This window comes from Hirsutella rhossiliensis (genome assembly GCF_020360975.1).
Source record: "Hirsutella rhossiliensis strain HR02 chromosome Unknown scaffold00002, whole genome shotgun sequence".
Lineage (NCBI taxonomy): Eukaryota > Fungi > Ascomycota > Sordariomycetes > Hypocreales > Ophiocordycipitaceae > Hirsutella > Hirsutella rhossiliensis.
Genome location: NW_025408668.1, coordinates 2,249,203 through 2,502,583, shown reverse-complemented (window position 1 = coordinate 2,502,583; position 253,381 = coordinate 2,249,203). Strand labels below are relative to the sequence as shown.

General features: G+C 55.3%; 62 protein-coding genes and 2 non-coding genes across 64 annotated transcripts; 34 read left to right on the top strand and 30 right to left on the bottom strand.

The window, feature by feature from the left end:
• Nucleotides 1–13,574: 13,574 nt before the first annotated feature.
• On the bottom strand, nt 13,575–14,376 carry HRG_01858 (polyprotein; the record flags this gene model as incomplete). The annotated part of the gene is made up of 3 exons (XM_044860329.1): nt 13,575–13,795; nt 13,822–14,022; nt 14,058–14,376. The coding sequence occupies 3 exons, from the start codon at nt 14,374–14,376 to the stop codon at nt 13,575–13,577; spliced, it is 741 nt and encodes a 246-aa protein (XP_044723962.1).
• Nucleotides 14,377–14,750: 374 nt separating this feature from the next.
• Nucleotides 14,751–18,261, bottom strand: HRG_01857 (restless-like transposase; the record flags this gene model as incomplete). Its single annotated transcript, XM_044860328.1, has 12 exons — nt 14,751–14,954; nt 15,053–15,056; nt 15,132–15,294; nt 15,370–15,397; nt 15,460–15,570; nt 15,628–15,733; nt 15,798–15,844; nt 15,934–16,355; nt 16,766–16,963; nt 17,034–17,183; nt 17,249–17,293; nt 17,832–18,261. The coding sequence occupies 12 exons, from the start codon at nt 18,259–18,261 to the stop codon at nt 14,751–14,753; spliced, it is 1,908 nt and encodes a 635-aa protein (XP_044723961.1).
• A 7,022-nt stretch (nt 18,262–25,283) lies between these two features.
• On the bottom strand, nt 25,284–26,828 carry HRG_01856 (uncharacterized protein; the record flags this gene model as incomplete). The annotated part of the gene is made up of 1 exon (XM_044860327.1): nt 25,284–26,828. The coding sequence occupies one exon, from the start codon at nt 26,826–26,828 to the stop codon at nt 25,284–25,286; it is 1,545 nt and encodes a 514-aa protein (XP_044723960.1).
• Nucleotides 26,829–30,040: 3,212 nt separating this feature from the next.
• HRG_01855 (uncharacterized protein) lies at nt 30,041–30,292 on the top strand (the record flags this gene model as incomplete). Its single annotated transcript, XM_044860326.1, has 1 exon — nt 30,041–30,292. The coding sequence occupies one exon, from the start codon at nt 30,041–30,043 to the stop codon at nt 30,290–30,292; it is 252 nt and encodes an 83-aa protein (XP_044723959.1).
• Nucleotides 30,293–30,975: 683 nt separating this feature from the next.
• Nucleotides 30,976–31,268, top strand: HRG_01854 (uncharacterized protein; the record flags this gene model as incomplete). Its single annotated transcript, XM_044860325.1, has 2 exons — nt 30,976–31,139; nt 31,196–31,268. 2 exons carry the CDS (start codon nt 30,976–30,978, stop codon nt 31,266–31,268), a joined length of 237 nt encoding a protein of 78 aa, XP_044723958.1.
• Nucleotides 31,269–33,040: 1,772 nt separating this feature from the next.
• On the bottom strand, nt 33,041–33,591 carry HRG_01853 (uncharacterized protein; the record flags this gene model as incomplete). The annotated part of the gene is made up of 2 exons (XM_044860324.1): nt 33,041–33,149; nt 33,260–33,591. The coding sequence occupies 2 exons, from the start codon at nt 33,589–33,591 to the stop codon at nt 33,041–33,043; spliced, it is 441 nt and encodes a 146-aa protein (XP_044723957.1).
• Nucleotides 33,592–38,616: 5,025 nt separating this feature from the next.
• On the bottom strand, nt 38,617–39,731 carry HRG_01852 (polysaccharide deacetylase domain-containing protein; the record flags this gene model as incomplete). Its single annotated transcript, XM_044860323.1, has 4 exons — nt 38,617–38,862; nt 39,001–39,101; nt 39,169–39,539; nt 39,607–39,731. 4 exons carry the CDS (start codon nt 39,729–39,731, stop codon nt 38,617–38,619), a joined length of 843 nt encoding a protein of 280 aa, XP_044723956.1.
• Nucleotides 39,732–42,197: 2,466 nt separating this feature from the next.
• Nucleotides 42,198–42,485, bottom strand: HRG_01851 (uncharacterized protein; the record flags this gene model as incomplete). Its single annotated transcript, XM_044860322.1, has 1 exon — nt 42,198–42,485. The coding sequence occupies one exon, from the start codon at nt 42,483–42,485 to the stop codon at nt 42,198–42,200; it is 288 nt and encodes a 95-aa protein (XP_044723955.1).
• Nucleotides 42,486–46,685: 4,200 nt separating this feature from the next.
• HRG_12063 lies at nt 46,686–46,767 on the top strand. Its single transcript has one exon. It is a non-coding gene; the product is annotated as a tRNA-Gly (tRNA).
• Nucleotides 46,768–47,095: 328 nt separating this feature from the next.
• HRG_01850 (putative myocyte-specific enhancer factor 2d) lies at nt 47,096–48,738 on the bottom strand (the record flags this gene model as incomplete). Its single annotated transcript, XM_044860321.1, has 5 exons — nt 47,096–47,835; nt 47,893–48,113; nt 48,161–48,215; nt 48,263–48,658; nt 48,708–48,738. The coding sequence occupies 5 exons, from the start codon at nt 48,736–48,738 to the stop codon at nt 47,096–47,098; spliced, it is 1,443 nt and encodes a 480-aa protein (XP_044723954.1).
• Nucleotides 48,739–50,276: 1,538 nt separating this feature from the next.
• Nucleotides 50,277–53,658, bottom strand: HRG_01849 (e1-E2 ATPase domain-containing protein; the record flags this gene model as incomplete). Its single annotated transcript, XM_044860320.1, has 4 exons — nt 50,277–50,323; nt 50,376–52,476; nt 52,542–52,772; nt 53,224–53,658. The coding sequence occupies 4 exons, from the start codon at nt 53,656–53,658 to the stop codon at nt 50,277–50,279; spliced, it is 2,814 nt and encodes a 937-aa protein (XP_044723953.1).
• Nucleotides 53,659–64,361: 10,703 nt separating this feature from the next.
• On the bottom strand, nt 64,362–66,893 carry HRG_01848 (RNA polymerase II-binding domain-containing protein; the record flags this gene model as incomplete). Its single annotated transcript, XM_044860319.1, has 6 exons — nt 64,362–64,835; nt 64,890–65,058; nt 65,113–66,070; nt 66,149–66,248; nt 66,468–66,713; nt 66,774–66,893. 6 exons carry the CDS (start codon nt 66,891–66,893, stop codon nt 64,362–64,364), a joined length of 2,067 nt encoding a protein of 688 aa, XP_044723952.1.
• Nucleotides 66,894–68,939: 2,046 nt separating this feature from the next.
• On the top strand, nt 68,940–70,588 carry HRG_01847 (citrate synthase, peroxisomal; the record flags this gene model as incomplete). Its single annotated transcript, XM_044860318.1, has 5 exons — nt 68,940–69,059; nt 69,119–69,183; nt 69,234–69,427; nt 69,489–70,232; nt 70,290–70,588. 5 exons carry the CDS (start codon nt 68,940–68,942, stop codon nt 70,586–70,588), a joined length of 1,422 nt encoding a protein of 473 aa, XP_044723951.1.
• Nucleotides 70,589–71,614: 1,026 nt separating this feature from the next.
• Nucleotides 71,615–72,679, top strand: HRG_01846 (mitochondrial carrier protein; the record flags this gene model as incomplete). Its single annotated transcript, XM_044860317.1, has 3 exons — nt 71,615–71,837; nt 71,898–72,570; nt 72,625–72,679. 3 exons carry the CDS (start codon nt 71,615–71,617, stop codon nt 72,677–72,679), a joined length of 951 nt encoding a protein of 316 aa, XP_044723950.1.
• Nucleotides 72,680–73,289: 610 nt separating this feature from the next.
• On the top strand, nt 73,290–76,664 carry HRG_01845 (e1-E2 ATPase domain-containing protein; the record flags this gene model as incomplete). Its single annotated transcript, XM_044860316.1, has 2 exons — nt 73,290–74,025; nt 74,119–76,664. 2 exons carry the CDS (start codon nt 73,290–73,292, stop codon nt 76,662–76,664), a joined length of 3,282 nt encoding a protein of 1,093 aa, XP_044723949.1.
• Nucleotides 76,665–76,919: 255 nt separating this feature from the next.
• HRG_01844 (WD repeat-containing protein) lies at nt 76,920–80,131 on the bottom strand (the record flags this gene model as incomplete). The annotated part of the gene is made up of 3 exons (XM_044860315.1): nt 76,920–79,574; nt 79,637–79,771; nt 79,823–80,131. 3 exons carry the CDS (start codon nt 80,129–80,131, stop codon nt 76,920–76,922), a joined length of 3,099 nt encoding a protein of 1,032 aa, XP_044723948.1.
• Nucleotides 80,132–81,890: 1,759 nt separating this feature from the next.
• On the bottom strand, nt 81,891–84,142 carry HRG_01843 (AMP-binding enzyme domain-containing protein; the record flags this gene model as incomplete). Its single annotated transcript, XM_044860314.1, has 3 exons — nt 81,891–81,996; nt 82,060–83,647; nt 83,710–84,142. 3 exons carry the CDS (start codon nt 84,140–84,142, stop codon nt 81,891–81,893), a joined length of 2,127 nt encoding a protein of 708 aa, XP_044723947.1.
• A 2,253-nt stretch (nt 84,143–86,395) lies between these two features.
• HRG_01842 (membrane-associating domain-containing protein) lies at nt 86,396–86,982 on the top strand (the record flags this gene model as incomplete). The annotated part of the gene is made up of 2 exons (XM_044860313.1): nt 86,396–86,474; nt 86,576–86,982. The coding sequence occupies 2 exons, from the start codon at nt 86,396–86,398 to the stop codon at nt 86,980–86,982; spliced, it is 486 nt and encodes a 161-aa protein (XP_044723946.1).
• Nucleotides 86,983–88,389: 1,407 nt separating this feature from the next.
• On the top strand, nt 88,390–90,066 carry HRG_01841 (cys/Met metabolism PLP-dependent enzyme domain-containing protein; the record flags this gene model as incomplete). Its single annotated transcript, XM_044860312.1, has 6 exons — nt 88,390–88,439; nt 88,498–88,552; nt 88,634–88,717; nt 88,773–89,731; nt 89,782–89,845; nt 89,908–90,066. 6 exons carry the CDS (start codon nt 88,390–88,392, stop codon nt 90,064–90,066), a joined length of 1,371 nt encoding a protein of 456 aa, XP_044723945.1.
• A 342-nt stretch (nt 90,067–90,408) lies between these two features.
• On the top strand, nt 90,409–91,321 carry HRG_01840 (putative UPF0480 protein; the record flags this gene model as incomplete). The annotated part of the gene is made up of 3 exons (XM_044860311.1): nt 90,409–90,883; nt 90,962–91,054; nt 91,113–91,321. 3 exons carry the CDS (start codon nt 90,409–90,411, stop codon nt 91,319–91,321), a joined length of 777 nt encoding a protein of 258 aa, XP_044723944.1.
• A 394-nt stretch (nt 91,322–91,715) lies between these two features.
• Nucleotides 91,716–92,772, bottom strand: HRG_01839 (WW domain-containing protein; the record flags this gene model as incomplete). The annotated part of the gene is made up of 4 exons (XM_044860310.1): nt 91,716–91,786; nt 91,847–92,270; nt 92,328–92,610; nt 92,675–92,772. The coding sequence occupies 4 exons, from the start codon at nt 92,770–92,772 to the stop codon at nt 91,716–91,718; spliced, it is 876 nt and encodes a 291-aa protein (XP_044723943.1).
• Nucleotides 92,773–93,612: 840 nt separating this feature from the next.
• On the bottom strand, nt 93,613–95,954 carry HRG_01838 (plasma-membrane choline transporter domain-containing protein; the record flags this gene model as incomplete). Its single annotated transcript, XM_044860309.1, has 2 exons — nt 93,613–95,891; nt 95,942–95,954. The coding sequence occupies 2 exons, from the start codon at nt 95,952–95,954 to the stop codon at nt 93,613–93,615; spliced, it is 2,292 nt and encodes a 763-aa protein (XP_044723942.1).
• A 2,202-nt stretch (nt 95,955–98,156) lies between these two features.
• HRG_01837 (Apolipoprotein/apolipophorin) lies at nt 98,157–99,404 on the top strand (the record flags this gene model as incomplete). The annotated part of the gene is made up of 1 exon (XM_044860308.1): nt 98,157–99,404. The coding sequence occupies one exon, from the start codon at nt 98,157–98,159 to the stop codon at nt 99,402–99,404; it is 1,248 nt and encodes a 415-aa protein (XP_044723941.1).
• A 2,129-nt stretch (nt 99,405–101,533) lies between these two features.
• Nucleotides 101,534–102,265, top strand: HRG_01836 (uncharacterized protein; the record flags this gene model as incomplete). Its single annotated transcript, XM_044860307.1, has 3 exons — nt 101,534–101,921; nt 101,965–102,036; nt 102,090–102,265. The coding sequence occupies 3 exons, from the start codon at nt 101,534–101,536 to the stop codon at nt 102,263–102,265; spliced, it is 636 nt and encodes a 211-aa protein (XP_044723940.1).
• Nucleotides 102,266–108,434: 6,169 nt separating this feature from the next.
• On the bottom strand, nt 108,435–110,476 carry HRG_01835 (integrase core domain-containing protein; the record flags this gene model as incomplete). Its single annotated transcript, XM_044860306.1, has 4 exons — nt 108,435–109,208; nt 109,287–109,501; nt 109,759–110,236; nt 110,297–110,476. 4 exons carry the CDS (start codon nt 110,474–110,476, stop codon nt 108,435–108,437), a joined length of 1,647 nt encoding a protein of 548 aa, XP_044723939.1.
• A 1,508-nt stretch (nt 110,477–111,984) lies between these two features.
• On the top strand, nt 111,985–112,621 carry HRG_01834 (ricin-type beta-trefoil lectin domain-like domain-containing protein; the record flags this gene model as incomplete). Its single annotated transcript, XM_044860305.1, has 4 exons — nt 111,985–112,097; nt 112,153–112,283; nt 112,331–112,427; nt 112,486–112,621. 4 exons carry the CDS (start codon nt 111,985–111,987, stop codon nt 112,619–112,621), a joined length of 477 nt encoding a protein of 158 aa, XP_044723938.1.
• A 5,267-nt stretch (nt 112,622–117,888) lies between these two features.
• HRG_01833 (amidase domain-containing protein) lies at nt 117,889–119,538 on the bottom strand (the record flags this gene model as incomplete). Its single annotated transcript, XM_044860304.1, has 1 exon — nt 117,889–119,538. One exon carries the CDS (start codon nt 119,536–119,538, stop codon nt 117,889–117,891), a length of 1,650 nt encoding a protein of 549 aa, XP_044723937.1.
• A 1,832-nt stretch (nt 119,539–121,370) lies between these two features.
• Nucleotides 121,371–122,111, top strand: HRG_01832 (ras family domain-containing protein; the record flags this gene model as incomplete). The annotated part of the gene is made up of 1 exon (XM_044860303.1): nt 121,371–122,111. The coding sequence occupies one exon, from the start codon at nt 121,371–121,373 to the stop codon at nt 122,109–122,111; it is 741 nt and encodes a 246-aa protein (XP_044723936.1).
• Nucleotides 122,112–122,511: 400 nt separating this feature from the next.
• Nucleotides 122,512–124,973, bottom strand: HRG_01831 (dolichyl-phosphate-mannose-protein mannosyltransferase domain-containing protein; the record flags this gene model as incomplete). Its single annotated transcript, XM_044860302.1, has 5 exons — nt 122,512–123,155; nt 123,215–123,977; nt 124,046–124,598; nt 124,659–124,789; nt 124,839–124,973. The coding sequence occupies 5 exons, from the start codon at nt 124,971–124,973 to the stop codon at nt 122,512–122,514; spliced, it is 2,226 nt and encodes a 741-aa protein (XP_044723935.1).
• Nucleotides 124,974–125,731: 758 nt separating this feature from the next.
• HRG_01830 (zinc-ribbon domain-containing protein) lies at nt 125,732–127,665 on the top strand (the record flags this gene model as incomplete). Its single annotated transcript, XM_044860301.1, has 2 exons — nt 125,732–126,769; nt 126,823–127,665. The coding sequence occupies 2 exons, from the start codon at nt 125,732–125,734 to the stop codon at nt 127,663–127,665; spliced, it is 1,881 nt and encodes a 626-aa protein (XP_044723934.1).
• Nucleotides 127,666–128,043: 378 nt separating this feature from the next.
• HRG_01829 (mitotic-spindle organizing gamma-tubulin ring associated domain-containing protein) lies at nt 128,044–128,390 on the bottom strand (the record flags this gene model as incomplete). The annotated part of the gene is made up of 3 exons (XM_044860300.1): nt 128,044–128,112; nt 128,174–128,251; nt 128,319–128,390. 3 exons carry the CDS (start codon nt 128,388–128,390, stop codon nt 128,044–128,046), a joined length of 219 nt encoding a protein of 72 aa, XP_044723933.1.
• Nucleotides 128,391–128,739: 349 nt separating this feature from the next.
• Nucleotides 128,740–129,580, bottom strand: HRG_01828 (chromosome segregation protein spc25 domain-containing protein; the record flags this gene model as incomplete). Its single annotated transcript, XM_044860299.1, has 2 exons — nt 128,740–129,287; nt 129,352–129,580. 2 exons carry the CDS (start codon nt 129,578–129,580, stop codon nt 128,740–128,742), a joined length of 777 nt encoding a protein of 258 aa, XP_044723932.1.
• A 404-nt stretch (nt 129,581–129,984) lies between these two features.
• Nucleotides 129,985–133,101, top strand: HRG_01827 (RNA polymerase i-specific transcription-initiation factor domain-containing protein; the record flags this gene model as incomplete). The annotated part of the gene is made up of 5 exons (XM_044860298.1): nt 129,985–130,108; nt 130,165–130,989; nt 131,656–132,133; nt 132,186–132,268; nt 132,386–133,101. 5 exons carry the CDS (start codon nt 129,985–129,987, stop codon nt 133,099–133,101), a joined length of 2,226 nt encoding a protein of 741 aa, XP_044723931.1.
• Nucleotides 133,102–133,432: 331 nt separating this feature from the next.
• HRG_01826 (PITH domain-containing protein) lies at nt 133,433–134,235 on the top strand (the record flags this gene model as incomplete). The annotated part of the gene is made up of 2 exons (XM_044860297.1): nt 133,433–133,677; nt 133,809–134,235. 2 exons carry the CDS (start codon nt 133,433–133,435, stop codon nt 134,233–134,235), a joined length of 672 nt encoding a protein of 223 aa, XP_044723930.1.
• A 402-nt stretch (nt 134,236–134,637) lies between these two features.
• HRG_01825 (ribosomal protein l3 domain-containing protein) lies at nt 134,638–135,750 on the top strand (the record flags this gene model as incomplete). The annotated part of the gene is made up of 1 exon (XM_044860296.1): nt 134,638–135,750. One exon carries the CDS (start codon nt 134,638–134,640, stop codon nt 135,748–135,750), a length of 1,113 nt encoding a protein of 370 aa, XP_044723929.1.
• Nucleotides 135,751–136,020: 270 nt separating this feature from the next.
• HRG_01824 (cytochrome oxidase complex assembly protein 1 domain-containing protein) lies at nt 136,021–136,652 on the bottom strand (the record flags this gene model as incomplete). The annotated part of the gene is made up of 2 exons (XM_044860295.1): nt 136,021–136,529; nt 136,622–136,652. 2 exons carry the CDS (start codon nt 136,650–136,652, stop codon nt 136,021–136,023), a joined length of 540 nt encoding a protein of 179 aa, XP_044723928.1.
• A 683-nt stretch (nt 136,653–137,335) lies between these two features.
• HRG_01823 (uncharacterized protein) lies at nt 137,336–138,032 on the top strand (the record flags this gene model as incomplete). Its single annotated transcript, XM_044860294.1, has 2 exons — nt 137,336–137,435; nt 137,503–138,032. The coding sequence occupies 2 exons, from the start codon at nt 137,336–137,338 to the stop codon at nt 138,030–138,032; spliced, it is 630 nt and encodes a 209-aa protein (XP_044723927.1).
• Nucleotides 138,033–138,175: 143 nt separating this feature from the next.
• Nucleotides 138,176–142,378, bottom strand: HRG_01822 (ankyrin repeats (3 copies) domain-containing protein; the record flags this gene model as incomplete). Its single annotated transcript, XM_044860293.1, has 8 exons — nt 138,176–138,358; nt 138,413–140,196; nt 140,244–141,039; nt 141,100–141,150; nt 141,214–141,336; nt 141,517–141,601; nt 142,089–142,204; nt 142,373–142,378. 8 exons carry the CDS (start codon nt 142,376–142,378, stop codon nt 138,176–138,178), a joined length of 3,144 nt encoding a protein of 1,047 aa, XP_044723926.1.
• A 723-nt stretch (nt 142,379–143,101) lies between these two features.
• Nucleotides 143,102–144,515, bottom strand: HRG_01821 (CUE domain-containing protein; the record flags this gene model as incomplete). Its single annotated transcript, XM_044860292.1, has 4 exons — nt 143,102–143,493; nt 143,547–144,044; nt 144,108–144,417; nt 144,495–144,515. The coding sequence occupies 4 exons, from the start codon at nt 144,513–144,515 to the stop codon at nt 143,102–143,104; spliced, it is 1,221 nt and encodes a 406-aa protein (XP_044723925.1).
• Nucleotides 144,516–145,013: 498 nt separating this feature from the next.
• Nucleotides 145,014–147,086, top strand: HRG_01820 (helicase associated (HA2) domain-containing protein; the record flags this gene model as incomplete). The annotated part of the gene is made up of 2 exons (XM_044860291.1): nt 145,014–145,235; nt 145,293–147,086. The coding sequence occupies 2 exons, from the start codon at nt 145,014–145,016 to the stop codon at nt 147,084–147,086; spliced, it is 2,016 nt and encodes a 671-aa protein (XP_044723924.1).
• Nucleotides 147,087–150,546: 3,460 nt separating this feature from the next.
• On the top strand, nt 150,547–152,909 carry HRG_01819 (uncharacterized protein; the record flags this gene model as incomplete). Its single annotated transcript, XM_044860290.1, has 4 exons — nt 150,547–150,767; nt 150,820–151,481; nt 151,542–152,607; nt 152,666–152,909. 4 exons carry the CDS (start codon nt 150,547–150,549, stop codon nt 152,907–152,909), a joined length of 2,193 nt encoding a protein of 730 aa, XP_044723923.1.
• Nucleotides 152,910–156,049: 3,140 nt separating this feature from the next.
• On the top strand, nt 156,050–157,534 carry HRG_01818 (transmembrane alpha-helix domain-containing protein; the record flags this gene model as incomplete). The annotated part of the gene is made up of 1 exon (XM_044860289.1): nt 156,050–157,534. One exon carries the CDS (start codon nt 156,050–156,052, stop codon nt 157,532–157,534), a length of 1,485 nt encoding a protein of 494 aa, XP_044723922.1.
• A 918-nt stretch (nt 157,535–158,452) lies between these two features.
• HRG_01817 (carboxylesterase family domain-containing protein) lies at nt 158,453–160,524 on the bottom strand (the record flags this gene model as incomplete). The annotated part of the gene is made up of 2 exons (XM_044860288.1): nt 158,453–159,565; nt 159,835–160,524. The coding sequence occupies 2 exons, from the start codon at nt 160,522–160,524 to the stop codon at nt 158,453–158,455; spliced, it is 1,803 nt and encodes a 600-aa protein (XP_044723921.1).
• Nucleotides 160,525–161,177: 653 nt separating this feature from the next.
• Nucleotides 161,178–163,376, bottom strand: HRG_01816 (carboxylesterase family protein; the record flags this gene model as incomplete). The annotated part of the gene is made up of 3 exons (XM_044860287.1): nt 161,178–162,730; nt 162,776–162,859; nt 162,914–163,376. 3 exons carry the CDS (start codon nt 163,374–163,376, stop codon nt 161,178–161,180), a joined length of 2,100 nt encoding a protein of 699 aa, XP_044723920.1.
• Nucleotides 163,377–164,326: 950 nt separating this feature from the next.
• HRG_01815 (DASH complex subunit dad2 domain-containing protein) lies at nt 164,327–164,873 on the bottom strand (the record flags this gene model as incomplete). The annotated part of the gene is made up of 3 exons (XM_044860286.1): nt 164,327–164,493; nt 164,549–164,608; nt 164,660–164,873. The coding sequence occupies 3 exons, from the start codon at nt 164,871–164,873 to the stop codon at nt 164,327–164,329; spliced, it is 441 nt and encodes a 146-aa protein (XP_044723919.1).
• Nucleotides 164,874–165,243: 370 nt separating this feature from the next.
• Nucleotides 165,244–167,368, top strand: HRG_01814 (shugoshin; the record flags this gene model as incomplete). The annotated part of the gene is made up of 5 exons (XM_044860285.1): nt 165,244–165,292; nt 165,360–165,789; nt 165,844–165,946; nt 166,043–166,477; nt 166,547–167,368. 5 exons carry the CDS (start codon nt 165,244–165,246, stop codon nt 167,366–167,368), a joined length of 1,839 nt encoding a protein of 612 aa, XP_044723918.1.
• A 417-nt stretch (nt 167,369–167,785) lies between these two features.
• HRG_01813 (calcineurin-like phosphoesterase superfamily domain-containing protein) lies at nt 167,786–168,503 on the bottom strand (the record flags this gene model as incomplete). Its single annotated transcript, XM_044860284.1, has 3 exons — nt 167,786–167,911; nt 167,965–168,375; nt 168,435–168,503. The coding sequence occupies 3 exons, from the start codon at nt 168,501–168,503 to the stop codon at nt 167,786–167,788; spliced, it is 606 nt and encodes a 201-aa protein (XP_044723917.1).
• Nucleotides 168,504–168,924: 421 nt separating this feature from the next.
• On the top strand, nt 168,925–172,803 carry HRG_01812 (uncharacterized protein; the record flags this gene model as incomplete). The annotated part of the gene is made up of 3 exons (XM_044860283.1): nt 168,925–169,002; nt 169,051–172,631; nt 172,695–172,803. The coding sequence occupies 3 exons, from the start codon at nt 168,925–168,927 to the stop codon at nt 172,801–172,803; spliced, it is 3,768 nt and encodes a 1,255-aa protein (XP_044723916.1).
• A 1,538-nt stretch (nt 172,804–174,341) lies between these two features.
• On the bottom strand, nt 174,342–176,137 carry HRG_01811 (uncharacterized protein; the record flags this gene model as incomplete). The annotated part of the gene is made up of 6 exons (XM_044860282.1): nt 174,342–174,476; nt 174,532–174,597; nt 174,643–175,380; nt 175,441–175,707; nt 175,762–175,881; nt 175,934–176,137. The coding sequence occupies 6 exons, from the start codon at nt 176,135–176,137 to the stop codon at nt 174,342–174,344; spliced, it is 1,530 nt and encodes a 509-aa protein (XP_044723915.1).
• A 3,400-nt stretch (nt 176,138–179,537) lies between these two features.
• HRG_01810 (bZIP transcription factor domain-containing protein) lies at nt 179,538–181,305 on the top strand (the record flags this gene model as incomplete). Its single annotated transcript, XM_044860281.1, has 2 exons — nt 179,538–180,420; nt 180,473–181,305. 2 exons carry the CDS (start codon nt 179,538–179,540, stop codon nt 181,303–181,305), a joined length of 1,716 nt encoding a protein of 571 aa, XP_044723914.1.
• A 1,612-nt stretch (nt 181,306–182,917) lies between these two features.
• On the bottom strand, nt 182,918–184,697 carry HRG_01809 (histidine phosphatase superfamily (branch 2) domain-containing protein; the record flags this gene model as incomplete). The annotated part of the gene is made up of 2 exons (XM_044860280.1): nt 182,918–184,118; nt 184,189–184,697. The coding sequence occupies 2 exons, from the start codon at nt 184,695–184,697 to the stop codon at nt 182,918–182,920; spliced, it is 1,710 nt and encodes a 569-aa protein (XP_044723913.1).
• Nucleotides 184,698–185,557: 860 nt separating this feature from the next.
• Nucleotides 185,558–185,629, bottom strand: HRG_12054. Its single transcript has one exon. It is a non-coding gene; the product is annotated as a tRNA-Gln (tRNA).
• A 1,685-nt stretch (nt 185,630–187,314) lies between these two features.
• Nucleotides 187,315–191,717, top strand: HRG_01808 (jmjC domain, hydroxylase domain-containing protein; the record flags this gene model as incomplete). The annotated part of the gene is made up of 8 exons (XM_044860279.1): nt 187,315–187,506; nt 187,558–187,698; nt 187,758–187,922; nt 187,983–188,279; nt 188,325–189,835; nt 189,884–190,774; nt 190,836–191,447; nt 191,543–191,717. The coding sequence occupies 8 exons, from the start codon at nt 187,315–187,317 to the stop codon at nt 191,715–191,717; spliced, it is 3,984 nt and encodes a 1,327-aa protein (XP_044723912.1).
• Nucleotides 191,718–192,406: 689 nt separating this feature from the next.
• Nucleotides 192,407–193,602, top strand: HRG_01807 (kinase; the record flags this gene model as incomplete). Its single annotated transcript, XM_044860278.1, has 2 exons — nt 192,407–192,772; nt 192,838–193,602. 2 exons carry the CDS (start codon nt 192,407–192,409, stop codon nt 193,600–193,602), a joined length of 1,131 nt encoding a protein of 376 aa, XP_044723911.1.
• Nucleotides 193,603–197,023: 3,421 nt separating this feature from the next.
• HRG_01806 (uncharacterized protein) lies at nt 197,024–197,600 on the top strand (the record flags this gene model as incomplete). The annotated part of the gene is made up of 2 exons (XM_044860277.1): nt 197,024–197,355; nt 197,411–197,600. The coding sequence occupies 2 exons, from the start codon at nt 197,024–197,026 to the stop codon at nt 197,598–197,600; spliced, it is 522 nt and encodes a 173-aa protein (XP_044723910.1).
• Nucleotides 197,601–198,023: 423 nt separating this feature from the next.
• HRG_01805 (tc5 transposase DNA-binding domain-containing protein) lies at nt 198,024–198,972 on the top strand (the record flags this gene model as incomplete). Its single annotated transcript, XM_044860276.1, has 4 exons — nt 198,024–198,566; nt 198,612–198,796; nt 198,878–198,906; nt 198,965–198,972. The coding sequence occupies 4 exons, from the start codon at nt 198,024–198,026 to the stop codon at nt 198,970–198,972; spliced, it is 765 nt and encodes a 254-aa protein (XP_044723909.1).
• A 4,493-nt stretch (nt 198,973–203,465) lies between these two features.
• Nucleotides 203,466–205,017, top strand: HRG_01804 (aminotransferase class I and II domain-containing protein; the record flags this gene model as incomplete). The annotated part of the gene is made up of 6 exons (XM_044860275.1): nt 203,466–203,527; nt 203,579–203,838; nt 203,895–203,967; nt 204,023–204,192; nt 204,249–204,464; nt 204,524–205,017. The coding sequence occupies 6 exons, from the start codon at nt 203,466–203,468 to the stop codon at nt 205,015–205,017; spliced, it is 1,275 nt and encodes a 424-aa protein (XP_044723908.1).
• A 1,119-nt stretch (nt 205,018–206,136) lies between these two features.
• On the top strand, nt 206,137–210,381 carry HRG_01803 (molybdopterin-binding domain of aldehyde dehydrogenase; the record flags this gene model as incomplete). The annotated part of the gene is made up of 3 exons (XM_044860274.1): nt 206,137–206,321; nt 206,399–208,597; nt 208,659–210,381. The coding sequence occupies 3 exons, from the start codon at nt 206,137–206,139 to the stop codon at nt 210,379–210,381; spliced, it is 4,107 nt and encodes a 1,368-aa protein (XP_044723907.1).
• A 1,712-nt stretch (nt 210,382–212,093) lies between these two features.
• On the top strand, nt 212,094–214,836 carry HRG_01802 (fungal zn(2)-Cys(6) binuclear cluster domain-containing protein; the record flags this gene model as incomplete). The annotated part of the gene is made up of 9 exons (XM_044860273.1): nt 212,094–212,170; nt 212,240–212,280; nt 212,567–212,589; nt 212,802–212,819; nt 213,050–213,407; nt 213,629–213,845; nt 213,927–214,392; nt 214,477–214,673; nt 214,785–214,836. 9 exons carry the CDS (start codon nt 212,094–212,096, stop codon nt 214,834–214,836), a joined length of 1,449 nt encoding a protein of 482 aa, XP_044723906.1.
• Nucleotides 214,837–215,248: 412 nt separating this feature from the next.
• Nucleotides 215,249–218,616, top strand: HRG_01801 (meiosis protein SPO22/ZIP4 like domain-containing protein; the record flags this gene model as incomplete). Its single annotated transcript, XM_044860272.1, has 7 exons — nt 215,249–215,309; nt 215,371–215,900; nt 215,954–216,697; nt 216,746–217,313; nt 217,368–217,931; nt 218,013–218,188; nt 218,386–218,616. The coding sequence occupies 7 exons, from the start codon at nt 215,249–215,251 to the stop codon at nt 218,614–218,616; spliced, it is 2,874 nt and encodes a 957-aa protein (XP_044723905.1).
• A 612-nt stretch (nt 218,617–219,228) lies between these two features.
• On the bottom strand, nt 219,229–221,688 carry HRG_01800 (fungal specific transcription factor domain-containing protein; the record flags this gene model as incomplete). Its single annotated transcript, XM_044860271.1, has 3 exons — nt 219,229–221,334; nt 221,399–221,534; nt 221,618–221,688. 3 exons carry the CDS (start codon nt 221,686–221,688, stop codon nt 219,229–219,231), a joined length of 2,313 nt encoding a protein of 770 aa, XP_044723904.1.
• Nucleotides 221,689–232,501: 10,813 nt separating this feature from the next.
• HRG_01799 (phosphopantetheine attachment site domain-containing protein) lies at nt 232,502–232,926 on the top strand (the record flags this gene model as incomplete). The annotated part of the gene is made up of 2 exons (XM_044860270.1): nt 232,502–232,727; nt 232,790–232,926. The coding sequence occupies 2 exons, from the start codon at nt 232,502–232,504 to the stop codon at nt 232,924–232,926; spliced, it is 363 nt and encodes a 120-aa protein (XP_044723903.1).
• Nucleotides 232,927–233,008: 82 nt separating this feature from the next.
• HRG_01798 (Heat-labile enterotoxin, A chain) lies at nt 233,009–235,654 on the bottom strand (the record flags this gene model as incomplete). The annotated part of the gene is made up of 1 exon (XM_044860269.1): nt 233,009–235,654. The coding sequence occupies one exon, from the start codon at nt 235,652–235,654 to the stop codon at nt 233,009–233,011; it is 2,646 nt and encodes an 881-aa protein (XP_044723902.1).
• Nucleotides 235,655–238,249: 2,595 nt separating this feature from the next.
• Nucleotides 238,250–238,633, top strand: HRG_01797 (uncharacterized protein; the record flags this gene model as incomplete). Its single annotated transcript, XM_044860268.1, has 2 exons — nt 238,250–238,283; nt 238,347–238,633. 2 exons carry the CDS (start codon nt 238,250–238,252, stop codon nt 238,631–238,633), a joined length of 321 nt encoding a protein of 106 aa, XP_044723901.1.
• Between the last annotated feature and the right edge of the window lie 14,748 nt (nt 238,634–253,381).

Genomic DNA, 253,381 nt, shown 5'->3' with positions numbered 1-253,381 from the left:
GTCGTCGGCGGCCAGCTGGAACTTGTCCAGGGCGTCAAGGAAAGCTTGTTCATCGCCGTCCTGACTGCCCATGCGAGCATCTCAGATCTCCAGCGCCGGCATTGAGAACATGATTAATTGAGTTTAGAGACTTGGGAGCGATGTGCAGGAATAGCACCATTTGCCTGTCGGAGAATTGTTGGATGTCTCAATTAAGCTGATGAGCAAAGGCGCATTGAGTGGACGATGTTACTCAAACGCTACTAACATCTTTGCTATAGTTCGCCATTTAATCCCAAGAAGGTTACGTTCATAGAGTCGATGAAGTAGAAGGTGTGGGAAGCGTTGCTACCATCCTGGCTTGCTCTTTACTGGGTATCCGACACGAGGCTCCCTAAAGAAGCCCGCCGGAGGATAGCATGGTCCAAATGTCCGCAGCGAGGCGGAAGAGACTCGAGCCGGGGCCGGATGGGAATGTGTGCAGAGTTTTCTCCGACTTTCCTCGATGTTGGCTAGAAGACACGATGACCACGATCGAAATATTATAAATTAGAAAGCGTTGTTGGGCCCACGAAACCGGGGGCGCATTTAACAGTGAGGGGCAATAGGCCGCGGAAGTAACTATAGGCCAATGAAACTCCTATCCCTGCGACGCGACCTGGATGTAAGACTGACCAACTATTACTCTTTCTGCTCTTGCAGTCCTCAGGCGCTTCGTTTATCTTCTTCCATCTTAGAAACTGAAGACTAGAAAGAATTCTGTTTCTTAAGTCAATACCCTCAAAAGGAATGCATGTAGTCCCAAGGTGGCCTAAAAGATGGCGTTAAAAACCCACCTCTCCACCCCTACTTGTCTAGTTCTTTTGCGCAACACCACTATATATGTTACATTTTTACCAGTTCCTATGGCGGGCTCAGGGTTTCTACCAGCTCCATTGTGTGGATTAGGAAGGTAGATCTCATGAAAACAATGCGAATAGCATGGATACGTAGCAGGGTGGAGAGAAAATACGATCTTGGCACCCGCGCTCCAGCCGATCGCAGGCGGCGGAGGGGGTCGCGATAGAGTCACTCCCGGTGTGCTTGGGAGGACCCATATACCTATGTCACGGAAGTGGTTCTGAGCACATTATCCCACATTCTCTTCCCCCTCTTCAAATGGATCGAATCGAGGAAGACACAGGAGATTTCTCTTTACCGCGCAGGCCAAACCGTCCGAGGTGGGGATGGTGCTCCCGGCCTGATTAGCTGAAGAGGATGCTGGCACATAAGACAGAGCCATTGGGGACTTCCGGAGCGTCTTAAGGCCCTGGGAACGATAACATGCTCAGCTTTCACCGTCGCTAAACTCCGCCTCGGACCTGCCTAGCGCCCTATCCTTTGATCCGCGGCGGCTCCAACAGGAGACAGCGGCCGTCGAACTTCGCATCGGCCAGGGGCATCGTGCCGCCGACCTAGGGAAATATCGCCTTCGAGCTGTCGACTCTCCCTCACGCTTTGTACGCGCTGCTCTCGCCCACTCAATTCTGACTCGCCGGGGCTCCATGATCATCGACTTCGATGTGTAGTGCTTCAATGAGTGACTTGCACTCTGGCTACTTATAGATAGCGTTGTCGACTTCATAGACCATCAACAAATAACGTGTCACTGGTTAGCATTTCGGCAACTGCCCCCTGGCTAATGCGGTGGAGGCCGATTGCGCTGAATTAAAAGCACACTCGGCATCGGCTTGCGGCTCCTCGCCCCTGCGCAGCTCGGAGGTAGCATCGCGGCATATTCCGAACAACCCCGGCTATCTATGCCGTGGTGGGTTACTACTCACCCAGCGGTCAATGCATAGTGCTAAGAAAAGTGAACCCCGCTATCAAAGCTGCGGCAAGTTCACACGCGTAGCTTTCTGCTGTCAACGTATCCTCAAAGCTGTGGGGGAGGCCAGCAGCGATAGCAATGAGGCAAACGCTGCCTAAGAGACTCGCGCCGATCAATATCAGAAGGTACCAGATAGGCCACCCATCAACTAGTAGGAACCCTAGGGTTCTTAGGATTCGTGGGAGCACTATAGCTGGTGCGTCTCGGGAAAGCTGGAATATCTGATGGTATCGCAGTGAAGAGTTTGCCCTTGCGGAGAAAAAACCAGCAAGCTAGTAAAGTACCATTACACCAAGCAAAGTAAGGGCATCCCCAATGGAGATGTTATTATCGCGTATTACAAGGCTTTCATTGTCTTGACAGAAACATATTCCCCGAAGCCGCCTCAAAAGAGGCTTCACATGGTCTAATTCCGGCGGAATTTCCTCGAATGGAGGGAGCCAAATCCACATTTTCCGCTTCTATTATATGCACCAAGCGTGACATTCGCATTGTCGTTATAGTTGCCAGTATACCAAAAGCGCACCACGCATAAGTACCGGTCAGAATGCCTGCCGACGTGGTCACCAATCGAATCAAAGACGGAATCGGCCTAAGCAACTGGCGGCTACGAGCTGCACAAACGAAGTGACCTTTCTCTCCAACCAACAAGACATGTCTCTCTCCACGACAGCACCTTCCCGTATTAGGTGCCTCTCCAAAAATTTGACTGTGCGCCGCCTAACTTAGATAGGGGTGATAGACGAAGGTGAAGATTTTGAAGATTTTGAATGAAGGATGAATCAAATGAATTGAATTTTTTGGATCTTGATTCAAAATCTTCAAGCTCCAATTTTCGCGATTCAAGTTGGGTTTGGGCCAATTCAGGCCATTCATGAATGGTTTGAAGGGATCCCCTAAACGAAGTGAATTTGGTGTGTACCTGAGCGATTGCAAAGATGCCTCAAAACGCCAATAAGTAGTATATAGTTTTAAGTTATAGCCTTCTAAGAAGTCGATAATCCCGAATACTACAAAAATTAACTTACATAAATACTGATCCGCCTGTCCTAGGCAAATCGACTGAAAATAAGCACTTTCAAAGCTCTGCCGAATCCTCAAAATACGTCGGTACAACGCGTTCGAATCCGCCACTGTACACGGCTACACTCTTAGAGCCCCAATCCTCCGAAGCCTCCATTGTATCTAGACAGGGGGTTGATATCGCAGACTTATCGGCTTGGGATGCAGGAGGTTTGGGGGTAGGGGTTCGTGGGAGCCTCGGTGGGAGGAAGAGGTTGAGGAGGATTCTCGCCTGAACACAGATTAGCATATACCTACATATATAATGAGGGTATATCCATACATACCATCTTCCAGCTTGCCCGGAATGTGGTCTGGTCTCCAAATAATACTATTGGCAAAGGGCAGGATGTCATACTCCATGGCCGCCTTGATCAACGCCTGATCGATCTTATCTTCCTGAGTATAAGCACTCCGTAAAAGTGTTAGTACTGCACCGTATCTGCCTTCAAGGCGTGACGGCGGATACCGAATTCGTCTCTACAACCGCTGAAGAGGCGTTCCACGTCAACTTCAGAGCCAGAGACAGAGAGAAGATCACGCGCCGCCGCAGCCAAAAGTGGCCACTGACCTTGTGTTCTTTCCACCACTTCAGTAGGAAGTCTGGAGACTTTGCAATAGACTCGTCGAACTCTATTCGAGGAGCTGCAAGCCACCGTTCAAGCTCCGAAATAGGGATCGCCGCGCCCGTCTCCGCCTCCTCGCCTTCTTCATTTGGATGGCTCTCCATTGCGCAATGGAGACTCCTTGAGGACGCTCAGCTGGTCTGGATTGGCTCATAGTTGAGTTTGTGGCATTCAATGCTGCTAGCTCCGGCCACTCCGTTTTGAAATACTTCTTGACTTTAGCCATAATCTCAGAGTATTGATCCGGTATCATCATTTCCAATTGGTGAGTTTTATAACGCGGATCCAGGATGTGAGCTGCGAATAGCATCATTTGATCGTCAAGCTTCTTCATATAAGTAACGTGTTTTGCTTTGCCCTTCGAGAAGGCGTCTCGAATGGACATATCAAGGTCTGTAAAGTCGCCAACTCCTTCGACTACATCATCAAGGAGAGCTTCCAAATCCCAATAGATATCGAGACTTTGTGAGATCGGCGGCATAACTTCGGAGACTTTCAGAGTGTGGTCTTTAAACGGCTTCAGAACCTTCCGCAGTTGATAGAGAGCGACAATCTCTTCTGATAAGGGCAGGAGGCACTTGACTTGCGGGTGAGTATCAACGAACTCAGTATACTCTGCCTCAAGCTCGAGGAATTGGTCAATCATGTCGTAGGCCGAATTCCAGCGAGTGTCGACATCGTAGGTTGGCTTCCGGTAGTGCGTGCGCGGCATGCTTTTGAAGTCTTGCTCCCTAGACCCGGATCTCAACATCCAGAGATTGAGGAGGCGGATTTTGGCAATCCCACTTCGACTAGAGTCTCCCGGAATGGTGTAGTTGTTGCTTTTATTCTCTTCGTCCCACTTGTCAAGCATCTTCTTGGCTTCCTTCGCTGTGCCTGCTTTGAGATCTTGCAAGACGCCCTCACAAATGAGCGAGGTAATATGAGCTAGACAGCGGATCCAACTCTTCCTGCCGTGAAAGCGCATGCGGGCCTCCTATTGGGCTCACCTTGTCGTCGAATTTGGTCTTGAGAGAATCGTACAAAGACTGACAGAGCGTGCCGTTATTGCCGGCGTTGTCTCCCGTAATGGCGAGAAGCTTAGGCTTGAGCCTGAGCTCCTCAAGCGTCCTCTCAACTATCTCAGCTAATTGTTTGCCAGTGTGAGATCTTTTGAGCTCAATAAACTCAATAACTTCTTCTCTCTCCTCAAACTCCGGTGTAATCCAGTGCGCAATAATGGCGAAAATGGGCACCTGATTCGGTGCTGTCCAGATATCAAGGGTGAACGAGATGGTGGCACAATTGTACTCAAGCTCAATCTTCAGCTTCTCCTGCGTTCGACAAAGTCTGTATATATATGATTGCGTAACGTTATACGACTCCTGTACACACATGTTGTGTTGTGAGCCAAGAACATCTCTTGAAAAGCAGGAGTCTCGACAACAGAGAAGGGTTGTCGGTGTTTTACAAACCACCGGCGGATAGACTCCTTTGCCGTGAGTCTTGCTCTCTGCCTAGGTCGACCGCTCCATGCGTCTGCCTCTGTATAATCTCCTCCACCAATGGCGCGGCCGTATCCATTAATTCGAGCGTGGTGAGATTCCTTCGTAATACCGTGGATTTTTAAATGGTCTCCCATGCCAGAGGTAACCCCTCGGCGGTTCGATTCGAGGACCTGGAATCTCTTCCGAAGAGGATTGGGATTTTGAAGGCACTCTATACAAGTCCACCGGAACTCTTGGAAGATCTTCGGCCCATCCTTATCCTCTGAGTAAAAGCTTCTGTCTATAGCTTCCTCTGCATATACCAATAGACGTGGCTGTTCTTGTCTCTCTTCTTGCGAACATGCTTTTGTTTGTTGTCGGCCCACTTCTTGATAAGTCCGGCTTTCTCTGCGAGCGTCATATGACTACTGTTCAATGGCGGCTCTGGTGTATCCGCGTCGGGCATGTCATCATCTGACTCACAGTCAGGATGACCCGGGGGCGCGCAGACAATTGTATCTTCGCCAGTTGGAAGAGGAGAGGAAGGAGCCGGAGTTGCGCTAGAACCGCGCGCGCGCGGGATTCCGAGGTTGAATTGAGGACGTTCGATGCGGGCATAATTCTGCGTTGGCAATTTACGCCGGGTCCTTGAGCAAAGAAATTCGCTGCGGCAGATGTTTTTGTTTCAGCAGGGCCATACTACGTATCATGTTATAATTAGCTATCCACTCGTAAGGTAATTAAATAAGGAGGGTAGATTTGAGAGTAATGAAGTTTTACCTGATCTTGGCTGAAAGGCTCGAGAATGGACGCGACACAGGTAGTCGGAACGACACCAAATAAACCACAATAAAGTGTCAAGGAGTCGGGGTTGAACGGGTAGGATAGGTCGTCGGTCAGGGCGTTGATTCGGGGGCTGATCCGAAGCCGCTGTCGGAATATCGAAGCAGGAATTAGGCGAGGTCGTGGTAAAATAATGTCGTGGCAGTTGTCGCGAAGACCGTTGCGCCACGCAGGCAAAAGGTGGATGGGCTGACGACCCTGTCTTTCCGACAGCAGTAGAATTAACAGGTGGTCAACTGAGCGGAAATAACGCGTCTGAACGCGGCTAGTTGGCACAATATATCCTTATCATGCAGATTTTTCGGTACTTTCTGATCGGGCTAGTTTGTGTGGACAAACAAGTAGCAGTCATATTGGGCTCGAGGAGTAGATAAGTCCCTAACAGCCTCCAAATCGCGAGCTGACTCGATTCGTGTCACTTCCAATTGTTCGCGCAGTATTGAGATGTTGAGGGATCTGAACGCGTTTTTCGAATCAGCTTGCTGGGGGCTGTACAGCGGTATAATTATTATATTATATATCCAGAATATGGGTTGCCGAGCTTAATATGTGCTTGAAATGTAGTATTCCAACCAAAAAATGGGCTATCCATTGATTGCCTTCAAGATGATGTGGCATTTCTTGAGCAAATGTTAACGACATGTAACTATCGAGGGTTATATCATCCGAACGAGAAAATCCAGAACATTCGAGCGGCACTACATTTAAATCATGTGCATTATAAAATGGCACTGTTCATGAGCTTCATGGTGTTTTTTAATACTCCGTATAGGGTGGCAAGATTGCTGAAACGGTGGCGTATCAGGCACTGTTAGGTCGTTATACCACAATATATGGACGCCCTAACTGCCGTCCTTCGCCTCGATTTCAGCGACGCCCCGCCAGACGCGGGCGGCGCGGGACTAGGATTTTGCCAGTGGAGTGTGGACGGTGGAATCCAACTGAAACACGCACAACAGACTTTTAAATACGCAGAGCGTCATCACAAGCGCGGCCGAACTCGAAGTTACCGTGTCCGCGCGGGCAAACCCCTTAATGATGGGGTCAAAGCAGCTTGTTTATTGATGTGTATGTGAGCCTGCCGAGGAAGAACAGGAAGAGGCCCTTGGTGGGTGGCTTCGGTATTGACCCTTTCCTCCTGTATGTCCCTTGGCCGCGAAGCGGGTGATAATTTTTTTTCGCCTTACGTTTCGACCATATCGCCATTCATTCACAATTTTTATGAATGAATTGAATGAAGACTCCTGATTTTTGATTCGTCGAATTTGAAGACCTTACCCGATTCGGCTTCATTCAATTCAAGGGTCCCGAGGCCGATTCGACTTCAAAATCTTCAAATATCAGCCCTAAACTTAGAGCTGGTGTTGGTGGAGGCACCTGATCTGTCTCCATGAGCAATCCTCATTGAAGGAACATTTAGTATTGCAAATCACCTCTTGGGCACGGGTGATCAGCTGTAGACGGCTTCGTCGACTCGGGTTCTTTGTTTTTTTCACAACGGATAGTCTCGTGAGCCTATGCGCCCTCTTCTAATAGGCGCCGATATTTCGTGAGACGGCCCGATATTTATAAGGGATTTCCCGGTGATCTGCCGGATCGGACGATTCGCCGGATTTTGGTTCCCTTGCATTCCGGTGAAGATTTGAGTGAAACTCCACGAAAATAATATGAAACAATCTCACATTAAAGCAGAAGCAAGAAAGATGCCTAGCAATTCCATTCAATCTACTTCGCAGTCATCAAGCCACCGTGGCCGCTTCCTGTGGCGTCCCGATCGCGCAAGTCCCCGCATTGCGACTACCATCTCCTGGTCGCGCTCGACAGCCAATGATGGCTTTTGGGACGTGAGGAAGTGGTCAATGCCGGCTTTGGATCTTTACGCAACTTAATGTTTGGCGATTTTGAGTGTTCCGGAGCTGTCGTCGGTTCTGGTGGAGCCGAAATGGCGACGACAATCTCGTCTCGAACGCCCGGACTCTTCTCGCGAGTCTGTGGAGCAACAGAGGGTCCGGATCCCATTTCCGACATTTTTTTCTGGTTCTTTCGCTTGAGCTCTTTCCGTATCTGCCTGTTTTTCTCCCGCTCTTGTTGTCTGGCTTCCTTTGCCTGACGTCTTTGCTCAGTTTTTGCCTCCCGCTGCCTTCTCTTCTCCAGAGCGAGAACTTTGAGGTTTGCCGCCTTTTGCTGTCGCTCAAACCTTTGTCGTTCTTTCTCCAAGGCCTCTTCTTGCTTCTGAGTCTCCATGGCTGCTTTCTTCAAGCGCGCTTGGGCCACTTTGCAGGGCTAAATACCTGCGCCGAGTTAGGATCTACACGATCGAAAAGGTAATCCTTCAGAGCTTTACCGCGCATTCTGCGCTGCTTTTCGTGAAAGATAGTCTCCCGAAGTCCCTGATTCTCATATCGAAGCAATTCGTTCTGAGATTGGAGACTTTCGAGAGTACTTTGAGCTTCCGACTGTCTCGGCTAGCGTTTTTGAGGATCCATCGACTACCTTGTCGACAAGTCGGCGCAAATCCCGAGCAGTGGGCTGCTGCAGGGCGAGCGAGTCAACGGAGCTGTCGCCAGACTCAGACTCATCTTCTGTTTTCTCCGCGATCTGCGACAAAACGACTTCAGGGTCAAATGGGAGGAGTCCGGTCCGTTTCCAACCACTTGCGATGTTCTCCGCCGAGAAAGATGACCCGAATGCGTTCCAAAATAACGACCAGAACTCGCGTTTCGATAGCCCGATGAGTCCCTGTGTCTTTGCAGTCCACTGGATGAGCTGGTTGGTGTATGCGGTCGAAAGAGGGCCAAAAAGGGACACATCAAGGGGCTGCAGCCTGTGCGTGGAATGCGGCGGAAACACGGCAACGATTATCCGATGCTGGTCACACCACTCCAGGAAGTCCATATTGACATGACTAGAGTGTCCGTCGGTAATCAGGAGGCGGTAATCCCGGCCGTTTCGCGCCTTTTCTTTCGTGAACCGGTCGAAAACACCAATGAGCCATTCCTTTCCAAGTTCATGGTTCGTCCAACCCGTTTCTGAGGTTGTGAAAACGCCGCTTGGTGCTCCGGATCAAACTCCGTGAGCCAGGAGTCCTGAACTTGCCCTGGCTTGCCTTGGTAGATGAGAAACGGGGGTAGCGCTGTCAGGTCTTGACAGACACATGCCAGGAACGTGATCCATGATCTGTTGCCATCCTGCGCAGCACCGATCAATTTTCCTTGCTTCTTGGCACGAACAGAGAATACTCTCTTGGTACGATTGATGACGCCGAGGAGAAAGCCCTTTTCGTCCACATTATACGTGTTGCAAGGCAGGATGTCGTATTTCTCGATTTTCTCGCCAATCTTGTACGATCAGCAATGAAGGGATGGACTTGGGCACCTACTTACAAGCTCATAGTAGGCTCTGTATCTAGAAGCATTGTCTGCTCTCTTTCTTGCGATATCAAAACCGTCGAACCAAGTGCAACCGAGCTCATCGCTGTTACGTCGGACGAAGCTATACGGCCAGTCCTTTCCGACCTCAATTTTGGCGATATCCTGGGCAAAACTTTTGATCATCGGCAGCGTAGGCGGAATCCCACGTGATGAAAGCTTGCGAATATACGCAACAAGATCCCTTTCTTGCTGTTTTGAGAGACGTGACTTATACAAACTGTCGGCATCCCGTCTTGACCTCTGTTTGCCTTGGTGTCGCCGTCGCAGGGTAGTCTCGTCGCAATTGAACTGACGCGCAGTCTTGGCATAGTTAACAGTGTCACACAGCTTCAGAAACTCAAGCGCTTCATCAATCGGGGCCATGGTGGTGGAGAAATTCAGGATTGAAGTGGAGACGTGAACTGGCGGTGAATCCGGCGAATCGCCCGATCCGGCAGATCACCGGGAAATCCCTTATTAGCTTATCTAAGCGGCCATGTAAAAAGTCGGCTTCTAGAGCTCCTTAACCGGTAATAACTATTATGGTAGACCTACTTTCTTATCGTAGCCCCATTTTGCCGGCCGACCATAAAACTCTACGAAAGTGTCCCATAAACTATTCTTTTCTTTAGGTGGCTCTATATTTCCCTCTCCTGATTTGTCTTTGGCACCTGGTTGGTTGGCCTGGGGAGTCTGGTTATTGGTCTTGCCAGGTTGGCCGGCCTGCGTGTCCTGTTTGTTGATCTTGTCTTGTAGGTCGCTGGCCTGGGGATTCTGGTTGTTGGTCTTTTCTGGTTGGCTGGCTTGCCTGTCTTGGTTGTTGATCTTTTCTGGTTGGCTGGCTTGCCTGTCTTGGTTGTTGATCTTGTCCGGTAGGTCGCCGGCCCCGTCTCCTTCTTCGCCGTCCTTGGTCCCAGCGTTAAACATGCCTGCAGCCGTGTTTAGCCCCCCAACCAATCCCCCAAGTATACCTCCAGCTGCTCCTGCAGCCGGTCCTATAATCGGTGGTACAGCTGGTCCTGCAACCGGTCCTCCAGCCCCTGATCCTCCCTTGCCGTCAGCCGGTCTTTCCCTCTCTTTTACAAACTTTCCCTCAGGCTCTTCCGGACATAACTCTTCAGCTACGTCCAGCACTGTTTCAGCTATATCATTCACCCTTTCACCTACCAGGTCGATAAATTTTATCCCTTCCAACTCTGCCATCTTCCCCCCGGTCTCTCCTGCAAGTGGTATCCCAGCCACTCTAGTATTATTTTGAGCTAACTGATTTAATAATTCAGCTATTGATTCAAGAACTTTCAACCCGTTTAACTCTGGATGTTCCTTGGCCGCTTCTGCAAGTTCCATCCCAGCCTGTATGATGGAATTCGATGGTATCTTGTTGTCAAAGACATAATTTGATGTCATCTCGTCATCAAAGACATCATTTGATGCTACATGAGTTTTAGTAAAAGTTATTACTTTATAGCTAATTTCATAACAACGCCTTCCAATATTGGTATAAGCTACCTCTTTAAACGTACCTTCACTATTCGCTTGATTAGAGATAGGTTCAGGCTCATGGGCATTAAAGCAGGCGTGTGCGTTATAAGCTGGAAATCGATTGTCTTCAACAGGAAAGGAAAACAAAAAGAAGTCGCAGTATTTGGCGGTACCACAGAGCGCCTCCGTTTCATGGGGTGTATCCGCTAATGCATGTGGTAGTGGACATGAAACTGGGGGGGAAGGTGCTGGTATCCACGGGAGCTTGCGAGTTGGCGGAAGACCTATTGCAAAAGCAAGCGCGGTCAACGAAGAAAAGATGATAAAAAGCTTCATAGTTAGGAACATAGCGGACGATCTTCATCAAATTGATGTGCTAGATCTAAAGGTTGTAGAGAAAGAGTTGTAGTTTCAAAAGACTAGATTAGATAAAGCAGTAGAAGAACTTAATGTAGCCGGGCGAGAAGATGACTTTATACCTATGGGCTTGAGGCTAGGTAGGTCACCTGGAATGGCCTCTAAGATAGCAGCAGGGTCCCACTCTATCCCAGTTTATCCAGTTTTACCTCAGGTGTGCATAGTAACAGTTATGAGCCAGACAAAGGTTCAGGGAACACTCAGAATGCTATCCTGTTGAATGTAGCAGACCATAGTGGTCTAAGGCGAAGAGTGCAACAAAGGCAGCAAGTACGAGCCTGTAACCTACAGAGCAGAATTTTCTTTCTACGGAGACCTATTTCCTGGCTATAGGGAAGTCCGTATGACTTTTACCTACAGTGCCAGACTTCCCTGCGAGGCTGAAGGTAGGTCATGGCAGTGGGGAGCCCTATTAGTAAGTGGGCCTACCCTGGGGTGCCCCTGTTGAGGCCCCATTACGGTCGTTCTAGGCCACAGGTCCAATATATTCTGTGGGTTGGTTAGTATGGAACATAACGCTAGATGACCCATGCTGCCCTTATACTTTATACCCTTAGACTTAATACGGTATTTGGGGTAAAGCTTGGGGCAAGAGGAGCGCTATATCAAGACAAGCTGAAATATAGTCGTAACCTTACTTATAAGGACGAAGCTAGGCAGGTCACCTAGTATAACCTCTAGTCTTATACTACGGGGTAATTAATTATAATTTCTATATTAATTTTAAAAGCATGCTAATAAAAATCGCCATGCAAGAAAGTTCGTAGAGAAGCTATAGGAGGTTATTGCTATTGGGAAGGGAAAATTATCAGTTGAGCAAACCACATTATATTATTAGTACTGTGTACGGACTTCTCTGTAGCATAATATAAATAGAGCCCTGATTTCTCGTTTTGCGGCTTCTACTTTATGTTAAAGTCGCTAAATCCTCCTTATAAGTTAACGTATTATCAGCTGACTTGCTTTCGCCAATATGAAGATTATGACAACCCTCCTCACCGTTATATTGGGACTGGCTACCGCTACGCCTGTCGAAAGTCCAGCAATCTTTGCTCGAGGCGTTAAAGACGCGTTCCGGATTGTGACTGAAAACAGCCGGGAGAAAATGAAGTTGGGTGGAACGTTTAAGACTAAGACATTTTCGGATCCCAGCAACCTTCTGTGTCGTCATGTGCAGTGGAAAAGGCGCCAAACCCGCCAGCATGATCCGGATGGTTCTCAACTTAAAGGGCCGAGAAAGAAACCTAACACTCGTCCACCTTGGACGAATCATGGGTAACAATGACCTCGATGCACCTCTGCTAATAGCCCGGATGGCTACAACATCATAACCGTCAACGATGGCAAACGGATTCCCAAAGGCCGGCCTAGGGACACAATAAAGTCTTTATGCCGGCCTTGTCGTTTACATGCATGGGGGGATAATCTTGCGGAACGGAATATGTTTATACTTTTAGTAGCCTATTTAAGTGTAACGGGGTATGTAGAAGCTGGTGCGCAGGTGCAATCTGTTATAGTGACAACAAGCTATAAAGACTATAGGATGTACTGCCCCCTACGTGGCGAATAATCGTATATGCGTGCGGCCTGTCCCTGCCTGCACGTAACGATGAGGGTTTAGGCCTGTTGACTTAAACTAATAAAGTTATTGTCGGGAGGTCTGTACTGCAGTAACGCAATGGGTTGTATTCAAGATGTCTTGCTAGGAAGGGAGGAAAGGGAATGAGGGGGCACACTACGTGCCCTTTATACACGGATCCCCGAGGTCCATACACGTGACGCTAAGGGTCACGTGTGCGTGTGCGCACCTCCCTTACAATCCTACTATAGCTATATGCTACATTCCCACACTGGCAAATCTTCTTTATCGCTGCAATCGCAGCAGTAGCAGCAGGTGCGGGAGCGTAGCAGCAACCGCAAGGGTGCGAAAAGAGTGACGGTTCGAGCGGCAGCTAGCGGGGAGGGCGTTCGACTGATCCTTCTATCCTAATCGTAAGGCTATTCGTATCGACGAGGCGTTCGAGGGCGCGGTTAGGCGATGCCTTTGTCATAGCATCTGCTGGGTTGTCTGCGCCGTTAATCCAGCGGATTTCGTGATCTCACGCCTTTCGTAGGATTGACGTAGGCCATGATATCTATCATCAATCGCTTCTCCTTCGTTGTGCCTAGCTTAACGAGGCACTCGTAGAGGAAAAAGAGTCGGTGCAAACGATTAGGGATAGGGGAAGATTGAGGCGGTCTGTGATCTTCCGTATCGTCGTTGCTAGTGATATCCCAATATCGAATCCGTTGACCATGCCGTAGATCTCTGATGCTAGCACGCTTCGGGTGACCCTCTTACACTTCGTTGAGCTCCAATGGAGGACATTGCCCTTGATCCCGAATTGGTCTTTGGTACGTGCGGTCTCGGTCTCATTGACTAGGCAATGACGAAGCCTAGCTGTGACGATAGGTCCTTATTGTTCGCAAAGGAACCGTCGGTAAAGACGATAAGCTTGGCATTGGCGAGGTCAATAGGGATATACGTTAGGCCTCGCTGCTGGTGGTCTTTCTGCCATTGAAGCCGCTTGTTGAGGGTCGTGCAATCCTCTTCCGTAGGGGTTTGGACCTGGGCAGCAATAGAGATGTCGAATGAGGCCTCTGGTTGACAGATTGAAGCCACATACGCGCCACGGGCACGCTGTTCCACGTACTGTTGGGCTCGATCGTATGCCTTGATGTCGATGGGTTCGATCTTGGCTGCTTGACCCTTTGTTGAAGCAGTAGAGCGTTGTGGAAAGTGGTGTCTTGGAGGGTTATCTTTGCACCGTTGAAGTCAATGCTAGTACCCGGGTCATCGTTGTCTTCGGCTTTGCCCGAAATTGTGCCTTTACGAGTTCCGCTTCCTCTAGCGCGGAAAAACGTTGTGTGCCAAGCATAAGGGTATCGTCAGTCTGCATTCCCACAATCCCAAAGTTATCAGGTCCCTTATTCGTAATTAGGAAGCATAGGTCGTAGGTTGATGTGGACATGTCGAGGTTATCGACATGATGCCCGTGATAGGTTCGAAACCAATGGACTCCGGCCTCCGCAATTCCGTATAGGGGCTTAATAACGCGAATGATTGTTCCTTCCGGGTATCTTCCTTCTAATTCGGCGGGAAGATGCGTGAGAATGGTGCGGAATAGTTCGGTCTGCGCCTGGGGATACGCTTGTGTGATGTCACGAAGAGAGAGGGTCATGCCGTGAGAAAGGAGGTCTGGGGAGATAGCAGAAATAAGCCGTTGACTGACGCGTTGAATTGTCGGGGATTGCGTCAATAGGGTGGTTTTCTCTTGGTCGTTGTGCCCTTGGACCACGAGCCTTGACTTTCGTATGGTTTGGTTTCTTTGCCTTTAACCTCGCGGACCATGCGGGAGCGGAAGATATGATGGTTCCCGTGCTTTGCTTCATTGTAGCGTTCGAAGCTAAACACCTCGTACCAATAGATCATCGATCTCCGTGCTATCGGATTCCTCAAGGGGTGCCTGGCGTTGTGATAATGCCTTCGTCCCGTAGCTTGATGGCTAGTTGGTAGGCATCTTCTTCCTTCTTGACTAGGAACTTCGTCTTTGGCTTATTCTTCGAACCAGGGGCGCCTCGCTTGCGCGGCGCCGGGGATTAGGAGCAGGAACAGGGGCAGGGGCAGGGGCAGAAACAGGAACAGAATCGCTCGCAGGATCAGAAACAGGAATGTCAGAATCATCCGCAGCAGCAGCAGCGGGGCAGGGATCGTCGTCTCGTCGCGGAAATAAGGCTGCACAAGGGTGGAACGGAAGGTCTGGGGTCCGTTGATAGTATCAATTGTGACATTGGAGCCATCAATTGCACTAATCTTAAAGGGCCTTGCCAGCCGAGCTTTTCTCTCCACACTCGGACCTCGCTTTGCAGTGGGAGCGATAGTATAACGCCTGTTGATGATGGTCCGTTCTTTGTGTGTAAGGCGCCCTGCACTTGCCGCTCTGCTGAGAGCTGACGAAGCATTTTCATCGCCTTCTGGGCTGCGGCAGCCCTTTTCAGGGTCGTAGCAGAAGGGGGCGAATCTAACGCCATTCGAGGGTAGGCGCCAAAGACTAGGAGCGTAGGGACAATGCCATTTGGCCCTGCTGTGTCGTTGATGGCTTTGATAGCCATTTGAAGGATCGATTCGGGGGATGTGAAGGTCCCGATTTCTGCGTGGAGGATCTCAAACGCACGGCGGAGAGGGGCATGATATCTTTCAACCTTTCCAACGGACCAATGTGCTTCCACAGGACTTGCTTGCAGGTTATCCCCATAAGCTTTGCCTCGTTACGGAACTCTAGGGAGGCAAAATTGGTCCCTGCGTCGTGCTTGATAGTATCAGGGGGTCCGAGATATGTGTCTATCCAGAGGGCTCGGAGGGCTTCCCACGTATCCTTTGCTGACATCGATAGGAGGAACCTGGCTGCTTGGAACGCTGTTGCTGTATCTACCACGTGCAAGACGGGGCGTTGAGGGGTTCCAAGGTAGAGCACATCAGCGACGATTTCGTAGTTGAATTCCTGGTCATCCTTTAGGTGAATTTGAAGCGTCTTGGAGCTTGAGAGTGCATTTGACAGTGATGACAGAATCTCGAGATGTTCTCTAGGATATCTATCGTCACATCGTTGTGGCCAGCTTGCCGTAGGAGGTTGTGAAGTCTTGGGACCGCTGGGTGCCCGAATCGACGATGAAGAGTGCGGATCTCGCTCTCCGTGAGGAATGCGATAGCGGCCTCGTTGGTCTTAGGTAGGAGGAACCAAGGATGTCCCCATTTGCGGATAACCGAGGGTTGTTCGTCCGACAATAGTGTCTGTAAGGTTGTTGAAATAGATGCCTAGGCGATCCATATCAGCGAGAGAGAGGAGGAAGGGAGTAGGGGTCTTGAGGATATGGAATGTGATCCTTCCGAGAGGTGTTTTAAGGGCGATAGAGCCGAGGGATAGAATGGCTTCGCCGTTGCCGAATTTGATAGAAGCTTGGCCTGCTGTAGTCTTATCGAGCGTTATAGCAGGGTCTGCTCGTTGTAGAGCGATGCATTGGTCGTAGCCAGCTGTGGAAACCTTCGCGGCGCCTGTGTCAATTATGATGCCCTGGAATCGGAGTCTTGAGTAGCGCTCCTCTATCATGAATTGGGAAGCAGGTGTAGCGTTGTTTTGAGAGGTGCTATACACGTCTTCCCCTGTGATCAGATGGTTGAAGGCTTGCTGGCAGAGCATTTGGCTTGTGTGCCACTGTTCTGGGTTGTTGCAGTGATCGGAATGGTCCGGTATGGTATGGTATGACCTCTATACCATACCATACCACCTGCTGATATCCTTACCGGTATGGCTTACCGGTAATACCAGTAATACCGCCAAGACCGCTCAGAATGAGGCGGGTTGCAAAAATAGGGAAATGTATTGGCTACTAGCTGTCAACTTGATCGCTTATTCGCTTTCATTCTCGCTATCCCCGCTATCTTCGCTATCCTCAGCCCGAGGCTTCCCATACCAGGCACGTAGACACTCACAAGCCTCTATGATATCTGCCTTAAGCCTACCTCGACGATCAACTATACCAAGCTTTGCGCTACTAAACAGCCGTTCGCACTCATCTGACATTGGGGAAACCGCAAATAGATCCAGAGCGAAGCGGGCGAGGTCTCTTTGCGAGTCATAACGGATAGCCAATAGGCGATGGCCTCATCGCAACCTGCCTCCTCGTCATGCAGCCGGTCGGTCGAAATATACTGCTCATACAGATCGGTGGCAGCAGCCGGGCCGTCTATGCGAATGCGCTTATGTTCCTCTGCCGATCGAATGCTGGGTCTGGATCCTTGTCCTTCCTGACTGGAGGTGGTAGCGCCTCAACAGGGTACTTTCCTTATACTCTGTCTCCCAGAGCTGCTTCACCGCCAGCTGTGCGCTTTCATACCACTTCTGTCTTCCTTCGTCGCCCTGAAGAACCCATTCTTGCCTGAACCATGCCCACTTTCGATACGGATTGAGTACTTGAGCTGCGTAATACGCTGGCGGAAGATCAGTATCTTCAGGAAATCGATGTTGCCAATTCCGTTGTCGGTTGCTGTAATACTCCTCGCACTTTGACCACGCAGCATCTGCACAACCTTGGAGATACCTCCACGTGAAGTTGTCGTCGTCGTCTTCCTCGTGAATGTCATGGTAGTGATCCTTCGTCTCGTTGATCTCGCGGAGAAGACAGTCCAAAGTCGAAAACCAGTCAGCGAGGGATGTCTTGTTTCCTTCAGCAAGCATAGTTGCCGCGAAGAAGTCTTTTAGTGCGAGCTCGATCTTTCAAGCTCGAACCAGTGCTGTCCATCTAGTTTGAAGTTCGAAATCCCTTGAGACCCTCTCCTGGTACATGACGAGCTGAGAAGATTTCCAAACGTTCTCGAACATTTAACGCTCGTGTGATCGAATGAAACCACGAATTCCAGCGTGTGGAGTTGTTCTGATAAGCTCGAGCCCATCGAATTCGGAGAGATGGCCGCCGATAATAATTGCTGCAAACTCCTCCCGCCTTTGAGGAGTAAGCCGGATGTACCGCACAAGGTTATGGAGCCGGCCTAAACATCCAAACTTCTTCCACAGCTCCTCTACCTTCACGTAATCTCCGCGCTGGTGGTGCTTTTCAAGCTTCGCCAAATGCTTCTCACAATTTCGACCCATGAGAAACGCCTGGCAGCAGAGGTTGACAATGTGACCCAAGCAGCGCAGTCGGCGATGGCGACGCTGTTGCGGCTTCATCCATGGGCAGAGCTCCTTGAGTATAAACTCAACAGCGGTATCATTGGATGAAGCATTGTCCAGCATGAAGTATCCAATCTGATCTCCGCCAATGTCATATTCCGTCAATAATTCGAGAACGGTCGACCCAAGATTCTCGCCACTGTGCTCGCCATGAACGCGTCGCATGCCCAGGACGGTACTTCGTCGCTTGCCGGTGGCGTCAATCCACATGGCGACGACACCCAGGATTGCGTACGGGTTTGGCGAGGTCCAGAGGTCGAAGGAGATGGAGATTCTACTCCGCGACCGCTGGAGGTCCTCTTTCAGCTGTTGCTTCTTCGACAGGAACGCATCCATAACCCAACCTCGAATTGTTTTCGCAGCCTTTGGGAGGTGATTAAGTAGAGCAGGGTTCAGAAAGAAGAGTAGCTCGGAAGTACTGGTTCTCCAACTGGAAGAAAGCAATATGGCAGTACACAACCCAACGAATCAAAAGCTCTTTGAACCTCTCAACGGTATCTTTCCAGAAAAAATTGCTACTAGCAGCTGCGCTTTTCTGTTGCTCCAATACAGACGCCCGTGTCGCACCGCGTTTCTCACGCCGCTTTGTGGATCAATCTGGTGCCTCTGTTCGAGATGATTTCACCCCACGTGCCATTGATCACAAATAACTCTTGCTTATACTTTCCGATCGCACATTCGTGACAGTAGTATACCTCTTTCTTGTCACTGTCTCGGATGTAATGAAGACCGTACTTCCACACATGCGACGAGCCGAGACGAGCTGCCTTCTTCGTCGTCTTCGCGCGACGCAGGTACGTGACATGGTCTTGTACGAATTCGTCCGGAGGCTCAGGATAACGGACAGAATTAGACGATGGCGTCGTAGCGGAAAAGTGTGGCGCGGGACACGATGCAGGAGATCTGGAGCGGATTGATGCTGAACTTGTCGTAAACGAAGATGGCGAGGTTGGCGCTGGAGATTCCATGATCATGACATACACCAATTAAGGTATGGTGGCTTTCGATCATTCGATCTTGGTCCATCGTCCAACTAGCCTAACGTAAAAATTTTCGGGCTCCAACATCACGGAAGTAATTCGATTGAAAGGATCATTTAAGCTTTTCCTGTCCCTCCGACGACGCGATTGACAAGTCTGGCCAGTGATACGTTAGGTCATGCTCCGTCCTACATGGAAGAACTCATAAAACTGGGTGCAATGAGAAGTACTTTCTAATACGCACTAACACTCGCCTTACCTTCGGGCCTTCCTGGGATAGCTACCCGGCAGCAAAGACGAAAAGCATCCGTTCGGTGCCGGATCGACCTGACCAAGGTAGCCAGGTCGATATTGTGAGGATGATGGTATTCATGATTGAATGGAGTAGATAAACTGGCAGAAAACTGGTCAATAAGCCCTACAGATGACACTGGAATCATCGCCGCTCGGATTCTGCCTGGTCATTCTCCGCAGTGAGCCTCTTACCTGAGCTTATTTTTAGCGTTACTGGTATGATTCGGTATACCGGTAATACCATGGTATCAAGTTTTTGTCAAACCATACCAGGTCTTGGCGGTATTTACCATACCAATACCAACTCATACCGGACCATTCCGATCACTGGGTTGTTGTCATTATCTTCATTGTCGTCCTCGTCCCAGGGGTCGTTAGCATCATCGTGGGCATCCATCTCGTGACCTTCAAAGTCAAGAACGTAGGCTGTAAGGTCCTGGGAGGGTAATCCTATGAAGTGACAGTGGGCGACGTATTGGTCTCGGGATCTTTGACGTTCCTCGGCAGTGTGCTTTGTAGACCAACATCCTTCCTTATTGCAGACGAAGCACTTCTTATTCCACGGGTGGTTGTGGCCGTAACGGCCTTGTGGGCGGTTAAAGCGTTGACTATTGAAGATTCCCGTGGAGCGTTGTAGCTGCCTCGTTGAGCGTTGCTCTATACCTTCTATACCCCTTCTGACCAAATCTTCCGCGATTGTTGTTGTATCTTCGATCGAGATAGTAGTGGTCATTGGGATCCATATGATCAGATGGTTCCTCGAGGTCTTGATGGTATTGAGGGCCTCCTTGAAGATAACGAGGCGCTATTCCGCGTGCAAGATGGGTCTCAACGGAAGAGCGAAGATCTGCAAAAGGGCTCGATTCCTTCGGCGGGCTTGAATAAAGCGTATTCAAGTTCAGGAACACCGCGGCATGCATTAATAAGCGTTGTACGCAGTGGAACGTTTCCTGCATACGCGTTGCCAAGAGCTCGTTGGCATAACTGTAGCTTATCAAGGAGTAGCTGAAGAACCTCGTGTAGGGATTTCGTAGCATTATCGGCACGGAGCTTGTTAAAGGAAATAGTCGTCCATTCAGTATAGTAGTGAACGTGGTTAACTTCCGTATCGAAATGTTGCTTGATGCTATCGTATGCCTTGCGGAACGTTGAGGTCCAGTTAACGTGGTCAATGTAGTACGTTTGGGCTCGGCCAGTAAGGATTCGAGGGAAAAGAGCGTGGAATTGGTCCGGCTTGACCTGAATGTTATAACAGATACTCATAAAGATGCGTAGCTTATCATCGAGAAGGTCATAGGGTTCCCCCGTATAGTTCTTCTCTTTGTCCCAGATCTTGGTGAATTTCTGTTGTGTGTCGGCATCGACGATGTCGTTCGGGATGTCGGCCGGGGGAAGCGTTGTGTACGCTTCGAGGGATGTGGGAGAAGAGGGTTCTGCTAGAACGATGCTCTGTTGCTGGAACTGATAGCTTGTAGGATGTATTGTTCGTTGGGGAAGCGTAGCAGTCGTTGTGGGCGGTTCCGCAATTGTCGTAGCGGGAGGAGCAGGGAGCGTCGGAATAGGGGCTAACGGCGTGGATGGCTCCGCCGTGTTGGAGGGGGAGGGTTCTGCGTTAGTCGTCTCTCTTTTCTTGTATAGGCCTCCGTTCCTTTATCGAATTGGGTTACCATGAATTCGTTGTCGGGCCAGGCTGGTGGGTTATCGATCGTCTGTAGGAAGACGAGCTGTGGGATGATGTGGTCACCCTTTTCTCCTGTATAGATACCACGTCTCTTTAAAAGGTAACGTAGCTCCTTCGAAATTCCTTTGGCATCTTTCTCCACGTTGCCTCGGTCCACTGTTGGAAGTGATCCTGGAAGAATTCAAGGATATTAGTGCCATGAAGGTGTACGTTCTCCTCGCATTCTGACATAAATCGTGCGGTATATGTCATAACAGCTATTCTATCTTCCTCTTGTGGCGTGATCTCATCCTCCCATCGGGTCGGATCGATATCCTGATATTGGGTCTTTGGGATCGTGAGATTTTGGACCAATTCCTTACTTGGTCGAGGAAGGCGTCGTTCCTCGTAGAGGCGGGGTTCGGGGTTGGGGTCGTGCTTGTCATTGTGAGGGTTGTCACGTAGTTGTCGAATCGTGAGGGCTGTCACGTAGTTGTCGAATCGGCGTTGTGGACGCACTTACACTTAATGTAACCGTTAAGTGAAGTTGGAAGGATCTATCAATGGCCTACCGGGAGCTAGTTGGTTGCCGGGTCCGGGTAATCGTAGAGTCCTTGATCTTAGCATAGAAACCTCCTCTAGGTCCAACCAGGGCAATATCGCTAGGAATATGGTAGTTGGGCTTTCGAAGGTTGCGTTCTATCTCTTCTTCCTTGCCAATCTGTGATCGACCAAATCGATCACTGATCAGTGTCGGGAGGTCTGTACTGCAGTAACGCAATGGGTTGTATTCAAGATGTCTTGCTAGGAAGGGAGGAAAGGGAATGAGGGGGCACACTACGTGCCCTTTATACACGGATCCCCGAGGTCCATACACGTGACGCTAAGGGTCACGTGTGCGTGTGTGCGCACCTCCCTTACAATCCTACTATAGCTATATGCTACATTCCCACAGTTATGGACTTTTATGCTGCTATTATAAACACTTTAATAGGCTTTATGCTTAATTGCTATACTGCCCTTATTTAATAGTTAAAGTTAAGAGTATATAAGTAAGCCTACTAACCTTAATAGCAAATATATATAAAGTTATTTTAAAATCGGGCGATTTTATTACCTTCCTATATAATAGCATATATTTATAGAACTACGCAATTAGGTAATAAAGGAGGCTTAAAAGTATTAATTAAAGAGGGTATTAACTATATAGAAAGAGCGTATATACTATATCTCGGGTTATTATTATGCACTCTTTTCCCCTTTTTTCTACCACTAAGTGCCCTAGCAGATTGCAATATATTTGAGCTGAAGGTCAGGCCATTCAACCCCTGAGGGTGGCCCTAATACGGGGAGTACCCTGGTGGAATCTCCAGTAAGGTCGTTCTAGGCCACGGTTCAATAGTATCTAACCATATTATATCCAGCAGAGTCTGCGCCCATATCTCAGATGCAAAAAATATAAATGTAAATTATTCCCAGCCGCTTGCCTCTGGTCATGAGATATCCAGCACCTAGGATTAACAACTCATTTTGGCAACAATGAAGAGCCTCATCCTTGCCGGCCTTTTTATTGCGTCTTGCGTTTTTAACGCTCGCGCCGATGCTACTTCTGACTCAGTTTTACCTCCCTGCTCCAATTTCAAGTGTGCATGCGAGAAGATCGATTGTTTTCCTGAGTTTTATAAAAAATTTGAGGAAGGCTTACAATCATTTTGCACAACTTGGCTCGAAACTAAACCCGCAAAGAGAGTCAAGGATTTCGACATTGGCTCCCGTCTCACCCCCGGCTTCATCTTCACTCCGGGGTGCCGCGGTGCACACAGTACATTAGCTCATGCGATGGACTTTGTTTGCCACTGCATTGACGTTTTCAATCCTACTGCGACCCCGGCGCCTACTCCAGCCTCATCTCGCCAAGGCCAGACAGACGTCCAGGTGGAGGTACAGAAAGAAATTATCCCCGCGTTTAGGCAGCTTGCCTATATTATCCTTGATCCCGCCTTGCAGCCTAATTCATCCGACCCCGTTTTGCGAATATTCAAACGTATACGACATCTATGGAAGACGGCCAGTTTCGCCAAAAAAGGTCTCGAGTGCCTCGATAGAATGACGGGAGATGGGTTGAGTGACGCCAAAGACGACTTAAATAAGATCGCCATCATCGCTTATAGTCAGCTCGACAGGTTTAGATTACCATCGTTTACTTCACATTTCAATCATCGTAAAATATATGGGGAGACATTTACAGATATCTTAACCGGAATTAGTTACCTTATAATTCAAAATCCGACAATAGATACCGCGTTATCTAAGGAAACAACGAAAATATGCAACTTCGAGGGAGGGAGGATTTCAGACGTGTTGGCTGATATAGTAAAAGAGCTGGAAGAGAAAAAAGCTTCAAAGGATAATCGGGCTACCCAGAAGTTAATGAGTGAGGTTCTAAATAAGTTTGAGGAGGAAATGTTTGGGCCGACGGAGAAGTCACTTTTAGACGCCCTATTCGGATTATTGGATTTGAACTATAAATTGGCACTACCTCATGTCGGATAGCGACGAGTGAAAGAGTACTAGATGGTCTCGCAATCAAACGATCCCTGTCCCTGATCTTTACGGACGGGGGAAGGGAGCAAATAACTTTACTTATACATTACAATCGGTAAATTCGAGGGCTTTAACTTCATTACGGCGCTGAATGTATCCGACACAGTTGTCTAGTCTACGAGAATAGAACAACGCGCCGTGACTGCATTCATGGCCCAGGGCCAGATCCGGTGAATACAAGGCCTTGGGTAAAACCATACACTGACTACAGCATCCACCGACTAGGCCGAGATTCCATTCCTGGAATATGAATTGCAGAAGCAAAGAGTATAACAGCAAGGGCGACAATAAAAGAAAGGTTAGGCCACAGGTTGGAAGCATCGCATTGGACTTCTGTGAAGTATCTAAAGGTCAGGGAATTTGGCCTGGGAAATCACTCTGCTATATCTTTTGGCCGTTACTGAATAGTAGGCTGGCCTGGCTAATAAGTAGACGTAAAGTTGGGGTAGTATGGCTGGTCAAGGCGCAGCGCCGATGCCGCATAATTAGGTACGCGTATTCCCCACGCCTATATAGCAGACTCTTTAACGTATATATCGTATATATCGTAAAGTAAAGCTATTCGCGCTTACGGGCGCCGAGGCAGGTATAGGCTGCTTTGTCTATATATTTAGGCTTAAGGCTTAAAGATGCGTTATTTCGTCAATTAAGCCCTGCCCGCCCGGCTGCCTGCCTGCCTGCCTGCTTACGTCCTTAAAGGCGTTCGTCGGCATATAAATCTCGCTATGCCTCTTCCTTGTCTTGGACGGCCTTTTCCACCTTATCCCACTATATATCTTCCTCTAGCGACGGCTGCTATAAGGGCATCGCGACGATGATTTCATCTTGTATGTGCTATGCCCTTGTGGGCTCGTCGGCCTTGTCAGGCTCGGGGGCCCTAGCAAGCTCATCGTCAGAGACTAGCGTGCGGCGTATAGCTCGTTGATACGCTCGTGGCATGCATGTGTCCAGCTCGTATGCATCGCTCCGTTGTTGAAGGTATCGCAACCCCTCTCCTGTCACTGCAGCGCAGTCCTCTTGACAGTTGACGGGGCCGGGGGCGCTGCTACTGATACCTCGCTGAGTTCGATGCTTTCCACGATCTCGTGCGCCGAAGGCTCTCGTCCTGTGCTGTGTGCTCGCGGGGAACGCGCGCACTTAATTATGCGGTATCGACGGTGCGCCTTAACCAACCACACTATTCCACTTTTTTGTGTCAAGGACTCAATACCTTCAAACGTCATAGACAGTTTAGATTTTAGACACTGCCCTAGACTCTAGTGCACCGGATTCATCAGGAGAGGTCGCAGACGATGCATTGTTTGCGGTCGACCACATTGGCCATGAAGGCATCGGTTGGAATCGTGTTTCGGGCCGCTCCATTAGCATGCGTCGAAAAAGGCCGCGAACGAGCTGGGTACTGGAGCTTGTGTCACACAACGAGGCGCACGAGGAGCATGGATGACTGAGCGGCGATGGGGCAGAAGATCTCCTGTGGATCGGGCAACGAAAGGCTCTTTGATTCTCCATCTAAGTAATAGTTTGAAGCTGGCTTATGCTTGTGACGTTAGGTTAAGTGACGGTATTGCCACTCAGGCAGCTTGGATGACGATATCACCTGGAGGGTTCGAATCTATCACTAACATGACATTACGAACTACCTGCCTTCTGTTAGGCAGCAGTGAATGAGCGCCCTGATCTTGACAAATGGGCTACTCTTGACACCGCACCTCAGCCTGAGCAACAGGCGCGCAGGAGGACGTCACGATTTTCGAACGCATATAAACTAGGTGGCAAGTTCTCTTGCTACTATCTTGCAGAGGAACCATGGTTTTCTGACACTATATGGCCATGGTATGACGGGCTATCCCAATCGAAATCATGCAAGCCTCGAGAAATGCGCGCTCAAAGGCCGGCCCTATCGCCTGGAACACCCACTCCTTGTCCGAGGACAAGTCCCTCGAGAGGATGGAGCTCCGTCTGCCCAGCTGTGGGCCGTCTAGTGTGCCCTTGGGGACAGGCGGACCTAATGACGTAGGGGGACGAGGTGCCGATTCCAGGAGTATTTCGAGGGCCATATCCGAGTCGATCTCGGCAATGACCTGCGCAACCTCGGGAATCGTGACGGAGATGCTCTCTGCAGCGCTCAAGAGGGCTAAACCTCCAGCAGCCGTCCCGCCGGCGGCCGCGCTTCCGGCGGCCACGCCTCCGGCACCTCCGATCGCGGCACTCGTCGCGAAAGCCGCGGCAGTGAGGGTACTGATTCCTGCAGCGGCACCGATGAAAGCATCTCGTGCCCAGGCTCCGTTGTTCGAGCTACTCTTCAGCCTCTCGGCACTGTCAACGGCCTTCTGTCTTGCTGCCTGGCGCTCCTCTTCCTCTTTCTGTTTGATCTTCCTGGCCTCCTCCTCTTTCTGCTTTCTCTCACTGGCCCCCTTCTCTCCCTGCTCTTGCTCTCCCGCAGTCTCTTTCCCTTCGGGCGTTGGCTCGGCTCCAGAGACTTCGAGTAACGCTTTTTCCATATCGCTGACGGTAGCCTTGGCCTCGTCGACGGCACCTTGAAAGATGGTATACTCGTCCTTAGCGATGGCCGCCTCGTCTGTTATAGCAGTGTCCAATGACGCGACTGGTTTTCGGTTCATGGAAGTAAAAGCTTCTTCCAGTTTGGCCCAGACAGCTCGAGGGTTCTCTACCAAGACTTTTATGTGCTCTGGATCCTCTCCACCATCCAAGTGATCTAGAATCGCGTACACTTTATCATAGGCTGTTTTGAGACCCGCCGCTTCGGCCTCGGCTGTCTGGAGCAGTTTCTTGCTCTCCTGTATGGCCTGCTGGCCTTCGGCAATGGCGGAAGCCTTTTCGGCGGCGACTTTTACCTTTGCTGTAGTTTCGGTCACTATTCTCTTTTGTGACTCGATGGCCTTGGTCAGTTTCAGCTTGCGGAATTCAGCGTCGATCTTGCGCGTGTCGGCGTATTGCTTATACGCCGAGTCAAACTCTTCATAGTCAACCCACGTGCTCCGTCGGTGGAGATGACCAACTCCCTCGGCGCATATCTTTGCCGTAGCGAGCCTCTCTCCTATCGCTTCCGCCGCTCCAGGCGAATCCGACTTGAGATATTGGCCAGCCTCGATGGCCGCCTTAGTTGCCTTGTCCACTAAAAACTTGACCCTTTCTTGGAGCGTCTCCTTTGTGTACTCCTTGGTGCCTTTTATTTCCTCCCAGTTGAAAGCAATGCCGAATGGTACGAGTTGACCCGGTTCCCCGGCGAGTATGGCCAGTTTGCTCTCGGTTTCGATAGGAACCCCATTTTCGTCCTGGGTAATCATGTCGTTTGGTATCAGCATTTGCTCAATGCCATTCTCGGCCGCCTCTACTTTCCCCATTCTCAGAGTGCGAGCCAGATCCACTCCTTGATCCGTAATATAGGACTCCAGCTGCTGCATGGTAACCTGGACTTGTCTCTCCTGCAAGAGATCCCCTTTGTCCACTGCCTTAACCCAGTATTCTTTCGGTACCCACACCTTGGAGACCGCTTTAAAGGCGTCTTTACTTGCAGTGATTTCGACAGTACTAGATTCCTTGTGAGAAACATCGCGACAGGAGCAGGAGAGGGGTGTCGACAAACGTATCCGTCCCGTCGTCACGTTCAAAAACATATGGAGTGTTTGAAACATAGACTCCTTTTCCGAGGTGCGCCGCCGCCGAGTTACGGCTGCGAATAAGAGTACCCGTTTTCTCAATAAGAGCTTTTTCTTCCTGCTTGTCGTTAGCTGGTAGCTTGATGAGGTAATGCTATGGTCAAAGGAGGCATGCCTTTCCAATTGATCTATATCCGATAGTCATGCGGCTGGCATCTTCCGCCGGAGGGTTGGCAGCGACCGAGAGCCCGGCCTCATAGCTTATAAGGCTAATAAGCAAAGCGGCAGTTGGGAAAATCATGCTAGAGGCATTGAAGGATAATGAAAGTGAGAGAGCGATAGAATGAAATAAGCGAGAGGGCTATCAGAGGAAGCAAATGATAGAGCTGTCTGATAAAACTAGAGTAAATAGCGGGACATACTCCTCTCATAGAGGGCCAGTAATGGCGGCTGTATTTGTAGCACAAAGTACGTGTGCCGTCTACAGCTGTGAGGTATTTTGAAAACTTGGCAGGGGTTGGGACGAGTCGGTGAGAAGGTCAGCCAAGTCACAATATTAATGCAATTACCTCCCTTTCTCCTAGCTGCAGGACGCATAAATGGCAAGACTTATGATCCGTCTTTCATAAGAATAATGGAGACTTATATGGAACTACTTCGTAGGTAGGTGGAGTTACCGTAGAAACTCCAGAGATTGAGACGCGCCAAGCGATCGACAACGCCGTGGGGAGGGCCCAATAAGATCAGACTTTAAGGGACAAATTGTGCTAAAATCCACTTATGGATGGGGCCCCCCACCGATTAGTGCGTCTGAATCCATTGAGTTTCTTGCAACCTCCGTGGGGCTTGAGGTGTAACGAGTCAGGCAGGGGGTATAAAAGCCGAACCCCGACCAGTTTCAGTCGGACTTTAAAGCCGTCCTTGTAGCCTGTATAGGGAATTTCCTCCGGGCGTATGACAAGGCCACCACCCTGCTGATTCGATCTTCTACTTTGAAGCACGTTTGTCTCCACAACCTTGAACCAACGGCCTATGGAGACCCCTTCCAGAGAAAGTAATCATTCCTTGGCTTCTGAGCCTGAATAGCCGCAAGATCTAGTCCGACGTGCACGCCTTGGCCGCCGCTAGAGTGCCACCCTGTCCTAGCCTCACGCTGCGGGGAAATAGTGCTTGCTGGTAAGCTCGTCGACCAGGTTCTTCCCTGCAGAGACGCGGTTCCTCGAGGCCTGGTTCTGCATGTCGTCTCGCAGGACGGCATATCCTCCAGCATCGATCGGCTACGTGGTTGAGCCGACTGAATTCCCATGTGGGCTGACTGCACCTCGTAGCCTTACGCAAGATCAGCTTTCTAACCGTGGTGAAAGCGGGGCTGCGGTCGGCTTGTCTCCTGGGTTTCAAGCCATATGGTTTAATGCACAGCATAATCCATCATCTCCGTACCCTTGGATGTGTTATATGTACTGTAGTCTGTACATCACGCACTAGGTAATTCGGTCATCGGACCTCGCTGGCATATGCTCCGCCTCGTATGACCCAGACAGCATGATGCGTACTGGCACAGCCAAGATAATTCATGCAGGCATTGTCAAAGCTAGATAAAAAAGGCATGATGAGATTGAACTAAATCCTTCAAGATAGCCACTTCGTTAGTTACTTCGGACGTATCTGCAACAAAGAGTGGGAGAAGCCTAAACATCCTTTGGTAGCAATGTTCTCACAATCGTCTTTCGTTTTCGGAGTATCACAACTGGTCACTCAGTTGGAAATCATGGCTGCCGTGTCGGTCGTCCTTCCGCTCGCGGCTTCGGCCAGCGCCGTGGATGTCAGCCTTCTACAGGTATGGCGAGAGAGGCAGCTCCCCTTGCACAACTCGCAGCGCAAAGATGCTAAAATACACACAGTCCAGGCAAGCGTGGCAAGGTCCCCAGTGGTACAGGCCCGGCGTTAAGTGTTTCGAACGCGTCGAGTCCTGCCTGGGATCCATTGCGTGGTGCACTATACCCGAGTACTACAAGGACATCGACAAGTACGATAGTCAGAAGGCTTGCTTTGACGACCGGATCAAAAAGACGGAGTGGCAATACATCAATACCGATTGCCTGGCGCACAAAGAAACCTGTGACGGAACCGATGTTCTCTGTTCTAGGGTGGAGGATTCCACATTTCGCGGCTTATGCTACGCAGCCCGGGTGAATGGGAAATGGCTCCAGAAATATTCTCCGGGCTGCCTTGCTGCCGGAAGAAACGACGATGAGCGCTGTTCGGGAACTCTAGAGTTTTGCAAGGCCGACATAAGAGTCAAGTCGTACGGCTCGCCTGAAGCCTGCCTGGCTCACCGAGAAGAGGCCCCCAAAGACAGCAAGAGGGAAAATTTTCTTATTAAAGACTTTCTCAAGTGCTTCGGAGATCCAACCGAGGAGTGCGAAGGCACGGAGAATTTCTGCGCCCGGCTGACAGATTCTGCAAAAGTACAAGCGTGCGTCGAATCGCGCGAGAGGCCTCCCTTCTATGACGACAACTCTCCGGAGTGCAACACCTTGAAGCAGAAAGGGGGGCTTTCTGAAGCCTGTGTCGGTACAAAGGCTTGGTGCGCAAGCGAGGAGATATTCAAGATTTATGGATCAAAGGAACGATGTGAGGGTTTCCGCAAACGCTCCTCCGATGGGCCAAGCAAATGGGTGCCCCCCAACCAGACATGCCGCGACGACTCAGACCAAAGTGAGCAATGCAAGGGGACCGAATATATATGCCAGCGGCAATCTGCCGATCACGATTCTTGCTATAGCGCAAGGGAAGTCGCGCCTTTCCAGCTGCCCAAGCTAGATGGTTGTCCCGAGGCAGAACGACAGGCCGAGTCTTGCGTAGGTACCGATGGCTGGTGCCACGAGAGGTACAATCAGACGAACTACTCGACCGAAGGGGAATGCTTCTCTAGGCGAGGCTTCCAGCACGACGAGATGGTCGCCAAGGTTGTCGAGAAAATGAGAACCATCATCACGGAAGTCATTCTCAAAAAGGGGAAGAACGTGACCGAAAATGCAGTCTACTACGACCTTGTCGGCCAGCGCGGGGACGAGAATTCTGCCAAGGAGTCGGTCAAGAAGTATGTCGACGGATACTTGGACAAGCTTCAACAGGAGGCGCTGCCGGAGGCGACCAAGACATTCATGGCCAAAATACAGAAAGCGGCGGGTATTGGACGCAGATAGAAGGTGTCACCCCGTCTTTCCACGGGTAGAAACAACCCGACAATATACGAAACCTTTCTGCAACTATTAGACGAACATCGTCTCGAGGTCTAAACGAATGCAGTAGCACTATTAGGCGGTTTTCCAATCACGGCAGTTGAAGATGTTGCCAGTCGTTTGTCTATGGCGAGTCCCTGCTGAAACCGTGGCTAGGCTGGGTCGCTGGGAACTATGTACGAGGACGCAACAAGCCTGTCCGCCTGGTATCTTTTACCATCCTCGACGCATCTGTGACACTCTACTTTTGCTATTAATTCTTCTTCCTCTGTTCGGCCGGTGTAGTCGCGCCTTTTGCCCGATTGGCCGGGTTTTTCAAACCTAAGTTTCGTCCCCATCCATCGGATGTAATTTACCTTTGAGATCAATCGTTAAATCCTTCCCTAAGATGTAACAAAACGGATCAATCCCCTTCTTTCAGTAATTAGGAAGCCCCGTGATTGTCAGATACTGCGAGCACAACTGCCGTGAGGCTCAAGGATACACAGCGCGACTGAATGATAACTTCTTCTCGCTCACTTATAAGTAGACAAATATGTAAGAAACTAAGATCTTTCTTGTCATATTTGTGACCACTGTCGACCTTCAAATTGCCACCGCGTGCTCGTATGCAACGCCTGTACCTGGGGTTAAGCGCGCTCATCACGATGCTCACCAGCATGCTGGAACTTGCCCTTGCGCTCGTCGTTTCCACCGCCTCGGCGGCACCGTTACTGTGCCAGTCTACGACCAAGAGCCCGGCAAAGCCCAGTCGCTTACCCCCGTCGCTGCTCACTCGCCGAGATGGCAGTGATGACGTCGAAGCATTCAGGTTGGCGACGGAACGCCCCCCCGAAACTTGTGGTTTCATCTAGATACTCGCAGCAGCAACACCCGGGTCAAGCCCGTCGATGCCGACCTCTGGGATAGCCAGAAGCTTCAGGACACCCTTGCACAATAATGTGGTATGCAATATATATATTCATACCACATATGCCGTGCGCCGTCGAAGCGCGTTGTATGTCGTAGTATTCCGATACGCTAAAGCCCGCCTCGTACTCCGTGTCTAGTTTCCTCCGAATCAAGCTCCACCTCCAATCGGTCTATGAGCGCGGCTTCGAGATTACTTACGTTGATAACGCGAGAGTTCGGGCGAACTCTTTTTACGATGGTACTACTATAAGCGGGAAGCCTATCAAGAGCCGGCCGTTTGGCCTTGCTTGCTCTTAAATCGCACAGGAGCAGCGGCGTCCTAGGTCCGGCTTACGCACCGACGTGGCCGCCAACCACTCCTACATACGATGATCGCCAATATGGTCTAGAAAGGCTGGATAAACGCCAGACTTTAGTTTACCTCGTGCGTGCGGTCTTCACTAAATCCCGCTCTTATGTTATCACACTTTTCCCCCTTGGGCCATACTGAGGTGCTCTACTATGGGATGATATCGGCGTCAAGTCGAGCATTATTCTTTCCGGCGGCGTGGACTCCGAAAAGTATCTTAGCAAGCTCGCCATCCTCGTCTTGATTCCCGACCGCTATCCAGGTCTGACAGGATCACCTCCAATACCATGATTCTTTGGCAATATTTCCTGCGCTCTCCCTATGTTGTTTTCGATACATTTAATTATCAGCTTGCTCTCGCCCAGTCCATACTCGATAGCAACGATAAGTCGAATCTCGTCGAGATCCCCAAAAAGGGATTACCCGATCTTGACAGCGCGGCACATAAAGTGTGATTGCCCCCAGTATCTTCTTGTCCTCATAGTGAAGCTCTATTGGTCGCCAGGCCGGCATCGATCCACTAGCCAGCTGCAGCGAACTGGATCATATTGAAGACCTCAAAATCATGTACTGACTTGGGTCATTAGAGCTAGGTTGCTCCAACTGAGAAGGGCCCATTTGAAACCATTGACCCGGGTAAGGGGGGCCCCATTCATACTCCAATTAGATTCTATCCTCTATTTATGGCAATTCGAGGGACTGCTATACCCTCTATTTGACCACGTGAAAGAAATAATCACCTTTCCTTCGATAGACTCTTGTCACACCTCTAACGTTGGGCTTATAGTACCCCCAATCGTTTCGTAATCAGGCGTGTTAGAGAGGGAGGCAGCCCCTTGGAAAAAACGGTCCTGGCGTTTCGATTCACTTGCGGCCATAGTTGGAGACTTGCAGTATTTCTGTATCGGGCAAGACAACTTGGTGAAATAGGGGCAACTCAAAGCCAGAAGTTGTAAGCCGTGGTATTTGGTAAACTATTGCATAAACAATGTAGCCTCTTAGGGTTTTTGGCACGCATTCAATGTTTTTTCTGGTTTGCGAGCTCGACATGACAGACGGTGGGAAATCCACATCCCTTAACCAAGGCCACCGTGGTGAGCCTCAAGTTACAACGGGCTTCGTGGCGGAATGGGCTCCGATGCTGATGATGTCAGTTCGTTGGGTAAAGATTAGGCAAGGTTGAGTCAAAAAAGGTCGCATTCCTATCGACCATTGTTTGCCTACGTCAAGCCAATTCATTTCCACGCACGACAACCACGGGTGCCATCAAGATGACCGCCTCACACAATGTCAAATTATCACTAAACACATCCCGATTAAGTCCGACACCTCTGAGCTGCCTCGGCTGAGTTACTGGCAATGGTGCTGGGACAGTTAGAGATTCGCAATGCCTCAGTGCAGCAAGCTACTGGTTTCAGTGACTGAATCGCATGCTGACCCGGCTCATACTCTCAAATGTCTCGCTCTTGGTTGGCGTGTACCGTGACGAATTTCGGTGGAGTAATCTGGATGCCTTTGTTCTGGTCATTCTTGAGCTGCGTGCATTGGCTTGCCTTCGTCCTTGGAAGATTTTCGCATTTAGCCGGGACAACTGCTTTTCCTAGATACCTGACACTACATCATGCGGTTCAGCAGCAGCAAGAAATTTTGAGCTTCGAGGAAGAACTTACGCCCCGATGTAGTTGCGGTAAATCTGCAGATGCATTGTGTCATTGCTTATAAGCATGGCATTGAAGTAGTAGAGAGTATCGTCACCACAGGTGACAATGTCGTAGGACACGTATTCTTGGCAAATTTCGAATAAGCTGCAATTGACAGAGCCGGACTTGGTGTCGAGTCTAAATTGGATGCTGGACATTTGCTCGTCATTTTCACTCTCTTTGTTGATCCAATAGGACATGTCGTGGATTTTGACTTTGGTTTCCAGCTCGCATTTTGGCTCTGCCGCTGCCACTGTAGAGGCGAGGCCGGCGAGAAAGATGCTGACTGCGGCAAAACGCATTGCGGAGGTGCTATTGGACAGGGGCTTTCCAAAAGAGGCACAAAGGGTACAGATGGGGTAGACAATTGCGAGTATAGTGATTGCTGGTCTTCCCGAAGTCGCAAGCTAGGCCAAAGGGATCTTATACTTTTTCCCAAATGACAAAGTTTTGTTCTCCCTTGCGTTATCATGATTGGGCCCCGTTTCCACGGCCTTGTTGACCTGCTGAGAACGAACGGCCATTGCCCACTTTCGCCAGCGGATGATAGCAGGGTAACCAGACCATTGTCTAACCCACTCTCGAATACGAAGAAGGTTTGATTGGTGTCCAGTTTCCGCTGAACAACGACCGTCTCCGCAGAATATAGTGCGACATTATCTTTAAGAGTTCAGTGAACTGGACATATCTGGGTCTAGTAGTAGACCAAGTAGTAGACGAGATAGATACCGTGCTTGCAGGACAGGAGCTTCCCCCCCCATCCCCCTTTCAGAACGTGGAACCGCTTTAAGGATATAACAGCGTGAAACGTGGTGCTTTACCCTCCTCTATCTCTGCAATAGTTATAGTACTGGTGCGAGATGTAGAGAGGTAAGCCTTTATCCATCCTACGGAAAGTCCATGGGACTCGGCTCTACAGCCGTTGGGTTCTATATACCTCTCTCTGTCTACCTGTAAGGGTGGGGCAAACGTGCTGACATATGACCGAGCATGCAACACTCGAGCTATTAATGGTGTGGTAATTACGGATCATTGCTTTGTTCTATAGAGACTTATAAAATTTAAGTAGTCTTAGTGGTCTGGGGCCCCATAAATTAGCTTACCTTAAAGCTTATAGTATCTATAAATTAGCTTAGTCCGGCCGTAATAAAGGCCGGCATTTAATGCCTATCTATAACGTTAACAAGCCTATATGTTGCGGGATAAAGGCTAGACCCACCAAGGCCTAGGGATATCTGGCTCTCCCCTGCACACCAGCCAGAGACGTCACACCCGTCTATATATAAGTTAGACCTAACGACTAAATAGCCAAAAGAGACAAGCTTTTATCTCCCACTACTCAGACAGTATATTCTGCAACTGTCCAGAGTCACGGGAGAACCTCGTCAGACATAGCGAGCATCACTACGCATTCATCCTAGCCACGGTAGTTCTGACTGCCACCCAGCATCCCTAACACTATAAGAGCTATTTCTATAATTGCGATAGCTTCAAATTTAGCTTTAAAATGTGTATGCGTTTGTGGGCGGGCACGTATAGCTATAATAGCTAGGTCGGGACTCAGTTAATCTGTATGTAGTGTAATTTTTTAGCCCCTCCGTCTTGGACCACTATTTAATTTTATAAGTTTCTACGGCATGGGTGGGTGAAACGTTAGAAGCATTTCGTACTATATAGACAGCTCCCTCCGGGCCTTTAGCAGCTGGGCCGGCTTGGACAACTGCCTTGTTGGCTTGGCTTCGTTTTTACAATATTATCAACGAACTCTTTGCGATGACGAATATAAACGGAATCTACACATACAATTTACTGGCATTAAAGCTTCTGGAGTGTGGTAGCACAGAATAAAATGAATCTACGGATAAGCGTGACTGATACGGTGGCATGGGGCCCCGGGCGACCCCCTCGTATATGATTTCTTCTGGGTGCAACCTTCGTAATAGAGCTCAACTACGTATAATAACGAGTCATGACAGATCACCTGTCTCCGAGATCAACTGCTATTTTTTTTTCCTTGGCGGGGAGGGGAGTGGCACCTTTACTGATCCATGCTAATGACCAGACGTATAAAAGTGGAGGATCATATAGCTGTACGAGTACGAAGGGTTATGCAGCCGTGTCTAAACTACTAAATGAATATTATGCAACTTCCGTGCCATGCACGAGAATTTGCTTTGACGGAGAAGGCCTTGTTAAGGACGTTCCTTTTTCGGCTTGAAAGTACTTTAGGTGTCTGTATGTCAATATCTCTCGGCCTACAGCCTGCAGAACAACTGTCTTAGAAAAAAAGATTTACTCTTTCTTATTGTACTGCTTTTATTCCATTCATCATGCCCCTCCTTCCTGCTATCGTCGTCGCTGCCTTTCTGCCAGAAGCGCTTAGCATCTGCTACGTTGATAGCCGGAGCAGGCCGAATGGCTCTATTTAACGAACTTTCTAGTACAGTCGACGAATGGGATAGGATTCTGTTTCTGTCAGGACAAGAAAGGGCCTATAATACGCGTTAGTAACACCTCTATTGGGGGTGCCCTCATTTTGCATGGTGTAGCGGTATTTTACCAGCTTGACAGTTTCATAGATTGCAGGAAACGCTGTAGGGGAACTGTTTTGAGCCTGAGCGATTATCGTGCTTTGTTGGATTGAAAAAATAGATATACCAGGGAAAGGGGAGAAGAGCCTAGATATAGATTTCCAGGTGCCGTGTCTGCGACAATACCTTTCAGTGGCCAATGACGTGATCTGGGTCGTTATGCTTCGAATTCTATCGTGGCAGACTGTCGAAACTCATCAGCGAGTCATCTATCGCTGTAGTCTAGCCCCTACGATTGTGTTTGCAGCGGCGTCGGAACGCAATACGCCCGCGTGCCGGGGCTTCGAAGCGGTAACGGCATTGCCTTAGTCGTCTCTTGCCCCTCCAATATTTTCTTCACATTTGCAGTTTATGGAGCCGTCTGAGCGTGTTTGGCGCTCATGCCATGAGCGCGTGCCTATCGTTACCGAGCCAAACGTTGTTGCTTTCCTAGAATGGGGACTGCCTGGTGTTGCTTTCCTAGAATACGGACTGCCTGGTCTCACTGAGTCATGTCGATAAGGGAACATCGTAAAGATAGCGAATCCCGTGTGTTAATCTTAGACACTCCTCTACCAAGTATCCTAACAGACCAAGAAGAACCATGGGCGCAATTTCTCGCGAAGAGAGATGCGAGAAGTGCATATAAAATACACGAAGGTAAAAGGGGAAGTAAGGGGTCGGATAGCTAGGGCAAAGTTATTTAATTCTCTCGGGGGCAATAATTGCGGTAGGGGAGCAATTATTATATTACCTTAATTGTCCTTCTTTCCTCTACCAAACGCCCCTATTTATATCCCTGTGGTATCTTAATTAATAAAGAATATCTTGCTTAAAGAAGCCTCTAATATCCTTTTAACTCCCGAGCTTTTTGCCGGTTTTCCCCCTCCTTTTCAGCCGTTGCCGGCCCCTCCGTCTTATCTCTCGCTACCTCTATAGGAAGCTATCGCCACTTCTGCTTCCCCACCCTCCTTTCTGCACCTCCTTTTAGCTCCTTCTTCCTTCTTCTTTACCGGTGTTTTTAGCTTCCTAGATCCCTCTTGCCTAGGGATATCTCCGAGAACTGCGAAATCAGGCCACGCTTCGCGACACAATTAGCATGGGCTGATGCAATTGTCCGTCATGGTTCAGGTTCCTATGATCTCCAAGGAGTTGGTCAAGGGGGAAAATCTCAAGATGGTCGTGCTTCATGCAAACATTGAGGCTATACACGAGTCCTCTTCTATTATTGCTAGCTATATACCACAGAGAAGTGCTGCGTCGATGACCGAGGCCATCTCCGTGATGATGCGAGAAGGGGTGCTGTTTAGGAGGGCAACGAAGCTGAAACCTGCTTCTTTGAAGCGATTCGCTGCGAAGAATACAGGGCAGGATAAATAGATTAGGCAGTGGCCCCGTTATCTTTACAACGTATCTTCAATCATGATTAGTGCGCGCGACTCGGCGATACAAATATTTGTCCAGACTTTCTCATGCAAACACTGGCCGGACTCGAAGTCTCTATAGCCCAGAAAACCCTGAGGGTGTATTGTCTCACATCTAGCTCCCGCTCTAAAGCTCGCCTCCCCAATCTGCGAAGCAGTCAAGGGGCTTCTCACATCTTCCTTTTTCCTCGTGCAGAAAACATTTGTTTTTCTCTCCGAAACCCAGCGGCGTGTTCTCGAATATCTTCAAACAAGGTTATACAATTAAGGATATTTCTTACTACTGCAAAGCGAGTCGTGACTTTCCAGGGTTTGGTCGTAATCGCTTAATGGGGATAAAAGATTAATCAAATGAATGCAGGCACCATGGTCAACGTCTCTCACTAACACTCGTAGCAGCCTTCCCCTCTACATATGGACGTGAAAAAGAAGAATCATAAGGTCCCTAATTGATCGCCATGAGATTTTTCTATGTAAATAGCTGGAGGTTCGAACACTGTTCGCTCAGTCCCAAGGTCAACTCGCTCGAATGTGTGTCTACAGATATGTTAGCTAGGTAGCAGTGCAGTTTCATTGGCATATTTCAACTCTACTGTCCTTTTAAATATGTCTCGAGATCCGTACCAGAGCGCTATGCGACGTACATACGTTGCGGTTTTCAGTTTCCAGAGCACCACTACTGCCCGCTTTTTCTTATAGTAAATCAAAGTTCTTTATAATGTACAGCATAATAGCATGTGTACTGGAGAAAGTTTGGAGCTTAGTTGATAATATCACGTTAGATGCGACTGAAAGGCAATGAGTAATCTCATAACGTTCCTGACCTGTACGGAGTAGTGATTCAAGAAAAGGAAGTATGGGCAAGGGGGCTAGGGGTATTCAAGTTTAGATCACGTTTCAGATCCAGGTCAGTGTCATGCACCCGCGGTTCGCACCAACGGCCCGCAAGCTACGGTAGACTAAAGTGAACTCGAACCGTGGGCCACTGTCAAAGCATGACACGTGCCGAAACATTGTTTTATTATGGGGACTGCGGCCATCACAAGTCCTGCTTGCTGGAGAGAGTTCGTGGGCAGAGGCTGACTTAGGTGTTAATAGTTAACAGCAAGAAGAAAGGCTCCTATTCCTGCCCTCGGCTAATACCTGTCCAAGATTTATTACCTGGGCATATAGCGCCCTCCCGTCTTTTCCGCAAACCTTAGCCGCCTAGAAATATGTACCTAGCAAGGCTCTGCCTGCTATGCCCATCCAGATACATAGCTCTTGCAAACCCAGCAAGCCTAATTTTGTTTCCCATTCCTCTTTTCATTTTGACCCAGTACCCGACTTGGGTCTATGCCATCGGTTTGCTCATGGATTCGGCCATGGACTCTTCCATGCCCTTGGACTCTTCCATGCCCATGGATTGCCCTTTGGGCTTCCCCTCAGTCTTCCCCTTCAGTGCTTCACCGACTTGTTCCCTAAACTTTTCCATTTGCCCTATCTTTGCCTCAAGTCTCCCCTTGGACTTTTCCTGTTGATTCTGGATCTTTTCTTGCATGTTTTCTTTCAACTTTTCCATTTTTGAATTTTGGCCGTCCTTGGGTTTGTCCTTAGAAGAGTCGCCTTTGGGCATGCCCCCTCCTGCGTCCGTGCCTTTCTTCTTGCCGCATCCGCAGGTCTTTCTACCGGATTTTTTGCCGCCTTTCTTTTTTGGATTATTTTTGGGTCCATTTACCGGTGCCGGTTCGCCTGCCTTGCCGGTGCCGTTGCCGCCACCGCTGCCGGTTCGATACCAATTAGCAGGCGCGTCGCCCAGGCACTCTCCGACTGTCATTGCTTTGTCGACCGTTAGCACTCAAGCCCTAGAGTCATACAGGAGACAGTAAAACAGGACGCCGCGTACATTGCTTGCCCTTCCCCGGCCCATTAAGAAAATTAATGACATTGGGTATCAGCTGGTTGACCGTCGTGTTGTGCACGTCATGCATCAGGGAGATTGTGCCTCCATTGCCAAACTCCCGTTTGAAGTTTTCGAACGCCTCGTCGTTGGTCTCGGGCGTCGTCTTTTCAAAGTCCTTGGTGTCGATATCAGCGTTGATAACGTGATATTGCATCTGTCCCAAGACCTGCAAGGCCTCGTCGTCGGTGCTAAAGAAGGGCGGTCGCATGTATGTCGGCTTCATGCCAATGAGTGTGGCCAGCTCGTTGTCGAGCTTTGTCATCTCTGTTCTCACTTCATCCGCAGAGATTTTTGAGAGATCCGGATGAGAAAAGCTGAGAGCCTGTCAGTGTCTCTTGTCTTTCCTAGTATTGGGTATCCAGATTGTCGATTTAGACGTACGTGTGCGACCCGATCTGATGTCCCCCGTCAAGCATTTGTTTAAGTTCATCTCCCCTCGACGTGATCGAGTCAAAGTTTTGTCCGTTGACAAAGAATGTGGCCTTGAGCTTATTTTCATTGAGCATCTGGAGAAGCGACTTGGTGAAATTGAAGGGTCCATCGTCGAATGAGAGAGCGAAGGCGTTGGGCACCGTGCATTTGGTGATGGCCTGGCCAAATGGAACGCTCGAGCCGGAGCCAGTGCCTCCGCCCGCGCCTGGGGACCCTCCCGAGGGTGTTGCCGGCCCCGACGCAGACGGAGCGGTCGCCACAGATGACACAGACGGAACGGCCGCCGCAGACGGCGCAGCCGGTGGTGCAGGCGCAGGCGCAGCCTGACTGCTGGACTCCTGAGCCAGTACTCCGCCAGTGAGCAGAGAGCTCAATAGTATTAAAGATAGCATTTTGATCTGATGTCGCTCACAGCACCTACGTTCACACGGGCCCCGAGACGGGAGAATGGGGAGACGAAAACTTATTTATCAGTCGCATCACTTGCTAGCCGTCAATCGTCCCTCTCCATAGGCGCATGAACAAGGGGGTTGAATCTTTCGGGACGAACACGAAACTGCTGGGCCGCATTGTAGAACAGCTTCGGTAAGGTGTGTTCCCGAGCAAGAAAAGAGGGGATAGAGCCTAAGTAGGGATGGCAGACTTGATCAGGTTCGTTCCGCATGGGCCCTCCCGTCTTTGAATTGGACGAGCTGACTGAGGCCGCGGTGTTGCCGAGTAGTTTGCCGCCAAGGCTGGCAGAGAGTCAGGCGCCCGAGGATATGGAGAGACAAAGGCCTGGACAGTCAGTTTCGGCTTCTTACAACGGTATTACAAGTGTACGTTGTTGCAACCATTTGTGAGTGCATAGCCCTGGGCGGTTGCGGACAAAGCGTGTGTTGGAGGCCATTGACGACCATGCGCGATGAATGTACGTCATTGCCTGCCGTCGCCGCTGCTTGACGACATGATCAGTTACATTTGATCTGTCTGAAGGGGACGACGAGCTAGTCGCAAGATGGGCGATCAAACACGTCGGATGAGGCGGACTTGGGCGCGGACAGGTGATCTAAAGAGGCGCGGGCGGTGTTTGATCGTCGACCCGCTTTATCAGCTGAGGATCCATAAGCTTATGAGACAACACAGCCTCCAGGTCAGAGTTGCTTGAGTCATGGCGGGTTGCAGGCTGATGACAGCATTGCGTCAGGGCCGGAGGGGGCATCACGGTTTGCAGAAAGCTGGTTGCAGAGAACATGCATGGACATGCATCAAAGTTATATTCGTTTGAGAAGCATTTGTTGGAAGAACCTCCAAAACCCGAGTGCAGGATATATGCTGGCACATGGAAAGTGACGCAGCGGAGCACGAATCGATGTTTGAGCCACTAACAAGTTAGTTGGAGACTTTTCAGGAGCCCCTGCTAGGATAAGCAAGTACGAGAACACAGAGGGGGATGAAACTGCTGTAACGACTTCTCCGGGAACATTTGTTAAACGTCCAATGAGAAGCCGGGATTCCACCATGCTCGGGAACCTGTCGAGCTGTCCTACCCAGTTACATAGTTTCTCGTACATCTTGTTCCTGGTTTCTGTAGTGTCCGTGCGAAGCACGGGGCCATAGATGTGGATGAATTCCCCCATTCGGCGGCATTTTGCCGCCAGGGAAGATGCGGCCGTCAAATATCCTATTGGTTTGTTATAGGCTCCGCCGCCAAGCCTTGAGTCCTGAAACTCGGTGCTCAAGTCATCGGCTCTGTGTGTCTTATGTGCGCCTCCCTCCCTCTCTTCTTTCTGTTCTTTTCCCCTCCTGCAGCATGCATCCCTTACCGGTGGCTCGTGACGGGCTGATCTGGAAATTGTACGCCCTGGCTAGGCAGCTCTCGTAGTAGCTAACTGAAGCTGCCACGCCGGGTCATCTCGTTGCGACGATCGGTGTATCATGACTCTTGCCCACGCTTGATGCGCCAACGGCGTCACCACTTATGCAATCCCCAGCTCTCAGGACAAGTCCGGCACGGATCCGAAATTCGGATTTGCCGCCCAGACTAAAATCTCCCGCCGCACCTGGTGGGAACTTACCCCGGCGTTGGGTACCGCGGAGACCCGCTGCCGGCTTGCCTCTCGATGCGGTACCGGGCCGGCCTCGACAGCCTCTGCCCTGGCGTGACTACGGCTGCCTTCTACCTCCGTGTGAGGGGGCTGTGATATTGAATGCCAAGTCGACCGGTTTGCATGAGGCGATTAACCGACTCTTCTACGCTGAGAACTATATATTAATCTGTCAGGATAAGGAAGGGCCTATAATACGCGTTAGTAACACCTCTATTGGGGGCCCCCTCATTTTGCATGGTGTAGCGGTATTTTACCAGCTTGACAGAATCAATATATTGAAGAAGAAACTGCTTTCTGATCAATGGAAAGGGCTAGCCTTCATCCCTAGTCATCCAGGCGAGTGCTATATGTCCCAAGACAACATCTTCAAGTATGTACAGAAGCCGACGCGGTTGTTCTCTGCGCCTGGGGTCGGTCCCGCCGGCCACCGATCTTATGATACACTTCCGTCTAAGCTGCCCCGGCGGCAGCGGCCTGGCCGGCTTTGCCGCCGCCGGTGGCTTCGAAGAGGCTCGCATGGACCTGACGGTGGGCCTCGCGGGCGGGGTTGTTCTGGCCGGCGGGGATCGCCTGCTCAGCGCTCGCCGGGTTCTGGACGTACTGGACGTGGTCCATGAGAATCGTGCCGAGGCCGCCGCCGGCACCAGCACCAAAGAGTGGCTGTGCCGTCGCGTTGGGTGCGGCCAGAACCATCAAGGCTCCGGCAAAGGACAAGATAGAGGCGACGGTGGTTTGCATTTTGATTGATTCGAGGAGGAATCAAGGTCGAAAAAGAAAACCAAAAGGGTTGAGCGACTGACGTTGGCTTGTGATGCAAAAAAGGTATTTGGAAATTGCTGTTGATTACTGCTTATCGTTTAGAAGTGAAGTGAATGGGTAAAGAATACTCTTGATATTGAGGTGGCATGGGAGTCTATATACTGATTGATTTGAGCGTGAGAAGAGTCTCGTCTCGTTTTGAGGGCGAGCGGAATCCATGGTTGGCGAGGGAGCTGACGCCGCTCGAGGAGTTGCGATGCTTACGACAACCACTCCGACCACTGCGCGGTTACTGCCACGGGTTTCACTTCATGGGTGTTGTTTCACGCGGCGCGAGGAAGCTGCAGTATCTCGGAACCGGGGATAATGGCTGTGGATGAGTGCACGAAGCCATTCATCCCAATGTATACTACATGGGTATTTCATTTCAATCACGTCCTGTTCGTAAGCCTGCGTTATACTTGGCATAAGCCATCAAGACAAAGCTCTACGTCGGAGCCGAACGGCTGCAGCGAAGCCATTTGATGCGCTTAGACGTCACTCCATCTACAGAAACACGCCGAAATCTGCTCACGATGCAGGCAAGCGGGTTACAATCCCTACGGACTCCATCAAACTTCCAAGGACTGTTGTAGACCCTTCATTATACTTCTAGTTTGAAAAAAGAACCGTTGGTTGCCGACGTAGGGGCTGCCGTTGGAGGCCAATGGCAATGTCAAGTGCCAAGCTGACGAGGACAAGTGATGAGTGGACATGGGCTCTAGCACGAACCGGTTCTACAGCCTTGTTTGCAAACACCTCTTGTTCGTTATCGGCTTTCGGGATCTAGGATCAACCCTCCACATTCGCGAGAAATGGCGTCGGCTTCCCCAGAGACACGCTAACCTATAAGCCCGAGTCGCAAGCATAAACAGGAAGAGATGCCCCGAACCTCCCTTGTGTGGTGCCCCAACCTCTTTACGGAGTGTCTTTCGGGACCCTTGCTCCCATCACCCCCTACCACTGTCATGCATGTTGTACCGCGCCCAAGATTGTACTAGCAGGGGAGCATTAAGCAGGTTTTCTCGAGACTATACTCCAAGAATGTAACCACCCTTTGTGTGTAAAGCTACGCGTACCTTCATGGAAGTCCTTTTCCCAAGCAAGGGCTGCCTCATCTTTACGCAAGGAACTAGTTAGGTCACCGACCTGAGTCCTGCCTTCTCGAAGCCTGGATAAACCTTGTCACTGTATGGGACAGCCTCGGGTCAAGCAGAAATTCGCGGCCTAGGCTGGAGGCTACTTGAATTGCTGTTACTCCTCGATGCATCGACTCAACCCCGTGACTGCAACCGCGCCTCCCAATGCTGTGCTGTAAATATTTCCCAACAAGAACCCACGGGCAACCGTCCTTGTTTGAGTTGCCAGCGTAGAACCCAGCGATCGAGAGCCCCCGTCAAGTCGCTGCAGCCAAGAATGGTTCCCAATTAGCACGACGCCACCGGCTAGGTATGGTTCTAGGCGTACATTGAGTTGTATCCGTTTGGGAGCTTTCTCGTCCGAGTCGTTTGTCCTAGTTGAGCATGTCATTAGCAAATTACCTGCAGCAAAGCCGCCATCGACCATGGAACTTGGGAGCCGACGCACTGTCCGACGCTCCCAAGACCTAGCGGTTGGAAATCTGTGTTAGTACGCTGCCAGAAGTCGTGCTTCTTTCTCACTTATGGGGCACGCACATGGGTTTCCTAACGGCAACGCCAGATGCTTCCAACGACCTGGTGTTTGGATGTACGTGTTAGCACGCTGCCAGCCCTCGGATGCCTTCTTGCTCAAGAGGCTCGTACTTGGTAGCAGTCGTCCTGTAGTGTTCCGCACATGTCAGCACGTGGCAAGCATTCGAGCTCGGTCATAGGTGGACACCTACGCTGCAGCATTGAGAGCTGCTGGTGCAGTGGTTGTTTTTCATCATGCACCTCCTCTTCTCCAGGCCTTCCATCGGTTCGGATGCAATCTTCGCCTCTAAATCTGTCTTCGGAGGCTGTTCCAATGGGGTTGCCGCTACCAGTCCAGCAAGGAATGCCGAGACAACAATGGCGAGCTTCATTTTTGCAGATTGACGAACTGAATCCTTTCAACGAAGTCGAGGATCTTGTTAAACTTGCTTTGATGACTGAGAGAAAGATGGTTGTGATGGATGAGGGATGATGTTGCAGAGGATTCGAATGTCTTTAAATAATCCAAAGACTAGTCCTGGGGAGGCGCCGGAGGACTGTCGGTGCCCAGCGCCGAGCTCTCAGTTCTACCTTGCCTTCTTCATTCCTCTGATGATTTGGTCTACCTGTGAAGCTAATATGAGCCAATGCTTCGAGGTTTCGCGGGTGATCCTCGTCTCTCGTGATTGCTCGGGCTCTGGACCAGTCACGAATTGGCCAGGGCCATCCGATCCACATAGTACATTTAGGCTGTTTAACACTTTATGTAAGGGTTTTTGATGCAGTGACGGCGGCGCCATCGGAAAAGCAAGACGGTTTCAAGGTTATTTGCAGCGAGTACCAGACTGAGTGACGATGTCGTTGAGTTCATTTTAATGGATAAAACTCCGCTCTCTCGGGGTCTGTCGTGGTTACCCAACAATCAAATACTCACTGACCAAAATCAGCCTCTAACAGTCGACTTATATTCCTATACATGAACCACTTTGTTTGTCCTAATGATAATGGGTACCGCCTAGGATATATATTCACACTTGGACATGACTTCGAGAGGTGCAATTCCGGCATGGTTTACGAGTGGCTTGTTCAAGGAGAGAGCTCTCGTCTGAAATAGCTTGTCGACAACCAGCAAGCACTTTGAGTACGGACATGCAGTAGCAGAAAGTCCTCGGAAACACATTAACCAGATGACCTGTTCTTTCATAGACCATGGCCAGGCATAGTCATCTACAAGGGGTTAAAGTTGATGCCAGCTCCACCAGCCCAAGTCCCGTCTATAGCAGACCCCCATCCCACAAATGCGCCGGATACATTTTCCTATCCGGCAAATACCCAAAATCATCTCCTTGCGCTCTTGGGTCCAATGATAGCTCAGCTTCCCCGCATGTCCTTAAAACTCTGGCAACAATCCAGCTGCAACTAAGTTTGCGAGAGCACGTGGTTTATCACACGTCGGCCCAATTTGAAAGTCATAGCCTTGCCAGTGCGCGCACAGGAGCAGTCAGTCAATTCCCCGGAGAAATGGCGAAGGCAGAAAAGTATGTTTAGCTTCAATGGTTGCCATCAATGGTTCACGGCGCTGGGCGTGTCCTTCCCTTTGCTCCCTTCAACGTTGACTCGTCAGGGGGATGCCCAGGTTCGAAGATTGGCGAGACTGGACTACTCGTACCAAGCCCCAAAGACACGAAAACCGTCCCCGGGATTGCGCGTCGCGTCCAGCTCATCTTACTTCACGCATGCTTACCCCAAGGTCCGGGTGAGCTTCATCATGTTCAAAGTATAGTAAACTTTATGCGCAGAGTACACGCACTCGCCACTCTTCTCCCTCGCTTGGCACTCCAGACCCATTTCCAGCTCTTTTCCAGAGAAAATGTTATTTCCGATGCATGATGTCAACTCATGCCATTTTTGCCTTTATTCTCCCCTTTTGGTAATCCGAAACTTCTTCATTCATGTCTTGAAAGTTCCCACTCGGTGCCGCCCTTACTTTTTCTCCCATCTGTGTAACCAGTCCCCATTGTTGCAGTAGTCCTTGGAAAGCATGCATGGTACTTGGTGCTATGCGCTTTCACATTGGAATGCGTGAAGAACTCAACTTCAAAACGGGGAGACTCAGCATATGAGCATCAAGTTACATAGGGACCACGGACATGTTAAACTTGACAATACGTGCCTTGATCGCATGTATTACACCTCCCTTGGCGCTTAGGCTACCTTCGCACTAGAAATGCCGCTTGACTAGGCAAACGTGGAACGCTCTAATAGACGCGATGTTGGTGCAGATATAACTGATTGTTTGGCAGTTACACGTGGAGCTGGAATTAGAATAGGATCTTACTCTACGTGCCAAGCGCGATGCATTCGAGCAGCAGTAGGAGATATTTCTATTTTATGGAGACGCAAAGACGAAACGCGATTGTCGCACGATTGGTTAATTGTCAGCCGTCATTATAATATTTTGCTTGTTCGCCATCACGCAAGGTCAAAGGCGTGATTGGTTTAGTGGTAAAATTCTCCGTTGCCATCCGTGCAACGTCGGGGAGCCCTGGGTTCGATTCCCAGATCACGCAGCGGAATATTCTTTTGCCGCCCTCGCGCAAGTCTCAGGAGATTCTTTGCGTGGCATTCTTTTTGTTTCTCCTGGATACGCATTACGTATGGAAGGCGTGTAGAGTGTCAGCTTGCTGTCCAAGTTGAGAGACTCCAAGCCCATGATGTTTCACAGCCAGGTCTATATCGACATTTCGGCACTCGCATCGTCAGACGCAGCCCGTTTTTGTGGCTTGATTTCAATTCACGTCCTGTCACAGAGGCATGACGCCCCAAGGCTCAAAGACGTGACTGTCCAGCTCATGGACGAGCAACCATTGATTCGAGGCGACCGTGGAGGGTCGCTCATCAAGCCTCGTCATACAGGTCGGGCGCTCCAAAAGAGTACTTTTTGAGCGACGGTCCCTCTCCCACGAACAGGCTGGGCACCTTTTCCCTGGGCATCTGCTGAAACATCAAGGCCTTGACCGGCGTCTCGGTGCGGATACCGTCTAGAGCCCTGCTGCGCAGAAGCCTGCCCGAGGTCAAGGAGAAGAGCTTGACGGTGCCGTCGTCGTGTGCGGCGGCCACGACGCCGAGGTCGGGGCTCACGTCCCACCCGGCTTGAAAGTATGCTTCGTTGCGGTAGGAAGGAAAGGAGAGCAGGGGCCTGACGCCGTTGGGCTGCTGGGCGAAGAAGCGCATGTCGTAGAGGGCCATGGTGTTCTCCAAGCCGGCGACGATGATCTGGTGGGGATTCAGGCTGCGAACGTGGGCAATGGAGCTGGCGTGCCGGACATAGGTCCACTCCGACTCGGACGTCCGCAAGTCTGTGATCCAGAGCCGAGGCTTACGCCCGCCAGCGAGGAGGACGTTGTGGTTGGAATGCTGAAAGTCTTGGTCGAATATCTCTTGCGGGAGATGCTGGCCCTTGGGAGCGCTCTGAGGGGCGATCCAGGCCATGGTTTCGTTGGATCGGACGCGGAGGATGCCGGCGTTGGTGCCAATGACGCAGAGGAGGTCTGAATTTGGAGGGGCCGGTGTGCTCTGGTGAACAAGCCACTCGTCCCGCAGACGATGGCGGATGGAAAGGCGTTGATAGTGATTTGCTGTGCGCCGGCAGTGTCAGCGAGCATCCATGCAGCCATTGTATGAGTGCGACATACTCTCGCCGAGGAGCCAATGAGGCCGAGCATCGTCGGCCGGCGACAAGGGGGGTGAGAAAAAGTACAGGCCACAGCTGTGGTCGGGCTCGCGCGACGTCAGAAGGATCTTGTGAGAGGGTTTGTGGTACTTGATGGACGACATCTGCGGACAGCGGATCATCTCGGTGCGGAAGGACGGGCCTCGTTCCAAAGTGCCCGGCCTCTCGCGGTCAAAGGCAATGCTGGCCGGCAGTCAGAAGAAGGCAATGTCGTCAGCCGGGGGACGAACCTGTGGTTGTCATCCAAGGGGATGTAGCTGCCCACCAGAGTCTCCTCGTCGAGGGCTGGCTTCAAGTCAGCGGCGTATGGGCCAAGGGTCAGACAAGCTCACTCGCATACGCCACGCCCAGGCCGGTCTTGTCGTCGTCGCCGCCGACGTAGAAGCAGGGCATGTTGGCAAAGCTGGGCCTCGCAAAGCTCGGGACGAAGGGGACGCAGCCCTTGCTGACAACGGCGCCGGCCCAGGCCGCAGCGGCCAGGTCCCCGTCGTCGATCCTGGCCCAGTCAGGCTCGGAATTAGTCTGGCGAGAGAGCAGGCCGTCGGCGACGACATCTCGGCGCAGAGCGTGTCGCTTGATGTGGCGGCGGATGAGGTGGGCGCGGCGGCGGACGCCCTGGCGAGCGGCGTCGTCGGCCTTGCGCTTCTTGACGGCGTCGGCGGACCAGGCGGCCGAGGCGGGCGCCGTGTGTGCCTTTTCGATCTTGAAGTACTTGTTCCTGGCCTCGTCTGCGCAGGATGGTGAGCGAAAAGCCAGCATGGATGAAGCCGGGCTCACCGTAGTAGTAGCCCGGGATATCGGCGGGCATCGTGTCGACACGCCCCGTAGCTGTTGGTCTCTCTTCGGGAGCTGAATCGGTGCGATGGCGTCAATCAACACATTCGGTGAACAAGAAGTTGAGATGAAGCTTGGAGGTTTGGCCAGAGAGGGGCCGCCTGAAGTTTTAGGGGTGCAGTGTATATCTACCAGTGCCTATTTATATGCCGAAGTACATGCGGGGAACCTCACAAGGCACTCGCCTCGGGCCCGACAGTTAAAATATATAATTCGACATGCAAAGTTTGTTCTGAGACGCCTCCGTAGTGATATCGACTAACGTAGTGATATCGACTACCCAGGAGAATTCTCACAAAAATGGCACCTCTGCTGCTTATTTATGGCGACTTGAGCATGGACAAGAGCAACTCTTGGACCAGCATGGAAGCCTCCAAGCAAGCGAGGGGATATCGACCTTATTCTCAGTAAGTTGCTGCTATTATACCTGTCTTTTGTCTTGCCAGGTTGCCGCTACCTAGACGGAGCCGCTCAATGACAATACATATATGTGGCATGATTGCCCTGCTTTGTGGCAGTTCTGCTCATGAACCACAGTCTCGACTACGGTGAATAGCTCCTCATGCCTTCGCGTAGCAGGATGTAAGGATGGAGAACATGTCCCAGATGCATCGTCCACAGCAAGTGTTGAACATCGAGTCTTCTCACGAGCCTCAGCGTCGACATTCCCCGCGTGCATCAAGACACTAACGGCACGGCAGCCTACATGGCCGGCTCGATAGCTTCTCTTCCCAGAATGTAGTCGGCGGCGACGGGCGTTGCAATAATGGCTGGACTGACAACGGTTGCAAAGAGGCCTTGGGTTAAGTCGATTCACAGAGGCAACATCGATGGAGAAAAACTCCCTCATCGGCCCTCATGTAGGTTCAGAAAACCCCAAAAGGCCAGCAACGACTGACATCTGTCGCTGCAAGCCAAGACAAGCCATCGTTGATATTGACCCGCATCTGGCGTCTTTCGATGCAATCCTGTGCAGGGCATGGCTGCGTCTGCCGCTAACAACTGCCATTCAAGCCATCTTCGACGTCAATTGCGTGGCCAGCTGACCCACGGCTTCATGCATGTGACATCTGACGGCGCGGCTCTGCGTATTGAGATGAAGAGGCCCTCGGGATTCATTCCCGGGAGGAGTTGGCTACCATGTCCACCTTGCCGGGGATGAGAATGTTTCGCAATACAATGACCTTGGAGGTGCGGCCTTGTTCGATGGCGGCCGATGTACGGGGCGTCTGTGTTGGCGATGTCGGAGGGGGGAAACATGACTCCAAGACGGACCCAGGTGGTGATTGCGCAAGTTGCAGTCTACAGACAGCAATATTTATTGCTCATCTTGTTTTTAACTTGTTCATTAAGTTGTCTAAGGAAACGATTTCTAGGTATATGAAAAGCTGCCTCGTCATGCACACCAGAAGATGTGTCAATGCTCAGTTTTTTAAGACTCGTACAATGCAATTTAAACAGGGTGAAAAAAAAGCAGGCGCTGAGGCATGCGGGTATGTAGCATAGTCCTATTTACTGTGACTTCTCGTGCTGAGTAGAGACACGTTGGAGGGAGACAACTGCAGATAGGGTTAGTAAACGTACGGCCATGGGAGCATCGACATGACGTACCAAAGTCTTCCAGCGATCGCTGCTTCTGGTTCCGCTTGGGCGACTTGCCATGCATCAGGTTGTCAAAGCCGGCAGACCCTTGCATCAGGTAGTACAGACCACCCATGACGGAGAAGATGCCGAAAGAGAAGATCCAGATGCGGACGACGGCAACGATGCTGGTCTGCTGGCCGTTCTCGAACCAACCGAAGATACAGAAGAGGGTGGCAATGATGTCAACAACCAGGATGGCACCCGTGAGCTGCCAAGAGGGGATCGATGACCAGAAGGGGCCATTGGCACGGGTGATGAAGATGAGCCAGTTCTCCGTCAGGGAGATCTCGAGGAAGAGAACCTCGTCAATGTTACCAAAGTTCTGGATGATACCGCCGTTGGTGCCACCGGCAAACATAGTCGTCAAGGCAATCCATGTGCCAATGGCCAGGACACAGCCGAGCAGGACAGACATGCCCCAGAGCTTGGGAAGGTTCCACTTGACGGGGGTCTGCGAGAAGGGAGCGTTGTCGTAGGCAATGGCCAGGGTGGCAATGTCAGCGAAAATGGCGACGAAGACGACGAGCTCGATTTGCAAGCTGTTGTTGAGGATGGCGATCCAGAGACCGAGGAAGATCTCCATGTGCAGAGACAGGGCGATACGGTAGACGACGTAGGCGTACATGCGGTGGAAAATCTGGCGAGAGGTCTTGAGGGCATCAATAATGGCACCAAGACCAGGCGCAAGAAAGACAATGTCGGCGGCGGAACGCGCGGCGTCCGAGGAACCTTCGACGGCAATACCGGTGTCGGCCTTCTTCAGGGAGGGAGCGTCGTTGACACCATCACCAGTCATGGCAACCAGGTAGCCTCGCTGCTGCAGAATCTCGACAACGGAGTACTTGTGCTGGGGGAAGACCTCGGCGAACCCATCGGCAGCCTCGACGAAATCGTAAACCTCGGAACCAGGCATGTCACCGCCGCCGCCGAGACCCAGACGCTCAGCGTTATAGACGTTGGTGCCGAGGCCGAGCTGACGCGACGTTTCACGGGCGATGCCAACGGCGTCACCAGTCAACATCTTGATGGAAAGACCCAGGTTCTTGGCCTCGTTGATGGTGCGGGCAGTGTCGTGACGCGGGGGATCAGAGCAGGGCATGATGCCGAGGATCTCCCATGCACCCTCGCCACGCTTGCGGGCAACACCGAGCGAACGGAAACCACGAGTGGCGAACTCGGCGACGCAGTTCTTGTAGGCCTTGTCAATCTCCTCGGGGATGGGGTGATCCTCCTCGACCGTCTTGAGAACGAACAAAGGGGCACCCTTGACGCAGATGATGCGCTCGCCCTGCGGGGACTGGACAACGGCCTGGACCTTCTTCGAGACGGGATCGAAGGGGTGGAAGTCGAGAACCTTGTACTTGGACAGGACTCCCTTGGCGCGGGGGTAGTACTTGAGGGCCTTGAGGAAAGCCTTGTCGATGGCATCGATACCCTTCTTCTTGCGGGAGGCGGCCAAGCAGGCCGTGAGCATCAGGTCATCGGGGTCGACGCCGGGGACAGTGAAGGGCTCAGACAGAGAGAGCTTGTTCTTGGTCAGGGTACCCGTCTTGTCCGAGCACAGAATTTCGACACCGGCCAGGGACTCAATGGCGGACAGCTTCTGGACAATGGCCTGCTTCTTTGCGAGGTAGGCGGCTCCGACAGCCATGGTGGTGGTAACAACGGCGGGGAGACCGACCGGGACGCCGACGATGGTGATGGCCAGGGTGAATCGCAGGATTTCGACGATGCCATTGGAGCGGTAGAAGGACGAGACCCAGACGACGAGGAGGGTGACGACGACGAGAATCAAGAGGACTGTGCCGATGCCGTTGAGCACCTCGGTGAAGTGACCGGTTCCACCGGCAGACTGCGAGACGAGGGCGGCGGCGCGGCCAACAAAGGTGTTGTCACCAGTAGCGGTGACGACTACAAAGGCCTCCCCACGCTTGACGGCAGACGAGGCGAAGCAGTTGTCATTCTTATGCTTGTCAACAGCCAGCGACTCGCCAGTAATGGCAGACTGGTCGACCTGCAGGAAAGCATCCTCGGTGACGATGCGGCCATCGGCGGGAATAATGGTGCCCTGGGTAGGGAGGATTTCGTTAGCCGACGTCGGGTGGAGAGACATTGGTGTGGGCCAAAACTCACTTCCTCGACCTGCAGGATATCGCCGGGGACAACCTCGGGCGCCTCAATCTCCTTAAGAGTGCCGTCACGAAGAACGACGGCCTTGAGGGCAAGCGTCTTCTTCAACTCGTCGACAATGGACCCGGCCTGGTATTCCTGGACAAACCCGACGCAGGCGTTGAGGAGCAGCAGAGCGCAAATGACACCGAAATCGACCCAGTCCTGGAGACCGGCGGCGAGGACAGCGGCAGCCTAGGCAACATAGAAAGAGGCCCCGGTTAGCGCCCATTTCCACAAGCGATGACCAAACAGACTAGCAGCATCAGGTGAGACGTGACGGGGGGGCTAGTCTTGCGGGTGCGAAAGCAGGCGGCGATCAACTTTGTTTCGCAACAAATAGCGGGGCCAGCCTCTTGGGTCATGCCGGATGGATCGGTCTTTGGACCGCCCCCACATGTAGCCAACCAGTGCCATGAGCCAATTGCTTGCGGCCCACCATAGCTCCAGTGGAGCTCGTAATCTGCGGCACTCCGAAAAAAACGCGCGAAAAATGCCAACAGTGGACAAAAACATTGGGCGCAGGAATTGCGATCCCCCCGGGCGCTTTGCCGTAGCGGTTGGCTGCCCCGGGCGTCCAGCCCATGACGGAGGAGGGGGCGGACGGGAAGCCGCGTAGGACGGATGTGGCGGGAAACAAACTCACCTCCATGACGAACTGAATGGGACCAACAAAGTAGGACAGGAACTTGAGGAACAGGTTCTCCTTCTCCTCCTTCATCTGGTTGAGACCGTACTTGCGGCGGCGCGAGGTGACTTCGGATTCGGTAAGGCCAACGCGGCTGTCCGTCTGGAGCATGTCCTCGGGGATGACACGGCCGCCTCCCGGAGTATTTTCCTCCTCTTCCTCCTCCATGCCGCCGTGACCATCCTGCGACTCTAGGTCCTCGATCAGAGCGTCAATGTCCTCATCCTCGTCGTCGTCCTGGCCGGCGGCAGCCTTCTTGGGCTGGTGAGGCTGCTCCGAGTGGTATGGCTGCTGCTGTTGTTGTTGCTGCTGCTGGGCCCTTTTTTCATCAAAGCGGCCCGACTCGATATTGGTGTCGAGCGCAGGTGCGCCGACGGCCTTGTCGTCAGCCATGGCCAGGAGAGAGGTGATGAAATCGTTGTGTGGTCGTCCGCTAGCCCGACTGGTCCCCTGGAGAGGTGTTAAGAAATGCGACGAGTGATGAGCCTTGTTGTCTGCTGCGCTCCTGGGGAATAAGAGGCGACGACTCGCTGGATGGGGCGGATGAGGAGAGCAGAAGGCGAGGAGAAGAGGAGGGGAGAGAGGGGAGAGGGGAGGGGGGAGGAGAGGGGAAGAGGAAAGAAAGAAGAAGGCGAGTGTCGAGGTCACCGCACGAAAAGGGAAGGCGTACCTATGGACACTTGAGCGCAACTCATTCGTGGGTGGGAGGAAAGGAAGGAAGGAGGAGGGAAGGCAAGGCCGCGGGACGGGTGGGAGCGGCTATTTCAATGAGCGACACCGTCTCATCACCTTAGCCCGTTGCGGGCAGGCCAGCAGCCGAGCCAGCAGCGGGGGGGAAACTTACAGCAGGGCCAGCAGCAAGCTTTCGGCGGCCCAGGCATCATGGGGAAGAGAGCAAGAGACCATTCCCTGCCCCACTCCCCATCATCCCAGGCACGCCCACACACCACACTTTTTCTTGCCAAGCAACCAAAATGTCTGACTACGTCCCAGGTACTCCGTAGCTTCGTTGGGGGGAGGTACATGCCGCAACAGCACATACCTCTGCCCCAGGGAGCAGATACAATCGAGCTCAGGTACTGCCGCGTCCGAGGGGCGTGGTGGCTACACATACTCAGGCCGTGCGGGGTGTGCGCCATGGATACGGTGCCCATCAAAGGCCCGCTAGCGTGCCTCTCTGGTCCCCAGGGACAACCACAGAAACACACGCCACCGCCGCCTGTGGCAGTCACGTACTGTACGTCTAAGGCGTGGCCGCGGCAAAAGGTGTCGGTGGCGGTGGCAGCCGCGGGAGGAGGCAGCAGCTGCATTTACATTTTTGTTTTTCGACGTGCATGCTTCGGCTCGGCTCCGGGAGCGGATGATTGAATCTGCTTCGTCTTACGTTGGGCAGGGCAAGGCAGCAACGATAAGGCGCCCGGTTGCTGTAGAGAGCACTAGCAAAGATGAACGGTCATGCCAAGCAATAACAAATACCTTGTGTTGTCCCTGCCAGAGGGCGAATACGTGGGCGGTACGGCCCTGGCGCGGGACCGTCGCCCCCAGCACCCGGTATCATGTACATGGTTGGAGCGCGCACGGTGCCCTCGCCTCCCAGCCTCCTCTGCGCCCTTTGGCAGTGTGCTCGCCCGCGGGCTTGGCGCATCCGGAGCTTTCCAACAGCACCTCATACTTCGATCCCGAGGTCGACAGGCGCGCTCGCTGGGCTGCGCTGGGTATGTACCTCGGTACCCGGCGTGCATGCCTTTCCTTGGTTGGGGCTGTTTCCGTTGGAGGCACAGAACCAAGCGAGGCTGCGAGCGGGAGCTGCCCACGGCCACCTACCTCTCTTCCTCGACCACATTCCCCTCGCCCAAAGGCCGACGTCACCAGTCTACGAGGAGCGAGATGTATCGAGATGGGTACGAAGACACGCCACGGTCCGTACGATTACTTGATCCATTGTCCGGGCCCGAGCGAGTGGAAATTAGACGGCCAATTGGCCAAACAGACACATGGCGGCCGCATTCGTGCCCTCTGTTAGCCTGCCTGCACACGACAGATGGCTACGAGAGGTATGTCGGCCTGTGAGAGCCGTGATGGATGTTTCCGATGCCGCAACCGCCTGTTTCTCACTTGTAGTCGACATCCGTCTGCCCACCGACGAGTCTACTGTAATTACCGTGCGGTGCGTCCCCGAGCTGCATGGAAGCCGCCGTGTACTGCATGTATGTATGTATGTATGTACGTATGTATGTATGTATGTACGTGCGTATGTATGTAGGTATGTATGTATGTACAGTATGTATGTACGTACGTATGTCGGTGAAATCGCTCCATGCACATCCGCATGCCCATCAACAACAAATGCCCGGGGTGGAGATGGGGGGACAAGTTGCAAAGTCGGGAAATAGGCCGCAAGCCGCTTCTCGCTTGCCTGCCCGCCGTGGCGCTTATGCCGAGAAGATTAGCTCGCGATGCATTTGCAAGCCGCCGAGTGCTGCGTGTAAGCCGATTGCTGTCGAGCATGCACGCACGCCACCCAGGTTGGGCTTAGCGCCCACGATGCGGTCCCTTTGGAGGGTCGCAGCCTTCTTTGTTTCCACGGCCCTTCGATGCGCGAGCCATGTGCTATCATTCGGCCTCGTGTGGGCAAGAAAAGGGTCGCTCGCGGGGACTCCGGACGAGTGCGACGCAGCATTGGCAAAGCCTGGGGGCGATTGGTGAGGCATTTGGAGATCTGCAATGCTGCGGAGAACCCTGTCCCCCTTTGCCAAACCGACGACGCCGTTTTCCCAGCCGCCTCCATCTTGTCCTGAAGCAGAGCCAACACCAAGGGGAGGGAGACCGACTCGCCGCTGCTGTTGGATGTTGCAGCCCTGGACCGCTGAGGCATTTTTCGGTCACCGGCATCTGGCAATGACGACACCGGGGCCCGGGGGAAACAAGGAGGGCCCTTTTTTTGGCGGGAAACGAGCTTGTGGGCCTTGGCAGTCGGCCCTCCCCGGCCCCCCGGCCTGCCTACCGGGCGGCGGTGACGGTCAGCAAGCAGCAGCAGCAGCATCGTCGTCAGCCTCGCGCGGCGAAGAAGCAACGAGGGTCGAGAGATTGGCCGTGGCGCAGGCCGTGCGTGTCCCCTGTGCCGAGCACAGAGAGAACTGTCAACTCCAAGACACACCCGGGCCGGTACCAGGTACCAGGCACGGCATTGCGGCCTGTACGCTGTACGGTGTACCCTGACAGCATGCGTGTAGCGCCCACAACCAGCCACTAACCCCCTCCCCTGTCTGGCGTTTGTGCTGCGCGGCACTTGGCGATGAAGAAACAAAACCCCTAGCAGGAGCACATGCATCCTGTTTTCCCATGTCTCGAGGTGGGAAGGCGACAGCATCCATTCCTCTCCCGCCGGTGCTTCATCTAATAATAGGGCGCATGCACCCCCCCCGGCCGACGGGTCGAGAGTCAAGAGCGTCTCGCCCGGCGACGTCGAGGCCGGCATCATCCATCCTCGACCTGCGTGCCTGACTATCGGCTAAAAGGCTTGGCGAGGGCGACAGGCTCGGCGGCTCCAGAACCTTTTCTCCAGATTCAGGAGTCGAGACACCACCACCTCCCCGTGGGTGCGACCCCGGCGGCGACGGCGATGGAGTCGACGGCAGCGCCAAGCAAGCAACCTTGTTGGGGGAGCCATCGTGGCTGGGCAAAGGCATCGCTCACGCCCCCTTTTTCACCCACTCTGTCGTCTGTCTCATCCCCGAGGAGGTCGAATGCGGTGCTTGCGAGGCGGCTTTTATTTTTTTAAGGTTGGCGGCAAGGTTGTTCTGTTCCAGAGCCCTGTCTAAGGGATGACGACGGAAGGGGGGCGAGAGAGACAGCAGCTTAAGCTTACATTTCTACTGCGTGTCTGTATTGTGTCCTCTCTCTCCTCCTTGGCCGCCTGCTTACCTGCTGTACAACCCTGATCTGACCCTGGAACATGACCGGCGGGCTTGGCGGTCGACTCGAGAAATGCGGCGGCGGCGGCGAGTGCGAGAGCGCGGCGTAGCTTGGCCTTGGCCGAATCATGACGAGAACTTTTTTTTGCCTCCTTCCGCCCTCTTGCCTTGCTTTTCCGGCTACCTTTTCTCCCTCCATGTGAGACAGCGCGGTTGCACGAGAGGGGTCGGGGTGGGACGAAAGCAGCAGCAGCAGCTCTGCACGATTGCTTGTCAAAATCCGTTTTCTGTCTCGCCCACGGACGGCATCTGCCAAGCCGCCAGCGCGAGGATCGTCCAGAGACGATAACGTCCCCTTTTTCCAATCGTTTGTTTGCCCCTGAGTCCAATATCTCTGACCCGGGCCTCTCCTCGCCACGACGTCTCTCGCTCACGGCCTGGACGTCCTTTGTTTGGCCCCTACAGGTGCACTGCGGAGGAAATCCAATCTGGAGCACCGTGCGCCACACTGGCTGGCTCCTCTCTCGCCCGTGACATTGAACGTACAGATACGGATACAGCACGGATACCCCCCCGGGGATTCTCACGCGGGACCCCCCCCACTTGGCTGTTTGTACCTTGCCTTAGCGACGTCCTTATCTTGGGCTTTTTCTGGGGCCAAATCCCACTCTCTTTTCTCTCACCCGCCGACAAGGTTTTCCCTTCTCGTCGCTTCTTTCATGCTTCGCGCATTGCCTTGGGACGAATAGAGTCGTGCATGCCTCGTGGCGTGGCGGGGAAGAGGCCGGATGGATGCATCGTGACCCCATTGGCGGATGCATCGCTTGCCTGGACGCCCTGGTGCAAGACGACTTTTAGACGACTTTTAGACGACTTTTAGACGACTTTTGTTCGTCGCAGTCGACGTAACGTATTCGTGCCCGGACAGGCAAGATTATACAGGAGGCATGTCACTCTTGCGCACGCAACCGCAACGGTTGCATTACCTGCCAGGCGTCGCTCTCTGCTGCCATGGAGGCCTTTCCACTCTGTCCAAGCAAAGCCCCTGATTTGTTCCTCCTTTTTGCTTCTTTCTCCCTCGTGCCCCTACCTACATAGCTTATTTCTACCGCAATGTCCCATCTACCGGCGCCGTACCAGCCACAGCTGCGTTTTTCCTTCTGCTTTTCTCCTGCTGCTTCCGTCTCTGTTTTGCCGGGCCTCCAAATCTGGGATCCGTCAATGGAGCGCCATGCCGAGAAAGGGACTTGGAGAGAAACCCGTCAGCGGTTTAACAATGCATTCAATTGGCCTGGTCTATGAATATCCTGCCGATCAAACGCACCACCGACACACACACTAACATAAACAACAAGAGAGGAACAGCCGTAGACTTTATTGGTCGGTTCCACTACGTCATTGGAATGCGTCGCCCGCTCCTCGTCTTCCCCCCCTCCCCGGCCAAAAGTCCCGGTCCTCGGCCGGCCTCTCTACCTTGACGATACCTCCGGCCAGTGTGAGCTTCCGCCCCGGCTCCAAGGTACCGGACAGGTGCCCCGAGTATGTAAGTGGAGCGCAAGTTTACGCGGCAAGGGTCTATCAACGAGCCGAGAAAAAGAAAGAATAACAAACAACCCTTCAAACAAAGCCGAGGGCGCAAAGGCGGTGGTGGGTGGCCAGGAGACAAGGAGGCTGCCTCAACCGAGAAAACACGTCTAGGCCCGAGGCGCCAACTGTCTGGACGCTTCCCTGTCGTCAACTTGCTCGTTTGACCGGTCAACCGCCGCCGCCGTCGCCGCCGGGAGCCGCTCACGGGAAAAGCTAGCAGGAGGGGGCAGCAGACGACACCCTTCCCTCGCCCAGGTTAGGCGACAACATGCAAGCAGGTTCCCATGTCCATTCGCCTTCGACGGCGCTCTCGGCCTTGCCGTGGGAGGGGCAGCAAGGGTAGGCCGACCTTGATAACTACCATCTGTCACCCGCAAATATCGTCGAGCCAATAATGCCCAGGTGCGCGCTCCGCAAGAACGTCCGAGAAGCCCCGGACACTCCATATGCAGCTAGTTACCTCCAACGGCTACCCTTTTCTTTTTTCCATCCACCGGGCATCCACGCGGGCATCCACGACCACGGTCGGTTTCCAGAGGAAAGGGTGCTCGAGCTCCGTCTATTCGTGACGCCTTTATACACTATACGTACGTAACCACACGGGGCCGTAATAGCACCACCTCGAGGTGCCTGGATTGCTCCTCGTGGCAGCGAAGAGAGGAAGGAAGAAGAAAAAAGCAAGGGTAGGAAAATCCTGCACAGCATGCTTTTTCTGGCCCCTCCGCCGGCCTGTTGACGAGCCTGGGGTGGATACGCAGGTAGGTTCCGTAATTTGCCTGCATTCATATCTCGGGGTAACCTCGTCCAAAATGCGCGCACCAGGACACCCAGGCATGTGCCCACATAGATACACACGTCCTTCCAGACCACCCGAGCACGGGTAAGTTATGGGGAGCAGGCGGATGAGCAAGATTGACAATGGACGTACAAAGCACTCAGCAAGTGTAAGCGCTGAGGTGCATCACGCCGCCTCCTGCACCGTGGCCGACTCGCTCCGATCCGAATGAGCCTTTTTTTGTCGTTCTCTTGCTTCTCCGGCAGTGTCTCCCCCCCCCCCTCTCAAAGTTCGCCGCATGTTCTGGAAGCCCCTGAGGCTGCTTAATCGTGGCGTGTCATCATCACACACGGCGCTTGTCAAGGAGACAAATCCACCCTCGCGCCAGCCAATCGACATCCTTGTCTATCTATTGTTCTGTGTAAATTTTCGTCGGCTTTTTCATCTGGCCTTAGGCCTCCCCATCCGATCCTGGGCCCTCGGTTTCCCACCCTTCCCCCCGTCTGGTTCCCTTTCTCCTCGGCTCTTCGCCGCTTCTTCGGCCTGTTGCCGTCAGCCTGGGAGACGTCTGGCGCACCCCCGGCACGCCCGCTCATGCCGACCTTTCTCCGGCCGCTGCCCGTGGGGAAGTTGATCTCGTCGTCGTCTCTTCCGACGCGGCTTGCCTCGTGTGCATGTGTGAGGGCTGTTTTGATTACGGCATTCCCTGGGACAGAAGTGGTCGCGTGAGCTGGGACGGGAAAAGGAAAACAATCACCCGGCATGGTGGATATTTTCCCATGTCGTTTCTCCACAGGAGTCAAGATTGAAAGCCAAAGTTACTTGGTAGGACGAGTGTAGCCGTTCCTCGGCGCCGTCATGTCCATCCCGGCTACGTGACACCGCCGACCTCGGTGTTCCCCAAAGGCTCTTCGCCGATATGGCACAGTACTGCGAGTTAGTTCCTTGCTGCCTGTTTCGGCTGCCGGCGGCAAAGAATGGCCTGCTTCCCTTTCCATGTTATCGCGCTCCCGCCGATGCTGCCTCGCTCCAGGTGCGACGGGCCGGCGAGCCTACCCTACACCCCCGGACACATCGGCCGCCGGCCATACGCGCTATTCCCGTCTCCGCGGCCGTCTGTGCACACCACTTGGGGTAAAACTGCGCAGCTGAGCGACACGCAATGCCCGTATCCGGATAGCACGCACAACTTTGTTGAGGGAAAACCGTGTAAGCCGCGGAACAGAATAAAACGGGACTTTTTTCCTTGCAAGTCCGAAAACCGGCCGGCTCTGTTGTTCGGCCGTCAAGGTCCGGGATGCGTCTCGTTCCTCGCCTTAGTTTTCCTGGGCTCGACGACTATTGGGCGGCCAGATGGCTCCTGGTGACTGACTGACTCGGTCAAGGGTCAATCCCATGAGAGCCGCTCCCCGTCTGTTGACGCATCTCGACGCCAGTCTGCCTCTCTCCCCCCCCCTTCTCCATCGCCCTCTTCCCGTTTTCTGTCCCGATATTCGTCCTCTCCCTCTCTGCCCCCCCGTTTATTTTTCGCATTATTCATCGCCACCTCCCAACGGGCAGCCAAAGACGCACGTCACTGATTCATCATCGTCCCTTTGCCATGTCTCCCGCCGGGCCACCTCCCGGCACGCAGACTAGGGGGTTCGGCGGCGAGCGACTATTGGCACGGGCTAGCAAGCCATTCTGCTGTAGAACAAGGCCATGGATTGGGCATGGCGTGCAGACAGAACCGCACACACGGCACCGTCCGAACCCGCCTACGCCCACCCCTCCCCCCCTTTCCCTTTCCCTTGCCCGGCCTCTCCCGGGCTTGATCATTATTCATCTGGGTTGGCGGCGGCACGTTTGTATACGCGTATTCGTACTTGTCAAAGTCGGGAGGGCGGCCAAAGTAGACCGCCTCCAGACTGTCGACTGGACTGGGCTCGGCTATCATAGCTCCCGTCCATCTCAACAAGCGGCGCTATATACCGCGCGTAGGTGAGCTAGCTGGGTAGTCCGAGCACCCAACACCAAGGTGAGGCTATCTTCCCCGCGGTGCCTTGACGTATAAGGTCGTGTGTTGCGTGCGCCGTCGTCTCGGCACCGGGACGCCGACGTCACCACTGCCGTCATCGACGAGCACGGCTCGACCGCCCAGGATCAGGGACCTAGATTGTCCAGAGCAGAACCAGTCTCGACGCCCGGCGACGCCGCCACCGCGAGCTGGTGGGTGCCAGGTGGGTGGCCAGTCAGGAGCGCGCCATTTTCGTCCTCTCCAAGAAACCCCGAGGTCAGCAGCACCAGCGCGCTACTGCTCGTTGCCCGATGCCCGATGCCCGAGGCATTTCCGCCTCCTCCCCAGAAGCGCTTCCGACTTTTCCGACCTCTCAAACAGGCGGTCGGCTGGTCGGAGCTAGCTAGGCCCGGCCGGCACCTTGGACGGCTCAACGGCATCTCCTATGCATGCAAATTCCCGCACCCGCCGAGCCGTTCTATCCTTTCTTTCTTTTCTTTTTCCGCCTCCTCTCACCAGGAATCGTGGTGTCAGCAACGGCCGGGCTGAAGAAGCACGGCGGGCCAGCAGGGATCAGGGCCGTCCCTCCGAGACGTCGGCATCCGTGCCCCCCAACAAGCAGAGGGAATAAATAATAGAAGGACGATCAAACGACCAGAATCAGACGCGGCTTCGAAACAAGTTTTTGGATCGATGGGCCATTGTCAATCCATGCCACCCGCTTTCGTCTCCCACATTGATACGTCTGGATCCGTCAAGCCCAGCCAATGGCAGTCCGTCTTCCAAACACAGTCCCCCGGCATATCGTTTCACGGCTGTCATGTTTGTTTCGTTTAGTCCCATTCACTCGAGTCCATGTCTGGAAAAGAGTAAAAATAACGCAAAGTTTAGTATCCCCAGAAACCGTCCACGGTCGCCTTCTAACCATTGCCCCCTCCCGCCCTCTGCACCTCCGGGATGAAAGGGAGACAAGATGAAATACGAATACCGCATGTACTTATCACACTCTATCCGGGCATGATGCAGCGGCAGTCGGCTCACACTTCCGGGACCGAACACTTGTCCTGACCCGGCCGGCGACAGAAACCGCTTGCGGCCATGTCCGGCCGGGTCCAGAAGCAATTTCACACACCCCGACTGCGACGGGAACGGAGATGGATTCGCATGAGATGCCGCCAGTCTCCCCGCTCGAATCAAGGAGAAAAACGGCCGAGGCCGGGAGACGAATCATGTTTGTTGTTGATGCTGCTCGACGGGGCGGAAGCCCGCCTTTGCACCTCGGACAGCAGCAGCTCCGTCTTTGCTCGCCGCAACCCGTTCACGAAAAGAGTCGCAGATCAAACGAACCCTCATCTACCATTGCTCTCCGCGTCACTTGAGGTTTAGTAGATGCAAGCCAAACGTCTTAGCCGACACCCGCGGCGCGCAGTCCACCGTAGGGCGTGCATGCCCCGTCGCGCAAAAACAATCTCACCAACCAATGCATTCGTCCATTTCCCCAAAGCTGTTTGTTGTTGTCCCAACTAGCCTTTGCAGTTCCGGGCAAGGCCGGTGGCCATGCTGCGATTATCATAACACGGCCTCCCCATGCCAAGAGAGGGCCGGGGTAGCCAAACGTGGGCATTTCCGTCCACCTATCGAACTGCATGAACCTTCATTTCCCGTCTCCTCGTCTTTCTTCTTTCTCTCTCTTGCCTCCGCTCGACTACATGACCAATCCGTCGCCCTGCATTGGCGGATGATGGAAGCCGGGGAAGAAAAGAACTGTCCCCTCCCCAAAACAATAAACAAAGTAAAAAGAAAACAAAAACAAGAACAGGTCTCCGATTCACGGGGCCCACGGGGCCCACGGAGACCATGCGCGACGGGATGCGAGGGCGCAGATGCAGCGCAAGAGAGACACACATGTAAAAGCCTCCATGATGCGAAATAATCGAGACATCCAGGAGCCCAGTCCGCAGCGTACCGAGTGTCATCTCTCGTCTCGAGCTTCCGTCCGGCTTAGCAGAGGCAAAGAAACAACGGACTCGAGTGTCGTAGACTTGCATGGCCTCCTCCTAGCGGCGAACCGGGGGGACATGACGAGCTTCATCTATCCGACGCAAGGAGCTCTTGGAGAGAGAGAGAGAGTGTGTGTGTAGCTGGTGCGTTGGCAGAGGAACTCAGTTGTCATTCCTGTGCTTTACCTCATCTCCCAACAACATTGTCCATGTTGTACAGTACATACCAACAGTCGAACCCGAGGGATACAGGGTAGGCAGCTCGTCTTGTCCCATGATGCTTGCGGCTCTTCATGTAGTTATGCATGTGCGAGTTGCAGCACCTGGTCCACGACCTCATTGGCCACGCACCCCTTGGTAGAAACCCGACATCTGTAGGCTACTGTACGATGTATGTACAATACAAAGCTGCACACGTGGCCTCGACCGCCGAATTCCACGTCCAGGGAGAAAGTCAAACTGACCAATATCGTGGTCCAACGACTTCGCAACGATGACAGCAAAAAGGGCCTCGATATGCTCTGTATATCCACACGCGGGAACTATCCTGTGCAACGCCCAGTCGCCCTCCGTCCCGAGTGACCCATGCCTCCTGTCAGCTACTGTACATCCCTTGGCCGAACGGGGAAAAGACCCCGACTGGCAAGTATAAACTGGACGCCCTCCGGCTATGCCCTCGTTGACGCCCCAATTTTGCCCAAAGCCTGCCGCAAGGAGATGGAGGGAAAAGCACAACAGAAAAAGAGCAAGAAGAAGAAGAAGAAGAAGAAGAAGAACGACGTCTCGACCGACGCCGGGGTATCATCCATCATGCCTGTCCGCGGCTACATCCCGCTTCCCGCTCCAGAATCCGGATACGAGAATCCGGCGGGGAAGTTGGGAATCCCGTTGGGGAGGCTGCCCATACCAAAGGGGAATCCGGGCATTGGCGGCTGTTGGCCGCTCGCGCCGTTGTCGCCGTTGTCGCCCCGACGCCCGTGGTTGCCTCCTGAGTCCCGGCCGCGGCGTCCGCGTCCCGGATCCTCGTCGCGACCTCGCGTGGACTTGGGCCCGTTGCTGCCGCCCTTGTCCGTCTGCATTCGTCGGCTGATGGCCTTGGACGATACTCCCGCGCCAATCTCAATGTCGGGCTCCTCGACACACATGCCGCTCTCAATGGGCCGTCCTCCGCTTCCGCCGTAGGGCGCAGTCAACATCCACTTGCGGTCGGCCTCGGTCAGCTTGTGGATGGGGATGACACTGATGCCCGTCGCGTAGTCGCTGCAGTCTCTTGGGCCAAAGCCAACGCCCCAGCGTGTCTGTCATGACCTTGTCAGCCGTCGGCCGCGCTTAGCGTGACCAATTCAACCTACTCGTAGAGGCAGCTCGAGGTTCCTGGTGTCCTCGGTGCTGTCCTTGGCATTAATTGCGTCTTTCCTGGTGAGCATCTTGACAAAGGCATGCCGTTTCTCCTTGTTGACGATGCAAGTCTGTACAGTACCGAAACGAACAAAGATGTTGCGTAAATCGGCCTCAGTGCAACTGGACCGTTGTCAGCAAACTGTCAGGGGCATGCGAGGCAAATCGGCAACTCACGTCACTCCTCCCACGAACAGGGTTCGGCTCAGGACCTTGATGTGGCCTGCCGGCATGTTCGGATCGAATTCTATCCATCTCTCAACCTTGGGAAGCTCCGAGGACGGGGTTGAGCTACGACCCCGTCGCGCCTGGGGGCTCCGCTGGCGATAGCCGTTGCCTCTGCGGCCATTGCGCTCCCGCTCTTCGTGCTGGCCGTAGTCGAGTCTGTCGTGCCCGCCACGGGGAGAACCGTGTGCGGCCCAGCCATGGTCAGGAGAACGGGACCGGGAACGTCCAAGATACCTGCTGGGAGACCGGTTGCCATCCTGGAAGCCGCGTTCGCGAGCGTTGTCGGCGCCCCACGGCTGTTGACCGGTGGGATACGAGCCTTGGGCCGCGGGCACGGGAGGCTGGAACGCCGTCTGGAGGCTCGCACTGCTGGCACCAGTCATGCTCTGGATCAAGGCCGGGATTTTGTCAAACGGCACCCCCTGGTCTGCGAGGGCTTTGATCAATACGATCTGCTGCTGTGTGATGGAGTCGAGGCCGACACCGCCAGGGCCTGGAGCGGGCGCCGGGGCAGCATATGGATTGGTGGCCGCAGCGGGCATCGCGGGCGGCTGAGCACCCTGGCCGGGCATCGGAGGCAGGGAAAAGGGCATCGACGAGCCATGGACAGACTGCGCTGCGGGAGGATACGATGGCGGCGCGGCCAGGGCGTGCGAGGGCGGCTGCTGATGCTGCTGCTGTGGCATCGACGATGGGGCCGCCTGAGGCATTCCGGCATAGGACGCTGTGGCAGCCGGGGGCCCGGGCTTGCCAGGGTTCGCCGCGGTGTTTTGGCGAGCCATATTGGCCAGCGCCTCCAGGATGGAGGAGCCGTTGGGAGGCGCCGGCGCGGTCGAGGCTGGGTGTTTATTCTGCAGCGAGGCGAGGGCTCCCGCGGGAGGGCTCCCGGGAGGAGTCGTCGAGGCATCTGCGACAGCAAACCAGGTTAGCCAACGGGTTGCCTCGCAAACGGGACGGGGCATGGGCTTCGACCAAGACAACGTACTCGGCGGAGCAGCATTCAGCTTTTGGCGATAGGATTCGAGCATAGGCGCCGGGAAGGTCTGGCCCTTGTCCCAGATGTCGAGGAGCTTCTTGATCTTTTCCTACACGACAGACAAACGGTAAGTTGCGGGCTTGCGCAAACATCAATGGCGAGCGCAACGGAATGGCGGGCGCAGACGTGCCATGTCTCGATTGCAAGGCGGACCCAGACATGACTAGGCCCGAGACACAAGCCTTCGGGCCACGATGCTTGGTCGCGAGGTGACTGCTACGAGGCAGAGGTCCTGGGAATCAATCATGGGATGTAAAAAAGAGCGTACCTTTTGCTCGTCGGGAGCGGACTGAAGAATGTCATTCATCAACACGGGCATGAGTTCCGTCACTCGGTGTACTCCAGCGGCATACGTGCCGTCTTGCGCAGAGCTGTTTACTGGCTGTCCTTGGGCCTTTGCTTGCTCGAGCCACTTGCGGGTCACAGAGTCCACTACGTAGAGAACCCCCAACTTGTGCGTCCCGGGCGCCTTTTTGAAGTGCGTGTAGATCTTTTGGAGGAGGACGGATTCGGACTGCATCGAGTCATGATCAGCGCTTTGCACGAGGGCATCGTCGACCGAGGCGATGCGTACCTGAATGTTGGAGACGCACAGCGACGTCAGGCTAGTGATACGGGATCCCGACACCCCAGGAGGTTTCAAGTTGAGCATGGCCTGGAGGCCTGCCTCGAGGTCTGCTACTGCAGTTGCCATGGTGCCCGAGGCAACACGAGCGGGCAAATCAAAAGGTCGCGGCTAGCACTTGGCAAACGCAGCAACTGTTGCTGATTTCTCTTTTGCCCCCTTGCTCAAGCGGCAAGGTTTCGTCGCCCGAGATGATGCCTTCCAAGAGATCAAAGCCTCAATGATAGCAAACGGGCTGATTTCTAGACGCCGCCAACGACAGCCGGCTAAGACCCAAGCCGTGGCAAACACGGGCTTTTACGGGGCCGTGGCTCTTCACCAGGGGCAAGCGTCGCGCGTCGTGGCGAGATGTACGAAATGGCCCAGGCTCGGGAGAGCAGGTACGTGTGGTGGCTAAATATGTGTTCTGTCGCGAGGGCTTTTACTGTGGCGTCGGGCGCGACGATGTCACCCGAGTGCTGCAGCCTTGGCAGCTGACGATGCTTGGAGTGGGCGAGTCTATGAGTTTGCCCGTCGGCACGAACACGCCACGTCGAGATGAGCGTGGAGGAGGATACGAGCTGGGGCCTTGGTGAAGCGCGAGGCGATGCGTTGTCGATGAAATGATGAGTCGAGAGGATGGAAGAGGGAGGTGGGCGAGGAGAGAAATGGACAACAACCGCGAGGCGGAAAAGTGCGGTGGAAAAAGGAGGTTGCTGGGGGTGGTGGGTAGCGTTGGCTCTGGCTGGGGCCAGTGAAAAGCGTGACGCGAGAAGCTTTGTTGCCTCAGGCTGCCATTAGTGCCTGAGGTGTGGTCTCGTGGGCAACCTTAGTAAGCACTGCCCGACTTAGCAGCAGAAACAACCACGTATTATTATTATCAGTCACGAAACTTTGGCTTGCCGCGAGCGTGCCCGCATCTCGCGAGCATCGCTCTTTTCTGAACTCTGGGGCAAAGCTTCTTCTCGAAAGAAAAAAAAGCCTCAACGAAAAACCCTGGCGGTGTGGGCGCTGCGCGACGACAGTCCGATGGCCGGCGGAGCTATTGCGCGTGAGCACCGTATAAGTAGGTATCCGAAAGGGGGCGTCCATCCGTCCAGTACGGTGAGAACAAACATCATGGAAGGCAGCGTTGTTCCTGGGAATCCTTGCACAGCCATCCAGGTATCCACTGCCAACGAGATGCAGCTCTGTGTTGGGCCCCCCCATGGAACAGAATGTGCAGAGGTCCTAATGCCAGCTGGACGTGCTAGACAAGCGTCTACCGTGCGTCCTTTGTTCCAAGACAGTCCACCTCACCCGGAGCTCGGCCGTATTTCACGACATTTACAGTCCGCAGTCGTCCCCATCGTGGCACAGAACGTAGTACGAAGCAGAGTGCCCTACATGAGGCGTTGTGCCTGCAACAGCCAACAGCCAGGTGATAAATGGCCGCAGCTTATCAGATCTTGTCGTTTGCACCAAGCAGCTCAGTAATTTCCAGAGGAATCCGAGATCGGTAACGCTGTGAATGTCTGCCCCGTCATTGGCTGGATGGGGGCCCTCTCGCTTGCGGCGGATACACGGAGGTGTTAGGGCAAGCTGGGTTCGCATTCCGCAGGCCGATACCCTTGCTGGAGCATGAGGCTCTTGATGGTGTACAGTACATGTCTCCCGCCAACAACAGCTGGCCGTGACGGGGGCGCCTTGGGGAGAGCCTGGACAAGGATCCCTGCAGGACTGCGACCGCCATCATCCTCCATGTCACCTGTACCTAGGCAGAGGCACGGATAGCAGAAACACAGCTTTCCGTCCGGAACAGGCGTCGGGTATCCGCGTACCCTGTACACGCACGCTCCGACGTCGCCGGCCAAAGCAAGGTAGCTGGTACCTTGCAGTCTGCCACCTGCAGGGCCCACGCTGCCTCCGAGGTCCAGCATCAAGATCGACCGGCACCTCCAGCTAATTTTTCTCCCTCCCCGAGACCAGACGGTACGTCCACTGCCCTTCGGCGCACCCGGCAACCCCAGCAGATACTTTTCCCCCCTTCCAGCCCTCCGACTCTTCCACTCTCCCTAATCTTCCCACCATCTATTCACTCGCAGTCCTCTGCCCACATTTGCTCCTCTACCATCCACAGGCACCGCCAGTCTCGCAATGGCTCCCGTCGCGCGACTAAGCAACTCGGCCCTGCGGGCCTTGCTCAGGTCTCCGGCCCTCAATGGCCGGTCCGCCGCCTTCAACACCGCCGTGCGATGCTACTCGGCCAAGACCCAGGTGAGCACGCGCAAAGCGCCTCCGGCCGTGCGTTGCCCGTTTGCTGACGTGCCTCCCAGACCCTCAAGGAGCGCTTCGCCGAGATCCTGCCCGAGAAGATTGAGCAGATCAAGGCCCTCCGGAAGTTGGTGGCCCGTCCAGCATCCAAGCTCCCCTTGCTGACTCTTTTTGCAGAGAGCATGGCTCCAAGGTCGTCGACAAGGTGACGCTCGACCAGGTCTACGGCGGTGCCCGTGGCATCAAGTGCCTTGTCTGGGAGGGATCCGTTCTCGACGCCGAGGAGGGCATCCGATTCCGCGGCAAGACGATCCCCGAGTGCCAGGAGCTTCTGCCCAAGGCTCCCGGCGGCAAGGAGCCTCTGCCAGAAGGTGAGGGCTGGCTCGCAAGACACCGTGGCTGTGCGCCGACTAATTACTTTGCTCTTTGCAGGCCTCTTCTGGCTGCTCCTCACCGGTGAGGTGCCGACCGAGCAGCAGGTCCGCGATCTGTCCGCCGAGTGGGCTGCCCGCTCCGACATTCCCAAGTTTGTCGAGGAACTCATCGACCACTGCCCGACCGACCTCCACCCCATGGCGCAGTTCTCCCTGGCCGTCACCGCTCTCGAGCACACGTCGTCCTTTTCGAAGGCCTACGCCAAGGGCATCAACAAGAAGGACTATTGGGGCTACACGTTCGAGGACTCGATGGATCTCATTGCCAAGCTGCCCAACATTGCCTCGCGCATCTACCAAAACGTCTTCAAGGGCGGCAAGGTGGCCCCCATCCAAAAAGATAAGGACTACTCGTTCAACTTGGCCAATCAGCTTGGCTTCGGCAAGGACACGGATTTCGTCGAGCTCTTGCGCTTGTACCTGACCATCCACACCGACCACGAGGGCGGCAATGTCAGCGCCCACACCACCCACCTCGTCGGCAGCGCCCTCAGCTCGCCCTTCCTGTCTCTGGCCGCTGGGCTCAACGGCCTGGCCGGTCCCCTGCACGGCCTGGCCAACCAAGAGGTGCTCAACTGGCTTACTGAAATGAAGAAGTCTGTTGGCGACGACCTCAGTGACAAGGCCATCACCGACTACCTGTGGTCGACGCTCAACGCCGGGCGAGTCGTTCCCGGCTACGGCCATGCTGTCCTCCGAAAGACGGACCCCCGCTACATGGCCCAGCGCCAGTTTGCTCTTGGTGCGTCTAGCTCCCCCATGACGTGAGGAAAAAGGGTGTCGCTAACAAAGCGAGCAGACAAGATGCCCAACGACCCCATGTTCAAGCTCGTCAGCCAGGTCTACAAGATTGCCCCTGGCGTCCTGACTGAGCACGGCAAGACCAAGAACCCGTACCCCAACGTCGATGCTCACTCGGGCGTCCTGCTGCAGTACTACGGCCTGAAGGAGGCCAGCTACTACACGGTGCTGTTCGGTGTCTCTCGCGCTATCGGCGTGCTTCCCCAGCTGATCCTGGACCGTGCCTTTGGAGCGCCGATTGAGCGGCCCAAGTCCTTCTCCACCGACAAGTGGATCGAGTTGAGCAAGAAGGCGTAGAAGGAAGAGCAAACGACGAGGGTGGCTCAGACGACCGCATGCGAGCACATGTAGAGAGGCATGCCGTGGCTCCTTGGGCCGTGTACAACAAGGCTTGCGTGCACTGGGGGGGAGCCGGCTTGGGAATAGACAGTCTGTGGCGGCCGCAAAACCGGCTGGCGCTGGACATGTACAGTACAATATGCTTGGGAACTGGTCTCCCCAGGAAGAGGTAATAGACTCGGAATTTCCATGTGCGGAATTGACTGCTCGTGCCTCCAGGCACGTCGAGAGTCTTCTGGCCTGCCGTGGGTCGCTCCTCAACAAGCAGCTGTTGAGAGCCCCAGCCAGCCTTTTGATCCCCTGCCTTATTTGCGGACGGGCCCACCCGCCAATGTCGATGTATCTTGGACCTTGCTCTCTGAGGACACCCCGGCATGTCAAGCATGACAGCCAGGTATAGAGTACTCTGTTCGGGCCGAGCCAACATCAAGACATCAGAACCTTTGCTACAATGCAAGGCACCTTGGCTGGCAGCTGAATCAAGTATCTTCAGGTACTGCACTCTGTACCTTACAGGGGCACGAAGCAAGCAACAGCTCCCCCCCTGTCACTACAGTAGTACGTACCTGTTCAGCAGGGCACTTGGCCTTATCACCCAAAAAGGTACGTACCTCGCGCAGCGCAGCTCCCCTCGAGTGGGCACGTGCGACGCGACCGGCTCTCTCGCACCCCTTCGAGCCTCTTGCTCCGGACACATACGGACGAACAGCCTCGGCCAGTTGACATTGGAAAAGCATCCGGCGCCAACCCGTCATCCCTCCCTGTCCTGGTGAGCTTTCCCCATCTCCCCCGGCTTCCCAATTCCCCGCTGGTGATCAGGAACGCCTCCGCCTGACTCAGCCAAAAAGCCCTTGACTGTTGTCACCGTCCTTCGCCGAACGTCGTCTCCTGCCTTCTTTCTCACTCAGCAAACCCCCTTTTCCCCGCGAAGAAGCATCCTTTTCCCTTGGTCAGGGCCCCCCCGCTTGCAGTAATTCCAAAGCCATGGTCGCGACCGCCACCCTTCCCGGCCCCGTGGGGGACCAGAAGCTGGAGAAGAAGCCCATTAAGTTCTCCAACTTGCTACTCGGCGCCGGCCTCAACATGTTCGAGGTCACCACCCTCGGCCAGCCCCTTGAGGTTGTCAAGACCACCATGGCCGCTCACCGCGGTGATGGCTTTGGCACGGCTTTGGGACGCATCTGGTCTCGAGGCGGAGTCCTCGGCTGTAAGTTGTACCGCTTGGTCCTCTTGTCGCGCCGCATGCTGACGTGCGCAATCCTCGCAGTCTACCAGGGCCTCATCCCTTGGGCTTGGATCGAAGCCTCGACCAAGGGCGCTGTCCTCCTCTTCGTCGCGTCCGAGGCCGAATACTATGCTCGGGCGGCAGGCGCCTCGGAGTTTGGCGGCGGCATCCTTGGCGGCATCACCGGCGGTGTCGCGCAGGCCTATGCCACCATGGGCTTCTGCACCTGCATGAAGACGGTTGAGATCACAAAGCACAAGATGGCTGCCGCCGGTGTTCAGCCGACGTCGACCTTTCACACCTTCATGGACATTTACCGCAAGGAGGGCATCCGCGGCATCAACAAGGGTGTCAATGCCGTCGCCATCCGCCAGATGACCAACTGGGGCAGCCGCTTCGGTCTCAGCCGCCTGGCCGAGGGCTGGATCCGCAGTGCCACGGGCAAGAGCAAGAACGAGAAGCTGTCGGCCTGGGAGAAGATCCTGGCCAGCGGCCTCGGAGGTGGTCTCAGCGCCTGGAACCAGCCCATTGAGGTCATTCGCGTCGAGATGCAGAGCAAGAAAGAGGATCCCAACCGACCCAAGAAGATGACGGTCGGCAACACTTTCAAGTACATCTACTCCAACAACGGCGTGAGGGGCCTTTACCGCGGCGTGGCGCCGCGAATCGGCCTCGGTGTCTGGCAAACCATTTGCATGGTGGCAATTGGTGACATGTTGGTCCCTCCTCTGCTTCCCAAGCATCGGCAATCCACTGACAAGTCGCGCAGGGCGAAAACGTATGTTGAAAACTTGACCGGCGAGACCGTCACGGCGAAGCATTAGGCGGCGTTTTTCATGGCTACGGGCACGGGCGAATCTGCTGTTGTGCTATATGATGTGATGTTCCTATTGGATGGGGGACAGGCGGGCTTGGGTCTGGACGCGGCGTACTTGCAGTTCACCTGGGTGACTAGGAGACCCAGGGTCGTGGGGCTCGGATTGCTGTCTGGGGATGCTGTCAGCGTGACCAGACGGGCTCGTCGTGCGCTATGGAGCAACAAATATAGACGGAGTTGCAAGTCTTGTCCAGTGCAGTGTTCAGTGTCTGGGCCTAGGCAATAAGGCGAGTATTCCGACTGGCCAAAAGAAAGCGACAGCGTGACGATTCTAGCCAGAGTGGCCGATGTGGACTTGCTTTTTGGTTGGTCCAACTGTTTCCCCTCAGCTGGCATCGTGAGTGCCTTTTCCGGCTTACCTCATTCGGAGCCAAGGCGGGTTCGAAACGAGCCAACCCTCTCCTCCCGCAGCAGTCCTGCGTCTCTTGTCTGCACTCTACAGAATACAAGAGAGCAAAGGATTTGTTACGGGGTTTTCAATCATCATGGCACTTTCTTGCTGTGGACCACCCACGCCTCCTCGGGAGTCAGCGACGAATGGATGGCCAGCCAACAGGATGGACGATGGACCCAGCACCCGCGGAGTCGACGACCAGGATGAGGCTGATGGGGAGGATTGCTGCGGCGGCACCAAGTCTCGAGACCATGCCGACGACGAGACCGACGGCTGCTGCCAAGGCACCGACGGCGAAAACCAATGCGGCCGGGTGCCCGATGCAAAGCCTGCCGACGGCTGCTGCGATGATTCGCCCACCAAGGTTTCATTCAAGACCGACTCTGATGCGCCGGATTGCTGCCGTGGCAAGTCGTCTCCCTGCTGTGACGACTCGTGCCTCGAACGCCTGGCACTTCGAGAGTGCAAGACACGTCTCACTACCAGCTGCGTTGACAAGGAAGACAAGGGCAAGTTTGACCGCTCGTATCCCTCGAGCCCCCACGGGCTAACAATTGCTTGTATAGAGTCTTGCCTTCAGCCAAGGGCGACCTGCTCGGAAACTGCATGCGATGGCCACCGAAAGTCTACGCGGGAGCGCTACGGTGCCACGCTCGAGGCCTTGGGCTGTATCTGCCGTGCCCTCCTGGCCCTTGGACAGGACTCGTGCTGCGAGGCCCGAAAGCGCCCCTCGGGAGAGGCGAGGTCGGCCTCCCAAAGGTCCTCTACTCGGTCCCTGGCGCGCTCGTCGGAGGATTCGTGCTGTGCCAGCGGCAGAGCTGGGACGAGTCGAGTCCGGGCCCGCAAAGGCGCCGGCTTGTGTGGAGACCGAGAATCTGCCTCTGCGGCCTGCACGGGAGGTTCCTGCTGCGAGACGACCAAGGCCGTGCATGGGAGTGTCGGCTGTGCTGATTCCTGCTGCGCTGCCGAGAAAGCACCCTTCAATGTCACAGCCACCTCTCTGTGCAAAACCGGCAAGTCAGCGACGATCCAGCAAAAGGATACGAGGCCAAGATCCGCCACGGGGGATCCTGAGAATCAGGCCATCGGCGAGGAGCACGTCGTCCTCTGCATCTCGGGCATGACATGCACCGGCTGCGAGACGAAGCTCAACCGAACGCTTGCAACCGTGAGTGGCGTCAGAAACCTGAAAACGAGCTTGGTTCTCTCACGGGCCGAGTTTGATGTTGACCTCTGCTTCGTCACTGCCAACGACGTCGTGAAGCATCTTGAACGAACCACTGAGTTCAAGTGCGAGAGAATCGCCACTCGTGGATCGAGCCTGGACATGCTCGTGGCTGGAGATGCATCAAGCTTCATCAACCAGGCCTGGCCCGAGGGCGTCATTGACATATCCCGGGTCGACAAGAACATTGTAAGGGTCACCTTTGACCCAGCCGTCATTGGGGCTCGACAGCTCCTCACGGCCCCCTGGGACCAGGGCGTGAGCCTTGCTCCGGTCCACGGCGACCCTTCGCTCGAGGCTGGAAGCAAGCATGTTCGCCACGTCGGCTCCATGACAATCCTCTCGTCCCTTCTCACCGTCCCAGTCCTGGTCATGGCGTGGGCCCCGCTGCCTGAGCGGGAAATCGCCTATAGCTCGGCATCACTAGCCCTGGCCACCGGTGTTCAAGTCTTTGTCGCGGGGCCCTTTTATCCGAAGGCGCTCAAGGCCCTGGTATTTTCCAGGGTGGTTGAGATGGACCTGCTCATTGTGCTGAGCACAAGTGCGGCCTATATCTTCTCCGTCGTCTCCTTCGGCTACCTCGTCGCAGGCAAACCGCTTTCCACGGGCCAGTTTTTCGAGACGAGCACTCTCCTCGTTACCCTCATCATGGTCGGGCGGTATATCGCAGCACTCGCCCGCCAGAAGGCGGTTGAGTCCATTTCCATCCGCTCCCTCCAGGCCCAGAGCGCCCTCCTCATCAACGATGCCGACACCGCGGGCGAGCGCCAAATTGACGCGAGACTCCTTCAGTTTGGCGACCTGTTCAAGGTCCTTCCCGATTCGCGGATCCCGACGGACGGGACCGTTGTCACGGGATCGTCTGAAGTCGATGAGTCGTTGATTACAGGGGAACACCGTCCTGTCGAGAAGCATGCCAAGTCGCCCGTCATTGCCGGGACCATCAACGGCTCCGGGATGCTGGTTATCCGCGCCACTCGCCTCCCTGGCGACAACACCATCGACACCATCGCTGCCATGGTCGACGAGGCCAAGCTTTCCAAGCCCAGGATGCAACAACTCGCTGATCAGGTGGCGTCCTTGTTCGTGCCGGTCGTCGTGGCCCTAGCCATCGTCACGTTTGTCACCTGGGTCTCGATTGGAGTCACCAGCGGTGGAAAGACGGGCTCCGAGGCGACCATCCAAGCGATTACCTACGCCATCACGGTCCTCATCGTCTCCTGCCCCTGTGCCATTGGGCTCGCCGTGCCGATGGTCGTGGTCATTGCGAGCGGAATAGCCGCAGAACGAGGCATCATCTTCAAGGCGGCCGAGGCCATCGAACTCACCTACAAGGCATCCCACGTCATCTTCGACAAGACGGGGACACTGACGCAAGGCAAGCTCAGTGTGACAGCCGAGCACCACCCAGGGGACGACCAGGCCTCGCTGCCTCTCCTCCTGGGCTTGGTTGCCCACAGCAGGCACCCAGTCTCCGAGGCCGTGGCTGGCCACCTGAGGAGCAAGGGGGTCGTGGCGCCTTCCTCGCCCGAGGTCAAGAGCCTTGCGGGGCGAGGCCTGGAGGCCAAAGTGGGCGGACAGACGCTCCGTGCCGGCAACTCGCGATGGGTCGGTGTGTCCTCACACGCCGCCGTCGGGCAGATGCTGGCGCAAGGCTACACCGTGTTCTGCTTTACCATCGACAGCGACCTGGCCGCCATCTACGGCCTCGAGGACTCGCTCCGCGCCGATGCCGCCGAGGCAGTCGAGACGCTGCAGAGCCGCGGCATCGCGGTCCATCTGGTTTCCGGCGACGACGACGGCGCCGTGCAGCGCGTGGCGACGAAGCTCGGCATCCCCGCCGAACGCGTTCGCGCGCGCAGCTCCCCCGGCGACAAGCAAGTCTACGTCAAGGCCCTCCTGGACGACAGCGCCGACTCGCCCCCCAAGACGAGGCAGCGGCGCGTCGTCGTCTTCTGCGGCGACGGCACCAACGACGCCGTCGCCCTCGCCCAGGCCACCGTCGGCGTGCACGTCAACCGGGGCGGCGGCAGCGACGTGGCGCAGTGCGCCGCCGACGTGCTGCTGCTGCGCCGCGACCCGCTGCGCGGCCTCGTCGCCGCCATGGGCCTCAGCCGCCGCGCCGTCGCCCGCATCCGCTTCAACTTTGCCTGGAGCTTCGTCTACAACGCCCTCGCCGTGCTCCTCGCCGCCGGCGCCCTCGTCCGCGCCCGTGTCCCGCCGCAGTACGCGGGGCTCGGCGAGCTCGTCAGCGTCTTGCCCGTCGTTGCGGCCGCGGTGCTGCTGCGCTGGCCTAGGACTCGGACTGTCTAAAAGGAAGGAAGGGGAGGGGGGGAGGCGCATATATGTTCTGCTGGGCTGGCAGATACAGAGGGGAAGGAAAGAGAGGAGGATGTTGGGATATCGCCGGACTTTGTGTGTGTGTGAGGAGGCTTGCTCTGCTGTTTTATTTGAAATCACCTTCAATATCTATCGCTATGGTGACCAAAAAAATCAGGCTTGAAAGATGAGGTAGTAGACGAAGTCGTCCAAGTCGTACATTGCAGCAAAGTAGTCACGGCCCCTCCCTCACTCGCCCTCACTCTCGCCCGCAGGCCCATCCTCGTACGCAAACCCCCAATCCTCGCCATCGTCGGACATGACGGCCCCGTCCCCCAGCAGCTCCCACAAGTCGGCAAAGTCCCACCGCAGGCCCTCGAAGTCCAGCGCGCAGTTGGCCGCGTGCTGCGCCTCGTCGGCGTCGGCGGCAAGAGGGGGGGGGTTCTTGAGGCGCCTTTCCGAGCGGCGACGCTTCCCGTGGCTGGCGTCCAGGCTCTGGCGCTGGAGCCGCTGGAACTCGGTCAGGAGCGGGCGCGCGGGGTCCTCGTCGAGGTGCGCGTCGGGTCGGAAGAGGCCCGTCGACGCGTACTCGGGCCCTTGGACGGCGCCGACGACGGGGTTGGGGTGAAGAACGAGCTGGCCCGAGTCGAGGTAGGCCTGGCGAGTGTACACGGCAATGGAGTGTTCCGCCGCCTCGTCGTCGTCCACGTCGTCGTCCTCGCCGTCCACCTGCATATCATCCGGGTCGTTGCTCTTCGTTTGGGGCGGCGGCGGTTCCGGGTGCGGGATAAACGGCGTCGGACGTCGAACCCGACGATTAGACCCGGGCAGCGTCACAAAGTGCGCCTCGTGCTCGTCGCGCTTGTCGACCGAGAGCAGGAACAGACGCCCGGTGGCATCGCCAATGGCCAGCTTGGAATGGTCTGGCGAAAAGGCGCCGATGGAGATTGGCCCCGGCGCCTCGAGCAGGTGCCGCACAAAGGGGTTGTGCCGGTTCCGCACGTTCCACACCTTGACGACGCCGTCGCTGGAGCCCGTATACAGCCGGTCGAGCGTCGAGCCCCAGGCGGTAAACTTGACGCCCGTGTCCTCCTTCTCGCGGTCGTACGAAAAGTCGTCGAGGGGGTAGCCGTGCTTGAGTATGTGGATGGGATCGTCTCCCTGGGCCGTGTCCCAGACGTAGACGTTGCCGTCGGTGCATGCCGCCGTGACGTAGGCGTGGCGCAGCGAGTTGGGCACTAAGGTGAGCTCGTTGATGTCGGCCGCGGGGCAGTCGAGCTTCTGGAACTCGTGGTAGGCGCCGTCCTGCCGCTCGCGGTCGAGCTGGAAGAGGTGGATCTGGGTGCAGACGCCGTGCTCCACGCTGAGCCCGGAGGGAGACGTGGCGACGATGAAGCGCTGCAGCGTCGGGTGCCATGCCACCTCGAAGACGTTGGCCGTCGTGGCCGTCATGACGGATCTCCGGCAGCCCCGAGCGGCATCCCACAGCATAATTTCCCCCGAGTTTCTCTTGTCCTCGGGAATGTCTTGGTCGTCGTTGGTGAGGCTCCGCGGCGAGTAGCCGACGATGAGGAAGTGAGTGGTCCCAGGCGCGCGCCCCCACTGCATCGTGGCCGGGAAGTACGCCCACTTGACCGATCCAGCGGCGTCTGTCCGCGAGCACGAGATGGCTTGATAGGGGCTCTGGCCCACGTCATCTGCGCGGACCGTGTAGACGCGGACCGCTTCGGACGGGACATCGGCCGCCGAGGCGACGCGCCCGGAGCCATCCTTGGCGGCCGCCACAAAGTTGACGTTGCCGCCGTGGTGCCAGGTGGCCATCGCCTCCATGGAGTCGCCATCCTGTGAAATGGCCCACACTTTGACCGTCCTGTCGAAGCCGGAGGTAAAGGCCCGTCCGTGTACCTCGTCGTAGTCGGAGGAGACGACCGACGTGTAGAGCCACGGGTCCTGGCTGCGGCGCATGGCCTCGGTCGAGTTCTCCCCGCTTTCAACCAACGGCCGCGGGATGCGGTGGTCGGCAAAGGCGCGAAGCGTGCCGCGCGACGTCGAGCAGAGCAGCAGGTTGCCCAGCTTGTTGTACTGTTGGTTATGCGAGTCAGAATGGGCCGTGGTGCCGCACAGTATGTTGCCGTCAGGGACCCACGACATGGCGGAGAGATCGCCAGCGCAGTTTGTGAACTCGGCAATGACAGCCAAGCCATCCTCGTCAGCCTTTTTGAACTCGTTCTGGAAGTTTTCGAACCGCCTGGAGCGTCCGAACCGAGCGTTGCCCTCGAGCTCCCGCGCCAGGAGCAGCGACGGGATGCGGCTGACGCGTCGATTCTCCCTCCGCTGTTCATGAAGGTCCTGATCTAGTGATAGCACTTTGATCTTGTCCGGAGCAGCCGCTCGGCCTGCCATCAGGTCGGAGCAAAAGTTGCGCAGATCCTCACCACTTCGACCCTGGATGGCATCACCGACGATAGAGGCCACGTTGTGCTCATAGCAGAGCACCGTGAGGAAGTCGATGGTCCGGGGGACGTCGGCCAGGAGGCACTCGGATAGGCGGGCGAAGATCTGGCCGATTTCGTCTTGTGTAAAGTCCACATGGTAGACAAATGGCCACTCGAGGACGCCATGGGGCGGACGAATGGGATGCCTGGCCCCCTGGGCAACCAAGTCCCGTTCGGTGGCGGGCAGATAGGGCCGCGTCCCGAGCCGAAACCACTTTGCACCTGTCCAAGGCTCTGTGGGTTGCCCGCGCGTACGCCTGCGTGCCTGCAGGGCATTTTGAGCGCGCGGCTTGGGGATGCCGCACGACCCGCCGCGAGGCGCGTTTGGCTGGGCAACCAAGGGCTTCGGCCTCGCGGCTTTGTGTGTGGCTTCTCTGCCTATGAAGCTCAGGGGGCGGATCCGGTATTGCTTTGCGCGGTAACGATTAGCCACCTCTTCTCCTTGCCCCGACAGCGCGGAGTAACCCTTACCGGCAACGCTTTCAACTTGTTGATGATACTGGACGTGGCAATGGCCGCTTGAGCCTGGGGCAGCGGCAGTGGTGACGCGTGGGCCTCGTCGACGACAATGCGAAACGCCGAGCTCCTAGCAAGGGCTGCAACGGTCTAACGCGCCACGTTAGCACTCGCCCCAGCATCAGAGGCAAAAACTCGTACCTGAACGGCGATATCATCAACGCGATATTGCTCCCTCGAGAGGCACTCGACCGCCTGGACGACGTGGGGGAGGATCTGCTCCTGGACGCAGGCCCTGAGACTTCGCCTGCCAGAGGCCCCATGCTCGGAACGCCGTCGCTTGGCAGGCGGCTCGTCGCACGGAGCCCGTCGTCCGCCGTTGACGATCTGGCCCTGCTGCTGCTGCGGCGGCGGCGGTGGTCGCAACGAGCCTCGACGAGGAGGCGTTGCGGCGTCGCCTGTGAGGTCAATGACGGCCCTGGGAAGGGTGGCGGTAAGCGCGGTGCTCATGGGGCCGCCGGCACGCGCAGCTCCGGCGTGCACGCAACACCGGCCTTGGAAAGGTTCTCGCGGGCTTCCAAAGCACGAGGCTATCGTGTAAACGCGTCTTTAGGTAAAAGGTGGGCTCCTTACCGCATCATACGCATCTCGTAAGGTCATTTAGTAATTAATTAGAAGAGGGTCGTTTTTAAGATTAGCTCTAGCCAGCCGCGTCGAGGAGTCAGTTAAGATTAGGTAAGCATCGGAATATTATTATACCGTCGGGTAAATAAGTTAAGAATTTAGCCGTTTATATATTTCTAAAGAGTATTACTATTCGGCTAAGTAGAAATCTCTATTCGGCCAATACTAGCTAAATAACGGGGTGCCTTAATGTCCCTTATTAATCCCATCCTTTTACTATTCCTTTAACACAAAATCCTTAAAACCCCTAAAGATAGCTCTAACTACGAAATAGCGTACTCGAGCGCCCGAGCTAGTAGGGGAGGGGTCCCTCTTAGGGAGGGGCCCTACTGTGGGGGTTTATCCCCCGCGCGAGGTGAGCGCGACGTATAAGACGAGTACTTAAAGATACTTAAGATTTCTCTATAATAACTAAGATATAAAGCGACTAGTTAAAAGAGGGGACTTTTAAGAGACTCTTAGTCGAATAGAGATTTCTACTTAGCCGAATAGTAATACTCATTTAAAAATACTTAACTTTACTTAATATAATACTCTTCTCTTAATATTTACTTTATATAGTATTATTATTATCTTTCTTACTTTATTAGCTTTATATATAAATAAATTTATTACCTAAAAACTTAGAATCTCCCTTAAGCCTTACTTAGAAGAATAATAGAGCTCCCGCCTTATCTCCTAAGATATTAGCAATAAGCGTATACTCTTACTTTAAGGAGATTAAATATAGACTTTTCTTCTCTCTAAATAAGTATCTTAGCTAGGATATAGATATTAGAAATCCGTTTGTTTAATGAGCAAGTGGTATAGGTAATAAATAGGATTAATATTAAGCTTAGTTATTCCTACTTTTCATTCCCATTGTCATGTCGCGGGGGCTTACGCTCTTCCGTGGACATGCGTTGTCTTGGAGGGCATCAGCTGCTATAACCCGCGGCTAGCAGAGCTCAATCAAGGAACAACGACCCTAGGCACCTATTGTCCGATCGATTTACTCGGCTAGACATAAGACAATACACGTGTGCATCATTAATAAATTTTCAGTGGCCGAAGAGGGTTCCGGGCTCTTTTCACTTTTCTCCTAGAGGACCTAGAAAGCCGCATTCCACGAATCTGAGTCTACTTTCTCTTGTAAATATACCTGGAAGCTTGAATGCATCATTTATGCCCTTTGGCATGGTGGTTTAAAGTACAGCACTCTCAAAACCACTTCGTCAACTGCCGTCTTCCCCATTCCAGAGACAGGCCGCTAGTATATAAGCCTCCTCTCAGTATTATCGATAGGGCTGAGGGGGAACCAAGATTAATTCGCCTCTAGCTTAATACTTGCCCAATCATAATAAGCTTTGCTTAACGCTCAATACACGCCCCATCCTCACTTGACAGAGCTGAGTGGATCCCCGAGTACATTTAGTCTGTCTTGAAGCCAGTCGGAGGTATTAACACTTCTATACATGACAAGGACCATTTCCCCATAGCTGTGGAATATGTACTACTCAACCAGGGCAGCGCGCAACAGAGAGCACCAATCCAAGTGAAAAGCAACAAGCCGCCGCGCGACCCCCCCGACACGGCCAAACCTGTTTTACAGCTTGGCAACGCGGGCCGGCGTCTCCGCCTTCATCTCCTCGTACATGCGGTCAATATGGGCGCGGAAGGCCTTTGCGGCCTGAGGCCTCTTGAGTTTCAGGCTGCAAAACACCACGGATTAGCATGCGGCCGTGATAGCAGCCGATTCCGAAGGGGCGACTTACGTGGGCGTGAGAAGGTCATTCTCAATCGTAAACGGGTCAACGTCCAGGTGCACGTTGCGGACCTTTTCATAGCTGTTGAACTTTTGCCGACGGCCAATGTCGTCGAGGACCTTGAGAAAGGCCTTCCTGACTGCGGGACTCGCGGCCGCCTTCTTAAGCGTCTCGGCATCGCCGGCGGGGACGGTCTCGTTGAGCACCTTGCTGGCAAAGGGGGGGAAGTTTTCGGGATCGACGCCGAAGATGGCAACGAGGCTCGACTCCTTGGAGTCGCCGTGGACAAAGGCCGTAGCAACCAGATTGGTGCTGCCGGCGTAGACGTTCTCGATGCGCTCGGGGGAAATGTATTCGCCCTGCGACAGCTTCAAGACGTTCTTCTTGCGGTCAATGATCTTGAAGCGGCCCATGCTGTCCACCTCGGCAATGTCGCCCGTGTGGAACCAGCCGTCGGGATCCATGCTCTTCTTGGTCTCGTCGTCGTTCTTGTAGTACTCGCGGAAGATGCTGGGCCCGCGGACGAGCAGCTCGCCCCGGGGGTTGGGCTTGTCGTCGACCGAGTACTCGAACTCGGGGACCGACTCGAGGCAGGCTTCGACGCAGCCCATGGGCGCGCCGACATTACCGAGGGAGAAGTCGTCGTTCAACTGCAGGGTGCCGACGGCGTACGTCTCCGTCATGCCCCAACCCTGGACAAAGGTGGCGGCGAAGGCGGCGCGGAGGAACTCTTGCACGTCCGGGTCCAGCTGGGCGCTGCCGCTAACCATGCTGTGGACCCTAGAGAGGCCAACGGCGGCCTTGACCTTGGGCGTCCATATCCTGTCGTAGAGGAGATGCTTGTTTGAGGCCTTGCCGGGAGGCGCGCGCATGTTGGCCTTTTTGGTGTTGATGACGTGTCTCGACAGGGCACCGCGGATGCCGTCGGCGTCGAGGGTGGCGGTGCGGATTGCCGAGTTGAAGCGGTTGAAGAGACGCGGCACCGAGATGAAGCCGGTGGGCTGGAGAATCTTCATGTCGTCGACGAGGCCGAGGATGTCGCCTCGGAAGAAGCCGAGCGCGGCGCCCTCGGCTAGAGCGGTCTGGTCGACAAGACGGCCGTAGATGTGGGCGAGGGGTAGGTAGGAGAGGTGGACGTCGGAGGGAGAGATGTTGCAGCTCAGGCGGGAGCTTGAGTTGGCAGAGACGGCGTTGCCGTGGGTGAGGACGACGCCCTTGGGGGGGCCGGTGGTGCCCGAGGTGTAGTTGATGGTGGAGATGTCGTCCCAGTCGGCAGGGCGCATGGGCCGGCCGCAGGTGGCACCGAGCTCCTCAACCTGCTGCATCGAGAAGACCTGGAGGCCATGCTGCGAGGCCATTTGGTTGAGGACGGCTGCCTTTGTGTGGGTGTTGAGCTCGCCATGGTCGAGGGGGTCGAGCGAGACGATGAGCTTGAGCGTGGGCAGGCGGGGGGCGAGCTTGAGCAGGACGGGGACGTGAGGCAGGGAGCAGACGACGCAAGCCAGCTCTGCGTGGTTGATGATGTACTCGGTGGCGTCGGGGCCGAGCGTCTCGTAGAGAGAGACGGTGTAGAGGGACTGGGAGGCGAGGGCGAGGTCTAGAGCAGGGTCAGCGGGCAAACAGAGATGGGGGAGGAGGGAGAGAGAGGGGGGGTCGTACCGGTGATGTGCCACTCGGGGCGGTTCTGGGCCCAGAGGCCGACGCCGTACTTGTCCTTGGGATAGCCGGCGCGGTGGTGGATCTCGACGAGGCCGGCGCCAAAGTCCTTGCGGCGCTGGGCGACGTCGGCGTAGGTGAGCCAGTCGAAGTGATCGCCCCAGGACTTGGTGGAAGGGACCCAGGGGCGGGAGCCGAGGCAGCGCTTATTGGGGCGGCGGCGGACGGTGCTTTCGAAGACGTGGTGCATGGAGCGCACGTCCGGGTCCAACGTGGCGAGGAGAGGCGCGTCGCGAAAGCGGTGATGGCGGTAGACGGCAGAGCGGCCCGGGCGCTCGGAGCCAGGGACGGGGAGGCCATAGGGCGAGCCCGGGGCAGGAGGCGCGCCGAGCTGCTGGACATCGGCGGCCGAGAGTTTGGCGGATGCGGACGTCATTGTGTTCCGGATCTGAGTCTTTGTCTGGGGGGGGGGGATTGGCGGGGTGAACGGCAGAGCCACAAAGGAAGGGCTGTCACAAGCACAAAGGCAGAGAAGCAGACGGGGTGGCACAAGAGCAAGGGAGTCGATTAACGAGGCGGCAGGGTGAAGAAGAAGGGGAAAAGGCGAGGCGAAAAGGCCGGCGGTGATTGGACAGGGTGTCTCGGGATCAATGGCGAGAAAGGCGGGGCCAGGCGACGCTTGCTGGTGTGCAAGGGAGGATGGAGAGGATGCTAGCAGAGCAGCAGGCGGCTGCAGATGGCGAGGGAGAAGAGAGAGGAGGAGGAGGCGGCGGCGGCGGAGGAGGAGGAGGAGGAGGAGGAGGAGGAGGAGGAGGAGGAGGAGGAAGAGGAAGAGGGGAATGGAGCGCCCAAGAGATAGATGTGCGGCAGGCGGCCCGTCCATCCATCTTAGTGGACTCTACAGCGCGCTACAGTGCAGTCCGGTCGGTACAGTACGTACATGTGCTGGGCCCCTAGCCGAGGTCCAGCGGCCAATGTCGGGTGAGTCCAGGAGAGGAATGGCTCCGACGCGTACAGTGCACAGCACATGCGAATACCCCGTACGGCCATGCAGATACCCCGTATCGGTGCCTTGCATGGAAATGCTCCGACTCCGTGCCTGCAAATGTTACACGAGGTACGTACGCATATCAAGAGAGATTAATACCTAGGTAGGTTGTACCTAGATCTTGTGGGAAGCACCCCATCTATCTGCACCCATCTATCTGCACCCATCTATCTGCACCCATCTATCTACACCCATCTACCGGTAGGTATCTGCACCTATCTATCTATCTGGCACCCATCTGATCATTTTTGGCAAACCATAACTACGGCCGGACGGGTGGGGCATCATCCTCGGCACATGCATACTACGTACACAATATATACATACATAAAGGTATATACATACATGTCGTCACCAACGACACAACTGCAATTCGGCCGAGACAGCCGCAAGGGCGACCCTTCTTCTCTCGCGACAGCCACGCATGGGCGCATGCCAAGCCGAGGCGGCCAAGTCGCGGCCGGAGAGCGCCCTCCCTCGTGGGCTCTCGAACTCTGTTTCCGAGTAACTTATTCGTACCTGTGGATTGAGTGCACCCGCAGCTTCAGCCAGCAGACCCGTAATTATCCGCTGTGCTGTAAAAACGTAATAGTCCAACCGCAACAGGCAGCACATCATCACTCCTTGCTGCTGCACTAACAGCGGGGCCGCTCCCTTTCCTTGAACACTTGAACACTTGAACAGCACTGTGCTGTCCTGCAAGAGGGCAAGCAGAGACATTCGTTCATCTCTCTCCCTCCGTCTGCCTCCCCCGCCGTTTGACACTTCGCCTCTCGTCATGGCGCCTTTCTCCCTCTCCATCCGACGAAGCCATCACGCCCAGAGACTCGTGCTCGTGAGGTCAAAAAATAAAGAGAAAAGTAGAGAGGGAGAAAACCGGACTACTGTATCCGTACAGACGGTCTTGGTCCGAGCAAGGATCTGCCTTTAAAAGCCCGCGGCAAGATTGATCGAATGTCGATCATCCATGCGGTATAAGTCAAGGCATAACGGATAATGGACAGGCAAAGATCCATTAGGGGTCCGTCCGTCCGTCTCTCTCTTTACGACTTTCTTTATGAGGCTCCGCCGCGGCCATTCTCTTTCTCCTTATTTACGCGTGTCTGTCTTTTGTCTTGATTCTCGACTCTTTTACTGCCGTCGTCTTTGCCCCCCCTCCCCCGCCCCCCGGTCGCTCGACCGTTTCAGAGCAATCCCTCGGGCGTCTCAGTCCGGGGCCAGAGGAAGAGAGAGAGAGAGAGCCAGAAGCGGGAAATGCGCGCGACGGCATAACCCTTCATTCCGCCTCCATGACTCTCCCCTCCCGCCATCTAGTTAGTTAGCCACCCTCCCTTCCTGACCCCAACCAACTCGCCGCCTCCCTTTTCTCTTCCTCACGCACACGCTCTTCTTTTGACTTGCGCCTCGTATTATTTCTCCCTCCCTCGAAACGTGGCTAGTCTTGTCCCCCTCGGCCAGCCTGCTTCTTGCCCAGTATACATAGAAGCTATCGGCCGCCGCTCGCCCGTGCACCTGTCGTCTACTTTTGCTTCCCTTTCCTCTTACGCTCGCTTCCGTGCCTCCTGCTTGAATCTGATACCCGGGTTTTCTCATTGTCGGGCTTCCTCGCCTTTGCTACACTCGTTTAGTTGAATCGCAGCCATGGGTCGAACGTCCATCGTCTCTCTTCGCGTCTTCCAGGGCCTCCTGGCCGCCGCCAATCTCGGGCTCTCGGCATATGGTACGTTTACCTCTTTCTTTCGTTACTCTCTTTGCAAGGAACAAGTCGCAAAATGAGGAAAGGGTCAAGAGAAGAACCGAGTCTAATAACACTGCGCCCAGTCGTCCACTGGTATCTCGTCACCACCCGCCGCGGCTCACCCGCCTCGCTCAACTTCCTCGTCTTCGCCTCGTCCTTTTCCGTCCTCTCGCTCCTCTACCTCGAGCTCGCGCCGCGCCTGTGCCCGCGCGCCGCCCACCCCTACGGCTGCATGAGCGTCGAGGCCTGCAACGCCCTCTTCTACTTTGCCGCCTTCATCGCCCACGCCGTCTTCCTCGGCGGGCTCGCCATGTGCCGCGGCACCGTCTGCACCGTCGGTCGCGTCGACTCCATCATTGCTGCCGCCGCCTTTTGCGCCTGGAGTGCCTCGACCATCCTCACCGCCAAGCAAATGTTCATGACGGGCGTGCGCAAGTCGGGCGCCGACCATGCCAACAACACCAAGGCGATGCAGATGCAGGATGCTTGAACTGGGAGACGGGCGTCGGCGAGGCAGCAGAAGAGGCCGAGGCGCAGCATGAAACGGGCAGAGAGAGAGGTTGGCAAAGGGAGAAGGACGCGACGCACTCCCAACCTCTCGTGTACTTACTTGCACGAGGTATATTCGACCAGCAGCATTTCTTGGGTGACATGGGCGCGGGTTGTTGACGGCCACAACAGCGACTTGGACAGGCGGGCAGCTCCATGCGGCGACATGGCGGGACATGGCGGGAATAGAGAGGCGCACGACAAAGGGGTCCAGGGGGTGAAACGGGAAGCATGCTCAGCTAGAGAGAAAACACCCACCCCTAATTTTAGATGTTTGGGTTCCCCTTTTCGTCGCGTACAGTAATTACCACTGCACGGTCTTTTGATTCCTGCCGACCAAGTTTGTAAGTAACTGAAAGAAAAGACGTGAGGAAAAATTGGTAAATTTGACTGGTACGTTGTTGACGTCAGGTGTCTGAGATCCGAAACGCCTTGCTCTCACACCTATGGGCCAGCTCGTGCATCCTGCCGCGCCGAGCGGGCGACCAGACCGGACCTTGATTGGTGTCACCATCGCGAGAGGGGCCGGTCGCTTGAGTAGATGTGTGCCGGGGGGGACGGGGCCATGCCGGGCCGGATCCGAGCCCCGGCCCGGACCGAACCCCCGGCTGGGTCGGGCTATCGCGCGGGCCCTCGGGCATCTCCATCGCCCGAACTCCGGACATGCTTCCGTTTCTATTTCTCAACGTCGTCCCTACAAATCGGGGGCTGGGCATGTCGACTTTTCATACCGCCGCTATGAGGTTTATAACCGGCGCTTGCCAAGAGGATGCGGGCAAAGACTTGCCTTCTCCCTCCACCAAGGCATGCCATGTCGTCTTTTCCCTCCGGTCTTCATCTTTCATCATCCCAGCATGCCCGGGGTAACCATACAGCACCGCCATGTAACATAAAACGCATGCATACCCGACGCCGTTCCTGGTGCAACCCCAAAAGCAACAGCAGCCCAACCGACAGCGCCCGGCTAAAATCCCCCATCCCTCCTCCACTCTTCCAGGCGAGCTGCCCTCATATTCCAGCCCACGGGGACAGTGGCTGCCCACGCTGTCCACAGGCAAGACGAGCCGGCGATGACACGAGCGCGGGCTGGGCCCAGCTCGATGGCGTGATCGAAAAGCAGGGCCCTTTTCTACCCCCTCCCCCCACATGATGGGCATCAAGCTCTGCGTCGCAGAGTGTCATTGCATGTAGAGACTGCGTTGGGGGGCGAGTTACATAGCAACGTCCTTCTCGCCATCCTTCAGCTCTTCTTCCCCTCCAATTGACAGCTTGCTGCCATTGACTCCGACCTCATCATTGCCCTCACTTGCCCTCTTTGATCAATCCACCAAGTGCTCAACCGCCCAGCATGTCGCCCGATCTCGGCACCAACTTTGAGACGCTTCAGCTCCACGCGGGGTAAGTCGGCGTTGGGCATCACGACAAGAGACATTCCAAGCTGACCATGGTGCCCCAGCGCCGAACCCGACCCTACAACAAAGGCACGAGCGGTGCCCATCTACGCAACCACGGTATGACTCCTGGCGCCCTTGCCTGCGTCGAGAAACAAGCGGGACAAGTCCAATGAAGCTGACCCGACGTCCCTCACGTAGAGCTTCACCTTCAATGACTCGGCCCACGGCGCGAGGCTCTTCGGCCTCAAGGAGTTTGGCAACATCTACAGCCGTATCATGAACGTAAGGGAGCTCGCCTCTGCGCCGCCCCCCGGCGACTCGCGCTGACATCAAACAGCCCACAGTCGACGTCTTCGAGAAGCGCATGGCCGCTCTCGAGGGCGGCGCCGCAGCCCTCGCTGCCTCGTCGGGCCAGGGCGCCCAGTTCATTGCCATTGCCACCCTGGCCCACGCCGGCGACAACATCGTGTCCACCTCGAACCTGTACGGCGGCACCTACAACCAGTTCAAGGTCTTTCTGCCGCGGCTCGGCATCCGCACAAAGTTTGTCGACGGCGACAAGCCCGAGGACATTGCCGCCGCCATCGACGACAAGACAAAGGCCGTCTATGTCGAGAGCATCGGCAACCCGCGCTACAACGTGCCCGACCTCGAGGCCATTGCCAAGGCCGCGCACGAGCGGGGCGTGCCCCTGGTCGTGGACAACACGTTTGGCGCCGGCGGCTACTTTATTCGCCCCATCGACCACGGCGCCGACATCGTCGTCCACTCGGCCACCAAGTGGATCGGCGGCCACGGCACCACCATTGGCGGCGTCATCATCGACTCGGGCAAGTTTGACTGGGGCAAGCACGGCAAGCGCTTCCCCCAGTTCGTCGAGCCGTCCGAGGGCTACCACGGCCTCAAGTTCTGGGACACGTTTGGCGCCATCTCCTTCATCATCCGCGCACGCGTCGAGACCCTGCGCGACCTCGGCGCCACGCTCAACCCCTTTGCCGCCCAGCAGCTGCTGCTCGGCATCGAGACGCTCAGCCTGCGCGCCGAGCGCCACGCCCAAAACGCGCTGGCCTTGGCGAGGTACCTCGAGAAGAACCCGTACGTGAGCTGGGTCTCGTACCCAGGCCTGGAGAGCCACCCGTACCACGAGGTTGCCAACAAGTATCTCAAGAAGGGATCCGGTGGCGTGCTGAGCTTCGGCGTCAAGGGCGGTGGCGCGGCCGGCAGCCAGGTCGTCGACGGGTTCAAGCTCATCTCCAACCTGGCCAATGTCGGCGATGCCAAGACGCTCGCCATCCAGTGAGTTACGCCGCCGTCGCGAGCGAGTTTTGCGTGCTGACGTGCCGTAGCCCCTGGACAACGACCCACGAGCAGCTTTCCGACGAGGAAAAGACCAGCTCGGGCGTCACAGAGGTGCGTTCTCCTTAGCCGGGAGATGGATCTGGTACCAAGGGCAATGACTTATGCTTTCGCAGGACCTGATCCGCATCTCGGTGGGCATCGAGCACATTGACGACATCATTGCCGACTTTGAACAGTCGTTCAAGGCTGCCTCAGCGACCAAGGCCTCAGACGCGGGCTCCGATTCGGTCGACAAGGGGGACAAGAAGGTCGAGGCGCCAGTTGCGCCCTAGACGAGGTGAGGCCGGCGAGGGACGGCGAATGACGGGTGCGTGCAGGCCACCGAGGGCTGGGATACCCAAGAGGAGGTACTGCAGCTTGTAGAGTTGGAGTCATTGGTAGATTTAACTGATGATGAGAGCTGTTGTTGAATAATGAGGACGGGCAGCAAATGAAAGCTTCAAGGTACCGAAGCTTATGTGGCCTCTGATTGGCCCGCTCCACTCTAGCCCCAAACCTCTCCCAGGCCTCGTCCGCCCACTCCAACTTTGTAGCTTATTCCTCTTCTAACCAACCGTCCCGTCCCTCCACCACCACCACATCCACCGCCAGCTGCGTGTCGCCAAACGGCAACCATGCGCCTCGACAGCAGTGCCCTCCTCGCCAGCTTCGCGCTGTGCGTCTCCGCCTCCGCCTCCTCGCCCTCGCCCTCTCCCTCGCCCTCGCCCTCGTCCCACTCCGTGACGCTCTACCTTCCCGCGTCGCCCAACCCTTTCGCCCTCGCCGCCCGCACCCACGCAACGCTCGCCTCGCTCGGCGCCCACTACACGGCGCCCCTCTCGGCCGTCAACACCTTTGTCTTCCATAACGTCACCCCCGGCTCCTATCTTGCCGACGTCCACTGCCCCTCCGAGGCCTTTCGCCCCCTCCGTATCGATGTCGGCGGCGGCCCCGACGCCCCGGGAGGCACCGTCGCTGCCTGGGAGACGTTTCGCGGCAACGACTGGGCGAACAAGGGCGAGGCGTTGCCTGTCAGGGATGGCAGCGTCGGCGCCGGCTTTGAGCTGCGGCACCTCGGCGGCAAGAATTACTTCCTCGAGAGGCCTGGATGTACGTCGCTCGGCTGTCGCCATGTTCACCACCCACTTCGACCTTGTGCTCTACTAACGCATCTCTCTACCAATGCAGTCTCTGTCCTCACTATTCTCAAGAACCCCATGATCCTCATGGGCGCTGTCAGCATGATCATCTTCATCGGCATGCCCTACCTCATGGAGAACAGTGAGCCCTGACCTCCCTCTTTCCACTCTGTACCTCGACTCACAGTAACCGCTTGCAGTGGACCCCGATATGAAGGCCGAGTTCGAGGAGCAGCAACGCAAGGGCGGTCCTGTGGCTGCCATGATGGGCGGCGGCCAGGCGGCTGGCAATCCCCTCGGGGAATTCGACATGGCCGCCTTCCTGGCCGGTTCCAAGAAGAAGGACGGCAGCTCAGCCGGCGATGCTGGCGGTGAGGGGCCGGCCAAGCAGCAGGGCGTGAGGAGATGACGGACACCGCCGATGACGAATTGAATTCAGCCACGGGCGCGCCGATACGGCGGTTCACGATGATGGTTACATCACGGCATGATCATGGCACGGGAACAAATACAGACGCGCCTTGATAGCTCTACCGCTTCCTCAAAACCGCAAGAGCAACCACGCGATTGATGGTCCACGAGCCTCTTGGTAAAATGTATTAAAAACAGACGCTGTGTCGCAAAGAGTAGGTGCACAAGTGCCTGTCCAGCCGTTCAGTTCTCGTGAGAGTTTCCTTGTGCGCCTACAATCTTCCCAGCGCGGCGATCATGTCGATGCGCCACCACCAGTCTTGCCAAAAAACCAAAAAAAAAGAGCTATTCCAATCAAACAGAATACTGTGTCCCGGACCCAACTGGGTAGCTTAAAAGTCGCCGCCGCCGAAATCACCGCCATCGAAATCACCGCCGCCGAAATCATTGTCCTGGCCGTCCGCTGTAGTACCATGTCAGCAAAGATGACGCATCTTCGTGGGCACTGGGAAAATGCGCTTACCGTATCCGTCCATGTACGACTCCTGGTCGTGGTCGTGAATTGCATCCGCCACGAGCGCACCACCGAGCACGCCCGCGCCCAAGCCCAGAGCGCCACCGGCAAGTCCCATGCCCATGCCGCTCATGCCCGGTTTCTTACCCGGCTGCTGTTGCGCGAACCCGGGCTGCGCGCCGTATCCCCCGCCATACCCGCCGCCGTAGCCTCCCGGGGCCCCGTAGCCTCCACCGTAGCCACCGTGCTGCGGATACCCGGCGTATTGCGGCTGCGACTGGTAGTAGCCCTGCTGCGGCTGTGGCGAATATCCTCCGTAGCCGCCTTGTGAGCCCCCCATCGGCGCCTTGCCCTTGCCGAAGAGCTTGCCCAGAAAGCCGCCAGCCTTTGCTTTCTCACGGTCCCGCGCCGGCAGGTCGTGCGGATATTGCTCCTGGGGATAAGGGCTGTGGCTCTGATGTTGATACGAGTGGGCCTCGCCGTACCCGACAGGAGGCTGTGGACCGCCCGGGTTCCCGCGCGCCTTGGCGTCCTCCTCGGCCTGCAGCTTGGCAGCTAGCTTGGCGTCCTCGTCCTCGGTCGACGAGCCGCCGACGGCGGCAGAGGCAGGCCGGTCCTCCTGGTACGGGTTCTTCTTGGTATCAGTAGGCGCGGGGCCGCTGGCGGGCTCATACCCGGGCGGGGGCTCGTCGTGGTTGTTGTCGGCGGGGGGGAACGCAGGGACAGTGGGCTTCTCCCATTGCGACTGTTTCGTGTACAGATTGACGTAGAACCTAGGATGGCGGGTCAGATCGGGGGCGGATTGCGCGCAACACGTCGAAAGCGAAGGCGCCTTACCATTCTTTGTACTGCTCGTTCCAGCGAGCGGCCCAGCCCGCCGGCACTTCGGGGGACTTTGGCGGCGGAGGGCCAGATGGCGGAGCGTAATCGTCCATGTGGCAGTAGGTGCGCGATGTGGTGATTTCAAAGCGAGAAGCGACGAGAGATTGGGTTGCTGATGGATGACGTCGCGGGTCCGAGACGAAGTGTGGGGTTGTGATGACGTCTCGGAGACAGGCAGGTTTCAAGGAGGTGTAGATTGATCGAGCTGGACAGCGAGGATAAAAGACGGAGCAGAGACTGGGGACGAGGGGAGAGAGGCAGAATAGAACTTAAGGATGAAGTGGGAAAAGAGGTGAAGTGGCAAAGTTAAATGGACGCGTCGTCCAAGGTCAAAGAGATGGCAGCCATTACGTATGTGCTTGGTACAAGCATGTGGCAGCGAAAAAGGCGGGACCGCCGGTCCGACGAGGTACCTGTCCGCAGTGGCAATCGAGCAATGCCTCCCGTGCCCGGCCAAGCCCCATTCGTGCCCCGGGTAATCAAGTCCCGGGAGGCCGGGCTAGCGCAGCTTCAGCCTGGAGCCGCCATCACAAGACCCTGGATGCCTGTACAGATTATCCGTACCAGGACCTCGGTATTCTAGAAGCACCACTCAGGCCCAACACGCACGCGTCTCTGCCGCAGCCTCCACCCCTCGCTAGAAGCTTCCAAAGCACAAGCACCGGAGTGTTGGATTCCTGCGTCGTGCGACTCTCACAGTCAAGCCCTCGCTCGCCACCCGCAAAAGGCCCATCAGAGGCCAGTGCCTACCTCCCATCCAAACCGTCGCCCTCTTTCGAATTCAATCGCGCTGCAGTCTACTCTCAAAGGCTCCAGCGACTTCAAGAGCAAGTCAATAAAAAGGAAGCAAACCCATTCAAAAGTGCTTGCAATCGACGCCGTGCGATGCTGGCTTACGCATATCCCTCCTCGCCAATCCGCCTCTCGCCAAACAGATGCGCCGCCTCGAGACAGAACCGCCCGTGGCCCCTCTCCATGCGCCTCTCGCTTCCGTAGCAGATGAGTACCGCGTCCACGATGCCGCTCAAAATGCCCTCCATCGCTCCCATCACCGAGTAGCCGATGAAGCTCGCCATGATGCCCACGACGTAGGCGTATGCCGATCCGCGCATCCCCATGCCGTCCGGAAGCTGGATCTGTAGCTGCTTGGCCGTGATGACCCACCCCGCAAACCCCAGCCCCGTCGCCATGATGAACCGTGTCGCCACCAGGAGCAGCTTCGCCAACCGGTACGGGAGCAGTCCGTTGGCCTGTCCGCGGAGCCGCAGAGCCCGTGGAGTGAGCGTCGTCGTCGGAATGGCCGGCGACACCACCTCCATCTGGTCCAGCCCCCTTGCCGAGGTAGCCAGGCTCTGCGAGTGGATGGCCGCGTAGGTAACCGACAGCGGGTTGGTCAGTGCCACCATCGGTGTCGGTATCCAAAATGCTGCCAGGTTGGTGATGGCGGACCCTATTCTCCTCGGCAGAAAGAGTAGTGGCGCGCGCAGCAGCAGCGACAGGAGCGTCGACTCGCAGATGCTGCCAAAGATGGTCGTCGTGGCATGGCTCAGAGCCGCGAGCACAATCTCGCTCGAGGGCGTCGCCGGGCCCGCGTTGCGATGAAAATACCACTGCGAAACGGTTGCCGCCGTAGTTGCGCGGTGGACGGCGTTGATGACAGCCAGTGTCCACAGGTACATGAGGATAAAGGCCGCGCCCAGCCACCAGCTCGACAGGCGAATCACGAAGCGGACCAGAGACGTGGAGAAGTAGCCGCCCATGAAGACGCGTGTGAACATGGCCAGCCAGGCCCATGTCCAGAAGACAATCAGGCCGAGGCAGCCAAATCCCACGAGGAGCAGGGCCGGGTTCTGCGCCAGGATCTTGCACGAGAACTGCAGCATCTCAATGGCCTGCTGAATCGCCCTCCGCCCCTTGGCGACGAGCCACAACCACAGGATGCAGGAGGCGGCCGGCACCAGAGACGCCCACCGCATGACGCTGTCTTGGACGCTGGACCCCTTGGTCCTCCCCTGGAACGAGGAGACGAAGGTGTAGAGAGAAAAGGACAGCATGATGACGGGCACCGCAACGAGGATGATGTTGACGACCGGCCTGACAAAGGAGCGCAGGGCGGCCAGCCAGAAGAAGGATACAGCGACGGCCACGACGGTGTCGACAACCAGCATGTCAAATGATTTCTGGAGCGTGGCGTATATCGTGTCGCCAACGGGGCTCTTCCGAGGCGAGGTGTGCAGCCAGACAAGGACAAAGGTCGACATCATGCCAGCCAGACTGATGAGGAAGATCCAGGCGAAGAAGGGGTCGTGTTTGAAGAGCTCGCCCTCGACCACGAGGTTTCCTTGCTGGGCGGCGGGCTCAAACTCTGCCGGGTCCTGCCTGCGTATGCTACTCGGCTCTGTGTCATCGGTGGCAGACCTCTTGAGCATAAATGGCTCCCGTTCTGGATGCGGGTTGAACTGCTGAAAGGGGGGAGGGCTTGACTCGGCCGGCGCCTCTCCGCCCAGCAGCGATTCAGGCGGCTCTTCGTCGCCGTCCTCCTGCGATTCCAGACCAATATCAACCATTTTGCCCTTGGTATCGTGATCGGCGTGGTCTCCTCGGGGTTGTGCCACCTCTTCCGCTTCCTCTAGTAATGCGTCGTGCACCACGTGTGGCTGGTGTGTGCTCCTCGTGGCGTTCCAGCTGCTCTTGATGCCCCGTGCCAGGCCATGACTGCGGTATGGACTTTGGGTTTGGTCGGCGCTCTCATCGACTGATGCGTGGCTGTTGGCGGACTCGGCGCTCTCTGCAAGCTTGCTGGCGGCGGCTACGCGCCTCGACCGTTGCAGCGCGTACAGATCGGCCGCCTCTCTCTCCCGCTCTTCCTCGTCGTCTTCGTCACGGAACTCGTCGAGTGTGCTGTAGAAGAGTGGGGCGTCCTGTGCGGCGGATATGCGAGATGCAAAGCCCAGAGGGCCGAAGCGCGAGCCAGCGCCATTCTGTTGATACGGGTTCCCGCCGTAGCCCCGGGCGAGGAACGACCTGGCGGGAACGGGCCCCCGGCCTGCATCTCGTTGGGATCGGCCCGGGCGCGACGAGGCCCAGTCGTTTTGACGTTGCGAGTGGTCTGGGTCGGGCTGGCCAAAGTTGGAGAGCCGGGACTGGGACTGTGCTAGGAAGCGTGAAGCATCTAGACGATGGCGTCAGCGGACATTGGGCGATGCGACGAGCCGGACGCACACTCGGAGAACATGTTGACGCCTTGGCCAACCGCCGCCTCGCGTCTCTTGTGGTGGTTGTGGTTCGGATCGATGGGTGCTGGCTGATGTCGAGTGGATGCAGGCTTGTCGATGGTGAGCCGAGTGTTGGCACCCAGCCACCGACTGATGGATCAGAGCAACGTCCGCAAACGGACCGTCGCGAGTCGCCTTGTGCGAACAAGAGGATAGTAGTCACGAACGCGCCGGACTAGGAGATGCGAAAAGGATGGAGTTGCGCAGGCGGAGGACGACGGAGCAGGGAGCGGGAGTGAGGAGTGAGGCTTCGCGGGTCGGGAGGTCATGGGGGGACTGAGGCGCGCAAGCTCACCGCAGAGGAGCCATGACCCATCGTCAGGCAGGTGCACAGTGCCGGGGCCACAGCGCTTGGGGTCTCAGGCCCGTCAGCGCCTGGGGCGGCGCTACGAACAGAACGCTTGTCGAACGCCCAGGGCAGCCGACCTTACGTAAGACACTCGTACAGTGTACAGGGACAGTGTGATCCTAGAGTCAAGACAAGGGGCTACTACTACCTACAGTTAGGGGTGCGGGTCCCCGGCATCCTACTGTCGGTATCTCTCAAATCGCAGACCCGAAGACGCCAGTATTTGTCACTCTTGTTGTTCTAAAAATTGCCATGAGCCGCCTATCCAAGGTCCGAAAACTCCCGTCGACACATGATGAACAGACTCGGTTCAGCCTCGAGCCCACTACAGTACAAGCCATCAGCTGAGTGCCCGGTTTGCCCATCATCGGGGCCATGTCTTGCCCGTGACGACCCAGGTACGGCATCTCCGTACTCTGTCCATCTGCCAAAGCCCGAAATGGAGGCACGTGACGACCACGCTCGACCAGGCCCAGAACCTGACACCGATCACTGGGAGGTCGAAAGGATCCTCGACTCAAGGACTCGTAAATACGGCCGGGGGGCCGCGCGCACGGAATACCTCGTCAGTTGAAAAGGCTGGCCAAGCAGCCACAATTCGTGGGTGGCCGACAAGGATATCGTGGCCGAAGAGCTGGTGAGGAATTCAACTCCCAGCGAGAGGCACTGCAAGGTCGTATCACCCGCACCCGGTGACTCCGCGCAAACGCCGTGCGATAGCACGAGCCGCCGCACGCGCTATCACCGCGCGCTCCCCCGGAAGTCTGGGTATGGGTTGACCAGCCAATAAGTGTTGACGGGCCTCCCGCAGCGCGCCTTAACCCGGTTATATATTTCTATACCCGCGTTTATTCTCTTTAGGAACCTAATTTCCCCTACCTTATACGCTCTTTTCACCAGGCAGGACCGCGCCTTTTTCTATGCCCACATTTGAAGTTCCCGCGATCCAGGGCCATAAATACCGCAGCAAAGACCTGGCATTTCGCCAACAATTCTCCGATCAGATCTGCCGCAGACCGCCGCGCCTTAGCCTCGAGGGTTTTCGTCGAGCCATACAGTTGTACGGGAACGAAGCGGAACTCCTCCGCAACCTCAAGTCCAACACCGCCGCCTTCACCGAGCGGAAACGGGACAATCACGGCACATTGTACCGTACCGTACAAGAAAATATGGCTGCCGTGCGCGGGGAATAAATGGCCTGATAGCCAGATGATTCAACGAGGACTTCATTGCAAGACTCCCCAAACTGTGACCCTATCCAAATGCGAGTGCACAATCTCCACAATGCCAACCGCCGCAGCTTCGGTCTTCACCGCTACACGGCTCTTGGCCGCCGTTGTACTGCATCGTTGGCCGGTCACCTGCCTCTGTGACGGCTCCATCAAACGCAATGTCCGTGCTTAGTCATCTGACGTCCCAGCACTAATTCACGGGTGCTCAACTGACCGTCTCTCTGCCTTGGAACGACGGCTAGGTAAATAACTAAATCGTAAATCTGGGCTTCTGTTGATGATGAACATCAAGTTTGCCACTAATAGGCAAGATCAAGTGCGCAATAGAAATGACAGTCTCAACTGCCATCAATAGGCGCCTTCGAGTCCTGACGTCATTTCCCGGAGCGTCATGTCCGCCTCAGTTACTGTACTGTGCTCTTGATGCCGTCATCCCGTAGGTATCCGTGGTAGCCAAGTAACTACTCCCACCATCGCGCGTAAACACGTCAACTCAACTCCTCATTCCTCTCAATTGGCCTCTTTCACCTTTCTCGACAGACAATTCGACCCTCAAAGCCCCCTTTTATCCCTTGACCAGTATGATACCTACACGACAGTGGACAAGGTCAGCCGTGCCTCGCGCGGCATTGCGCCCCACGACTCGCGCATGGAGCTCGCCCCGCCGCCAACAGTTCCCTCGCTTCCAGTCAACCTCGACCTCATCATCGGCCGCGGGCGGAGGCAACTCTCATTTTGCAGCCGGTGCAGCCGGGGGCTTGGCCGGCGCCGCTCTCGCCTATGGCATCTACTCCTTCTCACCCGCCGGGCGGACGGCGAGCAAGCTCAACAAAGCCGCTCTCGAAGCCAACAAGAAGTACGAAGCCGCTGCGGAGAAGCTGCAGCAGAACACGCCCAGCGCCGACCAAGCCGTTGATGCCGTCAAACACTTCGCCTACTCGTACGTTGCGTGGATCCCTGGCGGCCGAGCCTACCTCGATGCCGCCTTCAAGGACTGGGAGACCGTCCGTGAGAACCACAAAGAAGAGGCCGACAAGATTGTCAATGATGCATACAAGAAACTGCAGGACCTCTCGAAAGCCGGCCTGAACCTGGAGACGGCCTCCAAGGCCTACGAGTCCCTGCTCGACATGTTCAAACAGATTGCCGACCTTTCTGCCGACGCCATCTCCGACATCCTTGACAACCACCCTCAGGTCAAGAAACAATTTGGCGGGAGCATCGAGAAGCTCCAAGATATGGGCCGCAATTACGGCCCCGAGGCCAAGAAGCAAGTTGACGAGACATGGAGCCAGATCAAGGACATCTTTGCGGGGGGGTTCACCGCCTCTAACGTTGACAAGGCCCGCAAGCTCGCCGAGGACAAGCTGCAGCAAGTCAAGAAGCTTGGCGACGACGCGTGGAACAAGGGTCTTGAGCAGGCAAAGCCGTTTCTTGACAAGAACCCCAAGGCCAAGGAGCTCATCGAGAAAAATGCGGACGCCCTGAAGCAGGGCAACATGAAAGAACTCTTCGACAAGGTCCGCTCTGCAGTTGACTCGGGCGATCTGGGTAGCTTGAGCAAGTACGTCGACAGTGCGGTGGATAAGGCCAAATCCAAGGGCTCGGACATGGCGAGCGGCTTTGGACTCGACAAATATCTCAAAATGATTACGCAGGATGGCGAAATCATGCCCAAGCTGCAGCAGATTGGCCAGATTGCGGAAAAGCACAAGCAAGAGGGAGAAAAGCTGCTCAAGGAGACGATTGAGGAGCTGAAGCAAGTTCTGGACAAGAAGTCGCAAAAAGCGCAGGAGATTGTCGACCAGGCCAAGAAGGAGTCGGATTAGACGTTGGCCCTGGCTGATCAGCCTCCATTGTACATCAAGATCGGAAGCGGCGGTCGGTCACCGTCTCTATCTTCATCGCCTCGGTGCTTCAGTTGTCACATTCATGTCGATCTGATACGTGTAGACAGGCAGTGTAATACAGGCGTGAGGGGCTACTTGGGTTTCGATGCCTTGCGTAGACGTCTAAGAGCCGCGTAATCCTTTCTACCTCGACTCCTTCGCGACTCTACCGTACCAAAGGTTGCATTCCACAGCTTGCCTGAAGTTAGGGCGGCAGAAATCATCTGCCCCCATGCCGGTGATTTCACAGCCCGCCTCGCAATTGCCCATGAGGTGTATCTCGCCCCAGTCACAGTAGTATATATAGTTGTCCGTTGATTCTGTGCATGGCGACCACGTTTTCAGCTCTGCGTCTATTGCTGCTTGGTAGTCGCCTAGTTGCACATTTAATTGATGGTCAAGTTGAAGAAGGACTGCCGAGCGGAGTCTTTTACCTATTTTTAAGAGGTTCATTACACAGTATCGATGGCCATGTGTGCACGCCCTCGACGCGACTTGGGGCGCGGTAATGGCGGCTATCAAGAAGAGAGTCGTTCGCTTGGCCATGATGTAGTCGGCGTTTGTCGAAGAAGCAAGTACAATGTAAGAGACGATAGTTTTCTGGAATATTGAAGCAGCCCAGGCAGGAACCAGAAGCCACCAAGCAGCTTCTTATAAGCAGCTTCTTATACTTGGCATATTCGCTGACGATGGCGTCGTTAAGTTTTCAACGTTGCTTCAGTCGATGTTCCCGCACTCTCCTGAGCCGGCGCAATTCGTAACTGACCAGTGACTTGACGTTGGCATCCGATGGGACGTCGATAAAGCAAACAACCATCCTATCTCGCGTTTGCCTTTTCGTATTCATCATCTACCGAGCGGGATTTGGCATCCGCGTCTTTGGACATCACGTTGGGTGTCATCGCCCGTTGCGACTTGATCCGGACCTTGAGTATGCCAAGGTGCTTTGCGTGTCCGATTCGCTCGCGTCACCATTTGCTTCACCTCGCCTTGGCACCTGTTGACGGGCCTTGCCTTTCCTCGCGTGATCGCTATATTGTCTTCCTGCAAACTCTAGTAGAGGAAAATCCACTTCTAATGTCGCTTGTCCTTGCGGGGTTGCGCAAACTGTATGTCATCCGTTCCGAGCAACCCTTAATTAAAGGGAGTATTAAGTAAACGCCCTATAAAGACGCTATTAAACAGGCTGCAGCTCTTTCTTATATATGTGAGTGGAAGGAGATATTAATATCGCTTAGATAATAGGACCTATGTCAGAGCGACAGGTGCTCGTTTTCTCTCTGGACTGATGGTGTTGCCAGCATAGAAGAAGAAACGAACAAAGTTCGCCCCTGCAACCGAGGCCATCGCTTCGGGAACGACGGAACGGGGGGTGGACATGTCTCGGGTTGATAGGGAATAACGAATCTAAGAGGCTCTCATACTTTGCTTCGATACAGACGGGAAACGGTGTCGGATGCATACTCTTTATAGGTCCATGTCACCGTTCTGCTTTGGCAGGGAAACTGTTCGAATCGTCGAACAGGCTTGGGCATTCGATGCTGGCAATCATACTTGCTACAGTAGGTGCTGAGGAATTTCACAAAGGCTTCCGCCGAGTGGTGTCCGGTCTCCGTTATTGGCCCCCCCGAAGAAACCCTCCTACTGTGATCGAGCACATGCGGCCTCTCGCAAGAACAAGGCATCACGACGCGCGCGAGTGCACAGCCTGATGGTGGTGAAACGTCTCTGGACATTTACGGGCAATCTCCGGCCCGAAAGCGGGCGGTTAGACAAATGTTGATGAGTTAGCAAATCCCTCCCATCCATTTCTCGTCGCGTCATGGTTTTTCTGGCAGCCCAAAGTCCTTCCCGTCAGCGGCGTTCCTGACCATGATACGTTCCTCGGGGGCTCATCCCGCGCGGATCTATTTCCCAAGAGTCAGAGCAATGCCCGGTTACGTCTCGCGCCCCTGCCGCTCAGCTCCGTTTGTTGCAGTGGCTGTTCTGTCGAGCTTCAACGCGGGACGCCAACATTGCTCGCTCGGCCCACTACCCTGGTAAGTTCTTCACGCTCACCGAGTCCGGACATGTCGGCCAGTCCGCGAATCGAGTATAGGTGGATTGATGGAGTCGAGCGGCTGGAGATGTACGAGCCCGGTGGCTTCCATCCCGTCATGATCAACGACGTGCTGCACAATCGATATCGGGTGGTGGCCAAGCTGGGATACGGTGGATACTCAACCATTCACGACCGCCGACTCAATCGATATGTCGCAATCAAAATCGGTGTCTCGTCCCTGCTGTGCTCTCCACGCGAGCCCGACATTCTATGCCGTCTGTCTGGCTCAAAATCTCCCGCGCCTGCCCTCGGGCCAGCTGGCATTGCGGCTGAAGCCATACCTGCAATTCTGGATGAATTTGAGGTTGACGGCCCCAACGGGACCCATCCCTGCTACGTGACTATTCCTGCGCAGGGCAGCGTCCAAGAGGCGAAATTCAGTACTCTTTCCCATCCAAGTCGCTCGGGCGTTGGCTGCCAAATTGATCCTCGCTGTCGGCTTTGTCCATTCGCAAGGCTTTGTCCATGGAGGTTGATCCACTGCTTTTGGTGTTCAAGTCGAGCAAAGCTGAAAGCATGGCTAGATATCCACCTTCGTAACGTCTTTGATCAAGCTCCCGTCGACATTGGATCGGCTCTCGGTCGATCAATTCAGGGACAAGTACGAAGAGCCCGAACTGCTGCCCGTCAGACGGGCCGATGGACGCCCGCTCCCACCCAACGTCCCGCCCCAGGCTGCGGTGCCTTTGATGCTGGGTAAAAAAGCACAAGACTTCACCTTGGACGACGCACGATCCCTTATTCTGAGCGATTTTGGCGAGGCATTTGCTCCAGCAATAGAGCAACGTCTAGGCAAGGAAAGCCACATACCTCTTACCAAGAGACCACCAGAAGCTCTCTTCGAGCCCGACATACCTTTATCGTTCCCGTCGGACATATGGAGCCTCGGACATGCGATTTGGGACATCCTAGGCATGCAGTCCACTCTCTGCGAAATGGAGCCGCAAGACGAAATCGTGGCTGAGCAGATCGACGTTTTAGGCTTCCAACACTTTCCTGCGAGGTGGCGGAAGCTTTGGGAAAGACCACAGACCGAAGGGGAGGACTTATATGGAAATATCCCTCGCCAGCCCATACACGATCGTGAGACACTTCCTCCCCTTGAAGAAGCATTTGAGGAAAGGGTGCAACAGTGGAGGAGGAAACTACAGGCCGCCGGGGTCTTTGGAGAGTAGGAAACGAGGATGGTTCTTGATATGATGCGAGGCATGCTCGAGTTCTCGCCCAAGAAACGTTGGACGATGCAGAAGATACTCGCGTCTGAGTGGATGGTGAAGTGGGCACTGCCCGCAAGCCAAGGCATGAACTCTTGATTGATTCTACATGACTGCTGACGCCCCTACTCTACTACTACTATTACTACTACTACTACTACTACTACTACTATATAAGCCGATAAGTAAGGCTCTTTTAGATTATAGAGATGTTATAGCTATATATTTCTACGGCTGGTCTTGACCCCTTTTAATTGGTAACTAATATCGAGAGTAAAACCTAGAGGTCTAGGCTATGCAAACTTAAAGGGGCCCGAGAGCCGGCAAAGGCGTCTGCCAGGCTAAGATAACGCTCCTACTAGAAAGACGTATAAAGGTTGTAACTTATATATAGGAATATCTTAATACCCCTTTTTAGCTAGTTATTTATAGTATTTATACACATATGGGCATATTGTCCAGACGATTGGCAAGTCAAGCAATCTGGTACTGCACTCACTCGGCCAGGAGCTTGGAGGGTGAGCCGCTTCGTAATGAACCATGGTTAATAATTTCGAGTGTACCAAAGGTAAAGGCGGCTCCGGTGGGACAACATAGTGCACTCTGTTCTCTTTGGAAACACCTTCAAGGGCGATATCGGAGTCGAAGCAAGTTTGTTCTTAACATTCTAGCAACCCCGGCCACGCCTGCGGATTCTGGGTAGTCACGAAACCGATGGTGAGCTCGCAAACACATAGCTTGGCACCAGGGGTGAATGAGCAGAATACGCGCCTGCGGGATTGGCTTAAACTTCAAGCAATGGCGCAAGGCGAGACCAATCAAACGGACCTTGAAGGTCAGCGCTGCCAAGTGCATAGCATCCACCCATCATGTCTTTGCAGTCTACCACCAAGGTTACATACTGCCTTCCGTCGAGCAGCACAAAAAGACGCGATATAATGCCGCAATAAGTGAAATGATGTTGATTTGGCGCAATCCAATCATTATGCCCACCAACTACTGTATGCGCAAACATGTTCTTCAGTACATTTCTATATCGTTACATCGTAGAGAACTCCTGTGAAGCTGGTAAAATACCGCTACACCGAGCAAATTAGGGGCACCCCTATTAGATGTGTTATTAACGCGTATTTTGAGTCCTTTTGTGCTCTGATAATACCGCTAAAGCAGCCAAGACATTGGCATCCTGTACATTTTTGCGGTCATGACACCAAGGCGGCCTTACCCCGGAGACAGATTACTGACTCGGCTGCCTATCGTTGCAGGCTACTCGAGCATCACTGCAGGACTTCTTCATCCCCCACTGACCTTCACTCCTGGCCCCTTTTGCATCAGTGAGATCAACCTCGTGTAGATTGGACAGATTTCTATTTGCAGATCACACGTGATCAGTGACAGCCAACATAAGTTTGGGTTGTCCAATCCTTGATCGCTCCAGTTCATACCCTTCTCAAAAACGGTTCTGATCTTGGGGACTTGTGGTTCACCATCAGGAGAGCAACCATATCGTTTGAGGCCTTGTCTTACTCAATCTCGACTACAAATATCGCTTTCTCTTTCAGCTTAGGGCCGTTCCTCGACAAGACTGCTACACGACCTCTCTACGGATTTCCCGGTAACGTTGATCTTCTGCGCCAACCTCCCATCACTATTTATCAACATGCTAGCATGCATCATGACATGTCGGAGAGACGGACTGCCCGGGTCACTTCAAGGGCACAGTGAGCATTAGATGTGTTGTCCATACTTGGTCGGCGCGTCTCGACGCCCTAGTCCGTGTTAAAGGTGATGCAAGACTCTTATGTCCATCGCCAGTTGTTAGACTTGCCGTTCATAAAGAAGAAACACGACAGTGGGCGTCAAAATCACAATACTGTCGCATAAGGTGAGAAACAGGGTTTCCCTTGTGGGCTTTCTTTATCAAAGTAACTTTAAGCACCCCTTGGCGTATTATTTCATATACTGTTATATCGTAACTTTGTAACTATTCCATCACGTTACCAGTTCAAGGTGATTGAGCGATTTGCCTTTACCCTGTCGATAGCTGCTCATAAATTGGCTTGGTCCGACCTAACGATGGACTAACTACATAATAAGCTCCATTATACGGCAAACCATCTTCTGCCAAGAAATCATACAATGCTCATGCAAAAAGCTCTCCTCCGAGGCTTCGGTCCTCAACCTATTTAATGTCTTGGGATTCGCACCCTCTCCAGTAAGTAACTCTTCATCAGCCTGGTATATCATCCACTATAGTTCTCCTGAACATATCCTCCATTACCCGGCCTCCAAACATTTCCGCGCTTCTTTCGGCAGTCTCCCATTATGCGCGCCACATTGACCACACTCGTCCTTATTTCAGTCGCAGTTTGCGGGCAAGGTTTGGCTGGAACAGGTTTGTATTCGGGGACATCAAGATCAACACCATACTAATGCATCCTGTATAGCCGTTGACCAGTTTCACGCTGAAAAAGACGAGTCCCTTTCTCAAAGCGCTTTTCCCGAAAATGCGCAGGCTGCAGCAGCTGTCTTGACTCGACGACGGGGAGGCGGTCGCACGGCTGTGGTCGCGGCAGCGGCAGGCTCAGATCAAGATGGGAGCAGGGCCGTTGCTCAGGCGGAGGAGAAATATGACAAATGCTCAACATACAGCGATTGTTCTTCTTGTGTGCTTTATGAGAGGTGTTGCCTACACCCTCTAGATCCTTCAAGGACAAGTGCCGCAGGAGAAGCCATTGGCATTTGCGTGTGTGGCACCAGTGGTCGGGAGAGTCACTGTAAATAGCCTTGTTGCTGCTTTGCCGCCACGATAGCCAACAGCCCATCAGAAGGCAGCACAATGTCTAAATGTTCACACTCGGCGTGACCGGGGTAAACCAGGTCTAAGCTTATTCCTTAGTCTTCTAGCACTAAACGCTGGCCGTAGATAGAAGCTTTTCTTTAACGCTAAAAGTAGGAATTATACTATGGATAGGCATAAGAATAAGACGGCCTCGGCATTTATCCAATCGCGCCTATACGTTAACCATAAATATAGCATCTTATAGGAGAATATTATATAGTTTAACCTAGCCGTTTTGCCTCGGCCTAGGCAGTCCTTTATATCTACTCCGATACGTCGCTTCTCGCAAGAGTGCGGAAAGAGATATATAAGCTATCAGGTTTAGCGAGGGGAGATAGAATACATCGTGTCAATATTCGCAAGGTAATTGCCGACCGCCTATTCCTAAATTCGCTCGTTTGTAAGGTCCTTCGCGTATAGAGCACGAACGCTTCTAGGCGTGTCGTTCTCGAGGATATACTCCTAGAAATAGGATCCTGCTAAAAAGAACTTGGTCCTACTTATTCCGTCGGCCGAGGTGCATAGCAGCGAGTCGGCTTGGGGCCTAACTGTGTCCTAATTCGATCCGGAGCGCTTCGTCAACTAAAAGGAGGGCCAGCCAGCTCACACATCACCGGGGAGCTGCGCTTCGGACGGCCGTGGACAATATTAGAGTTCGATTGAGCGAGAGGAAGGAGGGCCAGGGAACGAAGTGGGAGTTTATATGGGAGTCGGAGAGGGCTGTATAACCTTGGCCCTCGGAGCTAACTCTCTTGACAGATCCGAATAGTAGAGGGCACGTATAGGGCCGGGAGGACTAAGAGAAATTGGCCTTTCAGCAGGCCCGGAAACATCGATCAAGATGTCCTCCCATAACTATTGCTGTGGAAAGGCAATAAACCGCTTGGCCAGGCCGAAGTAGAACGCTCCAATAGAGCATCTATTGGTGCGGTATATATCTTCCGCTTGCCGATAATTGTACTATGCAGGCAAAAGTGCAATGCGCTATGCAGGCAAAAAGTGCAATGCACACCACAACTGCAAGTGGCCGTCATATGTCGGGCGACCGAGTTCCCCGCATGATGAAGTACATCTTCTACGACCTGCTGTGACGTGGCTCCGCTGACACCCATTACCTGCAGATCTAGCTGATTTGGCAACTCCTCTACGTGGAACGCGGCCCAAGGTAATATTATCCATGGCGAGGATTGGTCTCGGGATAGGCCCCCTGCCGCTCTTTCCTGTCTAAACCAGCAGCACCTCTATCCCGGGACCGAGGATAGCCGCGCGTTTCTGGGACAGGTGTGTCCCAAGATTCAAACGCGTCGGTACTATGGAGCGGAATGACGAGGCCCCCCCCCTGCTGAGCCGGAAGAAGACAGGAGCTCGTTCATTGCTCCTCATAGCAGCCTCGAGAAACAAGAATACACGGCCAGCAGCGGCTATATCCCGTCACTGTACCTACGCCGATCCCACCTAGGTACTCTGGCCGGCTACATGCACAAGTAACAAGAGTGGCCGAACGCTCACTGAGACAGTGGGAGTCAGAACATGGACATGGTCCCGGTTACGTGTGTGAGCTCTTCCACCACCGGATGACATGTAATATGCCAAGCTCGGGTCAGCTCTCCCGTCTCCGTCGATCACTACCTTTAGAATCCACCACGCTGCCCGCCGTTGCATATCACGTCAAGAAGCGGGGTCTGAGACAGGCACGATAGAGTGTCTCGATGAAGAAAAAAAGAAGGGGAAAATATGAGACTCCCTACCGTGTTTCTATTTGGTTGGAAGGTCGCAGGTCCCTGCATGCATCTGGTAGCGTGAAGAAGCGTATCTTTGCTGTTACTGCGGCAAGGACAAGAGCGCAAACCGGCAAAAGCCGAAATAACGCGGGAAATTTCTCTTGTCTCCCTGTCATTGACGAGGGTTGCGGCATTTTAAACCTTTACAGCTTACTGTACCAGTTTGTGATATGATCTGTACAAAGCGGGTTTTCTGCTGTCCAAGGTCGGAGAAGCTGTGAAAGGCTGGCCCGGAGTTTATTCAACAAGCAGGTGCCTAGGTGTTGTCTATCTAGAGCTAAGGAGGAAAAGAAGCTGAACTCGAGGCGTAGCCTCGAGTGCGAGCTTATATTGCCCTTCTCGGAATGTTCTCGCAGCTTCTGGGTCCGCGGGCGGGCCGGTGTTGCCACCGGAGCACGACCCACCGGACCCGGTACAACCGGGTCCACCAGCCGGGCACAGCCCGTGACATTACCCCTTGTCCCCTCCGACCAGGTCGGCGTCTGCGGGGTTCTTGCGTTCCTGCCAGCGTCTCGTACCTCTCCTAGGGCCATCATTGGTCTTGATTGGCCCGTACTTGTCCTCGAATGCCTTCATCGCAATTGTTCCTTGCAACCACTCAACTGGCTCCCAAGTCGGCTCTGCGTAGCCCGTCCATCGCACTAGTGCTTGCCTGAATTCCTCGTCCGCGCTTCTTCCATCTCGCGCAGAGGATCTCGTCGACATCCCACAGATCCGTGCCGGACTCATCTTGTACCGGTGGTGGCTGTGCGTCATCTACCTTTTGGCCAGGAGCCGGATCTTGATGCGCCCGCCGCAAAAGGTCAACATGAAATCGCGGGTAAATTGAGCCACGAACATCGAGCTCAACAACGTGCGAACTAATTACCTTCGTGACTGTGTACTTGTGATGCAGCCAGTCGAGCTTCTTGCACGGTCGTGGCGATCTGTAGTTTGCCATCGAGAGCCACACCTTGTCACCAACTTCAAATCGCTCCGCAGGCTGTCGCTTTGCGTTGGCAGCCTCTTCTTGTTGTTGCTGTGAGGAGGCCATCACTGCTTGCATGTACTCATTGACCTCCTGCAGGCGACTGAGTAGGCTATCAGCTCTGCTTTCCTCTCTATGCCTCGGTGGCTCTTCCGATTCCTCGACGCTGATGGGATCGACGTGGTAACCATGCTCAGCGAAAAGGGGCTGATCTTGGTCGCTGCGGATTCACGATTGTTGAGTGCCAGCTGCGCGGCAGGGAGCAGTTCTCCCCAGTCGTCCTGCACGTACGACACGTAGGCTCTCAGGTAGGCCTCGATCTCCTGGTTCATTCTCTCTGGCCCTCCGTCCGTCTGAGGATGATAGGCCGTGCTCAATTTCTGCGTGACACCTGCAAGACGGCAGAACCTCTTCCAGAACCTACTTAGCCAGTTGCTCCCGCGGTCGCTGACGATGGACCGTGGCATTCCGTGAAATCGGTAATGACACTGGAGAAAACGGTTTGCACACGGCTCAGCTTCCATGTTGTCCATCACCTCGAGGGTCACAGCCTTTGTCAGTCTGTCCACAATCACCCACAGGTACCTTGCCTTGCTCGGTCCAGTAGGCGGCAGATCTGTGATGAAGTCCATGGACAAATGGCTTCGGGTCGATCTGGAATCGGCAGAGGCTTGAAAATTCCCTTTCGACTGGCGCCAGATGTGTGCTCTGCCGCGGGTGTCGCAATTGGCTACGTCCCGGCAAACCAGCTGGGACTGCCCAGGCCAGTAGAATCGCCGAGCCACAATAGCCAGCGTACCTTCCCTGCCGGGATGACCGGTCGCAACAGAGTCATGCGACTGCTGCACAATGCGGGTTCTCAACTGGTCTTTCTCAGCTTCCTCCTGGTTACCCTCCTCTCCGGATCCACCCGGCACCCAAATACGGTCTCTGAATGTCAGCCTTTTGCCTGCGTCGATCGCACATTCTGAAATCTGGATCTTCAGGCCCAGCGAGGGCGGGAAGGCACGCTCGCGATCGCGGACTGCCTTATAGGCTGCCCGGAATATCGAGTCCTTCGCCACCGTTTCGTCCCAGAGTTGCTGCAGGTCCGCTACCTCGAAGACCTTCATCTTCGGCAGGGTGGATGCCTCTGAACAGTCAGAACTCATCGCGTTGATACATGCTCTTGTCGATGATGGAATGGCACTATCCGGTATCAACTGTATCATTCTTCCTTGTTCCCGCTCGTCGTCAATGCCCTGTGGCTTGTCTTGTTCACGGCGGGACAACGCATCAGGCACGACAGCCTCGCTTCCCGGTCGATACTCGAGCTTGAAGTCGAACTGGGACAATTCGGCTGCCCAACGGCTCTGCCGTTCCGTGAGCTTCTGGCGTGTCATGAAATACCCAGGTTGCGGTGATCGGTAAGGATTGTAAATGGGCCGCAGCTCCTAAGTTCGGCGTTCCAGTTGTCGAGACATCTCATGATGGCAAGCATCTCCTTGTCGTGAATGGGATAGTTGTACTCCGCTGGCGAAAGTCGCTTCGAGAAGAAGGCGCATGCGTGTCGACGTCCATCTGGGCCTTCCTGCGACAGGACGCCTCCCAATGCGTAGCCTGAGCAATCCGTCTCCAAAAAGGTCGGGAGGCTCGGGTCCCACTGCTTGAGCACCGGTGACTCGCAAAATCGTCGCTTCAGCTCCTGAAACGCCTCGTTCTCCGCTCGTCCCCAATGAAAGGCAGTTCCTTTCTTAAGCAGGGCATCCAGAGACTGCGTGATCTTGGCATAGTCGGGGATGAAGATCCGGTAATAGTTGGCGAAGCCCAGAAAGCTTCTGACACCCTTCACCGTGGTCGGGGCCTCCCATTCGCGGATGGCGCGCTGCTTTTCGGGGTCGCAGGCGATTCCTTTCCCTGCGTTGACGATGAACCCAAGGTATTTGACCTCTTGTACCGAAAACTCGCACTTCGCTGGGTCTAGGTGCAGCCCAGCGTCGGCGAGTGCTTGGAGAACTCGTCGCACCTTAGCCTCATGATCCGCCTTCGAACCGCTCGAGTAGATCAGTACATCATCCAGGTACGCTGTGACAAAGTCGTCCAGCCATTCGCGCAATACACTGTTCATGTATCGTTGGAATGATGCCGGGCGCCGCTCAGGCCGAAAGGGCACACGAGCCACTCGTAGAGCCCAAACCTCGTGCGAAATGCAGTCTTTCCCTCATGTCCCGGAGCCATGCGGATCTTATGGAAAGCGGCCACCACGTCCAACTTGGTGAACCACTTAGCCTTGGCCAGATTCTGCAGGGTCTCCGCGATGAGGGCAGTGGGTATCGGTCGCGCTTGGTGATTGCATTCAGCGCTCGGTAGTCGCAACAAAATCGCAGCCCTCCATTCGGCTTCCGCACGAACAGCACCGGCGCGGCAGCCGCTGAGCTACTCGCTCGGATGAATCCTCTGTCCAGCAGGTCTTTCAGGGTCTTTCGCAAGACCAACAGCTCTAGATATGTGAAAGGCTGGCCCGGAGTTTATTCAACAAGCAGGTGCCTAGGTGTTGTCTATCTAGAGCTAAGGAGGAAAAGAAGCTGAACTCGAGGCGTAGCCTCGAGTGCGAGCTTATATTGCCCTTCTCGGAATGTTCTCGCAGCTTCTGGGTCCGCGGAGCGGGGCCGGTGTTGCCACCGGAGCACGACCCACCGGACCCGGTACAACCGGGTCCACCAGCCGGGCACAGCCCGTGACAGAAGCTTGCTGTATCTGCCTTATCGTTTTCTTCCAAACTCGACATCAAGTCGACCGGAGGACCACTATAGACGTCGATTTTAAGAAAGGATAGAAGAAATTTGGAAATTGAAGTCCTTGTCTCCGCTATAACGCATAACCGTTCCAGAGGGAGCGCGCTTCGCAAGGGATGGCCTCCTAATTTGGAGACTTTGGTTCAACCCCTCTAACTGTGCTTTCGTTCGGGACCCGGCAAGAGTACATTTTTGCGGAGGTGTCTCGGCATAGAGGCAGCCAACGAGCCGACGAGCGTACTGTAACATGCTTTGATCCATGACGGGGCAGCTCTCAATATGGCGCTTCAGGAGAGACTCAGCACTCCTAGACCAGGCATTTTACCACTACACCTCTACAAGCGAAGGCGGCGACAGTCTCCAACAAGTGAGAAAGTGACTAGGCAGGACGTTTTGTACACGACTGTAGAACGACTCCCACAAGTCATATTGGTGTCATTAACAAGTCCTGGGTCTAAAAGGGCTCGAACAGTTGAGGGGAGCGACGAGACCAATTAGGAGCGGCGACAGCGGAGGGGATTCCAAACTGTATAAGCTGCATGCACAAGTACATTGCACGCAGTTGAGTCCGGTCTATTCGCTAGATGTAGCGTGATAAACAGTCACGCCACCCGTATGTGCAAAAAGAAGTATTGGAACTAGTCATGGACGCCCATCTAAGTGTCGAGGCCTAAAAAAGAGCCTGAATGTATGTGTTATGCTGTCTACACGGCAAGTCAGCAGAACGCAAGGTATATAAGGAAACGCGACCACCCAAGCAATCCTATGTAATTTGTGGAAGCCACTTCACAAACACTTCTTCGCAAACCCTCAGACAGCTGCATATATATATACGTCGATCATGTCTGATTACACAGGTCCAGGCGTATACGAGTTCTACCCTGCGAATGCCCTAGGCAGACGTATGAGCGTGTGGGGCGGGGGAGCAACGGTTGGAACAGCAGTTAAGCTCTAGTAAGAAGCCTCCATCCTAACAAATGTGGTCTACATTCTATCCATTCTGTTATAGTGCTGCTGGAAAGACTGAGAATCTGGCGTGGGAAATCGTTGCCGCCGGAGGGGACAAGGGCGACCCGGAAGTGGGAGATCGCCAATACCACATCGTTGGTGTTCAATCCGGACTGATGCTTTGCGCTGCGGGTAAGTAAGTTGCAGCTGAACGTTGCTGTATGCTAAAAATAAAGCAGAGAACGGTTCCGATTCCGAGTGTACAATTTCCACGCGGCCTGTCAGGCACGGTTCTTGCCGTTGGAAGATGATTCCTGCTAAGAACGGCTACTACTAGTAAGGCTATTCTGCCAAGTCAAATTCTAGGACTCCTTCTAATACCCTTCTGCAACAGTTTCGCAAGCGTATTGAATCCAGACAAATGGCTGGCAGTTAGAGGGGGACAAGATGCAGATGGCGCTCCCCTAATGACTTGGGCAAAGACCGAAGTTTCGCACTTTCAATTTAAACTCAAGAAGCCAGACTACTAGATTGCGTTTGCATCAATCATGCTGTCATAGAGACGACTGGTTTGTGGTGTATCAGAGCTCTCTTGACATGTGCAAACTTGAGGGCCGGCAGAAAACAAGGGAGAGGTCTCGTTCTCCAATGACCCCTGTTATGCAGCACGAGTAGTGCCGGAAGGAATATGTGTCACTTGTTAGATTGTTACCATCAACGCCTACGACTTTCGCTACTCATAACGTTTTCAAGGGATTTACTGGTGATATGCCGGATCCCTTGATCCGCCGAGCTCTTCCATCTGTCCTGGAAGCCCCTCTAAACGTTTCGACGTAGCTTGGTACAACGGCTGCGTTCGCACCCCCGGCGGCGTGGGAAGACCGCCCTCCCCGTGAGGAAAGCCGATGCTTTCTTTTGTTGCCTGCTTCTTTCCTCTCACCTTGTATCGTCACCCCGAAGATAGCGGTCTGCTTCGGGCCATGCGCTGCAAAGCTGGCAGTCGGGCTGGCATCCTGAGATGAAAATCCCGTCAACAGCCGAGGAAAGGCCATCCCAAGAGTCTTGCGTCGCTCTCTCTCAGGTTGTCTCGGCCGCCTGCCTACATGGGGTAGTAGTTTCTAGTTACCGTACGTTTAATAGCATTAGAATTTTAGAATAGAGACACGCCGACTCAGTGGAACTATATATTTATATATGTCTTACTCTAATTGAGGGCAATTACGAGTCTGAATAGCTTCACTTTCTTAATTAGGCAATGGCTCTTTGTTGTACGGCATGTAACCATAACTCGTACGGCGGTAGGGGTCCCTTGTGTATAATTTCTTCTGGCCTGATGTCCATCAATGCATCAATGACTGCGCCGAACATTCCACGTGACTCAAAATCCCTTGTTCCTGAAGCGAACTTGGATGGATCCTCACCCACCCTCTGTTCGGCATCTTGCGGGCTGTCGCGAATCCACCATTTGCTATGGCTCGGAAGATTCTAATACACAACAATCCCCGCTCATTCGAATCAGCCGCCGAGGAAGAATTCAGTTTTCTTCTCTCTGTCCGACATCAATGTGCTGCCGAGAGCTTGAGGCATCTGTTGTGGGGATCAGAGAGAGTCCATCAAAGCCGTGGTTAGACACCATCTTCGCCTACGCCGCGATGACGTCTGCACGGCTCTACCTCCGGAATCGTAGATTCAAGGCTTTAATCTTTGCGTTCTCGTCGAGGTGGATTCCGGCGGCTTCGTCAGAAGGCTGGTTTTCCGGTGCTCCATGCCTCATAAGCTTGCTGAAGACCGATATCCCGGCACGATTGATGAAAAAGTCGGATCCGAGGTGGCCACATATGTGTGGATGCAAGAGTATTGCGCCGATATTCGGATCCCAAGCCTTTACGCTTTCGGCTCCAGAGACGGCAGTCAAGTTCGTGTTCTCAGTTCTTCGCTCGCCTGAACGGTGCTGATCCTGACGATTTTGCTTCGACTTAATTCACCCACGTCAAGCAGCGACCCCTTTACGTCGGAATCTTCCACGAATTCAGGCGGTGGATCTATCGTCCCCTTAACTACCCCTTGCTCTCCAACTACACTCGCAACGCATCCACACCGGCCGTTGGCACCGCCTACATGCTGCTGGAGCATATTGGTCCCGAGACTGGGAAAATGCTTCTATATACCTGGACTCAATATATGCGCGATATAGGTCGTCGTACTCGCTTATTTTAGGGCATAGCGCGTATTATGCTATCGCTCGCTCGGCTTCCATAACCATGTATTGACTCTTTCCGATTCAATATAAGCGACGGCATAATTACCCTTTCTAATCGACCCTTAACATATACCATGATGATTTCCGAGAATAGCGGGACACCGCGAACTATCCAGCCTTGCCAGGTATATCAGAGGACCGACAGTTTCGCCTCCGATATGCTTACGCTGCATGATAACCACCTCCTTTACGACCCTCACGTTGTTAGAGATGAGGACTATGCCCGAGAACGAATAATAATCAAGACGTTGCTTCGGGCAGTTATGCACTACTTTATCGTGTTAGATCGACGGAACGGCCCTTTCCCCCTGCAACTAACCGACTTTTATTAGAGCAATCTTTTTGTGGACGACGACCGGAATATCACTTATTTAATCGATCTTAAGTGGATCTACGCGCTTCCGGTGGAAATATTATTAGTGCCGTACTGGCTTACGAACTGCAGCATCGATACTATTGTAGACGAGGAGCTTAGTGTCTTCGACGAGGTGCGATAGGGCTTTCTAGCAATCATAGACCAGGAGGGTAGAAGCATACCCATAGAACATGATATTTGGATCATAAGCACCATGAGATAGGGCTGGGAGTCTAAAGGAGTGTGGTTTTGGGCATGCCTGATTTCTATAAATGCTTAGCTTTTCGTATTTGAGGACCGCATTATTCCAAAGTTCGCCGCTGATAGAGGATTGGTGGTCGACCTGAAGCAGCTATCGACGTTTTGGCTGGAGGAGGTTGGGTTGGTTGTGCAAGCCAAAGTTAACGACGAAGAAAGGTACCAGACAGAGCTCCGGTCCCTCTTCGATAGTAAAGGACTTCGAAGGAGTGTGGAAATATCCCATTTCTTGGTAGTACACATGCCCCCGCCCTGCCTGATGGAACGGTAAGTTATAGAACATGTTCACTGGGTCGGCAGCCCTTGGCTCGTATCGGGCCACTTCTTTCTTCTTTTACATCCTTGTTCTTGTGATTTATAGCCAGAAGAGAACCTATATTGCTACTTTCACCTATGTGCAGCCGTCCTTGCCTTCCACTGTGCTCTCGAACCTGTGTTTGAAAGCCAGCAAAACCCATCACTTTCACTTGAACCGATTCCGGCCCGTTCAAAAGCTAAGGCCCTTTTAATTGGTAGGCGCGTTTACTTATCGGGTAGACGAAAAGTGGGCTGATATGGCTGGTTAAGGCGCAGCGCCGATATCGCATAATTAGGTGCGCACATTCCCCGCCTTGACTACGCGCCCCTCTCCTATACGTACCTTGCAAAGTGAAGCTATTCGCATAAGGGATTTTCCGATGATCTGCCGGATCTGGTGATCTGCCGGATTGCGGCGACTTCGCACGCTCAACATCAATCGACAATAGCTCAACAACAACGGTGCCAATTGACGTATCCTTTGATTTCCTGAATCATGAGAAGCAGTGAAAGTCTGGCATATATTTAGAACTTTTATCTAGGCGGCGATGCGCTGCGGTGCTGACATCAAACCAAGCAACGGCCAAAATAGGATGCCGACAGATTGTGTAAGTCATTTCAGCCAACACAGCAAAAACAGAACATTATTGGCTTTCATCGTAGGCTTTAATCATGTGGGATTATCCCCATTCTATCCATAGTGCAGAACTTGGCTCAGGATACTGCCAAAAATGGGGGTTGGAAGGGCGAGCTGGATAACTTCATTCTACGCACCCGTAATGAGCCAGATTGAACGTGATTCGACGGTACAAGCATCTTCTGAAAAGAACCTATCTATGCATCTGAATGTAAGGTTTATTTTTAGCTTGAAATTCAGTGCGCGAGGCTCCGCTTTCACACCTGACAAGGAAAGACGTGCACGAAAATTGAGAAATTCGACACCCTACCCTAAAACACGTATAACATGGATGAAATGGGCTTTCTATTCCTTATGAGCATTTGAACGAACAGGGTATTCCTCTTATTATAAAAACAAGGCAAAATTGCTCGGCGTATTAAAAATGGCAACCCATCCTCCATTACGTTCAAGATGTGCGTCAGTCAGAGATGGCATCGCTGCCCCCATTTCTCATCCACCAAGACAAGCCAGCACAAACTCTGGACTTTTGGTTCGTGAAACGTGAATCAAGTCGTCAATAAATATTTTTAACACGTCAAAAACGAGGTGGACGAATCACAATATTGGAAATGAGCAGCTCACCGGTACGTTCGACCGGTTTACCAGGGCGAAAGCTCGAAACGGTTGTGCTTATCGCCTTTTGGTTCCCGATGGCCACTTAACCATTTTAGTATCGAATTTATGGAGTGGTGTGACCGGCACCGACTGATCGTTGTGGTGTTTCCCCCTCAATCCATTCATCGGCTGCAACCCTTGATGTATCGTTATTCAGCCTCTCTCAACAGCGTATACGCATGATCTTATCCAGTACACAGACAAATCAAAAAGTTTCATTGGATTGCTGAAATCGAAGATCTAGACTGTGTTTTGGAACGCTTTCCAGGAAGTAGTCGAGAAGTCCTCTGTTGATGCTGGCCGCAACAGCCGAAGGCTGAGCAGCACCCTCGGGAGCCCTCAATATGAGTTTTAAGTGCTTGATATGAGAGTTAAAGTATGCAGAGAACAAGTAGTCACAAGAACCAGCGCAGGCAGACCGGTAAGGCTTCAAAAGATGATCTCTTCTGCTGTACAGATTCTAGTGCAGACGAGGTGTTTAGCTTTAAAAATGTGGCTCAAGCTCGCCAAAAAATGACAGTGAAAGGACTCCAAAAGAAAGAGGAGGCTCTGAAGAAGGAGGCCCGAAAGCTTCAGCGACAGCAGAAGGCAGCGGAGCAAAAGCTCTCGCTCTAGAGAAGAGGAAGCAATGAGAGGCGGAAATTGGGAGAAAACGACGGATGACGGAGGCCGTGAAGCAAAATAAGGAGATAAATTGGCATTATTAACAAGAGCTGAAGATTTTGAAAGTGGAAAAGCCACAGAAAATGCAGAATGACCGACGGGTGGCTTCTGAGGGTCGCGAGAGAGTCAGGATGTTCACGCTGCAAAAATTGTCACTCTTCCGTTCACACCAGAGCGGGCCATAGCATTGCAGGTACCAAACAGACTATATAATAACGCAAATAACAAGGCAATGATAACTTCAAACGACATATCCTGTCCTCAAAGGCCCTCTTTAGCTGTTGATAGTGATCGGGAGGCAATGGGTGCATTTCGGGGACTTGCGCGATCGGAGAGTAACAGAAGACGACCTCGATGGCTGGATGACTTCAAAAAAAATTGAGTGACATCTTTGAGCATTATTAACTGCTCTTATAAAATTTTAGAACAATTCAAATAGTATTCGTGAAGTTATTCTCAGTTCTTTGCTGGAATGCAATGAGCCCAAAATCCGGCGAATCGCCAGATCCGGCAGATCACCGGAAAATCCCTTATACGTAATATTACAATACGAATTTCCGTCTCAAGGGTATATGATGAAAGGCAGTTAAAGAAATAAACTCTGCCCACTTAGCATACACGTGAGAGTGCTGCCATCCCCTGCGCTTACTGCTTCAACGATCGGAATTACCTAAGAGCGCAAAGCTCGTCGCCTTACCCTCGCTTCTAATTCGGACGTAGGCTTGATATAAGGCGTCATGTTTTTTCTGAACATAGTTTCTTGCTCGAACGCATACGCGATGCCCAATAGTTGTTCTTCGCTCCACTGAGGCCCCAAGAAAGTGATTCCCATAGGATAGTTAGTGCCGTACACCATCAGACCATTTTTGTCTGTCGCATAACGATCGTCTTTGAGCCTTTCAAAAGGTACTGTGATGAACGGTTGACCGTTGGCATAAATTTGACGATTGTATGTGTCGCAGAATGGTATGACGAATGCATCGACTTCGCCCTTGTTGAATGCGGCCGAAAACCCATATTGACTAGCAGCAGACTTCATTCGTGAAAAGTTTCCCCAGACTAAGCGAGATGCCTCAGAGTTGTTCAACGGCGGCGTCTCGAGGTATGGTAAGTGCCCACTATTCGCTGGGTCGTTCCAATAATTTGGATATTTGTCCTGAGTATATCGTACGAGATCAACGGTAGAGGTGATGTTGTTTGGATTTGTGATCAATTTCGAAAAATATTCCGCAAGATTCGCCTTGAAGTCGATCTGGGCTATATTCAAGTAGTGATCCGACAACACATTTTGAAGTCTATCCATGGTTCGACCATCGTCTCGACCGTCGAAGGCTATATCAACTATTTCGGCACCTGCATTTCGAAGAACCTTTAGTGCACTCTCGTCAACCGCACACGACACATTCGTGTGGAGATAACGAGCGTGACCGATACGCTTTCCCTTGAGACCGGAAGTGTTGCACGCGCCGACGTAATTAGGCACCTGACTGAATGGAAATGCGGATGTATAGTTATCGCGTTCATCGGGACCTGCTATTGCCGAGAGAAGATACGCAGCATCTTTGACCGTCCTGGCCATTGGGCCAACTGTATCGAAATGTTCGGAGTATGGGATAACCAGATGTCGAGGAACCAGTCCTAATGTTGGTCTGAGGCCGACAATATTATTTGCTCCAGCAGGACCAGTAATTGAGCCTGTCGTGTCGGTCCCAACGGTTGCCCAAGCAAGGCCAATAGATGCCGCTACGGCGCTCCCGGAAGACGATCCCATAGGGTACTGTCGAGGTGAATATGCGCCCACCACCTTACCACCGTAGTCCGGTCCGGATTGTTCAAAGCCAGCCCATTGATCCATATTTGCCTTGCCAAGGATAATTGCTCCAGCCGCTCGCAGTCGAGCAGCAACTGTACTATCTTCTGGGACCTTGGCCCCAAGCAAAGCCTCGCATCCAGCAGTATTGTTCATTTTGTCGTTGGTAGCGATGTTATCTTTTAGCAGAATGGGGATTCCATACAAAGGTTGATCTGTCATAAGTCGCCCCCCTCTTGCCTTGTCCAACGCCTCAGCGATAGCAAGGGCATCTGGGTTGACCTCCGTAACGGCATGCAACTCCAAGTTTGTTTCGTCGATACGAGCAAGGTATGCCTTAACAAGATCAGAGCTGGTAAAGATGCCGCTATCAAGCCCCTGCCGCAGTTCGTCGAGCGTGGCATCGAGAAGCGTAGGAAGTGGGTGCGCTGCTTGCTCTAAAGGAACATTCAGTGCAGCCACCAGATGAGCCGCGCCAACAGCGGCAATCAGGGCCCTGCAAAGTATCATTGATACTACTTTTTGAGGGAAACTCTAAGAAAGATAAAAAAGGATGCCCAATGGAAAGTGGCTGTGACGGTGCGCTTTGGGGTGCTAACTCGGGAGCAGCTGCTTTGCATTTCTTGTACTTGCTGAAACTTTATAGTAATTCAAGACTCAGGAAAAGGTACCGTGGCTTTGGTACTTTTTAAGGAGCGCAAAGCCAACTAGAAGCCGCCAGCTGCAATAACCACCGGTATTAAGGTATCAATGCCCGTATTACCAAGGATTCTATAAACTAACTTTCTTGAGATACGTACTTATGCGATCAGCCTATTTTAAGGCCTAATCTACGCCATCTTACTTTTCCAGGCGAAAAAGATAAGATATAAGGATTAAAGCAACCTCTATAGCCCCTCTACTAGCTCGATATTAGATAAACTTACGAATTCAAACTGGCTTGGCTGTCTAAGACAGTAGGGGCTATACGAGAGCAGATGCCATATTATTTATATAGAGAAAGTATCTGTCTATATTTGCCTCGGCCATTGTCTATTGACTCAGCGGGCGAGGATGGCTAGGGCGGATGCAGATCGGTACCTTTTCTATACCAACTCGTATTACCGGTAGGACCTCTATATCCCCATATTGCCAACCTGCCAAGCCTGTTTGGATTTATGAGTTTCTACGTGTAGGCAGAGAGGGCGGTGAGTTTTATATGCCTGCTTTCTATAAATTAACTAAAACCAACACCAAATTAGACCAGTCTTGGCGATCGACATCGGCGTGGGGGCTGCGCCAAAGCCTACTTATCCTCGCTGCAAGACGGCTCCAATTTAAAGAGTTTCTACGGCACTCCTTAGCTAGTAGAGCTCATGTCTAGAGACAAGGAAGAGGGTCTAGCATTATAGAAAACAAGCAAGAGTATAGATGGAAGCAGAGAAATAAGTATATAAGCCATTTAGAACCTAATTTTTATAAATACGACGCGGTTTAGTCTATAACTTATCTTTAAGTTAATGACCTGATCTATAACGCCTTGAAAAAATCAAGGCAGATCTTCCGTCCGGTTAATAAGATGCACGTGCCAATAGTGCACCACTATACCCCGATTAGGATAAATCCTCAGCGTAGATAAATAACTTTAAAGCTGCTCCTCTCGTATTTACAAGTCCACCTCTGTTTATAACAACATATCGAGCTAGCAGGGGGCCCGCCACGGCCGCATGAATGCCTTCAATAGGCAAGGTTGCCAAGGAATATGTCGATTAGCCAGGTGTATGCTCGTTAATTAGTCAGAGCCTAAAGAGATCGGCCTCGACCGATTTCGCTCCAGCGTCAAGGCGGACTGACTAAGCTTACCTAACGTGACAGCGTCCTTTCCCTTAGCCACCTCTGATCAAGACACCCACCGTCTATACCAGGTACCTCCCAATAGCGGAAGCGGCTGCAAGGTACTTGGCCCACGTCAGGCCCACGAAACTGCTCCCATGGCGAACCAAGGCTTCTCAACCGCCACCAGCAGCTCTCCGTCTTGAACAAGTGCCCGTTTCTCCGAAGCTCTTCCCCGGTGCAGGCATCTCGATTCGAAAATCGCATACGTTTCTTCTTTTGGCTACATTTGCTACATCCATTCGCTTCTTCCTTTGGCATAAGTCTCCCAGCCACTGGCTGGCTGGCTAGCTGGCCACTCCCCGTCATCGGACCTCTTCGACTTCATCCCCGTCGATATCTGATCTGCGATCGACAATAACCATACGACACTACAACCCAACTATCCGCTCAGCTCGAACCCCGCCGTCGTCCTCCTCGTCGTCCTCCTTCTGCTCCTCCTCCCCCGCAGCAGCTGCCCCGTCCTGCTCATGGCATCGTCGCCGTGGGACTTCATCGCCAAGTTGGTCTGCATCGGCGACTCGGGATGCGGCAAGTCGAGCCTCACCATCCGCCTCTGCGAGGGCCGCTTCTCTCCCCATCACGACGTCACCATTGGCGTTGAGTTCGGCTCCCGCATCGTCCCCGTCGGCCCGCCTCACACCAAGTCCCCCTCACCCTTCTCCGCCCCCGACGGCCTGCCCGATCCGCCCCGCGACACCAGCAACACACCCCAGAAGCACATGAAGCTCAGCCTCTGGGACACGGCCGGCCAGGAGACGTACAAGTCCGTCACCAGGTCCTACTTTCGCGGCGCCAGTGGTGCCCTGCTCGTCTTCGACCTGTCGCGCAAGCAGACCTTTCAACACGTCACCGACTGGCTCAATGACCTGCGAGCCATCGCCGAGCCCGACATCGTCGTTATACTGGTCGGCAACAAGGCCGATCTGACGCAGCAGGAGGAGAACAAGAGAGAGGTCACGAGGGAAGACGCCGAGTCCTGGGCCAAGCGCAACGGCGTCATGGAGTACGTCGAGACGAGTGCCAAGAGCGGCGAGAACGTGGAAAGGGCCTTTATGAGGGTTGCCGAGAGGATATTCCAGAACATTCAGGCTGGCAAGTATGACCTCAACGATCGGCGATCCGGTGTCAAGGGGCCGAGTGCCGGGGGAGGCCGGCAAGTGAGATTGACGGGCGACGCCAGCAAGGCCGCTGGAGGCGGGTGCTGCTGACATTGGAGAGCACGGCTGCGTACATACGGCGCATGATACCCCCCCAAAGCATTCTGCCCGCGGATGCTCGTCGGGTCGACTCAAGAAACAAGGCCTGCTACAGTCATGTAGCGATATTGCATAATGTACACTTGTGGCTGGCACCGTCGCCACGCCTTTCAAATTACGGAGGAAATACAGCATTGCATGAGACAGACCGAGTCTCCTCTCCCGTACCTAGACGTGCTCCTTTTGTGGTTTTCCTCCTGGCCGTTTGACGCATTCCCAGTCCCAGGCTGGTGAAAATCTCATCACGTCCCGCACCTAGATCCTTGTGGCTCTTGGTCCCGAGAACGTTCACCTTCCTCCAACATCTCTTGATGCAGAGAGCGTAGATGACTCCAAACATGCCCGAAGCTCCTCAATCAGAAATTCGCCAGTTCTCGAACCACTTCAGGTAGCTGTACTGCTTGTTGGACCCGGTCATTCCCCAGCAGATCGGGATAAAGAGGATGTAAAGGCCGATGGTGACGGCGTAAAGGCTGCCGTACACGGCGCTCTGCACCACCTGGTTGCGGTTTCTCACAAGCCAGTCGACCAGGAAGCCGAATGTGAGGATGGCAAAGTAGAGCGCCGGATAGTAATGATGCACGTATGTGACTCGGGCCATGACGACGAACGGCAGGTAATGCAAGAACCACCCGGCGGCCGGATAGATGCCAGAGTAGTGAACCTGGTCAATCTCCTGCTGGTTCAGGTCCTTCATCCCACGCTGCCATCGCAGCAGGTACCACGTCACAACCAGGCCGGCGACCACCAGGCCGGCCGTCGTGCCCCAGTAAACGAAGGGGTTACCCAAGAGGAAGTACTTGACGATGCTGTCGTCCCAGCCGCACATGCGAAGACCGACGTGCAGGATAGGCCACTGCCACCACTGGGAAGCTAGGTCATCCTGCTTGTCGGGGTCCGGCACCAGAGCGTTGTTGGACGTCATCATGGCCACGTTGAGATGGACAAAGTCATGGAAGAAGGGCGACTTATAGACACCAGGGTCGCCAGGGGGCACTAAGGGCAAGTTAGCGACGGCGGCAAGCATCTTGCGCACGGGATGTCTGCATGCTTACGCTTTTCGTTCCAGTGGGCTTCGACATTCCAGTGCGTGTAGGTGTCCCGAGGGTTGTTGTCCTTGGTGCAGGTAACCTCGATTTGTCTAAAGCCCCACTGAGGCAGGTTCTTGTTGCCGGCTCGGAGGTAGCAGCCCAGGGCTTCATGCTTAAGACGGAACGCGGTTGTGAGAGTCCGAATCCTGCTTCGGTCCCGAGATGCAGGGTCACGGACAACCTCAATCTTCCAATGGTCCTTGTTGTCACCGATAGTCAGGTTGCCGTAGCTCGAAACCTCCTTGTCCGACTTGGTGATCGGGGCCGCGATGTCGTGAGAGTGCAGGTTGCGCCCCGTCTGGGCATGGATTAGACGGATAACCGAGTTGTCGCCGATGAATCGAATGTCCTGAGACTCGTGATCATAGTCGAGTTCAGCACGGTTCGGATAGATGAACCAGTCATTGTTGGCATCCTTGTGGTGGTAGCACGTAACCTGCTGCTGCTGGGAGCCCTCGGGGTACGTCTGGACGTGTGAATGGAGCAAGCCGCCGCCGTAGCCCATGTTCTTGATCGTTGCCCGCGACCCAAGGGCAACCTCAAGGGGGCTGTCCTTTCCGACCTCGGTGCCCTTGAGGTTGGCCTGGAACAGCGAGCTCATCTGAGCATCTCCTGGGCCAGTCTTGTCGAGAATGGCAAAGTGCAGGGCGAAGGACAACAAATAAATGAGAAAGGGGACAACAATCAGACCGACGACACGGGTGACGACGTGAGCGCCAAGGGTAGTCTGCAGGAGCGGATTAGAGCCAAGACACGGTTTGCGGCGAGCGAAATGGGGGTGCGCGGGTCACTCACTATAGGCATCTTTGTATCGCCAAATTTGCGCCAGAGATCCTCAACCGTATACAGTCCAACCAGCGCAGTGACAAAGAGGCCGACGAGCTTGACGCTGCAGACGCATCCAATGCTCAGGCCAGTCATGAAAAGCCAGAAGAACCACTCGGGCTCAAAGCTAGAGTGTCGTTGGTTGTGGAACTTGGCCCAGCAAAAGACGGTGGCGACGGTGCCGCAAAGCAGCATGGAGTCGAGGAGGATGAATCGGCTGATGGTGGTGTACGAGTTCTCACAGAGCACCATGAGCGTGACGAGCCAGACGGCAGGTCGGCGCAGATGGAGCTCTCGAGCGGTGTAGTAGGCCATGGGGATGCAGACAATGCCGAAGAAGGCGTTGAAGGCGCGCATAAAGGCAAAGTTGACATCCTCGGGGTATTTCTCGCCAGACTTGAACTCGAAGGAACCGTTGTAGCCGGCGAGGACGCCAGAAAGCCCGACAAGCATCTTGCCCAGGGGCGGGTGGACATCGAAGTAGTATTCATGTTTGATGTAGTAGCTGCCGAACTTGCCAAAGCTGCAGGGCGCAGGGTCAGTGAATGCGGAGAGACAAACGGAGGTGCGGTCAGCAGCTTACTGAGCCTCGTCCCATGTAACAATGTCACTGATGCCAATCTTCCAGAGGCGCGTGACGAAGGCGAGGGCCGTGAAAAGGAGAGGGGCAAAGATTGGCTCCCACTGCTCGAGCGTGTTGACAAGGCTTGGTTCCTGGCGCAATGTCAGACGAGAGTTCCCGCTCCAGCTTCAATCTCCTTACCTTCTTAGCAAGCTTCTTCTTGTCATCGACGCGGTTTGCCTGGTGCGAGATGGCAGCTGGCGATTCGGCGACACGCTTCCGGAGCCCGCTGCCGAGGTCAGCTCCGGAGGCAACAGTGGCCTTTTCGGCGGCCATCGAGGCGGATTGGAGGACGACGAGATGCGGGAGACTCTCCGAGAATGAGGGGTGATGTTGACGTGCTGCGAGTGGGAAAAGAAAGGCGTCGGCCTGCTCCGCCCAATCGCTTCGTCCGAGGGAGCTGGTGTGGATTAACGGCCGGACGAGCGGTAAAAATTCAAAGACGCTCGAGCATTGACGCTGGCAATGGGGAAAAAGGGGAGGAATTAAGAGGTCAAGAAACCCGAGGGCGCGTGAACGCTGCTCAGGGGACAAGAAAGGCCGGTGAAAGGGTGCGGTGGGCGGCTAGGAATACAAAAGCCTACCCCTAAAGCTCGAGCCGAAGACGACAATAAAATGCCACCTATGCCTTGGCGCGACGCTTGTGGAGGTGTGAAGAAGCTCTGTGTGGCGCATCCATTGTTGGACATGGCGGGGGAAAGAGCCGCACCAGCCACGGTTTGAAAACTGCGCCCCAGTCTCCTAAGTCCTTGCTCAATCACATGTCCGTCGTCGACATCCTTCTTAGTCAGGACCAGTCCGTTCTTGGTCTTATGTCATCCCCGTCATTCCCTCGGATCACGACGACACCCAGCAACCTACCTATCTTCCTCTCTCTGCGCCGCATCGTTCCTCGCTGCTGAGCCCGCCTCTCAGCTCGCTTCTCTCGCTTCTTGACAGGCCGCCGCTCGTCCCACCGCCAACCTACGGTCCTCGCCCGCCCGACGGTGTCATCGGGGCGGCTCCCGTGCCTGCCCGCCGTCCGTGGCGACCCAATGTCCTCCCTCGTATCCGAGTTCCTCATCAACCCCGTTTTGCGACAGGCTCGCCGATTCTCGGAGATATCCCGCTCGACTTTTGCCGGCGATGACGACCAAGCAAACCCAACACCTGCGCCAGATGCCGTGAGCGATCCTGGCCACGCCGAAGATGCGGCTCCGGAACAGGCGGGTGCGCCTTCGCAAACGCCCGGACCCCGGCCTCTCAGCACCTCGACGCAAGAGACAAGCGTCGAAGAATTCGAAGAGGCCACGACGAGCCCCGCCATCCTTGACGAAATTTCTCGAGACCATCTCGGCTTCCCTCCAACCCCCAGAAAAGGTCGAGGCATTCCCGAAGACGACGGTATGCGCGAGCTGCGGAGGCGCATTCATGCCATCAACGACCTAGAGATACCGTCCTCGGAGAAAGCCAGGCTCATTCATGAGGCACTGCTCGAGGGATACCGTGCTTCCCAAACCGCTTCACGCGACGGAGCGAGCCCCCTTAATGCCGAGCCGGCCGGCCCGACCTGGGAACATACAAACTCGGCGCGACCCCTGGATTCTCTCAAGTTTTGGCACAGTCAGTTTGGCGATTCGCCGTCTGCCGAAAAATTTGTCCTGTCCGAGAACGATATTGCACCGACCTATGCGCCCATCCGTCAGTCCAAAAGCCCCGGCAGCGCAACTCCGACTAAGTCGCCGACCACGCCGCCAGGCCTGAGTCCCCCGCTTGGATGTCAACACTACGAACGCAACGTCAAACTGGAGTGTTCCACATGTTACAAGTGGTATACCTGTCGCTTTTGTCACGACGCCCAAGAGGACCACGGCTTGGTTCGCAAGGACACGAGGCATATGCTCTGCATGCTGTGCGGGACGCCCCAGAAGGCATCCGATGTCTGCATCAGTTGCGGAGAAGTGGCGGCGCAATACTACTGCAACATCTGCAAGCTATGGGAGAACCGGCAAAGCAAGCCCATATATCATTGCAGCGACTGCGGAATCTGTCGGCGCGGGCTGGGTCTCGGCAAAGACTTTTTCCACTGCAAGGTAGGCTGCCGGTCGTGAGGGCCTCCTGAGTGGCTTTGCTAATAACCACCTAGACCTGCCGTGCGTGCATCACGACCTCTATCCAGAGCTCGCATAAATGCATCGAACGGTCGACGGACTGCAACTGTCCGATCTGCGGCGAGTACATGTTTACCTCGCCCAAGCCTGTTGTCTTCATGAACTGCGGCCACAGCATCCATAAGAAATGTTATGACCAGCACATGAAGGTCTCGTACAAGTGCCCGATTTGCAACAAGAGTCTCGCCAACATGGAGACGCAGTTTCGCAACATGGACGTGGCCATCCAGAGCCAGCCTATGCCTCCGGAATTTCGAGACACCAAGGCCACCGTTCTCTGCAATGACTGTTCGGGGAAATGTACCGTCCCCTATCACTGGCTGGGTCTGAAGTGCTCCATATGCCGGTCATACAACACGGTTGAGCTTCAAATACACAGCGAGGAGGGCGAGCAAGTCCGAGCCGCCGCCGAGAGGCCGGAGCCTTCGGTCGAAGCGACTCCGCAGTCCAGTCAAGACCCGTCTCGGCCGACAGCGTTCTCGACGAGCTCACGTGCTGCCGGTAGTGCCCTACTCTTCAACAGACGGCGCCACTCGTCACATGGGGTAGAGCTTCAGTACCGCGCCCCGGACAGGATCGCACGGTCATTGTCTCCGCTTGCCCTTGGCATGGATTCGCACCTACCGCACATGGCCGTGTATATGGACTCGGAAGACGACATTCTCGGGTTTTGGCGAGGCAACGAAGAAGACGGCGATGAGGATTCAGATGACCAGTGCGAGTCGGACTCGGACCAGGATGGCAGCGCCAGTGCGCCAGACGTCGATGACGATGAGGACGACGACGACGACGAGATCATTCTCATTGGACACAGGTAACGGGCTGTGGCGAGCAAGGGCAGGATGTTTGATGAAGTATTGTACGCGGGAAGGGCATCATGGCGGCGTTTGCATGGTCTAGCTGGATTTTTCGGGGGAAACAGGTCAAGGAAGCGGCGTTGATGGGATACAGGTGATGAGCATATCAACGGACATGGTCTGGGAGCCGGCGGTTGAGAATGCATTTTGTTTGGATTAATGTAGTCATATGATTTTGAAGCGCATCTGGAGGTGTCGATTTCGCAGCAAAGTTTATTCATCTGCCTTGCACCGTAGACTCCCATTTCCGTAACGCCAGTTCCGTTGCACCAACTCCAGCAAGCGACGCTTAACAATTCAACATGACGGATTTTTCTATCGGCCGTTGGGTCGCATTCATCATGGCCGTCTGCCCGAAGCACTCTGCTCAACGACTTGTGCCTCGTGCCGCAGCTCCTTGATTACTTGCTAGAGGCGGCGCAAACGTCATCAGCCGTGGCAGGACGAGGGGGCACCGGGGGCGACTCACAGCGAGGGCCTCGGGATTGACGCCACGCTCAATCATGGATATGCAGATGGACAAGGTGCGGCGGTCCAGGTGGCTGTTCTAGAGTTTGGTAGGTCTCGGGTCAGCGAGGAGAGGGTGCGGGCGGGCGGCGGGCGGACGAACAGACCAGGAGGATGGAAATTTCGTGGAGAATGTCGACGGCTTGCTGCGCGGCTGCGTGCTTCTCTGTGTCGGGCATGATGGCGCTGACGGGAGGAGGCTTTGCGGGGAGAGTTTGCGTCGTGGTGGTGGTTGAGAGTGGACGCGTTGGGCGCGCTGGTGTGGAATCGACGTTTAATTGCTTGTCCGTCGCAGAGGGGCGAGTCCCTGCATCCACCACGGGCACACAAACCATCACCACGGCATGTGCAGCTATTTCTTTCTCACGAAAAGTGGTATTATTCGAGGATAATTCATTCATACATTGGTATAGAGCATTTCATTCTGGTGCAGAGGGGGAATATCGTCAAGACAGGAATACCAAAAGTCGAGCCGGACCCATCTGGCAATGGCAGAGAGAATCACGATTCCAGCCTAGACTCCTAGATTCAAGCCTTCATTGCTTCCACAAACAGCTCCCGCATCCCCTTGAGCAGAACCAGCAGCTCCCTCGACTCGTTTACCTTCTCCAGCACCCTCTCCACCTTGTCCCGGTCCAGCTTCGGCCGGCAATGCTTGACATCGTAGTCCCTCGAGCTCGTCACCAGCTCAAACCACGCCTCGCGTTCCCAGTTGCGCTCGTCGACGTGCGTGTAGACGAACTTGAGCCGGTCGTCCTGCCCGGCGCCCTCAATCTTGAGGCACAGATTGGTGATCCAAAAGTCAAGCTCCGGCACGTTGTACCGCGACTGCGCTTCCTGCTGCGCCGCAAAGGCCCGCTGCGCCGCCAGCCGCGACTCAATCTCGGCCTGCGTCTGCGCGATTTGCTGCTTGAGGCTGTCGCGCTTGGTCGAGTGGTTGTCGCGCTGCGAGGCGAGCGAGGCGATGGCGGCCTCCATCTCGCGCGTCTCGGCCGCTTCCTTTTCCATCGTCTGCTGATGCGTCGCCGCCTTGACCTGGACAATCTCAATGTCCTTTTTCTTCATGCGCTGGTCCTCTGCGTTGTGGTGTGTCAGTGAATCTCGCCTGTGCGCCATCGTCTCTTGGTTGTCCGTCCGTACCTTGAAGCTCGGCCACGTTCATGCGGAACTGGTTGCGCTCCTCCAAGACGCGCTTGCGGCCTTGCTCGATGAAAGCATCGAACCTCGCGCTAAACTTTGTCATGCGATCGCGCAAGTCGTCGAAGCCAAAGTTGATGCTGGGCAGCGAGTCGGCGGCCGACGGGCCAACGGGCGCCAAGGACTGGCGGCTGAGGCTCGTCGAGAGCGATGGTTCGAAAGCGGTCGCCATTGCCGGTGCGTGGCTTGGTTGCGCTCGTGCAAAAAGGTTTTCGAAGAGATGGAGTTGTCACTTGGACGAATGCCAAGAACCTAGAGCTGACCATGTTTACCTCAGGCGTGGCTGGTTGCTGGGTCGACAGGCAGGGGTGTGGCGCAGACTCATCGCGCGCCAGTCACGTGCCTGTGATCATGAAGCTTTGCTCCAGGCTTGACGGTGAGAGTCTGCTTCCGAAAAGCGCCACAAACATGGTTATTGTCGCGTTTCCATCGAATGTTTGCCATTGGCCACTCCCATATAACACTCTGGCTACACGTCCGTTGCTTTGCCAATCTCGCCACGAACAAACGAGTCCGAAATGAAAAGAAAAACCGTCGTTGCGATTCTGACGCGTGGGACCTCTTCACTCAAGCCAAATGATTAAGAACCGCCGGCTTGCCGACCTCGAACTTGGTCATCCTGGCCTTCTGAGCTACATTCCCGCCGAGAATCCCGAGCTTGGTCCTGGCTTGCTGCATACGACCAGACTCACAACCGGCAGTAAGTTGGATGACCTGTCTCCAACGACCCGGGTCTTGAGCTTACGCTTCTTGCAGCCCTACGCTTTGACATTGTCGGCTCGTCCGCTGAGCTCTATCCGCCATCCAGAACCGCGAATCCCTGTGTTTCATCCCAGCTCTGGAGAGAGCGCCAACTTCAGCGGCGATGGCTGCTCAACACCCACCCCGAGGCCTTCATGGGCAACCAGTCCTTCCAGGGCTACCTCAAGGAAGACATGGAGCGCTTCAGAAGAGCAGAGGAGACGATTAGGCGCCGGCCGTTGCTCGCAGTCGGTCTCATGTCTGACCTGAGAGATGCACGAGCCCCCAAAGCAATGTCGCTGCTCGCTGTCGCGGCTGGAGAGTCTGGCGAGCAGCTGCGGCTCACACGCATGGATGAGACGCAGTGGCAGTGGGGAGCGGAGACAGAAGCCGTCCTGCATCTGTCCGTCATCGACTCTGATTACAAGGAGGAGGAGGCCCTGTGGGCCACGGACGCGGTGCCCATCTCGCAAGTCAAAGCTGCGACGTACTCTTCCCCGAGCAACTCTGTCCGATGGCTCTTGGTGCAGAAACCAACTTGGACGGCTATTCTTCAGCCCGAATACCATCCGTATCATGTACCGGACGATGACGCGGCGGGCGATCCGACTCATCAGCGGGCGTCATACATCAACCCAAACCCGCTGCTGACCCTGCATCACCACCAGACGGGTGGTAACGCGCATTCCGATGTGAGCTTCAATCCACCAGCGCTCAAACGCCCGCCGCAACTGGCCGTCCTGGACGAATGTGGCTACTGGACAATCTGGAACGTGTCGGGGACCTGGAAAATCGACAAGAAAACGCTGCGTCTATCCCAGTACAAATGTGGCCACATTTGTGAGGGCTTCCTTAAAACAATCCCAGCATACCCCGCTTACCCGGCTGTGAGGTATGGACTGCTTCATGTCGGCAAGTCAGAGCCAGAGGGGGGTGGCCAAGCTGCTGCTTGGCAGGCTGGGACAACAAGGCCATCACGTTTCATGCTCATGTGGAACCCTGAGCTATGTGAGGTGCTGGACGTCGAATCAAACAGCGCGCTACCCATGCCAGAGCTCTTTTCGCACACAAGGACGACAACGGATGAGATTCTCGACATTCAATGCAGCCTCCTGAACGAGGACCATGTGTTTGTGCTTACCGCTCGAAGATTGATATGGCTGGATCTGCATTGTCGAGACACATCGTCAGAGGGTGTTCTAAAGCCAGCAATTGTGCATGCTTGTTCGCACGTTGGCATCAATCACCAAGAAATAAGAATGTCGGTTACCCGAGCCTCTGCTGATGACGCCAACACCTCGCTCGTTTTCACCTACTCTTCAAAGGCAGAACAGCTATGTGTCTACTGGTTTGGCTTATCCAGGGTCACCGGCATGCCTCAGTGGCATCGCCATGTGACGCACTTGCCGGGGGGCAGGGAGATGGCTTCTCGCAGCGGCATTCAGCAGCTTCGAATTCATCCAGCCAGGCTCGAACGAGACCCGTATCGCTCCCCTGATGAGCCAGACTCTAGCCACCTGCAGCGCGGCCCCAACTTTTATCAAGTCAGCATTCTAGGAGAAGATCTCTGCGTGCGCTATTGCGTCTGTACAACATCTACCGACCCAACGTTTGATGTTTCCCTGCCTACGACGCGAATCGGGTGGTCGAGAAGCGAGCAGCGGCGGCGCTGGAAAAAGAAGCGCAAACGATTTCTGCGTCGCCTGGAGGACGCATTTGTTCTCCCGGACAGCATGGGCGAAGCCGACATGGAGTCTGCTCTCGTGGAGACGGACGAGGTGGGGGCACAGGATTCTGGAGATGACTCGTCCTGGGAGCCACGACCTGTTCTTTTGAAGCTTGTTCGGATCTCCCAAGCTATCCGCGAAGGACTCGTTCTAGCCGCAGCACAAAGGGAACCCCTGGTGCCGGCCACGGTTTTCGATGCTGTCTATGCCGTGCTGGAGGATGGGCTACTCAATGGCAGCCTGCCTCTAACGACATGGTAAGTATTCTGTCCCTCGATGATGGCTAAACGAGTGCTAAGTCACGAGTAGGGCGGAAATAGCCGACGACCTCGAACAGCCAACGGCATACCAGGCGGACGACGACGCCATGGGGGGTGCAGATAGCTTGCTTAGTATGAGCGACGACCGAACCATCGTGACACAACTACGAGGGCATGAACCATGGGAGCCGTCGAATCCACTACTTGTCCTATCGTCTCTAAAGCGTCAGCTGTCTGAGCTCTGGCTAGAGTCTACAGCGGGCAACTTGAGCGAGGAGCTTGAGCAGGTCTGGAATATTTGGGTGTCCGAGGTTGTCAGAGATGTTTTCCTGTCCAGCTATGGAGCGATGGTTCAGGACGTGCCTTTGCTGGGGGCTGGTAGCCCTAAGGCTGGAGACGAAGACAAGTCGACGGCATATCCCAGCCAGTTGTCGAGTCGCAGCCCGCGCATCACCCCGTCGTCTCAGCTTGAGCCCTCTTCAAGTGCCTCTCTCCCATCGACGTCTGCGGATTCCGCCATGCAGCGACTGAAGCTCCTTACCACGTCTCTTGAGCCGGCGAAGCTCGGGAACGCCAAATGCCCCAAGTTTTTTTCATACTGGCCAACGGAGCGTGGGGTCGATACTCGTGACTACGTTTCGAGCGTCGCAATATCGACCGAGGAAAAGTTCCAAGACGCCAAGGACCGGCTGCAGAGGAGGGAAGCCAAGCGCAAGGCTCTGGCAGAGCGATATAAGCGACCAGCTTTCATGCGGCAGGGCTTCCCTATGAGCGACGGGCCGGGGCAGGACGCAGCCAGTCTCCCGCTGAGGCCGCCTCCGATGCAGATCATGTCGAGCCAGCAGGCGGCGCCCGAGTCGTCGCAGACGCAGGGGCCATGGGTGACGATGAGTCAGCCCGTGGCGGGTGCGTTTGGAGACAGGAAGAAAGGGAAGAAGGGGAAGCGGAAGAGCGGCTTCAGATGAATGGGAAGAGTCGAGGGCAACCGTCTGGGTGCCTGGTTGCGTGCTGGACATTTCCATGCTCAGCGAGTGGCGTCTCTCTACTTGCGCCCGAATCAATCAGATAGCATTGAGGCCTGTATCTGAAGCAGCGACGATATAATGATTCGGTGACGGATGGTGTTGGTTTCAACTTGTAAGTGACGTTGGACGTACATGTAAGCGGGGCAGAGCAGCTTTCATGCTTCAGTCTCCAAGTCTCCACCGCCATCACCTAGACGTGACTCTTGGTCCGCGCTGAGCCTTGACAAGAAAGAATCGCTTTGTAAACCACCTGCGACAAACAGCCAGCATCATGTCGCACTGCCACGACGAGCACGCCGGCCACGGCCACGAGCACGAGCACGACCACTCGGACGACATCACGCCGGCGCTGCAGTCGTCGCTGTACGAGCAAATCAGCTTCGACGACATCACGACGCTCAACGAGTCGCGCAGAGACGCGGGCAAGGCCGTGGTCAAGAAGACGTGGGCCGAGCGGCTGGACGCCGAGCCCGAGCTGGTCAGCGACGCCGACGAGCAGCTCCTCATGACGGTGCCGTAAGTGGGAGCCTCCCTCCACCCGCCACTCTTCCGATGTCTTGTCCCTGCATGTACCCACCCGTATGTGCGTGCGTGTGTGTGTCTGTGAGTCTATGTGTGCAGTCTCTAACATGAAGAGGGGGGAAAAGCTTCACAGCACAGGTCAAGCTACACTCCATCCTCCTGCGCACCTCGGCATCCGCCTCGGCGCCGCGCACGCTGCACCTGTACGTCAACCGCGACGACCTCGACTTTGCCGGCGCCGAGGAGCTCGAGCCCGTGCAGCGGCTGGAGCTGTCGCAGACGTCCGAGGTGCAGGAGGTGCCCGTCAAGCGGGCGCTGTTTGGCAAGGTGCAGCGGCTGGGCCTCTTCTTTGTCGACAACTTTGGCGGCGGCGCCGAGGAGGAGTCGCGCGTCTGCTACGTCGGCTTCCGGGGCGAGTGGACGCGCCTGGGCCGTGCGCCCGAGTCCATCTTGTACGAGGCGGCGCCGCAGCCGGGCGACCATCGTGTCAAGGGCGCCAGCGTTAATCAGATGGGCAGCGGTATTGGCGGTGGGGGAGGGCATGGCATGTGAGGCGGCGGCCTCGCTCTTTCTTTTTTACACGTATCTCTTCTGGAAGGGCTCGGGGACGGGCAAAAGACCGTAGACGGCCATGGTATATGATGAGCGAAAGACTTGCCAGGCCAATGCAGCTTCATGCGAGACATGCCGGTCCTGTCGAGACGACCGCGACCAAGTCTAACCGGCCTACCCTAGACACCTCTCAGGTCCCAGGAAACCCGCGAGGACGCCGTAGAATAACCGAACCCCAGACACTATCCGCTTCAACCTCGCCAAAATTTCCAGGCACCTCAAGCAGCTTCCCACACCCGACGCACCGCACAACAGCATTCGAACCCCCTCCCCCCATCGTCTGCATTCCACCATCCGTGACAGAAAACGGGCCAGTCTCAAAACCCTCGAGGAGAGGGGGTCATGTCCTCCCGCCTCCCCATACGGGGGGCCGCCCTCCGCCGGCCCCCGACACTGCTCTTCTTCGGCGCGCACCCTCAGCCTCCTCACGCCCGACGGCGGCCGCAGCTGCCGACGACGTCGTCCCTCCTGCAGCCGCAGCGCCGCGCCGCCACCACCAGCGTCAAGGGCTGGTCGACGGCGCCGCCGCGCTCCAAGCACCGGCGCTTCAACCAGCCCAACGCCGGCCTGCCGGCGCTGACGACGGGCCCCGCGGCGGCCCTGGAGCGGCGCGAGAACACGACGCCCCTGCGCACCGGCGTGCTGGCCGTCAAGAAGGGCATGACGAGCGTCTTCGTCGGCAAGACGCGCGTGCCCTGCACCGTGCTGCAGCTCGACCAGGTCCAGGTCGTGGCCAACAAGACGCGCGACAAGCACGGCTACTGGGCGGTCCAGGTCGGCGCCGGCACCCGGCCCGCGCGCAACGTCACCAGCCCCCTGCTCGGCTACTACGAGGCCAAGGGCGTCGCCCCCAAGAGCGAGCTGGCCGAGTTCTACGTCCGCTCCCACGAGGGCCTGCTGCCCGTCGGCGTCCAGCTGCTGCCCGACTGGTTCCAGCAGGGCCAGTACGTCGACGTACGCGCCCGGTCGCGCGGCATGGGCTTTGCCGGCGGCATGAAGCGCCACGGCTTCGCGGGCCAGGAGGCGTCGCACGGAAACTCGAAGAACCACCGCACCATCGGCACCACGGGTCCCTCGCAGGGCAGTGGCAGCCGCGTCATGCCCGGCAAGAAGATGCCCGGCCGCATGGGCGGCGTGTGGGCCACGGTCCAGAACCTCAAGGTCCTCCGCGTCGACAACGAGCTCGGCATCGTCCTCGTCAGCGGCGCCGTCCCGGGGCCCACCGATTGCACCGTCAAGCTGCAGGACTCCAAGAAGCGCAAGGCCCCCGCCCTGCCGTACCGCCAAAAGGTCTTTCAGCAGCTGCTCGATAGGCATCCCGGCGCTGCCGAGGCGCTCCAGATGGCCAGGGAGCGCCATCTCGAGATGAAGCAGCGGAGGCGGCAGCACGTCGACGGTGAGCTGACGCGGGGGCCGGCTGTGCAAGAGAGCAAGGAGGAGACAGCGACGGCTTAGAGGGCAACAAGACGGCTTGGCTAGCTGGCCCTGGCAGTGCATGGGCTCACATGAAGGAAAAAGAATACAAGAGAGACGAGGGGGTTGGGCGCTGAATTGTATGATAGAGGGAGGGAGATGCACAGACTGTCAGGGGTCTGCCCGCTTTACACACGCACACACGTACATCTGGAGCCATTGGTTGCATCGTCTGTCGTGCATGCACAAACCACGTCGAGGATGGTCTAGGGCCTCAACTTGCCTTGTCGACACCCCTGCCTTGTCGCCGCGTCACTTGTTCCACGAAGCGCCCTGCTGTCTAAACCCCCTCGTAGCAAGAGCCTTGTCGTCCTCAACATCGCCGACGTCGTCCACCAGAGGCTCATCAGCAAGCAGCGCCCGAAACGGATCGCCCGCGCCCTCGAGCAGGTCGACCCACTCGCCGCCGTCGTCCATGGTCAGGCTCCACTCGGACGTCTCGAACAGGGCGCGGCTCGAGGGCCTGCGGCTGGCAAAGCGCATCGTCGCGGAGCCGCGGCTCCCGCGGACGGAAAAGGCAATGTCGACGCGGCCGCGCACCTGGTTCATCTCACCGCGGATCCAGGGGATCGGGTGCTTGAAGTAGATGTCGTTGCCGAGCAGGGCGCGGGCGCGGGGTGAGACTCGCAGCGCGTAGAGCGTCGAGGCGACAATGGGCGACGACGTTTTCTGGTAGTTGAAGATGGCGAGCGATGAGAGGGTGACGACGGCGAGAAAGAGAGGCAGCGTGCGGCCCCAGCGGAAGCGGACTTGCTTGACGTCTGGGGTGGTGCGTCTTGCGGTTAGCAGGCGGCTGTGTCGTCTGTCTTGCTCGGAGAGAATGGTGCTTCTGCATGGAAAAGAGAGACTGTACCTGGGAGCTGGCGATCTGCCCGCCGCGACATGAGCGGTCCATCACCAGGCCCCGGCGCGGGCGTCACCCATCGCCGCTGCGACGCACTTCCTCCTCGTCCTCCATGCCCCGGCACCACGGCGGCGCCCCCATGATTCAGGCCGCGGCACGCACAGTTCAAAAGCCTGCCACACCCCCGCAGCAGCATCCCGCCCCGGACCGTCGATGATGATGACAGCATGCTACGCTTCCCTGTGGCCCCCCCGGGGGGGCGGGTAAGAGGAGAGAGAGAGACGGAGGAATTGAAGGCAGTCGCGTTCGTTGATCGCGAACCCGTTTTCTCTGTAGGTGCGCACGAGATACCGATGGCGTCTAGAACAGGCGCACGCACGGTGGTGGCGGGAGAACGGCGGTTGTTGGGTGGAAGCTGGTGATGATGAATGGTGCTATGCTGTGCCGCGCTTTTTTTCCACCGTTAGTGTCGGCTGTCTACCATTTGACGACGGTGTTTATAGCACTGTACTGCACTGTGACAGGGTCCAAGGAGTGGCGTCATAGCCCAGGCGCTGATCCCGGTACCTTTCGCGAGCCCTTCACCACCACCACCACCACCACCACCATCTTCAATTTCTCCTCCACCGCGTCAAGCACCCACCCCTCAGCAATGCGCTTTATGCTTCACTCTCAACCGTCCACGACTTAGGCAAACACCTCTTCTCGTCAGAAAGGGAAAAAATGCCCCAAGTCGGGCCCACAACCGCCCGTCTGCGCCGCACGTTCCACTACCCCGACGACTCGGACTCGGACTCGCAACCCGACGCCATAGACGAGCAGGGTAAGCATACACACGCGCTCTCTCTCGTTGCATCGTTGGATAGTTTCCGTCTGACCCCCCGTCTCAGAGCAGGAAGACGTCATCGCCCGCCTCGCCGCCGAAAACACGGCCCGCAACGCCCGCTTCCGCCGCCTCCTCGTCGCCCTGCCCCTGCTCGCCGCCCTGCCCTACCTCCCGCTCCTCGTCCGCCCGAGAGTCTCGCTGCTCGCCCTGCTCGCACTCACCTCGCTCTCCGCCACCGCCTACCTCCTCCATCGCCTGCCCCCGCACCTCACCGGCATCGCGCCCCTCGACGCCTGGACCCGCGTCGCCCCCAGCAGAGATGCCCGCGCTGCGCTGCGGCCTCGCCCGCCGCTGCCCACTGCGCATGGTTCGCCGCTCGAGACATATCTGCCCTACTTGAACGCCGGGCTCGCCGCCGTGCTGGTCCTCATGGGCATGCTGACGGGCCGCGGAACAGGAAGCTTTGGCTGGGTGGGCGTGGGCAACTTGCCCGCCATCGTATACTCTGTAGTCCTGGCGGCAAAGATTGTCATGGCCAGCGTCGACCCGGAGAGGGAACTGTCAGCTCTCAAATACGACTACAAGGGTGCTTGAGACTTTGAAGCTCGTATTGTGGTTCACATTTGTCTTTGCGCCCTCGATTTACTCTGCCCATTATCCCCCAATGCGTACATAGGGACCTGTCCCACCATTCCATCCCCAGTGCCTCCCTCGTCCGCGATTCGCCGGCGTCTTCTCTACATATCTATAGAATCATTAAACCGTAAGATGCCATGATCTTTGAGGACGCCATCCACACCCGTGGGCGGATGAGAAATCGACATGGAGGATAAGTTCGCGTCCGACATGTCCGTCGACCTGTCCATGACGAGCGCCAAGCCATGCGACTTGATTGCATCGACCAGTGCGGGCACCATTTCCTTGTTGCCGTTAGCTATACGATGCGAGAAACGCAACGGAGAAAGAGGGCTTACCAAGAGCTGAGAGTGGCACATGAGCCCCATAAAGTTATTGCTTTGCGCGATTCGCACCGCCTCCTTGACCGACATGCTCCTCCTCGCATTGCCCTGCCGCCCGATCGTCTGCTCCCTGCCTAGGTCGTTGCATAGGAACACGGGAAAGTTGGGCTGCTTCCAGTTAAGAGCCGTGCACAGGCGGGGGCTGTAGCTGCTAAACACCATCGATCGGGCCACGTCGGGCGACTGGTACTGGGCTCTCTGGGCACGCGCATGGTCGAAGACGGCCGTCAGGATGGAATCTGCAAATACGTTGACGTCGAGGGCCGGGCCCAGCGCCAGCGCCTTCTCTTCTTCGGGCGACGGATACAGAATCTGCAGGTTGACATGCACGCCGAGCGGCAGGACGGACAACGCCTCGGTGAGCGTCACACCGGCCGTTGCCAAGATGCGGTAGATGTCGCCCACGTTTTCCGCCGTCATGGACGGAATTCCCGGCAGCTCAGCGCGGCTCGGGTTTGGCGCCGTGATTACCAGGAACTGTTCCAACGACAGCCGGCACACGGGTATATCGAGCCCGCCGCAAGCCACGGTCCACTGTGGCCAGACGACAGGCGCGCCGTCGCTCGTGTACTGTATAAACAGACGCACGTAGTCCCCGCTGAGGCTTGATCCCGTGACGATGGCGCTTGTGGGCTGGTTGAACTGGCTCGTCGCTTTCCAATACGTCTCAAAGTCGGTAATCTCCAACGGTTGCCCCTGAAACGGCTTGATGACCTGGGTGGTGAAACTGATTTGCCCGATGGCGCGTAGACGGGGATCAAACAGGGGCAGGCAGCAGCTCGAACTGCCCTGCTGCAACTTGAAGGCGCTGGGTAGCACCACCGTCTTTGCGATGACCTTTGCGCCGTACGTGGGGAAGACGTCAAAGTCGAGCGAAAACGTGTCAATGTTGTCGACTTGAAAGGAAACGATGCGGGTATCTTCTTGAAAGGGTAGGATGATATTCTTGGGGATGAGGTCCGACACCTTGGAGGAGATCGTGAGGCGAGCGGCAGGATATTTGCCGTCTTGGAAGAAGATCAGCGGCTGTTCCTTGGTCTCCTCAAAGTTGATCTGCACCACAGTCTTGGTGTCGAGGAAGTTATGGCCGTATCTGCGAAGAGGGATGATGGGGGGCGGCAGTTCGAGAACGGGAATCGCATCGGGATCCAAGGACATGGGACCAGGGGCACTGCTGCCGTCCATCGGCTCAAGCGACACCTGCGTGACCAACGGGCTGGCCGTGAATCGGACGTTGAAGGGGAAAAGCAGCTTCATGCATTCGAGATGGCCTTCCCAAGCTGCGTAGTACATAGCGGGTAAGCCTTTCTCGTCCACAATGTGAGCATCCACGCCGACTTTAAGTAGCGCCTGGAGGCAGTCAACGTTGCCCTCGCTCGCGGCGTGCACGAGAGGAGTCCACCCGTACAGCTTGTCGATTAGGTCGAGGTCTGCTCCATACTGCTTCAGGAGCAACAGCAGATGCGAAGTCTTGCCGGCTCGCGCCACTAGGTGCTGAGGAAACAGGCCCTCGGCATCTGGCAGCATCTTGGCCCCGTGCTTCAGCAGGAGCTCCACAACCGGTTCCGATCCGTGCTCGCAGGCAAGATTCAGAGGTGCGTGGTCTGAGACTGAGACGGGGTCGATCCGCGCCGACTTGGACAAGAGACGTTGGACGCAATCAAGATGCCCGTTTCGTATGGTGTGTATCAGTGGAGTGAAATTGTCGTGGTCGATCAGGTCAATCGTCCGAGGGTTTGCTTGTGCGTGTCAGCTGCGCCGGCTCGTCTGATTTAGTGCTACTCACATCTCAGTAGCACCTCGAGCATTTCGAGTCGGCCGTGCAAGCAGGCATAATGCAATGGCACTCGACCATAGACGTCGGTTCGATCCGCCGCGACGCCCGCATTCAAGCCCCATTCAAGGACATGTTGTTTGCCGTAGATGGTTGCCTGGTGCAGACAATTGCGCTCGTTGATATCATCGTACGAGTGAAGGTCGACGAGGCCAGTGTCGAGCAACACCTGCAGTGATTCTCGAGGAGCGTCGTGAATGGCTGTCAAAAAGGTCCGGGTGACGCGGTCCATCAACGAGCTCTCGCCATCGTCGGCCACACTTGCCGACTGCATCCTGATGAGGAGGTCCCGCAATGATTCGAGGTTGCCAGCGACAACAGTATCCAGCAGTAGCGTGTCAGCGTCACCCTCGTCCGTTCCCACGAAATGTTGGCTCGTAACGACGTGGCCAGACGTCTGAAAGTTGACCTGAATGCCGTCCGACCAGGCGCCAAGCTCCTGTAGGCTCGTGGTGGCCTGGTCCGAGAGTTCGCTGATGACGGTGGCATTGAAGAACGGCTGCACCTCGACAGCCCGGGACAGGTAAAGCTCCTTGGTCTTGGACTTGGAGGTCTTGTCCCATTTCTTGAGAATCTTAGAAAAGGCGGTGCCATTGACCTCGACAAACTGTTGCAGCTTGTTGAGGTCTGTGGCAAACTGTTGAAAGCCCTCTTGCAAGGTGGTGAACTTGGACGAGCGCCTTGAGATGCCATGTCGCGTTTGCAGCACCTTTTTCTTGTCGAGCAGGGTTTTGAGTCGGATCTTGAGCTGCGCCGAGGGTGAGTCGGCATGTTGCATGGGAGGGGTTTAAGCAGGGGCTTGACGAACCTCGGCTTCTTTTTGCAAATAGCAGGCATTTACTTTGTCGAGCTCTCGTTCCTACGACCGAGTGAGCGTTCCGTTCAGAACACATGCAATGGCTGAGTCGAAAAAGCCACTCACCAACTGGAAGAAGAAGGTGGCCTTGTTGGCCTGGAGGGCCGCCTGGGAGTCCACAGGCGTGACGGAGCGGTGGGTTTCATTTTGAGGGGGCAACGTCGGCGTTGCAGACAGCTTCTTGATGAGCTGTATGGCACAGCGTTAGCTAGCGTCGCAGTCGGCAATGGCCCCGGGTGTTGATGATAACGAGTGGCAGCATCTCCAACTAAGGGAGTAGGATGGGCTACTACTCCTTTTGACGGACAGGTTTATTTGGCAAAATGAAAGAATGTGAAAAGGCCGATGGTGCTTGGATTGATGCAATACCTTTTTGAGAGCCTTGTAGTTGACAAAGCTGGCCCAATACTCGGGAATCTCGAGCTGGCGCTTCTGGATCTGCTTGCCGAATTTCCTGCCCAGGGAGGGACGTGATGAGTCGAGTGCGAAGATGACGTCAAAGGAGGGAGACGACTTACATGATGCGGCTCTCGGGGCCCGGATGGCCACAAGTTGGAGAGCTGCTGAAGAAGCTTGCAGACGAATGAGACAGGGTCGGGGGTTAGAAGACACTTGACAGAGCGAGAGGCGGCGGCTTGGGAGAAGGCAGGTCGTCTATTCGCGGTAGTGCAAATGACGCAGGGTGGTTTGAGCAGACTCAAGGCATGATACGATGCCCAAGGTTGCCGCTGGTCAAGGGGAGCCTGGACGAGGGTTAGCCGTGCCTTGACAGATGCGGGCAGCGAGTACAGCACACAGCCTCGTTGGGTGTCTCGGGTACACGAGGGCCAGCCGGGCTGGGTGGGAGCAGATAAGGCACTGCTCAGGCTGAGCGAGTCGGATGTGGTCGCGCGCAGAGCTTACCGGGCACTCGGTAGGCTAACAGCGGCTGCTGCTGTTACCGGTTCTGCTGCTGCTGCTGCTGCTGCTGCTGCTTCTGAAACAGGGCCAACCAGATGGATTGGGCGCTGTGCCTTGCTGCGAGTTGGTCCGTATCGCCCAGTAGGATGTTGGCTCTCTGTCGACGGTTGGCCGGTGAGGAGGGATGGTGAAGAGGACGGAGGCTTGGCTTGGCCGTGAGACGGGCGGCAGGCCTGTGGCTCGGCCGCCACCAACAAGGGCTTGGCTGCTTCAACAAGTCTCAGCGGGGGCGAGTGACTTCTGCTACCCCATCCGCAGTGCGAACCATCATGGCCTACAGCCGTTGCGTGCCGTGGATAGTCGTCGTGTCTGTAGACGAGCAACGTTCATTCCGGTACAAGAGAGAGGTACGAGCTTCCAAGTACCTGGGGCTGCAGTTGTACAGTACTGTATATGCACCGGACCAGGATGCAGTCACGTCGCAGCACCGCAGGAATCCACGCGCCAAGAGGGATCTTGACTGACCGAAGCTTAGCCGCTAAATGTTTTCACCCGCAGTGAGCGGCAGTGGTCTGCTAGGGCAGTAACCACCAGCAGAGCAAGCCCTGGGCCTCCTCACCCCAGCGTCCAATGGCAGTAAAGAGCTGGACCCCGTGCTCCAACGATAAGGCAAGGCCTCATGGCCAGCTCCACAACAGGATTCGCTGCAAGACGACGGCTTTCTCCCTCTTGCTCCCACGTGTTTCTCCTTCTACCGTCGCTTAAAAGCCAGAACAACTTCTTCGGCCGCGCTGTGGGTCGCCGTCACCAAGACGAGCATGTGACAGTCGTCCACGGTGCAATGCAGCATCGTAAATTTCTCAATTCATCGTCTGATCCTTTGGCTCGTGGAAACGCACATATAAAGAAGTGAGAGGCCAGTTGGCGCTACCGGACACTTGCAATCACCACGCGGCCCGAAACCAACTTGCTCCCCGCCTACTCCAGACATCGCTCGGCCGTCACGTCAGCACTGCCAAAGACCAACTATCCTTGGGTCTGATTGCTTCTCCCCTCAGCTCTTCTTCTCAACCGCATCTCCCTCCTTGGTCGGCTTCACCAGCTCGTCCGCCATGGCCTCTGCTGCCGCCTGTTTCAGCCTCTCGCCCTCGTCGGCTTTGCTGTCTTTGGGCTTGTCCTTGTCCTTGGCGTCCTTCTCGTCCTCGCTGTCCCCCAAGCTGAACGGGTCGTTATCCGCAATCGGGTTCGGGTCCATCGCCGAGAGGGGCTGCCATTTGCTCGCTTTCGCACTCGACGTCGCAGCCGTATCCCTGGGCGGCATCTGGGGAGATGCGTCGTACATGTTGATCTCCTCTGTGTCACCCTTGAATGCCACCCGTCGCCCGTCACTTGGCATCGGGGAAGACGTAGAGGGGGGGGGCTTGTGCACGCCTTGGTTGGCGGGGGCTATCAACATGTCAGGGACTCTGGGTGCCACCGTGGCTGGCTGTGGTACTCACTTCCGTCGGTTGAAAACTTCATGCCTGCAAAGTCGTCACTGAGAACCTGAGGGTCGGCGTCGTATCTTTCATAGTCGCCGCTTCTGCGACTGGCCTCGCCTTGCCGTCGAGGGGGTTGGCCCGGTCTTTGCGCGGCCTCCTCAGATTCGTCAAAGTTGTCCTCGATCTTCTTCCTCAAGTTTGTGATCCATCCATTCACTTGCTTCTGGGTCTCGAGGAAGCCCTTGCGCAGATTCTCGCGAATAACGGGCAGGTCGTCGTCGATGAAGCTGTGCTCGCGATCCTCCTCGTCCAGTTCCTGCGGCAGCCGGGACCCGCGCGGGCGATTGGACGTCCGAGCTTCGTAGGCGCCAACATTGTCATAGTGTTCCGCAAGCTTCCGTGCGTAGAGCTCGTCGGCCTCGACCTGCGTCATGTCGTTCCGTCCTTGAGGCCGCGGGGGCTGGGGCGGTGGCACTTCCTCCTGCTCGTTCTTGGCGGCGTCGGGGTCGCTCATTTCTGCGGCGTCGTCAATAACGGCATGTCTTTGCGTGTGTGGATTTCGCTTATTATATCACGTACCCAGCAGCGCATTGAAGGCTGTCTCTACACGGCCGCCGCTAGCTCGCAAGATGGCCTTGATGACTGGTTCCTCGACGCTCGGAAACGCTTCCTTGAGTATCATGACGTTCGTCTGTGTCTCGCTCTGGGGGCGGGGGGGCTTGGGCGGCGCAGGTTCGACGGGTGAGACCGGAGGGGTCGATACAGCGGCTGGTTTCGGCGTCCCGGGCTCGCCGGCGATACCCGGTTCCAGGACATCATCATCATCCATCTCGAAGGGTCGAGCTGTGGTAGGCGACTCGGGACCAGCTTCTGTCACTGTTGCCTTGTGCTGCGCACCGTCGACGCCGTCAGCGGGGGGTTCAGGGGAGAGGGCGCGATGCATGAAGCAGGAGGAGCTGCACGAACAGTTTCCGCCTGGGCCGACATTGTCTGCGAGTATCTGCGACGCTAATCGCCGCGCCGGGAGGTATGAAATGTGCGTGGGAGCTTTGCAAGGGAGGTGAGGAGGTCAAGAGGATGGCAAACAGCACGCCGGGGCGGCCTGGAGATTGGCTGGCTGACTCTTTGACGTGAATGGCAATGCATTTACTGTTCGTCCGCATTGATGCTTCTGGCACGAGGGGTTGCTTGAAAGGGGACGCGCCAGTGATGACGTGACCCACAGGCCGTGACCCCCCCCCTGGGCTTGCCACACACGTCAGCCTCAACCAAGCCACACCTGCTACCCTGCACCATGGCAGTGAAAATGAGTTTGAGCCTCACAGGCGGACAAGCAATGACACCCCGAGCTGGAGGGGAGCGAACAAACGACATGAGACAGAGTACTGAGGGATACGCCGCTCTTTAGGCTCTGGAAGGTGCAAAAGGACTCTCATGTGGTCGCCAACGGGTTGTCGTTGACCCCTAGGTCCAGGCTCGCCCAAGATGGCAGATTTCGACCTCGACTCGTCCTTTATCCCAGCCCTTCACAAGCCAGCGGCACTGCTGCCCATAGCAAGGCACCGCCAGAGTCTCCTCTATGTGGTCGAGGAAAATCCCGTCACCATCGTCATCGGCCAAACAGGCTCCGGAAAGACGACGCAAATACCCCAGTTCCTGGAGCGCGCAGGCTGGTGCGCCGATGGCAAGATCATTGGGATAACGCAGGTGAGTCCTGCGCCGTCGGCGACCAAGACTCGCATGTTGACGACCGACGTCCAATAGCCTCGACGCGTTGCAGCCACGACGGTGGCCGTTCGCGTCGCCGAAGAAGCGGGATGCGAGATTGGCAAGGAGGTCGGATACTCGATTCGCTTCGAGGATGTCACGTCTTCGGCCACGCGCATCAAGTTTCTCACCGACGGCCTCCTCATCCGAGAGGCCCTCGTCGACCCCCTACTTAGCCGCTACTCCATCATCATGGTGGACGAGGCCCACGAGCGCTCCGTCAGCACCGACATCCTGCTGGGCCTGCTCAAGAAGATCCGCCGCAAGCGCCCCGAGCTCCGCATCATCATTAGCAGCGCCACGCTACAGGCCGAGAAGTTTCTCGGCTTCTTCTCGCAGACGGGCGAGGAGCAAGCGTCTGACAATGACCATGGCCAAGTCGGTGCCATAGTCAGCCTCGAGGGGAGGACCTATCCCATCGATGTCTTGTACTTGGAATCGCCCGCGGAAAACTACGTTGAAAAGGCCATAGAGACAGTCTTTGACATCCACATGCAAGAGGACGATGGCCATGTCCTGGTGTTTCTGACGGGCCGCGAGGAGATTGACTATGCCGTCCAAGCAGTCTCGGAGAGGGCAGCCCAGGCCGGCAGTCGATACAAGGCCATACAACCACTGCCGCTCTACGCAGGTCTGTCGACGGAGCAGCAAATGTACGTCTTCGACAAGCCCCCCGACGGCACGCGGAAAGTGGTCTTCTCCACAAACATTGCCGAGGCGTCCGTCACCATTGACGGCATCGCCTATGTTGTCGACTGTGGCTTCGTGAAGCTCCGTGCCTACAACCCGGAGACGGGCATCGAGTCGCTCACGGCAACGCCCGTCTCCAAGGCGTCGGCGTCGCAGCGCGCCGGCCGAGCGGGCCGGACCAAGCCAGGAAAATGCTTTCGGCTCTATACGGAGCAGGCCCACGCGGGACTCCCGGAGTCCAACGCGCCAGAGCTGCAGCGGTCCAACCTTGCACCCGTTGTGCTGCAGCTGAAAGCGCTGGGGATCGACAACGTCGTCCGCTTCGAGTTTCTGTCCCCGCCGCCATCCGAGCTCATGTCCAAGGCGCTTGAGCTTCTCTACGCACTCGGCGCCTTGGACGAGTATGCCAAGCTGACGCGGCCGCTCGGGTTTCGCATGGCGGAGCTGGCTGTCGAGCCCATGATGGCCAAAACATTGCTGTCGGCGCCGTCGTTTGATTGCCTCGATGAGATTCTCACCATTGCCGCCATGACGAGCCTGGGCGGCAGCGTGTGGTTCCATCACGAGGGCGAGCAGAAGAGGATGGAGAGCTCGAGGCGCAAGTTTGCCGTCGAAGAAGGCGACCACCTGACCCTTCTCAATGTCTACACTGCCTTTGTGACACGGGGCAAAAAGGAGTCCCGGTTCTGCCACGAGAACCACCTCAACTACAAGGCCCTGACCCGCGCCGTCAGCATCCGCGCTCAACTAAAGCGCTACCTCGAGCGGTTCAACATGTCGGCCGCTGACCCCCACCCGCCACAGGTCGGCGCAGATAAGTCCAAGAAGGCAGAGCAGATCCGGCGCTGTCTGACGGCGGGATACTTTGCCCACGCGGCGCGAATGCAGCCCGACGGGACATTTCGCAACGTCGAGGGCGGGACGGTGCTCCACGCACATCCGAGCTCGCTCATGTTCAACCGCAAGGCCGACTGGGTCGTTTTTCACGAGGTCATGGAGACGGGGGACAAGACGTTTATCAGGGACATTACAAAAGTCGACAAGGAATGGCTCACGGAATATGCGCCCGAGTATTACAAGCTGACCAGGAAAAGAGGCTGACGGAGATGTTGTAATCCTGGGCGAGCGGGGGCAAGAGAGAAAGTCGTTGGTGGACCTGCGCCGAGAGATGGCGAGATGAGGTTCCGGACGGGACTGGATGAGATTACTTTACAGCAAGATTCTCAGCTGAACGAGGCGACGTGGCAGAATATGAGGTCGAGAGATGGTTAGCCAAGGTAATGAGGCTGGCTGACGGTGCCACCGGCATGCGGGAACTGAAGCTTTTCATCTCGTCATGAATGCTAAGGCCATGCAAGGTGCAAGGCCCACTCGCCTTTCTTCGGTCGTCCCCTAATTACACCGTTCTCTCGGTCAGGGTTTCAGGTTGTATTCTATAAATATCCGGTACACCGAGGAACAACTATTGAGGGAACGGACGAGGAATCATCTTACTCCCCTGGTAGCTCAAGGTCTCACCCCATCTTTGGCCGGCGGGACCGCAAAATGGAGCCCCCCCGGTTCGTGCCATGGCTCCGGGTATCAGGGGAGACGCGTTGCTCCCAGAGGTCTTAAGGTACCGTGGTCTTCGGTTCTCGATCCGTGCAGCAGACGCCGCCAGGCAGGGCCCTCGCTGTCTTTGACAGGACGATGGGCTTCGCCAGCCAGGCCGTAGACTCGGTTGCGTATGGCCATGGAGGCATGTGTACTTGGCGGGAGGCAGTCAAGCAGTGCGGAGCCATGGCCCATAGTTCGTCGATCGCGTGTCTCTGCCGCCGATCACTCGTAAATAGTACGCGTTGGCGGCGTCAGGGATGGCATTCCCGTGGACCTTCTGCCTCACGATGGACCAGGCGTTACGAAGCTTGACGGAGCCCCGAGAGATTCTCCAGCAGGCGGCGTTGACTCTGTTGCTCTCTAGCGTGCATTTTTGTTTGCCGTCGTCGTCGACGGTGCAGTCCCGTAGCATCTACGTGCATTTATCGAGCCGTCGGGCGGCCAACCCGACGATGGGGCCGGGGATCGGACGGACGCCCGGATTGGCGCCTCGGACACGGTCCCCTGGAAACTGCGGGCATTCTGCGAGTCTGAGGTGCCTGTCTGTCTTTGCTTTGGGCACAGCTGCGAGTCTGACGTTGAGACGTGTGCAGTGGTTGTTGGTACTGTAAGTTATCGTGGTGGACGTGATTCGACAGCCATGCGGCCACGCCTAAGGTAGGTACTGTACAGTAGAGCTCTGTTAGTAAGGGTGACTGACTGTCGTGCATGCAGATGGCATAACGCTCGCAGAGCCGCACGAGGCAGCCTGCTCATCATCGTCATGTACAGCAGCACGTATTTCATATCCATCCCACTTGGTCAGCTACAGACCAGCATTGATGTTGATGGTGGCGTTGATGGTGGCGTCGGCCGTTGGCTGAATCTCCTCCAACGAGAGAGAGCGCGGCGAGGCCCCAATGATTAGGGGTGCGTTCCCCCCTTTCTTGGACGCAAGGATAATAGAGCCTGGACACAATAACATGTTTCATGACGTTTTAGAGCCGGGCAAGACATGGGCTTTAATTTGCCCGGAGCGAGGAATGTGGGCATATGCATGAGAGGGAAAAAGCATCAAAAGTCAACAAATAAACATGTTTGCCAGCTGTGGCGATGGCTTTTGATGGCTTTTGATGGCTTTTGATGGGGAGAGATGCATCGATCGCCAATGCCGGCCATCGGCACGAGCAGAGGCATGGATGGATTGGCCAAAGAATCTGGGCATGCTTGCCATTTGGTGCACACACGTGCAAGCCAACAAGCAGTCAATGCCAAGTAGGGGAATTGAATATTGCGCGTGCTCGTGGCAATATTCTCCAAAGACCGACCCTCTCTCTGCCCCCCCCTTTCCCTCCCTTGCGCTGGAAACGGGCTCTTCTCTTGCTCATCTCGGCACAGCGGCAGTGCCGTGTGTTTTGACGTCAGGTCTGGCCGCAGGCACCGCGATAAGTCGTCCGCCTACTTGTACAGTAGCTACGGAGTACTAGGTGCCTACTGTGCCTACTGCACAGTAGGTATTACTTCCGAGAGTCGGAAAAGGTGAGAGTTGGTGGCTGGCTGCCTCGCGCCCGGCCCAGGCTGCTTCGGGGCTAGCGTCAGGGGCAGCGGCGCCTGCTATCGCTCCCATTGTGCTCCACGTGGATGTTCATCCACTGTAAAGGCCCAGGTACCCCGGCGGTATATAGATACCCGCGCCGTGCATTGGACGCGCTCGACCGCAGCAGCCTTGATGACCTGATACCTCGGAAGTACACAAAAGGCACTGCACTGGCGCCCAACCTGCATCACGCCCCCTGAGCCCTGTCCCGCCGTGCAGGTAGCCATCAGCCTGGCACTGGCGATGGAAGTAATTAATACTGTACGTACGAATACGGATACATGGCTCCTCCTCTCTGGAAAAGTGGTGTGCTGAAAGACACTGCCTCGGGAAGACGCCTCGCTTCAATCTCGCCGGCAGATTCAAAGAGTCTGCGAGAGTGAATGGGTGGCCAGTCGCATCTTCAGGACCTCGCCTCATGCCATCCGTTACCAACGAGTGGATCCTTCGTACCTGAGATATCTCTGTCGGTTGGACGGCGTCAATTTCAATCAACTTGGCTCCCTTTCATTTCCATCCTCCCGCGCCCGTACTCCGTAAATCCCGTCAATCTCCTTTTCCCTGGCCCGGAGAGCGGCTCCCTGCTGCTGCCCGTGTATCGCCCGGGTACCTTGCGGTAGCGGGTTAGAGTGCCTGTCATTGCCTCCACCCGCCATGTCCTGGCCCCTGCGGGGTGCAGCCTTGTACCCAAGACAATGGGCGGTACTTGTAGCTACCTCTCCTGACGTGGCTGATGTCCCTGCGCCATGTAGCCTCCACCACTATTCGGACGGCACAGGCACCAAACATTTACCCCCCCAAGGTACTTGCAAGTATCGCGCTTGTGCAATCTTTCGTCCCGTCTAGGTACTCCTTTTAGTGTTGCGGGCAACCCAAAATTGTTACTGCTCCGTATCTCTTCCCTCTCTTCCACTCTCTCTCCCCTACCCCCCGTCCCGTCTCCTTCTCTTCTCCCTCTCCCTCCCCCTAATCGTCAGTCTGCCTTTTCTCCAGTCGACCGACGGCATTATCGCGCCAAGTTGGCTGCCCACGGGCTCGTCACTCTTTTGGTTTTCCCCCCATTCTCCAGCCCTTCGTCCTTCCTTTCCCCTACTTTTCAGCTGGTGTCCTTCTGCAATTCGTTTCGACGCTTCACGGCCAGCGAACCCCCTGGAGGCGCCCTTTTTTGTTTGCTCGGTTTCTGTGCCCCTTGTTTCCCACCGCCTGCAGCGCCGCATCGTCACACAGCAACCTTTGCTTTCCTCGCGTTTCATGCCCTGCCTTGCCGGCAAAAGCAACTGATTGCGCGTCCGATGCCGATAATTGACAGGCCATGAAGAGTTGCCTCGCCCTTTGATCCAGCAACGTCGTCGCTTTGGGACTGCAGTGTCTGGGAGTCGGAGCGGCATCATGAAGCTCCCTGCGCACTATTACGACGGCCACTCGACGACGCCACACGACAATGCATTCGCCATGCCGCCTCACGTCAAATCGCGTCGATCCCTCGGTCTCGCTTCCCTGACCGCTCCACACGCCGCTGCTGGCCTGGCCAAGCGCGAGTGCTCCGGGGGCTCATGCGAGAGGAACGTCAGCACAAACGTCACAAACATTGCCATAATCATGGGAATCGGGTATGTCGAGTCGACTCACGCCCGTCTCTCGCCTCTAACACGTAGCAATCAGGATTCCCGTCCTCGTCGGCGCCATCGTTCTTCTCTTTCTTCACCGTCGTAATGTCCGTCGCCTAAGGATGGAGGATGCAAAGGACCCCAACACAGGCCTCGATTTCGGCCTCGACGAGACTTCGCCCAAGGGTGCCAAGGGTGCCAAGCGCAAGAGCTTGTTCGGAGGAGGAGAGAAGACGGTGCACAAGCCGGGGCAGCTGTCCATGGACATGAACCTGTCGTCGCCCTACCTGCTCCCGCCCGGTATACAGCAGTCTCACGACTCTATCCACTCGCTGGCGCGCACCTTTCCCAACGAGCAGGACCCCTACCGCACCATCAAGGACTTCACCCACAGCGAATCCGGTTCCATTCGATCCTTCAACCCCAAGGCCCCGTCAGTCCATGGCAGCAGCAAGCGCAACTCTGCCTTAACCAGCAAATCATTGGGTGGGTCGATGCACCCTCCGCGAACCAACACAGGGCCGCGATCCCCCGTGTCTCCCGACGTCCCGATCAATCCGTTTGCCACACCTATGGCGCCCGAGCCAAGTCAGAGGACACTAGCCGCATCGGGCACCCAGGAACCGATCCGGCCCATACAGCCCATCGTCCCCGAGATTGGCACCGTAGCCTACCCTGACGACCACGTCGATGGCCGTGGCTTTGACAATCCAGGCGGTCAGCTTCAAGCTGTGGCCTTGTCCTCTGATGCCCACCATGGGCGGTCCGCTGCTCCAGATCATGCACAGTCCGAACTGTCCCACGCGAGGATGGACGCCAATGTTAGCATCGCTCACGTCGATGATGGGTTCGACTTTTCGCATCCTCACGAAACAGAGCCCGCGGACACGAGGCTATACACTGATGTCCCTATGGCCTTGTCGCCAGGATCTCATGCCGTCGCTTTTGAGCCCCATATGCTCGACAGCGCCCCTGGCCTCGCGCACTCTCACGATGACTTCACGAGGCAAGGAGACCATCCCGAGATTACCATGTCGCAATCCTTTGATCAGTACGACGATGACATTCGCGGCCGAGGCCTCGAGCGCCAGGCTCCTGTGGCATACGACGGTCGCGAGCAGCCGCAAGGGCTGGGTGTTCCGCAACAGCAGTCCAAGAGGCTGTCGGTTGGGTTCCGCCCTCTGCCTCCGAACGAGGTGACGGAATCCGAGGACCCGGAGTATCGGGCAAACCGCATCCGATCCTTCTACAAGGAATACTTCGAGGACAGCGCCAAAGAACCCCCTCCGCCCATGCCCACCCAGCGCGGCGGCCCCAAATACGAAGAAGACTATGACGAGAATTTCCTCGGAGACGCGGCCTACTTTGACGTGGAAACGAACGCCTTCGTTATGCCGTACGCACAGCCTGTGACGCGGCGTGCAATGACACCACCTCCCACAAACCGCATCCGCGGAGGACCGGGAGGAGGACCTGGCGGCCGAGGTCCTCGCGGCCCACACGGCCCTCACGGATCGATGGGCGGCATGGGTTACCGTCCCCGGGCCGGTTCTGCCGTCACGCCGAGGCCGGGCTCGTCTGCGTCGACCGGGATGCGCGGAACGCCTAAGAAGCGCCTCCCGCCGCCCACTGCTCTGAGGACGCTGCCGACGCCATCCAAACTCCGCGACGACTCGTTTTCCATTATGAACGCCGTAGACTTTGCTCCCCCTGATTCGTACCAGGATCGGGCGGCTGGCCGCAGTCAAAGTCCGCTCGGGGAGCGACGTGCGTATCAGCCTAAGAAGCCGGTCGCGTCTCCCCTCGTCACGGCCTTTGATGAGCTGGCCGTCCTGCCGAGCCCGTGAGTAGCCGGAACATAAGTGCGAGAGCGGACCTGCTGGAAGCTAACAGTGATGTAGTCACTCGCTGCGAAAATCGACGACATTTACCAATCTGGACTTTGCACCCCCTAAGAAGTTCAAGGACTCGGACACGACGAGTGACGCGGGCAGCATCAGGAGCAACAGAAGCGGCATCTCGGCGGTGCAGCTGGGCGCAATCCGTAGCGGCGCGGGGCGAGTTAGTCGCTTACCCGGCGACACGGTGTTCACGACGGCCGCCATGACAGATCAGCTGAAGCCCTCATGGACGATGCGACCCTGACGCAATCCCTCCCCCCTGTACTGTATCTACATTTAAGGCATTGCATGGTGCTATCTGCCGGCTGTCAAGCCATGAAGCGGCTTGGGTTTTCCATTGCTGGAGTAATGGGGGCATGCATGGAGACTATAACTTTCCCTTCATCTTATAATTGATTTGGGGGGATATTTTGGAGGCTGCACATAGAGGGAGCGGCGAGACGCGCCGGAACGACAATGACGGACGTGTGTGCCGGAGAAGAGAGTTTATTTCCCCCTCAGCTTGATGACGGGAAGAGTGAACCGTGGATGAATTGTAGAGAGCCATGGTTGACGAGATGAAGCATGTGAGTGGCTGATGTGCGTCTGGATCTTGGACCGACAGTAGCTCCGTACATGGATGCTTGTGTGCTTGTGCATATGGGCGAATGCATATATGTTTGCATAGTGACGGCACGACAGTCATGTGTATGTGTATGCGGGTGGACGGAGAGGATAAGGTAGGAGCTGAGCGCGGTGTGACGTTGCACGCCGTGGCTTCGCGAGAGACGCACGACATGGAGTTGCGTGGCGGTAGGGATCTGGAGCGTTGGGCCGAGAGGTGAGGAGGGTGAGGAGGGTGAGGCGTACATTGCATGGACGGCCTCTTTTGCGGCGCTATTACGGTACTCGACGATGACTTGGGGGCGCACATGATGACTGTGATTCGTACAGCATAACGAGTTGAGAGAGCGAGACAGCGCTCGTAGGCGGTGGGCTGACTGAGTGGACGTGGTGTGCAAATGCATGCGTCGTCGATGAGTGAGTGGTTTTATTTATTGAGTTGCATTAATAAGTTAATAAGATGGAGGAGGGGTGGGGATTGAATGCAGATCATGTGCGTGCGGCCGGCGGCGGCGGTATGTACGTGTACCGTATGTAGGAGCTTGGGTATAATAATATGAAGTACTAGGTAGAATGCATGCCTTGGCCACTGTGGCTCAGTTGACAACAGCGGAAGGGCAAGCAAGGTACAGAGTACAGTACGTGTATGTAGGAGCTTTTGGGTATAATAATACGAAGTACCCAGAATGCATGCCTTGGCCACCATGGCCCGGGTAGTTGACAACACATGTCCGGGCTAGCGAGTCATGGGCCCAGCTTTGGGTTGTAAAGAAGAACGTGGGCCGAGAAACATTGCGTTCTTTTGTGCGGAGCCTTAATGCACTCGTACTGCACGGGAGAGCGACAGAGCGACAGAGCGACGGACAGAGTTTGGGGTTCGGGAGGCAGCCTTTCCGGCACGGAAATAGCAAAGCCGAGGCAAAGAGCCCGCATACGCCATACGCCATATATGCACAGTAGGTTCGCCAATCCATTCACGTAGATGGCTTGCTTGGCTTCAGGCGCAGGTGTCACGACAGAAAGGGGTAACGTACAGTATTTACCCAGGCAGGACACGGTGCCGGTTGTGCAGTGGGCGCACTGGATAACGGCAGGCAGATGGAGTATACAACAAGGCAAGGCAAGAAACAAGGAGCATGGTGCAACGAGAGCTACGGAGTACAGTAGCGAGAGCTGGAGGAAAAGAAAACAAGCAATGGAAAAAGAGTTATCTCCAGGTCAAAGGAAATGAAGGCAATCTGTAGGCCCTCATGCTCGCGTGGGTCGCCGCTGACGGTGGAACCGGTGCCTTGCCGCAACGGGGTCCCCGGTCCCGCCCGCCGAGCCCCGGAGATAGAGGCATGAAAGAGTCGCGGTGCATCACCGACAGCTGCAACCAGATCTCAGCAGAAAAAACCCACGGGCTTGGAAAGGCTCATGCGACACCTAGGGGGCGCCGCCAAACAGAGTGCCCGTCTGGGGGCGGGTGCCATTGTCAGGCAGGCCATGAGCGAGCGCCGACAATGGCTGGCTGGCACGCTCGCTATTGGCTCGGCCTTTGTCGACCCCCTAGGCCGGGCGCGAGTTAGACTTGCGAGCCCTGGTCCTGGCCCGGCGGTAGCAAGTATCGGTACGCGCTCTCTCGTGGGCCTTGTTGTGTCTGGCTTTGTTGATGGTACGAGGTCAGGAAGAAAGATGCTGCGTGAGGGGTGCTACGTGAGGGGTGCTACGTGAGGGGTGTTACGTGAGGGGTGCTGTGAGAGCTTGCAAGGTAGTCGGCACTCTGGGGGCGAGTACTCCTGCTCTTTCGGTACACCGGTAGCCGGCCCTCACTGCGTTGTCGCCGTGTGTCAAGCGACTCTTGGCGAGGTACTCAACAGGAATCAGGTACCTCGACTCGGGGTACACGGCCCTCGCCTCAACCACCTCGTATCCATCAGGTCCTGGTATTGTTATTTTTCTTATTATTTTCCCGCTGTATTTTACTCACCTGCGGATACACACAGTACACACGTATCGAAATCCTTTCTCCATGTTCCTCGTCGCTTCTTTTCTTTTTCCCTGCGTCAAGCCCACGGCCAACGCCTCTCTCTCTCTCTCTCTCTCTCTCTCTCCTCCCCCCCTGCTTCGCCATTGTTTGTCCAGCATCCTCGCTCGCTTTCAGCCCTTCCCTTAATAATTCGAACTCATACGATACCGCCGACTACGCCATCTGCTGCGACTGCACAGCCAATCGGTCGTCTCGCCTGTCGATCAACCAGTCGTCGTTCCGTCTCCGTCTCAGCGTCCCATTTTCTCATTCCACCGTGTCACCACCACCGGCCGTCCTCCCCCCTTCTCTTCCCTGCCACCCCGGCAACCAAAGCGCGCGCCAGGGCATTCATTGCCTTGCTTGCCGCTGCTTGACGCACAGCCACCAGCACGAGCTGCTTGGCCCCCCCAACTGCCAGCGTGTCTATTGTCTAGCCACCGCTGAGCATTCTTGCTTCTCGTCTTCTCCTCATTAATTCCTTTATTCACTCCTTTATTAATTATTTTCATTCCTCACTTCTCTTCTCCGCCGTCGCGAGGCACATCGTCGCCGCGACGTGCTGTTCCAGCACTTGTTGACCTCATTTGATCCGACCCTTCACCTCCGGGGCCGGTAGGCGCTTTCAGAGGTATGTTGGCCATGTCTTATTCTTTGAAGCCTCGTTGGGCCACTTCCTCTATGATTACTCGCACCGCTCGCTCGAGCCATCGTCACCTCCTCTCCCTCCCTGCCTCTCCCCCTCCGACGTCAGGCAATCGCTCGTCTTCCCCATGGCGTCGACTTGCCATGATGTCGAGGCCCTGCCTGGTCAGAGACTCTGGCGGCTCCCTCGCCGATCCGACTCGCGATGCAGCTCCACGCCCGTCTTTACTCCTCGGCCTCGGAATCAGAATATTCCTCACGCTGACATAGACTTTCGCCCCATCGCAGAAGCCGCAGCCCTGAAGCGTGGGCTTTCTCGCTTCGCCCCTTTTAGCAGAATGTCCAACGCGACCGGCCAGGGCCGGGCGGCCACGTCCGAAAGCCCTGCGAGCCCAACCCAAGCCGCCGGTGGTGCCGCACAGCAGCCCGCGTCCGCTCCTGCGGCAGCTGCCCCGGCTGCATCTCCGGCAGCATCTCCGGCAGCGGTCGCGCGCCCGAACTCCCCTCCGCCGCAGCAGCCGGCCTCGAACCAGCCCGCGTCACAGGCCCCTGCCTCTGCCCCCGCCGCCGCGGCTCCGACTCAGTCGCCTTCCGACCAAAAACCTCCGTCTGCCCCCGCCACGTCCGCGCCACCTCGAAATGCCGCGCCCACGGCTGATGCGAAACCGCCTGCCGCAGCAACGTCCTCGGCTGCAGCGCCGCCGCCTGCCGCCACTCCCTCTGACGCAGCTAACCCGTCTTCCGTCGTCACCGTCAGACCCGGCGATACCTCGACGAGCGTCGAAGTGGTCACGTCCACCACCACCCAAACACCAGATGGCCTCCCAGCGTCTTCTACCTCTTCTGCGACCTCGACTCCCACGCCGATCGATCCTTCCAGTGGCGGAGCACCTGGTCTGAGCCAGCCGTCCAAAGTAGCCATTGGAGTTGTCGTCCCCATCGCCGCCATTGCCATACTGGCCATTCTCGGTTTGTTTTGGTGGAGGAAGCGAAGAGCCCGTCAGGAAGCCGAGGAGGAACGTCGAAAGGAGGTGGAGGATTATGCGTACAACCCCAATGCCGACCCTACGCTGCCCTCTGCGGGACACTCTGCCGACAACTCGTACGAGATGAGAGAGGACAGTGGATCGGGTTACCGCGGCTGGGGCTCTACCGCGGCTCCCGGTTCCATGGGTCGCAAGACATCGACCACCATGTCCGGCGGCGGCATGGTGGGCGCCTACTCGGACCCAGCGTCACCCACTCGTGGCAACCCGTCCGAGGCTAGATCTGGGGAGCCTCTCCTGGACGGCTCGGGCTCGCCCGAAGGCGAGATTCTCGGCGCCATGGGGCCGTCGGCGGCAAACAACCGCGGCGGCGACATGCGTCGAGGACCATCGAATGCCTCTTCATCTTACAGCGTGGGCGCTCGATCGGAAGGCTCTGACGGCGGCATGTACGGGAACCCATCCAACTACTACGAGCAGTACGGCCAGAACCCGTACGGTGACCAGCGACCCCAGGATCCCGCCAGCCAGGCCGTGATCCGTGATAACCCGGCGCGGCGCAATACACGCATCGAGAACTCGTCACATTACCCTCAGCAGAGCGCCGGCATTGCCCAGAATTTCTGATCTTCAACGTGCCAGCACCGGGCCCGGCCTTGTTCATAAAGATACCCCTCCGACCTGCTCGCGAGAATCCGCTGCGCCCGGAATTACAAAAAAAAAAGAGCAGGGCCGCGAATCATATGAGAGGTGCTTTGGGGGCGTTTCGGGATTTGACATATATATTATGCAGATCACATTGCATATTACTTCTCATTCATTCTCCTTTCCCAGCATAGCTTGCTGTTTAAACTAATTAATCACTTGTGGCGTGCCTCACCGGCCGTCACCGACCATGCCCCATTTCACGACACGGAGGTCCAACGACGCTACCTCGGCGTGAGCCGGATGATACAGCCAGCTTAGCTGCCCCTTGGTCCTCGGCGCGCGTGCGACATGGTGATGGGGAGTTGTACATACGAAAGCACTGGCTCAGCGACGTTGTCCATTTCCCAGTCTTCACTGGCTCACCGCATTTGGGGCTGGTTTGAGCCGTGGTTTACTACTGTGGGTGTTCTCCGCCGTGCAGGGCCGACTGCGTACCGGTCGGGCCTGGGACGAAGCCAAATGTGGATGAAAAGCGCAGTGTCACGATTTGCCGATTGGAACCATATAGAAGGAAAAATTGGCGCTGCTTGACGGGCACCGCGGTGACGGCGACTGACGCCGGCGGCAATCGGGAAGCCAGGCATGCTTGTATCTGTGGTAGATACTGAATTGAATGCGAGCTTGGTAGTCTTATTGAGAAGCAGATGATGAACAGACTGCGTGGCAAGTTCTTTGCAAGTCCTTTGTCTGTTCGGCAGTGCCTGAGCAGAGAGCATCCAGGGGCGGAGCCTCCCTTGGACACTTTGATTCTATCTTTCTTGGAGTAAGCTTACTTTGGGCCCCCCTTGGCGGCCTCTTTTCTTTCTTTTCCTTCCCACGCGGCCTGGGTGCTTGGCATCACTGGACTGGCCTGACGCCCCTGCCCTGGCTCAGCTCCATGCGGTCCCACCAGAAGCGGCACTGGTCCATCTCGCGCCGCGTCAGCGTCCGCGTCTGGACGGGCACGCCGGGGTCGGAGCCACCCGCGGCCTCGTCGTTGCCGCGGCCAAAGACGAGCAGCCTGCCCACATTGCTGCCACGGTGCTCCCCCCCGTCGTCGTCAAAGGGGCTGACAAAGGCAGGCCACGAGTCGGGATCAAGCTCCCCCTCTGGATGGGCGGCAAAGGCGGCCCAGCGGGCGTTGACGGCGCGGGCGACGGCCTCGAGCCCCGGGCGGCCGGCGAGGTGGGCCATGTCGTGCGCGACGACGGGGGCGTGGTCGCCGTGGGCGGCGGCGGCGACGTGGTCGCCCGCGGCCCCGGTGCTGGCGACGGCGGCGTACTCGTACAGGTGGACGCGGGCGCCGGCGCGGGCCAGGGTGTGGGCCGTGTGCAGCACCGGCGCGATGTAGGCGTAGTGGGCGTAGGCCTCGTGCAGGCGCCGGTACTGGGCGCCGAAGCGGCGCGGCGGCCAGGCGGGCGGGTTGCGCAGCTGCGGCGAGGATGCCGGGTCCGGGTACAGGGCCTCGAGGGCGGCGAGGTCGGCGGCGGAGAGGGCGGGGATGAGGGTGCGGAAGAAGGCGAGGAAGTCGGCGTTTGTGGCGGCGTGCTGGGGCACGAACTGGGTTCCCTCGTGCGAGCAGAAGCCGGTGATGACGGCCGGCGGACGTCTGCGCGGAGACGCCTTCCCACCACCACCCTCCTCGCCCTCGTCGGGCGCAAGCAGCCGCCTCCACAGCCTCGCCGGCGCCTCGGGGATGAAGCCGCCGGCGCCGTCGACGACGGGCTGGAACGGCCAGCACGCCGACGCCGCGTCCTCGGCCCAGACCAGCACGGCGGCGTCGAGCAGCTCGGCGAGCGGGAGGCGCGACAGCGGGCGGCCGCGCGCGAGGGCCCGCAGCGACGCCAGCTGCGCCAGGGGTCGCGGGTGCGCGGCCGCCAGCACGGAGCGCGCCGTCGGCGAGCCGGACTCGAGGATGGCCTTGCGGATGGGCAGCGGCGCCGGCGTGGGCGAGAGCATGTGGTGGCCGACCTGGACGGGTTTGCGCGGGTTAGTCTTCGCTCCCCCCTTCTGTTTTTCGTGCACTGTGAGAGGGGGGCCGAATGGGGATTCTGAGAAGGGCGTTGAGTGGGAGGATTTCCAGGCTCTCGGGGGTAAAAGACAGGCCCAGAACGCGGGATGACTGAAGAAAGGGGTGGTGGTGGTGAGGACATGACGTCCAACCATCACAACCTCAACAGCAGCACCTCCCCCATCCACGTAGCGCCCAGAGCCAAAGCACACCAAAGAATGCAACTCACCGAATGCGCCCCAGCACTCACCCCCATGAGCGTCACGTCGTGCACGCGCCCGCCAAACGCAGCCGCCCACGCGCCCACCCACGCCAGCGCCAGCCTCTGATCCCACAGCCCCAGGTTCCCGGGGCCCAGGCGCGTCTCTGCCTCCTCCCCATGGCCGGCGGAGAGGAACCCCAGCGCGCCCAGCCGGTACTCGATGCCCACGACCAGCACGTCGCGCGGCGCCCACGCCACAAAGGCGGCCAGGTCGCGCTCGAGCGGGTGGCCAAAGTTGAAGGCCCCGCCGTGGACGTAGACGATGACGGGGAGCCGCGGCGTCTCCTCTTCCGCCCCCTCGGCCTGCTGGCTGGTCCCGGTCGAGGACGGCGGTGAAGGCGACGCGCCCGCCGGCCGCACAATCGTCAGCCTCAGCTCCCTCTCCGACGCCGCCCCCCTGGGCGCCATGGGGAACGGCTGCGTCGGCCCCTCCTCATCGGCCCGCAGAGTCCGCCCTGGACCCGGCGGAGCCACCGCGACCGCCGGCCGGAACCGCCGCGGCGCCTCGCCGTAGGGGATCCCGTAGAAGAGGTCCAGCGCCTTGGGGTAGTCGGCCGATGCCGGCTGGTGCTTGCCCACGATGGTGCCGCCTCCGTTGATGGTCACCCGGACGGTGCTCGACGGCGACGGCGACGCCTGGCCCCCGGACCCGGCCATTTTCGCTCCTGTCCTTGTCTTTTCCTTCTCCTGTCGCCTTCTTTCCTGTCCCTTCCTTCGCCCCGTTCCTCATCAGGTTCCCCCGTGTTCCACAGCGATGAGAATCCTTTCTCAGTGTCGTCTTCCTGCTGCAGGAGAGGAAAGACAGGCCGGAGTAAAGAATGCGGGTGGTGGTGTGAAGGTGAAAGCTGACGGAGCCGACGTCGGACGTTGGAGCCGCCGTGTGCCGTCTCGGCTCGGAGCGGGGATACACAAAGTCCCGCAACTCAAACCACCAAGTCACCGTCCTCAAGCATCGAACCATGATATCGGGATCTCCATGGGTTTGTGCATGCTGCAGCAACACCAATCTTCATGGTCAAATCGATATCCATTTACTCCGTACAAACGAACGACGCGCCATGGTCTGACGCAGCGTTGTCCTGATAGCAAATGCATAAGTCAAGGCTAAACGACAAGCACCCTCTGTAACCCCGAACAATCCTCGCCTGTTCCATAGACGCCAGGCTTGCAAAACAAAACATCAGCACTCCGCGGCCGAATCCTCCAAGGCGGCATGCAAAGGCCATCAAGACCTCGCGAGCACAACCCTCGCCCTTTAGCGCAAGCACCAAGGCCACCAATCTCAGCAAACCGGGCAGCAATAACATCCATCAAGCATCGGCGACAAGCGCTTGAGCAACGCCAGCTGGCTTGGCCTGCTTCGCAGCCTCTCTCGCCGCCGCCTCCTTGACGCGCTTCTTCTCGGCCCATTCCCGACTCGCAATCCTAGAGCGCTCGGCCGCCTGCTCCCTCGCCAGCTTCGCCGTCGACTCCCTCTCGCGCCGGTCTCGCTCCCTGTCCTTGACCAAGACGCTGTCCCGGGCGAATATCTCCCTGCCCCGCAGCCGCTGCTGCTCCAGCTCCTCGGCCGACAGCGTGCTGCGCTTGCCGCTTGCGCCCGACGACGGCGACTTTGCCCGGCTTGAGTGCTGCGGGGGGAGCACCATCGAGTTCCGTCCCCGCGTCGGGAGCGATTTGTCGTTCAAGGCGGGAGTGGCAGAGGGGCTCGAGCGGAGCCCGGCAGGCGTGCGCACAGCCTTGGCCTGTTTCGCCTCCGTCTCTTCCTGCGAGGACCTGTTTTGTCTGGCGCGGCTGGTAACCGTCTCTCGGGGCAGCGTGGCCGGACCAATGCTGTACCTCACCGGCCGGGCCTTGAACTCGCGCTTCCTCCGTTCCTCTTCCTCCTCGGCCCGCAGCTTGGCTTCCCGGTCCTCGCGCTTCCGCCGGGAGATCGCCTCTCCAGGAAGCTCAAATGTTGGCTTTGCCAGCGGTCGGATGACTCGCAGCTTCGGAGGGTTTGCCTGTGCCTCTGAATGAGCTTCGGCTTGTCGCGCCTGGCGCGCTTCGCGTTGCTCCCTGAGGCGCTTGGCTACGGCATCGCCTGGAAGCTCGAATTTCGGCACCGTCAGGGGCCTCTGCGACTTGGCTGCAGACTTGGGCGTCGTCACCCGTAGACTGGCCCCCTTGTCCCGAGACGACACCCCTGCTGCCTTGTTTTCCGCCGTTGCGTCCGACTGCTCTGATTTCTTGTCGCGCAGCGTCAGCGACGCAGCTCGACGAATGGTCGGATTTGCCTTTTCGCAAGATTTGACGCGGACGGTGAGTGACTGGCCAGCAACCGACGTCCGCTTCTTCAGCACAGTCGACGGCGTCCGATCGGAAGGGGTTTTCGGCGCTGTCGGTGCTTGTTTGTCTTCGGCAGGGGCGAGCCCTCGACCGAGCGTGGCGGCATTGACGGCCTCGAGTTCGTCCTCGAGCTTATCCAGCTCCTCCAGAGAGTCCTCGATGCGAGGGACGGAAAACGAGCTGGTGCGAGCCGAACCAGCCGCGAGGCTGCCGCTCCTGTCGCTCGTGACGGAGAGCGAGGGCGAAAGCACCTCTTCAACGACGGTCATGAGCTCGGGAATCTTGAGGGGCTCATCCGGATACAAAGGTGGCTGAGAAGAAGCCAGGCAGACCCGGTCCCGCGACTGGTCCATGTTGCTCGGTAGAATTGCAAAGTCCCTCAGAGGCGTGGCTAGGAGAGCATAGCTGTCAGCCGGAGTGTCGCAGTGCTCGACCGAGCCCCATTGTCGTCTATGGCGCAGCATGTTGCAGCCGTAGACGACGCTTTCCGACGAGGGAGCGGCGCCGTGTCCCTCGCCGGAAAGGCCGTGGTAGTCTGCTGGAGCCGTCGGCGCCGGATAAGTCATTAGCCACTCGAACTGACCTGCCAAGTGCTTTTCGATCTGCTCTTGGACGTCGTAGTTGGCGTCCAGGCTAGTCAAGCGGTGGTCTGGCTGCCACGCGGTGTCTGAAACAGAGTGGTCAGAAGGGTCCAAGCCCAGACAGAGGGGAGCTGTCTGACCTTGGGCGGCAGCTTGTTTCTGCGGCTCGTGAACCGGCGACGACGATTCGGGAGGAAGGGGGGCTTCGGCTTCGGCGGCGAAGCTGGTTTCTTCAATGACAGCGTCAAGCGGCTCAAACGTCTCCCAATCGACGGGTGGACGTCGATGTCTGGATGTTCGCCAAGGGAGCTTCGCCTTGGCCGGCTGGGAGTCGGATGACGCGGTGGAAAGGTGGTTGTCGGTTGCAAAAGCGATGCCCGTCGCCGGCGATGGTTTAATATCTTGGGCACAGGCGCCCACTTTCTGGCACTGTATCCCGACGACCGCGTTCTGGTACTGTGTTCGGCCGACGGGCAGCTCCTTGAGCGCGTCTCGGGTATCCGCCAACGAGGGTGTGTGTAGAAGACGATAGTGCGAAGGCGGGCAGGCCACCTCGTCCTGCAGAAGGTCGAAGCTGCCGCCCGTGGCCACGCCTGGACCCATTCTCCCCGGCCGATGCCCAACCACGGAAAGGCTCCGGAAGGCAATTTTGAGTTTCCCAAGGCGCGAGCTGGCAATTCCAGCCTATCGGCAATCGCCTGTCACGTCCAATTTCGCGTTTTCTGGGAGATGAGGGGGCGCGGGCAGGGGTCGTGATTTGAAGGCCAAGCCAACCCGTGGCGTCGAGGAACGTAACGGTGTCGAGGAAATACAGACAAGGATGACGATGGATTGGGTACTGGAATGCTTCTCCCAGATCAAGGGACAGGGTCTATAAGCAGTGTTGGATGACACGAAAACGGAAGCCAACGTTGGGGGGCCAAGAAGGGGAATGGATGGTGGTTGATTGTTGTTGGCAGCTTCTGGTGGTAAGCGAGCCCGAGAGTCGCGCCTCACAAGCACCTCCTCGGCAGGCAGGCACAACCAATTATTTAGCCAACTGCCTGCTTACTCCGCTCAACCCGGTAGCAGGAACGAACCCGTCGCTGATTCTTCATCGTCCCTCTTCATCCCCCCCTAGCGCTGACCTCTGACGGTATCTCTGCAGGGGCCGAGCAACGCGACAGCCGCTCGCTGCGCCGCCATGGCGTGTCCGTAGTGCCGTCGCTGTCTTGCCGCCACGCGGCTAACAAGACGCGCATCGCGTTTGTGACTGTCGCTCTCGTAATCCCAGGCCATGCATGAGGTTCTCGTTGATGACATATTCTTCAATCGGCCCTCAGCGGACGAGACTGCCGCCAACCACGTGCCTCTGCTCAATGGCCATTGCCTCGAGGGCGGAATGCGTCGGAGACTGATATCTTTCGGCGTGGACTGCTCAGGAAAGATTGGCGACGCGATTCGGCCGCGTCAATACCCAAGGGGCTTCATGTGTTGCGCTGCTTCCGGCACCGTTATAAATGTTGCAGGGCTCCTGGCTGTCCGTTTGCGGTCAAGCTGGCAATCCACCCACTTCACACGCTTGTCGTCGACGCGTCCTCGGGTGCAGCAGCCTCCATTGTCTCTGCCTGGGCCTGGAGAGTCGGCGCGTGCTCGGTTGGGATGCGCACCAACGTCTGTGGGAGCGGCTCCGACACCTTTTCTTCCTTGGCCGATTCGCCCGATGGTGCTGCAAGTTTCACTGTTCAACACCGTCAGCACACTTTTAAGGCCATGGCGAGCAGATGCACACGTACCAGAGGCCATGTTGATGGCTCGTAGCACGTTATGCCAGTTGCCCATGACGGCTGCGATAGCTGCGTTGACTCTGTCAGCATCTTGCGCCACGAAACCCCGGCAAACGCTACCTTCTGTCCCGCCCGAAAGGGTCTGAAGCTTGTGCTCCAGGGCCTCCATCTGCCCAGCTACAGCGGCGCTCAGGTCCCGTAGTTCCTTGAGGTTTTCCAGCTCCGCCTTCTTCTCCTCGATTCGAGCGACGAGCGCGGGTGATTGAGACGCAGTCGAGGCCGACCCGCTGGGGGCGCGCATGTGCGTCGACAGCGATCGCGTCGGAAAGGACATGCTGGCAAAGGGCACAAGATTCCCTGCTGAGCTTCGACGCAAGCTCTAGGCTTGTTTGAAGGCGAAATAATTCCTTCGTAATATTCCCCGGCAAAATGGCTGCTGCCGGTGCCCCAAAACATGTCTTGGTGGGGTCTCGCTCTCAACTCACGTGCTTGCGGGGTCTCAAGGGACCAAGCAGCCCCAGCAACCACGCAAGCCGGTCTAAGCCCCATTAGGCCAAAGGTAAATAATGACACAACCAAAGGCTCCAATTTCCTCCCGGCAGCAAAACTTCACTCATGCTCCTGCACAAGCACCTCGAAAAGCGCACTCTATTCGCCTGCTCGGCCCTGTGTGTCCTGCATCGCATCGCAAGATACTATGAGCCATGGCCAGGCTCAACGAGCCCCCCGTGTCTTCGGACAGCATCGAAACGCGTGCGTCTCCTCCCGTGCTCTCCAGTGTGATGGCCTTTGGTCTTGGGCTAACTGTCTTCCTTTCCAGTTCGTAGGAAGATGCTTCGCCAGAACAGAGACCTCGCAAAATCCAACAACGTCCGAGCCCTGCGCATCAGGGAGCTGGAAAACGAGTGCGCCTGCATGTTATCCGAAAACCTCGAGCTCCGCAGCCGCATCCTGGAGCTGGAAAAACAAGTCCAGGACAATGATGCCCGCAGAATAGCAGACCATGCCTTGGCCATCAAGGCGAAGCTCGAGTCGCAGCTTACAGAATGGGGCACCCTTCTCGCCGGGCTCGGCCTGGAACCACCCATCAAAAGACACTCGCCACGAATTAGCAAATCAACGAGACAAAGAATGAGCTTCAGTGCCAACCGCCCGAGCCCTTCGCAGAGGAGGCTGCGCGACGTAGCGAGGGATATCGAGGAGCTGGGTCACATCTCGGAGACCAAGTCGTGCCCTCGCAGGTCGATGAAGTATGCGCCTCCCACGACGCCCCAGGCGCAAGCGGTGCTGACGCGTCTACCCAGCCCAGAGCAGATCTTGGCATTGCGGTCAGAGGTCGACTCCACCCACTCACCCGAGCTGGGACCCCCGCCCATGTCCAAGTTCATCGACGAGGATCCTGTCAAGGTCGACTCTCCCAGCAGACCTGCTGCCCCCGATATAGCGCAAGAATCGAGTCCCAGGCACAAGATCGAGCCGCCCGTTTCGTTTCCCTCGCCTCAGGCTTACTCGCCCTACGTCGACTCGACCCAGGTCAGCAAGGCAGCCGAGTCACCCCCGCCGTCTCCGTCGCCGTCGCCTAAAGTCATGATGCCACCCCTAGTCACTCAACAATCCAACTCACAGCCCGGTACGCCGGCCGAACCTGTGGCCGTCCAGCAGCCAGTTAGGACGGGCTCGAAACGAAAATTTGGCGTCAGAGAGGATATCGAAAATATTCCCATGCAGCCGACGGCAGACGAGAACCAGGTTCCCAAAGTCATAACGGAAAAGCCGTCCGTCCAGGATAAGGCTGATGGCAAGAATTTGAAGGAGCTGGCCTATATAAGGAAAGACGTTCGAGAGAGAAAAGGGGTGAACTACGGCGCTCGGAAGCCACTTGCTGCAAAGAGCACAAACGACGGTATTCGCTCACCCTGGAAGATGGGCAAGCCCACAGTGAACGATGGACCAGCAATGTCCAAGATTTACCCGGACAGGCCAAAGGCCCCGGGTTCACGGACCAAGGCCAAGGCCAAGATTAGTCCTTCAATCGAGGTCGAAGCAGCTCCAGAACTGGAAATCCCTCCGCCGTCGACGACGGAGCCGACAGTGCGCTTGAGCGAGCCCACTTTGCTATTGCCAAGCTCGCCTGAGCCCATCTCGGGTGACAATACTCATCGAGGCGATACTCCGCCTCCTGCCGATATCTCCTCTAGTGGAGAGACGACACGGCCCGGCAGACGGAACAGAGCTGCAATCAGCTACGCCGAGCCGAATCTACGGGACAAGATGCGAAGGCCGAGCAAGCAGCTTTACGATGCTGTGGCGGGCGAAGGCAAGTACTCTCGGCGATCTAGTAGTCAAGCAGAGACGCCTGGGCCGGATCCCCAGCAGGTGAAGCGGGAATCTCCGGCCGGAGAGTCGTGGCGGAGCTTGCCGGCTGCCAGCGCGCAAACGGTCGCGCCCGAAGGCGACGGCACACCCCAAAGTCCACTGGCCGGCAAGAGTTCATCTCCTCAGCATACACTACCCGACACTGTTGTGACGGACAGGCGCCGACGGCCGTCATCTATGAGCTCTAGGGCCCCTGAGCCCGCCGACGAAGGCACAAAGGGGGACGAAGTGGATGCCAGTACCAATGCGGATACGAGCGGAGCGGGCGACGTCGACATTTACGAATTCACGAGCTCGTCTCCACATACCGAAAAGGAAGAGGCGGTGGAGAGCAAGAGGACGAGTCGTCGGCAGACTGTCTCCTCACGAAGGGTCTCGACGGCCATTGACAGCGACAACGGTGATGGAACGAGAGAGCGCAACTCTGCGAGGCGACGGAGCATGCTGGTATAACGATTTCATGAAGGCGTCGCAAATAGACGTGGTATTCTTTTAACTAGCATGGGGCGCTGCGATGGGACTGGGCTGCCGACGGTTTTGACTGATTCGGCTCTGATGATTCTCGGGATGCCGAGCGACGGACATGCATTTCGACGTTTTATACCTATTAGGCCTCAATTTTCTTGGATTCGACTCGAGTCGGGCGCCGGCCTTTTCGGATTGAAATGTTCGTTTCACCCGGTGACCGCTTTCTTAGATAAGATGTGCGCGGCCGCAGTGGCCGTACGGCAGTATAGGCAGCCAAGGCCATGATGAGCTCCTCGGCTTCGCATGGGTATCGGCTTGATGCCGGTTCCGCTGCCGCTCTATGATGCCCGTCCTCCCCCTGAGCCTGTCCCGTCGCCTTGTCGCACTCCAGCCAATGGTTCATCATGATGAGCCTCCGGATGGCTCGACTGGCTTTGTGTATGTGACTTTTTCCACCGCTACGTTTTCGTTGCCCTTATCATCTGTTCTTAATTGGTAGACGTAGAGGGTTAGGGATATGCCTTGGACCTAAAGCCAGCGTCAGCCCATGGCGTCTCAATGCGCGCGCGGCGTAAACGTACGTCCATGAGACAAAAGCTCGGCGTCGGGTTCTCGCCCTCCTTTTCCCAGCCGTTGAAAAAGGCGCCCGTGGCACTGCCCGGGTTGACAAAGAACTTGTCCATGTACTCAAAGGCATCGAAGCGGTGGGTGCCCCCCCAGCACAAGACATCGACGTCGAGCCTGTTGGCCTCGGCGAGGAGCAGGTCGGGCTCGCTGGAGACGAGGGTGAAGCCCTCGAGGAAGCCGATGCGGATGCTGCCGTGTGTCACGACCTGCGTCAGGGGCAGCGAGGTTGCCTCGACGTCGTAGCGGCCCTTGACAATCTTGAGGTCGGGCGCAATGGATCGCAGGTAGTCGTACGTGTGCTTGTCGGTGAGGTTGCCCAGACAGAGCGTCTGGCCGATCTTGCCGGGCGCGAGCAGCTTCTTGAACTGAGCGAGGGTTAGCGTGTGCGTGTCTCGGTTGCGCGCAACGTCAAGCCAAGAGGCACCTTGGGCGGGATGTCAAGCGCGCGATCGGGGATGTGCAGGTCCCCGATGACGAGGATGAGAAAGGCCATTTTGTGGATTGTTGCTTTCGGACCTCTCTGTCTCTCGAATGACACGAGAGGAGGCGTGTCGGCGAAGGATGCCCTCGACCCGCGAGCTCGGTGTGACTCGCTCGGTGCCGTTAGTTGGTCGTCGGAGTGCTGCAGAGTGGACGAAGTATAACCAAGAGCTCTCTCTCTCTATCTGCAGTTAGCCCGGGTTACGTAGGCTGTCCGGATACAGCGATACGTAGACTGAGATATCGCTATAAGCATCCCAATCGTCCAGGCCGCTCAGTACGTACCTTATCGTGGTCGCAGATCTTATCGCACAGCGGGGTGCATGCGATAAGTTTTTTTTCTCTTTGGCAGGGCAAAGCAAAGGCGGCATCACGGCAGAGTGCTTTGCGCATTGAAGACATTTATTCCGCGTGGCCCCGCGACCCTCGACACGATGCCGACGCCAAAGACGCCGACTCTGGCCGAGAAGCTGGACAAGATTAAATCTCCTGGGTTGCAAAGCCAGCAAAAGGTAGGCCGCACGCCCGCTCTCCATCAACGGCAGAACTAACATCCTTAGACCGTCGTCGTCCTCCAGGCAGTCGAATCGACCTTGAAGGAGCAGAACACGGCGCCCACGCCAACTGGATACTTTGCTGCCCTGCTTGCGCTCCTGCAGCAGGCCAACACCAACGGCAGCGTCAACATCGAATTAGCCACGCCCGTCGTCTACCTCCTAGACGTTGTCACCCCCTACGCTCCGCAGCCACTGCTCCGGTCCAAGTTCACGCAGATCCTCACACAGCTCGCCCCCGTGCTTCTCATGCAGGATGCCGAGCCCATACTCCTCAGGACGTCGATCGGCTGTCTCGAGTCTCTCCTGCTGGCTCAGGACGGACCCTCTTGGGAGCTGTCCGTCACGCAGATTGGGCCTCGCCGCGCCGTCGCCGGACTGCTGAACCTGTCTCTAGACCCGAAGCCCAAGGTCCGCAAGCGCGCCCAGGATGCCCTCAAAAAGGTCCTCAAGAACCCCCCTCCCAGTCCCTCGCTAGACCATTCAGCTGCCGACATGTGCGCCCAGACGGCGCTCAAGAACCTCGAGGACCTCACCGGCATGGCGGCTCAGGCACGCAAGGGCAAGAAGGCGATGGCCGCGGCCCATGATCCTGCCTTGATACATGCGCTGCAGCTGGTCAAGTCCGTGGCGGCGGCAAGCGGCGGCTGGCCAAGCACCAAGATTGAGTCCCTATGCGAGCTGTTGCTGGGCATTGCCAAAACTGGCAACGAGTACATGACCATGGCCGGGTTTGAAATCTTTGAGCTGATATTCGAGGGCATGTCGGACGAGGTTTCATCGGCCAAGCTGCCGCGCCTCATGGAAATTATTTCCGAGCTGCGGCCGGCCGCGAACGATACCCAGCTTGTGCCGTCGTGGCTGGCCATTTTGTCGCGTGGATACGACGTCTCCTCGCAATTGGAGCCGGAGGAGACGTTTCAAAACCTCCCCGAGCTGTTCGCCATGGTCGCCCAGTTCCTCGAGTCGCAATCCGAGAACATCCGCATCTCGGCCTCCGAGTGCTTGATGTCCTTCATGGCCAACTGCGTCCCACAACAGGTCATCCTAGACCCTTCAATATACGACGAAAAAGTACTGGACAAGGTCGCAAAGGCTGCCGAGTCGCTGCTCACGGTCCAGTATCAGGCCGCTTGGCTGCAGACGTTCAACGTCCTAGCGGCCATGTTCACCGCGCTACGTTGGAGAGCATACCCAAGAATGCTCAGCATCGCGCGCACGATTGGCGAAATTCGAGAGAACGCGTCGTTCCGCAACAAGAAGGAGGCAGACGACGTCATCGGCCAGGCCGTTCAAGCCATGGGTCCCGAGGCCGTTTTGTCGGTGCTGCCGCTCAACATTGTCAAGCCTGTCAAGGGGCAATCCGGCAGAGCCTGGATGTTCCCCATTCTTCGAGATTGCACCAGCAACACCAACCTTGCTCACTTCAAAAAGGAGCTGGTGCCTCTCAGTGAGCTCATGTTCCAGAAAGTCTTGGATCATGGTGAAGCAGAAAAGACGATGGAGGTCAAGATTTACGAGACGCTGGTTCAACAGACTTGGTCCATCCTCGCCGGTTACTGCGACTTGCCGCTCGACTTGCTGGAAGCTTTCGACCGGCCCTTTGCCGAGATGCTTGCCAACCTTCTCTACAAGCAAGTTGACTTGAGACTAGACATCTGCAAGGCGCTCAGGACATTGGTTGAGTCCAACCAGGCGCTCGCCAGCATCACAGACGGTGAGGAGGATTTTCTTCTGCAAAGCAGGGTGTCCCGCGAGACTGCCAGCAAGAACATCGAGTACCTTGGTCAGTTCTCAGGTAACATGCTGGCCGTACTCTTCAACGTCTACACGCAAACACTCCCTCAAAGTCGAGGCCCTATTCTGCAGACCATCAACGCATTCCTCAGCATCGCTCCTCGTCAGGAGGTGATGGACACGTTTGACCGGGTGAGCAAGATGCTAGCATCAGAGCTTCAGGCGGCCCCGTCGGCAGAAGACAAGAAGAAGCAGCAAAAATCAAAAGACCACATGCCGTCGACGGCCCAGACGCTGATGGATCTTGTCATCACCATGTCTGCCTATTTGCCACGGGAAAGCTTCGCCGCCCTGTTTGAGATTGCGACAGTCATTGTCTTCAAGGAGGGGGAGCCGCAGCTGCAAAAGAAGGCTTACAAGCTGATTCCTCGGCTAGCGAGCTCCGAGCTAGGCAAAGCTGCGCTACAGGAAAAGAACTCTGAGCTGCAGCAGCTCTTCCTTTCCAGCTCCGAGAAGGTGTCGGCGCCCGCGCGACGTGAGCGGCTGGCTGCCATGGCGGCGCTGCTCCCCTTTGTACCCGACAACGCCCTTCACTTTGTCCCTTCTGTGCTCAGTGAGGTCGTCATCTGCTGCAAGGAGAACAACGAGCGAGCCCGAGAAACGGCGTACGAACTGTTGGTCCAGATGGGCCACCGGATGGCCTTGGCTGATGGTGCCCTCATCGACAACAGCAAAGTTCCGCATATGCCCAACGACGCCGCGCCGGGCAGGGCCAGCATCGAAGAATACTTCACCATGGTCAGCGCAGGTCTGGCAGGCAGCACGCCACACATGATTTCTGCGTCCATCACGGCCATTAGCCGACTCCTCTTCGAGTTCCGGTCTGGTCTGAGCGAGCAGACAATGTCGGATCTTGTCCAGACCATGGACCTGTTTCTGACCTCGAACAACCGAGAAATCGTCAAGAGCTGCTTGGGCTTCGTCAAGGTCTGCGTCATCAGTCTCCCCGTGGAGTTGATGATTCCCCGCCTGGCGACCCTCCTGCCCAATCTCCTCGTCTGGAGCCATGAGCACAAGGGCCACTTCAAGGCCAAAGTCAAGCACATCTTGGAGAGGATGGTTCGCCGCTTCGGCTTCGACCTCGTTATCAAGCACTGCCCCGAGGCTGACAAGAAGTTGATTGCCAACATCCGAAAGACCAAGGAGCGGGCGAAGAAGAAGAAAGATGCTGCCAAGGCGGGCCATGGTGACGACGCGAGCGACGACGAAGACGGAGACCAGAAGCAGCAGTTTGAGAACGAGTACGACCAGGCTCTCTACAGCAGCGACTCGGACGCAGACGCAGACTCGGACGACGAGGCGGCCGATAAGCCCAGGAAGAAGAACCACAAGGGCGGCAAGACGTACATTGTCGAGGACGGCGACGAGCCCCTCGACCTTCTCGACAAGAAGGCCCTCGCCAACATTTCGTCCACCAAGCCCGTCAGGCTGCGCAAGCCGACCAAGACCAAGGCCAAGGTCGATCTCGACGGCAAGCTCATCCTAGGCCAGGACAACGAGGACGGGGCCGAGGCTGCGGCGACCAGTGACGCTATGAACGTCGACCAACCCGAAGCTTCAGGCGTGGGCGCCTACGTCGCCGCCCTCAAGGGCAAGGACGCGGCCAAGCGCGGCCGCGGCGGCAAGCTCAAGTTCTCCAATAAGCGGTCCAAGGACGACGAGGACATGGCCGACGCCGACGCCAGCGAAGCCGCTACCCCTACTGCTACTGCTGCTGCTGCTGCTGCTGCTGCCGCCGCCGTCATCAAGAGCAAGGCGGGTCCCGCCGGTGGCCGCGGCCGCGGCGGCAGGTTCCGCGGCAGGGGAGGAGGAGGAGGGAGTGGAGGCTCCCGCGGCGGACCCGTTGCGCGCAGCGGCAAGGGCGGCATTGCCGCAGGGAGGAGGGGTCTGGGTGTGCCCAAAGGTCAGGGTCCGTCCATGGCGGGCAGGATAGGCAAGGCGCGGACCCGGGGCCGCGGCTGAGGAGCGGACGTGGCAGGGTGTGACTGGAAGATGAAACCCGTCAAGGAGAGGGAGGAAAGAAGAAAAAATGTGCCCAAAAATACCCCATGCATCATAAGCAGAGTCTGCATGTGGCCTGTTCGTCATACAGTTCGGTACCTAGAACGTTTCGTCTATAAACCAAGCATATAGTCATTTTATGCCTAGCTTTTGTGCTACATAGTATACACATGCTTTGTGATGTTTTCACGGATATGGCGCGCGAAGCCTCAAGGTGGTCGGGCGAACCGTGGTGATCGTGAATGTCTTGTCATTGATTTGGTTTCCATGATTTGTCCGTGTCATCATCATCAACACGCCTCCTCGAGTCCAATACAGGACCACGCTCAGGCTCCGTCCTTCCAATATTTCCCTCTGTCGTCTGCAATACACGCTTCTCCCACATGCGCACGGGTATCTGTTTCATTCCGTCATGTATGCCCAAGCGGCACGGAGACCAAGAGGCCGGCCGAGATCTGAATATCGAGTCCCCAACGCCGGGCAGTATAAAAGGAAAAAAGCTCAACCCTTGGGTACGTGGCCGGAGCTCTTCGTCTCCAGGCCTCCGAAGTCGTTACAAAGAAAACATGCTGCCGACTGCTCATTGGCAGGGCAAAAACAAGTGGATTTTGTTGGTCATTGAGCCACATCGACGCGCTCAGCAAACGGAGGGCGAGGAGGGTATTCTCGCCCGAAGCTCCCGTAGTGGTAGTCCGAAGCTGGCCGTTTGCGACATTGTCGATAATGCGGTTCATATGGTGAGTGGGTGGCCAAAATTGGCTGACCATCGACTCGTAGTCTAAGTCCCAAGATTGAGTAATCAGCCCTCGCAGCGCTGAAAGAGGCCAGCCAGAACGTGGAACCAACTTACTCTTCCCGGTACGGTGGGGGGAAAGGCGGACGATGCTCTCCCGACACTGGTCGAAGATGAGGGTCGTCGTCGCCAGTAAATGGCGGATGTTGCTCTAGACCAGCGCGCTGGTCGTATTCCCACGGAGATGGGCCAACACGACCTGGTCCAAGAGCGCTTTGGGGGTCAATGGCAGATGGGATGGCGCCAGATCTACTAGTCGCGATGACCTCGGATCTAATGGGCACTAGACCGTCTGGCAGGCCTCTCGAAGCCATCTGTGAGACGACGGGGTGCCCTTGGGGGGCTCTCAGGATTCGACGACCGAGTCGTCGGACCTCAAAGGACTCGCCAGTCCCGGACGGTGGCGATACGAGCTCTGGGCGGCCTGCGACCCTCTCAAAAAAACCGCCGCGATCCTCCATCAGGATGGGGTTGGAGTGAGTGCCGGGCCAAGAAGCATTCACGACTATGCGGTCAGTTGCCGGCTGATTCAATGAAACTGGAGCTTCATGAACTCGGGCCGTATACGGCAACGAGGCAACAAGTTCTGGGTTTCCACGGCCGTCGGAATGGCAAAAGTTCAGATCACGACTTCCAAACGATTGGACTGAGCCTTCAGCCCGAAGGCCGCCTGGGAGTACACGTCCATGTGGCCAGTGATCGCTAATCACTCGCCGTCCAGAGGGACTGTACTCGCCACGCTGAGGCCGATGCGCTGGAGACGGGGCTCGACTTTGGCGATGATGCATACCCGGGTGGATCGAAAGGTTCTCCAGCCGATCATCAGTCCCGAAAGGTATGCCTGAAGCAAAGGACGAATGCCCAGGCTCTGGGAGAGCAGGTTCAACGGAACGCACCAACATGTCCCGGAATTGAAGGCCATTCGACGGTCTCTGCCAGCGCAGTCCGGCCTCCCTGAACGGCTGCTCACGGGCGACAGAAACTATCTCACCATAGACGGCGCTGACTGGGGCAGCAGGGGCATTGCCTGGCCGCCGCGGGTACGTTGGCAGGCCCTGGGCAAGGTATCCGTTGCGGGCTGGAGAAGTCAAGTGTGGCTGTGAGCCGTGGGAGTTGGAAAATCCATTCTCGACACGCTGTTCCCGGGCTCCTCCGTCGTCGCGGGGTGGAATGATATGGTCAACATCATCCCTACGACGAATGGCCTCATCCCAGGCGCGACGGTATCTCTGGAAGCCACGTCGTGCTCTTCGATCCGTGCTGTATCCCTGGTTAGTGGCGTCGGCGGCGACACTTGGCCCGGGTGGCACCAACGGTGCAGGAGTCTGAGGTCCCGCCCTACGAGGCAGAAGGTTCGGATCTGCGGGCCGCGAGGGTTGGCGCGAGGATCGGTGAGGCATAGTCGCATCGTTTGGCGGGTCCAGTTCCACGACGGAGTCGTCATCGGTCGAGTCTTGCTCGAGTTCGTCGTCCTCCGAGTCGGAAATGACGACGATTTCACGCAGAATCTCGTCGAGCTGATCCCGTCCGGTCTCCTCATCTCCTCGCCACTTGACGAGGACATCGAGACACAGCGCCTCGACGGCTTTCCGGGCCACATGCCACCCGCTCTCCTTGAGCAATTCATCATACCTAGTATGATTATGCCTGATATGGGCCAGGACTGCTAGCTGAACCCTGCGGGCAAGAGGTACATCGGGTTGGAGGCCGACGCGCTCACGCTCTTCGCCCTTGGACCGTGTGTCCTGAGGGGCGCGCTTAGTCTTGATATCGCCCTTTTCATCAGATTGAGGGGAGGGGTTTACCCTTGTGAAGGCGTGTTGAATAATCGTCTGGCGGTCATTGTGGGGGATGCGGGGGAATAGATCCCGCAGCGCGGCATCAACTTGCGAGTGATAGAGCGCCTGGGACTCGGGAATGGGCTCGGATTCTCCATCCGGGACGCTTGCTACTTGCTGAGAGAGTCCACCAATAGCGGCTCTGGCTTCCTGCACGATAGCTTTGTGGAAATGGTAGCCTACTCTGTTCATCTGGTTGGCGTAACTGTGTGTGATGCCGTTGAAGTGGGAGTCCTAAAGCTGGTCAGTCTTGCTCCACATACAGCCGAGGGGCGTCGAGCAGCTTACCGAGACAATGTAAATTTGAATGCCCCTCTGGCGGGACAATTCTTTACAGGCAGTGGTCAATTCCGGGTTGCCGATTGGAAGGAACTCGCATTCCAGCGGGGGACGTCTGTCGTGAGTGTTCTGCGCCAAGTTAGCGGGAGGAACACTTCGAAACATGGGGAGGCATCCTCACCTGAAAATGGAGCTTCTTTTTCTTGTCCTTGTTCTCGACGAACTCAAAGTAGCTGTGATGCTTGGACTGGGGTCTGGGGATGAGCGGCTTTGCCACGAGGCTCCCAGGGTCCAAATGACCTTTCAGAGGCCAGCGAGCTCGCTTCCGTTTCTCTCTCGCGACGCCCTTGGCGGCTGCGGGCAGCTTCCGCTTGGTCGTGCCCATTTTTGTCGACTGATGCAGCTACTCGGACGAGCGTGGCATGCTGGAAGCTCCAAGTCGCGGCGGGGGTAAATCAGGGTCAAAGGCGGCGACGCAGAGAATGCTCAAATAAGGTCAGAGAGTGGTGACACAAGCAAAGCGATTGCAGAAGGGAGGGACTTGTGCGTGTTCGTGGGCGCGACGAGGGAAGGAGATGCGAGTCGTCACCCCTCACAAGCTTCCTCCGTGGCGGCGTACAGGTTTTTGAGAGGCGGCGAGTTCACGGGAGGAACTAACGTCTGCGGAGGTGCGTGAAAAGAGAGGAGAAGAGTTGGCGACGAGCAAGCAGCTCAGTCTGGGCAAAGTAGTGCTTGACGGCCGGCGCGAACAATGAAAGCAGCCGTCCAAAGCTCTGGTTGCATTTGGGCAGCAAAGTGTTGTGCTCGTCGCGACATTCTTACCTAAGCCCTGGTTAAGCCCCGGGCGGTGAAACGTTAACGAGTGCCGAACAGGTGTTATGCGGCTGACAGCCAACCAAAAATTGACCGAACAACAAGTACGTACAGTACTCCGTAATTAGACGCCCAATCAATACGGGATACCGATGCAGTCAAGTTCGAACAGGCCTGCTGAAGGGTGCTCACCAATCTCCGCTTGGCAACAGGTGAGGCGCGAGAGGACGGGTCATGAACCGCCCGCGAAAGTACGCCTCGGCCGTCTTGGCAGGTTGACTAGTTGAAGCTGACGAAGAATGCATCCTATCCGTCAGATGTTTTCCTTTCTAGGCCGGGTGAGTTTCTAATTTTAGTCCGGTCCTATCATACGGCCCACAAAGCCCGCTGCAGCCGAGCGACGGCACCGCCACCATCGAGTGGTGTTCAACGCCTTCTACGAATACTGCACGCTCATGGTGCCGACAAAGACCTGGCCATCAATCTCATCTTTTGAGCATCATTTTGACCGCCGCGGCGAACTCCCAATACCCATGGTCCCAAATCCGACCTTGGCAGGCCCCTTTATGCTTCCGTGGTCGAGCAGACGCAAAAAGACGCCCAATTTTCCAGCAGCATCAACAGACAATTTTTGCGGCTTGGCAAATGCTTCCAGACTCAGTCCAGCTTGCCAGGTGATGCTGAGCAGATTCCAAGCCGTTCGCTGTGGTGGCCAAGACTGGCCAGGAATAGGAAATGGGCAATAGCTACTGATTCCATGCCCCCCGTCTGTTGGAAACACGAGACCCAGCACCCTTTCGGCCTGTTGTGCTCCACCATCATGCCGGTGCAGGCTGGCTGTGCCAGGCTGTGCCAGTTTGCTCCAATACGTTCATGGTTGTAAGGAACAAGGACCTGCAGCATTTACTCGACTTGGAAGACCCTATTTCGCCATACCTACTACCCTAGCCAGTGCTGGGAGAGACTGAGAAACACGACCCCGGTTTGGTTTCTCGCTGGAGGCCCGTTTCGCCTATGCCATGGGAAAAGCCTGTCCTACGGAGCAGTTGCCTTGGTGGCAATTAGAGAGACTGAACACACAGACTGCCTTGCAAGCTTGCAATACCTGATGATGCTGCCCGTAAAGAAAGAACGAAGCGGCTCTAAAAGCGTCGGCCCGACGGACACGATGCCGACAATCCGCACGCCGGGCTTGGGCACCGTGGATCAGACCTGCGTTTGTTTCAGCATGAAACAAACATAGCAAAAATGGCCTGTCTTTGCGGAAGCTCTAGTTCGTCCATCAGGCGAGCTGCTATCTGCTCGGAATGTGGGAGAGAGCCGTACTGAGAACATAATGGCCTGTAAAGGTAATCACAGGGCAACTTCGCACTTGTTCACCAACTGAGTTTGCCGGCAATCCGATATCATCCCACATATCCCAGAGTCCAACAGATACAGATACTGTCTCGTACAGTCCGTTTTACAGTGCACACGGTACAATCCTACTCCACGGTCGCTGGCTGCATCACTGCATCGCTGCAACTGCGAGGCACTGCCACTCAATGTCCCATCAATCCTCGCACAGTGCTACGCAGTACCCCAAGCCGTAGATAACCGATTTTTCCTCGTCCTCCTACCGGCCTGTCGTGGATGGCATTCTTCTTTGGCCTGCGCAGTCGATGATCATGTCGCGACAAGCAGTCTCAGCTTGCAAAAGTACGAAACCACGGACGCACCCAACTTTCGGAAATGGCGCGAGAGCGACTCCTCTAGCGCCCGTCCCGGCGAGAGGTTGCCGTCGCACAATGCGAGTCGGGCCCCTGTACGAAGCATACACACAGCCACGGTCCGTTGGACGCTAGCGCTGAGACTCCAAAGGCCAATGGCGCCGAGCCAAACCATCTCGGACCTGTCGGTAGACCGAAGCCCGCCTCCCCGCGGGGCCGAATCGGCATCAACAGGAGCGGCCATTGACCTGGCGCTGGGGCGAATAGAAGACGGTTGGCCGGCTCTCCGCGAGAGCACGGGCTTTGCCGAGCCTTTGATTCACCCGTCATAGCCCTCAGCCGCGAGAAGGTCGGAGAGGGAGAATGGGGCAGGCAAGAATGGCTGTTATGGGGAGGCATGGAGCTTTTCGTGGGTCGTCATCTTGGGCGTTGCTGTTTGGCATGCAAATCAACTCGCCGCGGTGAGCCGTGCCGTATCGTGTCAGCGGGATGCGCAGGAAACCTGGGGGAGAAGGCCAGCGGTCCGCGGTATCAGCAGTTCGGCTTGTCCAGGGCGTGGGGGCCGTAAGTGGCGGCGGGTGGCGGCTTAACAGGCTGTGCCTTTGTGCCCAGGCCAGAGCGGATACAGAACTAGCAGCATCACTCCTCGATACACATGCTGCTCGGTGGGCGGGTCGGCAGCGAGTGGGATTGATTATGTGATGGTCTGTCGCCGAGTAACCTATTCGGGAACCCTGGATGGAGAGAGCTGACGCGTCCACTGCCCCCTCCACGGCCTGTCCCCTGCACGCCCCCCGCCAGCGCCTCGCGTTTGGCTCGCCAGCACGCCCCTCCCCCCCTGCCGCTCCCCGGAAGGTCCATGCACCCCTTCTGAAGCCAAGGCATCCATTCCCTTCATAGCCCCTCTGGGGCCCCCCTCGACCTTGGCCTCTCCACCTTTTGTTTTGGTTTTGAACCTGACTCTTTCCCCTCACTACATCATCTTGACCCTTTCCTCCTCCTCTTCCATCGCCGCGCATTCAACTTCGCAACTTTGTCTACCGAATCCAACCGTTCTGCTCAGGCGAGGACGGCATCAACTCGCTTCGCAACCAACGCCCCCATACACCCCAGACTGCAGAGTGCGAACGTATCCATTCAAAGGCTCACGTCACCAAACGGCCACGTCTCTGCCATCACCATTCGGGACGAAGCGCCTTCATAGTCAACCTCAAGCCTCTTCGTGTCCCCCGCAGCCCCCCCGGCCACGGGCTTGCCATCACCATGTCTGCGCCAAATCAAAGTAACGTCGATCTCGACGCCTTGCTCGACCTCTCCGAATATGATAACAACTACAACTCTCCCTCGCTCTCCCCCTCATCATCCAAGCCCACCTTTGCCAGCCCTGTCTCCGCCGTCGTGACGACTCCCAGCATCCCTTCGACAACGCCACAAACGCTCAGCGGCCCCAGTCACAACTATGACATGTACCGCCAGCAGACGGGTTTTGTCCCCGGTGCCATCGCCAACACCATGGCCGTCAACCAAACCAACAACACTGGCTATCAGGACTTTGGCAGCCTCGAGTATATGTCCAACCTGACTCCCGAGAACGACATGTTCGATTTCAACACATCGCCGGCACAGAGCAACATGGAAATCGACTTCGAGTCGCCCGCCGAATCTCACCAGCTTTTCAACACGGTCAATCCCAGCAACATTGAGCAGGACGCACCCAGCAAGCGCTCACCTCCCGTCCCTTCGACGTCAGGCAGCGTTGGCCGCCTTTGGCCCGGCGCTCACTCGCAAGCAGCCCTCGCCAAGGCCCAGGCCCAACAGAGGCAGCAGCACACCATTCAGCAGCAACAGGCCCAACGTGCGGGTGCCCAGCAGCAGAGGTCGCGCGCCAAGGCCCCGCATCCTACAGACCCCATTGTCGAACAAAAGATTACGCAGCTTCTCAACTCGATGCGGGCCAAGTCGTCTACGCATGACGCCCAGGGCCAGGCTGCCGTTACCAATCTGCCTCGTATCAGGAAGGATGAAGAGGACATGGACGAGGATGAGCGGCTCCTGGCTAGCGAGGAGGGCAAGAAGCTGAGCAGCAAGGAGCGGAGGCAACTTCGCAACAAGGTGTCTGCCCGCGCATTCCGTTCGCGGAGGAAGGGTCAGTTTGTTCGCATCCCAACATCAAATGACTCATCGCTAACTGGACGCAGAATACATCACTCAACTAGAGTCGGAAATCGCCTGCAAGGTCAATGAGAACGGCGATTTGCGGGCGCGCAACCGTGCTCTCGAGGAGGAGAATAGGCAGCTCTCCGACCTGACCCGCATGCTTCTCGGATCCCCGTCCTTTTCCACACTCCTCGAACACCTCAGCACCAACCCAGCTGCTGCGCCTCAGGCCGCTCAGGTCAAGCTTGAGCCCCAGCAACAGGCCCAAGAAATGAGCCACATCCGCAAAGATGTCAACCCTCATGCCGGCCAGCACTCGCAGCAGCAGCAGATTGGCATGGCCATGGTTCCCGAGCAGAGCATGGACTTTTCCATGCTCAGCCTCGACAATGGCGCCGCGTACAATTTCCAGCCTCAAGTGTTTGTTGTCGACACGCCGGAGATGCCTAGCGCCGTCGACGTCTCAGTCCTGTCTGGCAAGGCCCGAGACTTTGTTGAGGAGACCTTCCTGTCTGGCGAGGACAGCAAGATTGAGGTTCCCGCTCTTGAGCGGCCCGCTGAGAGTGCTGAGGCTTCGGAACCCGTCGTCGAGTCACCTGTTGACGAGGAGTTCGAGTGCGATCCAGAATTCGCTTTGTTCCACTCCGAGCCCGCTTCAGTCCGCCAGGAGTACGATGCTTTTGACGCTGAGAGCCTCGGCAGCCCCGACATCTTTGGCGGCTTCGAAACAGAGAAGATGCTCTCCAGGTATGAGCTGGTGGATGCCGACAAAGAAAACGCGACAGCCACGCTGGCCATGGCCCGTGTCCAGCGCATGAGCGCCAACATGGAGTCGGTTGTGTCGAGGTTAGAGCTCTTGACCATGGATTTGTAGATGATGACTACGGCACCTCCTGGCCTGACGACGAGGTGAATTTTCACACATACTTCTTTGCATATATTGGACGACATTCTTTGGGACGATATTTGGCGTTTGGGCACGGCCAGGCAAGGCCAAGGATTCAATAGCTTGGTTCTTGAGGAGATTCGCTACCGCAGGCAGCGCGTACGATACTGGGCGGTTTTGTAGATAGCACCCGAGAAACTGGCTTCATGTGCCACTCGGCCAATTGAACCCATTGGGAGTGAAGAAGCGGCTTGAATAAGTAACCTGTGTTTGTATACATACTCGGAAGACGGTGCCGTACTTGCAACTGGCAATGTGCATATATGCACGGCAATGTCTCAACCGTGATGAGGGAGTCGAGAAGTCAACCCGCGAATCGTATCAACGGATGATGTGCCGATCCTTTCGCGCTTTGCGAGGCTGGAAACATGTGAGTGGTTTAAATACTCTTGGCCGATGGGCTTCATTCCATAAAGGTCCTCTGCCTCTCTGCGAGCCTTGTTCGATCTCTCATGCGAGGGCCAACGGGGCGTGGAGACAACGGTAGCACCAGGGAGGAGCGGTTGAGTCCCATTATGAGCCGCGGCACGGCTGAATTGCCTCAAATACACACATCTGGAGCCAGTCGGGCCGTCGGCCAACTTAAATGATGGTCTCGTTGTTGATGGCCTGATGGCGGCCTGTATTACGGGATCCGAGGAAGAAGAAGAGCCTGAGAATAGCTATGCTGAGAACGTATTTTCGTGTCCATCCTTCCTGACGAATCGGTTTAGAGATCTTGTCGAGCAGAAAGGTAATATCCAGCCCTATAACGGCTCTCATCTCACAATCAGAAAGAAGAGCACGAGAGTCGCATTGTGCGGTTTCCCTGCAAGGAGCACCAAATCGCATCCATACAACGACAAGCTCTGTTTCCCTGCTCAGCGGAAAGGACCCCATACCATTAAGCTCGGGCTTTGTGTCGAGGAGGAAACCCCCCCCCCTGTTTCCTATATTCCCGGCGAGACCGAACGACAGCGGAGGGATCGTCGGAGCATCCGAGCAGGCGCGGCAAAAAGGGACCGGTTCTCGGCCTGGGCCACATGAAGCCGCGCCTCCCTCCCTCCCTCGCTGGGCAGCAGGCAGCTTATCCCGGAGCGGTTTTCGTGCCTCGTCCTATTATCCTGTTAATATTGCTCGAGTCGGATCGGCATGGACTCCAACCTCAGGGGGCGTTGCAACGGCGGCAGATGCCCCATCTTGCACTACCTCCATCCTACCTTAATGTAAAGCGAGGCATCGGGGCGCAAGATCGGTGTTACACGAATGGCAAATAGTTGCAAAATCAAGGTTTACGCCAGCACTGCCCACCTTCGTCTTTATTAGCCTCTACCCATACTTAACCAGCATACTATATAGCCCGAGTTTAGGGCTGGGAAATATCGCCAAGAGGACGATGGCTTTGAGGTAGCGGGTTTGTTGTCTCCCCTATTCGCGTATTACCGAGAAGATGGGCTGTAGTTTTAGACGCCTTCCCTTGTGGAAAAGCATGAGTGCAATGTTATCGACACCCGACCATGCTTGCGGATCGCACCAACCGTCCAGTGGTTTCATTCTGTCATCATACACTCTCCCTCGGCTTCACCGGCGGTCCGGTAATACTGATGCCATCCCCATCATCTCTTTCCCTCCACGTCGTGTCGCAATCTTTGGTCACGGCCCGAGCAATATCCGAAGTCGGTTCCTCGTTTTTATCTCTAGCGCGCATCTCCCAGCTCCCGATCCTCTCCTCGCGCACCCCGCCCTTGGACAGGGCAACATCAGCATCGGCGGGCCGTCTCTGTGCTCCCCTGAAGCCGCCCGCGGACCCGTCGCGAGGTGCTTTGCTGGTGCGGCGTTTCTGAAGGACATGGTACACAAGGGTGATGATGCCAGCGAGGGCCGCGGTGAGAACGGCGCCAATGATGCCCCCGACTACGGGGCTGATGCTCGGTTTCGCGCAAGACGGACTGACGCACCAGTACACGGTGTTGCGAGGGCTGCAGATATCGCACCACCCCGAGGGCGTAGAGCCCCGGTCTCTCATTCTCCGAACAAACGACGCGTAAGGAATGATTGCGCCGTCGAACCCGGATCCAAACAGCGGGTAGGTCGCAAAAGTCTCGTTTGCGTTGGCCGTGGCCCTGTAGTAGAAGCGGACCTTCAAGTCGCCCATAGCCGGGGAACTCCCCGAGGTGCTTGATTGACTATCCGAGATGACTTCGAATATCATGGCGGCGCCAGGCTCCGGCAAGCGAGAAAATGGTCCCGACACGAGGTTTTGCCGCGTGAGCAGGCCACCCACCGAGAAGAAAGAAAGGAGCGGTCTCGCGGAGCCAAACAGAAGAGTCATTTTCCCTCCCCCTCCGTCGGCGGCGAGCATTCTGACAAGATCGTTGGCAACCTGGCTGGCGAGGGTTCGGCCGGCGATGCTGTAGAGCACATGGAGGGAATCGTCAGGGTTCGTGCTGTTGTGACTGGTCTTGGCACGTTCCGAGGCAAAGGCAAGGGCCTGGAGCGTGTTCAGGGTGTCCTGGGCGTTGTCGAGACCGTTGAAGACTGTTTCGTTGTGGGTGTACATGTACTTGACCAGTTCGTATATCTCGGCCGCATTCTCATAGCTGGCTTGCACCAGGGGTATTACTCCCTGAAGCGGAGCGCTCGAGAACAGCGTCTGGTATAAACTTCTGTACTGATCAACCTGATCCTGCGTATCTCGACTGTTTCTCAGGTTCGTCTCCATCTCGCTCTGCCACGCGGGGCAGCCGACGTCTCCCTGAAGCCTACGAAACGCCGTCAGCGATCAAGGACTGGCTGGGGCCGTTGCGAACAAGCGGCGTGTGCAAGACGCACCCGATAGATGAGCTCTCCTGAGGGGGCACGGTCAGAATCCAGGGGTATTGGTAGCCCTCCAACGGATAATCTGTCGTGTTTCTTCCGTCGGCGTAGTCATGGCCCAAGACCTGGCCGCCCGCAGCGCCGACATAGACGTCCGTCTTGGGCGGGTAGAGGCCTTGCATAAAGGCCATGGCACCGGCGGCGACCCACTCGTCGGCCTGCGACAGGACGCTGAGCTGTGCGTTGTCGATGGCATCTCTGGCCATGCCCTGAACGGCGCTTTGGCTGCCGTTTGCACCGCCAGTCAAATAGCGACTGCGGAACGCGCTGCCCTGCCTCCACATCTGCTGAGCGCCCTCTGGGGTCAGAATGGTCTGTAGGCCGCCCATCGGGGGGGTCCTCTCGCCATGAGTGATGTAAGCAGCCGCGGCCCAGACCCTGATGCCTTGGTTGGAATCGTCTGCGGTAACAGTCGCAGCCATGAGCGCAACGGCAAGGACGCCGACGAGGCAGAGCGGGGCCATGGCGAGCCGGGTGCAGGGCAGCGGCAAAGGGCTGCTCCAGGCTGCTCAGAGGAGCGGTATGACGAGCTGGTTCCTTTGGGTCAAGGGTCTAATACTCTCCAGGCACGCTGGGTGAGGCAAAGACGAGGGTGGCGGGATCGAGTGAGGGCCGAACAGAGAAGGGACGGCGAGGAGAAGAGGACTGCGGCGAAGCAGCACCAAGGGCCGTACGTGGCGAGGCATCGTGCACAAAAGCAACCTGGAGCCAGCCGAACGGGGTCATTAGCTGCAGAAACAGGGTCAGCTCTTGGCCCTTGCGCCGCGCAGCTGGAGGCACCAAGCGGGCTACCCAGGACGGCTAGGAGCTCTCTTTCTCGAGGAGCGAGATGCGGGGAGATGCGTCGGCCGGGGTAGCACCAGCAAGCCACTAGCAGGTCGAGTCGACGGCGGGCGGGCTGGCTCGAGGTGAGATTGCTAGCTTGTTGATGGTGGCCGATTGATGCATGGTTTCGATCGGTGGAAGCGAGGGATCATCTAGCCTATCAACCAGCACACCACGTGGTGACGGCCTTGTCGACTGCCACACTGTACCGAAGCTTCGGCGACATGTTCTGCTCAGCCCATCAGTGAATAGGTACCTAGGTGGGTAGGGAGGTAGGTAGGCAGGCAGGCAAGTTGATACTGCTGACCGCCTAAAAGGCAACGCAGAGGGTGGAGATGACCGTCACGTGCTCTCGGCCGCAACCCGTCCTCGTGGTAAAATCCCATCCTCGAGGAAAGGGCAAAAAAATACATGGCTGGACAGCTGATGCATTATTTTCAATCCGCACATCGCGAGCAATCCGCCGCATCACGGTCCAGGCAACGAGCTTCAAAAAGACAGGTTCCAGGGGGAGTCGAACCCTCGCTGGCGGAATCAGAATCCGCAGTCATAACCGTTAGACCATGGAACCGGAAGAAGCGGTGATCCACTTCGCATGTTTGGTCGGCTGTCTCGTGGGACTCGTGCCGGGGCGTCAGATAAAATATATTATAAAGCACCGCTTGCTGGACCCGGCGTTCAAAGCCAGCTCAACGGCGTAGACTGATGACAGTGTTGTCTGTGGTTCGAGAGAGCTGACACCCCCCCAAAGCCCTAGGCTCGAGGATGGCCCTAGGCCCGAGGATGGCGCGTGTTAAGGATTGTAGGTCGGAGCTAGACACAGCCTGCAGGATATAGATCTGCCTGCAGGGTAGCGGGTGTTGTCGTCGGCCACGCTCAGCCTTGTTTTCATGCATGTCAGTAAATCTCCTGTCTTTCCGGTGTAAGTGGAATAGACGCTCTGGCTTTGAGCTTGGGTGTCGAGGCGCCACTGTGGTTGGATGTTGTGTCTCTGGCGACAAGACTGGATGGCTGTTGGTCGTGCCGACCGTTCACCGGCATGTGAAGGATACAGCAATCAAACAAGATTACCTCATGGAACGTGGCGAATGGGGGTTTCTTTTTGCCAGTCGGACGGGGCCTCGGAAAGACCCGCGACTGCGTAGAACGTGGAAGTGGAGGCTCGCAAAGGAGTAGCAAAAGCGCTCCGCATCGTTAATCGGGGGAGCCTTGATCTTATCAATCGCATCGACGGCAAGCTCATTGCAATGCACGGACACTGATGCGCATGCTGCAAGAAAGGCTTCTCTACATCCTGTCGCAACGGCGGCTAACAGGCACCGTGGCCCATCCAAGAAGCCCCATTCCATCTCACACAAGGCCAGATCAGTGGCGTGTCCAGCTCAATGCGCTTACTCCGACCAAAGCATTGTCTCCTTCGAAATCAGACGTCCGCCCGCCCTCGTCGGTACGTAAAAGTGAGGCCCAGGACAGCTTAGCATGTGCACAAAGTTTCGGTCCCGCACCTCTAATCTCGGTGACCTGATGCTTGGCTCCGACTGTAATGAAGATGTACCAGGTCCAGGCACGTGATTTGAGGCAAAGCAACAGCTGTCTCTCCTCGTTTCTCTCATGCGCGGCGCGCGATGCCAGCATTAGAACTCCATTAAAAGCGAGGCAGCCAAAGACTGCCGTCGATTTGCGTGCATCTTTCTACAGTACTTGGGATACCTATCCACGGACCATCTTTGCTCTGTTTCTCTGCATCTCAATTGAGGCGCTGCACCTCAATCTGCAATCAGCCCGGGTACAAACACCCGGTACGTACCTTGAACGTAGAAAAAGCGGATTCTTTTCGGTAGAAGATACTCAAATTTCCGAGAAAGTACTTTATCCCTGACAAGAGACTTCTTTTGCCCTGCATTTGCTCGTCTGACTCAGGTATCCAATCTCCCACTCTTAGTACAGAAAGTATCTGTACATGCGGCCCATTTCGCCCCTCCAAGCAAGCACCTGCCCGGGCCCAGCACCCGTCTAACAATTTTCTCCGCATCCTCTGCCCACTCACCACCTATTCCAGCAGCCGCTCTCCATCCCTTGTCCTGTGCACCCACAGCACATCATACCACCGCCGACCTCACCTCTCCTAACCTCCGCTTCCTCGACCCGTTTCTCTGTGCGATCCTCGATAAGCTCCTCACCGGCGCTTCGCACGCGCGCAGCCAGCTCGCTTCCCCCATGGCCTCATCGCGTGCCGCGGCTTGAGTCCCGACCGCCATGTCCACCGCCGCCGCCAGCAACCCAGCGCCTGTCGATGTTGCGTCCGGCCCTCTTCCGATTGCCGCCAAAGACCAGATCGAATGCGCCAGACAGCCCGCGCCCGCATTTCTCTATTCCCCGCCCGATAGCAACGATGCGGCCAAGACAGATGCGACCGACTCGGAGCTGAGCGACCTCGACGATGAGCCTGTCCTCGACGGGCCTCCTCCCGCGCCCGCGCCCGCCCCCGTCGAACCCCAGGCCAACAAGCCCACCGAAGCCGACCAGGAAAAGGAGGACCACGACCATGATGATATTGGCGAGGTGCTGCCGGACCACTGGTCCGGCAACGTACCCGTCTTCCGCCCAACCATGCATCAATTCAAGGACTTCGAGCGTTTCGTATGTTGTCCCATGCGAAGCGTCGTCATCCGGCCCCTCGCTAACCTTGAGCCATGAAGATGAAAAAGGTGGACGGCTACGGCATGAAATCCGGCATCATTAAGATCATACCGCCGTCCGAATGGAAGGATGCCCAGCCGCCGCTCGATGACCTCGTCAAATACGTCAAGGTGCGCGAGCCCATCAAGCAAGACATCATGGGCTCCAACGGCACCTACCGGCAAGTAAACATCCTCCACGGTCGCTCCTACAACGTGCCACAGTGGCGCCAGCTGTGCGAACAGAGCGAGCATCAGCCCCCGGCCAGGCGTGGAGAGCGGCGTGCCAACGCCGACAGACCGAAGCCACCGCGGACCCGTGCGCCAGCAGTCCCAAGGTCTACCAAGCCTTCGACGCCTAAGAAGCGTGGCAAGGGACGACCGGCAAAGGGTCGGAGCAAGCAATCCCAGAATAACGAAGAGGAGCGGCCAATGACCCCGGTGTCTCCCAAGGAGGAGCCCCATGACGTCGAGGACGAGCCTGTCGACTCCATCGAGCGAGACGCCGCCGACGAGGCCGATGAAAACGACTGCCAGCCCTCGGTGGGGAGAATGGGAGGGGCAAGGCAGTCCAAACCAAAGACCCAGTCAGTGTCGGCTCGCCGCAAGTACAGCCGCCGGGAAGGATCGGCCATGATCGACGAGGCCGCGTTCAAGGAGTTTGACTATCGGATGGACATATCTGATTACACGCCCGAGCGTTGCGAGGAACTTGAGCGTGCCTATTGGAAGACCTTGACCTACGCATCGCCACTGTACGGTGCCGACCTGATGGGCACTCTGTTTGACGACAGGACAGACATTTGGAACCTCAACAAGCTACCCAACCTGTTGGACGTATTGGGCACCAAGGTTCCCGGTGTCAACACGGCATACCTCTACTTGGGAATGTGGAAGGCCACATTTGCCTGGCATCTCGAGGACGTGGACCTGTACAGCATCAATTACCTCCACTTTGGCGCCCCGAAGCAGTGGTACAGCATCTCCCAGGCCGACGCTCGCCGGTTCGAAGCCGCCATGAAGAGCATCTGGCCCACCGACGCCAAGGCTTGTGACCAATTCTTGCGGCACAAGGGCTTCTTGATCTCGCCACACCACCTGCTGCAGCACTACGGCATCAAGGTCAACAAGGTCGTGTCGTATCCCGGCGAGTTCGTCGTCACCTACCCATACGGCTATCATTCTGGCTACAACCTAGGGTACAACTGCGCCGAGGCTGTCAATTTCGCGCTCGACTCCTGGCTACCGATGGGCAAGATTGCAAAGAAATGCGAGTGTGCCCAAGCGCAGGATAGCGTCTGGATCAACGTGTACGAAATCGAGCGCAAGCTTCGCGGCGAAGAAACTGAGTACGAAGAGACCGAAGACGACGAAGACGACGACGCCGATGGAGACGGGGACATGTCTGGCCTTCCGACACCGCCCGCTAGTCACGGGGTGAGGTTCAAGGACGGCGGCCGCAAGAGGAAGCGCGGTCTCCCCGGGAAGCGAGACAAGGTCAAGGTCAAGAGGATCAAGCTCCGCCTCAAGGCAAAGGCCGAACCCCCCTGCTGCCTTTGCCCTCACGATGTGTCCGGGTTGGACATGCTGCCCACAGAAGATGGTCGCAAAGCACATCGCATGTGTGCCCTATACATGCCCGAGACGTACGTGGAGACGGTGGACGACAAGGAAATCATCTGCAATGTTGCGGCCATCTCCAAGGACCGTTTTGACTTGAAGTGTCTGTTTTGCCGCTCGAAGCGCGGAGCCTGTTTCCAGTGCTCCAAGAAGAAATGTGCCAGGGCATACCATGCAACTTGCGCTGCCGCCGCTGGGGTATTTGTTGAAGAACAGGACGTGCCTGTCTTTGTCGACGACGGCACCGAGTTCAAGGAACGAGCCTTTGAATTTAGTTGCCGATTTCACCGGGTTAGGCGGGAGAAGAAGACGGACGGCGACGTCTTGGAGACGGACGATCGCATACGTGCGGCTGCAGAGGTGCTGCAAAAGGGAGAGATTTGTCAGTTCCAACATTACAAGGGCGACATCTTCGCCGGCATGGTGGTGGAGAACCGCGCGGACGAGCAGATGGTTCTGATTGATGTCCTTCCCAACGGGTATGTGTCCATCGCTCCACGAGGAGACGCGAGGCTGACCTTTTACAGCGACCGAGTAGAGGTGGAGTGGAAGTGGTTACTGCTCCCGGACCCGGCCGATTTCCAACTGCCCAAGGCGTCTGCCAAGGCCATTCCCATGCCTACATCGCGCAAGGCCCAGGACCAACTGAACGCCAGGAGGCTTCACGACGACAAACCAAAGAAGGATGATGCATTTGCCGACGGCTACATCTGGGCTGAGTTCCACCTCGAACCAGTCACCAACAAGGACCAAGCCAGGATCGACTTCTCGAAGCCGGACCAGACCTGGCACTACCTCGGAAAGACGTCGACCGATGCCCGGGCCCAGTACACGGAGGATCCGACAAGGCAGCGGCACAATGCCAAAGGCAACTTCTTGAACACACTCCCGAAACCACCCAAGCCGGCGCCTGCGCCTAAAAGTGCCGCCCGCGCCCGACCACCGAAGGTTGCCCCGGTGGGCGGGTATGCCTATTCCTTCAACCACCAGCCCAGCGCCGCGACGAGCGCTGCGGCTGGCCGGCTCGAGAAGCCGTACGCGTACAAACCAAAGACGCCCATCGGACCACATCTCGCCCCGTTGACGTATGCGCCCCAGAAGTTCGCCCCGACAGCTGCGCAACCATCATTTTCAGCACCCCACGGTGCTCCCTACCAGCACAGCGACAACTCGTCTCGGGCCTGCTACCCGAAGGATGTGTATCCGACGACGAATTCGGGACCCGCAAATACCCCCAGCCCGCAAGTACGCACGCCGGCGCCGCTCCAACACCCAAGCTATGGCGGCGCGTCTAGCTTGCACAGACCCTCGCCTGGTCCATATCAGAAGACTGCCTCGATGCACCAGAGTCGCCCCACGTGGCAGGTCCATTCATCAGTGTATTACAGATATCCCTTTTTCCAGGTCAACCACAATAGGTGCGTTCGCTCTCGCGAGTCCTTTTGCTCGAGCGTTGCCAGGCGCTAACCAGCATCGCAGGGACTCGTCGAAGTATCGAACCCCGTATGCTCTGTGGGGCGGTTTCACAAACGGATACGAGGGTGACTTACGGGCGCATTTGATGGCAAGGCAAAGCGACCTGCTGCGAAGACCCAGCCTGAATCAAGCACCTTTGCCTGTCTCGATGACCCCGAACTACGGGGCCTCAAACTTGCACGGCGCTGCGCATCTCAAGAAACCCGGAGATGTATCTCCACCGGCCACAAATCCACAAACCCTGGTGTCGGCTGCGTCGATGCTGCATCAAAACACGGCCATGCTGCCGCCCCTTGTGCCCGGAGCCTTGAGCCATCCATTACACCCCGCCGTCAAACCACAGGCCGGAGCCGGTTCGCAGCACAGCCCACCCAGCCAGCAACCACCGGCTCAGGTGTCCCAAGCCGGAGTCGCCCCGGCGCAAAAGTCGAATCAGGATGGGCTGCCCGCGGCCGTCCATCTTGCCCTTAAGTCGACCAAACCAGCGACGCAGACTCTGCCGAAACAGTCGCCGGTTCCTCTGCCTGCCAACTTCCTGGCAGCCATGGCTTCATCCCCGAGTAACACTCAGGCGTGCAAGTCGGAGCCTGTGCCCGCTCCGGCCGTCGACCCACCGCAAGCATGGGCGGCCAGGGAGCCAGCGAAGGCAGGGACGCAGGCGCCGCAATTGGCGCACGCGCACGCAGCAGTGTTTAGCCCTGGGGCGGAAGCCTATTTGGCACAAGCTGCGAGGACGTCGGGACCCCCAGCGCCAAGGCTGCCAAGCATGTCACTAGCACCAGCGACGTCGCAAGACGCGGCTCGGCAGGCACAGACAGCGCCGTTAGTGGAGAAGGGTCCGGCTCCGGGCCCCACGCAGTCCAGAGGCGGGCTTCCGAGCCATGACCATGTCTTGTCCGAGACACCGGGGACTCGAAGAGGCCCAGCCGTGCAATTTAGGCAGGAATTCTCCGACGTGCCTGGATGCGAATCCATGAGATTTGTCGAGAGAATGATGGAAAACTTGAAAAGAGCATCGCAACGCGGAGCAGGCGACGGGAGCGCCTAGAAGTGGCAGCACAGTCGAAAAGGTTGATGCTCGGTGTTTGATGGGATGGGGAATCTGACAAGGTCGGGCGGAGCAAGGTACATACACATCTTTTGATCAAGGCGTTGAAATGAAGGGCAAGCAAGCAGGTTAGAAGTGCATTCACGGCGAAGGGATCGTGTGCAGGGGATGCAAACGATTTGAGGCGCCAACGGGAAGTGGAAAACGGGACCAGCGCGCGTGTATGATAGCTGGTTGCTCCGCCCCAGGGCTGGGCCGGTAATGCTCACTGTGTGTACAATGCAAACCGTTGCTCTGTGGGAGTCGTTGGTATCTCTACATGACGCTGCAACAGGACGACGGTTTCACGACGCATCCCACGGCACCCGTTTGATTCATTACTGCAGCAGCCATTAAGGGCTGCCTGCCGGCAACTGGCAACTGGCGCCCACGGCATTGGACGAGTCCTGTTCCACCAGCAGCCGCCTCTCCGTCCCCTTGCTTTCCCGCCTTCTTCCCCCTTGGACCTGTTTATATCTCGACGACAATGCACCGTGTGCTCGCCACCCAGACCGCCACGAACCCGAGCCACAAGCTGCATCAGAGCCGGCCGCGCGAGGAAAGCAGGGACTCGAGTCACCATGGCGGCGGCGGCGGCAGCAGCGGCAGCAGCAGCAGCAGCAGCAGCAATGAGGGCGGCAGCTGGACCGGAGAGGACGAGGCCCGGTCCACGGTCCTGAACCGCGGGCTCGCGATGGACAAGTATATACGCGGCTCGTGCCTGGGCAACGGCGGATGGAGCTGGGTGTACAAGGTGCTGCGGGTGGCGGATGGGCGCGTCTTGGCTGGCAAGGCGTCGGAGGCGGTGGCCAAGATGAGAAAGGAATCGGACATCCTGCAGTCGCTGAAGCACGTACGTTTCCTCCCTTGCATGTGTCGGCACAGCCTCGTGAGACTGACGCGAGACGCACCCGCAAGCCTCATATTCTCAAGTTCATCGACTGGCACGGGGAGCCGGGCAACGCGGCGGCAACGCTCCTCATCACCGAGCTCTGCAGGCACGGGACGCTGCAGACGCGCATCGACCACGCGTCGCCCAGCATGGATCGCGGGGAGATTCTCCTGGCGGTGCGGCAAGTGGGCGACGCGCTGGCGTACCTGCACTCGCGACGACTCTTCCACACGGACGTCAAGGCGCGCAACATACTGGTCCGAGGGCTGAGCCCGCTCGACGTGGTGCTGGCCGACTGCGGCGACGTGCGCAGGGTCCAAGAAGCACAGCACCAGCACCAGCACCAGCACCAGCACCAGCAACGGCGGCGTCGGCGAGGCGGAAGAAGCGCAAACGACACGCCGCTGGGCGGCACGCCGTCGTACTACTCGCCCGAGATGGTGCGGCGCAACAGGCACGTCGGGCCGGGCGACGACGTGTGGGCGCTGGGCGTGACGCTGCTCGGAATGGTGGCGCAATGGCCTGTCCTGCGGCGACACGACAAGGAGGAGCTGAGGGCGTACCCGGGCCGGTGCGCGGCTCATGCGCGCACGCTGCTGGCGCTGAACCCGCGGCACGACCTGGTGCTGCTGCTGGCGCGCATGCTCGAGGGCGACGAGGGCGCGAGGGCGGCGGCGAGGGAGTGTGCCGACGTGGCTGGACGGTTGTTGCTGCTGGAGCGGGAGCGGGAGGCGGACGGGGAGTTGGGCATTGAGTCGCCTGCCGACTTTCGACCGATATCCTTCTGGTAGCAAGAGTATTGCCTTGGGGCGGATGGGTTTCTCCACGTACTGAGCATGGCGAGGAAAGACGGGAAGCAAATCGGCTCTTAGGGCCATGTTGTTGTTGATGATGATCCACAACTTCACTTTCAACTATTGTGTTCAGGGGGATGTTCAGGGGGGGCCTCGCTCAACGAGAGGACAAAGACCGTGGACCTCCCGAGCACACTAGCACAATATTAGGAGCTCGCGTATTGTTAATGGAGCCTCTCAAGACAAACTACGCAAAATCATAGCCTGTCTCCACGACTACGAATTTGAAGCGAGGGATAATAGCCTCGTCATTATAGACGTTGAAGATAACAAGGAACAGCCAAGCTCTGCTAGTAAGCAGCACCGGCTTATGGTTTGGTCTCCTGTACAGCCTCTTCATGTCTCCATCAGTCTCCTCAGTCTCCTTTACAGCTTCCCCATCAACCACCCCGTCCCCATCTGCCACCCGGTTCTTCTCGATGATTGTGTACGTCTCAGCGTCATGTTCATCTTCACGCCGGTCACTCTGCGTTGGTTGAGAGCTCTGCGTAGAAACCGCCTCCGCAGTAGACGAGGAGGCCTTGTCCCATGTGATGAAACGTCGCCCTGTTGTGCAGAACTTGATTATTGCCGTCTACAGGTCACATCCAGGCACATTGCGACTCGGCGAGTAAAGGTGCCTTGGCTATTTTCTTTTTCGCGAGCTACAACCGCCTATGCATGCTCCACGTACGATAGTCGGCCCAGCACAGCCGACGACTCCAGTTCGCGCATGTATATGGCTGCGGGTGCTAGGAAATACCGAAATAGGTGATAGAACTATTAAGCATGTCGGCCAAGGCGCGTTGCAAGTCATTTCTTGGTAAGATTCAAGGGGTAGAGAGGCTGACGCCAAGTCGTCCACGCAAGCCGTGTTCTAAGTTGATTGGTTTTCGAAAGCGGTCCTTGTGTGTGTTCCAGAGCGCGCCTGCCATGGCATCAAGACGGGCATGACTCGCCGACTCTCATCAGCGGCGACGTTCCTAGAAACCGACGACACCCGGAAACGAGTCCCAGATCTAGACTTGTAGCTTGTAGCCTTGTCCAGGGCCCTGAAGCCCGTACGCACTGAGTATGATTTATGCGGGAGTCAGGGACATGGGCTTACGATTTGATTGCATGCATTGCTCCGGCCGAGTCGACACTCGACGGCTCCCTCGGTCGTGCAATGCCCTGGAAATTGGCCGCGACGGGTGACTGTCCTCATGGCTGTGTTTGATGGCTATGGAGGAGCCGTCTACCAGGAGGCGGTCCAGCATAAACTGGTTGAAATGAGACTTATTAGGCAAGAAGCTGGTCTTGGACACCCCCGTTCTCGAAACACAGTCGTGAGCCTATGAAAAAAAAAATAGTATAAGTCTATGAGAAGGCCCCGCGAGTCCTCCCTCTTGCCCCATTACTTCACTGCAACACTCGCAAACAATTCTTGCTTTCCTACCCTCGTTGTCCAGTCTTCGCGCTCCGCAAAGCACAAGATGCGTTCCGCTCTCTTCGCCCTCGCCCTCCCGCTGCTCGGCACTTCCGCTCAACCCAATCTTAAAACCTATTGCCTGGAGACTTGCCCCAGAATCCTTGGTCGAACTTGGGGTCCGCCTTCGGAACCCTATTCAGACTAATACTCGGGCGTCTTTAATTTAGACGTGGAAAAGATCATTCTCGAAAAATTCAGGGCCCATAATAATAAGCTGCAATGGTCCCCCATCCTGGTTAGTTACGCGGCGGAACAAATCCAAAGCTGCAACTGGAGCTATCCCGAGGGAATCCCTGGCAATCGCCATAAGACCCTTTTGAGATACATCAGACATATTGCACTCGCAGGGGATTCTCTCACTCCAGGGGAAATAAAGAAGTTAGAGCCCGAAATGGTTTTGGAGAGAGCCTTTAAATCCTGGGAAGAGGGTTACGCCAAGAAGAAGAGAATGAGCTGGTCTCTCTGGGCACCCGGTATCTTGGTTGTGCTGTGAAAACATGCGGGTCTTTCGAGGACTTGTTTCGGAGAGGCGGCTTCTTTGTGGCTTGTTATGCGCTAGATACGGAGCAGATCTTATTGGGTCTGTTCATTCCGTGAAGCTGGAAGAACGCGGTTGAGTGAGGATTCGGATCGAGACTTGTGCCTGGAAATGATGCTGCATTATTTCTCAACTTCCTCTTCCAAAACAATTTCATTTTGCGCCGTTGATTAAGAATCGGGTACGAGACAACGGCAAGGTGATCGTGGCAGCAAGCACGATTGATTTGATGATTGATCAACGACGGGAGCCAGTCAACTGGCTGACTCTTGCTATTTGTCTGGTGAGCGGGATGGCTCTGGCTTGTGCAAGTGAGATGTCCTGGCATCCATGCTTGAAGGTATTGACGAGGTGTAGGATATGGGCGATCGTTTCAACATTCATATCCCGTCGTGCAACACGGCAGGTATAATGATGGATTCGTGGGTATACAGGAAGATGGAAAGAGGAAGATGGAACAAAAGCCATGGGCATGTCGGGCTGTGGGTCCCTGTGGAAAAGGCCATCAAAGGACGGATCGGAATATCTACGAAGGATCATGCAAACGCGAGGAGGCAATATAGGCGAGAAGCATCTATAACTCTTGGAGAGCACGACGCTCGCGGTTCCGCTTCGGCATTCCTATGTTTCATCGCCACTTCGCTGCCCACGTGCGCCGCCTTCGGAGTTGCTTTCGCCAAAGAAGAGCATTCCTTGCCCGGAATCCCCTCTCATTCCTGGATGGAGGTTCCCAGCGCAACAGTGCCGCTGCTAGTGTCGCCTCGGGCGCCCCTTGTGTACGAGATGCCCAAGCCTTCTCTGGCGTAACGGCTTTCGGGGTGTCTCGTGCTGTGCAGTCTTTTGCCCAGTGTGTTCAGGAAGGGCTCAGCTATCGGGCTCATTAGACCGAGGTTGCAATGCAGGTTGAAGCGTCGAGCAAGGCGAAACGGGTGTTTAGTTGTGCTTATCCGTACATTCACCAATAGTCAGTACGCCTGGCGAGCCCCGTATCTCAAGACAGAATCGTAAGACAGCTGTTGGTTTCCAGGAAGAGACCATACTCACGGCTGATTCAGTACCCCTGGGTCGCTCAAGTTTCGGCGTTTACTTTTTGAATCAATCGTCACGCTCCAACTTGGGTTACCGCTTGATAGAGAATTCCTCGACACCCAAGCAGAGGCTACCCCTGACGCTCTGGTTTCGCCGCGGCAAGACAGGGCTCAAACGGCCGGGTCCATGCCGTCACTCCAGCCTTGGAGAGGCGAGTATAAAGGATGGTGTACTCGCCGCGTGTCTCTTGGGCCACCGCGCTGCCTTCTACCAAACGCCTTTGTCAAATTCAAGGCGGCTAATGTCTTCCTCTCCATTGTAGGAAAATACAAACCGGCACCATGAAGCTCGAGGCGCTGGCCGTGGCGCTGGCCTTTACAGCCTGCACCGTCCTCGCCGCGCCCAGCAACGCCATGGCCGAGGCGCAGAACGGAGTCGGCGTCGGGCACATGTTGGAGACGGACTTGCACGGGATGCTGAAGCGGGGCACGCAGGTCTTCTGCCCGCCAAAGCTCTGCGGCGGGCACGACTGCAAGCGCGATTTGAACAGGAAGCGCGGCGTCCGGGGCTCTCATAGGTCACCGTTTTGCTGGTTTTGCCCGCAAAAGGACTGTGGGGGTGCCGATGAGGACAAGGACGATGGCGATGAGCTTGGAGAGGGTCCCGGGAGGGGGTTGAGGCCATTGCCGATGGGTGTTCCGCAGTCTCCTCCCCGGGACCCGAATCAGCCTCCTCCTCCGCGCCCCAACGGTCCCCCTCCTATTCCGACCCGGCGCCCGGCTCGTCTTCCTGTTCCGACTCGACGCCCGAACGGCCCGCCTGTGCCGACTCGACGCCCGCATGGCCCGCCTGTGCCGACTCAGCGTCCGGGCCACCATTCCTAGTCACCGGACGGACGCCACCGGACGAATGCCGTAGATACCCTTTCGACACTTGAGCAGCTGATGGCGGCATCTGAGCCAGCCTGTAATCATGAGGAACGAGGACGCGGCTGAAGAGAATAATGGCTGGAAAAGTCATGAGGGTGCTTTACATAGAATTTAGGAGAGAAATGGTCATCGGCCCGTGCAAGCCCCTAGGCTTGCCATCAGGCTTGTGCGGAAAGCTCACGTCATATCGGTGGGAGTTTCTGTAAAATGCTCGCTGCAACATGAGAGAGTAGGAGTGAGAATCGATGTGCGCGATATTTTGGAGCGACCCATACATACAAGGCTTAGTCACCACCGAACTGTTGAGGGGAGCCAATAACGTAATCCACCCCCTTCCCGGTCAGACCCCCTACTCGGTCAGAAAAAGTCTCCACGCGGCGACCCACACTTATGGCAAGACAAACCGAGCACTATGACGGCAACGGGAGACCAATCGGTTCCACGCGAAGAACGGGTCCTGCTCGCCGTCAGGGCCTATCAGCAGGGCCAATTCAAAAGTACCCGCAAGGCTGCGGCCGCATACGACGTCCCTCAATCGACAGTATCTGATCGACTGCGCGGTGTCATTCGCCGACGCGACGCTCAGATGAACAACCTGAAGTTGACGGCGACGGAAGAGACTGCCCTGGTACAATGGATCTTGTCGATGGACGAGCGAGGGATGCCGCCGACAGTGGCTTACACTCGTCGGATGGCCAACTTATTGCTTTCCGAGCGAGGCAAAGATCCTGTCGGGGAAAACTGGGTGCGGAAGTTTGTTGGCCGCCACGGCGAAATCAAGGCAAAGTACTCTCGCCGATACGACTACCAACGAGCCAAATGCGAAGACCCCCAAAAGATCCAAGGATGGTACGATCGAGTCGCGGCGACGAAACAGAAATGGGGGATTCTTGACGAGGATGTCTATAACTTTGATGAGACGGGGTTTCAAATGGGAGTCGCTGCAACGGCGAGAGTCCTTACCCGGTCTGACCGGCGAGGTCGGGCAGTACTCACGCAGCCTGGAAATCGAGAATGGGTTACTGTGATCGAGTCTATCAACTGCCAAGGTTGGGCTTTACCGGCGAAGGTTATCTTCCAGGGCAAGTTACACCAAGCAAGCTGGTACGAATCAGGAGTGCCCGATGACTGGCATATCGCCGTTAGTGAGAATGGCTGGACTTCCGACGACCTTGCTTTGAATTGGTTAAAGGAAGTCTTTGATCCGAATACACGGCGCCGTACGGTTGGTACGCATCGACTTCTTATTCTCGACGGGCACGGCAGTCACGTCACGCCGGAATTTGACAAGTACTGTACGGCCAATTCCATCGTAGTACTCAAATGCCTGCACATTCCTCACATCTCTTGCAGCCTCTTGATGTCGGGTGCTTTTCGCCGTTGAAAACCATATACGGCCGAAAGGTTCAAGAGAAAATGCTCGCTGGGATCCATCATATCGACAAGCAGGACTTCCTTCCCATGTACTTAGACGCTCGCCGACAAGCACTTTCGCCGTCGAATATCCGAAGCGGATTTATGGCAACAGGCCTTTTTCCGTTTGACCCAAACAGAGTATTATCGCGGTTACAAGTTCAGGTTGACAAAGTCGGTAACGATCACGGCGACAAGAATACTCCAAGTCCCAACAAGAGCCTGGAAGCAGCCAAGACTCCGCATAACGTCAACCAGCTTACCACTCACGCCGAAAGGCTTCTTCAACGCCGGCCACAAAATACAGACTCGCCAGTTTCACAAGCTATCAACCAGCTTATCAAAGGATGTCAAATGGCCATGCACAGCGCCGCCCTCCTTGCCGACGAAAACCGGCAACTTCGGTCAGAAAACCAGCGGCGAAAGCAGAGAAAGAACAGCGCCGTGAATACATTGGCGACGGCGGTACTCTATCGGTTGCAGAGGGCACGGTTAGGATAAAGCAACGGAGAGAAGAAGAAGAAGAGCGGGTTAAGCGACGGAGAGTGGAAGAAGAGGAGAGGACTAAGCGCCGGCGAGAGAAGGACGAGGAGCGGGCCAAGCGACGACAAGAAGGAGAAGAGCGGGCCGAGCGACGGCGACAAGAGAACGAGGAATGGTTCAAGCTACGGCGAGAAAGGAAGAGGAGCGGGTCAAGAAACAGAGAGCAAAGGAAGATGAGCGGGCCAAGCGACGGCGGGAAGAAGGGAGCGGGACCAACGACTTATAGAAGAGCTGAGTGTCCCAAGACAGCGTGCACCACCACGGTGTAGTAAGTGCAGGTCTTTTGAACACACTGCCCGTACGTGTAATAGATAGTCCTAATCGAGTTACTTGTCTCTTGGAGTAAATATGTCGTGGTATTGTGCTCCGTTTGTCTCGCGTAAGGTGCGGGTCTAGTCGGTGGGGAATTTTTGACCGAGTAGGGGGTCTGACCGGGAAGGGGGTGGATTACGTTAGAGGCGCGGACCCCCGCGCCTTTAAAGTCGGCGCGGACGTCCGCGCCTGTTATGTAAGCCTGGCAGGCCATTTGGGCCGCCGCCAACTGCGCTCGCAGTCGGCCTCACCGATACAGCATGCTTGCTGCATACATATAGCTTCAATTAATTGCAAAGGAGGATATCCCTTAGGGTTCGAACCCATAGCCTTCCCTATTTGGTAGATTGACGTGACGCAAAGGGCGCCGCTGTTGCGTGGCAAGGGAGGGTGCGCGGAAGTTCACCGCCTTAAAATTGGCCAGCTACAGTGCTACACGCCGGTGCATGTCGGTGATCTCACGATCTGCCTCACATTTTCGCATCGCCGGCATCATCACCACTTATATATGTGAATAAAATGCCTGCTGTTCCTCTGAGTCTCTCTCGCAGTCAGCCCATATACCTGCAGTACCTCTTTCTCGTGAGAAAGGCTGCACCTGAATTTCCTCGGCCACCCGGGCATCTAATCGCTCTTCTTCTGCCTTATCCCAATCAAGGTATGCCATCATCTCTACCTTGGTCCATTGCCTCGAGCCGCAGCTCCTTGACATTTGCTTCCAGTCGAGGCACCAGTCATATTCAGTCTTGCTGTAGCGCAATGGCAAGCCCATTGCCTTTCGGTATGCCTGGTTGGTCTTGAGACTGCCGCGAGGCTGTGCTCTATACCAAGAGTCTCTTTCCTGACATACCTCTGATAGATGGCTCGTGGGTCATCATATAATAGATTCTCTGTAGTCTCTGTAGTCTCTGCAATTGCTGTAGAGACTGTAGAGACCGTAGTGACTGCAACTGTCATTTTCTCCATGACTGCTGCAGTCTGCGCAGTCTCTGGAACTGCTACCGTCTGTACAGTCTGTGCAGTCTGTGCCGCCCGTGCCTCTGCCCGCTGCAGTATGTCGCTATAGCGTAAAGGACAATTGCGAGATGTCATGATGTGCCCTTGCTGGTGGCATTTGCTGCATGTAGGCGGCGCCTTTGGCCGTAGATCTGACTCTATGGCTTCAAATGCACTTGGCTCGCGCTGTGTGGATGACTGTGATATCCTTGATGCGGCGACAAGTTGGTCTAGTCGCCGACGAGGCTCTATGAGGACCTGACCAATCTCTTTGTTATCCCGTCGAAGGCGCCAATGTGTATGAAAATGTTGTAGCCGGAGGGCAGATCTTCCACTATGAGAGACTGTAATGCGTGCGCACAAGGGAGACCGCGAGACTTGGTGAAGCTGCCTGTGCAAGATGGGGTGTTTTTCTCGTTGAGGCGCTTGTGTTGCTTTGCAACCTGTCGCAAGGCTTCGTGTGATACCCAGCCACGTACCGTGCTATATACGGTTCCAGAGAGCTCAATTGGCATCCGTATATGCTGCCTGGCTTGGTTGGCTTGTAGCTCGGCCAGTTGGTTGAGGAGAGCTTGCTTGATTGCCCTCGTTGCCTCGAAGAGGTCTAATGTTGACTTCTTAAGGTGACTCTTCAATAATGCGTGGATGCCTTCCACCCGGGAAGTAGCCACATTGCCGAAGTGAGCATATTGATCGACCCAGGCCTTGACGAGCTTTTCCTTATACGGGTCCAACCAGGTTTCCGTATGTAGCTAACCTCCTTGACGTATCGTGGCACAAAGCGCTTCTCGAGCTCTTCAACTTGTTGATCAAATGTCTCCTCATCTTTCGAGCCCACGATTGAGTGCCAATACCCAAAGAACTCAGCCCACCTCTCATCACTATTAGAGTCCTCATCGTCACGGTCGAAAGCTGGTTTGCAATAGCTAAGCACCGCCTTATTCGCATGCCAGATGCAAAGCAGAGACTTGGACGCAGGAAAGCACCGGGAAATTGCGTTTATGCAGGCGAGGCAGCGATCTGTCAGGATAACCGATGGCTGGCGAATGTCATATAACTCGTATATCGATTGGAGTTGGTCCAGTGCCCAGATATAGTCATTTTCGTCTTCACCACTGAGGAAGGCAAAGGCAATACAGAATGACCGCTGACAGGCATCAACGCCGATCATATCGAGCAGTGGCATCTTATATTTGTTCGTCTTGTATGTGCAGTCTAGCAGTAGTAATTCTGGGTATGCGTTGAGGTATCCTAGAGACGCTGGGTGTGCGAATAAGACTGCTGTGACTCGGCCATCATGATCAAGCTGTATGCGGCTCTGGAACCCCTCGTTGTCAAGCTCATTGGCAAGGGCATGCATTGTGCTCTGGCCAGCAAGGAGCTCTCGTCTGCGCTGTGCGATACAGTTATATATGTCTTGCTGTGTCGCTCCTTGGGCAGTCTGAGAGCTCTGGCGCATATATGTCCGGATATCCTTTGGTGCTATGCCAGCGCTTGAGAGGTTCCCAATAGCTGACTGGTCAGTTGAGGAGAGGCACGATGAGCTGGATGTGCTGTAATATGCAGACTGGGCTCATGGTTGTGGACCGACTTCTCCTCGCCTGGGCGATGCCTGACATACCAGTACGACTTATCAAGGCTCTCTTTCGCATTGATGGAAAACTGGCATCCAGTGATACGGGAGCTTGTAGACCGTTGCCGATCAGCTGGCTTCTGGTCCTTGCTTGTATGAGCCCCAAGTCTACCTCCACGATCGCAGGCAAATATGACTGTGCGTCTTCCGGACCGCGGGTCTCTCGTGGACTTGCCTGTGGTGAAGGCATAGCCTCTTGGAGCCGCCCACGCATTAATTGAGGCAAGAAGAGACTCTCGCGAGTCGAACTGGCCCTCAGGAGGAAGGCAATCGTCAGGGAATTCAGTAAGCCCCATATTGGAATTATCTTGAAGAGCTAGCTGTAGTGCACGACAGTGAGCAGCTCTTTATACACAAAGGAAAGGAAACTCCTGCTTTGTGGACGTGGTGCAGAACCCTTGTAACCGAGGCCGCCTGCGAGGTTTAATGCAGCCTGCGTTTGAGCTTTGGCCTCAATGGGGTCCAAGCACCACGCATGCAGGCGCTCGACCTTAATATGCGGATTATAGCATCGCTTCCGCGGACAACTACTCTGAGCGCAGATGGTATGCTATATGAGGCTGGCTCTCTGTGCGACAGTTTGCCACATGCAATAGAAAAGGAGAGTACAGGTCAGGGGGCGGCCCGACTATCTTCCGCCTGGGCTTACATAACAGGCGCGGACGTCCGCGCCGACTTTAAAGGCGCGGGGGTCCGCGCCTCTATTGGCTCCCACTGTTGAGCGACATCGCACCTCTCGTTTGCCGTTCATTGACGGCATTGCGACCTGCAAGACTCTCGATCCACCTTGTTGGCGCTCGCCATCGTTCCCTAACCAGGAGGGATAGCAGGCGTACACAGCAGAGAGGACCGCCATCGTCAGCCTCGACGCCCTCAATGTCTGGTGTGTCTCGTGCGGCCGCTTCTTTCGCATCCAAACCCGTGGCCCGCCGTGTCGGCCAGAGATTCTACAGCGCCATGAGCGGCAGCGGCAAGCTGAAGCCCGCCGCCCGCGTCTCGGGCCAGAAGCAGGATGTGTGGTGAGTCGTCCCGCAAACGCAATCCAAGCTGGCCTAAGCCCCGTGGTCCAGGTCCATCATCAACGAGGCGGCGGCGGCGACGCCCAAGCAGCCCATTGTCAACATGGGACAGGGCTTCTTTGGCTACAACCCGCCAGACTTCATCCTCGAGGCGGCCAAGAAGGCGCTCGACCGCGTCGACTGCAACCAGTACTCGCCGACCAAGGGCCGCCCGCGCCTCAAGAGGGCCATTGCCGATGCTTACTCGCCCTTTTGCGGCCGCAAGATTGACCCCGAGACCGAGGTCACCATCACCACTGGCGCCAACGAGGGTCAGGTCATGTGTCCGTCTCGCAAGCACCCCATCACTGACTCGACGCCTGTCTAGGCATGCTGAGTGCATTCATGGCCTTTGTCGAGCCTGGAGACGAGGTCATCGTTTTCGAGCCCTTCTTTGACCAGTACGTGTGCCCTGCTGACAACTGACGCGGAGAGGGTGTTAAGAGGAAAGAACAGGTACATTAGCAACATTGAAATGCCCGGCGGCACCATCAAGTACGTGCCACTGCATCCGCCCGAGACGGGCGCCACAAAGACATCGTCGGCGGCAGACTGGACCATTGATTTCGATGAGCTGGAACGAGCCATGACGCCCCGTACCAAGATGATTGTCATCAACACGCCACGTGGGTCTACACAAGCAAGGCTCCTGCTCCCCTGGCCATGCTGACCGGGACACTAGACAATCCCGTGGGCAAGGTCTTCTCCAAGGAGGAGCTGGAAAAGATTGGCGACCTGTGCGTCAAGAACGAGGTCATAATCCTGTCGGACGAGGTCTACGACCGCCTCTACTACGTGCCCTTTACCCGCATGTCGACTCTGTCGCCTGAGATTGAGCGGCTGACTCTCACGGTCGGGTCGGCGGGCAAGAACTTTTATGCCACGGGCTGGCGCGTCGGTGAGTATGTGCCCACTGGCCGGAGCATAGCAGTGCAGCTGACACGTGGGCGCTTCGAGGCTGGCTCATGGGCCCGGCGGACCTGATCAAGTACGTATCGGCCGCGCACACGCGTATCTGCTTCTCGTCGGTGTCGCCGCTGCAGGAGGCGTGCGCCGTCGGGTTCGAGCAGGCCGAGGCCGAGGGGTTCTGGACGCAGACGGTGCGGGAGACCAAGGCCAAGATGGACCGCTTCAACGAGGTGTGGGGGGAGCTGGGGCTGCCGTACTCGGAACCCGACGGCGGGTACTTTGTGTTGGTCAACATGAAAAAGGTGAAGCTGCCGGCCGACTACCCGTTCCCAGCGCACGTGGCGAGCCGGCCGCGCGACTTCAAGCTGGCGTGGTTCCTGATCCAGGAGATGGGCGTGGCGGCGATCCCGCCGACCGAGTTTTACACGGAGGGGAATGCGCACCTGGCCGAGGATTACATCCGCTTCGCCGTCTGCAAGGAGGACGAGGTGCTCGAAGAGGCCAAGGAGCGGCTGCGGGGGTTGAAGAAATACATACAGTAGGAGAGAGCATGGATAGATGTGATTTGTGAACATGAGTTGTAATTATCAGATGCCTGGGAAGTGAGCGAGTTGGTGACTCAGCATGTCGGCAATCAAGGCGGGACGAGGAAGAAGCGGGGTTTTCCCCGTAGCGGGGCGTTGAGGGGGAATCAAGTACGGAGTAAGCTCGAGGTACCTGCAGCACTTGGGTTGGTTAATCAAGTGCTCGCTCGGGCAGCACTCCAAGGCCATGATCAACTGCAATGAGTGGATGAATGGGTAGACATGGTATATGAGTCTAGTCACCGAGAACCGCCTATGGATTATAATGATGATTCTGCCCGTTGACGATGTTCTTGCCACCGACGGAAAGGACGGTGGGTATTAATAAAGACCAAGAAGGTACAGTACACGCGAGGTACGGCGGAGACCCCCCGTTTAGGCCGTCCCCCCGCATCGAGCGGTGATTGGCCATGCGTGAGGCTCCGAAGCCGGTGCCAAAACCCAACATGGCCAAGTTACAGTATTCCCCGTCGCCGCCATCCCACTCCCGATCCGCGGAATTCCTGCACGCCCCCAATCTTTGGCTTGAGGCTGCCTCTGGAGAGGAGTGCCCGTCCAGCAGGCAGCTCGTCATCGCCGCCATGGCTCCCCCGTCGTCAAGGGCCTCGATAAGCATCCGCACCCGTCGCACCGACCTGCTCTCGCCCCGAGCCGCGGGCCGGCGTCTGCTTTTTAACTTAGATACATGCTTACACACTGTCGTTGTACGGAGCTTATCCTGTGCGGATGGACCGAGACGCCCCTGCTAGCTCCCGACTACACACCACCAACATGGCCACTTCCCCTCCCTTCACCACCCCCGAACGCCGACGCCCGCCGTCGCCACCGCCAGCAACACCGCTGACAATAGGCCGTCCTTGCCACCCGCTCGTAGGAAGACGGCGGAGTCCGAAGCACCGGGCCTCTGCGGCCATCCTTCCTCCCCGCAACCCTGCCGCCCGTCGTGCCCGCTGCTCCAGTTTTGATGCTTTCACCTCCTCCTCCTCCGTCCCCGTCTCCCCCATCTTCCTCCACCGGCGCCCGGGACCAGTGCTCGTCTTGTTCGTCTCGGAAGCTCGCCGTTGAAGCTCCGTCGGCATGGCCCCCGCCGCCGTCCTCCCCGAGCGCAACGCTCAGCCGGCACCCCTGGCCTCTCTGACGGCCGACTTCGACGACACGATCCGCTTCTACCTCAACGGCACAAAGGTCATCCTCGAAGACGTCGACCCCGACGTCACCGTGCTCGAGTACCTCCGCGGCATCGGCTTGACGGGCACCAAACTGTATGTCCTACTCTCGCCCTGCCTCCCCCGCTCCACCCACGTCATCTGCCCAGTCTCACGCCTCTCTCCTGTGCCAGCGGCTGCGGCGAAGGCGGTTGCGGCGCCTGTACCATTGTCGTGAGCCAATATAACCCTACCACCAAGCAAATCTACCATGCCAGCATCAATGCCTGCCTGGCGCCCCTGGCCAGCCTCGATGGCAAGCACGTCATTACCATCGAGGGCATCGGCAACACTCAACGGCCTCATCCCGCCCAGGAGCGCGTTGCGAAGGGAAACGGCAGCCAGTGCGGCTTCTGCACCCCCGGCATCGTCATGAGCTTGTATGCGCTGCTGCGCAACAACTCGGCCCCCTCCTACGACGACATTGAGGAGGCCTTTGACGGCAACCTGTGCCGCTGTACCGGCTACAGGCCCATCTTGGACGCGGCCCAGACTTTTAGCTCTGCCGGCCACGGGAGCCCTGGCCGCACCGAGAGTGGCGGCTGCTGCATGTCCAACGCCGACGGCCCCGTCAACGGCGTCTGCTGCATGCAGAAGACGACGGCGCACGACGACCAGCCCATTAAGCGCTTCACCCCCCCTGGCTTCATCGAGTACAACCCCGACACCCAACTCATCTTCCCTCCTGCGCTCAAGAAGCACGAGATGCGGCCGCTGGCCTTTGGAAACAAGAGGAAGAAGTGGTACCGGCCCGTCACCCTCGACCAGCTCCTCCAGATCAAAAGCGTGCATCCCCAGGCCAAGATCATCGGCGGCAGCACCGAGACGCAAATCGAAATCAAGTTCAAGGCGCTGCAGTACCCAGTCTCCGTCTACGCCGGCGACATTCCCGAGTTGCGCCAGTTTGCTCTGCACGACGACCACATCGAAGTTGGCGGAAACGTCGTCTTGACCGACCTCGAGGACATTTGCGCCGAGGCAATCAAGCACTACGGCTGCGAGCGAGGCCAAGTCTTCGAGGGCATCTTGAAGCAGCTCAAGTACTTTGCCGGAAGGCAGATTCGCAACGTCGGCACGCCTGCCGGAAACCTTGCCACCGCCTCACCCATTTCCGACTTGAACCCCGTGTTATGGGCGGCAAATGCTGTGCTCGTGGCCAGGTCGGCCACCAGCGAGACCGAGATTCCCATGGACCAGTTCTTCACGGGCTACCGCAAAACTGCCCTCCCTCAAGACGCCGTCATTGCGTCCATCAGGATCCCCGCCTCCGCCAAGAAGGGCGAGTTTCTCCGTGCCTACAAGCAAGCGAAGCGCAAGGATGACGACATTGCCATTGTCACAGGGGCATTGAGGGTCAGGCTGGACGACGCGGGCGTCGTCGCCGAATGCAGCTTAATCTACGGCGGCATGGCCGCCATGACTGTGTCGGCCAAGACGGCCACCCAGTACCTCATAGGGAGACGCTTTGCCGAGCTCGAGACTCTTGAAGGAGCCATGAGCGCCCTAGGAGCCGACTTTGACCTACAGTTCAGCGTTCCCGGCGGCATGGCCTCGTATCGAAAGGCGCTTGCACTGGGCTTTTTCTATCGCTTCTATCACGACGTGCTCACGAACCTGGATGGAAAGTGTGGGCATGTCGACAAGGAGGCCATCGATGAGGTCGAGCGCTGCATCTCCAAGGGATCAGTCGACGAGCAATCCTCTGTGGCCTACGAAAAGGAGATTACGGGCAAAGCCAATCCCCACCTCGCCGCGCTCAAGCAGACGACGGGCGAGGCCCAATATACCGACGACATTCCTCCACTGAGGAACGAGCTGCACGGCTCCTGGGTTTTGTCGACAAAGCCTCACGCGAGGATTAAGTCGATTGACTACTCGGTGGCACTCGATATGCCCGGCGTGGCTGACTACGTCGACAAGGATGACATGCCGTCTGCGGAGGCTAACAAATTTGGGGCTCCGCACTTCGACGAAGTCTTCTTCGCAGACGGTGTGGTGCACACGGCTGGCCAGCCCATCGCCATGATCCTGGCCACGTCGGCGTCCAAGGCGCAAGAGGCGGCCAGGGCCGTCAAGGTAGAGTACGAGGAGCTCCCTGCGGTGCTGACCATGGAAGAAGCCGTGGAGAAGGAAAGCTTCCACCCCTTTTACCGGGAAATCAAGCGGGGAGACACCGAGGCAGCGTTCAAGAGCTGCGACCACGTATTCACCGGCACCGTAAGGATGGGCGGACAGGAACACTTTTACCTGGAGACGCATGCGTGCCTGGTCATTCCGAAGCCCGAGGATGGAGAGATGGAGGTCTTCGCCAGCACGCAAAACGCCAATGAAACGTGGGTGCCCTCGAGTGAGCATCCTGGTTGGAGATGGCTTTGACTGACCCGACATGTACAGACAAGCATTCGTGTCGCGAGTATGCGAGGTGCAGGCAAACAAGGTTGTTGTCCGCGTCAAGAGACTCGGCGGCGGGTTCGGCGGCAAGGAGACGCGATCAGTGGTCCTCAGCTCTGCGGCGGCATTGGCGGCCAAGAAGACGAAGAGGCCGATTCGCTGCATGTTGACACGCGAGGAGGACATGATCGCCATGGGCCAGCGGCATCCCTTCCTGGCGAGGTACAAAGTCGGCGTCAACAAGGACGGCAAGCTGCAGGCGCTGGACCTTGACATCTTCAACAATGCCGGGTGGACGTTTGATCTCAGCGCCAGCGTCAACGAGCGCGCCTTGACACACTGCGACGGTTGCTACGACATCCCCAACGTCTTTGTCCGAGGCCGCGTCTGCAGGACGAACACCATGTCCAACACGGCCTTTCGCGGCTTCGGAGGCCCGCAGGGCATGTTCATCGCCGAGACGTACATGGAGGAGACGGCGGACCGGCTGGGCATGGCCGTGGAGAGGCTTCGAGAAGTCAACTTTTACGGGCCCTACGGCATCACGCACTTTAACCAGACGCTCGGGGACTGGCACGTCCCCCTCATGTACCAGCAGGTGCAGGACGAGTCGTCGTATCCCGAGCGACGAATCATGGTCGACAGGTTCAACCAAGAGTACAAGTGGCGCAAGAGGGGCCTGGCGCTGATACCGACCAAGTTTGGCATCTCTTTTACGGCCCTGTTCCTCAACCAGGCCGGGGCGCTGGTGCACATCTACCACGACGGGTCCGTCCTGGTGGCGCACGGCGGGACGGAGATGGGCCAGGGCCTGCACACGAAGCTGGCGCAGATCGCGGCGCAGGCGCTGTCGGTGCCGCTGGACGGCGTCTTCATCTCGGAGACGGCGACCAACACGGTTGCCAACGCATCGGCGACGGCGGCGTCTGCGTCGTCGGACCTCAACGGCTACGCCGTCTACAACGCCTGCCAGCAGCTCAACGAGCGGCTCGCGCCGTACCGGGACAAGCTGGGCGGCGGGGCGACGATGAAGGACCTGGCGCACGCGGCCTACTTTGACCGGGTCAACCTGTCGGCGCAGGGCTTCTACAAGACGCCCGACATTGGGTACGTGTGGGGCGAGAACAAGGGCCAGATGTTCTTCTACTTTACGCAGGGCGTGGCGGCGGCCGAGGTCGAGGTGGACACGCTGACGGGGACGTGGACGTGCGTGCGGGCCGACATCAAGATGGACGTCGGGCAGTCCATCAACCCGTCCATCGACTACGGGCAGATCCAGGGTGCCTTTGTGCAGGGGCTGGGCCTCTTCACCATGGAAGAGTCGCTGTGGCTGCGCAACGGGCCGGCGGGGGGCAACCTGTTTACGCGGGGGCCCGGGGCGTACAAGATCCCCGGGTTCCGCGACATACCGCAGGAGTTCAACGTGACACTGCTCAAGGACGTCGAGTGGAAGGAGCTGCGGACGATCCAGCGCAGCAGGGGCGTCGGGGAGCCGCCACTGTTCCTGGGCAGCGCCGTCTTCTTCGCCCTCCGCGACGCGCTCAAGGCGGCGAGGCGGGCGGCCGGGGTGGAGGCGGCGGTGGGCAAGGACAACGACGACGGCCTGCTGAGACTCGAGAGCCCGGCGACGCCCGAGAGGATTCGGCTGGCGTGCGAGGATGAGATTATGAGGAGGGCGCGGGTGGTGCCGAAGCCGGGGGAGAAGAGCTTCTTTGTGGCCATTTAGGACAGGCGTGTACGAGGCATGCTGTCTTTTGCTCGGGTTGGGGCTGCGGCTTGACATGTGCTTGAAGCAGCAATGGCGAATGCTTGTCCCGTCTTCCTCGGCTTCTCCTTTCTCTGTTTCTCCTTCTCTCTTCCTTTATTAGGGGGAGGGGTGAACTGGTGGCTAGGACGAGAATTGGCCTGGCCTATCAGTGTATGAGAAACGAGTCGGCGGATTCTCCCGACGCCGACATGTCCCGAAGTCTCGTGAGATGCGTCACGGCTGGCGACTAGGGCGGGCGAAGCTGCTGACGTGAGTAGAATCCTGCAGGGAGCGGCGGGTCCAAAGGGTGGGTGGCTGTACAGTAGTCTGAAGCATTCCGGCGTCTGAATGCTGCAGGAGTCTTTCATGTGCAAATGCTGGGGATGATGACGATGGCTTTCACATGGGAAAACGAAGGGCCTCGAGAAGGAGGAGGGCGAGGAGGAGGAGGAGTTGAGAGGGGACGAGAATGCTACGCTACAGGGTAGGTAGGGAATCTTTCGAGGCATGCCTCGGGTACCTGATCTTATTAGCGGCGGAGTGTGGCTGAACCAGCTGCAAGGTCGTATTGGCGGGGGCCAGGCACGCTACTACTACTGGTAAGTATTAATGCTACGCCGTAATTATATTACAGGGCACTTGGGTCTACTCCAGGCGGGCACAGCCTCCCACGACAATCGGGCGACGGAGACTGATGCTCGGCTTGGCTCCAGACGACGCATTGCGATGCTGGTGATGGAGAGAAGAGGGAGAGCGTGGCCGAGCGGACGGGGTTAATAGGAAAAGGAAAGAAAAACCAGCAGAGAAGAGAAGGCGAGGAAAAGGGAAAAGAGATGGTAGGGATGCCCTCCTGGGCACGCCCGGCTCCCTAACTGAGGAGCAGGGTAATCAGGTAGGTACAGTGGGTGTACCACCGGTTGGTACCTGAGAGCACGCCCGCACAAGCCAAAAGGAGAGGTCGAAAGCCACAGCGAGCTTGCTTCTCCCTCCCATGCCTCCATCATATAATTGTTATGTAAAAAAAAATCACCCGTCACCGTCGTCGTCGTCTTGTCGCTTCTGGCCCGCTGTCGACTGTTGCGCTGCTTCAGCCTTCTTTAGCCGCAGTGTCCTCAGCCGCAGCCTCAGCTGTCTTTGCGCTCTCAACTCTCCTCCACCGTCCGTCGTCGACTCTTGCCCGAAGCCAACGAGTCCGGAATACTGACCAAACAGCGCCCGAGCTGGGCCAGGACCGCGGCGCAAGACAAACGGACCGCCCACCAAAGCGGACGGACCATCACCTGGACCGCCGAGGCCGGACCCTCTGCGCTTTGCCTCCGACGACGCGCGTGCACATCCACACGGCAGAAAGCGCATCGGCCCGGGCGCGCCGATCATGTTGCCGTGACTGCGCCGACGGTTGTAGAGCTCATTGCGCACGTCAAGCGGCCACCGGTAGTGACGGACCACGACAAGGAACACGAGACGGAGGGACAAGAAACAAGAGACGAGACGGAGAGAGAGTGTGCGAGAGAGATAAGAGGGGGGGAAGGGGGGAGAGCAGCCAGAGAAAACAGCCCCGAACCGAGGCGCCAACGGCCCGGGAGGGCAGATGAGCTGCGACAGCTGCGCGCCGCCTTGCGTAACGTCGGGAGAGACCCAATGGGAGGACAGCGCGCGGCATGAGTGACGGGAAAGCCAACGCCGCTGCCATGGCCAAGGACGCCGGCGCAAACGGCGACAAGGCCCCGGCTGCCAAGGAGCGCGACGACGACGCCGCTGGAGCAAAGCAAGAGCGACGAGGAGAGACGACGACGGGCGACCGTGGGGGTGACGGCGACGACGCGACCCGGGCCAGGTCGAGCAAGAGCCCAAGGAAGCGGCGCAAGGTCAACCACGGTACGCCGTCCGCTCCCCTTCTCTTCTTGTTACACTGCCCCCGGATGCTTGCTTCCATTGCCGGGAGAGTGAGAGAGACTGGAGACAGGAGGCCTTGGAGCACCTGGGGAGCGGATGCCTGCAGCTGGCCTATGCTCTCCACCTCCATACCATCTCTCCCGTCCACCCCCTGGCCTCTCTGGCAACCGGCTGCGGCATCCATCCCACACCTGGCCATAGATCGTGCGCTAACCTCTACGGCTGCCTGCCTTGTACTTGGCTTGCTCGCCTTGCCCCATATCTCCAGCCTGTGTCTACTGCAGGAGATCTGTAAGTCTACCCGAAAAACCAGGGCGCAATGGCGCCCCACGACGGCGGTAAAAGGCGCAAAGAGCGTGCGCCGCGGAAAACGGGAGGGCCAGGTGGGAGGTAGGGCGGCAGTGGGCGCAGGGACAGAGCAAGATTGCTTCCCACCGGCTTGCCCCCGGAGCAGACTTTGGGTGCACGTGGCTGACAGATCACCGTCTTTGTGCGCTTGACAGCATATGACTTGCGATCTTGTACGTGTTCGAGGCCCCCTGGATGGGAGGGAGGGCGGCGGACGTCGTGGCATCTGCAGACTGCAGTAGCTGTGACGCCGTTGCTCCCCGTCCACTCTCCTTCTCCCATCCATCCCCAACTTCCACCCCCCTCCCCCCTATCCCCTCACCCTCCTCACTCTTCCCCGTCTGCCCCCCCCCTCTCGAGCCCCGTATCGGAGACACAGGACTAGCTGACACGACGGCAAAAGGAGCGACCATGTACGAGGTGTATCAAGCGCAACATCGGCCACCTGTGCCACGACGAGCCGCGCGACGCCGACACAAAGAAGCTCAAGAACGGCAAGGCCGCTGCCACGGCAGCTGCCGAGGAATCGGACGCGCCGCCGCCGCCGCAGGCACTGCCAGACGTGGGACGCAACCCCATTGCCAGCACCATCATGGGGCCCCCGCCTGCCCTGGATGGCTCGAGGCGGCACTCGTCGAGGGGCTTTGGGGCCGCCGCCGTCTTGGGCCAGGGGGCTCCGCTGCCTCTTGTGCAACCGGCTGCGGCGACGGGCCTGCAAGCACACGGCCTGGCCAACAGTGCGAGCGCCAACGCGAATCAACGTACGTGTGGATGTTGTGTGAGAGGCCCAGGCCGCCATTCCTGACCCCCCTTCCCCCCCCTTCCAGCCCCGCGCCCCTTGTCCTCTCTTCCTACATCGTTGGCGGGAGATGGGGATTTGCTGGCTTGCTTCCCCCTGTCCTTTACCTCTGTTTCAGCATGTCTCTCCACTTGGAGCTGCTCAGCGAAGATGGCGTGGGATCGGGGACTGACGATCCGACAGTGACAGGCTTTTCGGACGCCTGGTTGACGGCTCAAAACTTCAACGACATGAGCAGCTACAACCCCAACTACATGGTTGCCCCCCACGTGTCTCACGAGTTCAACTTGCTCGACGACTTTCTGCACAGCGGGTTCCTGGACACAAACGGCCTGGCGCCGGACGAAAGCCCCCACAACGCAGCGCTCAGCAGAACGGGCCTGGCCGATCCGGCGCCCGGGTTCGGGGGCAGATTTCTCGGCCCGACGACGGGCTTCAACAACTCGCAGGGGCTCTCATCGATGCTGCCACCGCCACCCAGCGTCGACGGCAAGGAGCAGCCCAAAAAAGCCCGCTCCCCGTCGGACAAGACGCGTGAGTACTACCTCCAGGCCGCCGACCCCTCGGGCAACGACAACGCCGAGGAGCGCATGGCACGCGTGCTCCGGGCCAAGTCCGAGGCCGGGCTGCTCAAGCCCTTCAACTACATCAACGGCTACGCGCGGCTGGGCAAGTACCTCGACGGGCACATTGCGCCGTCGTCGAAGCAGAAGATTCTGCGGACGATTAACCACTTCCGGCCCAAGTTCCGCGAAAAGGCGCAGGGCCTGACGGACATGCAGCTGCTGTACGTGGAGATGTGGTTCGAGAAGAAGCTGATGGACTATGACCGCGTGTTTGCCAGCATGGCGGTGCCGGCGTGCTGTTGGCGGAGGACGGGGGAGATTTTCAGGGGGAACAAGGAAATGGCCGAATTGATCAAGGTGCCGGTGGATCAGCTGCGGGATGTGAGTGTTTCCCTGCCTGCCCCCGACACACATGGCTGTCTGGGCGTGGCTGGGGTCGCGGACGAGAGCTAAACTGCAGACCAGGGCAAGATTGCACTGCATCAGATCCTGACGGAGGAGTCCATGGTGCGCTACTGGGAAGAATTCGGCACCATCGCCTTTGACCCGGCGCACGAGACGCTGCTGACGGCGTGCTCACTCAAGAACCCGAGCGACGCGTCGGAGCACCCGATTGTCAAGTGTTGTTTTTCCTTTTCGATTCGGCGCGACGAGCATAAGCTGTGGGTTGCCTGCCCCCCTGGCTGCGAATCCTCATCCTCACCCTCATTCTCCCCGAGCACACAAAGGGTCTCTCTTTACGAGGAGTCACTGGCTGACGGCGAGAGTTGCAGGCCCGCCTTGATCGTGGGCAACTTTTTGCCGCATGATACCCCGCAGGATTGAGCGCGAGGCGTGTGAGGGCGGACGAAAAGGAGGCTCGGGTGAGAGAGCCGGGGCATGGGAGGACGTTGGGACGGGTAATGCCTGGAATAAATTCCATGGAGGGCTCTCACAAGCCCTCTGCAATATTGCGTCGTCGTGAAAGGGTCTGTTGATGGTAGCCGTTTGATACTACAACGGCTCACTCAATCGCCGGTCCTTGAGATGAATCATTTACATTGATAAAGGCCAATATCATATTTTGATGACGATTGAGTTGAAAGGGCCAGTTTGTGATGCTGGGAAGGAACTCCCGCTGGCAGCTGCTCGAATGTTCGCGACGGCCGGAATCTCACTTGTTCCGCCCTCACGTCAGACAGTCAGCGTTACCTGACCATGTCCAATCCCTGATGCAACTTGCAGAAGACGACTCATAATGGCTTCTGCTGACCCCATCGTCGTTGTTGGCCGAGAAAAGGCGATTCGCTCCATCATCGGTAAGCTCGGCGACTCACCTGCACAACCCTGCCGTCGCTCACGAAGCCTTCAATCTCCTAGGCTTCGCGGTCCATCTCGAGGCAGAACTTCCCGCGTCAAGAGACGGCGGCGCAGTCGACGTGCTGATCGCAGATCTGAGCCAGCATCTCCAGGCGATAGAGAACCTGTCACAGCAGCAGATCCCCCCGGGCGGCATGGCCAAGGACCTCGAAAGACAGGGAAGGGGCCTATGGAACCTGTGCATCCGGGTCAAGAGAGACAAGACCAATGACGCAGCGCCGCCGCGAGACAGGGCCAGGCTGCTGGTGTCGGCGAGGGTCTTTGCCTATCACATGCTCGCGCTGGGCCGACTGGCAAGGGGGCACCGCAGACATGAAGAGGCCGACGTCGTCTATCTCCTGAACCTGGCCCTGACGCTGGCGAGAATATGCTTGGGCGAATCCGAGTTGCGCTTCGCCAAGCTGGCGCTGCAAAAGGCCGCCGACTATGTGGAGCGACTGAAGCCGCTGGTCGGCGCAGATGGCCCCCTGGATCTCTCGGGGGCCAGGCAACGTCTCCAGGCCGACTATCTGACTTTGCGTGTGGCGCTGGTGAGTCTCCTTACTCGAGACACATGATGAGGCGTTCTGCTGCTGAGGGAGAGGACGAGTCGTGGAAAGAAGACCGCCTCGATGTCGCCGAGCACATGTACGGCAAGACGCACGCGCTTCGCAAGAGCCTCCCGGTGTCATCGGCCGAAGCCATGGCAGACACCTTGCAGCACATTGGCGCCGACTCGTCCTCCAAGGGAAACCATACCTTGGCTCTGCAATGGTTGAAGAGGGCACATGATCTCATCAACGGCCAAAGCTTGGAGCAACTTTCCGCGTACGGGCTGGAGCTCCGCCTGGCAATCTGCCACGGACGTGTCCAGAGCTTGCTTGCACTGGGATCTACAGAGAGCCTCCAAGAAGCGAGCAACCTCGTCGCCTACGTCGAGTCGGAAATCGGCGACAAGCCTGTGGTGCTGCACTGGCGGCTGGAGATACTCCAGAAGTCACCGGGCGAAGTTTTTGACGCGGAGGCTTGCACGAGCATCTTGCGCCGCATGATTCGCTGCTTTGACCACTCCGACGAAACGTTTCGCTTCCTGTTGCACCAGATAAAGGAGCTCAAAGACAGGAGCGAGCGTCTGGCGTGCGGGTTGCTCGATGAATTCACGAAGCTCCATGTGCTGCCGTCTGCCAACGTGACATGGATCAACGAAGTCGTGGTGAAACGGATCTGGATGGCGACGACGCAAACAGACGAAGAGGCATCGTTGAAGACCCTGCATGGCTTGATGGAAAATGCGCATGACGGTCTTTCGGGGCCGTTGAAACCGGATGCGGCTGGAGCCGTTCACTCGGTAAGTAGATAGGTGGCCGTTGAAGCCAAGACTGACCCCAAGAGGTAGCTCGTATGGAAGAAGGCAGAGGCCCTATTCGGCACCCAACAGTTTGCGACTGCGGATGCGTGGTGCGAGCTTGCGCTTCACCAACTGTTCGCCAGCGGCGGCGAAGCCAACGCGGGAAAGATTGGGAGAAAGCGGATTCTCTGCGCTCTCAGGCTCAACGACGCGGAGAGGGCCAAGGATGCCTATCACAGTATGCCCAAGGGCCCTCAAGAGGACGCACTGACGGGCTATCTCATGTTCAAGGTCTCTCTCCTGAGTTGGGACCATGAGCTGGGGTGCCAGAGCATCGCGCACCTCAGTAAGGTTTCGGACACGGCTCGAGGTCGAGACATACTGTACGCTTGCGTGCGAGAAGCGCAGCAGTTTGGCGACAAACTTTGCACCCTGGCGGCACTCAAAGCAGTGGCCGATAGCTGGGCCGTCGGAGGCCTCGTGTCAGACAGTCTTCCTGCTATCCTGCGATGCACGATACGTCTGATGCACATGACTGAGGAAGAAGAAGACGCCCGAGAGGCCCTGACCGAGAAGCCTGACTTTACGGAAGACATTTGTGAGGTTTTCAGCAAAGGTGTGCCGCGTGTGGTTTATCCCATCTCCCCCGTGCGTAGGCTGACGTCAACAGCGGCCGAGCATGCCAAACAGCATCCAAAGGACGATCAAGGCCACAGGGTGTTTACGGTCCCAGAACTACACTGGTTTCGAAAGAATGCCTACAATGTTGGTGCAACGAACTGCCACACCTGGCCGCTGCCTCACACTATCCGCGTCTTCAGCGCATGTCTGTCTTTCATTGACTGCTATCCCAAGGACATTCCGCAGGCGGACGCGGCGGAACTGGGGCTCATGGGCATGCGCTGCCACTTTGTCATCGGCGCGGCGTTGATCTCACTCGCGCGGGCCGAAGACAGGATGGATGAGCAACTGCAGCGGTACCTCGAGGCCAGACACCATATTACGGCGTTTGACGATCTGATGCAGGCTGGCGTTGGCACGAGCGACGAGGCGGTTGCCAAGGACGTGGCGGGTAAAATGGCAACGCTCTCTGTCTTTGACTTTGAGAGCGCCGTTTGCCTCAAAGGATGGGACGACTTGAGCCATATTGTCCGCAAGGCGAAGCCGTGCAAGGATGAAGCCATGTACAAGGCCATGGGGGATTGCCTTTTGAGGAGCCGCGCCCCTGGAAAAGGTCCGCCGAACCCCGCCGAACCCCCCCGTGCCAGGTCTGCAGAGCGTGTGATGCTGACGAGAAGGATCCGATATTTTCAAGTCATGTACGCGACCATGCGGCTCATCATCAACGAGATTTATGAGCTACAGGACTTTGACGGGGAGAAGCTGGCCAAGTACATTCGCTGCATGGTGCAGGCCATGCTGCCCCTCGACGACGCGCTCGCCCTCCAGCTTATCGACCAAGCGCTGCAGATTGCCCGTGAGGGCCACCAGGTAGGTGTCATTCTCTGTGCTTGCCTGCGAGCGACGAAGTAGTCCTCGCCACCCGCCCCCTCTTCACCGAGGCCTCTCTCTTCCTCTCCTACTTGTATCCTCCCCCACCACTACTGGGATATTCCAGTGCGAATCCGCCAGAGGAGAAACCCGCGAAGTCGGCCCTCGCTGAGACCCCCCTTCCCGAAACCTCACAGGTCGGCAGGCCCTTTCCGGGCGCGGAGCTCGAGTGGCTCGTCGCCACGGCCTTTAACCACGCCGTCGACTTTTACGCCCGCGCCGAGGAGCAGCCCTGCCACCGGTGGGCCCTCAAGGCCATGGCCCTCGCCGAGTACGCCGACGACGGCGGCTCGCTGGCGGTCCTGCTGCGTGACAGGTTTGCCAGGCTGCGGTTCGAGCAGGGTTCTGCTGCAGGTCGGACGGGGTGATGGTGGGGCCAAGGGGGAGAGAGGGGGGGTTGGCGTTGCGACTTGATGCCGAGAATCAACTGACAAGTTGACGAAATAGAAGTGAAAAGGGGGGGAGGGGGGAGGGGGAAAGGGGGGACCATGGTTGCTGCTACGTGTACGATGTGACATCGGAATTACACATCAGAGGTACGGCGACGGATTTTGAGCAGCACACAATTCGGGAATCCGCAGAGCCGAACTTGACTCGTCAGGTGCAAAGTCCTGGACGTCGATTGTTGCTCACCACGCCCAGTGTGGTGATAAAGCGTAGTAAAAGGCGAATTGTGTACCCGCCGACTGCAATAGTGAAGGTATATATATATAAGGAACAAAGGCATGCCCCCGGCGCCGTGGTATCTCCAAGCTCTGCCTTGCCCCTGTCCTGAAGCAGCAAAAGAAGAGACGCCCAAACCAAGACCCACGTGCGATCCAAATGCACCATGTTAAGTATCCAGGAACCCCTCCCAAAGATGCTGGGGGACCAACCGGCAAAAATAGCCGGGGGGGGAGCGAGGTCCATGTGAATGCGTGACAAAAAAGGAACAAGGGGGCCCAGCAGACACGGCTGTTACGCACGACGCTTGCTGCGCCTCATATAATGTTGGCGATGCTGATGCGGTCGGCGCCCCTCTTGACCGTCGGAGTGGCCGTCGGGCTCGGCACGACCCTGTGTTCGACTGCGTACCTCGGCGTGTCCGAGAACCTCTGGACCTCGACTGTCGAGACGGGGGACTCGCTCTTGACGGCCGGCGGGTGCTGAGGCGGGGGCGGCAGCGGGGTCGACCAGGCGGCTGACGGCGAGGCGAGGCTCCGCACCGCCGACTCGAGCCGGCCCCATCCGCCCCACTCCCTGCGCTCGTCCTCGGTCAGACCCGTCCTCATCTCGGAGCTGAAAAGGCCGTTCTCGCCCGCGCCGGCACCGGCGCCGACGACGGGCCCCGTCTTGAGCCGCGGCGACTCGAGCTCGGGCCCGGCCCAGACCCACGACAAGTGCGGCGAGGCTTGCTGGTCGGCTGACACGTACGCCAGAAGCTCCTCGTCCCTGGCCAGCGACACGAGGAGGGCCGCGGGGTCGACCGAGGCCCGGCGCGACAGATAGTTTGTGTGTTCGGCGCGCTTGGTCACTAACGTGGACACGAAAAAGGCCAGATAGCGCCCACAAGACAGCGTAACATCCCGCCGGGCGTCTATGGCCGCGAGCGCCCGGATGCAGGTGATGGCGTGGTCGAGATAGCCCGTCAGGAGCAAGAAGAGCGTGGACCGGAACACGTGGGCCGTCAGGAGCGCCGTCGCCCCGTCGGCCGGGGACTTGGTGCGGTTGACGAGCGACGCCGTTTCGAGAGCGACCTGGATGCAGTTCTCGACGGCGGCAAGGCGCGTATCCGGAGAGCAGCTGGGGGAAAGGTTATGTCGGTGGAGCAGGAGGCGGGCGTGGAAGAGGTAGGCCAAGGGCGCGAGGAAATGCGAAGCCAGGGCGACGGTGCTGGACGGGTCGCAGGCGGGCGGAAACGTGCTCAGGCACTTGTTGAAATGGGCATCCAAGGTCGACAGCTGCGCAGTCGAAAGAACGGAGGCGTCCATCGACTTAACCAGAGCCGTGTACGATCGGACCACGTGGATGACGGCAAGCAGAGAGTGCGTCAGCGGCTCGGCGCCGTTGGGGACTCGCATGCCATCCTCACGCAGATACTGGTCGTCCACCGCAGCCGGCAGAGACACGTCGCAGTCGGCATCGTCAATCAGACAGGGGCGGCCCATCTCGGTCGCCATGGTGCGATCCACTATGTAAATGGTCCACCACGTCCTGCGTCGCATCTCCCCCTCGACGACTGGCCACGACCCGGACTCTGCGTAGAGTCCCAGGTCTTGGCCCACCCGGACCGCATTGCCGAGCCAGCTCCAAGCGGCTGATTTCAGGTTCATCTCGCCGAGGCAGATGGTTATGAGGACCAGGGCCCGAGCGGTGTCGAGCGTGTGCTGGTTGTTCCAGGGGTCCATCATCTTGCGCGCGGATTCGAGGAGGTCGGCTGGGCGGTAAAAGGTGGCCGTCGTGGGAGGCTCGGGGCTAAAGAGACTGCCCATGGCGAGGACGGCGAAGAACAAGGACATCCACGCCGAGGAGACGCGTTGTGGATTCAACCTGTACAAGTCATCGACCATGGCCTGAAAGGTCGGCATGTGCAGAATAGGGAACATGGTGTGCGCAGAGTTGCAGTACGAATGCAACAACCGATCAACAACGGCATGGGGAGGCAGCTCAGGGGTAGGACAGTCGAACGTGGCCGGGGCCGGATGTCGATGCGGTGCCGGCGGCTTCCAGATGCCCTTGGAGAAGCCGCGCACGTTGGCCCTCGCCCGAGCCAGCTCGGGATTCGGTGCGTGGCGCCGACGCGGCTTGGGCTCAGACCCGATCGACGGCAGCTGGGACAGCTGCCTGTCTCCTGGCTCCATTTCCATGTCGACGGGCCCGTCCCTCTCCCCGAGCATGCGGCGGAGGTTCGCATTATCGCGCTTGACGCGCTCAATCTGCTTCTCCAGATCTTGGACTTGTTTGATCGACGACATCCTGCGGTTCGTCTCCTTGGTGAACTGGCATTTGACGTTGCGACTGGAGCACTCGGAACAGCTCGTCGTCTCTGTTGCGTCGCACTTGACCTTTCTCTCACGGCAAGCATCGCAGCTGGGATCCTTGCGACGCTGACGGTACGCTCTCTTCTGTCCCTGACTGCCGGGTGTCCCGGGCAGGTGGCCATGGCCAGACACTTGAGCGCTCATGACCGAATCCGTCGAAGCGAGCGACTCGCGACCCATTGCTGAACTCGACATTGATGCGTACGGCGGGAAGCTCTGGTTGACTGGAGGTAGGGACGGCATGCCAATCGGCTGAGGGCTCGACGCTGCGTTGGGCCTCGAGCTTGTGCCCAGCAGCCCTCCGAGGTACCGAGAGGGCGGCCTTGGCGAAGTAGCGGAGGAGACTGACGAGGAGTCGTATGACCTTGTGGATGGGTTGGGAGATCGAGCATATGGGTGGTGTGACGACTCGGCGGCCATGGCTAGGGAGGTTGTCGAGGAACTCGCTCAGGGTCCGTCAGTGTCGAATGGGCGGGGGCTAACAGCCACGAGGCAGCCACCTTTTGACTGGTCAATAGTCAATTCAACGGGCGTCTCGGCTGGGGGCTCTGCAGTCGGGGCTGTGAGCAGCCGTCCAAGAGTCGAGCGACGAGGCCGGCCGGGCACCTTTGGAGAGCAAATCAAACCCGTGACTGGAGACAGATCTCGCTTCCTCAGCCAGGCTCGTGTCGAAGACCAATCCAAAAGCAGAATCTGGTGGCTCTCCGGGCAGGGGCCAGTGGAAACCGGATCACGTCGATGGCCGTGTATCTGGTTGCTCCGCAGCCCTTGTGTTACTCCAGGCCGCTCCGTTTCGCGATATGAGCATGCGACTGCTGCGTCGGCTCTTTCTTCCCCGGCACTCTCCAGTCGACCAGGATACGAGATGGCGAGGGGATCAAAGGTTGGACGCGGGCCCGGCTCCGTTGTTGTTGACCAGCCTGCCAGAAAAGCGGGTGCTGCTTCGTCGAGCTCTCGACAGCTTTGGGGAGCTTGGCGACGCCCAAACGAACGAACGGTCCACGCCAGACACAGTCCGCCAGGCCTGCTGTCAGAGTCGATTATCAAGGCACGGGATGATATCGAGCTCAACGGTGGCAATCCAAGCCTGCGGACTCGAGTGCCGTGTCGGTGACGGCTTCGAGAACGATGGACGCTTGCACTTGGCAGGCAGCGGAGCGTGAGGAGCTCGGGCACGTACGGAGTGTGCCTTCTATATGGTTACCCGTCCGCCTCAGGCTATGGCAAGAGTACCGGAACACGGTGCTCGCTCGTCATCAGCTGGAAGTCTCCGCGCATTAAAGCAAGTTCGGGGATTATCGTTTGAACATATCGACAAGGGGGTGGTGGCATGGGGGGATAAAACGTCGACGGAACCCTGGACAGCTTGTCTGGGTGTATGTATGTACGAATCCGCATACCCAAGCCGCTAACGGGTTTCGACCAGAGCTGGGATCCCAGACTACAGTGTGTCGTTGCCATCAGCAGGAGGCAACCCAAATATCCCGGTCGCGACTCAATTCGGCCTGCCACTCTCTCTTGGGAGCCGTGGGGCGCGGCCGATGCCATGCTGCTGCCGCAGAGCGCATACATACACACACACTTACCTACGTACTCTATGTACAAGGGCGTGCGTCTGTGTTGGACGGAGGAGGCGACCCCTTGGCAGCGGGAAACCCAGGCGGGCGTACGGATGTTGCGAGCATAGGTGCCAAGCTGGTCGCCTTGGACCGGATGACGAGCGACACAGAGTACGTCGTCTAAGTTGTGTCCTCGCTTCGTACGGCAGGTCGTCGGCAGCAAACGTGGCCGGGCCCCGGTTCGCCGAGCCTAACACGACTTTTAAGCATCACGGCCCACAGTGCTAGAGCGCGGGCGAGCCAGCCGGGAGCAGAAGCTGGCCGGCCATGTACTGTACCCTGTACAAGGGACTGGACTGGGTGCTGCCTCTGAACCGATCATGCCAAGCTTTGCTCGGCATGTGGCTTCTGCTGGGGGGGAGGGGGGACGGGCACCCTAGACGCCAATCCTGGCATGATGTGCACGCAGACGCACGGTGCAGTAGTTTAGGTGCTTGTGGCAAGACTAGTAGTCGCTATCGCATCTCTCCCTCCGTGGCTCGCCCACGACAGTCGTCGACCGATGAAACTTGGCATTTCAGTAGAACGCATTATGCTCGCGTGGTTGACGATGCGCCAAGAGCTCCGGGATCAGTCTTGGTGGGAGTGGAGGCGATGGGAAGAGGATGCTGTTGGCTGCAGGATACATGCTCCTTCCTCTTGGGCGCCGTGCATCCGGGCTCAGAAACATGCCGTCTGGCCTTGCGGCTTGGGACGGGAGTCGATGACTTACGAGCAGGGACAGGGCCTGGACGAGAGGGTGAGACTGATGGCTCTCGTGGAGCCGGGTGTCGCCCAGACAGGGAGGCACACACCAGGCGTCGATCAACGGGTCGAGATAGCCACTGAGCGTGTAAGCCGGAGAGGTAGTTGGTACTCGATGTTGTAACGTGACGGGCCAACGGAGCGGGCGTGGTGGGTTTGGCTGGCCAAGATGATGGCCAGAGAGGCGCTAGGCCGGGCTGGCCTGGCCCGCCAAAGCCACAAGGCCCTACCGGATCTTTTCGCTTGCTCTTGGAACCAGACGCGCGGCGCCAGTAGCCGTTGACCCATGGGTGGGTGGTGAGCGAATCGGTTTCCAAGGACCACCACACGGTCTGAGGTCTTGCCCCGGGCTCCCGCTTGGGGTCGGTTGCGAAGGGACAGCGCCGCGACTGCAAGATACCGCCGCCAGAGCCGAAGAGCAGGCCGCAAGGAAAGTACTCGCAGCGAGGGGGAGGAGTGCCAAGGTCTGGAGTCTGTGCCCGCCCAAGTGGCGGACCGGGATGGCACCTCCTCGCCAATGGAGCGGCAGTATCCGTGAGGGAGGGAGGGTGACGAGTCTGAGAGCTGTGTGTGTATCGGGCGAGGGTGGAGAATTCGGTCTGGAGCCGAGCGAGCCGCCGGAACAAGGTCCCTTGCCCCAGGTGATCTCGATTGTCCCCTCGCCGGAGAGCAGCAGCAGCGGCAGGAGGAGGAGCAAGAGATGAGCAGCAGCAGCAGCACGACGCACGCCCTCCCCCCTGTGCGTGCACCGATACATCATGTATGTGTGCATGCATGCACGATGTCGAGTACCGCGCCAGCAGCAGTCCAATACCACCAAGTCTAGCGCCGAGTGCCTGACATATTACACAGCGTGTTGCGGCGCCCGGGGCCGTGGTGAGAAAAGTGGCGTGCCGGCCGGCTCCTCATGACTGCTGTCAACCGCTTGTCTCGTGGCCCATGTCTGATGATATTTTAGCCAGGCCGACGGCAAGGGCCGCAGGCGACGTCGCTGATCCAAGGTGCGTTGTCTGGTGCTAGCAGCAACGTGGGCTGAGAATGGCGCTGGAAGACGGGCCCCTTGCTTCGACTCGTCGACGGGCGGCGCCAGGAGGCGGCCAGTGAAACTGACGCTGCGTGTCCGTGGTTGCTCATTAATATCTGACGAGGAAATGACGGCTGTTGGGGACGGCCGGGCGGCGACGCAACGCAACGCAACGCGACGCAGGGCAGCGCGCAAGACGGGAGGGCATGGAGGGTTCCTGTGCCGTTCGGACGGGAGCTCGGACGGGAGCTCTAGCAGCGCCATGGAGCGTTGGATTTCGTCGTTATTGGTTTTCGTTGGCGGTGAAAGGCGCGTCGTCGTCGCCGGGCCGGATCGACCAGCACGGTTCAGATGGGGCGAAAGGGGGAGAGTGCCATGGCGAGGACACTTGGCGACAGAGATTCCCTCGCCGTCTCTCCCCTCCTTCCGGAGCTCCTCCTAACTTACAAGGCACCTTCCTGCCTTCTCGCGACGCATGGGGAGTTACCTCGAGTACGACCTTGGCTGGCTTAGTGATGGCTGTGGGGGGGTCGAGTACTGGCTACAGGCGGCTGCACCATGCCCGTCCCAGTGAAGCATGTGCCTCTACTTCGTACTCGGCACAGATTAGACGAGGAACGCCTCTGCCAGGCTCCGGAGCTGCCTCCACCTGCCAGCGGGTAATACTGTAAGGAACAAGTCTCGGATACCTCGGCAGGTCTGCGCAGTTGCACCCGACCGCAAGTGACAAGCACCTTGTCCTCGGTAGGGGACGGCAGGTGCTTCGCGCAGCCGGCAAAAAAGCCTCTTCTCTCCCAGCTGCTTCTCTTCCCGCTGCTGACGAGAGCGGCGCCGCCACGACGACTGCGTCGGAACCAGACAAGCTCTGTCTCTGTCTCTGCTTGCTTGCTTGCTAATCATCTGCTCAGCAACACGGCCCGTCGCGCTATATTTAGCTCCTCGTCTCATCGCCGCCTCCGGCAGCCGGTCATTGCTACGGCGCAGTGCATACTCATACATGTGCTTGTGCCACGGGGGAACCGACCGACGCAGCCGTTTCGTGCCCTCCTGCCCGTGGCCCGAGGGCGAGCCGTTGCAGCGCCGCGGAGCCCCAAGCACCCCAAGGGGGAAGGGGGAAGACGGAGGGGGGTGAGCACCAGACCCCCGACGACGCCGCAGTCGGTAAGCCAACCGAAGCTAGTGAATGACGGGTGGAGAGGAGACAAGACAAGAAAGATGAGATGTGAGAACAAGGATAACATGCATGTACAGTACAGTACTGTACGAAAGTCTGTGTGCTCGTATCTCGGAGCAGGCTTGTGCCGCTCACTCAGACCTCGAATGCGCTCCGACGCCACAGCCTCGCGGCAAAAGTCGAGCTGCAAAGGTGGCAGTGGCATGCTCTTGACAGCGGCTCGCCGGGATCGATCCTTCGGCGGCGTATATTCCCGCCAGCCGGCCGAGACCTCCCTAGCTCCTAAGCTCCATGACGGACTAGGTAGGGAAGAAGCGTTGTGGCGGAGTGCACAATCTTCCAAACGGGGTCCCCTTTTCGGAAGAGAGGGGGAGGGGAGTGGCTGCTCATCGCAGCAAGGTAATCAACTCTCATCTCCCAGAGCCGGACCTTAGCTAACGGGGCTTGTCCAGGGTTGCATACATGCCAGCAGAAATCGACTACGGCTTGCGGCTCGGAAAGGGAAGGTCAAAAGACAAGTCGAGCGATCACCCCGAGCGAGCCCGTTCTCGCGAATGAGGCCGTCAATCGACCTCACACTAGGCCCTGGTCCAAACACCGCCCCAGCGGCTGAGAGGGCGTTTTGGGGCCGACGGGCGCTCTAGGGTGACGGGTTGGTGGTCCGTGGTGCAATCCTCGCCTACCGTGCCAGTAAAGGCCAGCTTCCAGAATGTTGGCGAGCTTCCATGTGGTGCGGGTGGATGTGGCGTACAGTGTCCACTTCAACTGTGCAAGGTCCTCCGTTGAAGACCTTTGCCTTCAGGTTAAGGGTGTGTGGCCAATGGCCAACAAAATGCTAACCGTCTTGATCGCCGCAGCAGTCCGGTGCACCGCTCGAATCCGCTTCCCCATGGCCTTGGCAAAAGGAGAGAGGCCAGCAGCTCCGGGGAGCCGGTGCTCATTCTCCCCAACTTTCCCCTTTCCACGCTGGAGCATTCCATCGCCGAACTTCTCATCGCGAGTCAGGGGTCCTCCCTCAATGGCTCGCCGTGGGTTGTAGGAGCCATGTTCCCGGAGCAAGTCTCCTCGTGGCTTTGAGATCCGAACCCTTGGATCTCTTATGCATAAGAGAAACCTCTCGGTCTCGCGGAGCTGTCATGAGGCACCGCACAACGCATGGTCTAAGGGTCTCCGCCAATAACAACGGCGCGGTGACCTTCCGGGCCCTGTTCGGCACCATCAGCGTCCCCCAGTTGCTCCATACCCGGCTGGTGGTACAGAGAATCCTCACAGGTGGAGACAAGGGGGGAAACTGGAGCCGCCTCCCCATATTCGAATCGACCGCCATCTTTGGGTACCGAAACACGAGAGCGGAGTTGATCAAACACCAGGTTGGATCGCCCACCGCCATGACGTCTCTCGTAGACGGATGTGCAACATGGAATTATCTCCACGTGTGGGCTTGCCAGCATTCGCTAGATCAGCGGCCGTGCCAAGCTCAAGTACCATCATCAGCCGTTGCACTTGGCTTTCAGCGCAGGATTAGTGCATGAAGGAGCCGTTGCGACGCGAGGTACGTATTAGGTGCACTTGGCCGGTCGGCCAGGTTTCCGACTGGATTAGCTGCTCTGCAATAGCCGCCCTGAGCCCGTTCACGCATCTAGCATCAGTGGTCAACAGCGTGGACGTGTGCGAGCATGCTGGTGTTGCGATACCTAGGTAGAGCACCAGAGGACATCCCTGAAACCGTCAAGCCATCGGAATGGCCACCTATCAACTGCCGGCAGTCATTTCGGCCATGGGAGGCCCCTCGCCGGAGCTTGTTGCTGCTGCAACCACACAAAGCCGGGTCATTCGTTGCTGCTACACTCATCATGCGCCATGGCGCCCAATTGATGACTCCTCACATCCCGCTACGTCGCACACCATCGAACCGTGGACGCCAAGCTCTGGAACAATGCAGCCCGGGTGGTGGGCAGGTACTCTTCAGTGAGCACAGCTGGGACTGCGACCCTTCAACAGCGTCTAAAGACATGTAGATATGCCTGTTCTTGCCTGAAGCCTCGACGACGGGACTCATCTACACAGTCGAGGGTCCGGTGAGCGGGCGCGAAGGAACTGCATCATGGGCTTGTTGCCGACAAGCAGCATTTCAAGGCTCTGGCAACAACTTGACAGGATCGCGGACCGACGATGGCTATCTTGACTGCGCAGGCCGTCGGATCCGGCACGCGAAGCTTCCCGTTTGCTTTGGTGAAGAAAAGGGGGCGTCGGGCACAATCGGTGGCGTCATTCAACAATGCGCCGCCTCTTTTGTCGCCGGGCCGGGCCCATGACCCGCAGCATCGAGGACCTCGTCCCGTGCGGCAGCCACGGCACTGCGATATAGAGCGTCAAGCTCAGACCCATGAGGCGCCCGTTGCTGCTGGTCATTCGGGCGACTCGTCGCAATGGCGTGGGCGCCGCTCCAAGTCCGAGCCTGTCACAAACGGCAAGGTAAGCTTTCCTTTCCCCTTGCCATCCCGCAATTCGGAATACCGCCGCCTCTCGCCTGCTGCCGGCCACAGCCCTCATGCGCGTGTGTGAAGCCAGTTGCCGACCCAGCCGTCCGGCTAGTCCGCATTTCGAGTATGTACATGCATCTACACCCGTGACAGGTAGGTATTGCTCATTGATTCACCAGTGTCTACAACCTCGGAGACCACTCTTTGCTTGTCTCCTGCTCCTTCTCTTCTCTGTCCAGGAGGCTAAGGCTCTCTGAAATGAAAGACCGGCGGCGTCACTCCAGCTGCCTGCCAGACCTCGGGAAATGTAGCATTGAGGCTACAAATCACTCATTTCCCCCGCCAAACAACTCACAGCACATGGGGGCACGGCTGAGTTGATGGCTGAAAGGGTCAAGCTTCCCCTTATGGTTACGGCACAGGGGTTTTGAAATGGCACCCTCTTACATGTACGCCTGCGCATCAGACGGGAGCACACACAGTGTTGCGTGTTTGTACATACGGGACATTCGGAACAAGGCCTCGTACGGCGGCGCATCATGGCTTGCACGAGCTGGCAGGACGACGAGCGAGTGGAAGGCATGCCGATGCACAACAGGAAATGGATCCAGAGACGACGCTGCATGGTAATATGGAGAAGGCTGCGGGGCCGTGGACAGGGCTCGGGGGCGAAAGCGTCCGAGACGTGGTGCCAACAAGCCCTGGGCTGGGTCGGAGAGAGAGGCTTGGCTTCCTGACCTTGGCGGCGGACCCCCTCCCCCCCCCCGGGTCCCGGCCACGGACGAGACAGCCAACAGCCAGAAGCGGGCTTCCGAAGAAGGGGTGAAACAGGACCTCGATGTCAGCTCGGGTCCGTCGGCGCCTCCACCGTTCGGAACTCGCGTTGGTTTTGTTCGAGGGCATGGCATGCCTGTGCCTACCAGGTATCGCGTACATGTACGGCACACTGTAGATACCATGGAGTCACACTTACAACCAGTAGCTTGGAGCCGTCTCCTTCTCTGTGGATGATGGATGGCCTCCGCATCTTGGCTTTTCCCAGCTCTTCAGCAAGTGCGGCGCACGCTCTTTTCCTTTTGCGTTCTTTTTCCATCGACCGTTCTGCGTGCACGGCAGGGGAGAAAGTTGGCGGCGCCCAGTCTGGGCCACGCATGGCTTGACTGACGTATAGGCGCCAAGCATTTGCCTGGTGGGCATTCGTATCGCCAAGAATGAAGACCCCGATCATATATGTACATGCACGGTACGGAGTTCAGGTTGGGGATGAGCTGTTCCGTCTGCCTCTGCCAATCGTACAGTAGGTACGGTGGGCACCCTTGCGCCCATTCCATGATGCAGGCGTGCATAGGCATGTGCCTACATACATGCATGGGTGCATTCGGGACATGCATGCTCCTGCTCCCAGTTGTCGGTGGTCAGTGGGCTAAAGGAGAACGAGGGACTGATTATTTCTGCAACTTGACGTGAGCAAGAATCATCTCGGCTTACTCATATTTCGCTAATGGGAAATAGGCGCTGTGTCAGCCCACAGGTAGGGGAGGGAGAGATTAAACTACGATGTCTGGGTACGGACGGAGTGCTTCGTATTCCTAACGGTCAGTCATGGGAGAGCCTCAACAAGCGTGGTGGGGACGAGGATGCGGAGGTCGGCCCCCCTCCCCCCCCCTCTTTCTTCTTCTTCTTCTGCCCCTTTCTTTTTCCATCTGGTAGGGCATGTGCTGTTGTCGCCGGAGCACATGGCCAACGGCTGCCTGAGACAAGAAACAAGGGGGTCGACTGCAGCCAGGCTCCCATGAGCAAGCAAGCAAATGGATTGAGGCAACTTTCCGCTGCCCGTGGCGGAGCATCAGCCTTTACACAGTCTCGGCTCAAGGAAAGGCGAGTTGCTCACACGGATGAAAAAGGGCGGCCAACAAGCACTCATCCACTCGTGCCCCCTTTCCACGGCCAGACTCGCCACACGGCCCGGTCCTTGTCAGTCAGCGAAGCTGATTGATGGACCGGACCGTAGCGCGCGCGTGTGACGGAGCAAAGGAATAAGGGGACCCAACAAAGAAGTAATAATTCGGCCCTAGGATTTCTTACCCTCCCTCCCCCCCGCCCCCCCCCCCTTTCTCCAGGTGGGCCCCGGGGCTCGGCCAAGAAAATGTGGGCGTTGCGTCCCGTCCCGAATGCTGGGAACCGACTGCCCCATCCCGATGAAATTCCCTCAGTCGTGATGGCTCAGGGGTGGGTAGGAAGGCAATCTTCCCCAAGAAATAGAGAGGAGGGAGGATTGGGAGACGAAAAAAGAGAAGGCGCTGTGCAACCCCCACCCACATCTTTACGCCTCCTTGACAGAGAAAAAAAAGGAAAGCTAACGAAAATGGAAAAAGAAAGGAAGAGTGCAAGCGGGAGCACGCGGATGATAGCAGGGGGTGGGCTGGAGGGTGCCGGAGCTCGGGAAGAAAAGCAGAACCCCCCCTTTTCCAGGTTATCCAAGGAAACTAGGACGAATATCAAAGTGACCTGACTTACAGTACCAAGAAACATCCACACATATCACAGTATGTAACGCACTTGCATCGGCTACGCCAGCCGTGCGGAGAACGGACAGCCGTTCCCCGATGCCCCCGTCGTCGCCGTTGCGCTCGTTCCTCTGCTCGAGCCTCGGGGGGGGCCCTGCTTGTTGGTCAAGCTGCCGTACTGTGTCGTGATGAGTGCTTGTACAGAGGAAAAGACCAAGAGAGAGGCTGACGGAGTTCTGTTGGCTATAACATTTTCCTCCCCTTTATTTTAACATGCAGCAGAAGCCTTTCACACTTCCCATCATTTTACCACAACACAACGGAGAAGCTGCTATATGTCACGCCATCACCAAGCAACCAAGCTCATGTGAACCCATTGCATGATTCTATCGATACAGCCCTCGATTTGCTCCTGCTATTGGTCGCGGGCATTATAATCCGGGTTCTCTCCGATTCGAGGGGGACCACCGGGTATTGAGCAGGGTGCACGAGGAAGCCCGCGTTTCAACAGATGAGCTGCTGGCCGACGGCATTCCCCAGGCTGGACAATTCCGAGAACAATGGGGAACTCGACTTCCTGCGAAAGGCCGGCTTCATCGACTAGCCGCAGCTTGTCCATGCGCTGCACTTCTTCCCATAAAGGGTGCTTCTTAAGGTGGTCGTAGATGTTGGATAGATTGGCGGTGGGAGGACGAGGAATTACTGACCCGGTCACCCTCGGCGCTTTCAATAGGACGGTAATCAGCCCTGACGGCAGCTAAATCCATAAACGTAGGTCCGGTCGTGACGATGAAGCTGCGTGCACAGTTGAACAGGGGGAGTTTGGGAGCCGGATGGCACAAGACGACGGCTACGCGTCTCGATCGGTCAATTTCCTCGATTCAAGACAGAGAGCGCAGCATGGTCTCAAGTCTTCCCTTACCACCAGTGCGGCCAACTGCCTTGCCAAAGGTATGCGTAAGGATGGCGACCTGATCCGCCAAGCCCCAATGACGCACAAGACCTGAGCCCTTGGGCCTGTATAAGCCGTTTGAATGAGCCTCGTCAACCACCTAGATGACATCTGCACCGGGCAGGATCGTTGTGTTGGAATTTCCCGCCGTCTTCCCAGACCTCGCGACTTTGATCGTGCGAGGCGAATCTCCGAACATCAATGCCTGCAGAGCTGTGCTGGAAAATGGCCCGCCGGTCGACCGGTGAACGGACATGGACCTGCCGCGTGCTCCATTTTGGCCATGAAGGTGTGGAAAGGGGTTGTCCACCCGTCGGCGTGCTACTCAACCAACAGTTGCATATGTCCTGGACGGCTCTTCTTGACCAGTTGATGGGCAAAAAGGAGGCGAGCTCTTTCTCGGGGGAGCCGGCCTCTCCCGGGTCATCTCCGTAAACCGGAACAAACGCGGAGAGCCTTTATCACCATGCTGGAGACCCATTGTACAGGGACACGACTGGAGACGCAGTCTGGGTCTCTCGCAAGGACCGCAAGGTCAGTCGAGTCTCTTTGGACGTCGTTGAGGCGGAACTGCTCCCTACGGGACTGATCAATGCTCTCATTGCGATGAGGGTGGACCCCCCAGGCTCACACTCATCGCTGCTGGTAGCTTGCGTTACATATTCGTCCATGACCAGCAGTAACAATGCTCTTCTCGCAAAGGCAAAGGCAAAGGCGCGGCTTCCAAGCTATGCGAGTCCGAGTAATCGTCCTTATTGCAGAGGATGGTATTCATCGCAAGACTGATTTCTTCGCCCTGGTTGCAACGTCTCTGCAGGTGACGTCTCTCATCGCCGGCATACGCGACGTGTTTGAAATCCTGGTGCCCGTCCGTGTGATATACGAGGTCTCGGACCTGGCTGGTCTTGCCGCAGCCATTGGCAAACACAAGCGCCAAGATCCAGTCCATCATCAGAGTATCAGAGATATGCTACGCACCGAGGTCGCTGCTCTTGTAGAGAACATTTCGGTTCCTGAGACGTCACCCAGGAGATGATGGGTCTAGAGAAGTCAGCCTTTCACGAGCTGGTCGACCGGAAAGGCGTCATCCACCATCTGGGAGCCCAAGTCAACTACAACGAGTCCACACTGGCAGCCGAGACGCAAATGTCCTAGGCACGTTTCACGCTCTCCAACTAGCGTTTGTATTTTCCATCATCTACTAGATCGTCGACCAAATCCATGGCTTTCGTGACTCTCACGCTTGCTTCGCTTGCTTGGCCAGCCAGGCTTGGAAGCGCTCCTCGACACATTCCTTGCCCAGGTGTCCAAGGGGCAAGTTCCCTCTATTGGCAAGCACCTCTTTGGGGGGCAACCTGTTCAACTTGCCTTGGATACACTCAGTCGTCTGCCCGTTGTTGTAGCCGTTGGTCTTGTCTCGGTAAAACTTGGTGCGTTGTTCTTTCGCGATGGTTGACGTGGGAGAGAAAAGCTGCTGCGTAGCCAGAATCTTGGCCACAAGTGCTTGAGCCCGTTGATCCCCCCTCCCAACCCCGGCCTGCACGATGGAGTCGGTAAGGCCCAGAACAAGGCCCATTATGTAGGGATGGGAAGGGCGATTGGTGACGGGCAGAGGAGAAACCGCCGGCAGGGTGACCCAGGGAATGGCAGACTCGGGGAGATAGAGCTTATACTGCTCGTAGGCATACGCCACCTTGAACTCGTCGTATATCCTCCCGAACTTGATGGCCGTGAGCAGCGACAGGCCGTCAAAGACCTTGTTGGAGTTGACGGCGTCAAAGTCTTTGATGCGAGCATCGTCGTACTTGCCCTCGAGGAACAGGGCAACACGCAGCGCGTTCCGGATGCAGAGCTCGTCGATGGACGACTGCTGCCACTTCGGCCACTGCTCCGCCAGGTAGGCCTGCGGCGAGAGCACCCGCGGGTCGACGCGGCCGGCCAGGGCCTTGGACTGGCCGACGACGTAGGCGACGTCGAGGCGGGCGGGGATGCGGATGGGCTGCTCGCGCAGGTAGGCGGCGATGTCGTCCATGCGCGGACGGGCGTCGCGGTACGGGTCGCTGCCCACCGGGGCGCCGCTGATGGTGCCGGCGATGTCGTCCCAGGTGGCCCCGGCCGGGTAGCGCTGGATGTTCTTGAAGGACGTCACCTCGGTGATCAGGTCGTTGTTGTAGTTGTCGGCCGTCACCTTGAGCGACTCGTAGGCGTTGTCCCGCAGCAGCGCCGGGAGGCCGACGAGGTAGCTGCGATGGCGGCTGCTGACGTTGGCCTGGATGAGGTCCCGGATGCCCTGCATCGACGCCTCGAGGCCGCGCCGGATCTCCGTCTGCTCCTGGCCCGTCTTGGCCTCCTCGATGGCGCGGGCGCCCGTGGCGTTGAGGACGCCCAGCGTCTGCGCGCCGTGGGACAGGACGGCGGCGGCCTCGATGGCCAGGCCGCTCTCCAGCTTGGTGGCGAAGCCGTCGCCCTTCTCGTAGTAATACTTGTCCGAGTACAGGTACTTGTAGATGCTGTTCCTGGTGAAGTCGAGCCACGTCTGGTCGCGCGTCTGGCGCGTCGCCTCCTTGGTCGGCAGCTCCGGCGGCGGCTTGAAGGCCTGGACCATGGCGCGCACAATGTGGACGGCGATGCCGAGCGGCGCCGTGGCCCCGCCGAGGATCAGGGCGTCGCCGAGGAAGCACAATGCCGTGTCGACCGTGTCGATGTGGTCCGGCGCCTTGGCCAGCGCCTGCGTGGCACAGCCCACGAGCGGCACGATGGACGTGACGGCCGCGAGGCGGTCCAGGGCCGTCGTGTTGGCCACAAAGGCCAGCACGACGCCCGGCGCCCACAGCACGGCGCCGAGGAAGACGCCGCCCCCGAGCTTGGACGTGATGCCCTTGCCGAGGGCCCCGGGGCGCAGAGCCGGCGCCTTGGGCCCGAGGCGCTTGTAGCCCAGCGCCTTGGTGCGCACGTCGGACAGGGACATCTTCCATCGCTCCTGGGCCACGGGCGCCACCTTGTACGCGACCATGAGCTCGGTGAAGTCGCGTTCCGACGCCGTCTCGGCCGCGAGCGCCACCTCCTGCTCCTTGGCCGTCGGCGGCCGTTCTGGGTCGTCTGTAGGAGGCTGTCCGTTTGTTGGAGGGCCTTCCTTTGCCGGGGGCTCCCCCTTTTCCGGGGGCTCCCCCTTTCCCGGGGGCTCCTCCTTTGCCGGGGGCTGTGGCTCCGTGGGCGTCAAACCGTCGCAAAGGCCGCCCCCTCTCTTGCGCAGCATGCCGTCCCTCTTGCTCGCTATGCCACAGACCTCCTTCCTGATCGACTTGCTGGAGTCGTCCGCAAACGTCTTCACCGCTTGCTGGAGAGACTCTTGAAGATCTTTAATCGCTGGCTTGTAGTATTTGCTCCAGGGTTCGATATCCCATGCCTCAAACTTCTCACCCGTAGAAGGAGACCCTGGCGGGTTTGATTTGTACGGAGGAAACCCGGCGAGTTCCGGACGCGGACCGCTGTGCTGCAAGTTGTCGAATTTGGGATTGTAATCCGGATTCTTAACGAAAAGCCCAGCGGGTTCCTCGCCCTTTGCTACCTTCCCGGCAAGACTCGGGTCCTTTAGGAAGTCGGCTGTTCGGAAATAGCCTTTGACCTGCTCTGTGGGAATTCCTTCGAAAGCGGAATACTCAATTTGGTCATCGTAGCCGTTGGGTATGAACTTTTGGTCCTCAATGAAATTTCCGTCTGGCCCTCTGTTTGCAAGGCTCCCGTGTGTGTCGATGACGTTCGGAGCGTCTTGTATTTTCCAGACAACGTGGTCGTCCTGACCTTCTCGAATCCATATATGACTGGGTCTTCCATCTTCATTGATGGCAGAAAACTCAATCCCCTTCTCCACGCTTTTAGTCATTGAAACGTATCGTGTAGTCTCCTTCGTCTGGCCAGTGACATGTTCATATAGGCTAGTGCCCTTGTATTCATCAGAGGGGTGGTCGTAAGCATACGGCGACTTCTCCTTGGGGTTATAATTTCGCGGCCAAATGCCTTTGCTTTTCTTGAATTGATCGAAGGGAGTCATAACTTTCCCCTCGAGCTCAAACGATCTCTCGGCACGCAAGGCAAAACCCTTTGTTTGTGGAAGCCTTTTCCATGCGGGATCTTGTTGAAACGGGGTTTTAATTCTTTTTAATTCCACGTTTTTGCTCTCAGGGACGTCCACGCCATACGGAATTGAATCGAGGCCTCGACGTGCCGGTTGCCATTGATCGTAGATGCGGTTGGCTTTGCTTTCCTTGTGAGGTACTTGCAAACTTCCGCCAGTATCAAGGAGTAGGAGGAATATAGCAAGAGATGGTAAGAGCATCCTGAAACAACGTTAAAGAAAGTGCTGAGACCCCAAAAGTACAAATAGTACAAGTGAATAATCTTCAGGGGTGGTTGATAGGTATGCTGGTAAAGACTGATGAGATTGCTCGGCTGATTTCTATATCCAAGCCGTCTGGCTCTGGTGGGATTTGTTCCCTGTTATATGCCGTCTCCCACCGAAAGAATCAAGCCACCAAAGCGCAGCAATATCGCGAGCAAAAGTTCTGAACATGGGCAAGGCTTCCTGCTAGAGCGAGGGAGGTGTCGTAACTGCATGATGATTGTCAATCCTCACCCTGGCATTTTCATGGCCTGGGGTGCCGTCATGGCCGAAGGCATGTGCCTCATATGATAAGCTATGCATTGCCTCGAGTAATGCAAAGCCTGTCATTATTTGTATAACCCTGGTAAGGTATATTGTATATTTGTGCTAGGTAACCTGTCATCATTGTGGAAGCCTCCGTGACTTAGCCAAGAGACCTTCACGAAGAGGTTACTCGTACCTGTCCCCAGTTGTCTGGGGGACTAGGATGGGCACGAGGGGGCACTGCGCCCCTGCGCAATAAGTAGCAGTCACAGAACATTTATGTTATGCTTCTGGAGTACAGTTTCGCATGAAGCAGTGCAGTTTCTGTGTAGAGAGACCATATGTACCGTTCTGAGGCTGTGACGGTACTGAATGTATGAATCGGCCGCGAGTTCCTCCTTCAAAGTCGTTACTACCAGCGGTCAGTCCTCTAGAATTTCGCTCACAAGCAAAGACTGGGATCGTCGACGGTGATGAAAGGCGTTGAGAACTTGGCTTGAAGTGGATGGATGTTTCGTACAGCTGACGGACGGCGTGAGGAAACAAATTCGGGGAGTCCGCCCCCCACAGCACCCCATAACGCAACTCTAAGCTAAAAGATGGAGAACAGGTAACAGGCTCCCCGAGTCAGCTTCCAGTTTGACGGGCTGACGTATTTCACCATCGGGGTTTCGGTAGATTCGGGGAGTCTGCTCCGACAGCACTCCACAATGGAACTCTATAAACTAAAACATGGGGAACACGCAGCAGACTCCCCGAGTCAGCTCTAGCCTGGGAAGATATCAAAATGCCTCGACTTGGGGAAGAGACAGCTTGATGTATCCAATCTATTTCTTTCAGCGAGATGACATGGCCATGAGACCCCTTTAGGTTGGGTGATGGCTCGTTCTTTGTCTAAATATATCCCGCCTTGTGCAATAGGGCCATGTCTCTATACTAACATGCACCCCGTGATCCGCGTGCACCGTGGAGACTAGGGCTGATCCCCTAAGCTGATTAACATAACCTCAAAAAGCGGCCCTGCAGCTAACGACCCCCTTACCCTCTCTATGCGCGTATAGACAAGGGGTATACTCTATGATTGACGAGCTCATAGTGAAACCGATTTTGCCAGTGCCTAAGAATTACATAGATTGATGTAGATAAATGCGAGAGAGGGTACCTATGTAGGCGTTGAGGAACATTCAATGAAATTCTGCAGCCTCGGTGCTGCCGCGCTGCCAAGCCATGCCGAACCCACTTCAGCCTTCGTCGATGAAACGAGTACTGCCTGAGACTAGGAATAATGATTCCAATTACTTCATGCTCTTAATCTTGTATGTCCTTGTCGGGCTGGCAAAATTTCCAAGTCAGTAGCCATGAACTTGAAACGTCAAGCCTAGTGGGCCTGCTGTCATCCCGTTGTCCTGACGGACGGACACCTAAATCGCTACAACGCCGACAGCTAATTCTTGGCAGTTACAAATCAAGCCATGATTTACAAGTCGGGCGATCCTCATCCCCGTTGTAGATGGGAGGGGGGGCGGGGAAAGTACGATGTGTTGGGGTGGGTGTCCATGTCAAGCCTCCAGTTTCATGTTAGCCTTGGTTCTATCCTAGGCTTGTTAAAATTTATGCATAACGCAGTACGATAGGGCCGCTCTCGGCTATCTCAGATATAAGACTATCTGGACAGCTCAAAATATGCTTTTAATACGACTCCTGATCCCAGAGGCCATTCGAAGCATCTGTCTGCCAGACAGCCGTTCATTCTTTCTTCTCAATAAGCCTTGGTTGATACTTAACGAATACTTACCTGTCACTCTTTCCCATCGCCATCTGCTGCCCGCCAACATGGTTCGTCTTATAGCTGCTGTTGCCGTAGCCTGTGCGTCATTATATAGCCTCCCAGTCAATTACAATGGCGAGACCCAGCTAACATGACGAGCAGTTGCTACCATCTCCGTGGCGCAGTCGTCAGGCGACGACGGCAAGCAGGGCAACCAGCCTGTCGGCAACGCGGATCAACCAGAGCCTCCCAGCGCACAAGGCCCGGACGCTGAGAGGCCGTGGCTGGACGCGGCGAAGGAATCCCTCGCCGAGGTTCAGTCGCTGCTGGACCAGTTGATTCGCAATCCACCAACACCACCCCAGGATCCCGGCAACCAGACTGAGCCGAACTCTGACAAGAAGCCCGAGCCGGGTCAGAAGCCGGAGGAAAGGAAGCCGGAGGCATAGCCAACGGTAGCTAGGCATTACATTATTGCAATCGGGACAGTGTGTGCCTTCGTGGCCTCTCTAGCCTCTCGGCCTTGACACGCGATAGTGGCATGGCCGCCGAGTCCTCTGCGACCGCTGCTGCAAGCTCATGTCAAGTCATCATGTCGTGCTTCTCGCCAATATCACGATATCTGCCCTCTTGACTCACGTGCTGGCCGCCTCTTTGCTGCTGCTTGGCTGATGCCTGCGAGCCATCCTTGGCCGACCACAGCAGCAGTGTGTCTATTGACTCAGTAAAGCAGAACTGTACCCTTTGGCTCAGCCCTGCGGCGGCCTACTTAATTAGCCCGAGCCAATATTGATTCGTCGGCATATGCAGACTTTCTTCAGACTCGACTTTAACGGGCATTTGGCTCGAAGTCATCGCTAACTGGCCCATTTCCATTTTTCGTCGCCAAGTATGTCCAAGAGCATCCAGGTAGCTAGGCCTGTGTAGGAGCGAGAGCTTTTTAATAAATGCAGATGTCCGAGACAATTCCGAGCAAAGCCGAGAGAAAACGGAAGAAATTGATGCATTAAAAGGCAGACGCTTCGGTCAGGGCTGGCAAGGCTAGACTCATGACTCACATCTGAACCGAATGGCCTTGCTGTAGGCGACGGCTTTCCTTGTCACACAATTGCGCGGTGGGAGGGAGAATGCCGGACCAGGGTCCATTTGTATAGCCATGTGCTTTTCCACTCATTTATAAGGACGGCCTGAACTTTTTGGAGGATATCTTACATACATGGGGCTCACAAAACACAGCGTAACCTAGTGGTAGCCATCCAGTGTCAACAATATTGATTCGCAACCATCGCGGCCCATAATGAATTGTTATTTTCCATGCCAACTGATAAACTGGCCAACATTATTCTCAAAAGTCCATTCTGTAGTATTGTCGTTTGAAGCAGGAGCAGCAACAAAAAGCAGTCTCCGTACCACTGTTGGTACCAATTGGTATCCTCATCCGAGTCTCACCTCCTTTCTCTTGTCTCTCGTGTGCTCGCTCAGGAGCTTGCCATCTTCGCCCGGGAGCTCTAAGCCCTGCATCCGTCCTGCGGGGTATTTCGCCATTATGCCTTCGCTCTCGTTGCTGGGTGCCTCGTAACGGGTCTCGAGAACACCTAGAGAGCCTTATGCTGACTCAAAGGGGCTGTTGAAGAGGGAGGATGAATTCCATTTACAAGCTCGCCCTTTGTCAGAAGCAGTCCAGCCCCAATCGAGAAGCACAGATCCATCATTTAGCCTCGCTCTTTGACCACTCACTCGTTCCTAAAATTAACTTGTGCGTATCTTTGGCTGAAACACTCTACCGCTCAGCAAGGGCTGCATATTGCTAAAGGTTGAAAGGGGAGCAGACTGCTGACCTACGTTAAATCAGGGCTTAACGAGAGTTCACTTCTAAGCCTATTATTTCTCTACCCTAAAATTCACCTATAGTTAGTAATCTATCTAATTATAAAGAGGCTAAAGAGGCATCTAATATAAATAGGGGAGGCCCTTAATAGTATTCTATAAAAAGAAGGTAAATATAGTAAAAGGTAATATTATTCGGCACCTAGTACTACGCGACCTTAGAGTACGTAGTACTAGGTGCCCCCTCTTACTTAAGGAGGGCTCGAATATTAGTTAATTAGGGTTATATAACCTACTTTTACCGCTTAATTAGTAGTTAAAGGCTATTACTATTAACCCCTTTTATAAGGGACGTAGCTATTATAAGGCTAGGCAAAAAGAATAGTATATAAAAGATAAAAGCTAGGACCTAGGAGAGATAATATAGGGAGAAGCCCCTTATTTCCTCTCCCCTTAGGTGCTTAAGTTTATTACCCGCGCCCCCCTTAGGGCGTAGTTATATAACCTACTCCTTTACCTTAGAGGGAGTCGAACTTACGATTAATAGGGTTATATAACCTACTCTTACTATTTAACTAATAGTTATAAGTTATATTTATAACCTTCCTTATAAGAAAGAGTATAGCGGGGTATCCCTTTAAGTAGCCTAGGTACTATAGTACTTTTACTAGTAATATTATCCTTTAAGATAAAGGTAATCTTAAAGGTAGGCTTTTTAATAATATATTCCTTATATTAATTAGTCTTAATTTAGTAAAGCTATCGTTATTATTATAAGTTTAAGTATTATAGTATTATACTAATTAAGGGGTAGTTTAGTAATAGATTTACTTCTTAGTAGTAAATAAAGCTAACCTCTACCCCTTAGATAATAAAGCTTTAGTACTTTTATTATATAAGCGCGTTTATTATACTATTAGCTAGGTTAATTATTAATATAACCTAGCTAACTTATATCTAATCTTACTATACCTCTTAATATAGCTAATATTTATAAACGTTAATATACTTAAGGTTTATCTTAAGCTTCGCGCTTAATTTAGTTAAAAGCTTAATAGTTTAAAAGTTATTATACTAAAGCTTTTACTCCTTTTAATACTAATACTAAGCTCCTTAATTAGCTAACTAAATATTCTTATAAAGAGGGATATAAGAAGTATATAAAAATATATAAAGGTAAAATTAAAAGTAAGGGGTTAGATAGGTAAGGCAAAGATATTTAATTTTTAAGGCGGTAGCAATTATAATAAGTAAGTAATTATTATATTTCCTTAATTATCCTTCTTTTATCTATCTAACGCTCTTTTTTATACCTATCTAGCATCTTAATTAATAAAGAAGATCCTACTTAAAGAAGCTACTAATATCCTTTTAACTACTAAGCTTTTTTACTAGTTTTTCCCCTTTATTCTAGCCGTTGCTAGTATATCTATCTTATCTCTCGCTACCTCTATAGGAAGCTATCGCTACTTTTACTTCCCCTTATACCCTTACCCTCCTTTTTATACCTCTTCTTAGCTCCTTTTTTTAAACTAGGTTTTTAGCTTCCTAGGTCCTTCTTACTAAGGGATATCTCTAAGAACTATAAAATTAAGCTACGCTTCGCGATATATACCCTTAGCTATAGCTTGCCCCTTAAGGGTATAGCTAATATAGCTTTAGGCTAGTAAGCGTATAGAGGAGGTTCTTAGCTCTATACCTATCCCTTTACTTAAGGAAAGTAAGGGCCCTTTTAGGTCCTAGGCTCTTTTAGACCTACTTAAGGAATAAGAGCCTAAAGAGGGGAAAGTCTTATAAGAAAGAGGGCCTTCTTAAAAGGGAGAAACCTAATTAAAATAGGGGGCCCTTTAAAGGGAAAACCTCTTCCTTTTCTTTAGCTATAGACGTTACTTTCTTATATAGGCTATTAGCTCCTCTTATAGACTCTTAAGGCAGGTCTCTAAGGATAGCTTCTCTTAAACGTCTTCTAGCTTAATTTACTATAAAAAGATAGCTAGCTTTTACTTTAGTAAGGGCTTTATAAGACTATTAGCTTTTATTAATACTATTAAAACTTAATAGACTAAAATAAGTCCCTTTTAAACCTCTTAGTATAGCTAATACTAATAGATATTAATATATTATAGCTAGGTTAATAGCTTTACGTTCTCTATTAAAATTTATATAGTTTATATATTATTATATTTTATAGATAACGTAGTTAAAATTTATAGTTATAAAGATATAAGTAGCCGGCTAAGGAAAATAGCTTTCTTTAAAGCTTTTAAAAGAGCTAGTAGCTTTACCTCTATACTTAAAGTTATAATAGTAGCTTACTTTAAAGCTCTTTAAGTAATAGTTTATCTAAAAAGAGATATAATATACCTTTATAAGCTCTTTCTATCTAAGGAAATATCTATAAAGGATAAATCGCTTAAATAAAAGAAGATTTTAATAGCTAGTTTCCTTCCTTACCCTTTTAAGCGTAGACTATATAATCTTATTAAATAAAGATAAAGGATAGCTTAGTTTACTACTTCTTAGTACTTAAGGCTAGGATTCTAGTTATACCTAGCTAGCTAAGAGACTATAAAAGAGATATCCGGTCTAGTAGAAATAGCTATAAAAGTAAGGAGCCTACCTTCTATTAATATTAGTATTTCTCTTACTCTATAGCTTTAAAGAACGGATTAAGTAAAAGCTCTTTATTTAATATAGGTATAAAAGGAAGCTTCTTTTTAAGGGAATTAAGGAGGAATTTATAAGCGACCTTATTAATATAGGCGTCTTAGATAAGCTAGATAGTCTATTAAGACCTATTCTAAAGGATTTAAATCCTTAGGAACTACTTTAGCTCCCTTAGCCTAGTTATCTTATACCTTTATTATAAGCCTTTTATAGCCTCCTTAATAGTTACTTCTTCCTCTTTTAGGTAGGCCTAGATAATATTATCGATATAAAAGAAGACTATAATTTTACCTTTCTATATTATATATAGTTCCTAAGGGACTTTCTTAAAGCCTAGGGCTTTAAGGGAACTTATTAAATACTATTACTAAAGAAAGAGTAATCTTTATAATCTATATAAAGCTTTCCTAAGCTATAAAATCTTTCTTAGCTAAAAGGTATATATAGATATCTTCTTCTTTCTTAAGGGGGTAGTTAATAAAGGCGTTAATAGTATTTATTTAATTAAGTTTAAGGTCGAATCCTACTACTATAGCTATAAGGGTTTAAAAAGATATCCCTATTAAGGTAGTTACCTTAGTAAGTAGATCCCCTTTTTCCTATTAATTCTTATAGATAACTAGCTAGGCCTTATACTTTTAAAGAAAGCTCTATTTATTAGTCTTATAAATAAAGACCTACTTATAGCTTAGGACCTATTTTCCTCTTAACTTTTCTTTAAGGACCCCTTTAAAAGACCCTATCTTTTTATATAAGGCTAAGTAGTCTTTTTAGGCCTAGAAAAACTAGTCTTTAAAAGGATATTTTTCTAGCTACTTTTAGTTTACTAGTAGGTCTAGGAGGTTTCTTTTATATACCTTCCTTATTAATAGCTATAGCTTAAAGAGCCGGCCTACTATAAATACTTTATAGGAACCGTCTTTTATAAGTATTAAATAGAAGTCGGAAAATTAATCGAAATAAAAGAGTATTAGTCTTTTTTAGTAACTATATTAAGCCTTATACCTTTCTTTACTTCTTAAAGTAAGGATAAAAAGGCAGCTAGGTAATCCTTTAAGAGAGAAAGAGGTATCTTTCTTACCTCCTTAAGGGTTAAAATAAAAAGACTAATAGAAAAAGCTGCTTTTAGTTCTTCTTCTATAAGAGGAAGTATAAGAAGGTAAGCGTATTCTAACTCTATTACTTTCTTATAGTTTCCTTTTTTATCTAGATTATTTAATTTAATAGCTTCCTCTTCTTTAAAGTTAGCGTTACCTTTAACTACTTTAATATTAGTTTCTTTTTTTATTTCCTTATTTAAGACCTCTTCTTAAGATTATTAAGAAGTAGGGATTTAGATCTTTTAAATTAGCTAACGTTATAAGAGTAAGAAGGGCTATTAATCACTCTTTTTATTAAAGAAGCTAAATTTATTAAAAATTATATTCTTAGTTAAAATAACCTTCTATAAAAAAGGAATCTAGATCTAAAAGATAATTATAGAATTATAGCTAATAAGGTAACTAATAAGGGCTTTAAGATTAAGCTTTCTTTTTTTATTCCTTTTTTAGCTATTTATTAATAGTTATAGTATATACCTTATAGCTATAAGTATAAAGGTAGGCTAGTAAGGCCTACTTTTTTATAAAGAGCTTAAGGGGGTTTTTTTTATAAGAGCGCTACTAAGAGGTATAGGCTAATAAAGTACTTAGGTACGTAGTACTAATATATCGGTAGGGTATCGGTAGGGAATCGTGCCTACCCCGCTTATATATTATAGACCTCTCGCTACTCTAACTAAAGAGGAAAAATCCCTCTTCCTATAAGCTTTAGTCTTACGATAAGGAGAATATAATATATATAGCGTAGTACCTCTAGCTATCTCTACTACCTAACTAATTATACCGTAATACGTATTCCCTTATAATTTCTAAAGCTTTCCTTTTTAGTTACCTAATAGAGATAGCTACTTAGAGAAGACTATATAACGCTCCTATAGCGCGACGTAGTAGTTAACTAGTCGAGGCCTCTTCGTTATATATATTAAGTATCTACTTAGGAGATAAAGAACCGGAAGATATATCCTTAGAATAGACCCTTATTATAAACGATATTCTAACTATATTAAAGATATCGCTACCTATAGGCGTAAGACCGTTGACTTATAAAGAAAAGCTTATAGCCCTATAAGCGCGTATTAAGGAGCTAGAGGAGACGAAACGCCTATAAGACCACGTTATATAATTAGAGGAGGAAATTGCTAAACGTACTAGTGCTATCGCTATCTATTTAGGAAAGCATCGACGGTCCTACTCCCCTAAATCGGATAGTAGTCGCGGTAGTAAGGTTAAGATTAAAAATATCGCTTAATTATCTTAACCTATTAATATATAGAAACGTCTAAACTAAACTTATAATCTAGAGGACGCCTTTAAGGCAACGCTTAGACGCTTTTATCGTAATAAAACGAAGATCCTTTACGCGGTAGATTATATATATAGCGACTATAAAGTAAGATAGCGCCGATACCTTAAAGAATAGACGCTAATTAACTAAACTAAATATAGTATAGATTAAGTATACTTTAAGGAATAGATACTTATCTTAATTAAGGATACTATAAATAAAGAGATACTATTAGCGACGTAATTAAAAGAGGCTTGCTAACGAGAAGGCTAGACCCCCTTAGAGTTTAGCTTATACCTTAACTCCTTAAAGAGGTATTTTAAACGCCTATTAAAAAAGGCGCGTGCTCTTACGTTTTTCGCTAAGCTAGAGCTATAACTTTAAGACTAAATTAACCTTTATTCGATACCTATTTATACCTATTAATAGGAAGAGCTTATATAAGTCGCTTAACGATATTAGGATACTATTACTAATAAAAGGCAACGTACTAATACTACTTCTACCCTTAAAGGAACCGGGAATAAAAGTAGTGCTATACCTTAAGGCAGTATATATAGGGGAAGGAATTAAAGAGGCTAATAAGCTAGGCCGAATTATTAAGGAAATACTACTAATTCGACTAATAACTAATAAGCTAGCGATATACCTATTAAGGGCTAAACTAAGGGACGTTATTAAGGAAGAGGATCTTTTACTTAATTAGGAATTATATATTTCTAATATAATAAGCTAAGATACCTATCTATAGAATATACTAATTCTTTAAAGGTAGAAACCCTAGTAAAGACTCTTAGACTTAATACTATAAAATAGGGAAAAGGTAAGATATCGGGGTAAATGCCTCTCCTTTAATAAACTTAATACCTATAAGATACTTACTTAAAACTCCTATAACGATATTAAGGCGAAACCCTACTAAAGTCTCTATATACTTAGATACTTATAGTGCCGTTAACCTTATAAATATATACTTTACCTAATAATAGGGATTACTATAAGTAGCGCTATTATACCTTAAGTTATTAGGGCTTAGTAATAGTAAGGTAATAGAGTATAGAGTATAGTTAGTGCCGCTTTAAATAATAGATATAAAAGGCACCGAAAAGATAATTACTTATTTCTATATTAGTACTAATAAGTTAACGCTAAACGATTAAGTACTAATCCTATTATTAGTTACTACCTTAGAGGATAAACGTATTTATATTATCTTATAGAATCGATAGTAGTAGTTTAAGTATTAACTAAGTAGCGAAACCCTATAAAATCCTTATAGATTCCTTTAAGAATATAGGAACGAGGTAAGGGTATATATAATAGCGCTTAATCCTAAGCTAATCCCGCTACTAAATAAAGATAAGGATAAAGGGATTTTATAAGAAGAATAGGCCGAAATCCTACTAACTCTCTACTAGTTTAAAGATACTTTCTTAGCTAATAAATCCGATTTATTACTAGCTAGAAAGGGAACGGATTACTTAATTAATTTAATCCTTAATACGGAACCTCCTTATAGACCGATTTACCCTCTATTATAAAGGGAACTCTAAGTATTACGCGATTAGATCTAAGACGCGATAAAAAGGAAAATAATCTAGGAGTTAAAGAGCCTAGCTAGGGCGCCTATCCTTTTTATTCTAAAAAAGGATAGTACCTTATAGCTATATATAGGCTACTAAGGACTTAACCGGGTTATATAAAAGAATCGGTACCCTTTACCCCTTATTTTAGAGATTATTAACCGCTATTAAGGAGCTAAGTATTTTTCTAAGATTAATATATAGAATATATATTAACGTATTTAAATTTAAGAAGGAGATAAATAAAAGACCGCTTTCTAAACGTATTATAGATATTTCGAATACTTAGTAATACCCTTTAGACTTACTAACGCACTAGCTATATTTTAAAGCTATATTTATTAGGCGCTTAAGGGGCTTATAAATATAATCTATATAGTCTACCTTAACGATATCTTTATATACTTTAAGATAAGAGAAGAATATACTAAATACTTAGGATAAGTAATAGAAAGGCTAAGGGCTATAGAGCTCTATATAAAACTATTAAAGTATATCTTCTATTAATAGTTAGTTAAGTTCCTTAGGTTTATATTATCTATCGATAGGGTATCGATAGACCCTTAATTAGTAGAAGTAATAGCTTAATAGCCTAAACCTATAACCTACTATAATATTTAGGTTTTCCTTAGGTTCTATAATTTTTACCGACGATTTATATATAGGTACTTAGGAGTTATAGCGCCCTTAACTATATTACTAAAGGGGAGTAAGAATAGGAAGAAGCTAAGGAGTATAGAGCTAAACCTTATTAAAAAGGCAGCGTTTTAAGCTCTTAAGGATGCTTTTTAAGGAGCCCTACTCCTTTAATTTACGATTTAGAAAAACGTATTTATATCGAAATAGATATATCGTAATTCGTAATAGTAAGGATTATCTCTTAACCTAATAACGAAGGGCGTTACTATCTAATTATATTTTAGTTAAAGAAGTTTACTAAAGCTAAACTTAATTATAGTATTTTAGACTAAGAACTCTTTACTATCGTTAAGTTATTTAAATACTAGCGATATTACGTTAAAGGGGCAGCGTATAAAATAAAGGTACTATTAGACTACTATAACCTTTAGACGTTTATATACTAGACCTCCCTAAATAAGAAGTAAGTAAGATAGTATATATATTTAGTACTATTCGACTTTACGATTAAGTATCGTATAGGTAAATCTAACCTAGTAGACGCGCTATTAAGAATACCTAGATATAAGGGCGAGAAGCCCCTATTTATAGAACTATTACTAAAGCTATAAGCGAAACTAGCTACTATTAATACTATATCTATATAAAGAAATAATAAGGCGTTTTTATAGGTAAAGAGACGCTTAACCTTAAGTTAATATAAGCGTAGTAAAGTGCCTTTATATAAGGAAAATATATAAGCTTATCTATAGTAAAACTATAATAATTTAAGCGCGAGACCTAAACGATTAGCTAATTAGGCTAAAGAGAGAGCTAGTTATAAATAGTTACTCTTAAGAAAGACCGCTAAAGAAGCGGCCTATTATATAAAGGTTTATATAGTAAAAGTTCTAGAACTATTACTAGAGTTATTAAAACGCACTTAGTCGGTTAATATAGCGATTAGTAGGCTAAAGGAGACTAAAGACTTCTTAAAAGGGAAGGGTTTCTAGTTAGTACGCTTAGATAAACTACTATTATAGAAGGGTCGTATTATAGTACCTTTAAAGGTAGCCTTACGGTAAGAGCTAATATAGCTCTTCTATAATAATTTATTAGTAGGATACTTTAGCTCTTAATATACTAGCGAACTACTAGTAAGGAACTTCTACTAAGATAGAATAATAAAAGATATAAATAAATACGTTTAGTTATACCTAGTATATTAAGGTATAGTATTTAAGAGGTATCGCCTTTATAGTACTATATAATCGTTACTATATCCTATACGACTATAGGAAGAATTATTAATAGACTTTACTATAGGTCTACCTAAAGTATAGTATAATAAATAAAACGTTAATACGATCTTAGTAATTATAGACTAATATACTAAGTATTACCTCTCCTTTCCTATTTCTAAGATAATAATAGCTTTAGAGCTAGTAGAATTATTCTATTACTAAGTTAAATTAGTATATAGACCTTTAAAAGGTATTATCTTAGATAGAGGGTCCTTATTTATAAGTAAGTTTTAGTTAGATCTTTATTTTATCTTATAAGTAAAATATAGGCTATTAACGGTATTTTACCTATAAACTAATAAGTAAATAAAATAAATAAACTAAGCTATATAGTACTACTTAAGATACTTTACTAACTTAAAATAAACTAATTAAGCGTTACTCCTATATATTACTTAATTTATATATATTATTATTATTATTAAGATTACGCTAGGGACCTAGCTAGAGGTATCTAGAACTTTAATATTAAATAGGAGGGAAAAACTAGAGTACCTAAGGGAAAACCCTCCCCTCTTTTAGTATAGGTCCGCCTTAAACGAGGTCGTAGTAGTAGTATATAGGAAATTTACGCTAGCTACCGCGGGCTCTTCCCGCGAAATCGCGTCTCGGCGCGGGCCCTCTTAGGCTATAGCCGCTACTATCCTAAGCGGCCGCTACCCGGGCTCGCTAGCCCGGGCCTAGGGTTATAGGTAGTAGTCTCTCTCTAAGGGCCTAACTCGCGGGCGCCTTTATTTACCTTAGCTCCTACGTCGTAGCCGCGTAGCCGCGGTCGCGTTAGCTTATCGGTCCGTTAGTTAGTAGGGCAGGTAATATCCGGTTGCCGGGCCGGGCGCTAGTATAGGTCGCTCCTAGGTAGGGCCAGCTAATCGAAATTCGGTCGGCCGGCTCCGCTAATCGTAAATCGGTTCCCGTCTAGCTACGCGACTTCCTAATTAGGGGCGCGGCGGCCTATATTTACCCTCTATCTCGTAGTTATTAATTACGCGCGCCTAGCTCGCGCCTATATATACCTACCCTCCCCCCCCCGGTTCTATATATACCTCCTCCTATCCCTCTATTATCTATCTCTTTTATAAGCCTAACTACTACCTCGCCCGCCTTATTTCTATAACTCTAGGTCTCTTTAGTACTATATCTAGTTCGCTTATCGTCGCGTCGCTATATCTAACTAAGAAGCCGACTTAGGTAGTAGTAGCTCGCCTCTTTTAAAACCCCCTCTTTATAAGAAAGTCGCTATAGTAGCGGGATCGGAGCGCTTTATCCTATATTTTACGTATATCGGGCGTCTTATTAGTAAGCTTACCTATAAGTCCTTCGCTGGCTATTAGAACTAGTCTTATATATATTAATCTTAGCTTTATCTTAGGTCGGTCTTACTTTTAGTATTTTTACTAACTTTAATAGCTATAAAGGCTAAAGCGTATATCGCTTACGCCGACTTTAACTAGTCTTATTACTAAGTAAGTAACCCCTTCTTACTATAGTACTATCCGAGTTCGGTGCTAATCTATAGTCTAGATTACCTCCGAAAGTAAGAAGGCCGTTAGTGCCCTCTACTAGGTATAGTCTAAGGTCGATAGCCTTTCCCTTATTAAGGGTTCGGTATAAGAGCGCCTTTATCGTGCTACTTTAGAAACTTATATTCGCGTTAGTCGGAAGGCCCCTACCGCTAAGGGTAAGGGCGCGTCGGGCGAGTTTGCCCCTAGTCTAGCTATAATCGCTAAGAATATAGAGACGCTCGCGTTAGCTTTTACCCGTTTTATAGATAATACCCGCTATATATATAAGTCCCTAGAAAAGCACTTAGGTAAGTTTAGCGACGCTATTAAGACCCTAGCCTAGGTCGGGCCTAAGTTGCTTTTAGTTACTTAGAAGACTCTTATAGCGGTTAACGATCTCGCTGACTATTTCTATCTTATTACTAGCGACGGCCCCGATATAGAGGATAGCGGTTTTAATCTTACTAGTCTTAATTTATATATAATAATATAAAGAACGCGATAACTAGGTTATTACCTAATAAAGCGTTAATAGGTTATTAATTAAACTTTTATACTAATATTAAGGACGATATTATTTAAAGGGGGGTACTTAAAGTAAGAGTAAGAGTTACTAGGCTATAAGAGCTATAAAAGAAGCTTAAGGAATACTAGAGAAAGACTATTAAATCGTAAGCGAAATACTATAATTTAAGGTACTAACCGCTTATACTAAAAGTAAGAGACCTTATAGTATTATCGATAAAGAATTTACGCTTTAAGGATAAAAAAAGAAAACTTTTACCTAAGTATATTAGACCGTTTTAGGTCTTATAAGCTATTAGAAAGTAAGTATATCGTTTTATACTCCCTAAGAAGTACTTACGCTTTTATAACGTTTTCTATATTAGTCTCTTAAAGCTATAAAAGGAGCGAAAAAGCACCTATAAAGATAGCGAAACCCTACTAATACTAAACTTAAAGGATAATAAAGGCGAATAGGAAGTCTAAGAGATTAAAGACTAAAAGAGATCTAAGGGCGATACCTTTTTCCTTATTAAATAGAAAGGATAGCTAGCTAAGTATAACTAATAGGTCGATACTAAAGATATAGCGAATAGCTAAGACCTTATTAAAGAATATACTACTCGCTTAACTAGGAAAAAGAGGTATAAGATTAAGTAAGGTAGGGAAACCTATTAGTATAGGGAGACGCTATTAAATCGGTAATAAATCGCTACTAAATCGCTACTAACTCGTTAATATATTAGCACGCTTAAACGTCCTATAACTATATATAAAATAGTAAAATAGGAGAATAAGGGAAAACTATCTATACTACCTATTAAATATTATTAAGGAAAATAAAACTAAACCGTAACTCTATTAAGGCCTTAATAATAAAGGAGAGAAGGATAGTTATAGCTAAATAAAAGAAAGATAAGACCTATCTATTACTTCTAACTACCCCTCTTCTTCGCTAGCGTAGCGGGAACTAATTAAGGCGCCCCCTTTACTATACTAAATACCTCTAGAAATACTAGAACTACCCTATCCTCTACTCTTTCCTTATCCTTTACGTTAAGACCTATCTCTATTAGCACGGCACTTACCTCGGCCTTAGTAAATAGTAAGGCGTATTACTATAAAGTATAGCCTATATCGCCGTCGATAAGGTAGAGTTTTAACTAAGATTCCTAGGCCTAGTACTCTAGGCTTATATAAGCGATATTAAATAAGGGCGCGGGGTTAAGGCGAATAATAAGCTCGCGGCGCTTATTAATTAGCGTATAGTAGTTAGTATACTTAACCTAGTATATTATTAAGCGGTCGCTAATAAAACGGTCGGATAAAACTTATAATAGTAGACTTTTATATACCTATAGTCTTAAAGGACTTACGATAGGCTATCTTAGTAGCGTTAAAAGCCTTAGCTAAATACTATACTATAATAGCGAAACGGCGCCGATTAGCCTCCTTAAAAATAAGTATACCCGCGTCTAAGCTATTATCCTCGGTATCCTTATTACCGGTCTTTAGCTTATTAAGCTTATATAGGTACTTAACGATAGCGACTATATTAGCCTAGTTACTAAATATAAGAGTAGCGGCCTTAAGAAGGATTAGCTTATTAATCGTAATATTTAAAGTTAAGGGGAAACTTACCTAGTTATAAGTCGCGGTACGTTTATAGTACTACTTATAGTATATTAAGGAAACCCCTAAGAAAATATAGCTAATTAAGAGCACCTTAATAGGCTTAGGCTTAGTTATACTATACTCCTTAACGACTATCCTAAAATAATATATATACTAAAGCTTACGAGGGATAACCCTATAAGCCTTAACTAAGTAGGCTTTAGCCTTAAATCGGGTACGCTTCTTTATAGGAGCGCGACCGCCTCGTACCGCCGCTTAGGTACCCTCGTCTTTAGCGCCGCCGTTCTTAGGTTCGTTAGTAGGAGGAGTCGGATTACGGCCGTCTTCGTTATTACCGTTATCGTTATCTTAGCCCTCGTTTAGCTAAGTATCGGGATAGTCTTAGCCCTTATTTAGCTAGGCCTTATCGTTAATATCGGCCTACTTATTTTAAGGAGCGGCCTAGGCGATAATCTCCTATTAGCTAGAGCCGCCCTATCGAGATAGAGTAGCTAGGTTATCGGTACTTACCTAAGAGCGCCTAGGTATAATCTCCTCGCTAGTATTAGTATCGCTAATAAGGGTAATAAACTTATAAGTTTCCTAGCCTATAGAGGTAGGCTTATCGATAGCTAGAGTTAGGGTATTTAGTAGGGTAATAAGGGTATAACCCTCGCTAACGTTAGGTCTTAGACTAGAAGTCTCTTAGGACTAGGATTCCCTTATACCTTTCTTAGCTTTCTTCGCTAAGGGGGAACTAGCGTTACTATAAGACTTCTAAGCCGATTGCTTACGCTTTAAGGGTAAACCCGCCGCTACTTACTCTTATATATAGTATAAGAAATCGGCGTTATAGTTTTTTATCTTCTTTAGCGTAAAAGGTATTATCGTTAATAAATTATTAATAAAAAGTAATATAAAAAGGTATAAGGGATTAATAAAAAAAGTCGTAAAACTCTATAGTAATTATAAGTAGAAGAGTTAAAGAAGAAAAGAAAATAAAAGAAGTAAGAGATATATACGCACGCTCTTTATATTATAGTTACGCGGCTAATATATAGGCGATACTATAGTAGTTACTTAGCGGTAACCGCTAGTATAATAACTATTAATATTATAAAGCGTAGACTAAAGTATACTTATATAGGCGTATACGCGCGATATATAACTAAAACTACCTCTCTTCCTAACTA